General features: G+C 45.5%; 1 protein-coding gene and 1 long non-coding RNA gene across 2 annotated transcripts; both read left to right on the forward strand.

The window, feature by feature from the left end:
- The first annotated feature begins 40,437 nt into the window (after positions 1 to 40,437).
- LOC137522820 (uncharacterized) lies at positions 40,438 to 55,995 on the forward strand. Its single transcript, XR_011022449.1, has 3 exons — positions 40,438 to 40,730; positions 50,462 to 50,548; positions 55,841 to 55,995. It is a non-coding gene; the product is annotated as an uncharacterized lncRNA (long non-coding RNA).
- Positions 55,996 to 68,137: 12,142 nt separating this feature from the next.
- On the forward strand, positions 68,138 to 226,550 carry LOC137522821 (uncharacterized). The gene is made up of 11 exons (XM_068242926.1): positions 68,138 to 68,274; positions 83,554 to 83,586; positions 112,739 to 113,008; positions 183,903 to 184,220; positions 186,960 to 187,004; positions 192,836 to 192,868; positions 192,983 to 193,072; positions 214,344 to 214,368; positions 219,489 to 219,535; positions 220,688 to 220,728; positions 223,994 to 226,550. Exons 1-11 carry the CDS (start codon positions 68,241 to 68,243, stop codon positions 224,141 to 224,143), a joined length of 1,086 nt encoding a protein of 361 aa, XP_068099027.1. The 5' UTR covers positions 68,138 to 68,240; the 3' UTR covers positions 224,144 to 226,550.
- Positions 226,551 to 272,390: the final 45,840 nt, after the last annotated feature.

Consider the following 272,390-nt stretch of genomic DNA (forward strand, 5'->3'; position numbering starts at 1 on the left):
GCGTGACTGACTTGATGTACAATTGCGTGTGTCTGCAGCTGTAGAGTGGCGTGACTGAGATGATGTAGAGGGACGTGGATCAGCAGCTGTAGAGTGGCGTGACTAACTTGATGTAGAATGGCGTGGGTCAGCAGATGTAGAGTGTTGCGTATTCTTAGATGTAGAGTTGCGTTGTCCAGAAGAGGATGAGTGAGATTGTGCTGCAGTTTTTTCCTTAGACTGCACATGAGAAGAAGTCTGCTTTTGAGAAAATGATGCGTGGCCAAGATAGCTACGTTTTCGCTGTGGGGAATGTGATCTACTCCTCTCCCTCCTACTTTGCCTGTCTCCATGTTCATGATGTGTACTAGAGGAAGTCCGCCGTGACATAACTTCTTATGTAGTTGCCCCACAGAGCAACAGATTGATATAAGCCACACATGCTTTTTTATAACTTCACTAACACATTCAGCATGCCTTATGGACTTAATTACCAATTAAGGTAAACGCCACAGCTGAATCTTTGTTGCACATAATTAACACACTACTGGCAGTATGGTCTAATTTACACATTAGCACACTTTTTATGCACATACAATTACGTACACAGTACAACAGTATAAAACTTTTCGCTAGAATTACTTTCCAACAAATACATGCTTGCTGTTAGGGGGCAATATACAAATAAATTACTATCTGGGTTACAAATATATGTTATTCATGGATTCTAACATCGTCACATGCCACAATCAATAATTTTACATAGACTTTTGATTGAGACATGCGAGAGCAATTTCGCTATCGCAACTTTTGCGCGGCCGCAAAGTAGGATTGCGTAAGCGAAACTTGATATTGCGCCAGCGCATAATACTTTTGCGCCTCTTATTCTCTGACATGAAAAAAAAAATTGCATCTCACGAAAACTATGAAGCGATGCGTGGCGAAATTCCGAACGCATCGCATTTGCGGTTTTACTCTTGGAATTGCATATGGCCCCAGGAGTGTTACATAGGACGAAATCCTTATGACCAGCGAAGCATTGTGGGAAAGACATAGTACTTATAGTACACGCCTCCAATGAATGTGGCCAGGCAATTTGCATGACAACGTATGCAAATTCCTCTGCAAGCACAAGCTGCAAAACTGACAGAAGCTCTTCTTTCCAGAGTCCTGCAGCATGCAAACCTACACAATGGTCAAAAGGCTGCCTGCCTGCACAGGCAGCTGAGCAAATCATCACAATAAGGCATTTTACATTTCTCTTTTTGTTCTGTTATATATTGGTTCTGTTCTTTTTTCTGTTCTGATGTTTTATTGTCCATGCAGTAAAGGTTAACAAGTTATGATTCATATTACTTTCCTGATATGCATTGTATGAAACTTTGTTGTTATCTCAAAAGTTATTGAGCATAAAATCTGACCAGTGTTGCTTGCACATTTTCACCAAGTAATTTTCACATCGAAAATGCAATTTTTGATTTTGAGAAAATGTTCATGAGAATACATTGTATGTTCACAAAATGCTTAAAAAAAACAAATTTGAAAACTCACAAAAAAACGTTATTTTTACAGCAAAAAATTGTGAACAGCACAAAATCGATTCTTTTTAATGCAAAAATTTGCGGAAAAGGAAAAGAGAAAAACCACAGACATATTACAAAATTATTTCCGATGGCATTTTCACTTGAAAGTCGAATGTAACATTATTTTTGGGAAAAATAATGCAAAAAGAATATCGTCATTTTCGCTTATCACTGAGTCTGGCATCTGCTCATGACACTGAAGTGCTCTCCCTGCTTCTGGCTTTCCTGCCAGATGTATGTAGAAACTAGAGGGCACAGCAAGGTCAAGTTCCCACGTAGTGTTGTACTGACATTATGGAAACTCAGAGATAAGTCATCAACCCAAGAGGTGAATATCTAGTGATAAGATCTGTAGCTCTGCAATAGTTACATATGAGGAGCTCTATTTAGGTAGCACATGTTCCTTTATTTACAACACAAAACTCTAATGCATCTGCATCAGCTGTCAGATATTGCTGTGAAATTTCCTGAATTTTGAAACAGTCAGATAGTACAGTGGGTTGCAAAAGTATTCGGCCCCCTTGAAGTTTTCCAAATTTTGTCACATTACTGCCACAAACATGCATCAATTTTATTGGAATTCCACATGAAAGACCAATACAAAGTGGTGTACATGTGAGAAGTGGAACGAAAATCATACATGATTCCAAACATTTTTTACAAATAAATAACTGCAAAGTGGGGTGTTCGTAATTATTCGGCCCCCTGAGTCAATACTTTGTAGAACCACTTTTTGCTGCAATTACAGCTGCCAGTCTTTTAGGGTATGTCTCTACCAGCTTTGCACATCTAGAGACTGAAATCCTTGCCCATTCTTCTTTGCAAAACAGCTCCAGCTCAGTCAGATTAGATGGGCAGCGTTTGTGAACAGCAGTTTTCAGATCTTGCCACAGATTCTCGATTGGATTAAGATCTGGACTTTGACTGGGCCATTCTAACACATATGGCCTCAATTCACTAAACTTATCTCCTGTCTTTAATAACTCTTCTAGAGTTGTTACCATGGTGATAAGGCATGTAGTATTCAGGAAACATTTTACCTCAGGCAAGCCTAAAGTTAACTCTTGTCTTTAAATTAACTCTCCAATCCTTAAAATAACTCCAGAGTTAAAGACAGGCTGTTAATTAGCTGCATGTGAAAATAACTACAGAGGAGGTAAATTAACTACAGAGGAGGTAAATTAACTACAGGAGAGGTAACTTAAGGAATGAAGAGGTAAGATAACTCTCTCACGTGTGGAGGTAAGTTTTCTCTTGCCTTATTATCTCTAGCATGATCTTAGTGAATTGAGGCCATAGATATGTTTTGTTTTAAACCATTCCATTGTTGCCCTGGCTTTATGTTTAGGGTCATTGTCCTGCTGGAAGGTGAACCTCCGCCCCAGTCTCAAGTCTTTTGCAGTCTCCAAGAGGTTTTCTTTCAAGTTTGCCCTGTATTTGGCTCCATCCATCTTCCCATCAACTCTGACCAGCTTCCCTGTCCCTGCTGAAGAGATGCACCCCCGAGCATGATGCTGCCACCACCATATTTGACAGTGGGGATGATGTGTTCAGAGTGACGTGCAGTGTTAGTTTCCTGCCACACATAGCGTTTTGCATTTTGGCCAAAAAGTTCCATTTTGGTCTCATCTGACCAGAGCACCTTCTTCCACATGGTTGCTGTGTCCCCCACATGGCTTGTGGCAAACTGCAAACGGGACTTCTTATGCTTTCTGTTAACAATGCCTTTCTTCTTGCCACTCTTCCATAAAGGCCAACTTTGTACAGTGCATGACTAATAGTTGTGGTATGCACAGAGTCTCCCACCTGAGCTGTAGATCTCTGCAGCTCGTCCAGAGTCACTATGGGCCTCTTGACTGCATTTCTGATCAGCGCTCTCCCTGTTCGGCCTGTGAGTTTAGGTGGATGGCCTTGTCTTGGTAGGTTTACAGTTGTGCCATATTCCTTCCATTTCTGAATGATCACTTGAACAGTGCTCCGTGAGATGTTCAAGGCTTTGGAAATCTTTTTGTAGCCTAAGCCTGCTTTAAATTTTTTAATAACTTGATCCGTGACCTGTCTTGGACTTGTCTTGTGTGTTCTTTGGACTTCACGGTGTTGTTGCTCCCAACATTCTCTTAGACAACCTCTGAGGCACTCACAGAGCAGCTGTATTTGTGCTGACATTAGATTACACACAGGTGCACTCTATTTAGTCATTAGCACTCATCAGGCAATGTCTATAGGCAACTGACTGCACTCAGATCAAAGGGGGCCGAATAATTATGCACACACCACTTTGCAGTTATTTATTGTAAAAAAATGTTTGGAATCATGTATGATTTTCGTTCCACTTCTCATGTGTACACCACTTTGTGTTGGTCTTATATGTGGAATTTCAATAAAATTGATTCATGTTTGTGGCAGTAATATGACCAAATGTGGAAAACTTCAAGGGGGCCGAATACTTTTGCAACCCACTGTATCTGCAATGAAACAGAAACAGTACATCTTGCAGTTGGAGCCAGCAAGGTGAGATGACATTGCGCACTGATAAAACTGTTGGCTGTACAGGTGTATAATGTATAAATATTTGGGAAAAATGAACAAGTAATTGTTCAATTATCCTTATCGGAGTAGTCCATCACATTTCACCATAACATGTAGTAAATCTTAGATGGATAGACATGTTCAAGAAACCACATCAAAAGTTAGTCCAAAAAATTGCTTCAAGCTCCATTAAATGTAGAAAAAAATCAATAAAAATAGTCATGAATTGGTCTCAATGTGATAAATATACATCATCACAATGGCCTCTATTCATAAAGCATTCCCGCATGCGGTAATGCTCAAAACATCTGACTTTAGCGACCATTTAGCAAAGTGTCCATTCATAAAAGCTGTTTCCGCATGAAAACCTACAATTCCTGAGCAGTGCGGGAAATTACCGCCTTGTGCAGGGATTATTACCCTACATGTCACTGAAGGTTAATTCATAAAGATTAGAGCAGGCGGAATGTGAGTGGAGAAATCCGACTGTTTAGATAATGCGATAAGCCAGCGGATAACAGCAAAGCTAATGGAGAGACAGACCTCCCAGGCAGCTGCAGTTATAGCAGAACAAAAAAATGCATCCTGTAATACCAAGGCTGTGTTTTTTAACCCCTTGGGTACCTGTTTTCAGATAAATTTCACATCAGAAAGCCTGCATGTGTAACATTTCTTGAAGTTCTTCTAAGCTGCGGCAATTAAATAGATTGTTTAGAAAGACTAATAGACAGATTCAGTGCAGATTCAGGGCAAGGAGAGGCAGTTTAAAAAAATGCACATCTAAAGGGATGCTGGGGCTGCTTCCTTTATAGTTTCTCAGTCTTTGCACAGAGAAAATGTATCAACTCAGCCAGCACTGCCAGTTTAGTGCGAGAATTCCCCGACCTTTTATCGCAAGTGTAAACTTTTTTATGAATTAGCACACAAAAGTCTAAAATACCGATATGGTATTTTCCCTCCAAGATTTTTTTTACCGCAAATGTTTTATGAATAGAGCCCAATGTTCTTGAGTACAAAAATCACGTGGAATTGACTTGGGAGAGATATTCAGTAATATTCAGGCAACACTCAGCGCTGCATAATATGTTGGCACTTTATAAATACAATAAACACAAGTCTGTTTCAAGTTTCGGCATGAATCGTCCTTCATCATCATCAGGCCTTTGAACATCAAATTTCCTGAGCCCCAAGAAAGAGGCTAGATTCCATGATCTGAAAGGATGGTCATCTGCGCCAACCAGATGTAGCTCTGCCTCATCATACCGGCTGGGTAAGGAACCACTGTGCTGCTATGAGGGACTGCACTCCCTCATAGCAGCACGGTACACCTCTCTATGTACATACCATGAACTCTGTATTAAAGGTTAAAATACAGTGACTGAAAGTACAATAGCCTTGGTAGAGCCCTGAAACACAGTCTTTTTTAATATATTTTATTGAAAGTTTTTAACATTGTTTAACAACCCTCAGCAAGGGAGACAAAACAAAATAGCAATCTGCATGCAACCACAAGAGAGAAAAACATGAAACTGGTCACAATATACAAGTAAATCGCATGACACCTAGTGAGCCATGGTCAAGATAGGTGATTTTCGTCTTCCCTTGCCTTCCTCTCCCCCACCCTTCCATCCACATCCCAACCCTTCATCAGCTCTCCAGATCAAAAAATAATAAGTCGGCAACAGTTGCCCTGCTCCCTTTAACGTATTTTAAGTTTGCCCAAATTTCCTTCTCAGGCTACAATCTCACTGGATGTTGCTGAGATGTGTTATAAACTCTTATAACACAGCTTAACACATTGCAATGCTAATCCTATGCGTTGTTCACAGTGCAACGTTAGCGTCATATTGTAACGTGTAGCGTTATGGTAACGCACTGCTTAAACGCACACGTTACCAGGTACAGGAAAGCATACTTTTCATTGCCTGTATGCTTCACTGTACCTTTTATAATTTAAGTATTATATGTTAGGGAAAAGGCTTGGTTCGCAGAGTCTACCTTTAAGCAGAGTTTCTTGCAGAAAAGATGATGCAGTCAGTTACCAGGAATACATTCCTTGTGGAAGGCCATAGGTCTAAACTGCCCCGACCGTTAGACGATAGAAAGGTAAACAAAGCAGATATTTGCAAAACATTGCATTATTTGTAACTAGGGTATAAAGCAATGGAATATTAATTAATAAGGTGGGTCATATGCCCATGCCCGCCAATTGTAGGCTTGGGGGTAGGGCTCAGATGATGTCACATTTAACTCTTTCCTGGCCGGTATTAAAACAGCCGTCAGCCTACGGAGAGGCACTCTCTCTCTAAGCTTCCTGTGACGGCTGGCTTCAACCTTTTACTTTTATTTATTTATGTCTTATCATCTTATCTAACTGTATGCTGTATATACGTAGTATAGATGTAACTTAGTATAGATAGACAGAAGACCAAGACTGGTTATCCTTCACCAGGAAGGTAGCCAAGGGCTGTAATGCAAAAGACGTACTACAGAACAATCTGCTTCGCTAAGATGTAACAAAATGTACTGTCTTATCTGTTGACTGAATAAACTCCTAAACTTTGAGGACGCCTAAGAAGTTCTATCTCCAATGCTGTTGCTGTGATGAGAGTCGTGTTTGCAGCTCTTATTAATGAGTTGCTGATGCCGGAAAAAAAGGTGTAGTGTTGTTGCCAATAGCAATACTGTATACGACGGTAACACAGCGCTAATGTGTGTTACCACCTTTTTTTTTGCATTGCGTTGTAGTGCTGTGTTGTGATAATCCCACTGTGAATAAGCCCTAAATCTCTAATAGCATACCAGGAGGTATATGTGAAATGATCCATCATTTCTTGTATTCCTGGAAAGTCAAGGAACCCAGTCTTTAAGCACAGTAGAGCCCATAAACAGCCTTGGCGTTTGCCTTCACCACAGTGCATACTGTTTGTGATTTGTGCCGGTTGGTTTGAGACTTCCGGTTAGTTGAGTTCCAGATAACCAGGGCTGTATTAAAAATATTTATTGTAGTTTGGGTTACACTCTCTGCCCTTTTTTCCATCAATTTCTTTTTTCTTCCTTTTCTGGTGTTTTCTTGTCCCTACATCACCTACATCTTTATTTTATGGTTCCATACGTTCATGTTTCTATGATTTGGTATTAGGATTAGGGGCAGTCCTATACTGAAACATGTCAACTGCATTTACACTGGGTAAATAAATATCCTTGGAATGGCTAAGCATGTTGGGGATTTTGTTGGGTAACTGCTTATGGAAGGAAGACTTAATACTTTTCTGTATCTGTCATTGATCAGGTAATTTTTTTTTTAACTTTACTCATTCCTGTCCTGATTGCCTACACCATCTGTAATTCCGCTTATGCTGCAATTCTGCTTAAAGTGCAGCTGAATTGTGAACGTGTTTCTTAATTGAGAGTATTTTTGTGTTTTCTTCTTAAGCATGATTACCCCATACTGCACCACGTAGATTAAATGGCCAGGAAATATGGAGCTAAACCTCCATCAATTCATATGGCTTTGAACACTGAAGGAAGGTTGGGGGGGGGGGGGATGAATTATTTTAAAAGGAAAAGCAGAAAGTCCTCTTCACCTCTTGCAAAGCATCTTTGTCCCGCTCTTCTCCACCTCCATGTGCCCCAAAAAGGAAATAGCCACCCTCACCAAGGTATAAAGAATAATTAAGGACTCTTAAATAATTTACCAAAAGTGGGCATAAAAAAACTACATGGAGACGCAAAATATTTAAATAAGCACACAGGTTTTCAAACTACTTTATTAACCACTTTTCCCTTTAAGCCATTTTCACATCACACTTCCCCATTCATTCTCCAATAACTTTATTGTTACTTATCACATCGAAAAAAATCTATATATTGGTTTATTTGCCACAAATTAGGCTTTATTTGGGTGGTACTTTTGGCTAAGAATTATTTTATACATATTTTAAAGGGAATAATAAGAAAAAGAATGAAAAATATAATTATTTCTCAGGTTTCAGCCATTATACTTTTAAAATAAAATTTGCTAAAATAAATAAAACCCACACAGTTTATTTGCCCATTTGTCTCGGTTATTATAACGTTTAAATTGTGTCACTAGTACAATTTATGGTGACAATATTTTATTGGAAATAAAGGTGTATTTTTCTGTTTAATTGATTTTATGCTATATCAAAAATTACAAGCCTTTATTTACAAAAAAAAGTAATATACCCTCATGACATATTCATATGACATATTAAAAATTCCCTAAGGTAACTTAGTATTATTTTTTTAATTATGTATTTTTACATTTTTTTTTACAAGTGTTTTATTTTAGTAACTATAGAGTAGGGGTGAAAGGGGTTAAAAATTTATTTAAAAAAAATAGTCGGGAACAGGTTAAAGTGCAGTGCAACATTAAATATTTCCTCCTTCTCCTCTTTACCTTTTCTTCTATGTTTCTTTGATCTTGATTGCAGAAAACTGCTGCATTATATTAACCCATCCCTGGCCTGCTGCATGCTGACTGGGAGTCTTGCCATCAGCAAAACTACATTTCCCATACTCTGATGGACCAATGGGAATACTTAGCAGCAATTTAAATTTAACTCTTGCAGGAAATTTTAATTGGATTTTTCCAACAAGGCTTGATTTTTTTTAATTTTTTTATTTTATCAGAGGATGTTAAGGTGGCCATACACAAAACAAAACATTGAACTGATTTACAGCAATTCAATAAAAATCGGTTGTACCAAGTAATCAAAAGTTTTTTTCTTATTCAAGCAAGAAATTGGATTTCCTGTATTTATTCAATATAAGTCGATTGGGAGTGGTGGATTTTTCTGATCAATTTTTATGAAAATTGAATGGTGTAGGGTAGATTAACAAATTCCTTAACTATACTCCCGAGCAATTTTCTCAGAGTTTTTAATAATTTTTTTTTCATAATTGGGAAAAAAATTAACCCATGTGTGTGGTACATCGGTCAGATTTAATTTTACAATCAATCCAAAAAATTAATTGCAAACCTTATTTATTATTAATTAAAAATATATTTAAAAAATTGTATGATGTGATGTCACCTTAATGGAAAACTTAAGTCAGAAAAAAAAAATGACATTTACTCACCCGGGGCATCCCTCAGCCCCCCGAAGCTGGATGGTGCCCTCGCAGCCCCGCTCCGATCGTCCTGTCCCCGCCGTATATATACGCTATAGCAGCATAGAGGGGTGATATAGCGGCTGGGAACGCGGAAAATCAGCCGCGTTCCCAGCCTGTCGGCGGCTGTCGCCGAACCGGAAGTAGCCGCCGGCGGGGACAGGACGATCGGAGCGGGGCTGCGAGGGCACCATCCAGCTTCGGGGGGCTGAGGGATGCCCCGGGTGAGTAAATGTCATTTTTTTTTCTGACTTAAGTTTTCCTTTAAGAAATATGAAGCATGTGTGGAATGCTGAGAGCTGGAAATATGAAAGAAAAAGTCAAATTTATCCCAGACTTCTGTTGATCGGCAACTTAACATATACTGTATAGGTATGATAACACATTCACAGGATGTGTTTACTTCATATGTGATGTCTATTTCAACCGTCACATAATGTAAAGAGAAATCATTATAATGATGGAATCTAATACATATTTATATATTAATAATGTATTTTTACATTTTTAGATTTGATGTTACTGGGAGTTCATTTTTCATTAGGTGAGTATACCTTCATTGCTGTGTAAGCTTTAAGAGCAGACTTGCATCAGAGCTTTTACAGCATACAGTAATTTTACTGTTTGTTTTTTTTTCACATTTAGTATAGCATACGTAGTACACATAGCACAGCTTATGCTATGTACATAACGTTCAAATTGCTCCAACAACACGCTTAATGCTGTTTCCATAATGTGCAGCATGGGCAACATGGTGGGGTAGTGGTTAGTGCTCTCGCCTCGCAGCGATGAGTCCCCCCCGGTTCAAATCCCAGCCAGGTCAACATCTGCAAGTAGTTTGTATGCTCTCCCCGTGTATGTTTGGGTTTCCTCTGAGCACTCTGGTTTCCTCCCACATCCCCAAAACATACAGATAAGTTAATTGGCTTCCCCCTAAAATTGGCCCTAGACTATGATACAGGCACTACACGATACATACATATGACTATGGTAGGGACTAGATTGTGAGCCCCTTTGAGGGACAGTTAGTGACAAGTTAGTGCTGCGTAATATGTTGTCGCTATATAAATACTTATATAAATGAAAATGTGCCTTATATGGGCAACGTGTGTGTTGTTACTTGCATAAACACTGGTAGCATAGTGTACACAGCAGTTTTACCTCTGTTCAGTGAATATACCCCTGGTCGTCTTTAACCTGTATATGCACACACTTTTGTATCTACCTCAAGCCCGGATTTACATCACAGGAGCCTATGGGGACAGATGCTCTGGCACCCTATACTTTGCCCTCCACTAATCTACAAACCCCACACCACAAGTGTGCTAGCTGGCCCCACTGTCACTTCTCCCTAACTTCCCCTGCCCACTGTAGGTAGCCCCTGGTGTCCCTTAAAGGATACCACAACCGAATGGTTGTGGTAAAATTGATTGCCGCACTGTGTAGGGGGTGATGAGCGCATACCTGCATTTCCTCCCGCCCCCCTCCGTCTGCCGCCGTTCATACGTTATACACTCCGGTGTGCGGCGACTTGCTTGACCTCTGCCCCGGACATACTGCGCCCTGTGTGCGCAGTATGTCCTTCCCCCTTCGCTTCTGGCCGGCGCATAGTGCCAGGCTCAGAAGCACGCTGTCCCCTTTTTGCTGCGATGCGCTCCATTACACTGAGCGTCACATGCTAATCATGTGACGCTCGGTGTAATGGAGCGCACACGCAGCAAAAAGGGGACAGCGTGCTTCTGAGCCTGGCACTATGCACCGGCCAGAAGCGAAGGGGGAAGGACATACTGCGCACACAGGGCGCAGTATGTCCGGGGCAGAGGTCAAGCAAGTCGCCGCACACCGGAGTGTATAACGTATGAACGGCGGCAGACGGAGGGGGGCGGGAGGAAATGCAGGTATGCGCTCATCACCCCCTACACAGTGCGGCAATCAATTTTATCACAACCATTCGGTTGTGGTATCCTTTAATACTGAGTGTTAGGGATGCTCATTCGGATTCCGCGGAAATGCAATTTCCGAAATTCCGATCGGAAATTGCATTTCCGAATCGGAATGCGGAAATCGGTAATGCAAGTGCGGTAGGCGGATTTCCGGCGGAAATCGCGGAAATTTCACCCAACTTTAACATTGATTTTCTCAAAAACTATAAGGTCTTTTTGAAAACTTTCAATTTAATAAACCCTGAAAATCTGGTGTTTCTAGGACTTACGGGGGCTTTGCTATTAACCGCTAAAGTCGGCGGATTTTTACTGTAATGTAGAATGCAGAAAAACTGCACCTGCCTATTTTCTGCATTTTACATTACAGTAAAAATCCGCCGAATTTAGCAGTTAATAGCAAAGCCTCCGTATGTCCTAGAAACACCACATTTTTAGGGTTTATTAAACCGAATCTTCTGAACAAGATGCAAAAAAAGTTTTCGAAAAAGACCTTATAGTTTTTGAGAAAATCGATGTTAAAGTCGGGCGGAATTTCCACGATTTCCAGCGGAAATTCCGCATTGGAATGCGGAAATTGGTAGCGGAAAGCGGAATTGGTAATTGGCTTTGGCGGAATGCGGATTTACCGCGGAATCGGAAATTGGCATTTCCAAACATCCCTACTGAGTGTACCTTTGGCTACCTAATACTAAGTAGCTAGTGGTGCACCCCGGTATTAGGTAGCTAGAGGTGCCCCTGATTGGAGGAAGATCTCATGTGTGGAATGCTGAGAGCTGGATGAGTAACCTCTTATTTATACTCCACTTGGGACTTTGCATAGGGAAGGAGGGAGGCACTAAATGAGGGGAGTGACCCTTCTATCCATCATCAGGCGCCTGTAGGCACGAGCCTACAGTGCCTTATGGTAAATCCGGTCCATATCTACCTTTTGAACACAGACAGACATAAAGCACATTGATCACATACACACCCCACCTATTATCTACACATCTCTAGAGTTTAGCAGTCCTCTGCTCATTGGCCTCCACTTCCAAAATCCTGCATCACTTTACATTTGTCTGCAATCTTCTCCCCATTTCTGCTGATCCTTTTGTATCTTCTAAAATGAAGCTAAAAACATTTTTCTTCTTCATCCACACAGACGAAGGCTGCCTTTGTTGTAGGCACTCGTCCCAGCCTATATACACTGTAAAACGACCTAGGGATGATGTAGATAAATAACTGTGAGACAAACTTGAGGCACTGTTTTTGTGTAGAATAGTCTAAACATTAAGTAGCATAACTGAAGCAAGAGACAAATTTGAAGCTAAGTTTTCATAGTTATCAAAGCACTGCTGGAACAAAAGTGAGAAACTGTCCTTTTTTATTGGGAAAAATACCTGAGTATTGCTTTCATGATGCAAATTATGTCACTAGAGCTATTTACTATACCTGTCTATTTGATGGGACCTCATATGTTACCACTGCTTTATGCTTTGACATAATGGGGCAAATTCAGCAAATGATGGTAAAACTACTGTACACATCATTTTTTCAGTTACTTACGCCAGTTTTATATACGTACATTGTGCAATTATGTAGCATAATGATGTGTGCTACACAACTGACCTACCGCATTTTTCGGACCATAAAATGTTCCTGACCATAAGACACAACTAAGTTTAGAGGAAAAAAATATAACAAACCTTGTCCATGGTGCAGGGGCATCTTGTGTATCTTCTGCCCCCAATTATTATGTCCACTGTGTACCTCTTTTGTCCTCCCTGTGCCTTCCCTGTATATCTTGTGTAACCCGTGTACCTTTTGTGTCCCCTTTTCCCCTTTTGTGACTGTTGCTGCCCCCCTGTGTCCTCCTTTGCCTCCCCTTGTGTCCTCCTGTCCCTCTTGAGTCCCTTTTTCCCCCCTTGTGACCTCTTCTATTGCCCTATGTCCTCATTTTCCCCTTGTATCCTTTTCTGTCCCCCTGTGTCCTCCTTTGCTCCTCATGTGACCTCCTCTGTCCTCCTTTACCCACCCCTTGTGACCTTGTGTCTCCATTGTGTCCTCCTTTGCCCCCCTTGTGACCTCCTGTCCCCCTTGTTTTCTCCCTTGTCCCCCCTTGTGACCTCCTGTCCTCCTTTGTCCCTTTTCTGACATCCTCTGTCCTCTTTTGCCCCCCGTGTGACCTCCTGCCCCCTTGTGTCCTCATTTGTCCCCCCCTTGTGACCTCCTCTGTCCTCCGATTATGGTCATGCTGTCCCCACAGCTGTTCCACTTCCTCCAGCCTGCCAGCAACCAACCAACCTTCGCCTTGCCTGATGACCCGGCTGTCCCACTATGCTCTGCAGCTGCAGCCAATCAGAGCTGAGGTGGCATTGTTGAGTGCCCGGTCCATGAAAATGTAATGGTTTAGGATAGATTGACAGTTTCTTGATTAATAGACCTCATCAATTTCTCTGAGTTTTTAATCATTTTTTTCATATTTGGGAAAAAAATGAACAGGTGTGTGATACATTGGTCAGATTTTTCTAGTGTTACTTTTAGTCAGAAAAATTGATTGTAATTCTCAAATTTAAAAGAAATATAACAGATTGTATGGTGTGTGGCTACCTTAACCGTCACCTAACAGTTCTGGGTTCAAAACAGTCTTCATATGACAATTACTGACCAGATTTTTTTCACCTGTCAATAAACTGTGGCTAATCCGTACAGATTTATCTTGTGCCTAATAACAATGTACCTTGCTGTAACCTGAGCACTACAAACTTCCCAACTTAACCACTTTAAGGCCAAGCTGCAGGGCCACTTCACACAGCACACAAGTGATTCCCCCCTCTTTTCTCCCCACCAACAGAGCTCTGTGTTGGTGGGGTCTGATCGCCCCCAATGTTTGTTTGTTTGTTTATTTGTATGTTTGTATGTTTTTTTTTTAATAAAAATAAGTGTTTTTTTAAACTACTGTAACCCCCCCCCCTCCTTACCTCCCCCCACCAGCCAATCCCTGTAATCAGCTGTCATAGGCTTCAGCCTATGACAGCCGATCACCTCTGTGCCTCAGGAGGGGACAGCCGTGTCACACGGCTGTCCCCAGTACAGTGCTGCTGCAGATCGCAGCTCTGTACGTGTAATTAGACAGCGGTTTCGCGGTCTAACAGTCTCCCGAGCAGCAATGCTCGGAGACTGAAGGCGGAGCTCTGCTCCGCCCACCAAGCAGGAGATGCGCGCGCACTCTGCGCACGATCTCCTGCAAAACAGAGCCCCAGGACTTTACGCCGATTGGCGTTGGACGGACCTGGGGCTGCCGACGCGGCTAAGCCCATTGGCGTGACGCGGTCGGCAAGTAGTTTACAGATGCAAACGTGACAAATACACATAAAATGAATAGCATTCGTACTACATTCTTGTAATATATATTACAATTATCTTTGAATATTGATTATTCAGTGAAAAAGCCCCTGAATAGGGATGGCTCTGCCTAAAATAGCTCACGGAGAAGCATGTGATCAGTTTCATCAGCTGATTTTTAAGGTTTTGATTTGCTGGTCATGATCATGTGGTAAACCAGGAAGTCATCACAGCAAATCAGAACCTTACAAATCTATCAGCTGATCAAACTGATCTCATGCTTCTCTGTGAGTTCTCCTAGGCAGGGCCATCCCTACCCATGAATACTTAAATCAATATTTATTTACAGCATTTAGAATGTACAGCATATAACTTGTGATGTCAGTTGTTACACTGGATTTTGTTTCTCTTGCTCAGCATATAAACCTACAATACGTGCCATTCCCAGCACAGTGGTGAAGAGAGGAGATGGAGTGACAATCCAGTGTGAAAGACGTTACCCTGGCATACTCCAATTACAGAACATAAATGATTATAAATGGTATAAAGACAGCAATGCTTACATTATAGAGGCATATTTTAGTCTCAAGGCTGAAGAAATTTACAATGATATGTTTTTACGCTGTGTGCCTATTTACAGTGAGTGGTTAGGAATCAGTGACATCATTGTATTAAAAATAATTGGTAAGTACCTGTTGAAAACTGGCCAGTGAGCCAGACTGAATAATTTACTGTCTGTCTGTGGAAATGATCTTTCCATCTCCAGCTTGAGGCAAACCATAAATGTCACCCTTTTGTGTTTTGGATTTTGTTACACAGTTATTCATATTTATTCTGTCACTGTTATTACTGATTCTGTATTTTGTACCAACTCTGTATTTTGTATATTGGTGTCTATCATTGTCTGTATTATATTGTACCAAATGTTTGTTTCTTACTTTGTACAGCTCCACGGTATATGTTGGCGTTTTATAAATCAATAATAATCATCATCATGCTAATGCAGAGGCGTATCTCGAGGGATGTAGACATGGTTCGTAACATGGATGCCACAGCACCACGGACACCATGCCTGCCCCTGTGCCTGCCCGTGACTCAGATCAGATTCATACTGTTATTTCTGGAGCATGGCAACTTAATTTATGTATATAGGGCTCACCTGGCTACTTGACTATTTCATCTGGAGGTGTATGACTACTTAATTGTTGTATCTGGATGCTTCTGAATACTTTTTTTCACGTTCAATCTTTTATTTGCAAAAAGAAAGCAGATTTACAAACAGATTGGTAATATTATTATTATTACTAGTAGACCTAAGCCGGGCTCTAGGTCTGTTTCTCAACGCCGCCACTGCCTCATGTCAGTGCGAACGTGCGCGCACCCACCGCTCGTGCACGCGTGCTCCCGTCTGCCCGCTCACTTGCCCGCACGGCTAACTGGCCCCATCCTCCTGTCCCAACAGCTGTCCGGACTGTCCATGCTGCGCACATGCGCAGTAGCAAAAAGCATGGCCCCAAGAACACAGGAACAGGAGTACACAGGGACAGTTAGGTTTTATTAGGTAATATTATTATTATTTTATATAGCAACAGCATCTTCCGTGGTGCTGTACAACAGCATACAGGGTATAACAATACAAAATAAACAATACAACAGTTAATACAATACAAGAGTGGATAACAGCTGATGCAGTGAACCAATTAACTGCATATTTTACACACAGGGGTGGGAGATATGTATGCACATTACACAGCATTGTGAGACAAAAGGTGAACACAAAAGGGCTTCAAGTATTAACAGATACATACTGCAAAGTGTATGTAAGGCAAATCACTAATTAACCTGAAAACTGGTAACTGAGAAAATGAGAAGAAAATGATGCCTGTGATTACTTAATATTTTTATAGGGGGGAGGGGGGTGCTTTTATCTGGAGGCATGTAACTAGTTGATTCTTTTAAAGGAACCTAAACTAAGAAGGATATGGATTTTTCCTTTTAAAATAATACCAGTTGCCTGACTCTTCTGCTGATCCTGTGTCTCTAATACTTTTAGCCACAGCCCCTGAACAAGCATGCAGATCAGGTGCTCTGACTGAAGTCACACTTGATTAGCTGCATGCTTGTTTCAGGTCTGTGATTCAGCCACAACTACAACCAAAGCGATCAGCAGGAAGCCAGGTAGCAGCTTGTATTGTTTAAAAGGAAACATCCATATCCCTCTCAGTTAAAGGGAAGGTCCAAGCAAAAAAAAAAAATGAGATTCACTTACCTGGGGCTTCTACCAGCCCCATGCAGCCATCCTGTGCCCTCGTAGTCACTCACTGCTGCTCCAGTCCCCCGCTGGCAGCTTTCTGACCTCGGAGGTCAGGGCCAAATTGCGTACATTTTTACACATTCCCGCTAGTGCAGGAACATTAACACATACATTTTTACGTGTTAGTGGTGAAACGCGTAAATTTTTGTTCCTGCACTAGCTGGAATGCGTAAAAATGTATGCAATGTGGCCCTGACCTCCGAGGTCAGAAAGCTGCCAGCGGGGGACTGGAGCAGCAGTGAGTGACTACAAGGGCACAGGATGGCTACATGGGGCTGGTAGAAGCCCCAGGTAAGTGAATCTCATTTTTTTTTTTGCTTGAACCTTCCCTTTAAGGTTCCCTTTTATCTGGAGGCATGGACATAGTTGATTATTTTATCTGGAATTGTGTAACTAATGATTTATTTAATTGTGAGGCAAATGGCTACTTAATTCTAATATCTAGGGGACCATAGCTTATCAGTTTATGTATCAGGGTATTTGGGTAGCCCAGCTGCCTAATTCTGGTATCTAGGGACAACAAAATTGTCTTACATCAGTAGTGTGGCCTACAGATAAAAGCTAAACTGCCTCTCCCGCACTATTGAATTGTGGTCTCCAGTTGCTTGTTGGACTGAGATATTCCAACTTGCCTTAACCCATTCAACCAATAAACAGGGAGGGTGGGGGAAAAGGAGAGGGCACATATTAATTGGTCTTCCTGGGGCCCTTTAGGTTCTTAATCCATATCCAATGCTCAAACGAATTAGCTGTGATGGTGAGTGGAAAGGTTAGTGTTAGGAGTGGAGAGGGGGGATGTTAGCGTTAGGAGCCAAATGGGAAGGTTAGGAATGGAGTGGGAGGTTAATGTTAAGTGTTACAGAGGTGAAGGTTAGTGTTAAAATAGAGTACAGAGAGGAAATAAGATGCAATATTTCAAAAAAAAAAGTATCTTTGGCAATATCCAGAGCCAAAAAACACAGGAATCCATAACAAATGTATGCGAGAAAGGATGCTGTTTTTAGAGGGGAAGGGGGCTCTCAATGAATAAAGGGAGGGCACAATTTCAGTGTTTGTCATAGGCACTATATTACCCAGATATGCCCCCGGCTAAATGTTAAGCTATCCTGATTTGCAATTCCAGCTCTACCTGCTGAGCTGTACACTGATCATAGAACAGCACAAACAGGTAGAGAGGAAGAGCAAATCATTTTGCGCATTGGAAATATCTGCAGATCTTAAATAATTTATACAATTGACCCTGACTTGGAGCTGAAGGGCTGGTGCACATGAAGAGAGCAGTGTAGAATTTGCACTTTATCTAATTTGCCACCTATAAGTGAAAATATATTTTGGTAAGCAAACAACTGACAGCGCTCCTGGGCTGCAAATTAAATGAAACCAACAGAGGTGTGCAGATCCCCCCCCCCCCCCCCCCCGGACTAAAATACACACCATGAATACAAATCATATGCAAATTATGCACTAATCGCTAATCTAAGAATTTTAATGCAAACTGAAGCACATGGATGCAGCTAGCCAAAAAGTATACTTATGTTAGTTTTGTACAGCAGGAGACATTGGCAGTGCTTCCAGAGGCTGCACCCTAGTGTTGGGCGAACATCTAGATGTTCGGGTTCGGGCCGAACAGGCCGAACATGGCCGCGATGTTCGGGTGTTCGACCCGAACTCCGAACATAATGGAAGTCAATGGGGACCCGAACTTTTGTGCTTTGTAAAGCCTCCTTACATGCTACATACCCCAAATTTACAGGGTATGTGCACCTTGGGAGTGGGTACAAGAGGGAAAAAAATTTAGCAAAAAGAGCTTATAGTTTTTGAGAAAATTGATTGTAAAGTTTCAAAGGAAAAATTGTCTTTTAAATGCTGAAAATGTCATGTTTCTTTGCACAGGTAACATGGTTTTTACCGCCAGGCAGTCATAAATGTAATAAAGAGAAGAGGTTCCATAAACAGGGACCGGTAACGCTAACCCAGCAGCAGCAGCAGCACACGTGATGGAACAGGAGGAGGCGCAGGAGGAGAAGGCCACGCTTTTTGAGACACAACAACCCAGGCCTTGCATGAGGACAAGAAGCGTGCGGATAGCATGCTTTTTACCGCCATGCAGTCATAAATGTAATAAAGATAAGAGGTTCAATAAACAGGGACCGGTAACGCTAACCCAGCAGCAGCAGCAGCACACGTGATGGAACAGGAGGAGGCGCAGGAGGAGAAGGCCACGCTTTTTGAGACACAACAACCCAGGCCTTGCATGAGGACAAGAAGCGTGCGGATATAGCAGCAATGCTTTTTGCCGCCATGCAGTCATAAATGTAATAAAGAGAAGAGGCTCAATAAACAGGGACCGGTAACGCTAACCCAGCAGCAGCAGCAGCAGCACAGAGCACACGTGACGGAACAGGAGGAGGCGCAGGAGGAGAAGGCCACGCTTTGAGACACAACAACCCAGGCCTTGCATGAGGACAAGAAGCGTGCAGATAGCATGCTTTTTACCGCCATGCAGTCATAAATGTAATAAAGATAAGAGGTTCAATAAACAGGGACCGGTAACGCTAACCCAGCAGCAGCAGCAGCAGCACAGAGCACACATGATGGAACAGGAGGAGGCGCAGGAGGAGAAGGCTACGCTTTGAGACACAACAACCCAGGCCTTGCATGAGGACAAGAAGCGTGCGGATATAGCAATGCTTTTTGCCGCCATGCAGTCATAAATGTAATACAGATGAGAGGTTCAATAAACAGGGACCGGTAACGCTAACCCAGCAGCAGCAGCAGCACAGAGCACACGTGATGGAACAGGAGGAGGCGCAGGAGGAGAAGGCCACGCTTTTTGAGACGCAACCCAGGCCTTGCATGAGGACAAAAAGCGTGCGGATATAGCAATGCTTTTTGCCGCCATGCAGTCATAAATGTAATACAGATGAGAGGTTCAATAAACAGGGACCGGTAACGCTAACCCAGCAGCAGCAGCAGCACAGAGCACACGTGATGGAACAGGAGGAGGCGCAGGAGGAGAAGGCCACGCTTTTTGAGACGCAACCCAGGCCTTGCATGAGGACAAAAAGCGTGCGGATATAGCAATGCTTTTTGCCGCCATGCAGTCATAAATGTAATACAGATGAGAGGTTCCATAAACAGGGACCGGAAACGCTAACCCAGCAGCAGCAGCACACGTGATGGAACAGGAGCAGGCGCAGGAGGAGAAGGCCATGCTTTTTGAGACACAACAACCCAGGCCTTGCATGAGGACAAAAAGCGTGCGGATATAGCAGCAATGCTTTTTGCCGCCATGCAGTCATAAATGTAATACAGATGAGAGGTTCAATAAACAGGGACCGGAAACGCTAAACCATCCCAGATGTTCATTGGTCATGTTACTTGGTTGGGGTCCTGGAGTGTTGCGTAGTCATTTCCAATCCAGGATTGATTCATTTTAATTTGAGTCAGACGGTCTGCATTTTCTGTGGAGAGGCGGATACGTGAACCTTGCAGGCAACGGCATTCTTCAAGCTTCGGGTTATTTTGCTGACCACGTGCTCATGCAACTCAGGCACTGCAGAGCGCGCAAAGTGGTAGCGGCTGGGAACCACGTAACGTGGGATGGCCACTGACATCATGCCCTTGAAGCTGTTTGTCTCCACCACTCGATATGGCAGCATTTCGCAGGCCAGAAGCTTGGCTATGCTGGCTCTTACTGCCACGGCCCGGGGGTCATTTGCTGGCAATTTCCTCTTGCGCTCAAACATCTCCGAGACAGACAACTGAACCGTAGGGCTGCACAACGAAGGGCTGTTGGTTGTTGTGTTTGATGAACACTGGGAGACCTCAAGAGCACTACTCCGGAAAGTGACAGTGTCAGCGTCATCTGATTTTTTGGAATGTTTTGAACCACGCAATGGCTGGGCTACTGCTGCTGCTGAGGCGGGTCTGGTGGTGAGTCTGGTGAACCCAAGGGAGGCAGTGTTGCTGGTGGTACCCTGTCCTGCCGCGTTTGCCCACAGAGTGGGATGTTTGGATAGCATGTGGCGGCTCATGCTGGTGGTGGAGAGGTTGTTAATACTTTTCCCCCTGCTCAGGCGGGTCTTGCACACCTTGCAAATCGCCATGGTAACATCCTCAGTGCAGTCTTCAAAGAAAGCCCAGAATTTGGAGCACCTGCCTTGCTGGCGATTTCTGTTTGCGCCTCTTTTGCCTCTCACTTGAACTTCCACGCTTGTGGTGCCTGAAATTGCGCGCCGCCTACCTTGTGGCACAAGGCGAACTCGTGCAGCAGTGGGTTCTTCAACAGACTCATCTGTGCTGCTGCTACGACGGCGATGTTCTCGTTCACAAACAAAATCTGGGTCTATGTCCACATTGTCCATACCCTCCTCTTCCATCTCCTCAAACTCGTCATATGTCATTGTGGGGGGCCGCCGCCGTGGAGTACAGCTCCCCAGCACAACCGTCAGGGGAAACACCTCTTCCCTTGCCCCTCCCTCTTTCACCGGATTTCTTCCTCATTTCACTTATCCTTACAGTACACGCTGACTGGCAGCAGTACAGTGGCAGTACAGAAATGCTATACAGTGGTGGGTGAGCGGTGTACCACTATTGCCAGCAGCGACACAGAGCACAATGCTATACAGTGGCGGGTGAGCGGTGTACTACTGTTCCCAGCAGACAAAGAGTGGCAGTAAACACAATGCTATATAGTGTGGCTGAGCCGTGTACACAGAGTGGCAGTAAACACAATGCTATATAGTCTGCTATATAGTCACCCCGAACGGGGTGATGTTCTGCAGCACCCGAACAGTGGCGAACACTGTTCGCCCAACACTACTGGGAACGCAGATTTTAGTACCTAAACACACGATACAACATGTTTTCCGGGGTCGGACTCTGAGGCACATACAGATGGTCCCGATCATCATCCTCATCATACAACTCTTCTCCTGAGTCTGACCCACCCACCACCTCTGCCACCCCAACATCCCCAGACACAGTCACAGACCCCTCATCGTCCTCAACATTAACTTGGGATGCTGGCCTGAGCCCGACCTCCTCCTCCACATCAGGCCCCATCATCCCCTCAATGGCAGCCCTCATTAATCGCTCTGGCGCCGGACCGATGGACACAACGTTCTCCTCCGGGGAGGGCTGCTGCTGACCACTGGCTGCTGGGGTGGATGTTATAGCTTGCGTGGGGCGTTGGCTGTTGCTGTTGTTGGGAGTGCTGCTCACAGCGGAGGTCTCTGAGGAACTCATGGTGAGCTCATATAGTGGTTGACGGTGAGTGGAGTATTACTGATCCCAGCAATATACACACTGACTGGCAGAGTACGCAATGCTATATAGTCTGGCTGAGCCGTGTACACAGAGTGGCAGTGAACAATGCTATATAGTCTGGCTGAGCGGTGTACACAGAGTGGCAGTACACACAATGCTATATAGTCTGGCTGAGCCATGTACACAGAGTGGCAGTAAACAATGGTATATAGTCTGGCTGAGCGGTGTACACAGAGTGTCAGTAAACAATGGTATATAGTCTGGCTGAGCGGTGTACACAGAGTGTCAGTAAACAATGGTATATAGTCTGGCTGAGCGGTGTACACAGAGTGTCAGTAAACAATGGTATATAGTCTGGCTGAGCGGTGTACACCGAGTGTCAGTAAACAATGGTATATAGTCTGGCTGAGCGGTGTACACAGAGTGTCAGTAAACAATGGTATATAGTCTGGCTGAGCGGTGTACACAGAGTGTCAGTAAACAATGGTATATAGTCTGGCTGAGCGGTGTACACAGAGTGTCAGTAAACAATGGTATATAGTCTGGCTGAGCGGTGTACACAGAGTGGCAGTACACACAATGCTATATAGTCTGGCTGAGCGGTGTACACAGAGTGGCAGTACACACAATGCTATAGAGTCTGGCTGAGCGGTGTACACAGAGTGGCAGTACACACAATGCTATGTAGTCTGGCTGAGCGGTGTACACAGAGTGGCAGTAAACACAATGCTATATATAGCGTGGCTGAGCGAGGTGCACAGTGGCAGTACACACAATGCTATATAGTCAGGCTGAGCCGTGTACACAGAGTGGCAGTACACACAATGCTATATAGTGTGGCTGAGCGAGCGGTGTACTACTATTCCCAGCAGACACAGAACAGTAAACACAATGCTATATAGTGTGGGTGAGCGAGCGGTGTACCACTATTCCCAGCAGACACAGAACAGTAAACAGAATGCTATATAGTGTGGCTGAACGAGCGGTGTACCACTATTCCCAGCAGACACAGAACAGTAAACAGAATGCTATATAGTGTGGCTGAGCGAGCGGTGTACCACTATTCCCAGCAGACACAGAACAGTGAACAGAATGCTATATAGTGTGGCTGAGCGAGCGGTGTACTACTATTCCCAGCAGACACAGAACAGTAAACAGAATGCTATATAGTGTGGCTGAGCGAGGTACACAGAGTGGCAGTAAACAGAATGCTATATAGTGTGGCTGAGCGAGCGGTGTACTACTGTTCCCAGCAGCGACACACAATGACTGGGGGGGACCCTGGCTAGCGTGGCTGGAGAGCGAACTACCCTGCCTGCCTACCCAAAGCTAAACCCACAGAGAAATGGCGGAGATATGACGTGGTTCGGGTATTTATTTACCCGAACCACGTGACCGTTCGGCCAATCAGAGCGCGTTCGGGCCCGAACCACGTGACCCGTTCGGCCAATCACAGCGCTAGCCGAACGTTCGGGGAACGTTCGGCCATGCGCTCTTAGTTCGGCCATGTGGCCGAACGGTTTGGCCGAGCACCGTCAGGTGTTCGGCCGAACTCGAACATCACCCGAACAGGGTGATGTTCTGCAGAACCCGAACAGTGGCGAACACTGTTCGCCCATCACTACTGCACCCGAATTAAATACCTGCATAAATGTGCAAAGCTCGAAAAACAATCAAATTGCACAACTTGCATTCAAAACAGGTACCGATGAGGGTACGTCATCGCTGTGGAAGAGTCTAGTAGGGATCATTTGTGCACATATTATTTTTGCTGACGCTATCACCCTCCTTTGCTGTATCGGTTTTGAATGCAAGTTGTTTAATTTGCCCTTTTTTAGAGCTTTGCACATTTATACTGGTAGTTAATTCGGATGCAGCCTCTGGAAGTGCTGCTCATGTCTCCTGCTGTACAATTTATTTTGGTTACATTAACCACTTCACCCCCAAGGGATTTTTACCTTAACGGACCAGAGAAATTTCACTTGTCAGCACTCCTCCTATTCATTCACCAATAACTTTATTACTACTTATTTGTAATGGATTGCGGAGACACCGCCGCGCGGTCTGACAGCGGGGCGGTTGTTTCCGCGTTCAGACCGGCAGTTTCCGTACAGCAGCATGCGTCTGGTTTGTCTGAGCCTAGCAGTGCACCAAGATGGAGAGCTACGCGCGCGCGCGCTAGGAGACAGGACATTTATACCAGCAGAAGGGGAATCAGCTGATCAGGCCAATCAGCTGATCCCAGCTGGATTCTAGATTGGCTGAGTGGCTCGGGCGGGGCTGCACAGCACTGCAAGTATATATAGATCTTGCTTGTCAGTTGCTGGTTGTCTGCCGTTGCGAATGTTTATGTGTTAGCACTCAGACCATAGTCAGATCCTTCAGTGTGGTTGAACCAGGTGGACCTGGGAATCCACACTTAGCCAGATTACTGTGTTATTACTGTGCTATTATTGTGTTATACTTCAGACTAGTTCCAGGATGTTGAGACCACGGACCTCACACCCAAGGCAAGGGATACTGTGCTATTATTGTGTTATACTTCAGATTAGTTCCATGGTGTTGAGACCACAGACCTCACACTCAAGACTAGGGATACTGTGCTATTATTGTGTTATACTTCAGACTAGTTCCAGGGTGTTGAGACCACGGACCTCACACCCAAGACTAGGGTTACTGTGTCATTATTGTGTTATTCTTTAGACCAGTTCCTGGGTGTTGAGAACTCAGACCTCACACTCTAGACTAGGATTGTGATTTACATCTGTTATTACCATTTGCTCAGGTGTTGCCGACCTGGCCTGCCCGATCCCTCGGGCTGTCACTCATCCCTCGAGTGTTCAGCCTGTCTGTACTATGCGTGACACTATTTCACCTAGTGTCAGTTAGCGGCAGAGACCTCCTGCTCCTCAGAGAGGCCTCTCTGCAGTACAGCCAAGGGCTCTATCCCTTAGGAGTCCTTTGGCTGCAGTATTGTCTGATTCCTAGCATTTCAGGAAATCACTGACTAGCATGTTATCTCCAGCCCTTTCTAGGAGATACTCCTCACACAGTCAAGGGCCACCTGCTCCGCAGATGGTCCATGCTCTTTCCTATTGCGTCTCCCGCCCCTCGGGAGACAGCCTACGGTTGCACCAAAACACTTACACTTTATTAGGTGTCCAGAGGTTAGTCATACTTGTATTATTGGTGATTCTGCAGATCATCCATAATCAGGTATATATCTGTATTCTTGGTAAAACTGCAGATCACCAATAATCAGATTCACTCTGGGTGCTGGCACCGATTGGTACAGAACGGCAGACCAAAAACATTATGGACGCCCTGTATAGTCATGTTGAAGTCCTGACCACCGCGGTAAACAATCTTTCCGGGGTAATTATGCACCAACAGACCCAGATCAACCAGCTTTTTGGGGCTATTCAGGAACTTCAATTGGCTATAAATTCAGTGCTATCCCCTCCAGTCATGGATGTTCATATGTCCGTACCTGAAAAGTTTTCTGGCCATAAATCTGACTTTCGGAATTTCAGAAATCGGGTACTGACTTATTTTGAGTTGAGGCCTACCTTGTCAAGAACTGAGTCCCAAAGGGTAACATTTATAAAGACCCTGCTGTCGGGTGATTCCCAAACATGGGCATTTAGCCTACATGCAGAGCATGAGGCGTTATCGTCAGTTCAGGAATTCCTTAAGGCCATGGCCATTATATACGATGACCCGGATATTTCGTCCACTGCTAAAAAGAAGCTCAAGATGCTCAGACAGGGTCGTAAATCGGTAGAGGTTTACGCCGCTGAGTTTAGGAAGTGGGCTGTCTCGGCTAGATGGGGAATATATGCTTTGTTAGACTGTTTTTTGGCAGGATTGTCAGATGCAATCCATGACGTAATGATAGGACATCCTGAGCCCACATCAGTAGACGAGGCAGTTTCTTTGGCCGTGCAGATAGATCGCCGTTTGCGCTACCAGAAACAGATTTGTGGTAGGAAGGCTATAAGGTCTGTCTCATACGACTCTTCTCGACCTTCGTCACCCCCTGACGAGCCGATGCAAATCGGATATTCAGGGCTGAGTCAGGTGAAAAAGAGTCACAGAAGGCCAAGAAAATGCGGTCTATATGGTGCTAAGGGGCCAGGAGAATGCTGCCGCCTGGGGTTAGTCAATACCATAGGCGAGCAGTCTATATCTCTAAACAATGATCGTCTGCTCCTTCCCTGCTCTATTACATGGGAGGGTCAGACTAGTTCCGCAGAAGCCTTGGTGGACTCCGGTTCGGCAGCGAACTTCATAGATTACGATTTCGTAAAAAAATTGGGGATACCCTTGTTCCCACTGGATCGGCAGATTCTAGTCACTGCAGTGCATGGCTCTCCGTTGCAGAGTAGTCAATCTCTTTTCCAAACCCCCTTGTTGTCATGTTGTTGGCATGAAGAGAAATTACAGTTCCTGGTCCTGCCAATGGTAAACTCTAATGCTGTTCTTGGTATACCCTGGTTACAACTCCACTCTCCGCAGATTGACTGGGCTTCAGGACAGCTATTGAAATGGTCAGCCCATTGTCATCGGCATTGTTTGGGGAGAGTTGATGTTGGTACTACCAAAACACAGGTCGGAAGAGTGGCAGTGCAGTGTGCGTTTTTTTCTGACGGGTTCTGTCTAGTGTTGGGCGAACATCTAGATGTTCGGGTTCGGGCCGAACAGGCCGAACATGGCCGCGATGTTCGGGTGTTCGACCCGAACTCCGAACATAATGGAAGTCAATGGGGACCCGAACTTTTGTGGTTTGTAAAGCCTCCTTACATGCTACATACCCCAAATTTACAGGGTATGTGCACCTTGGGAGTGGGTACAAGAGGAAAAAAATTTTAGCAAAAAGAGCTTATAGTTTTTGAGAAAATCGATTTTAAAGTTTCAAAGGGAAAACTGTCTTTTAAATGCGGGAAATGTCTGTTTTCTTTGCACAGGTAACATGCTTTTTGTCGGCATGCAGTCATAAATGTAATACATATAAGAGGTTCCAGGAAAAGGGACCGGTAATGCTAACCCAGCAGCAGCACACGTGATGGAACAGGAGGAGGGTGGCGCAGGAGGAGAAGGCCACGCTTTGAGACACAACAACCCAGGCCTTGCATGAGGACAAGAAGCGTGCGGATAGCATGCTTTGTACCACCATGCAGTCATAAATGTAATAAAGATAAGTGGTTCAATAAACAGGGACCACGCGGCAACGCTAACCCAGCAGCAGCACACGTGATGGAACAGGAGGAGGCGCAGGAGGAGAAGGCCACGCTTTGTGAGACACAACAACCCAGGCCTTGCATGAGGACAAAAAGCGTGCGGATAGCATGCTTTGTACCGCCATGTAGTCATAAATGTAATAAAGATAAGAGGTTCCATAAACAGGGACCGGCAACGGTAACCCAGCAGCAGCAGCAGCAGCAGCAGCACACGTGATGGAACAGGAGGAGGCGCAGGAGGAGAAGGCCACGCTTTGTGAGACACAACAACCCAGGCCTTGCATGAGGACAAAAAGCGTGCGGATAGCATGCTTTGTACCGCCATGTAGTCATAAATGTAATAAAGATAAGAGGTTCAATAAACAGGGACCACGCGGCAACGCTAACCCAGCAGCAGCAGCAGCAGCAGCACACGTGATGGAACAGGAGGAGGCGCAGGAGGAGAAGGCCACGCTTTGTGAGACACAACAACCCAGGCCTTGCATGAGGACAAAAAGCGTGCGGATAGCATGCTTTGTACCGCCATGTAGTCATAAATGTAATAAAGATAAGAGGTTCAATAAACAGGGACCACGCGGCAACGCTAACCCAGCAGCAGCAGCAGCAGCAGCACACGTGATGGAACAGGAGGAGGCGCAGGAGGAGAAGGCCACGCTTTGTGAGACACAACAACCCAGGCCTTGCATGAGGACAAAAAGCGTGCGGATAGCATGCTTTGTACCGCCATGTAGTCATAAATGTAATAAAGATAAGAGGTTCAATAAACAGGGACCACGCGGCAACGCTAACCCAGCAGCAGCAGCAGCAGCAGCACACGTGATGGAACAGGAGGAGGCGCAGGAGGAGAAGGCCACGCTTTGTGAGACACAACAACCCAGGCCTTGCATGAGGACAAAAAGCGTGCGGATATAGCAGCAATGCTTTTTGCCGCCATGCAGTCATAAATGTAATACAGATGAGAGGTTCAATAAACAGGGACCGGAAACGCTAAACCATCCCAGATGTTCATCGGTCATGTTACTTGGTTGGGGTCCAGGAGTGTTGCGTAGTCGTTTCCAATCCAGGATTGATTCATTTTAATTTGAGTCAGACGGTCTGCATTTTCTGTGGAGAGGCGGATACGCCGATCTGTGATGATGCCTCCGGCAGCACTGAAACAGCGTTCCGACATAACGCTGGCTGCCGGGCAAGCCAGCACCTCTATTGCGTACATTGCCAGTTCGTGCCAGGTGTCTAGCTTCATGCCCGGTTTCAGGTCCAGCGGTGCCAGCCACAAATCCGTCTGTTCCTTTATTCCCCTCCAAATTTCCTCCCCTGTGTGCTGCTTATCCCCAAGGCAGATCAGCTTCAGCAACGCTTGCTGACGCATGCCAACAGCTGTGCTGCACTGCTTCCACGATCCTACTGCTGCTGGTGCTGGGTTAGCATTTCCGGATGAGGTACAGCTTTGAGATGCGTTGGAGGAGAAGGAGTCAGAGAGGTAGGTGCTGCTGTTGTTATCCAGCTGTTTGCGGCGTGGGCAACACCCGCGCCGTAGCAGGTGAGGAATCGCTGCCAGGCTCCACAAGGTTCACCCAGTGCGCGGTAAGGGAGATGTATCGACCCTGGCCGAACGCACTCGTCCAGGTGTCAGTGGTGAGGTGAACCTTGCAGGCAACGGCATTCTTCAAGCTTCGGGTTATTTAGCTGACCACGTGCTCATGCAACTCAGGCACTGCAGAGCGCGCAAAGTGGTAGCGGCTGGGAACCACGTAACGTGGGATGGCCACTGACATCATGCCCTTGAAGCTGTTTGTCTCCACCACTCGATATGGCAGCATTTCGCAGGCCAGAAGCTTGGCTATGCTGGCTGGCTGTTACTGCCACGGCCCGGGGGTCATTTGCTGGCAATTTCCTCTTGTGCTCAAACATCTCAGAGACAGACAACTCAACCGTAGCGCTGCACACCGAAGGGCTGTTGGTTGTTGTGTTTGATGAACACTGGGAGACCTCAAGAGCACTAGTCCGGAAAGTGACAGTGTCAGCATCGTCTGATGTTTGTGAATGTTGTGAACCACGCAATGGCTGGGCTACTGCTGCTGCTGAGGCGGGTCTGGTGGTGAGTCTGGTGAACCCAAGGGAGGCAGTGTTGCTGGTGGTACCCTGTCCTGCCGCGTTTGCCCACAGAGTGGGATGTTTGGATAGAATGTGGCGGCTCATGCTGGTGGTGGAGAGGTTGTTAATACTTTTCCCCCTGCTCAGGCGGGTCTTGCACACCTTGCAAATCGCCATGGTAACATCCTCAGTGCAGTCTTCAAAGAAAGCCCAGACTTTAACTGGCTGAGGACTCGGACCTCGTGCGTGATGTGCTGGTGCTGCTTAACCCACTGCTGGACGCTTGAGAGGTCATCCAAGTAATTATCTGGTCCTGTTCTTTTGGATCTGTGAGGGTTGTTGTCCTGGACAACATGGGCAGTATTGAGTGGGTTTTCTTGGGTGCTCCCCTGTGGCCTGTACGTGAACCGTCAGGGGAAACACCTCTTCCCTTGCCCCTCCCTCTTTCACCGGATTTCTTCCTCATTTCACTTATCCTTAAAGTACACGCTGACTGGCAGCAGTACAGTGGCAGTACAGAAATGCTATACAGTGGTGGGTGAGCGGTGTACCACTATTGTCAGCAGTGACACAGAGCACAATGCTATACAGTGGCGGGTGAGCGGTGTACTACTGTTCCCAGCAGACACAGAGTGGAAGTAAACACAATGCTATATAGTGTGGCTGAGCCGTGTACACAGAGTGGCATTAAACACAATGCTATATAGTCTGCTATATAGTCACCCCGAACAGGGTGATGTTCTGCAGAACCCGAACAGTGGCAAACACTGTTCGCCCAACACTACTGGGAGGGAACGCAGATTTTAGTACCTAAACACACGATACAACATGTTTTCCGGGGTCGGACTCTGAGGCACATACAGATGGTCCCGATCATCATCCTCATCATACAACTCTTCTCCTGAGTCTGACCCACCCACCACCTCTGCCACCCCAACATCCCCAGACACAGACCCCTCATCGTCCTCAACATTAACTTGGGATGCTGGCCTGAGCCAGACCTCCTCCTCCACATCAGGCCCCATCATCTCCTCAATGGCAGCCCTCATTAATCGCTCTGGCGACGGACTGATGGACACAACGTTCTCCTCCGGGGAGGGCTGCTGCTGACCACTGGCTGCTGGGGTGGATGTTATAGCTTGCGTGGGGCGTTGGCTGTTGCTGTTGTTGGGAGTGCTGCTCACAGCGGAGGTCTCTGGGGAACTCATGTTGAGCTCATATAGTGGTTGACGGTGAGTGGAGTATTACTGATCCCAGCAATATACACACTGACTGGCAGAGTACGCAATGCTATATAGTGTGGCTGAGCGGTGTACACAGAGTGGCAGTAAACACAATGCTATATAGTCTGGCTGAGCGAGCGGTGTACTACTGTTCCCAGCAGAATCAGAGTGGCAGTAAACAATGGTATATAGTCTGGCTGAGCGGTGTACACAGAGTGTCAGTAAACAATGGTATATAGTCTGGCTGAGCGAGCGGTGTACTACTGTTCCCAGCAGAATCAGAGTGGCAGTAAACAATGGTATATAGTCTGGCTGAGCGGTGTACACAGAGTGTCAGTAAACAATGGTATATAGTCTGGCTGAGCGGTGTACACACAATGCTATATAGTCTGCTATATAGTGTCAGTAAACAATGGTATATAGTCTGGCTGAGCGAGCGGTGTACTACTGTTCCCAGCAGAATCAGAGTGGCAGTAAACAATGGTATATAGTCTGGCTGAGCGGTGTACACAGAGTGTCAGTAAACAATGGTATATAGTCTGGCTGAGCGAGCGGTGTACTACTGTTCCCAGCAGAATCAGAGTGGCAGTAAACAATGGTATATAGTCTGGCTGAGCGGTGTACACAGAGTGTCAGTAAACAATGGTATATAGTCTGGCTGAGCGGTGTACACAGAGTGTCAGTAAACAATGGTATATAGTCTGGCTGAGCGGTGTACACAGAGTGGCAGTAAACACAATGCTATATACTCTGGCTGAGCGAGCGGTGTACTACTGTTCCCAGCAGACACAGAACAGTAAACAGAATGCTATATAGTGTGGCTGAGCGGTGTACACAGAGTGGCAGTAAACACAATGCTATATAGTCTGGCTGAGCGAGCGGTGTACTACTGTTCCCAGCAGAATCAGAGTGGCAGTAAACAATGGTATATAGTCTGGCTGAGCGGTGTACACAGAGTGTCAGTAAACAATGGTATATAGTCTGGCTGAGCGAGCGGTGTACTACTGTTCCCAGCAGAATCAGAGTGGCAGTAAACAATGGTATATAGTCTGGCTGAGCGGTGTACACAGAGTGTCAGTAAACAATGGTATATAGTCTGGCTGAGCGGTGTACACACAATGCTATATAGTCTGCTATATAGTGTCAGTAAACAATGGTATATAGTCTGGCTGAGCGAGCGGTGTACTACTGTTCCCAGCAGAATCAGAGTGGCAGTAAACAATGGTATATAGTCTGGCTGAGCGGTGTACACAGAGTGTCAGTAAACAATGGTATATAGTCTGGCTGAGCGAGCGGTGTACTACTGTTCCCAGCAGAATCAGAGTGGCAGTAAACAATGGTATATAGTCTGGCTGAGCGGTGTACACAGAGTGTCAGTAAACAATGGTATATAGTCTGGCTGAGCGGTGTACACAGAGTGTCAGTAAACAATGGTATATAGTCTGGCTGAGCGGTGTACACAGAGTGGCAGTAAACACAATGCTATATACTCTGGCTGAGCGAGCGGTGTACTACTGTTCCCAGCAGACACAGAACAGTAAACAGAATGCTATATAGTGTGGCTGAGCGAGCGGTGTACCACTATTCCCAGCAGACACAGAACAGTAAACAGAATGCTATATAGTGTGGCTGAGCGAGCGGTGTACCACTATTCCCAGCAGACACAGAACAGTAAACAGAATGCTATATAGTGTGGCTGAGCGAGCGGTGTACCACTATTCCCAGCAGACACAGAACAGTGAACAGAATGCTATATAGTGTGGCTGAGCGAGCGGTGTACCACTATTCCCAGCAGACACAGAACAGTGAACAGAATGCTATATAGTGTGGCTGAGCGAGCGGTGTACCACTATTCCCAGCAGACACAGAACAGTGAACAGAATGCTATATAGTGTGGATGAGCGAGCGGTGTACCACTATTCCCAGCAGACACAGAACAGTAAACAGAATGCTATATAGTGTGGCTGAGCGAGCGGTGTACCACTATTCCCAGCAGACACAGAACAGTGAACAGAATGCTATATAGTGTGGCTGAGCGAGCGGTGTACCACTATTCCCAGCAGACACAGAGTGGCAGTAAACAGAATGCTATATAGTGTGGCTGAGCGAGGTACACAGAGTGGCAGTAAACAGAATGCTATATAGTGTGGCTGAGCAAGCGGTGTACTACTATTCCCAGCAGACACAGAGTGGCAGTAAACAGAATGCTATATAGTGTGGCTGAGCGAGGTACACAGAGTGGCAGTAAACAGAATGCTATATAGTGTGGCTGAGCAAGCGGTGTACTACTGTTCCCAGCAGTGACACAATGACAGGGGGGACCCTGGCTAGCGTGGCTGGAGCGCGAACTACCCTGCCTGCCTACCCAAAGCTAAACCCACAGACAAATGGCGGAGATATGACGTGGTTCGGGTATTTATTTACCCGAACCACGTGACAGTTCGGCCAATCAGAGCGCGTTCGGGTCCGAACCACGTGACCCGTTCGGCCAATCACAGCGCTAGCCGAACGTTCGGGGAACGTTCGGCCATGCGCTCTTAGTTCGGCCATATGGCCGAACGGTTTGGCCGAGCACCGTCAGGTGTTCGGCCGAACTCGAACATCACCCGAACAGGGTGATGTTCTGCAGAACCCGAACAGTGGCGAACACTGTTCGCCCAACACTAGTTCTGTCCCTCACGGTCACCTCTTACGCACAAATCAGGTAGTAAAAATTCCAAAGCAGACGCTCTATACAGGGGTTTTGAGCCTAAGACCATTCTACCTCAGATAAAACGGGCAGAGGAGAGACGGTCTGTAAAGTGGAAGTTTTCTCCAGGGGACATGGTATGGGTGTCCACTCGGCATTGGGCCCTGAAGCAACTGTCACCCAAACTGGGTCCTAGATTTATAGGACCATTTCCAGTGTCCAAGAAAATTAATGATGCCACTTACGCGCTTAATCTCCCAGCCAGTATGAGAGGTGTGAGATTCTTCTGTGTCTTTTTTAAAGCCAGAGAGGATTCCTCTCCCCCCCCCTTCCCCCTGTGTGAGTTGATGACCAACCAGAGTGCGAGATTGAGAAGACCCTGGACTCTTGCTTAGTGCAGAAGTCAGGGAAGTGTCTGGTCCACTGGAAAGGATATGGTGTGGAGGAAAGATCTTGGGTGCCAGATTGTCGCATGCATGCAGAGGAATTAAAGAAGGAATTTCATGACTCACATCCTGGGAAGCCTGGTGGGAAGTGTCCAGAGTCCACTCCTCAGGGGGGGGGGGGGGGGTACTGTAATGGATTACGGAGACACCGCCGCGCGGTCTGACAGCGGGGCGGTTGTTTCCGCGTTCAGACCGGCGGTTTCCGCACAGCAGCATGTGTCTGGTTTGTCTGAGCCTAGTAGTGCACCAAGATGGAGAGCTACGCGCGCGCGTGCTAGGAGACAGGACATTTATACCAGCAGAAGGGGAATCAGCTGATCAGGCCGATCAGCTGATCCCAGCTGGATTCTAGATTGGCTGAGTGGCTCGGGCAAGGCTGCACAGCACTGCAAGTATATATAGATCTTGCTTGTCACTTGCTGGTTGTCTGCCGTTGCGAATGCTTATGTGTGAGCACTCAGACCATAGTCAGATCCTTCAGTGTGGTTGAACCAGGTGGACCTGGGAATCCACACTTAGCCAGATTACTGTGTTATTACTGTGCTATTATTGTGTTATACTTCAGACTAGTTCCAGGGTGTTGAGACCACGGACCTCACACCCAAGACAAGGGATACTGTGCTATTATTGTGTTATACTTCAGACTAGTTCCATGGTGTTGAGACCACGGACCTCACACCCAAGACTAGGGATACTGTGCTATTATTGTGTTATACTTCAGACTAGTTCCAGGGTGTTGAGACCACGGACCTCACACTCAAGACTAGGGATACTGTGCTATTATTGTGTTATACTTCAGACTAGTTCCAGGGTGTTGAGACCACGGACCTCACACCCAAGACTAGGGATACTGTGTCATTACTGTGTTATTCTTTAGACCAGTTCCTGGGTGTTGAGAACTCGGACCTAACACTCTAGACTAGGATTGTGATTTACATCTGTTATTACCATTTGCTCGGGTGTTGCCGACCTGGCCTGCCCGACCCCTCGGGCTGTCACTAATCCCTTGAGAGTTCAGCCTGTCTGTACTATCCGTGACACTATTCCACCTAGTGTCAGTTAGTGGCAGAGACCTCCTGCTCCTCAGAGAGGCCTCTCTGCAGTACAGCCAAGGGCTCTATCCCTTAGAAGTCCTTTGGCTGCAGTATTGTCTGATTTCTAGCATTTCAGGGAATCACTGACTAGCAGATTATCTCCAGCCTTTTCTAGAAGATACTCCTCACACAGTCAAGGGCCACCTGCTCCGCAGGTGGTCCATGCTCTTTCCTATTGCGTCTCCCGCCCCTCGGGAGACAGCCTACGGTTGCACCAAAACACTTACACTTTATTAGGTGTACAGAGGTTAGTCATACTTGTATTATTGGTGATTCTGCAGATCATCCATAATCAGGTATATATCTGTATTCTTGGTGATACTGCAGATCACCAATAATCAGATTTTCTCTGGGTGCTGGCACCGATTGTTACATTATCACAACAAAATGATCTATGCCTTGTTTTTTTGCCACAAATTAGGCTTTTTGTGGGCGATACTTGTTTTCAGTAACTACTTTATTTTTAAGCATTTTATAGGAAAAAACAAGAAAAAATACACTATACATACATCCCCTATAGTTTTAAAATAAGCAATACTGCCATACATAAAACCCACACATTTTATTTGCCCGTTAGATCTAGCTATCACAACATTTAAATTATGTACCTAGTACAATGTATGACAACAAAATATTATTTGGAAATATAGGTGTAATTTTTCTGTTTTTGTTTAATTTTTTTGTGTCCGGTCAATAATGAACCATTTAAGCCTTCTGGACATAGCGGCTAAGTCCAGAAGGCCATGTGCGCTCCCTCAGCCGATCGCACGTGTGCACGCGTGCTCCCACCCACGGATCGTTCGCCCAGGAATCAATGAATCGGGCCATGGTGCCCGATCATTGATTCCTCTCCCCAGCAGAAAAAATGACTGCTTCTCTCGGAATCCTTGCTTTTTCTGCCTCTTATGTCCCCCTACATCCCTCTAAGCGTACATGTTACGCTTAGAGTGACGTCATGTAAACAAACTCAAGGTTGCCATTTTGTGACCAAAAAGGAAAACTACATCTACATATAAAAAAAAAAATAAACACATATTTACATAAAAAAAATACTCGTTACATACCACCCTTCCAAAAATACCCAAATAAAATGGTTAATAAAAAAAACCAAAAAACATTACAATAATAAAAAAAAACACGTAAATATTTATCTAAGGTTCTAAAAGTTTTAAATATCCATGTAAAGATGAAATATTGCTATTTTTTTTTATTATAAGCTTGTAAATAGTGATAGATGCAAAATGGAAAAAATGCACTTTTATTTCTAAATAAAATATTGTCGCCATACATTGTGATAGGGACATAATTTAAACGGTGTAATACCCAGGACTATTAGGCAAATACAATACGTGGGTTTTAATTATGGAGGCATGTATTATTTTAAAACTATAATGGCTGAAAACTGAGAAATAATTTTTGATTTTTACTGTTCAGTACACAGGATAGTGTGGGGACATCTAGTGGCAAAAAAGTAAAAATACACCTACATACTTTAAAGCGGACTTGAACTCTTGCACAGGACAAAAGGGAAACAGAGAAATGCACCCTGAATGTATTTAGAGTTTAGCCTGTTTAATTCCCCCTCATTTGTGTCTAATCACAAGTTGTAATTTTATCCCCCCTGTGTCACATGACTGCCTATAGCAGATAAGCAGATAAGCCCATTTGAGAGCACAGGCTGTAAACAATATGTCTGCATGAATCAGGAAATAGAAACTGCGCGTGCAAATTTATTTTAGGATTTGTTTCAGCTGTAAGGCCCCGTTCACACTTACGTTTTGGTAAGTAAACGGACCGGATCCTGATCGGATTAGGACCTGATCCTGATCAGAACCGTATGGTTTTGATCCGGATCCAGTCCGTTTGTATCAGGCATGCATCAGGCTGCCATCCGGATCCGTGGGCAAAAAATAGTGAAATTTAAATAAAAAAATGTTGGGGTCAGCAGAAGGTGCACCTGGTGCACCTGTAGAATCAGGTTCCTCCGCTGTAGGCCTCACCTCCACCTCCGACATTCTGCCAAACAGCTCCAGCACGTCTGTCACTGCTGCTCCACTCCAGACATGCTTGGCCCATGTGTCCCCATCCGAAATGGCCGCTTGGACACACATAGGAAGTGGGGTAGAACGTCAGGTTTTTGTAGGCAGTGTGTTCTGTGCCTTCCGTTCCCCATTGGTTTCTGTGTTCCGGATGGTGCTGTCAGGCTCAGGTCCGGCTCCGGTCCAGGTGCGTGGGCCTGAGATCCGGACCCAAAAAATAGTGCATGTTGGAAAAGTGTCCGGAGTCCGGATCCGGTCCGGCTCCGTACTGTACGAAACGGACACGTGTGAACGTCCGCATAGACTTTGCATTGCTATGCGGAACGTACGTTCAATTTGTACAGTATACGGTCCGGATCAGATCAGGAAAATCCGGACAGGGAACGCTAATGTGAACCGGGCCTAACAAATATATATTGGGTTTTTTTTAGTTTAAAGGTTATTATGCTGTTGTGTATCTTTTAGAGCAGAGAGGAGTTCTGAGTTCAGGTCCACTTTAAAGTAAATTAAACAAAGAAATCCCCCATCAATTATGAGCCTCTAATTTCCCCGCCCCTATAGTTACCAAAATAAAACACTTGTAAAAAAAAAGTGACAGCATTTAAAAATAAAATTAAAAATAGTTACGTTAGTTGCTCAGCTTTTTTAATATGTATGTTATAAGGGTATATCACAATTACTTTTTAAAATTACAGCTAGTAATTATTGATATAGTATAAAGACACACAAAACAGAAAAAATACACCTTTATTTGCAAATAAAATATTGTTGCCATACACTGCACTAGGATCAAAATTGATATGGTGCAATAACTAATAGCCAAATAAAATGTGGGTGGGTTGGTTTTATCTGCAGTAGCACATTTTATTTTAAAACTATAATGGCTGAAAACTGGGACATAATGATTTTTTTTTATTATTTTTCTTCTTATTCCCTTTAAAGGGAAGGTTCAGGGAGTGTGAAAAAATAAAATAAAAATCCATATCCACTTACCTGGGGCTTCCTCCAGCCCGTGGCAGGCAGGAGGTGCCCTCGCCGCCGCTCCGCAGGCTCCCGGTGGCCAACCCGACCTGGCTGGCTGCCAGGTCGGGCTATTCTGTGCTCCAACGACGGGCTCTTCTGCGTTCCACGCAGGCGTGATGACATCATCGGACGTCCTCTAGGCTGTATTGCGCAGGCACAGAACTACTGAACCTGCGCAGTACAGCCCGGAGGACGTCCGATGATGTCAGCGCGCCCCCGTGAGGCGCAGATTGGAGCGCAGAAGAGCCCGACCTGGCAGCCGGGCCTGGCCAGGTCGGGTCGGCCACCGGAGACGACCGGGAGCCTCTGGAGCGGCGGCGATGGCACCTCCTGCCTGCCACGGGCTGGAGGAAGCCCCAGGTAAGTGGATATGAATTTTTTTTTTCACACTCCCTGAACCTTCCCTTTAAAATGCATATAAAATAAAATAATTCTTACGAAAAAGGACCATCCAAAGAAAGCCTTATTTGCGCCAAAAAAAGCAATATATGGATCATTTGGTTGGATAAGTAGCGATAAGGTTATTGAATGGAAAGAGCTTGATATGAGAAAATGTGTAACATGGGGTATACAACCAGCATGCACTGTATACATAGCGGGAGTTGCATTAGTTGTAGCACAGCATGTGCTGTTACATTGATGGTCTGAAGCCCCATACACATGCTCAAGAAGTCAATCCAACTGTTGGATTGACTTCTTATCAGTCTTGTTCTTAAAGGGAACCAGAGACGAAGCACCCTTATGTATTTTACCATATATATCAGTAAGAACATTAGAGAAAACACTTACCATGCTATCTGTTTCATCCTCGCTGCTAAAAGTGTCTGTTATTAGCTGTGATAAGAATCCCGGTCTGAACATTTAGTCTGGCTTTGTAGGGAATAATTATAGCTGAGTCATTATTGCAGAGCCAAAAGGGGGCAGGCTTGGGCTTGAAAAGACACCAGAGAAGACAGACTCAGCTATAATCTTTCCTTTGCAAAGCTTGACTGAGTGCTCAGTCTGGGATTCTTATCAGAGGTGTTAACAGTCAGATTAAACAGAGAACAATGAAACAAAGAGCAGATTAGGTGTTTACTGGCATGTTCCCACTGATTTATAAGGTAAAATTCAAGAGGGTGTTTCATCTCTGGTTCTTTTTAAAGTGGATCCGAGGTGAACTTTTACACATTTTAAACTTTAGATAAGATATGTAGACAAGTTACTTGTTATTTCATCTCGTTGTTGTTTCATCTCGGATCCGCTTTAAGCCCCATACACACGCTCAGCCAAGGACGCTCAGTACAAATGGGAAGACAAATTTAAGTGATAAAAAGATACACCTTGACGTGCACATGACAATAATACACACCGCACGAAAAAAATAAGCGACTTCCTTAAAAGACGTTTGTTTACCATATCGTTAAAGCTCCACAGCGACGAATCTTCACCATAGCCGATAATAGCACATAATAGCATAATCTTCTAGATTTATGTACATATTAACAGTTTGCAGACGTCGTCTCACCATCTTTTCCAAAATCAATCTGACAGCCAGAACGATTCAACCTCTTCTTATCTGTCATTTGCTGCTTCTTATCTGTCGTTCTGGCTCAGTTGTCCGCACGTCTACACGTGAAGACTGTCATTCAATTCTCCCAAAACGTTTGATTTTCGCTCACTGTAAAAGACGGTGGTTGAGCGTGTGTATGGGGCTTTATAGTGTTCTTATCAGTCTTATCAGCTGTTTGAACAATAGCAAAATACTTTTTTTAGTTTTTTCAACTTGTTTCACAACAAAAGTTTTTTGATAATTGTGCTGCATAAAAGACCGTTGTTGAGCGGGCGTATGGGACTTAAAGCGGAATATAACCCTGCATTTCAACTTTGCTCTAAAACATTATTTAAAGTATATTGCATGCAACCAGCATTTTTTTTTACTAGACCAGCATTGGAAGGGTTACACAGGGCTTTAAAGTTCCTGGAGATTTCTGCAGACGCATCCGAAGCTGAAATAGATACATTTTGTTTACATAAATGTATCTAAGTGTTGAATGTGACTCATCTCTCTCACTGAGAAGGAGTTGGAGGACAGCCAAAGAGTGTGTAACATTTATCAATAGATACATTCAACTAAATAGAATGTATCTATCTGAACTTCTGCATATCTCTCCACGGAACTTTAAACCTCTGTGTTTAACCCTTCCAATGCTGGTCTAGTAACAAAAAAATGCTTTTTGCATATTATATGCTGTAAATAATATTTTAGAGCAAAGTTGAAATGCAGGCTTATATTCCGCTTTAAGAGATGGTTAAATTGCAGTGCGCTGAGTTAATCAACCCTTATATCTCTTCAGCAAGCACAGATCAGCATTTACATTTACACACACAAGGCATTGCTTTGGATATTTGGCTATTCACATTGTTCTTGTTAATTTCTCTGGCTATTTTATAACTGATCATTTATTAGTATACAGCTATTTTCTCAGAATTTCACTACATTATTTTTCAGATCCTGAGAGACCGACTATATCAGCTCAGTGGAAAAATGATTCCATTGGAAGACGAATTCTCAGTATAAATTGTACAACTTCCAAGCCCCCTGAAGAATGCACTATTAGCATATTTGAACTCTTTTTAAATAAAATATCAAAAGGCAAAACAAATCCAGCTGTGACTGGGACCAAGCAGGGGGTATTTGACATTCCAGAAGAAGATGGAATACGGAACTATCAATGTATGTATATTCTACAAGTGAAAGAAGCCCCAGAGCATTTTATTGAATCACCACTTAGCAATAGTCTGTATCCTAGTGATTCTACAAGTAAGTATAGCCTACGTGTACTTTTATTTTATTTATTTTTTTATTTTTTATTTGTAATTTTTTATAACAACGGCAGTACAAGGAAGTAACAAAAAATATAGCTAAATGGAATCATAGGAAAATCACAACATAAAGTGCCAACAACAATCAGGCCATTCAGCTCGTAGCACACTAACTGTTTCAACTGGTTTCCCCGATTGGCCTCTATAATAGAATTCCCATAATGAAATTAAGAACCGCCTAGCATCACAGTGGGTGTCCAGGCGTATCCTGTGTTTTGTATTGAAGTAAGAATACTGTAGGGATAGTACAGAAAATTGCACTTATTATTACTTTTAATTTTAAATTGAATTCCTGAACTGCATGGTTTACATGGTTTTGCATAGTTCGACCTGTGTCTATGCCATTCATCAGTGGTTCTGGGTGCAAAGCCCTATTTTGGTGTCAATGGTATTGCACATGTGCATACTGAAGTGCTGTTGACAGTTACGCCAGTCAAACTGCATATCAGGGTTCTCTGTGCAGCAGGATCTTGCTGTAACTACTGTAGCTTCAGAGTTGATGGGGCTTCCTTAGTGCATTTTTGATATACCTCTTCTGGTCTCCGATGCTTCTCCTCGACTTATTCTTGACCTAAACTTTTTCTTTCCACCGTGACCAATTCTTTGCTCATGTGCATATGCTTGTCGCTAGGGATGAGAATTCCGCTCATTCGGATTCCACAGAATTGAAATTTCTGCATTTCCGATCAGAAATTGGTATTTCTGATTGGAATTCATAAAACGGAAATTGGAATTCTCTGGAAATCCGATTAACCACAACTCGGTAATTTTAACCCAATCACAGAACTCGGAAGCACTGGACCAATCAAAGAATGCAGAATTTTTCTTCAAAAATTGCATCACCAGTAATTTTAAAACAATCACAACACTGATTTTCTGTTTTTCCAATTTCCATTTTTCCGATTTCTGTTTTTTCTATTTTCTCCATTTTTTGTACTCTATGAGGCAAAAAAATGACTAAAAATTACATTCCTTGAAAATCGGAAGAATGGAAAATCGGAAAAATGGAAAATCGGAAATTGGTATTGGCAGATTACATATAGAACAATCATAGAACAATCCTTTATTTTTGAAAAATTGGTATCCTGAATATATCCCGAACCTTTGGCCGCCTTTGTGTTTAACAGTAGTTGCTGCTATCTATAGACTCTATAGGAAAGCTCTGATAGCTTCTTATAGTCCAAACGAAACTGGACTCATGAGTGATCCTTAACCCATCTCCCCCAAATATTTTGATCCCCTTACCCTACCTCTGCCTTCCATGCAGCTCATATAAAAGTGTGTATAATGTTTACTGAATCCAGTTGTTCTTCCCCACTAATGCAATAAGAAAGCTATCACCATCCATTGCATTATGTTTTCTTGTTTGACAGCCTTCATGGGCGATGCTAGAAACTATTAGCCAGGGGCGTTCCTGCCATGATTCCACCTGATGGGCGGGCATCAGGTGGCATCTTCAATGGATCAGCATCCCGCCCGCTCTCCTCCCTCTCCGGCCGCTGCTCCTGTACCTCCTAGAGTCACCGGACAACCTCCTCCGCCACATTCAGGCCCAGGCAACCCACACAACGAGCGGCAGCAGTACTATAGTCTTCAGTGCAGTGACTCGCACTAAAGACACAGTAGAGCAGCCGGTGTCTGGGCCTGCGAGCGCGCAGATACAAGAAGTGACATCTTACTGTCTGTATACACGCACACGCAAGCACAGACTCCGGCCTCTTTCCTGTGTCTTCAGTGCGGGTCACCACTTTGGATACTGTACTACTACCACTGCCCGTCACCCCGGGGATCCAGACCCGGGACCAGAGGTATCTGCCTACCTATACTGGGGCAACAGTAACTGGCTACCTATACTGGGCAACTGCACCTGGCTGCCTAAACTGGGACAACTGTACCTGGCTACCTATACTGGGGCAAATGCACCTGGCTACCTATACTGGCCAACTGCACCTGGCTACCCATACTGGAGCAATTGTGCCTGGCTATCTATACTGGGGCAACTGCACCTGGCTATCTCTACTGGGGCAACTGAACCTGGATACCTAAACTGGGGCAACTGCATCTGGCTAATTATACTGGGTCAGCTGCACCTGGTAATCTATACTGGGGCAACTGCACTTGGCTACCTATACTGGGGCAACTAAACCTGGCTACCTATATAGGTGCACCTGCACCTGGCTATCTATAATGGGGCAACTGTACCTGGCCACCTATACTGGGGGCACCTATAGTTGGCTAACCTATATTGGGGGCACCTATACCCGGCTATTCTCAGGCACCAATGCCTTGCTACTTGTATGGGGTGCACCTATACCTGGCTACCTACCTATACTGTGTTTTTTTCTGTTTGTACATGCAGCTAAAATGTGTGGTGCAAATTGTCAAGGGATGAACGATCATTACAAATAGAGGGAGCATCCTCAACATTTAGCTTTGGGGAGCAAAAAGTCTAGAACTGGCCCTAGGCATACCTACAGACCTCTGCCCCCCCCCCCCCTCCTTCTCTTCACCAATGTGCAGGGTAGTGGCCAACACTGGAAATTTTCAGGCAAAATGTAGATGTACATAAGTATTGCTTGCAAATTTTCACCAGTCATTTTCACATTGAAAATGCTATTTTTGATTTTGAGAAAATGTAAGTGAAAATACATGGTATTTCTGCAATATGGTAGAATTTTTTTTTATTTATATGTGTGTGTGTGTGTGTGTGTGTGTGCGTGCGTGCGTGCGTGCGTGCGTGTGTGCGTGCGTGCGTGCGTGTGTGTGTGTGTGTGTCTTTTTTTTTTACCATGCCCAAAAGCATGAAAATTGTTTATGTTAGTGTTAATATTTGCAAAAAATATGTGAAAACTTACAACCTTATGAAAAAATTATTTTCAATGGCATTTTTGCTTGAAAGTCAAATTTCACAATATTTGTACAAAAATGAATGCAAAAGGATACTGGCATTTTTGCTCAACCCATGTACTCCTTTGAATAATGTGTAAGTTTGCCAATATAAAAACCTGACATGTTGGCTATGGCACTGCTATTTTTCTATGTTTCAAAAAAACCCATACGAAATCCCAAGTTTAACTCGCACTTGATATTAACCACTTGCCAACCGCCCACTACCTATGGGCGTCGGCAAAGTGGCTCCCCCAGGATTGCCTAACGCCGATCGGCAATGGCACCTGAGGGACCGATTAGCTGGGGATCGCGCGCATCTGCTGGCATTAGGCTCCGCCCACCCACCACGACGTCAACCCACCGGCCAATTGGCAGCACCGGCGGAAAGTGTATAATACACTTAGTAATGTATACAAAGTGTATTATACAGGCTGCCTCCTACCCTGGTGGTCCCAGTGATCGAGCGACCACCAGGGTAGGAGGCAGCTGTGTGTGTGAAAGCACACACACACTGATCCTGCCCCTCCTGCCCCCTGATCGCCCACAGCACCCCTCAGACCCCCCCATCACCCCCTCAGACCACTGTTTGCACCCAATCACCCCCCTAATCACCCATCAATCACCTCCTGTCACTATCTGTCAACGCTTTATTTTAGATTAGGTCCTAAACTGCCCCCTGGGGGCTCCTGATCACCTCCCCCCACTCTCAGATCCTCCCCAGACCCCCCCCCCCCCCCCCCGTGAACTTTATACATCTATTCTCCCCTGTAATCACCCACTGATCACCTGTCAATCACTCATCAATCACCCCTGTCACCACCTGTCACTGCCCCCCATCAGATCGGACACTAACCTGCCCCTTGCGGGCACCTGATCACCCGCCCACACCCTCAGATCACCCGCAGACCCGCCCTTTAGATCACCTCTCAAGTGCATTGTTTACATCTGTTCTCCCCTCTAATCACCCACTGATCACCCATCAATCACCCCCTGTCACTGCTACCCATCAGATCAGACCCTAATCTGCCCCTTGCGGGCACCCAATCACCCGCCCACACCCTCAGATCACCCTCATACCCCCTCTGATCAACTCGCCAGTGCATTGCTTGCATCTATCCTCTCCTCTAATCACCCCCTGAGACACCCATCAATCACCTCCTGTCACCACCTGTCACCCCCTAGCACTCCTACCCATCAGATCAGGCCCTAATCTTCCCCCTGTGGGCTTCTGATCACCTGCCCACACCCTCAGATCCCCCTCAGAATCCCCCCGATCACCCCCCTGTCACTATTCTAGTGATCTAAAAACAGTGATCAGTGAAAACTGTCACTTTTTTAGTATCACTAGTGTTAACAGTTAGGCCAGTTATTTAGCTAGGGCCCTTTGTTGGGTAGTTAGCATCAGTTAGCACCCAGCCCACCACACCGCAGTCACTAATTAGTTGCTGATTAGCATCATCACTGTCGCTAATCAGCATTGCCACTATATAGTATCTGTAAGTGATCATTACTGATCGCAGACAGATCTATATTAGGGTCACTAGGATACACTTAAAACGCAGTGTTTGACCAACCAGGCCTGATCGTTCGCCTGCACTTGCGTTCATCCCGCCCCACCGCAGTGCCAACATTTTTTTTCTGATCACTGCAAAAAACACTGTACAATAGCTGTGGCGCTGTAAAGATAATTTTTGATTTTTTTTTTAATCAAAACTCAGTGACCACAGCTTTCTACTTCACAAGTACTCCCTTTTACTAGGTAGGTACTCCTTTTCCTGGGTAGTCTCAGAAGAATACCCCCTAAATTTAGCGGTCCACCATGGCAAAAAAGGGGTATTCCACTGAAGAGGCTGCAGAGATTCTGGCCCAGTGGGGTGAGTGCGATTGGGAAGCCTCATCTGACGAATCATCCGGGTCAGAATACGAACCGGTGAACAGCAGTGGCTCTCTGACCGATAGCAATGATAAGGTTGAGGTCCCGGCTAGAGCCAGGTGTACCACACAAGTCACTGGACCGCAGTTGGCGCAGGATCAGGCTCAAGGACAGCAGAGTGGTGCGCTAGCGCTGATCCGAGTTTTCTTGGTGAGGCATGAAGTGGCGAGCACCAGCATGGTAGTAGAAACTGGTTCGGTGGCATGGGCATTAAGACCCGTGTCGCAGCCACCAGCAAAACGTGCCTGTACTACCCATAGTCCCCCAGAGGTGCTGGCAAATCCCAATTGGCAACCCCTGGTTCCGCCGCACCCATACTGCCCCCTTTCACCACCCAGTCTGGAGTCCAGGTGGAGACAGATAATCTAGGATTGGCCCTAGACTTTTTTCATCTGTTCTGCACTGTGGATCTCTACGACTTAATTGTGGCTGAGACCAACCGTTATTATTATTATTATTATTATTTATTGTATTTATAAAACGCCAACATATTACGCAGTGCTGGACAATAAATATATACAATGAAACAAGGATGACAGACATAAGGTTATACAACATAGAACAAAGTTAAACATGCAAATTGTTCAAAATACATGATCGTGTGATATGGGCTGGTTAGGTAGGCCCAGTAATACAAGTACAGGCTGTCATAGGACAGGAGCACACAATCCTGTAGATTACACTAGGGAGTGGAGGACCCTGCCAGAGGCTTACAATCTAAACCATTATGCCACACAATATGCATCCGCCAATCCGAGAAGCTACCATGCCCAGCCTTTTCAGTGGAAAAGACTCCAAGTTTCCAAACTTATCATTTTTTTGGGCCTTCTCCTTACCATGGGTCTAGTCAAAAAGAATGTAGTGTATCTTATTGGTCTACGCACCTAATACATCACATGCCCATGTTCTCTGCTTCCATGTCCAGGTCACGATTTGAGAACATCCTGCGCTTCCTACACTTCAGTGCAAATACAACCTTTCATCTAAGAGGCCACCCTGCTTATGACTGGCTCCACAAATTTGGCCCCTCATAGACCACCTGTCATCAATATTTGCAGATGCTTATACCCCTGAACAGTCATTTTGAGGCATTTGGTTTCCAGACTACTCCTCACGGTTTTGGGCCCCTAAAATGCCAGGGCAGTATAGGAATCCCACAAGTGACCCCATTTTAGAAAGAAGACACCCCAAGGTATTCCGTTAGGTGTATGATTATTTCATAGAAGATTTTATTTTTTGTCAAAAGTTAGTGGAAAATGAAACTTTGTGGGAAAAAAAAACAATAAAAATCAATTTCCGCTAACTTGTGACAAAAAATAAAATCTTCTATGAACTCACCATACTCCTAACAGAATACCTTGGGCTGTCATCTTTCTAAAATGGGGTCACTTGTGGGGTTCCTAAACTGCCCTGGCATTTTAGGGGCCCTAAACCATGAGGAGTAGTCTGGAAATCAAATGCCTCAAAATTACCTGTGAAATCCTAAAGGTACTCATAGGACTTTGGGCCCCTTAGCGCACCTAGGCTGCAAAAAAGTGTCACACATGTGGTATCGCCGTACTCAGAAGAAGTAGTATAATGTGGTTTGGGGTGTATTTTTACACATACCTATGCTGGGTGGGAGAAATATGTCTGTAAATGGACAATTGTGTGTAAAAAAAATCACAAAATTCTCATTTACAGAGATATTTCTCCCACCCAGCATGGGTATGTGTAAAAATACACTCCATAACACATTAAAGTATTTCTCCTGAGTATGGCGATACCACATGTGTGACACTTTTTTGCAGCCTAGGTGCGCTAAGGGACCCAAAGTCCTATGAGCACCTTTAGGCATTACAGGGGTGCTTACAATTTAGCACCCCCCAAAGTGACAGGACAGTAAACACACCCCACAAATGACCCCATTTTGGAAAGTAGATACCCCAAAGTTTTCAGAGAGGGGCATGGTGAGTCCATGGCAGATTTCATTTTTTTTTGTCACAAGTTAGCAGAAATGGAAACTTTTTTTTATTTTTAATTTTTGTCACAAAGTGTCATTTTCCGCTAACTTGTGACAAAAAATAAAATCTTCTATGAACTCACCATGCCTCTTAGTGAATACTTTGGGATGTCTTCTTTCCAAAATGGGGAAATTTGGGGGGTATTTATACTATCCTGGAATTCTAGCACCTCATGAAACATGACAGGTGCTCAGAAAAGTCAGAGATGCTTCAAACTGGGGAAATTCACTTTTTGCACCATAGTTTGTAAACGCTATAACTTTTACCCAAACAAACAAAAATCCAATAAGTGTCTATTTATTGATGAAAGACATGTAGCACAATAAATTTGGACAAAAATGTATATAGACATTTTACTTTATTCGATAAATGTTAGCACAGAAAGTAAAAAAAAATCATTTTTCTAACAAAATTCATGTCTTTTTTGATGAATATAATAAAAACTAAAAATCACAGCAGCAATAAAATAGAGCCAAAAGAAAGCTGTATTAGGGCTGGTGCACACCAAAAACCGCAAGCAGATCCGCAAAATGCTAGCAGATTTTTAAACGCTTTTTTTTATTTTTATGAGGCGTTTTGCTAGCGTTTTGCGGATTGCTGCTGCGGTTTTCAGTATAGTAGATTTCATATATTGTTACAGTAAAGCTGTTACTGAACAGCTTCTGTAACAAAAACGCCTGCAAAACCGCTCTGAACAGGCGTTTTTCAGAGCGGTTTGCGTTTTTCCTATACTTAACATTGAGGCAGAAACGCATCCGCAATCCAAAAAATGCCTCACCCAGGCATTTTTCGTTTCTGCAAAACGCCTGCCGCTCTGGTGTGCACCACCCCATTGAGATACATTGACCAAGCAGATCCGCAGCCGCAAGCGGATCTGAAAACGCCCAAAAAGCCGCTCGGTGTGCACCAGCCCTTAGGGACAAGAAAAGGAGGTAAAATTCATTTAGGTGCTAGATTGTATGACCGAGCAATAAACCCTTAAAGCTGCAGTAGTCTGAATGGAAAAAAAGTGTCTGGTCCTTAAGGGGTTTTAAGATTGCAGTCCTTAAGTGGTTAACTAACCTCTAAGCAGCACTTACCCCATACAATTTTTTTTTTTTTTTTTTTACATTCCATGTAGAAGCTGCCCTATTTGCAGGCACATGAAATGATAATGAAAAGTGGCCACACAACATACAATTTTTTATTTATCTGTTCAAGAATTGCAATTAATTTTTTGACTGATTGTAACATTTCAAAAATGTGACCAATGTACCACACACCTATGTACAATTTTTCCCCAATTATGATAAAAATGATTAGAAACTTTGAGAAAATTGTGTGTATATTAATAAATTGATCTAAATCTAACACACACCAACATACAAACTTTAAAAAAATTGAAAACTTTTTTCCAGCAGTCCGGTTCTATAAAAATCAACAAAAACAGGAAATCCAATTGGATTTTTCAGTTGAACGAAAAAAAAAGCTTTTGATTTTTTCGGGAGATCTGATCATATTTATCGAATTGCTGTAAAATCGGATCATTTTATTGTATCATGTGTGGCCACTGTAAGACTTACACTGTAAGTGTATAAAAACGCTAGCACATTGAAAAGCGCTTGGCTAATGAGTTGGAATGGAATGAAGCACACCAGAGCGATGTGATTTTCTCCCAAAAGCAAACGCGGGTCCTGCAGCATTCTGCTAATTTCTGAGGCGATTCAGCCTCAATGGTCGCGAAAATAGCGAAAACTAAAAGGTGTAGGGTGGCGGTTTATATATCAATGAAAAGAGGAGAAAGAGAACTTCAAAATGGTATTCATCTTTCCATAGTTACTGCACTGCTCGGAGTCCCTTTAAGTATAGGAAAGTGGAAAATCGCTCTGAAAAGCGCTAGAACAGAGCGATTTTCCAAGCATTTTTGTTACAAAAGCTGTTCCGTTACAGCTCTACTGTAACAAAAATAAAACATTCTACCCCCTTAAGGACCAGAGACTGCTGTTATGGTAAAATGCCGCCACCTGATGAATCGCTGCACATACCCGCCTCTCTCCCACTACACTGTCTCATCACCGCAGGCTCCTCTTTCTGCCTTCTCTAGTATGAATTGCAGTGGGTCTAGGATGAATTGCGGTAACAGCAGGGATGATTGATTTGTCAGTACATTGAATCTACGTCCAGTTAGAGTGGCAGCACCACCTGCTGGACGTAGATTCATACTGCGTCGGTCCGGAACCAGTTAAAGTGAACCCCCGGACTCAGCAGCACTGAAAAGGCTTGGTGTTTCTTTAACAGTTTCACAGCATCAGAACTTTGTTTCTCTTATACAAGCCTCATTTTTAGCTGCACAGAAGAAAACTGCCCGGTCTTTTTTCCCCCTGATGCTGTGCAAAGCATGATGGGATTTCTGATGTTATTGTTCTCGTTCTGCTGTTTTGGTGCCATTTTTTTTTTTTTTACATTTTGAATTTGACATTTGAAGCCTAGCGTGTGCAGCTGGGAGGGGTGATCAGGACACAGGATAGTTGAAACTGTGTCTCCTGCTCCCTGTCACCTCCTTTCAACCAAAAAGATGGCTGCCCCCATGACAAAGATGGCAGCCCCCATGAATCACAAACATTTGCCTGTTCTTTTAAAACAAGGTGGGTAAGAGATTATATTACCTATCTATTCTAATTAACATACCTAATGTAACTTGATGACAGTATGTTTGTTTAGGCTGAAGGTCCCCTTTAAACAAGCATGTTGTTCCCCTCTTTATCCCGCCCGGTGGAATCTGCTCATTTGTGCTCCACTCAGACATCAATTTGTATAGATTTGCATAGATGACTCAGAAGACTTATTCTCTTGTTTGTTTTTCAGGTTTTTCCACGCCTTTCATTGCTGCACTATGTAGTGTTTTCATGGTAAAACTGCTACTGATCGTAATAATATTCATAATCGGGAAAAGTAAGTGCTTACAGCAGTCAATGAATGTTACCATCATATAACAATTTACCTAAATATCACATGCTGTAATTCTGTGCTTACTGCTAAAGTCCATGGAGAGATTTATACTTTTTCCTATAGGCCAACTTGTGCAGGTCACTGTGTAAATGAACCCCCTCTTGAGGCGTATCTAGGGAAAACAGCGCTTATGGCTAACATTGAAATCTGCCCCGGGGTACAGGACAAGGGGGGTCACCATCCAAAAAATGTAAGGTGTAGTCTCCGTTGACTTGGTTCTGTCCAAGTTGACAAGAAGCATGACCTGTAAGAATGAAGATTGGCAATAGGTAATACTGTACATATTTGCCAAATGACAGTTGGGTAGCTTATCCCCCCAAATAGTGTAATTAGGCAGAAGGATGTCACCACATAAAAACTAGAATCTATACCAAGAACACCAGGGATGCTATGGAACAGCACCCACAGTAAAACGTGCCCGTGGCACATGCCATACCTGCACCCCTGTAACAAACAAAATACAGACACAGAACATTTATATCGCACTTTTCTCCTGGCAGACTCAAAGCGCCAGAGCTGCAGCCACTAGGATGCGCTCTATAGGCAGTAGCAGTGTTAGGGAGACTTGCCCAAGGTCTCCTACTGAATAGGTGTTGGCTTACTGAACAGGCAGAGCCGAGATTTGAACCCAGGTCTCCTGTGTCATTAGCAGCCCTTTGTTTTTCTTTCCTGAATACAGCTTCATGTGTGCAGCTTTCTTATTCCTTTTCAAACCTTCATCAACATGCAGATGCTTTTCTATTCCATCTATTCCATCTGTAACAGCCCCTCTTTCTTGTGCATTGTTTCTCTTATAGGCTAAAGATTATGTGACCAATATAGTCATCCCGCCTTGCCAAGTTCCCATGACATTTATGCACTTATAGGCAGCATTAACCCTGTTGATGCCAAACACCATTTAAATATAAGTGACCAAGGAACGTTTATTCTGAAAACCAAATTTTTCCTTTCATTGCCAAAATTAGGTGAGTGTGGGAGTTACATGATCTGACACCACGATTGGTCTCTGATCACTCTCCGGAGCTGAAGGCAGGAGCTGCAGTGTGCTGTCACACAGAAAGGTTACCGCAACATATAATGTGCTACAAGAATAACAATTTAATGTCCGGGAAAGCGAAGAGGTCAGTGGACCAGATCCGTCCAGTATTGTGCCCTGTGATTACTGTGATTGGCTCACAGTAATCATGAGGTCAGGAGCCAAAGAAAATGGCTCTTGGCCGAGACTTGGAAGCTCAGCTGTCACTGAGTTAAAGAAATACAGCCTTTTTATGTGTTAGGTCGTGGACTCAAACTATGGCTACAACATCCTGCACAGGAATTTATATGAAGCGTGTACACGCTATACAGGCTACTGGGGTAATGTATGATATCCTAGCTACTGATGAGGGAATAAGGCCATTTTTATTTCCCCATAATTTTCAAGAAAATGTCCCATTATCTCCCAGATGATAATATTCCCAAAAAGCCATTGCATCATACTTTTGTTGCTGGATAATACACCATAGCCTCGATTCATCAAGACTTATCAAATCAATTACCGACAGCTCGGTAAAATACCGAACTCGATATGTTGATTTTAGGATTCATCAAAGTTATCTACAGCTGTTAGCGAGCATTCGCCAATTATTCGGTAATAATACGGTATGCGTTCGTTAATGATTCGATAAAACGGAAGAAAGTGCAATTTATGAAAGTGAAAGTGGGCGTGGTTTAGCGTTACATTTAGAATTAGTTATCTCCTTCACTGGTCTGTCGTTATTCCTGTCAGATCATTGCTGACAGAGAAGATGGAGCCATTTGAAGTGGTTATGTATCAGCTGAGAGTGATTCAAAGGCGCAGAAGGGCAAGAATGAGGTCTAGAACTATATCAATTTGCAAGAGAATGGATATATTTGCTATACCATGACATCTGCATTTCTCTTGAATCATCTTGTAAGAGAAGACAGGCAGTGCCAGGGTTAACTAAATTGCTAGCTGCACTACATTTTTTCAGAAAAGGCTCCTATCAAGCCGCAGCTGGCGAAATTGTGGGATAGTCCCAAGCCACTTCCAGAATCCTAGTCCAGGTGTTAAGCCCTATTCAGAATGTTGCTATGTGGTGTTCAAAGGACTGTCTTTTTACCCACAATTCCATGGGAATCTTATGGCCTCGTGTTAAATTACAGCTGTAAAATGGAAATATCGACACGTTAACGAATTCACACCGAATGCGGAAAAACCTTGATGAATACAACTAGAAATTTATAAAATTCGAATTCGGTAATTTAACGAACTGTAAAAAGTTATCGCAAAGACAATGATGAATCGAGGCCCATGTCTTTACTTACACTGCACATGGGTCACCTAGCCAGAGACATTTGCTGTCTAATCTGCCACAGGAACATAGAGTTAATCCCAACCAATCCCTGGGCTCCTTAGGATGACTCCATAACGAAGTCTAAGTGTTGGCTGAGTGTAACGTACATCAGTAATGTGGATTGTGGACACCCTCAACGAGCAAATGGAACACACTAGTGATGAGCGAAAATGCCAATATTCTTTTTTTAATTCTTTTTGCATTTATTTTCACAAAAATAATGTTAAATTCAATTTTTAAGCGATAATGCCATCGAAAATAAGTTTTATTTTTTGTTTTTTTTTGCACTTTTCATGAATTTTTGCTTTAAAAATATCAAGGTTTTTTTGTTTTTGCGGTAAAAAATATGGGTTTTTCATGGTTTTGCGCTTTTCTTGAATTATAGCGGTAAAATACAGAATTTTTACATTTTCTCAAAATTGAAAATAGCATTTTCTATGCAAAAATGACAAAAATTTGCAAACAACACTGTTGGTCACATGGAGGACCACGACACTGGGGAAAACTGGAGAAAGTGCTAAGGCCCATACTCTGTATCCTAGAGGAAGATAGGGAGGAAAATGGCTCTGACCAATGATGAGCAAAAATGCCTATATTCTTTTCACATTAATTTTAATAAATATAATGTTAAAATTCGAAATGCCATGGAAAATAATTCTGTAATATGCTTGTGATTTTTCAAAATGTTTGCACTTAAATGATTTTTTTGCATTTTTATGCTAAAGTAAACTATGTTTTGCTGTAAAAATAATGATTTTTGCATCTTCAAAATGACTTTGAAAACAGTTTGAGAGCAACACTGGCTCTGACTAGTGTTGGGCGAACACCTGGATGTTCGGGTTCGGGAAAGTTCGCCGAACATGGCCGCAATGTTCGGCATGTTCGGGCCGAACCCCGAACTCCCCGAACATCCCGCTTTTGGGGGCCCTATGGGGTCGCAGGCATAAGGGGGGAGCATGCCCCGATCGCGGGGGGGGGGGTCGGAAATTCCCCCCACCCCCTCCGCTAGCGCTCCCCCCTCTGCCCGCTTCCCCATACAAAAGTTTCAGGAAGTACCGGTCCGGTGGTAGTGGGTGGCTGGCAGTGGGCGGCACTGTGAAGTGAGTGACTGAGGAGGAGGAGTCCGGAGAGTGACGCGTTGAGGGAGGCCGGGCAGCGGGCGGTTCAGCAGTAGTACGGTACTACTGCTGAACCGCCCGCTGCCCGGCCTCCCTCAACGCGTCACTCTCCGGACTCCTCCTCCTCAGTCACTCACTTCACAGTGCCGCCCACTGCCAGCCACCCACTACCACCGGACCGGTACTTCCTGAAACTTTTGTATGGGGAAGCGGGCAGAGGGGGGAGCGCTAGCGGAGGGGGTGGGGGGAATTTCCGACCCCCCCACGATCGGGGCATGCTCCCCCCTTATGCCTGCGACCCCATAGGGGGGCAGTATTCGGCCGAACAGGGCCCTGTTCGGCCCTGTTCGGCGGCCATTTAGTAGTTCGGGGCGAACCCGAACTTAAAAGGCCGAACGCGAACATCACCCGAACAGGGTGATGTTCTGCAGAACCCGAACAGTGGCAAACACTGTTTGCCCAACACTAGCTCTGACTTGGGATCGTTGCACAGTATGAATAAAGACACAGCATATTATCCAGCAAAAAAAGGTATACTATGAGGCAAGCAAGTCTTCAATGACGTAGACTTTTATTATTCTCCATGGAATAAGGGTGGCTTTAGGGAGGAGTCATGTCTGGCCAAGAAAGACTGCTTCAGAGAGAAGCCACTCATTACTGTACATTTACTGCAATAGTCAGGGTTCCCAAGATATTTATTGTATTTATAAAGCGCCAAAATATTGCTCAGCGCTGGACATTAGTTAAGGTTACAGACAATATTTAGGGGTGACTTACAGCAATAAGACAATACATTAATACATGAAAACCAGATCACACAGCACAGTATGAGTACAAGGTAATGCTTAGTCAGTCACTGGATGAAAGCATGGAGATTAGGCTAGTCGAGTTTACTCAAGAGTCCACTCAGATCCATCGGATGGGTGTACAGTAATGGAGGTGCATGAACAGGTAGGAGAGGACCCTGCCCGCAGGCTAGCAATCTATAGGGAGAGGTAGGGACATGAAAGGTAGTGGACCAGAGTTCAGCTGCGGGTTTAGAGCACTTGTGGGGGGGGGGGGGGGCAGAGTGAAAAGGTGAGTTTTGAGGGCCTTATTGAAGAAGTTGAAGGAGGGGGAAACCCTAAAGGGGGGAGGTAGGGAGTTCTATAGTGTTGGAGCAGCTCTTGAGAAGTCCTGGAGGCGTGCATGGGATTGGGTGATGCGGGGGGCAGTCAGGCAAAGTTCATTGGAGGAGCGGAATGAGTGGCTAGGTGTGTACCTCTGGGTAAGATTGGAAATGTAGGTTGGACAGGTTTTGTGGACACATTTGTAGGTCAGACACAGTATCTTGAATCTGATTCTGGACTGGATAGGAAGCCAGTGGAGGGATTCACAAAAGGGAGCCGATGGGAGGAGTGGATAATTCTGGTTGCCGCATTCGTAACGGACTGCAGCTGGGCAAATTGGGTCATAGGGAGACCAGACAGAAGAGCATTGCAGTAGTCAAGGCGGGAAATTATGAGGGCATGGATGAGGAGTTTGGTGGTGACAGAGGTCAGGAAAGGGTGGAAAATTTGAGGAATTTGAGGAAAAATATCTACAATAATAGTGTCATTCAGGTAGGTGTTTTGCTGCTACTGGGATTTTGCTATTTATTCTGTGCAACATTCCTTACTTGACTATAATTATGATTTATCAAATCTCAGCAAATGTGTCTTCTAAACTCTACAGTAAATATTATACACAGTGAAGTTGCCTGTCTATGTTTCATCTTTTAGGTGGAAATAAATGTGCAGGGCACAGAAGCAGACAATGATGGAATTACCTGTGTTGTCTTAAACAGATATGCTGTAAGCAAAAGAAGAAGCAACATTTTCAAAAGAAAACATTTATACTGAAGTCAGGAAATCAGATAAAAATTTAAGAAAAACCATGTTCACTTTATAATTAAAGTTTCTATTGTAATATTGGTTAGCTGCTGGAGTGACTGTAATCACAGACTAGACTAGTGGTTCTCAAATGTATTTGGTTGAGGGTGCCCTTGATGGCTTTGAAATATTTTCACGACACCCCTGTTCAAAGAAAAAAAAAACTCAAATGCCATTTTGACCCTTATTAAGCGGCACCCCCATCAAAATAGTCAGTGACCCCTACATTTGGCAACATTACCCCCCGTCATTGACTCCCCATCCGACAGCACTCTCCTCCAAATAATCAGTGCCCCCCCATTAGTCAGCATCCCCCACTCCGGTTTGTCAGTGAGGCAGCATTCCTCTAATAATGCAGCATCACCCCTGAATGAACATGACAAGGATAAATAGTCTTGTAGAGCACATAGACATTCCCCCACATGGGGTACTGCAGTCAGTAACAACCACTTTAAATTATGCAGCATAAGTTCAGTGCCCGTACCAGCATGTGTGTGACCCCCAATAGCTGGCCAAACATTTCCCTTACCATCCAGCCCAAGGTGATCCATCACTCCACCCCAATTGCTCCGATGTCCAACTTCAACAATGGCTGCCGGGACTGAAGGTTAACTGGCGGTGGGTAACGCAGTCGCATTTTACATCAATATGCAGTTGCACTGCCTGATGGCAATGCAAAAAGGGTAGGGATGAATGCTGAGGCACCTGGTTTGAGAACCCCTGGACTAGACCTTTCTCAGCCCACTTTAGCTACAAACAGAATTTCTTCCCCAACCTCTAGGCTTGATGTCTGATTCAATCCCTGGTGGGAACAAAAAACTCTTTGTGCACTAAAACTGCCACCCTGCATCACATACAGTAGCAGTAAAAGTATGTGAACCCTTTGGAATTATATGAATTTCTGCACAAACGTCAAAAGTCAAAACAATAGACAAGCACAGTCTGCTTAAACTAATACCACACAAATAATTAAATGTTTCCATGTTTTTATTTGAACACACAATGTAAATATTCACAGTGCAGGTGGAAAAAGTATGTGAACCCTTGGATTTACTAACTGGTTGAACCTCCTTTAGCAGCAATAACTTCACCTAAACGTTTCCTGCAGTTGCAGATCAGAGGTACACAACGGTCAGGAGTAATTTTTGACCATTCCTCTTTACAGAACTATTTCAAATTCACTGTTATTCTTGGGATGTCTGATGTAAAACGCTTTCTTTTGGTCATTACACAGCATGTCAATAGGGGTGAGGTCAGGACTGACTGGGCCACTCTAGAAGGCATACAGTGCTGCCCGTAATTATTTTTACCCCTGGCAAATTTTGACTTAAAGTTACTTTTATTTAACCAGCAAGTAATTTTTTGACTGGAAATTACATAGGTGTCTCCCAAAAGATAATAAGACGATGTACAAGAGGCATTATTGTGGGGGAAAAAATATTTCTCAGCTTTTATTTAAATTTGAGCAAAAAGTGTCCAGTACAAAATTATTCATACCCTTCACAATAATCAATAGAAAAGCCTTTATTGCCTAATGGCTATTACAGCAATCAAATGCTTCCTATAATTGCAGATCACCTTTTTTTTCATGTCTCCACAGGTATTTTTTCCTATTCATCTTTATCAATGAGCTCCAAATCTTTCAGGTTGGAGGGTCTTTTTGCAATCACCCTGATCTTTAGCTCCCTCCACATATTCTTAATTGGATTCAAGTCAGGACTCTGGCTGGGCCACTCCAAAACATTAATGTTGTTGTCTGCTAACCATTTCTTAACCACTTTTGCTCTGTGTTTTGAGTCATTGTCATACTGAAATGTCCACTGGTGCCCAAGGCCAAGTTTCTCTGCACACTGCCTAATGTTGTCGTTGAGAATCCTCATGTATTGCTCTTTTTTCATGGTGCCGTTTAATGTCATTAGGTTCCCTGGTCCATTGGCTGAAAAACACCCCCAAAGCATTAGGTTCCCACCACCATGTTTGACAGTGGGGATGGTGTTCTTTGGGTTGAAGTCTCCTCCTTTTTTACGCCAAATGAAGGAAACATCATTGTGACCAAACAATTCAATTTTTGTTTCATCTGACCATAACACAGAAGACCAGAAGTCTTCTTCTTTGTCCAGATGAGCATTTGCAAAGTCCAAGCGAGCTTTTATGTGCCTTATCTGGAGAAGTAGCGTCCTCCTTGGTCTGCATCCGTGGAAGTCTCTGCAGGCTTTCCGTTGGGCTGGTTCCTGACAGAGACACTGCAGATTTATTGCGGGATTTGTATAATCTGTAACAAAGAAATCTTTTTCTGTAAAGATTATTAAGCTGTTGCCTATCTTTTAGAGCAGAGAGGAATTTATGAGTTCAGGTCTGCTTTAAGCATTCTCTATCTATATTATGTGCATCATATTGCCATGGTGTGAAAACATTCCCACTGTGAATGATACACTTTGCCACATATTTAATCATGTTATTTGAGGTGTATTGTATATGTATTTTTTTAACATTATTACAGTTTTATAAAAACTAGTGTGCCATTTTATTAACTAGCCCCTTATTACCCATGCAAGCTGATATTGGCTAGGAAGTATGGTCAGTGCCAACAGTGGGAGATACTTTACAGGAATTTTGGGTAAGGAGTGATAAATTCTCCCATCACCCCAGTGTAAAGAACTCTTATTCCAGTGTTAAGGACAAGAAGCTCTTTACCACCTCCATAGGCCACAAACCATTGTATATATTTCTTTCTGCACTGTTCCACTTATTGGAATAATAAATCTTTATTTAATAAGCTAGTCTTCTGAGTACTAAGCAGAGCTTTACACCTCTTGGAGAGAGAGTGCAGTGTAATTGTACTACAAGTTCAGTGCCTGATTGTGTGCTTGGATTGTGTATCGCTACCATGTGTGATTGCATTTTGTGTGGTCAATGCCAACAGTGGGATGTACTTTTATAGGAAGGTGGGGGGAGGAGTGATAAATTCTCCCTTCACCCCAGTGTAACGTTCTCTTATCCCAGTGTTAAGGACAAGGAGCTTTTTATCACTTCCATAGGCCACAAGGTGATTGCTGAGTAACAGAAATGGGGGATCATAATGAAATCTAGAAGCCCTCTTTAGTAACTAGGGCTCAACCACCTAGGGGAAGAAAGTCATTTATGGTCCCTTAACACACACATGGGGACGTTGTGTAAACATTTGAATAAAGTAAACACACTTGTATTTAAAATCAAGAAGTTTTAAATCGGGATGATACCTCTTGCTTTTACTGATGGCTAACACGGTACAATACCCTACTGTGTTTAAAATCATTTACCATTCAGCATCATACTCCACCTCAGTTTTTCAAAATGTTTTTCTCTTGTAGTCTTTTGTACTTTTGAAAATTGCTCTGCTGTTTTCTCCAATTACTGTGCAAGCACACCAGGAGCCCTGACATCAGCATATTGACTTTGCTGTGAGCACTTTCTATTAGTGTAAATAAATGGATCAGGAAGGCCTGATAGCAGATCCTGGGGTGCCTAGTAAGTCTTTGGTGATGAAAGGATGGGAGATGAATCTGGGCTGGCATTTATCATGCAACATAGAGGTGCAGCAGAACATATAAAAACTCATTTGCAAAATAGATGCAAAAAAAAGTGTTCTAAAAGGAGTGTTTATTTCATTAAAAACTCTCTTCATGGTATCTGTGTTGTTATTTTTTGTTTATGTTGGTTTTTTTTACGTTGGAAAAATTGATGGTAAATAAGCACAGGCAAACGCGGGGGGGGGGGGGTGGGTTACAGCTGCCCAGAAAGAATCCCCCCTCAGACCAGGGCCGGTGCAGTGTCTAGGGACAGGCACAAATTGAGACACCAGAATATCTGCAGAGATCTGGTACTGACAGCCCTCCTGTGGTATTAGCAGTCGATGTGCCAGGTCACTGGGTCTCGCAGCATTCGAGGCCCAAACTTGATCCAAAGGAATTGAGGACCGGCACCATCAGGTAAGTATTTCGGAAGACAATCCCTCCTTTATCAAGCTCTGTCCGTGTCTAAATGAATATATTCAACATTTCACATCACATTTATATATGGAATAGACCATTCATTGGCTGCCATAGAGTGTGCATATTAAGTAGCAGTCCCCTATCAAGTCCGCTTAGCGGGACGGACGGGGATTGGTCGCCAAAATTGGCTGCAACACCATGATTGGTCTATTCCATATATAAATGTGATGTGAAATGTTGAATATATTCATTTAGACACGGACAGAGCTTGATAAAGGAGGGATTGTCTTCCGAAACGTCGCTGATATGCTTTAATGCATCTGTTCATCTGTCTACAATAAAGAGCTTAATACTTACCTGTTGGTGCCGGTCCTCAATCCCTTTGGACCAGAATATCTGCAGACATCCTGCAGCTCACAGAACTGCCCCCTTTCTTTCCCTGCTATAGTTGACTTTGAATGTAGCAGCAGCGTGTGTACAGAGCATGGAGCAGCAGCGTGTGTACAGAGCATGGAGCAGCAGCGTGTGTACAGAGCATGGAGCAGCAGCGTGTGTACAGAGCATGGAGCAGCAGTGTGTGTACAGAGCATGGAGCAGCAGTGTGTGTACAGAGCATGGAGCAGCACTATGTGTACAGAGCATGGAGCAGCAGTATGTGTGCAGAACATGAAGCAGCAGTATGTGTACAGATCATGGAGCAGCAGTATGTGTGCAGAACATGGTGCAGCTCTGGGGAACTTAACAGAGTCAGGTATGAGCACAGCCCTGTGCCCTACTGTGTGAATGCTTTACTTTCCCCTTCATTAGCAATGTCGGCTGTCCTCATTATTATCTGTATCCAAACTGATCCTGATTGATCCCGTTGTCGATCGGGAGCAGATCAGACATTTCGGAAATAATTGTCAGATCCCGTCAGTAGAACAGGAAATTGCATTCTGTGTACCCAGCATGATGTTCTATCATATTATTATACTGTATTGTGCATAGCTGAGGGATGCCTTACAGGAATCCCTCTTTGAAAATCCTGGGTTTGATCCTGCTATGTATAAATTACCTATTTACTGGGATTGGGGTGGATGTATAGTGGGTATTTTTTCTTGTTTTTTCATGTTAAAAAATTAAACTTGGCAAACCTGAAGCAAAAAAAATGATATAATGAATTGTATGTGTAGTACAGAACATGAATAGAACATTAGTAGCACAGAAAAGAGTCTCATATTTTTATCAGAATCAGAATCGCATTTATTTCGCCAAGCACAACTGGGTCGTGCCCGGAATTGGGCTTGGCACAAGAGTGCCAGTTATATAGCCTTTTTTATAGCATTCCATCATATTGTCACAGATGCCATTTTAAAACCACACTCTATCTTTCAAGCTATAAAACAAAGTAGAAATAATGACCCTTTGAACTTCCCTGCAGTAATACCTTATCTCAAGCTTCCTCAAACTGTTTCTTGGCTGTTAAAGTGCTTCAGAAAACAGGACTGTATTCAACCAAGTTGGGTCAAAGAGCTCAGGGAAGCTCTTTTGCATACATAACTCCTGACATTTTTAAACTCTTCCTGTACTGAAAAAAATATCAGACTCCTTTCTTTGCAACTAATGTTCTATTTTTTTAAGCTGCACTACAGGTACAATTCATTATCTCATAAGTTTATTTTCACTTCAGGTTTGCTTTAATGTAAATAAAAAATATCAGATAAATAGCCACTTAGAATACATGTATTATTATTATTATTATCATTATTATTTAGTATTTATATAGCGCCGACATATTACGCAGCGCTGTACAGTGTATATATATATATCTTGTCACTAACTGTCCCTCAAAGGAGCTCACAATCTAATCTCTACCATTGCTATATGTCTATATTATGTAGTATAAGTACTGCAGTCTAGGGCCAATTTTTTTAGGGGGAGCCAATTAACTTATCCGTATGTTTTTGGAATGTGGGAGGAAACCAGAGTGCCCGGAGGAAACTCACGCAGACACAGAGAGAACATACAAACTGTTTGCAGATAGTGCCCTGGCTGGGATTCGAACCAGGGACCCAGCGCTGCAAGGCGAGAGAGCTAACCACTACGCCACCGTGCTGCCCTGTGTATATAGTACTGTGAAATGCCCTATCCTATAATAAATAGGACTGAGCAGGTGGGAAGATTTTCCATCATTTTCTCCTATTTTAATTATTAAATTATGCCTCCCCTATCTGAAATGAAACAGCAGAAAAGAACAACTGTCCATTAAAATGATCATTATATCTCTGTTCACAAAGTTACTTCTTTTTAAATTTGAAACTCTTTTGCTTTACCATTAAAAGTTAGCAAATGGAAAAATACCCCGTGGCTTCATGTCTTAACTAATAAAATTGCATTTTTCTTTACAGTATTAATTTACATATTATTTAGTCAATACTTGCCCATTCTACATTCTTACCCAACCCTAATTTATCCAAACTGATCCTTTATCAGTGATACCGACATCTTTACTGCTGGCTAGGTGAATCACTGTGGGGTGGCTTTCTCCCACTCTGTGAAATAAGCAGGAATATCACCTGATCTCCCAGAGTGCTCTAGGGCAGAACACTCCTCAACATCATAGCTTAGAGTAAACTACTGGGAGGGTGCAGTTACATACCAATATACTGCAATATTTAATTATAAAAGCACTTCTGATACTGAAACCAGGAGAACTGAGGTAAAAATTTGTACCCTGAAAAATGTGTTATGTTTCACTATATGTCATTACAGTTCCTCTTTAAAGTAAATCTGTAACTATTTTAAAACTGAAAAATCAGATACGAATGGAGAGGGAAGGCTCTGGATCCTAAAGAGCTTTTCCATTCCTCTCACAATCCCCGCCTTCCAGTGCTGGTCATGGTGGACAGTTCTCACCTCCCAGCACTTGCTGTTATTTCCCCTACAGTGTTTACACACAAGTGTTGTCTCACCTCCTGCTGCTGATTGTCCTGGAGAGGAGGGGCAAGCTGCTAGAAGTTCCTCTCTGCTGTGATTTCCATTCTCAGACAGCCAAAAGGGAGAGGAGGGTGGAGTTCACTAGGCACTAGCCTATTTACGATGCTTTTCTATCTCAATTAGAGATTGGTGTAACCCCCTATGCAGGTGATATATGGTACAGTCCACACTGTTTAAAATAATGCTGACCTGGTGCCCACACAGGTGCAGCATTTGCTTTGTAAATACTCAGAAACTTTTCACCCCCCCCCCCCACTTTTGGGGGAAAATAAGTGCATCTTATGGAGTGAAATATTTACAAATCTGTGGTAAAATTGCAGTGTGCAGGGAGCGCAAGAGGTTGAAGAAAAATTATATAAAATATTGACTGATTAGCTGAATATAAAAAGGAAATTTTACGATTTAGTTATTTTTTTACAATTGTATTCCTCAGCTTTATAAGAATCGGATTGAGAAATATATATACATTTGTTAAGTTCCTTTTTTGAGCAAAAGTGGCATAACATCAAGTATTCCATTAGTTATGCAAGATAGCTATCTATATTATGCTTCTTCTTTCATGTGAAGTGCTGTCCACTGTGGCAGGAAGTAAAGTTTGCCTCACTGAATGTGAACAATAGATTATCTAATGTAATCTGAGCTGTGAGAAGTGACGTCTTTACAGATATATCACCAGCATTCTACTTCCTAATATTTTTTAACTCGCTTTAATTCACTAACACTTACTTGTTCATTATCTATGTCAGAATTCTAGTGGTTTTATTTATGCAGGAAAAAGCTGTCATAAGTGTATGGTTTAAGCTTTAATGTTCTATGCAAAATTTCAATGTGAACTGTAAAGTTATAGTACTTCTTTAATATTGCTATGTGACTGAGCATATTCCAGGCTGTAAAGCTTAAAACATTTTAACTTGCAAGCTGGAAGATTGTTGATGTACTGGTTACAAGAAGCCAAAACATTCTTTGTTAATGTCAAGGTTAGACTGCACAGTATGTGTAAGACAGAATGCTGGTTTAAAATTAACATTACTGCAATAATTATTACACACGGATATTATTAATCTAAATATTAATGATCAATACAGTCCTTCTAAAGAAAGAAATAGTTATTGTTAAACCCTATATAATAGAATCTATTACTTTGAAAGATATTTAAAATCTGTAGTCTACCCGTGGAAGATGAGAAAGTAAAACTTTTATAAGATTGTTTCAACTTGTAAGCTAGACAATTGTTGACATGTTCAGTGGCTTGAAGGCCATCACAGCCAGCAAGAATATAATGCCATGTTTTGACTATGATTGTCCTTTAGAATGTCAATAAGTTCCAAGGTTTTTGTATTGTCCCGTATTTAGGACAATGATGCCATCTGGCGGGTTCATACTTTTATAGAATCAACATTATTAATAGATTGTTATTTGTTATGAAATGCTGACCTCTGCCGGTGGACATTATATTTATTTTATAAGAAAGACAAAAATATAGACATTGATTTTATATTATTAAGATTTAATATGTAATTATTCCTTATATGATTCATTGTTTTAAGAATAATTATATAATAAGCTTTATATTTAAATAAGTATATTAGAAGCCCTGTATGTTTTAATAAGCCTTAACTTGCTGAAGGCTCTTGCAGGTCTGTGTTAGTGTCAATCTGACCTGGGAAAGTACCAAGACATTCCAACATAATTAACAGGGAACACTTTATCAGAAATGCGTCATGAATGACATTGTTTAGTCTCCATGTCTGGGTCAGCCAACAGACAAGATGGCTGTTGACGTCCATTTTTAATTACGTGCGTCAGAAATGACCTAAACAAAATGTCAAGCACTCCAAATGACGTTAATTCCCACAAGATAAGGTAATTAAGAATTTATAAACAATAATATTGTGACTTAGGTAATCAAAACATGATAAAGCATTGACGCACGAAAGCTTTAGCCAATCAGAACCTGGGATCCAGGGAAAGTCCAGATTAGGCAGCCATATTGCCTCCAACCCCTATAAAAGTAGAAGCTAAAAGCTCATAGTTTGCAGAAGCCCAACAATCTCCTGAGAAGACACATGAGGCAGAAGCTACCTTCCCACAAGTGGTTCTAGATGCTGAAGAGATGTCAGAGAAGGGGTAATATGCTTAATATTCTGGTGATTTACTTTATTAATTTTTCAGCATTAAGTTTTATTAAGATGTTAGCAAGAAGTTTTTAGAAGCTATTTTTTATGCTATTTCTTTAAGAAGATTACTACAAGTTTTACACAGCTACTAGATACACAGCTATTGATACAGATGAGACTACTTTTGATCTCATTCTACATAACACAACCGTTATATTACTTTTTGAATGTACTTAGAAGATTGATAATTGCTTGGCTCTAAAGCCTTGATAAGATGGAATACTGTTAATAAGGAAACACTACTTGGAACTGTTCATATTTTGTATATATGCTGTATGATTAAGCAAATACAATTTGTTTTATATAAAATCACATACTGAGTGCTCTGATTCATTTCAAGGTATACCGTCAATCTATAATTACTGTTATAGAGGGTTCAGACCCCACTATGCCGAATTTATATGATAGCAACACTTTAAGGGCTGGACCTTTACTGAGTTGGCAATCATGAAAAAGGCAAGAACCGCTCGGGTTTTTGACATCTAGAAGTTTTGAGTCAGGATGATACCATTTATTGGCTAACTTAAAAGAATAAAGGCGGCCATACACTTATAGATTTGTAGCAGATTCAACCATCTGATAGATTTCTGGCAGATGCCTGTCAAGTCGAATCTGACAGGAATCTATCTGATGTGTGCCACACAATAGTAACAGATTTGGAAATCTATTGGAAATCGATCTAAATGCATTTTTGCATTATTGGACCATTAGATCCAATGCAACTCTATGGGCCATCAAACTGCTGCCAACAGCAGATCGACCTAGATTTTCCATCCAGTCAGGTAGATCAAATTGAAAAAAATCGGCTAATTTGATAGAATCGATCGATCTATTGGCTAATTTGATAGAATTGATTTCTGATCGGTCTATTCTATAGAATCGATCAATCGATCGATGGCTGAAATCGACCAGTGTATGGGCCCCTTGAGAGCAAGCTTTTGGTTGTGCTGCTTTCATCAGACTCAATCCTGTTTGCTTACAAGCTGTTGGCTGCACAGCCAAAAGCTTGCTCTTATTCTTTTAAATTAGCCAATAAATGGTATCATTATGATTCAAAACGTTGTGCTTTTACTGATGGCTAACACAGTACAATACTCTACTGCTACTATTATTATCTTTCAAAGTTTTCCCAATTTTTCCGACTGACTGACTTTCATTTCTTAAATTAATGATGGCCACTCGTTTTTCTTTACTAAGCTGATTTGTTCTTGCCATAATACATATTCTAACTGCCTACTCAGTAGGACTATCAGCTGTGTATCCACCTGACTTCTCCACAACGCAACTGATGGTCCCAACCCCATTTATAAGGCAAGAATTCACACTTATTAAACCTGACAGGGCACGCCTGTGCAGTGAAAAACATTTCAGGTGACTACCTCTTGAAGCTCATCAAGAGAATGCCAAGAGTGTGCAAAGCAGTAATCAAAGCAAAAGGTGGGTACTTTGGAGAACCGAGAATATGACATATTTTCAGTTGTTTCACACTTTTTGGTTATGTACTATACTTCCACATGTGTTAATTCATAGTTTGGATGTCTTCAGTGTGAATCTACAATGTTCATAGTCATGATGAAAATAAAGAAAACTCTTTAAATGAGAAGGTGTGTCCAAACTTTTGGTCTGTACTGTATGTATAAAGAAAGTTAAATTTATTTTAAAAAAAGAGTCCCTAAGGTAACTAACTATTCATGTATTTTTTATATATTTTTTTCTTTTGTTTAATATACAAATGTTTTATTTTGGTCACTATGGGAGCGTAAGGGAGGTAAGGGGTTAATTTTAATAGGGAATTTATTTTTAATTCAATGTATTAGGTAATTGTTCTATTTGGCCACTAGATGTAACCCCCTCCCCCCCCCCCTCCCCCCCCCACACACACACACACACACTTTATTTCTGCGTACTGTGAACAGTACACAGAAAGTATAGCATGTGTGCTTTCACTTTCATTTTATCAATAACCACCGACATCTTATCGATGCAGATGATCATTGATCACTGGCACTTTGACTTATTTCTACTCCCCTGGGACTTTAAATGAAGTCCTGCGGGGCGTAGATATACTGCCTTGGGATGAGATAACTAGTTAAACCCCTAAGAAACCTATACAATTTTAGGGTGTGTACCAAGTGAAAACACTAGTATCCAGGTTTTCTTTAAAGTAGATAAATAATAATAAACGTATTAAAGTGTCTATAAATCATAAAATAAAATGTAATTCATTGAACTCACTTGTATTTGTGGGCGTTTGGATAAAGTTTATTGGAAATTACAAGGCTGCCATATCCTATACAATAAAACCTAACTGTCCCTACATACACTCCTGTCCCTGTGTCTGTGGGTTTGCGCTACTGCGCATGTGCTGCACGAACAGCAGTTGGGACAGGATGATGGGGCCAGGGAGTTAGTTGGGCGGGGCCGTAGGATGACGGGTGCGCGAGCAGCGGGCGGGTGCGTGCGCATGGGTGCGTGCGCATGCACACTGACATGCGGCGGTAGCGGCGATGAGAGAGAAAGACCTAGAACCCGTTTTTAAATGGGCTTAGGTCTACTAGTACAGTATAATATATAATATGAAGTCCTGCTAATAAATACAAGTGGTTATCAAAAAAGTGTCCCATCAATAAGTCCAACTTGAAAATAATGACAACCTTGCATACATTCAGGAGATTTATAGTATCTGATAAACGGAGCTACTCAGATATCATCAAATCCGACACTAGGCTATTTCTCTAATCAGACGTAGAGAATTTCCATTGGATTTAACACTGATTACTTTATTTTAAAATGTTCAACTAAAAAACTGAAATAGAAAATAATGACAACATTATACATTTTCCAATAACTGTGTACTTGTAAATCAAGGTGGAATTGTGGGTGAGTCCAGGTGTCATAAAAAGGCATCAATGATTTGTGAAACGATGACTGATATATAATAACACGAAGCTGTAGTGGGCGCTAAAACATCGTCAGCATTTAGCTAAGATGTACATCATAACCACACAGACATAAAAGGGAAGTGTACATAACAAAAGTGTGTGTAAAGCTCAAGGACTGAAATTCAGTTGTTTTATCAAATCCATTTCTGAGAATTTATACTCTGCCATCTGAGGAGAAGCTGCCATGTCTTCAGATTCTTCTACAGCTTTCTTCATCTGTAAGTACTGAATTTGTATTATATTTACAGGAAAGCTAAATAATACAGAGTATGGAAAGAAGGGCTGTGGAGTCGGTACAAAAATAAACTCCTCAGTTTATGAAACCTCTGACTCCAGGTAACCAAAATTGCTCCGACTCCTCGACTCAGACTCCAACTCCTTAGTCTAATGCTGGGTACACACGATGAGATTTCCCGTTCGATTTGCGGATCGATTCGATTAAATCAAACATGTTCGATTGGATTTCGATCGTTTTTTTCATGATAGGTATGCAAAATCGACGGAAAAAACGATCGAAATCCAATCGAACATGTTTGATTTAATCGAATCGATCCGCAAATCGAACGGGAAATCTCATCGTGTGTACCCAGCATTATACTTACCAGGGCTGTGGATTTGGTACAAAAATCATCTGACTCAGACTTTTCAGTTTATGAAACCACTGACTCAGACTCCAGGTACCCAAAAATTGCTCCAACTCCATAGCCCTGGTGGAAAGTAAGAATTACTTATGAATGATCCCAGTATGAAAAGGAGAATAAATTATGAATTGGATCAGATATCAATTAAGAATGTTTTTGAAACAAACATTCCAGTTGTTCCAATTAATTTTACTGATCATTACAAATTTATGAGTATTTCTGAGTCTGATGCATTTTCCTCAACTACTTCGCAAAGAAGAGTGACTATGTCACATTTTATGTGTTTGCATTTCCGGTTTTCTGATTGGCAAGTGTTGATTTTTGAAAATAGATACTAGTGGTTAAATCAATACAAAACGCAAAACGCATTTGTATGCCTTTTTCATGCGTTCCTATACTTTACATTGAAAAGTGTAACACATCATAATCATAAACACAATCGCACAGACATGTGTTTGCATTTTAAAAAAAAATCGGAACGCAGCAGTGGAAAAGGCCACACAAGATTCTTATTTTAAACAGGCTGCACTTCAGAATCAGCAAACGCATGCGTTTTGCGTTTTTGGCAAAAAAGCAGCTAGTGGAAAAGGGCCATAACTCTCTCTTTAGTTGGGTTCACAATCTGGCATCCCTATAATATTCTAGGGCAATAGTTAACTCACCAGCATGTTATTGGATTCTGATAGTTTACCTTATCTGCAGAAACACAAGAAGAACGTGATCTAAATTCTGTGTAGAATAGAGATGGCCAGAGACATGCAAATAATTATAAAAATAGAATTATTTATATATAATAATGCAAAGTGTTAGCAGCTTGGTATTGGACCTATAAAACCTACTTTTTACTACTAATTGTAACTGGCCCAATTTGCATTACATTTGCATGGAAATCACAATAATTAGCATACAGTTTGAGGCCCCATTCACACTTAGAAACGCAAAGTTATGCAGGAGTGATTTTTCTGCGATTTTACGTGGAAAAATAACTGAACACTGCAGCGATTTTGTTGCGATCGCGTTTAGCGCTTCTATAGCACTGAAATGCAATCGCCGGCAAATCACCTGAAAATGGTGCAGCCGAAGTGTTTGCGTTTTGCGTTTTTGGACGTTTTTGGGCGATTTGCGGCAATTAGCGCAAATCGCCCAAGTAAGAACAGGCCCATAGGGTTTCATTACACTAGCACTGTTAAATAGCGCTAGCGTTTTAGTGTTTTGCCGAAATTGGGCAAAACGCTCTAGTGTGAATGGGCCCTGAGGGTAGGAACACACTAGGCAGAATCAAATGTATTTTCCATAGCACATAGTGAAAAACGCATATGCGACTGCCTAGTGTGTCCCTACCCTGAAACGGAGTACCTTCACTTGTCATATCCAATGAAGGCTGGGAACACACTTAGCAGAAATGCTAGCATTGCGGAAAACGCAGAGTTTTTGCCTACAATAGTAGTCAATGGGCCGCATTCAAAAAGGCATATAAAAAATACATATGCGTTTTGTATGCGTTGTATAATATGCATTTTTAAAAATGCTGGTTTTGTTGCATAGTTTTCAAAAACACATCAAAAACGCACATAAAGAAAGTCAATGATAATGCAATGTAATGCGTTCTGTATGCGTTTTTCATGCATTTTTATATTTTTTTTATGATTTCAGATGTATTTCCGCTTCCTGTTGTCTTCCTAGTTATTTACATAAAATGCAATTAAAAAACGCATGGAATACGCATACGAACACATATGCGTTTTATATATGTGAACTGCAAATGCGTAAAAATGCAGGCAAAACTCTACAAAAACGCATATGCGGAAAAAATGCAAACGCACAAAAAAATGCACTAAAAAGCACAAATAAAAAAACACGTACATGACAGATAATCTTTCACACACAGCCTTGTGTGCACCCAGACGAAAGGAAATAGGACAACTGAAAAAGTCTCCTAAGTCATTTTGGAATCTGGATATTGAAAATGAAAGACAGCTTCACTGAGTTGCACAAAGTGCTTGTAAAATAAGCAAAAACATGCAATTGCTTTTTAATGAATAATTACTAACACTATTTGCCACAACCACATCCACCCTAATAGAGGCGACATACCATAACAGTATCAAGGAGATGTATGCAGCCTGGTAATGTCAAAAAGGGAAATTTTTTGACTGAACAAAATTAATAAAATGGTGTATTTTTACAATATTCATTTACAAATTATCTAGTCAATGTTTGCGAAATCGTAACTCACTCTGATTTACTTTCTTAAATGTAACGGTGATGCCGACATCTTCACTGCTTTCAAAGTGAATTACTATTCATTTTTCCCCCCACCTGTCTAGTAGGCAGTAACTTCAGCTTATGTCCCAGAATGCTCTGGGGGAAGAATATGTGACAACATAGTCTAGGCTACACATCACTAGGGGGGTGGTGGTACATATCAATATACAGCAATATATAGTTATTGGCTAAATATCTGTGCTTTGATATGTCGTTTCAGAAAATGTAATATATTATTTGAGGAGTTTAAAGGGAAACTTAAGTCAGTCTACAAAATGCAGTTTTACTGACCTGGGGCTTCTACTGGCCCCCTGCAGTCAGCCAGTGCCGGCGTCGATACTCTAGGTTGCTCCGGTCCCCCATCATGGCTCAGTTTCGGTTTTGTTGACTTAGCCTGTCGCCGGCCACTGCGACTGCACGGCCCTGGCCGCACGTCCTCATTTGCGCTCCTGGCACCTGGAGTGTCTTGCGCAGGGGCAGTAAATAACCTGTACAGGAAGCTCCCGGCGATGGGAGCAGGAACGAGGGCGCGTGCGGCCAGGGCCGTGCAGTCAAGGTGGCTGGCAACAACCTCAGTCAACAAAATCGAAACTGAGCCATGGCGGTAGACCTAAGCTTCCTAGAGTACCGGCGCCAGCACTGGCTGACTGCAGGGGGCCAGTAGAAGCCCAAGGTCAGTAAAACTGAATTTTTTTGACTGACTTACGTACCCCTTTAAGTATTTTAAATCATAAAATCTGAAGTGTGGCAAATTACTTAGTTTTAATAGAATTGGCATTTTCTTTCTCTTTTTCCTATAAGTGTCATCTGTTAAACCTTTATTTTATCTCTCCTCACTACCCTTTTGTCTTACTCACACTGTGCCCCCTCCGTCCTACTCTTGTTACACTGTAACTACTCCTGTTTGAGCTCCTCCTCTTACTCCCCTACCTTTCCACTTTTTTGTCTGCCTAACACTGTAACTGCTTCTGCTAGAGCTCCTCCTCTTGTGCTCATTCCTTCCCACTCTTTTGTCTGCCTAACACTGTTACTGCTTCTGCTTGAACTTCTCTTGTGCACCCCTTTCCCACTCTTGCATCTGTCTAACACTGTTTTTGAGCGCCTCCTCTTGTGCCTCTTCCTTCCCACTCTTGTGTCTGTCTAAAATTGTAACTGCATCTGCTTGAGCTCCTCCTCTTGCACCCCTTCCTTTCCACTCTTGTGTCTGTCTAATGCTGTAACAGCTCCTGCTTGAGCTCCTCCTCTTGTGCCGCTTCCTTCCCACTCGTGTCTGTCTAATGCTGTAACAGCTCCTGCTTGAGCTCCCCCTCTTGTGCCCCTTCCTTCCCACTCGTGTCTGTCTAACACTGTAACTGCATCTGCTTGAGCTCCTCCTCTTGTGCCCCTTCCTTCCCACTCTTGTGTCTGTCTAACATTGTAACTGCATCTGCTTGAGCTCCTCCTCTTGTGCCCCTTCCTTCCCACTCTTGTGTCTGTCTAAGGCTCCCTGCACATTGCAAATATGATTTGCGATTCCGATTCCGCTTTTCAAAATCCGATTCCGATTTTCCCTGAATACTATCAACAGAAAAATGCTGAAAAAACACAGCAAGCAGTAACGATTAAAAATCAGAAATTGGATTTAAAAAATGATTAAAAATTGGAATCGGAATTGCATGCAGTGTGCAAGGGAGCCTTACACTGTTTTTGCGCTCCTCCTCTTGTGCCCCTTCCTTCCCACTCTTGTGTCTGTCTAACATTGTAACTGCATCTGCTTGAGCTCCCCCTCTTGTGCCCCTTCCTTCCCACTCATGTCTGTCTAACACTGTAACTGCATCTGCTTGAGCTCCTCCTCTTGTGCCTCTTTCTTCCCACTCTTGTGTCTGTCTTAAGGGCCCCATTAAAGGTATAATTTTTTCACTAAATGTGATCTTTTGATGCAATTTTAATGATCGAATTGTAAAGAAAATGTGCAGTTTATGAAGGCAATCGATAAGGAATGATTCTTTGGTCGATTGCTAAAGATAAAATCCATCCGAAATCTGGATTTTATGATCGAATTTGAAGAAAGAATCATTCAGTGAATGTGAACAAATCTGGATTTTATGATCGAATTTGAAGAAAGAATCATTCAGTGAATGTGAACAATCGATACATACCTTCCAATCATTTTCAAGAGTAAAAATGGCATCAAAAGATCGCATTTAGTGAAAAAATTGTACTGTTGATGGGCACCTTAATACTAACTGCATCTGCATGAGCTTTAAGCCTTTCAGGTCCTGGTTTTATATATCCTACTGCACTTAAAGTGGTCTGAAAGCCAGCTTTTCTACTTTGCTCTAAAAGATTCCTTACAGCTTTAAAGCTACTATCCCTGATTTTTTTTTTTTTTTGCAGAACATCACTGAAACAGTTAACGCACTGGGCGTTCTGATTATTTTCAGCGCATGGCCGTGGGAGGGTTTTTTTCATCTAATTTTTTATGAACATGTAGATAGCCTAGCGCTAGCTACATGATTCCCGGCTCCGTGCCGTGTTCACCCAGCCACTCCGATCGCCGCCGGCACATATTCCCAACAGGAAATCCCGTTCTGAACGGGATTTCCTGTATGGGCTTCCCCCATCGCCATGGCGACGATCGCGATGACTTCGTTGACGTCGTGACGTCAGGGGGAGTCCCGATCCACCCCATAGCGCAGCCTGGCAGTGATTGGCCAGGCTGCGCAAGGGGTCTGCGGGGGGGCCCTCTTTCGCGGCGGGTAGCGGCGGATCGGCGGCGAGCGGCGGCAAGCGGAACAAACACGCTAGCTGCGTGTTTGAAAAAAAAATTGTCCACATCGGCCCACCAGGGCCTGAGTGGTGCCCTGCGGCATTACTGGATGAGTTGAGCTCATCCGTAACGCCCAGGAGGTTATACAGCACCTTGTCCTGCCATGTAAAGCCTCATACATATGCTCAACAAAAGTCTTTTCAATGCACAGTTATCAAACAACTTTTATTGTTGAAACAAGTTGAAACAACCAAAAAAAGTTGTTTGCTATTGTTCACACAACTGATAAGATGCAACTCAAGTCAATTCAACAGTTGGGTTTATTTGAGCTGCATCTTATCAGTTGTTTGGACAATAGCAAATAACTTTTTTTTGGTTGTTTCAACAACAAAAGTTGTTTGATATTTGTGCATTTAAAAGACTTTTGTTGAGCGTGTATGAGCCTTAAGGCTATTCAGCCAGAAATCCGCATCCAGACTGGAGATAACAGTATCTTTGCTTACATTCCAATGTTGTTAAAGGGAATGTCCAAGCAAAATAAAAAAAAATGAGTTTCACTTACCTGGGGCTTCTGCCAGCCCCATGCAGCCATCCTGGGCCCTCGTAGTCACTCACTGCTGATCCAGTCCCCCGCTGACAGCTTGCCGACCTCGGAGGTCGGCTGGCCGCATTGCGTACATTTTTACGTATTCCCGCTAGTGCAGGAACATTAACACATACATTTTATGTTACACCAGTAACGCGTAAAAATGTATGCGTTAATGTTCCTGCACTAGCGGGAATGCGTAAAAATGTACGCAATGCGGCCCGCCGACCTCCGAGGTCGGCAAGCTGCCAGCGGGGGACTGGAGTAGCAGTGAGTGACTACGAGGGCACAGGATGGCTGCATGGGGCTGGTAGAAGCCCCAGGTAAGTGAAACTCATTTTATTATTTTGCTTGAACATTCCCTTTAAAGTGTGTAAGCAACTGAGAACTCTCTCTGAGAAGGTATCTCTGCTTCAGGCATACACACAGTTCAGAACAGTTCACTGGAAGCTTTTAATACATAATAAAAAGCAGGTGGAATAAAATCCACTGGCAGCTTTCAGGGCAAGATAAACTACACTTTGGAAACTTGTCATTTGTAGACAGATAATATTACTTGTGCACAAAAGCAAATATGATAGCTGTGTGAGTAATAAAAAGTAGGAAAACACATTTTTATTGAATGTTATGTCAGAGTTTCAGACTACTTTAAGGGAAAATTTAAACCAGTTCATAGCATATCTGAATACAACCAAAAATTGCTCAGCCACTACAGTCCGAGCAATAAACCTTTTCTAACTGACTATAGGATTAATAAAAATGCACCACCAACAAAGTTAAGAGCCTGGCTTCCACCTATGGGTATGTCCAGGGCCGGATTTGTACTTTCCAGTGCCCTAGGCCTGCTGTCACCAAGTGCCCCCCCCCCCCCACCCCAAAAACAAAAAAAAAATTGTCCAACACTCTGACTAGCGATCATTTGTTTCAATGGGCTCATCTCAGTTGTGCTGCTCTGCCCCCCATTCAACAAATAATTCCTGTAATTTGCGCTCCTGCCCGAATGTGCACAGCAGCCGATAGTGTTCTGGGCATGCATACTTGAGAAATGACGCTGATGTATGTCAAGAATACATAACACTATACCGGCCTCGGTTGCTGTGCACATCTGGGCAGGAGCGAGAAATTACAGGGAGTGCGAGTGGCCAGAGCATGCGCTGCTTTTTTGTCCTCTGTGCGACTGGCTGCAGTCAGAGCCACAAACAGGTGGCAGGGCAGTGTGAGTGGCCAGAGCATGCGCTGCTTCTTTGTCCTCTGTGCAACTGGCTGCAGTCAGAGCCACAGACAGGTGACAGGGAGTGCGAGTGGCCAGAGCATGCGCTGCTTCTTTGTCCTCTGTGCGACTGGCTGCAGTCAGAGCCACAAACAGGTGGCAGGGCAGTGCGAGTGGCCAGAGCATGCGCTGCTTCTTTGTCCTCTGTGCGACTGGCTGCAGTCAGAGCCACAAACAGGTGGCAGGGCAGTGCAATGGAGAGAAGCCCATCCAAAACAGAGAACAGGTAAGTAGCAAACATCCTGTCAGGACCCACTTTGGATGTTCTGTTGTAATTAGAGTGGACCTGAACTCAGAACTTCCTCTCTGCTCTAAAAGATATGTAACAGCATAACCTTTAAATAAAAACATTTCTTTGTTACAGCTGATACAAATCCTGCAATAAATCTGCAGTGCGTCTACTTCCTGCTTTTATGGAAGCAGACATATTTTTAACATCCTGTGCTTTCAAATGAGCTTAGCTGTTTTGGCAGTCAGGTGACACAGTGTAGAGATTAAATTACAACTTGTGACACAGAGGAGGGGGAATTAGACAGGCTCTCGAAATACATACAGGGTACATTTCTCTGTTTTCCTTCTGTCCTGTGCAAGAGTTCAGCTCCACTTTAAAGCATCTGAATGACATTTATTTATATTTGCTGAAAAATCTATGCATCTCTTTTGAATGCTGAATGTACATATGGTGGTGTGCTCTAACATATTGGCAGTATACGGGAACAAAGTCTGAAGAAGGCTTATTTAAATTGCCTTTAAAACGTTTTTTAGGGTAAATGAGGCATGTAACATCATGTTTTTTTAATGATGTGGGGACTTAAATTCCCTCTCTCTCTCTCAGATGGGAAATCCGAGTTTGCTCGGACAGTGCTATTCAGATTTTGAAAAATATCCGAATTGCTATTCAAAGTTCGGATAGTGGAAAAAGTTCAGATTATCTGGGTAGTTCTAATACCCAAATATTGGATGAGCACCACTGCTCAGGTGTCATTTAAAATGACAATTTAGCAATGAAAGGGAAGAAAACAGCATTTTTTATCCTGCAGTCTCATAGATTTTAGGAGCTGGATGACAGAAAATGAGTCAGGAAAGAGTTAACTAAGGAACAGAAGAGACCACTGGTAGCTAGGGAAAAAAAAGTCATAACAACAGTCATAAATTAGGATTAGATAAATTAACAACTGCTGAGGTCAGTGTCAAAGCTGTAAAAAGAGGAGAAGAAACTGCAGAGCTCACAGATGTTTGGGAATGCCTGCATTAAAACTCAGCGGAACTTAGTTCTATCTGCTTTGTAATGTAAATCTCTGGTATTTCTCATATCAATCTGTAAGTCCATCATAGAAAGGAATGGATTATCAGATGACCGTTATGATTGATCCTGATTGTTTTAACACATCAGGAAGTGAGAGAGAGATGCAGGGATTGGGGAACTCTGGAATTCAGCTATTAGTGCAGAGCAGGGCGCTGGATGGCTGCGCTGCGGGACCAGAAGAGATGATTTACTTTGACATAAGACCTCTTCTCTCTCCAAGTCATACCGCCCTTCTTATCTTATCCAATTTATCGCCCTAGGCCGTGGCCTTTCTGGCCTTTCCAGAAATCCGGCCCTGAGCATTTCTACATAGCTCTGCAGCGGAAAAATTGAAGCCGTCTAACACTACTGATGGGTGAACCATATTTTCCCTATAGAGGCCAGACAAACCCCCTTTCAGGTCAACATGTGTGCATGAAAATCCTCTGATTACCAGAATACATTTCAACTTTTGATGGTTTAACAAGATATACGCGTTTAGTCACAATGACTGTAGTAGCTCTGCGCTTAATCCACAAAAACATAAAAACTATACAGTTTATAATTACATATACAATACAATCCTACACTTTTGTTTTTATACAGCTAACACCAGGCTGTATAGTGTAGAAAAAAGGAATCAGTCCAGCTCAATGCCCTCAACACTGTCCCGATTCAATACTCAATACAAATTAAAAAGTCCAAATCAATGTGACTTTTATGCTTCGCTGTAATTAAAATAAAAGCGAGCTATTCCTTATTGTAAAATCCACATAAACTTGACCAGCGCTGCGTAGTAAACAGTGTGTCAGTGTGTCACTCCCACCCACCACCACCCTTGCAGCAGTCACCATATGCAGATTGAGACCCAATGCTTGCACTTTAGCGTTTCCTCAGAATGAAAAAAACAACGCTCATAGTGCGATACTGTATAAAAACTTTAAAATGTATTCCAGGTTTGCACTTACAGATTTTGCAGAGTTTGAAAGCTTAGAGTTTTGCCACGGGCTCTCCCCCGTCTGACCTCCCGGTCTGGCCAGCAAGTATCCTCAATCCCTCTGTGTGGAGAGACCCTCCAGCTTCCTCCTCTGGTCTGTAGTGTTTCAAGCATGCCGTTCGTAGCTCCACCCTATCGATTTCGTCACAAACACATGACTCATCAGGGGCTCGGAGCTACTTCAGCACTTCCTCACTGATATCTGCTGTGGGGCAATTTGATTCGCCAAAGTGTGCCTCCACCCCTTTCAATAAAACTTTATACAGCAGCGTGCGTTCCAGTGTGACCACAGAAGTGTGTGCTGGTGGTCATCAGCGTTGTGCACGCTCACAGGCATTTCATTAAAAATAAAATATGATGCAAGAAAGCATCTAAAGTGCTATTAAAGCTTAGTTAAAACTTTATTAAAAAGTATATAAGGAAAACCTTTTTCAAATATAACTCACCCGTGGGTAAAATGCTTATGGGGAAAAACGCCATCACGTGAGGTCTATCGTGTGTAAAGTCCGTGGCTTACATAGTATTTATTTAGTTCACATTTATTTAGTTCACAGATGAGCTGAGTTATATTTTAAAAAGGTTTTCCTTATATACTTTTTAATAAAGTTAAATGCTTATGGGGAAAAATGCCATCAAGTGAGGTCTATCGTGGGTAAAGTCCGTGGCTTACATAGTATTTATTTAGTTCACAGCCTCAGCTGTGAACTAAATAAATACTATGTAAGCCACGGACTCTACCCACAATAGACCTCACGTGATGGCGTTTTTCCCCATAAGCATTTTACCCACGAGTGAGTTATATTTGAAAAAGGTTTTCCTTATATACTTTTTAATAGGGATGGGACGACGAATCCGGCGAATCCACGAATCCCTCGAATATTAGGAAATATTCGAGATTCGTGGACTCGAATCCCGACGCCATTTTCCGCTCGCCGAATCCGCCGAATCCCGACGCTGCATCGCCGCGCACCCGCCGCTTTCCCCGCTCGCAAATGTCCTCCTCCCACTCCCCGCAGCCTCCTCCGCTCGCCCGCCGCATAAATAAGATCAGCAGCCTCTCTCACCTCCAGCGTGGAGCCCGGACTCCGGAGCGGCAGACCTCCTGCAGACTTCCTTATTCCCCCTAGTGACTGGCTCTTACTACGTCATCAGTAAGAGCCGGTCAGGCGGCCACTAGGGGGAACTAGGAAGTGAAGTCTGCTGCACTGCACTTCACGCTGGAGGTGAGAGGCTGCTTCTGCTTATTTATGCAGGGGGGCGAGCGGAGGAGGCTGCGGGGAGCGGGAGGAGGAGGATATGACCCAGCTACCTACTGCAGTGTAGGTAAGGTAGCCCACCCAGCCTGCTAACTACACTGATCCCCCCAGCCTGCTACCTACACTGATCCCCCCAGCCTGCTACCTACACTGATCCCCCCAGCCTGCTACCTACACTGATCCCCCCAGCCTGCTACCTACACTGAGCCCCCCAGCCTGCTACCTACACTGAGCCCCCCAGCCTGCTACCTACACTGAGCCCCCCAGCCTGCTAACTATACTTATCCCCCCAGCCTGCTACCTATACTGAGCCCCCCAGCCTGTTACCTACACTGAGCCCCCCAGCCTGCTACCTATACTGAGCCCCCCAGCCTGCTACCTATACTGAGCCCCCCAGCCTGCTACCTATACTGAGCCCCCCAGCCTGTTACCTACACTGAGCCCCCCAGCCTGCTACCTATACTGAGCCCCCCAGCCTGCTACCTATACTGAGCCCCCCAGCCTGCTACCTATACTGAGCCCCCCAGCCTGCTACCTATACTGATCCCCCCAGCCTGCTACCTATACTGATCCCCCCAGCCTGCTACCTATACTGAGCCCCCCAGCCTGCTACCTATACTGAGCCCCCCAGCCTGCTACCTATACTGATCCCCCCAGCCTGTTACCTACACTGAGCCCCCCAGCCTGCTACCTATACTGAGCCCCCCAGCCTGCTACCTATACTGATCCCCCCATAGCCTGCTACCTATACTGAGCCCCCCAGCCTGCTACCTATACTGATCCCCCCAGCCTGCTACCTATACTGATCCCCCCAGCCTGCTACCTATACTGATCCCCCCAGCCTGCTACCTATACTGATCCCCCCAGCCTGCTACCTATACTGATCCCCCCAGCCTGCTACCTACACTGAGCCCCCCAGCCTGCTACCTATACTGAGCCCCCCAGCCTGCTACCACTATACTGATCCCCCCATAGCCTGCTACCTATACTGATCCCCCCAGCCTGCTACCTATACTGATCCCCCCAGCCTGCTATCTATACTGATCCCCCCAGCCTGCTATCTATACTGATCCCCCCCAGCCTGCTACCTATACTGATCCCCCAGCCTGCTACCTATACTGATCCCCCCAGCCTGCTACCTATACTGAGCCCCCCAGCCTGCTACCTATACTGATCCCCCCAGCCTGCTACCTATACTGATCCCCCCATAGCCTGCTACCTATACTGGATCCCCCCATAGCCTGCTACCTATACTGAAGCCCCCCATAGCGTGCTACCTATACTGAAGCCCCCCATAGCCTGCTACCTATACTGAAGCCCCCCATAACCTGCTACCTATACTGAAGCCCCCCATACCCTGCTGCCTATACTGAAGGCCCCTATACCCTGCTGCCTATACTGAAGGCCCCATATACCCTGCTGCTTATACTGAAGCCCCCTATACCCTGCTGTCTATACTGAAGGCCCCTATACCCTGCTGCCTATACTGAAGGCCCCTATACCCTGCGGCCTATACTGAAGGCCCCTATACCCTGCTGCCTATACTGAAGGCCCTTATACCCTACTTCCTTTACTGAAGGCCACTATACCCTGCTGCCTATACTGAAGGCCACTATACCCTGCTGCCTATACTGAAGGCCACTATACCCTGCTGCCTATACTGAATGCCCCTATACCTTGCAACCTATAGTGAAGGCCCCTATACCTTGCTAGCTATACTGAAGACACCTTTACCTAGCTACCTATACTGCGGGCACCTATGCCTGGGTACCTATACTGCGGGCAACTATACCATGGATCGCACAATTCTTATGTGCAGGATTCGTTAGATTCGGGATTCGAAAGGTTCGAGATATTCGAGAACCTTTTTAGATTCGGATCCGGATTCGGATTCGAAGAAATTGTGGATTCGTCCCATCCCTACTTTTTAATAAAGTTTTAACTAAGCTTTATAAGCATAATAGCACTTTAGATGCTTTCTTGCATCATATTTAATTTTTTATGAAATGCCTGTGAGCGTGCGCAACGCTGATGACCACCAGCACACACTTCTGTGGTCACACTGGAACGCACGCTGCTGCATAAAGTTTTATTGAAAGGGATGGAGGCACACTTTGGCCAATCAAATTGCCCCACAGCAGATATCGGTGAGGAAGTGCCGAAGTAGCTCCGAGCCCCTGATGAGTCATGTGTTTGTGATGAAATCGATAGGGCGGAGCTACAAAAGGCATGCTTGAAACACTACAGACCAGAGGAGGAAGCTGGAGGGTCTCCACACAGAGGGATTGAGGATACTTGCTGGCCAGACCGGGAGGTCAGACGGGGGAGAGCCCGTGGCAAAACTCTAAGCTTTTAAACTCTGCAAAATCTGTAAGTGCAAACCTGGAATACATTTTAAAGTTTTTATACAGTATCACACTATGAGCGTTGTTTTTTTCATTCTGAGGAAATGCTAAAGTGCAAGCATTGGGTCTCAATCTGCATACGGTGACTGCTGCAAGGGTGGAACGGATCATTCAGGCGAGGGGAGCCTTGAATGCCCCGCATGCGCATCTGACCATTGTGATTTGTGGTCCAACAAATTTGGTGAGCCGCTCTCCATTAGGTGTTGGTGGTGGGAGTGACACACTGTTTACTACGCAGTGCTGGTCAAGTTTATGTGGATTTTGATGGTTTAACACTGTAGCAACTCATAGTGAGATGTAATTTGGGGTCTGGCGATTGCCGAATCCCCAAATTACTCTTGCCTCGCGCATCATAGCGTTGCTGCTATGAAAGCGCCTCGCCCGGCTTTGGCGCCGAAGTTACCTGCTTCAGGGAGGTCTGACCTGGCTGCCTCAGCTGGAACATCAATCCTAAGCAAATACCACCATGCTACAGCTTTAAAACACAAGTGTAACAATACACTAGTATATAGTCATTGGTGACCCATCAGCATAAATACAAAAAGGGTAAAGTCAAAGGCATGATTGACAGAACTCTCACCAAATTATTGTCAGGGCATAACTTGTGACCATGCATGTACTCTTTGGGCCACAGTGACATCACAATTTTAAAAAAATACTAAAATTAATTAGCCTCATAACTAGTCTGACTGACAGACCAAAGCAGCCTGCTCACACAACAAGCCAAGCAAATCAAAATAAACTGGCCGTCTGCCATCTGGTCTGTGAGTCATTTTTCTATGACCTTTCATCAGCTGTTTCACAGACAAGAAAAGTGTCACATGCAAGTAAACCATGCAACTTCAGAAAAAAATGGCATAGATGCCAAAACAAATAACAATATGTGTGTCAGTTTGATATAAAAAGAAACAAATTGCAAAATCATATTTTCTGAAACCTAACAAGCAGTATCACCAAAATGTTTATCAAATGCTGTAAATTTGGTCCCTCCATGTGATATGCAGCCCATGTTGCTGCAGAAACAGAGTTAGTAATACCCCCACTGACTAATTCTTATTTATACTTTATAGCAAGGAAACCTGATACTTCCTCTCCCTATTGCTGAGTAGGGCTGGTCAATGAGATGAAAATAATTCTAAATTGATCCATGATTGTGCAACTTTGGTGGTGAGAAAATATTTTACAATGGGCAAACACTGACTAAATAGTAAATACAGTAATTTACAAATTAATTTTATTAATTAAGTTATTTTCACTTCAGTTTCTCTTTAAAGAAAACCTGCTCTGAAAAAAGGGCCACTGGGGGGTACTTACCTTGGGATGGGGAAGCCTCTGGTTCCAGTTGAGCCTTCCCCCATCCTCCTCTGTCTCACAGTGGTCTCTCTAGGATGCTCTGAATGGTGGCCATGTAAATATTTACCTCTACGGCTCCAGTGAAGGTGCAGTAGTGGCTCTCGGCTCGGATCAGACGAAACTAGCCAATCCAAGTTAGGTCCGCTCTACTGCTCAGGTGCAAGTCGTCTGCACCTGCACAGTAGAGCAACCTGACTGGGATTGGCTATTTCCGCCTGATCTGAGCCGAGAGCTGCTACTGCGCTTGCACTGGAGAAGGCATATATTGCAGGTGCTACTGCGCTTGCGCCACAGCTTGACAATTTGTCAGATGTGGCTTTGGATTGGCCTAGAGAGACCATCAACGGACTGAGAAGGACAGGTGAGGCCTCAATCCAATCCAGAGGCCCCCCCCCTCCCGAGGTAAGTACCCCCTGGACCCTTTTTTTTCAGTACAGCCCTGGGTAAGTAGATCTCGTTTTTTTTATTTTCCTTGGATGTATCCTTTAAGGGAATTTTAAGGAAAAAGACAAATTTGGCCCAACCTGATGGAGAGCACTCTGAAAAAAATGTTTTTACGCATATGAACAGTAAACAAACAACACATTACCGGGATATGTTTACTTTATGTAGGATGACTAGGTGCTTGTCATCATCATGTAGTGTACAGCTATACAACACATCTATCAATAACATATGTTTTTATTTCAGATTTAATGTTACTGGGAGTTAATTTATCATGGGGTGAGTATGCCTTGATTATTACTGTGTAAGCTATAATAGCAGACTTGGTATCCTGAAATACATAAACACACTGCAAGTACATACCCTGTACACAACTACCAATTTTTAAACATCTTTAGGGCCCACTGACACAGTTGTGTCCGCTTTACAGTTACACATCAATGTTACAGATGCTGAAAAGCAAACAGAAGCAGACACAACTGCATTAGTGGGCTCAGGCCCTTAGAGTTTAGTAGTCCTCTGCTCAGTACTATCACTTGTGAGTACTTGCATCACTTGCCAAATGTGTACAAAGCTGTCATTAAAACAATTTAAACAATGATGATAGAGTGGACAAGTATGGTCTGAATTTTAAAATTTCCTCTTTTGCGTCTGAGTTCTTTCTGGTATCAGTGATGAGGGGTGTAACGGGGGCGTGGCTATGGGTTTGGCAGGGGTGTGTGCAATAGCAGCATAGGGGACGATATACAGGCTGGGAACGCGAACAATCACTCGCGTTCCCATGCCTGTCGGCCAGTGACGGCGAGTGACGGCGAAACCGGAAGTGCTCGCCGGCGGGTCCTGGGACATCGGAGCGGAGCTGCGAGGGCACCGATCGGCTGCAGGGGGCTGAGGGAGGCCCCAGGTGAGTTAATCTCATTTTTTTTTTATCGGCTTTAGGTTCACTTTAAACAGCTGGGAATTATGCAATTTCTTTGTTTCTTCATAATTCTGATGTCTTAAAACCTGAATTGAGAGGAATGTGGAGGCTGCCATATTTATTTCTGTTTAGGCAATGTCAGTTGCCTGGCAGTCCTGCTGATCTCCTTGCCTGTAGTAGTGTCTGAATCACTCATACGAAACAATTGAATCTACCGGTACTCAGACTTCAGTCAGAGCACCTGATCAGCATGCTTGTTCAGAGTAAAAGTATTAGGGGCAGAGAATCAGCAGCACAGCCCGGAACTTGCATTGTGTGAAAGAAAATACATATGTCAGCCTCTATTACCCTGTCACCTTAGAGGCCCTTTACCAATGTAGAAAAATAAAGCTGATCGACCATTAGATAGGTCCCTCTCTGATGGAATGTGATCTGAGAGGGATCTATTGCCTCCTCAAACACGGCCCAGTGATTTCATGTGTCGCAGCAGCCTCTGGTATCTGTCTTCATCTGTCTCCCTCGCTCGCTGCTTTTATCTGTCTCTGCTCCGTGTTGTTAGAGCTGCGCTACAAGAAAATGGCTGACGATGTCCTTAAATGTGGAAATCGGCAGTCATTTTGTTGTAGCTCTGCTCTAACTACCAGTAAACACGGAGCAGAGGAAAATCTAAGCAGCGAGCTTGGGAGACAGAGTAGGCACTGAAGAGAGATGTCAACACTGGAATCCACGGAGCTGGTGAGTGATCCGCGGCCGTCTGCACACCTACATCTGACTACTGGGCACACATGACTTTCAATTCTGGGCACAATTACACTTGACTTCCTATGCTGGGGGCTCCTACGCCAGCCTTTCTATACTGGGCACACCTACACCTGACTTCCAATGCTGGGGGCTCCTACGCCAGCCTTTCTATACTGGGCACACCTACACCTGACTTCCTATGCTGGGGGCTCCTACGCCAGCCTTTCTATACTGGGCACACCTACACCTGACTTCCAATGCTGGGGGCTCCTACGCCAGCCTTTCTATACTGGGCACACCTACACCTGACTTCCTATGCTGGGGGCTCCTACGCCAGCCTTTCTATACTGGGCACACCTACACCTGACTTCCAATGCTGGGGGCTCCTACGCCAGCCTTTCTATACTGGGCACACCTACACCTGACTTCCTATGCTGGGGGCTCCTACGCCAGCCTTTCTATACTGGGCACACCTACACCTGACTTCCAATGCTGGGGGCTCCTACGCCAGCCTTTCTATACTGGGCACACCTACACCTGACTTTCTATGCTGGGGGCTCCTACACCAGCCTTTCTATACTGGGCACACCTACACCTGACTTCCTATGCTGGGGGCTCCTACGCCAGCCTTTCTATACTGGGCACACCTACACCTGACTTCCTATGCTGGGGGCTCCTACGCCAGCCTTTCTATACTGGGCACACCTACACCTGACTTCCTATGCTGGCGGCTCCTACACCAGCCTTTCTATACTGGGCACACCTACACCTGACTTCCTATGCTGGAGGCTCCTACACCAGCCTTTCTATACTGGGCACACCTACACCTGACTTCCTATGCTGGGGGCTCCTACGCCAGCCTTTCTATACTGGGCACACCTACACCTGACTTCCTATGCTGGGGGCTCCTACGCCAGCCTTTCTATACTGGGCACACCTACACCTGACTTCCTATGCTGGGGGCTCCTACACCAGCCTTTGTATACTGGGCACACCTACACCTGACTTCCTATGCTGGGGGCTCCTACACCAGCCTTTCTATACTGGGCACACCTACACCTGACTTCCTATGCTGGTGGCTCCTACACTAGCCTTTCTATACTGGGCACACCTACACCTGACTTCCTATGCTGGGGGCTCCTACACCAGCCTTTCTATACTGGGCACAAGTACGCCTGACTTCCTATGCTGGGGGCTCCTACACCAGTAATCCAATACTGGGCACAAGTACACCTGACTTCCTATGCTGGGGGCTCCTACACCAGCCTTTCTATACTGGGCACACCTACACCTGACTTCCTATGCTGGTGGCTCCTACACTAGCCTTTCTATACTGGGCACACCTACACCTGACTTCCTATGCTGGGGGCTCCTACACCAGCCTTTCTATACTGGGCACAAGTACGCCTGACTTCCTATGCTGGGGGCTCCTACACCAGTAATCCTATACTGGGCACAAGTACACCTGACTTCCTATGCTGGGGGCTCCTACACCAGCCTTTCTATACTGGGCACACCTAAACCTGACTTCCTCCTATACTGGGGGCTCCTACACCAGCCTTTCTATACTGGGCACACCTACACCTGACTTCCTATGCTGGGGGCTCCTACACCAGCCTTTCTATACTGGGCACACCTACACCTGACTTCCTATGCTGGGGGCTCCTACACCAGCCTTTCTATACTGGGCACACCTACACCTGACTTCCTATGCTGGAGGCTCCTACACCAGCCTTTCTATACTGGGTACACCTACACCTGACTTCCTATGCTGGATGGGGCTCCTACACCAGTCTTTCTATACTGGGCACAACTACACCTGACTTCCTCCTATGCTGGGGGCTCCTACACCAGCCTTTCTATACTGGGCACACCTACACCTGACTTCCTATGCTGGGGGCTCCTATGCTGGGGGCTCCCACACCAGCCTTCTATACTGGGCACACCTACACCTGACTTCCTATGCTGGGGGCTCCCACACCAGCCTTTCTGTACTGGGCACAACTACACCTGGCTTCCTCCTATGCTGGGGGCTTCTACATCAGCCTTTCTATACCGGGCACACCTACACCTGACTTCCTATGCTGGGGGCTCCTACACCAGCCTTTCCATACTGGGCCTAGTGTTGGGCGAACAGTGTTCGCCACTGTTCGGGTTCTGCAGAACATCACCCTGTTCGGGTGATGTTCGAGTTCGGCCGAACACCTGATGGTGTTCGGCCAAACCGTTCGGGTTCGCCCGAACTACTCAATGCCCGGCCGAACAGGGCCGAACAGGGCCCCTGTTTGGCCGAATACGGCCCCCCTATGGGGTCGCAGGCATAAGGGGGGAGCATGTCCTGATCGCAGGGGGGGGGGCGGAAATTCCCCCCACCCCCTCCGCTAGCGCTCCCCCCTCTGCCCGCTTCCCCATAAAAAAAGTTTGATGAAAGTTAAATAGTACCTGTGGCTGGCAGTGGAGTGAGTGAGGAGGAGGAGTCCGACTAGGAGAGTGACGCGTTGAGGCCGGGCAGCGGGCGGTTCAGCGGTAGTACCCTTGTGGTACTTCCGCCCTTTCTCTGACCTCACGTCCTCTGCATACGAGGGTACGCGTCACGCGTACCCTCGTATGCGTCATCACGTAGAGGACGTGAGGTCAGAGAAAGGGCGGAAGTACCACAAGAGTACTACCGCTGAACCGCCCGCTGCCCGGCCTCAACGCATCACTCTCCTAGTCGGACTCCTCCTCCTCACTCACTCCACTGCCAGCCACCGGTACTATTTAACTTTCATCAAACTTTTTTTATGGGGAAGCGGGCAGAGGGGGGAGCACTAGCGGAGGGGGTGGGGGGAATTTCCGACCCCCCCCCCCCCCGCGATCGGGGCATGCTCCCCCCTTATGCCTGCGACCCCATAGGGCCCCCAAAAGCGGCATGTTCGGGGGAGTTCGGGGTTCGGCCCGAACATGCCAAACATCTGGCCCATGTTCGGCCGAACGTACCCGAACATCCAGGTGTTCGCCCAACACTAACTGGGCGCACCTCCACCTGACTTTCTATACTGGGGGCACCTATGCTTGGCTACCTTTACTGATGGCACCTACATACCTATACTGATGGCACCTACATATCTATACTGAGGGCACCTACATATCTATACTGAGGGCACCTACATATCTATACTGAAGGCACCTACACCTGACTTCCTATACTGAGGGCACCTATTCCTGGCTACCCATACTGAGGGTACCTACACCTGGCTACCTATACTGGGGGAACCTATACTTAACTAACTAATGACATATACTGAGACTGACAGCATTTAAGTGTATTTCCATCCATTTCGTCGTTATTATTAGTATTTTTCTATTATACATTTGCGATGTGTCACGGAGATCTGAACATTTGGCGCAATGTGTCACGACTTCAAAAAAGTTGGAAACCACTGTATTAGGTACAGGACCGGCACCCCTCCCCCACCAAGGCTTCTGGCTCACTGAAAACATATCTCTGTAGGGGTCCCAGCCAGGTATAGTTACACCCCTGAGAGGGAATGTGTTTGTTTTTGAATTTGTGTTTTGCAAAATGGGTAAGGGCTTGTTCACACTTAGGACGTTTTCGCCTTTTTTGAAGTGCTGGCGATTTGCAAAATCACCCTAAAAGCAGTTGTGCATTGATTCCCTATGAGAGAGTTCACATCTGAGCGGTTCAATTCCGTTCCGCTCACCAAGGCGCTGCCTGTACCCTTTTTGGGGCAATTTGCCTCAATGGAAGGTATAGGGAAATGGCAAAACGCTTGAAAAAACACTTTGTATAGCAATTTCACCAGCGCTTTCATTAATAAATACATTGTATTTATTCATTTCCGGGTGAATTAGTTCCCTGTCTGAAAAAAACAGAATCGCTCTGCAAAACGTTTAGAAAAGCGCTTTATAAGATCTCCTGGTTAGGAAGAATATACACGTTAAAAATGAATATACTTCCCAGACTGCTTTACCTTTTTGAAACCCTCCCGGTATTGGTCCCCTCCTCTCAGCTGTCGAAACTCCAATCCGCTTTTTCTAAATTTGTTTGGAATCACGGGCGACCGAGAATTCGAGCTTCAATTCTCCTATCTCCTAGAGAGCAAGGAGGCCTAGGATTACCCCATCTCCGTTATTACTACCAAGCAGCTCATCTACGTCAACTGAGAGAATGGTCCAAATTTACAGTACACACCAAATGGGGTCTCATTGAGGCAGTCAGCATGCTCCCTATTGCTTTGGCCTCCTTGATATGGTCAAACTCCCCCCCAAAACTACTCTCAGCTCAACTTCTGCCCACTATAAATTTCACCTTACAGGTTTGGCGCTCAACATCGGTCATAGCTGGTCTAAAATCTTCCCCTTCCCCATTAACACCAATCCTGGGCAATCCTACTTTCCGTCCTGGACTATCTAAGGACTTTATGGATAGATGGCATAGACTAAAATTTTTTAATTTACTGGACTGGAAGAATCCACTCACAGGATTAACCCTACCTAGCTATGCCCTAGAAGAAAGAATTCCCTCTACTCCTATTTACACCATGGAGCATATCCAGATACGACACTTCCTTCAATCTCTACTACGAGACTCACCCTCCATACCGCCCCTAACACCTTTTGAACATATTTGCAACTCACAGGGACATCAAAAAGGTCTGATTTCCCAGATCTACCACTTGCTACATACTAAATCTGGTCTCTATACACCAGCTCACTCATATATGTCCAAATGGGCCTCAATCCTTTCCCAACCAATTTCACTAGAGGACTGGGAGGAGATCTGGGAGAATGCTAAACATTCATCTATGTGTACACAAATAAGGGAAAATATCTACAAAATTATATTTAGATGGTATCTCACTCCTGACAGGCTATCAAAAATTTACCCAGACTCCTCCCACCTCTGCTGGAGAGGTTGCAATGAAAAGGGCACCCTTGAACACATCTTCTGGTCATGCCCCTTAATCACCCCACTATGGACCAATGTCCAACACCTTATCACGATAAAAACAGGTACACTAGTACCTCTTGACCCTGTCTACATGGTGTTAGGTAAACCCCCCCCCAGACATTCCTAGGCATATTACACGCTTGATTACCCACATTCTAACAGCTACACGTCTGACAATAGCTACCTTCTGGAAAAATATCGCCCCTCCAACACTATCAGATGTCAAACTCAAGATTGAATGGACTAAAGAAATGGAACAAATGACGGCATCTTTAAGAGGCACCGAAGCTCATTTTCATAAGGTCTGGAATCCTTGGTCCTCATTCTCACCAGACCTCATGCCTCCTTGATATTAACCAGGAGCCTAACTATGTTAGTCTAACCAACCTCCCCCAACCATGTGGATAAAACTAGCCCATACAAGGCTTCTCACCTTGTCACTTATCACTACACAAGCCCTTGCAATCCCCCACTTCAATCCCCCCCTCTGCGTATAGGCCTGTCAGGACCCTCTACCTACTTACTACTTATAGGCCTGTACTTAGATAGCCGTCAATCATTGGTGTGACCCGTTTCCAGTTACCTACACAGGTTCTTTGGTTAACAGAACCTGTATATCTATAGAAGCAGGTTATATCCACTTAGTATGTAACATTCTATGTTCAACACTCTACAATCTAGACAGAATCCTCTGGTTGTCCCGACATTGGGCTAGACACTAAAGCAATCTAAATCTAGTTAATTGGACCTCCAACCTATACGGAATCCGGTTTCTTCTAATAACTACTCATTATATGTCTATAATCAAACTGGAGACGATTCATGTTATCAACCCTGTCTATAAATGAAACGATTTCTTTGTATTACCCAATGCTTATCTTCTGTATGCTCAAAATTTTTCAATAAACAAAAGTATAACAAAAAAAAGAAAAGCGCTTTATAAAAAATTTGCAGTGCGCAGGTAAGCGCAGGGAGCTGGTAAATAAATCACGCAAAAAATGAAAACCCCTGGCATCAACAATTTCGAAATTTAGCAAGTGTGAACCTTGTCTAGCTCTTTGTTGTTTGCAGTTTTTTCCACATGTTGGTTGTAGTCTGGTTTTTGTTGTCCTGATGATAGCGACATTTTGTCACCTTGCTTGAAGAGTCATTAGGAGACTTTTTTCACTGCTGCAGCGCTGTATCGGGGACAGCTCTGTCACTGAGCTGTCTCCTCGAGTGGCTCACAGACTGATCCCTCTCATAGGATGATGCCTATGAGAGGCGATCTTAGTGATTGGGTCCAGGAGGGATGGATGGAGGGATCAATTAAAAAAAAACATGGTTTTATTAAAAGAAAAAGAGCAATAAAATTAATTTTAAAAAATGTCAATCACAGCAGCAATCAGATGCCACCAACAGAAAGCTTTATTGGTAGGCAGAAAAGGAGGCAACATTTATTTGTGTGCTAAGTTGTATGGCCGTGCAGCAATTGTTTAAAGCTGCAGAGAGCTGAATTGTAAAAAATGTCTTGCATGTTTGTCACACTTAAATGTTTCTGCTCATCAAAAACCGTTAACTATTAGTCAAAGATAACATAATTGAACACAAAATGCAGTTTTAAATGATGGTTTTTATTATTTAGAGAGGAAAAAAAACTCAAAACCTACATGGCCCTGCGTGAAAAAGTGATTGCCCCCTTGTTAAAAAATAACTTAACTGTGGTTTATCACACCTGAGTTCAATTTCTGTAGTCACCCCCAGGCCTGATTACTGCCACACCTCTTTCAATCAAGAAATCACTTAAATAGGAGCTATCTGACACAGAGAAGTAGACCAAAAGCACCTCAAAAGCTAGACATCATGCCAAGATCCAAAGAAATTCAGGAACAAATGAGAACAAAAGTAGTGTAATTGAGATCTATCAGTCTGGTAAAGGTTATAAAGCCATTTCTAAAGCTTTGGGACTCTAGCGAACCACAGTGAGAGCCATTATCCACAAATGGCAAAAACATGGAACAGTGATGAACCTTCCCAGGAGTGGCTGGCCGACCAAAATTACCCCAAGAGCGCAGAGAAAACTCATCCGAGAGGCCACAAAAGACCCCAGGACAACATCTAAAGAACTGCAGGCCTCACTTGCCTCAATTAAGGTCAGTGTTCACAACTCCACCATAAGAAAGAGACTGGGCAAAAACGGCCTGCATGGCAGATATCCAAGGCGCAAACCACTTTTAAGCAAAAAGAGCATTAAGGCTCGTCTCAATTTTGCTAAAAAAACATCTCAATGATTGCCAAGACTTGTGGGAAAATACCTTGTGGACCGCCGAGACAAAAGTTGAACTTTTTGGAGGGTGCGTGTCCTGTTAAATCTGTCGTAGAAGTAACACAGCATTTCAGCAAAAGAACATCATACCAACAGTAAAATATGGTGGTGGTAGTGTGATGGTCTGGGGTTGTTTTGCTGCTTCAGGACCTGGAAGGCTTGCTGTGATAGATGGAACCATGAATTCTACTGTCTACCAAAAAATCCTGAAGGAGAATGTCCGGCCATCTGTTCGTCAACTCAAGCTGAAGCGATCTTGGGTGCTGCAGCAGGACAATGACCCAAAAGACACTAGCAAATCCACCTCTGAATGGCTGAAGAAAAACAAAATGAAGACTTTGGAGTGGCCTAGTCAAAGCCCTGACCTGAATCCTATTGAGATGTTGTGGCATGACCTTAAAAAGGCAGTTCATGCTAGAAAACCCTCAAATAAAGCTGAATTACAACAATTCTGCAAAGATAAGTGGGCCAAAATTCCTCCAGAGCGCTGTAAAAGACTTGTTGCAAGTTATCGCAAACGCTTGATTGCAGTTATTGCTGCTAAGAGTGGCCCAACCAGTTATTAGGTTCAGGGGGCAATTTCTTTTTCACACAGGGCCATGTAGGTTTTGAGTTTTTTTTCTCACTAAATATTAAAAACCATCATTTAAAACTGCATTTTGTGTTCAATTAGGTTATCTTTAACTAATGGTTAACGGTTTTTGATGAGCAGAAACATTTAAGTGTGACAAACATGCAAAAGAATAAGAAATCAGGAAGGGGGCAAATAGTTTTTCACACCACTGTATACTTATTTATACTTATTTAGCTAGTTGGTTAGGGCACTGATGATGATGATCTTATGACTTCTTTAACATTTTTTGAAATGCTTTTTTTGCTTATTTCTTTTCTTATGTTCTCTGCCCATTTTTATATAATATATTATGGTTTTATACTCAGGCATGCTTGTACACAGTACTGTGTTGAAATTTACAGTTTAACTTTTAGTGCCTCTATATACCTAAGATCTCCAGAGCTATCAGGGGTTTGTTCTAGCCTACTGAATCCAACAGCCTACTCTTACTGCTTCCATTACTCTGCCAGCCTTAAAAAGGTCATGTACTGTATTTACTGCTATATAAGATGCACTTTTTCTCTCCAAAAATGGGGAGAAAAAGTCCCTGCGTCTTAAACGGCAAAGGAAGGGAATCCCCGACTTACGAATGACCGCTGATACGACCCGACAACCCACTGACTATGATGGATGAGGTAAGCCACTGCCGCTGCTCGCACAGGGGGCCCGGAGACACAAGGGGGAGGGAGGAGAGGCACAAAGGGAGAGCCAGCACAGCAGGGACACAGGAGGAGACCGAAGAAGACATGAGTGAGACTTGAGGGCACTTGGGGGGTGACAGGAGGACACTTCGGGGTGACAGGGGGACACATGGGGAGATGGGATGACACTTGGGGGAGACAGGAACACACTTGGGGGTAACAGGACACTTGGTGGGGGCAGGAGGACACTTGGGGGTGACAGGAGGACACTTGGATAGGAAGACACTTGGGGGAGGCAGGAGGACACTTGGGGGAGACAGCAGGAAATTTGGGGAGACAGGAGGACACGTGGGGAGACATGGAGGATACAGGAGGAGGCATGGGGACATAGGAGGACACATGAGGGACACAGGAGGACAGAATTTGGGGGAGGTCATGTACAAGATGCTCCTGAAATATGAATGCACCAGGTTTAGTTTATAATTTTTTTCGCTGGTTTTTGCCCTCTAAACCTAGGTGCGTCTTATATTCCGGAGCGTCTTATACAGCGGAAAATATGGTCAATTGCAGCCAAATGAGATCAATTTTGTTACTTCTATACTAGTATGGGCTGTTGGTTAGTGATGTTAAGAGTGCAATATTTTGCAAGCTATTCCATTTGTTTGCATTTTTTGCTGACTCATGACATCTGATGAGTTGTTTAACCCTTTGATACTAAATAATAAAAATGGTTTATAATGAAAAAAAAATGTTTTGAAAAGTCATTTGGAGTTCAGAGTGCTTGCTGTGACCTTCCTCAGTGGCAAATGTCCTTATAATCTTGATCCACTTGGGAGGGATTGATAGACCCCCTGAGTTGGGTGGAAACCTGCAAGATTTAAGCACTGAGATAGTCATATAAAATATGGGCGTCATTTCTACTGACTTGGATTTACCAGCTTTATTTTTGTGAAATCATAACCTGCTCATATTTCTGCACCTGCTTACATCAAGCACTAATAATTTAACTTATTCCATTTCAGAAAAATGAAATAATTAACCTCCCACATTTGCCAGAATTAATTACACAAATACACTTGTACTATGATTCATCTGTTACACTTTCCTGGGTATTTCAGTTCACTTTGCCCTTGAAATTAGCAATATATGATTGTCTCACTTTATGACACACCCACAGATTAGAGATGTCACGAACGGTTCGCCTGCGAATGGTTCCAGGCGAACTTTGGGTGGTTCGCGAACTTTTGCGGAAGTTTGATTCGCCCCATAATGCTCCATTAGGGTCAACTTTGACCCTCTACATCACAGTCAGCAGGCACATTGTAGCCAATCCGGCCCTGCCCCCCCCCCCTTATAAAAGGCAGGCTCCCCGGCCATGACACTCACTCGTGTGCCTGCAAATAGACAGACTAGGGAGAGCTGCTGCAGATTTTTTCTCATAGGGAAAGATTAGTTAGGCTCTTGGCTTGCTAGCTTGCTCCTGGCTGATTGTTATTGCTAAAATAGCACCGCTCACCCTCAACAGCTCTTTTGAGAGCTAATGTTTTCCTGATGTGTTTTTTTTTTGTGTTGCTCACTGACACTGTGCCAGCCAGGCCCTGCCTAACTATCTATACTGGGACACCTACCTATGCCTACCTAACTACTGGGGCACCTACTTACCTATACGGGGACACCTACCTACCTACCTATACTAGGGGACCTACCTATGCCTACCTACCTATACTGGGACTCCTACCTATACCTATTTACCTATACTGGGACTCCTACCTATGCCTAGCTAATTGCTGAGGCACCTACTTATGCCTACCTACCTATACTGGGACTCCTACCTATGCCTACCTACCTATACTGGGTCTCCTACCTATGCCTAGCTAACTACTGAGGCACCTACCTATGCCTACCTACCTATACTGGGACACCTACCTATGCCTAGCTAACTGCTGGGACACCTACTTATGCCTACCTACCTATACTGGGACTCCTACCTATGCCTACCTACCTATACTGGGACTCCTACCTATGCCTAGCTAACTACTGAGGCACCTACCTATGCCTACCTACCTATACTGGGACTCCTACCTATGCCTACCTACATACAAGAAGATAATAAGGTTGTTGCTTCATTGTGGACAGACCAAATTTGATCAGCTGGACAGTCACTGTTGTTCTATCATTGAGCTACCACTGCCCGGCAACCATATGGGCTGGAAAACCGCCATGGCCTGCATTCTGGCCATGTTGCGCACCAGTCCAGCACGGCCGTCACTACGCAAACAGCTGTTTGCGGTGCGTTACACAGTGAGTTTGGTGTGTCAGTGTGAAGCAGTACTCTAATTACACTCCCTGATTGATGTATACAAATGCAAGATGTTTGAAAGCACCTGCAATTTAGCATTCAATGTGATTTCTGCCCTTAAAACGCTGCTTTGCGTCAAATCCAGATTTTTCCCCGGTACTTTTGGTGTCTATCCCACTCCGCCACCTAGTGTGAGGATCCGCGCGGCTGCCTGCGCAGGCAGGCAGCCTTTTGACCACTGTTCAGGTCTGCATTCTGCAGGTCTCTGGAAGAGAGACCTTTTGTCAGTTGTGCAGCTTGCTGCTGAGGAATTTGCATACGTTTGTCATGCAGATTGCCTAGCCACATCCTTTGTAGGCTTGCTCTATAAAGAGCTATGTTTCCCAGAGTCCTTGGCTGGTCATAAGGGTTAGTTCCTGTGAAACACTCCGGAGAGTGTCAGCCTTGCTCATTGTTTGAAGATTAGCTTAGAATAATTCCTGGGACTGCACTAGGCAGGTTTCCCTAGTGCAGTTAGGATTGCTTATCTGTTTTGCTTGTCTGTTGCGATTGTCCTGTCCCAGCGGTGGTCGACAGGAAATCGTTCTGTGTGTCTGGGTGCTAACCTGAACAGCGGTTGTTACTGGTAGCCCCTTCTGTTCTGTCTTCCTGGATCGCACTAGCCTCTTGCGCTAGTGCTGTGGATCCTTCTGTTCTGTCTGCCTGGATCGCACTCGCATTTCGCTAGTGCTGTGGATCCTTCTGTTCTGTCTCCCTGGATCGCACTAGCCTCTTTCGCTAGTGCTGTGGATCCTATCTCTCGCTTGTTCCTGTTTTCGTGTGTCTGTCTTGTCTGCTACGAACGCTTGCTGGAGGCTCGGTGAGGTAACCGTTAAGCAAGCGCTCGCGTCCTCTGTTTCATGTTTGTCTGTCGGTGGTTAGTTAAGCGTGCTTGTCTCTGTTGTGCTTATCACGCGGAGACCGCGCATAAACGCGTGCACTGTTGCGAATGAGTGCGGTGTTCACGTTTAGCTAGCGTTTGTTATTTTCCTTATCTTCTCATTGTATGATTTGCTGTGCCTTTGCTACTCTCGTGCTCTGCCTTGCTGTAGCCTTGTGTCACCTCTGGCAACCGCCTCTCTCGTGATTGCGTTCCTGCTTCATATCTGCTGTTATGTGTGCACCGTTGCGGGTTGGCGACTAGTTTGGTGCACACACATACAATCTGTCCCTTTGCTCAATCTCATTCAGGGCTATCTTGCCCTGAGTTTCTTCCCTTCGTGCAATTCCTGTCTGGCGTGTGTGGTAGGGCAGAGGAGCTGTTCCTCTGCACTCCACAGCTCCACCTGCTGACAGGAATTTCCCTCTACAGGTGCATTGCAACTTTTGCTGGGTTCCCTCAAATTACACGCTTGTGGAGGATTTCCACGGTGTCAGCGCACGTCTTGTGCGCTGATAACGGAGGGAATTCCACAATCGTTACACCTAGGGGTCCAGGTGTTAGACCCCTTGAAACATGTTTTCCATCACTTTTCTGGCCAGCATAAGTGTTTCTAGTTTTCAAAGTTCGCCTCCCCATTGAAGTCTATTGCGGTTCGCGAACTTTTACGCGAACCGAACCTTCCGCGGGAGGCTCGCGACATCACTACCACCGATTTCAACTAGCCAAGGTGGGTATCAAAAGGGACTCATTGACAGCCTGTCTGCTGGCCAGGGGGTGAAATCCTTTGAGTTATCTCCAAACTTTCCTGAATTAGTCACTCTCCATCGCTCCCCATCACTCTGTGCCAACAACACCAGAACTGCTGTGACTGCTGCCGCTGCTCTCCTCCTCTGAATCTTGTACTGGAGCCCTGGCAAAACTCATACATAGTTTCCACCGGGGCGCCTCATACATCCTCTAGGACAGTGATGGCTAATCTTGGCACTCCAGCTGTGGTGGAACTATGAGTCCCATGAGGCAGTGTTGATCAGATACCTCATTATCCTATTCGAGTTTGGTCGAATTTGGATAGTAAACTATTCGAATTCACTCGAAGTTTGATATTCGAGTTAATCGAATATCCGATTCGACCTCGGATATCCGACGTCACTATCCGATTCTGTATTCGAGAAAAATATTTGAGATGGCCTTAAATAGCTTTTAAAACTTGTATTGGAGCTCAATGATGCATGAAACCCCCTTTTTTATGAAGAAAAACATCAAGTGATTATGTGGTGATGCAGTAGTAATAAAAAAGGTATCAAAAATAGTAAATTAACTTCATGAAAAGTGTTTGCATGAGAAGGTGTGTCCAAAATGGTTGTAAGTTGGAAGTCTTCATTTACGTCGTCTTCATCTTCTTCTTCTATATCTTCTTCTTCTTCTTCTTCTTCTTCTTCTTCTTCTTCTTCTTCTTCTTCTTCTTCTTCTTCTATATCTTCTTCTTCTTCTTCTTCTTCTTCTATATCTTCTTCTTCTATATCTTCTTCTTCTTCTTCTATATCTTCTTCTTTTTCTTCTTCTTCTATATCTTCTTCTTTTTCTTCTTCTTCTTCTATATCTTCTTCTTTTTCTTCTTCTTCCATATCTTCTTCTTCTTCTTCTTCATATTATGTGTCTTGGTTTTCCTTTCTTTTGTAATTTTTTTATTTTAATAACACCATAGTTATATTTGTGTTGATGGCATAATAGGTACTACTAGTGGCACATTGCAAGTCACAGCGCCTTTTTCTGTGTACCCTAGCGGTGGTAAAACACAGACATCAGCAGGAGGAGGAAGTAGTTGCAGCTATTGTAGTGTGGCAATAGCTGGTAGGAGAGTGGGTGGCAGCAGAAAGTAGTTCTTCTTCTGTTCTCCCTGGCAGTGGTACTAGCAGCACACAGACAGCAGAAGCTCAATGCAGCTACAGGAGGAGGAGTAGTGTGTGTCAGGCACTGTGATGTGACTGACATAATAGGCCCTGGTTCCTAGCGGTGGTTCCAGGGCCGTAAATGAACATTGAGGTTCCAGACAGCGGTCGTGAAGCCCACATTGTGTCCAATACACAATTGGGACAGCACAGTTTTCAACCCGGACACCTCTAAAATAATTACAATTTTTTTTTTCAAATGAATGCAGCTATTGTTGAGTGTAATAGCTGGTGGCGCATGGGCAGCAGCACCTTGTAATGTGTTCCCTGGCAGTGGAGAGGAGACACAGACAGCAGGAGGAAATATAACAGCAGGCAGCGTGAGGAGGTTAAGTGTGTGGCAGACTGTCATTTGGCAGCAGGCAGGAGGGCAGGCAGCGAGACATAGTAGGCCCTGGGTCCTAGCGGTGGTTCCAGGGCCGTAAATGAACAGCATGAGGTTCCAGACAGCGGTCGTGAAGCCCACATTGTGTCCAATACACAATTGGGACAGCACAGTTTTCAACCCGGACTCCTCTAAAATAATTACAATTTTTTTTTCAAATTAATGCAGCTATTGTTGAGCGTAATAGCTGGTGGTGCATGGGCAGCAGCACCTTGTAATGTGTTCCCTGGCAGTGGAAACATACAGACAGCAGGAGTAAATACAACAGCAGGCAGCGTGAGGAGGATGAGTGTGTGGCAGACTGGCAGCAGGCAGCAGGCAGGAGGGCAGGCAGCAAGACATAATAGGCCCTGGGTCCTAGCGGTGGTTCCAGGGCCGTAAATGAACAGCATGAGGTTCCAGACAGCGGTCGTGAAGCCCACATTGTGTCCAATACACAATTGGGACAGCACAGTTTTCAACCCAGACACCTCTAAATTAATTACACATTTTTTTTTCTTCAAATTAATGCAGCTATTGTTGAGCGTAATAGCTGGTGGTGCATGGGCAGCAGCACCTTGTAATGTGTTCCCTGGCAGTGGAAACATACAGACAGCAGGAGTAAATACAGCAGCAGATAGCGTGAGGAGGATGAGTGTGTGGCAGACTGGCAGCAGGCAGCAGGCAGGAGGGCAGGCAGCGAGACATAATAGGCCCTGGGTCCTAGCGGTGGTTCCAGGGCCGTAAATGAACGGCATGAGGTTCCAGACAGCGGTTGTGAAGCCCACATTACACAATTGGGACAGCACAGTTTTCAACCCGGACACCTCTAAATTAATTACAATTATTTTTTTATTTTTTTCAAATTGAATGCAGCTATTTTTGAGTGTTATAGCTGGTGGTGCATGGGCAGCAGCACCTTGTAATGTGTTCCCTGGCAGTGGAGACACAGACAGCAGGATGAAATACAACAGCAGCAGCAGCAGGTGTATGTGTGTGTGCCAGTCGTCACTTCATGTCCCCCTCTCGCCGACAACAGGGGCCATGAATTCGCCTTCCACCCAAGCCTGGTTCATTTTGAGAAATGTCAGTCTGTCCACAGACTTGTGAGACAGACGAAATCGCTTCTCAGTGACGACTCCACCGGCTGCACTGAAGCAACGCTCTGACAGTACGCTGGAAGGGGGGCAGGAGAGCACTTCCAGGGCGTACTGCGCAAGCTCGCTCCAGATCGGCAGGTGCTTGACCCAATACTCCATGGGATCAACAGGGGCCACACTGTCAAGCCCGCTGAAGGACCCCATGTAGTCAGCCACCATGCGGGTCAAGCGCTGCCTGTGACTGGAGAAGGATGCTGCTGCAGGCACCTCCTCTCTAGTCCTTGGCACTCTACACTCATGTAGAGCTCTTGGGTCAGAGACAGCAGGTCTGTGGTGCGCGTGCGCTTGCTGCTGGTGGATGCAGGCACCTGCTGCTGCCTCTGTGCTGGCTGGACAGTGGGGGTGGATGTCTGAGGGAAGGCTTCCTCCAAGCGCTCAACAAGGGACAGCTGCAAATCCCTCATTTGTTGCGCACGGTCTCCTCCTGCAGGCAGGAACTGGCTGAGCTTCCCCTTCAGACGTGGGTCCAGCATCATGCAGATCCAGATGTCCTCCCTCTTCTTCATCTGGATCACCCTTGGGTCCTTGCGCAGGCACCTCAGCATGTGCGCTGCCATTGGGAAGAGTCTGGCCACGTCTGCTGGCACATCATCGGCAGCCCCAGAGCCGACAGTGCTGTCCTCTTCCTCTGCCTCCTCCACCTCATCCTCTCTCCACCCCCGCACCAGTCCAGCTGCGCTCTGCTGCTCCCCCTCATCAGCAGCAAGGTCAGGGACCTCCACCAACTCCGAGCCCTCCTCCTCAGAGGTGGCCTGTGAAGCTGCCTGCAGCTCCTGCTGGTCCAAGGCTGCCGCTCCCTCTTCCAGCAGTGCATACAGGGCCCTGTCCAGCACATACATCATGGGCACCCACTCGCACACGATTGCATGGTCCCTGCTTACCATGTTGGTGGCCTGCAGGAAGGGTCCCAGCACTGAGCACAGCTGCTGCATGTGCCCCCAGTCCTCCGTGGAGATGATGGACGGGAGGTTGGTGGCGGCATGTCCAGTTGCAGTGATGGAGGCAACTGTTGCTCGTGCAACGTACTGGCTGACAGCCTGCCTCTGTTCAACCAGACGCTCCAACATCGCCAGGGTGGAGTTCCAGTGAGTTGGAACATCGAGCATGAGCCGGTGCTGTGGCAGGTGCAGCTCCTTCTGCACCTCTTCCAGGCTCGCTACGGCTGCAGGCGAGTGCCAGAAGTGACGCACAACCTTCCTTGCTCCCTCAAGGAGTCGGTCCATCTCCTGGTAGGTCCGCAGGAACTTTTGGACTACCAGGTTCAGGATGTGCGCCAGGCAGGGGATGTGGGTCAGGTCTCCCTTGTTGATGGCAGCAACAAGGTTTGCCCCATTGTCGGACACCACCTCTCCGACTCTGAGGCCTCTGGGGGTCAGCCAACTCCTCTCCTGCTCTCGGAGTTTGGCCAGGACATGGTTCGCCGTCAGTTTGGTCTTCCCCAGGCTGACCAATTGTAGCAGCGCTTGGCAGTGGCAGGGCTTCACGCTGCTGCTGAGGCGGGGGGTTTGGGCTGGTGTGCCGGAGGATGGAAGCGGATCAGAGGAACCTGCTGCAATTCCACTGACCCTGCATGGTGGCACCACCCACTGCGTTGTTGCTGCTGCTGCTCTGACAGTGCCCGATGCTGCTACCCCCTCCTCACCCCCTTCCACCAAGCTGACCCAATGCGCGGTGAAGGACAGATAGCGGCCTGTCCCAAACCGGCTGCTCCACGAGTCCATGGTGACGTGGACCCGTTGACCCACCGCGTGATCCATCCCTCTCCCGACATTGGCCATCACAGAACGGTGAAGTGCAGGGATGGCCGCGCGCGAAAAATAATGTCGGCTGGGGATTGGCCAATCGGGGGCTGCGCACATCAGGAGCGCACGCATGTCACTCCCCTCCTGCACAAGGGAATAAGGCAGGAGTTTGGGAGCACATGGCCCATGCCAGCAAGCCGTTCAGCTGACGCACGCGACGGCTGCTGGGAGGCAGAACCCTGACCACCCCCTGGAAGGTGTCGCTGAGCAGGGTCTGGCGGCGCCTTTTGCTGGCACGGGAATCACTGGAGGGAGCAGAGGAGGCCACTGAGGACTGGCTGCCAGAACAGGCCTCAGTGTCGGCGGCAGGAGTTGCAGAGGGAGGAGGAGCAGTGCGTCTCTGAAAAACTCCTGCTGGTGCTGCTGGAGGAGGTGGAGGAGGGCGGGTGGCTGCTGCCGACGGCTTTGCAGTGGTGGCGGGTCTGCCACTGCCACTGCCACTGCCAGCTTCCTTCAACTTCACAAACTCCTCATGCTCGTGAAAGTGTTTCCTTGCAAGATGGTTGACCAGAGAGGTGGTGCCAAACGCAGAGGGCTCCTTCCCTCTGCTGAGCTGCTTGCGGCACTGGTTGCAGGTGGCATACTTGCACTCCAAATATGGCAGGGTGAAAAAATTCCATATTGGGGAGGTGAAGTTGCCCCATTCGGCTGGAAGGTGCCGCTGCCGCTGGTCTCCCTGTGGTGGTTGGGGGGGGGGGGGGGGTTCTTGGTGCGGCTGGTGGTGGCACTGGCAGAACTCGTCTCCTGATCAGCACGCTGTCTGGCCTGCCCACTTGTGATCCTGCCCATGCCTGCGATGCTTATCCTTCTAGCAAGGCCCACAGACGCATCCTCCTCCTCCTCCTCAGAGCTGATGACATCCCCACTCCCAGGACCTGGCACACAGTCTCTGTCCTTCACCCTGTCATCCTCATCCTCCCCCTCCGCAAACATGTCCTGCTGGGATCCCTCAAACTCCCCTTCTGCATGCATGGGCGGATGGACAGTCACCACTGTCTGACTGTCCAAAGCATCATCCCCCAAAGTGCCCATCAGCATTCCTTCCTCCTCCAATTCTGCCGCAACAGCACTCCATAACCCCGCTGTGCTTGGGGATAAGAAGGTGCTGAGTGACAGGGTGCTGGTGTCGCCTGCTGGGGCTGGAGAACTGCACTCCTCCTCCTCCCCAGGCAGTGCTGGTCGGCTGCTGCTGCTCTTGCGAACAGGAGTGGTGGCGGGGGTGGAGGACTCGGTTCCAGAGCTAATGGTGGCCTGCTCATCCACCATCAGTTCCACCACAGCGTCTGCGTCCTCCTCAATAGGACGGCTACGACCTGGCGGTGGGAGGAACATCTGTGCCACACGCTGCTGCTGCTGCTGCTGTGTCTCTGCAGCATGACTCCCAGCTGTTGGGCGACCAAGGCGTCCACGGCCAGTGGCTAATGGCGGAATAGCCACTGGTGCAGACGCAGAACTGCGCATGGTGGTGGTGGCGCGGCTGCCACGCCCACGACCTCCTCTCTTGGCGATGCCCTTGCTGCCCCTGCCTAAACCGCGGCTGCCAGTGCCAGACATCGTATATTTTTAATATTATACAAATGAAAAACAAAAAACTTATGTATGTAAAGGCGGGTGGGACAAGTGGGGTACTTTAATGGGGTGGGACTGGTGGTGGTGGGTGTGTGAGGTGACGGACAGGTGTTGTACTCTACAGCAGAGATCGGTGTAGCGCCAACGAGAGAGTGCACAGTGCGCACACAAAGACCCTAGCTGACGCTGACTGACGGTGTCCCTATACACAGACTACAGTACAGTATAGTCAGCTAATACACAATAGAAGTAATATAAACAATAGGACGGTTGTAGCACTAATGAGAGGGTGCGGACAGCGCAGACGTGCACTGCGCACACAAAGACCCTAGGTAACGCGGTGACGGACGGTCCCTATACACAGACTAGAGTACACTACAGTACTACTAACTAAACAATAGAAGAATCTAGCTAAATAATACAACAGGTGTGACTAGATTACAGAGAGCAGATACAGCAGGACAGGTATAGCAGTAAAGCTGGGCCTTGCTAACTACAAAATACTATAGTACAATAATCTATCTAACACAGAAGTAGTAGGACAGGAGTAGAGTAGGACAGGTGAGAGCACAGGTAAGGTAGAGACTAGAGCACAGAGCAGGGCAGGCTGCCTTGCCTAGGCACAGGGCCTAGCTGCTGGCTGCCTAAAATACAATCTATCTACAATACAAAGCAATACAGTTGAATATCAAGTGTTGGAGTGTAAAAACGCTAGGTTTAGAACAATAGCAATGCACTTGCACACAGACAAAAAGCACTGGAGAAGTTCTCTCAGTACAATCAGTCAGTAAGTCGCAAGCAGGACGAGTGAGGCAAGATGGCGTCCGCTATTTACGTCTGCCGTGACGCTATCCGAGCTTGTGACGCTATCCGAGCTCGGATAGCTATAGGATATCTCCGGATAGCTGCTTGCTATCCGAGTGCGCTCGGATAGCACAGCCCGGGTAGCTAATACTATTCGAGCTCGGTATTCGAGCTCGAATAGTGAAAAAAGAGCTAGGATATCCGAGTACCTCGGATATCCTAGCTCAGATGAGCATCACTACCATGAGGCATTGCAATACTCTGACAGCTCTAAGTATAACTCGGGGAGGCAGAGGCATGATGGGATTTGTAGTTTTGTCACAGCTGGAGTGCCAAGGTTAGCCATCACTGCTCTAGGAGGACCAATGAAAATCATACTGAATCTCAATGATCAAATGAGTTTACACTATGACAAAATATTTTTTTGTGGCCAAGGCTGATACAGCTATTGTCAGCGCCGTCCTGCCCATGGCACCAAGTGACGCAGTTGCATCAGACTAGAGATGGCCCGAATGGTTCACCGGCGAACTTGTTCGCACAAACAACGGGGGTTTGCATTCGTGTCGAAACGCGAGCATATAGCGAGTTCAAACCACCCCCTATACTACATCATTGGGTTAAACTTTGACCCTCTACATCACAGTCAGCAGACACCTTACAGCCAATCAGGCTGCACTCCCTCCTGGACCCCCCCCCCCCTTATATAAGGCAGCCGCGTCGGACATTTTCTCACTCTGTCTGCTGCCTGCTTTAGTGAGAGAAGTGTGAGAGTGGGAGAGGTTGCTGCAGAGATAGGGAAAGCTTAGTTAGGAGGTCTTGTTAGCTTGCTCCTTGCTGATATTTGTTGCTGAAAAGCACCACAAAAAAAGCTCTTTTGAGAGCTAATCTTGTGATTTGTTTTTGTTTTTTGTGTGTGTGTGTGTGTGCCACTGACACTGCATATACAGCCCTGTCTGTCGCAGCTGGCCCTTGCTAATTTCTGTACTGTGCTAGGCCCAGCACAGTCAATGCATACCTTTCACTGCATCTGTGTGAATGCACATTGTATTATACCAGCAGTCAGTACCTTTCACTGCATCTGTGTGACTGCACACTGTTTTATATACCAGTCAGTGAATTTTCACTGCATCTGTGACTGCACATTGTATTATACCATTCACTGCATACCTTTCACTGCATCTATGTGACTGCACATTGTATTATACCAGACACTGCATACCTTTCACTGCATCTATGTGACTGCACACTATTTTATGTACCAGTCACTGCATACCAGTCACTGCATCTGTGTGACTGCACGCTGTTTTATATACCAGTCAGTGCATACCTTTTCACTGCATCTGTGTAATGGCACACTGTTCTATATACCAGTCAGTGCACACCTTTCACTGCACATTGTATTATACCAGCAGTCAGTGTATACCTTTCACTGCATCTGTGTGACTGCACATTGTATTATACCAGTCACTGCATACCTTTCACTGCATCTGTGTGACTGCACACTGTTTTTCTATACCAGTCAGTGCATACCTTTCACTGCATCTGTGACTGCACATTGTATTATACCAGTCACTGCATACCTTTCACTGCATCTGTGTGACTGCACACTGTATTATACCAGTCAGTGCATACCTTTCACTGCATCTGTGTGACTGCATATTGTGTTATACCAGTCACTGCATACCTTTCACTGCATCTGTGTGACTGCACACTGTTTTTTTATACCAGTCACTGCATACTTTTCACTGCATCTGTGCGACTGCACCCTGTTTTATATACCAGTCACTGCATACCTTTTCACTGCATCTGTGTGACTGCACATTGTATTATACGAGCAGTCAGTGTATACCTTTCACTGCATCTGTGTGACTGCACATTGTATTATACCAGTCACTGCATACCTTTCACTTGAATGAATGGCAGACATGCCCACCATAATAGATTCTCATTATAGGATTTCCAGTGTATTCGTCTCATCATTATACAGAAGTCAGCAGGGCCTCATTGTATTATACCAGCAGTCAGTGCATACCTTTCACTGCATCTGTGTGACTGCACATTGTATTATACCAGCAGTCAGTGCATACCTTTCACTGCATCTGTGTGACTGCACATTGTATTATACCAGCAGTCAGTGCATACCTTTCACTGCATCTGTGTGAATGTACATTGTATTTTACCAGCAGTCAGTGCATACCTTTCACTGCATCTGTGTGACTGCACATTGTATTATACCAGCAGGCAGTGCATACCTTTCACTGCATCTGTGTGGCTGCACACTGTATTATACCAGCAGTAAGTACCTTTCACTGCATCGGTGTGACTGCACATTGTATTATACCAGCAGTCAGTGTACACCTCACTTCAACCCCCCCCCCATATGGACAAAACAACAGGCACAGGCAGAGGAAGAGCCAGAGGCAGGCCACCCAGCAGGTCTGTTCGAGGTCATGCTGACGTGATTTCATGCGGCCCACCACCAAAGTACAGTGTTCAGAAGGAACGTGCCATCAACTCCCAAGATTGTTAGGACGTAGTTGACTATTTAACACAGAACATCTCATCTTCCTCAGATTCCGCATGGAACTGTGACATATCTTCCTCCTCCTGCTCTGATTCTGGCACCCCACTTAACACTCAGCCGGCAGCCACCAGCACTACTACTAGCACCACATCCGCTCCATTTGACAGTTCGCAGGAGTTATTTGGTGGGGAATTAACTGATTCACAGCCATTATTGTTAAAACAATATGAAGGCGCTAAGCATGTTACACCACCTCGTATGTCTGAGTTAGGCGTCAGTATGGACATAAGGTGTGAGGATGAAGAAGTACCTGTTGTTAGTGCAGTTTTGGAGGTGTCTGATACAAGCGAAGCTGTGGAGGATGAGTATGATGATGATGATGATGACGATGATACTGCCCTAGATGTCACATGGGTTCCCAATAGACGAGATAAACAGGGGGACAGTTCAGAGGGGGCGTCAGAGAGGAGTAGGAGGAGACGAGTTGCTGAAAGAAGCAGGGGGAGCTCGTCGTCAGAAACAGCTTGTGGAAGTGTTTGACAGCATGTATCGCCACCTATGGACAGCCAGCCAACATGCCAAGACCAAGACCTGCGTAGGGACAACTGCCTTACCAGGCACATGATGAAAAGCACAAACTGCAATGGGATAACCACCTGAGGAAAAGCAGCACACAAACACAAAGCTACCCTCCGCCTCCTCCTTCTCCTTCAGGTGCAGCATCTTCAGTCGCTTTATCCCTTTCACTTTCACAGCTACCCTCCTCCACTCCGCCTCTCACCTTGAGTGGTTCCTGCTCCTCTGCCCACAGGATCCAGGTGTCCATTAAGGAAGAAGCCAATGTCTGCCAGTCACCCCCTTGCCCGGCGTCTGACAGCTGGCTTGGCGGAACTATCAGCTCGCCAGCTGTTACCATACCATAACATACCATAAATTTGTGGTGATTAGGACACCGCAGTGGAAGATACCAGCCCGCAATTATTTTTCTAAAAAGGCGATACCCAAACTGTACAGTGAAGTTGAAAGGCAAGTGGTGTCATCTCTGGCACACAGCGTTGGGTCAAGTGTCCATCTGACCACGGATGCCTGGTCTGCAAAGCACGCTCAGGGCAGGTACATTACTTATACAGCCCATTGAGTCAGCCTGGTGACCGCTGGCGGCAAGCAGGGAGTACCTGGCTGTGCAGCGGACCTAGTTGTGACACCATGATGGCTTGCAGGCAGGCCTGCTGCCGCCTCCTCGCCTTCTCCTCCTACTCCTCCTGCTACATCCTCTTTGCTGTCGTCCTCCTCCTCCTCTACTGGTGCTGCGATCTCCTCTCCAACTACACACCCCCAGCTCCCCAGGGCCTCTGCTGCATGCCAGGTACAACGATGTCACACAATCTTGGACATGTCTTGCCTCAAAGCCGAGAGTCACACTGGAGCAGCTCTCCTGGCTGCTCTGAACAAACAGGTGGATCAATGGCTGACCCCGCACCAACTGGAGATTGACAACGTGGTGTATGACAACGGCAGCAATCTCATTTTGGCTTTCAGTTTGGGAAATTTGACACATGTACCCTGCATGGCACATTTGCTAAATCTAATAATCCAAAGATTTGTGTGTAAGTACCCAGGCTTAAAGGAGGTCCTGAAGCAGTCCAGGAAGGTGTGTGGGCATTTCAGGCGGTCCTACATGGTCATGGCACGCTTGGCCGATATTCAGCAGAGAAACAACTTGCCAGTGAGGCGCTTGATTTGCGATAGCCCGACTCGCTGGAATTCAACGCTCCTCATGTTTGACCACCTGCTACAACAGGAGAAAGCCGTCAATGGCTATCTGTACAGCTACGCTCAAAGGTCATGCTCTGGGGAGCTGGGCATTTTCTGGCGAAATTACACTCATGCTTAATGCCTGCAGGCTCATGCGTCCGTTTGAGGAGGTGAAAAACCTGGTGAGTCGCAGTGAAGGCGCCATCAGTGACTTGATCCCATATGCTTTCTTCCTGGAGCGTGCTGTGCATAGAGTGGTGGATCAAGCTGTAGAGGAGCGTGAACATGAAGAGGAGGAAGAGTTGTTGGAAACATCACGACCAGAACCAGATTTGTCATCAACACTTGCGGCAGCACAGAGGAGGGGGGAGGAGGAGTCGTCTGGGGAAGAGGAGTAAGATGAGGAAGGTGTTTTTTTTTAGGAGAAGACGGAAGAACAACTGCAGCAGGCATCGCAGGGGGCTTGTGCTGCTCACCTTTCCTGTGGTATTGTTCGTGGCTGGAGGGAGGAGGAGAACTTACCTGATATCACTGAGGAAGAGCAGGAGGAGATGGATAGTATGTCGGCATCCGACTTTGTGCAGATGAGGTCTTTCACGCTGTCTAGCCTGTCGAGTAACCCCCGTATAAAAAAACTCAAGGGGAATGACCAGTACTAGGTGGCAACACTACTGGACCCTCAGTATAAGCACAAAGTGGTGGAGATGTTACCAAATCACCAGAAGGCAGAAAGGATGCAGCACTTGCACAACAAGCTTGCAAGTATGCTTTACAGTGTGTTTAAGGTTGATATCACAGCACAACGGACTAAAGGTGCCACTGCCAGTAAACTTCCTCCTCCTCCCATGTCCACGCAGGCAAGGACAGGATGCTCTAGCGATCTCATGGTGATGTCGGATATGCGGACATTCTTTAGTCCAACGACTCGCCTTAGCCCTTCTGGATCCACCCTCCACCAATGCCTCGACCAGCAGGTAGCCGACTACCTGGCTTTAAGTGCGGATATAGACACTCTGAGCAGCGATGAACCCTTGGACTACTGGGTGCGCAGGCTTGACCTTTGGCCAGAGCTGTCACAATTTGCTATTCAACTTCTGGCTTGCCCTGCCTCATGCGTCCTGTCAGAAAAGACCTTCAGCGCAGCTGGAGGCATTGTCACTGAGAAGAGAAGTCGCCTAGGTCAAAAAAGTGTTCAGTACCTCACCTTTATCAAAATGAATGAGGCATGGATCCCGGAGAGCTACTGCCTGCGCGAAGACTAAGTCAGCCCCCACACAGTATCTCTGCCTGCACGCCGTGTGACTGCCTGCCCCAAGACTAAGTCAGTCCCCATACAGCACCTCTGCCAGCAAGCCGCTTGACTGCCTTCTCCGCCACCGCCAACAGGGTCCAGGACGCCAGGTGGGTTGCAGAATTTTTAAGGCTAGCAGCGGCTGCTAACAAAAACAATAATAATTTTTCTGGTGCGTGTACATGCCTGCCTAATTTTTCTGGCTGCACTGCGGCAACGGCTGCAACGACAAAGCAAAAGGCATGTACATGTGTCAATTCCCCTTCGTGATCGTTACCTTGCTGCGGTGAAGGGGCTTACGTATCACAATGAAGCAATGACCGGCTATATAAGTGTGTTGGGGGGCACACCTGACCCAAGATAATAAGGTCGTTGCTTCATTGTGGACAGACCAAATTCGATCAGCTGTACAGTCACTGTTGTTCTGTCATTGAGCTACCACAGCCCGTCCATATGGGCTTGAAAACCATCATCGCCTGCACTCTCGCCATCGTGCACACCAGTCCAGAATGGCCATCACTACACAAACAGCTGTTTGCGGTGCATTACACAGTGAGTTTGGTCTGTCAGTGTGAAGCAGTACACTACTACCTGCTGATCCATGTCTACACACGCAAGATGTTTTCAAGCACTTTATGGCTCCAATTTAGGAATGCAATGTGATTTCTGCCCTTAAAACCCTGCTCTGCGTCAAATCCGTACTTTTCCCCAGAACTTTTGGCATGTATCCCACTCCGCCATGCCCCACTCCAGGTGTTAGTTACTTTTGTGGCCAGAAACAGTGTTTGTAGTTTTTAAAGTTCGTCTGCCCATTGAAGTCTATTGCAGTTCGCACGAACTCGAACTTTTGCGGAAGTTCGCGTTTGAGGTTCGCAAACCCAAAATTGGGGGTTCGAGCCATCTTTACATCAGACGGAACGGGCACTGGAATGGCATCTTGCCTGTCTCCCTCCCACCATGCAGCTGCCGATCATCTTACCTTCTCGGCAACTGCTTCCTCTGTAACAATCCCCATCTTCCTGGCATGCCACCACTACACAGACCTCAGATCAGAGCGACCTGCTGCACAGCTGTGACAGGACAGCGACTCACCTATCAGCGTGCTGATAGGCGAGCCACTCTCCTGTCACGGTGTGATATATGCTGCTTCACTGCTTTGCTGCTTCACTTATTGAATAATTTGCTTCATTTGCATGTTCTGTATGACCCAACATTCAAGTGATATACTGAGGGCCAATGCTGCACTGACCTGCTGTTAAACTGTGAATGGATGCGATACATGCTGCTTCACTTGCTGAATAACCTGCTTCATGATTTGCAGATTTTGGGCTTGATTCAATAAACCGTGCTAACTCACAGCGCGGCCGCGCTAGCGTATTTTCACGCAATTGCGAATTTCCACTTGCAATCACGAATTTGCACACAAAAAATATATGATTGTGCACAAAATTTGCGATTGCACATGAAAACGCTAGCGCGGCCATGCTATAAGTTAGTACGGTTTAGTGAATCAAGCCCTTTGTGTGATCGAACATTCAAGTGATGTATCGAGGACAAATGCTGCACTGATCTGCTATTAAATTGTGAGCGGATGTCTTCCCAATATAGGTTGCAACCTTTCAAGCAAATGGCCATTCATTGATCAATCACTGCTATACCTGTTCTACTCAAACAAGGCCTTGAGATTTTGCAATTGCACCTTTTCCTTGTGATATGGTGTGCCTGTTCTGGTGTGAATGAAGGGTTTTTTTTTCAGGAGGGAAGATGAAGACATGTGCTGTAGGGGTGGGGATCAGGATATATGGCTGAGCAATTTTTAAATGATTTTTTAATAAATACAATGGCCTCAATTCACTAAGCTTTATCAAACACTTTATCAAATGTTTGATAATTTACCTCATGGGTAAACACTAATTTTAAATTCAAGAAGGTGGTGTAGATTTATTGAACGTTTTATCGATAAAACATTTGATAAATATATAACACCTTAGTGAATTCAGAATTAGATTTTACCCATGAGATAAATTATCAAACGTTTGATAAAGTGTTTGCTAAAGCTTAGTGAAATGAGGCCAATGTATATAGTTTTTCATTAATATTGATCTTTTGTGGATTATTAGTGTGCGCCATCTACTGTTCATTTTTTCCTTCCTAAATGGTTTTCCTATACCTGGCTACCTACCTATACTGAGGGTGTTTTTATTTATTTTCTTGGTTGTTGGTTGAACATGATGGACGTGCATGTCTTTTTTTTCAACCAAAATAGTATTATATCAAAATCAAGAGTGAAATAGCATTACATAAAGCATTTGGTAAAGTGCAACAGAAAAATGGTCAGTCTTATTTAACTAGTCAGCAGTGAAAACATATACTTTTTTATATTTTTTTTCTTTTTTTTACTATTAAAGTTTATTAAACAAGAGTAGAAAACTGTACAGATACTAATCATACATATCAGCACAATTCAAAAAGCATAATATCAGTACATCATAGCTTCTTCTTCTGAAAAATTCTACTGAGCTCTTGCCACTCCCAATTGTGTTTTACTGAAAAAAAATTGAAATTCAATCAGATTTCTTGCTGAGATAAAAAAAAAAAAAAAAACTTTTGTTTTATTTGTGCAACCAATCATTTTTTTTAATCAAATTGATGAAATATTGGAGCTTTTCATTGTATTATGTTTGGTCACTTTAAGGCCTTATTCACACTCACAATCTAGAACATACAAACGGAACAGTTAAAAAAACATACATTTTGTATAACATTTGTGCAACCTGCGATGTAATTTGTTAAACTGGATTTTTTTTTCTCTTGATCAGGATACAAACCTCGAATTTTTGCCATTCCCAGCAGAGTGGTGAAAAGAGGAGATGGAGTGACAATCCAGTGTGAAAGTGATTACCGTGGCGTATTCCGCATACGGAAAAAAAATGACGGTAGCTGGTATAAAGACAGCAATCATGACATTGAAACAGCAAATTTTAATCTCACGGCTGGAGAAATTTCCAATGATATGACTTTATACTGTATGCAGCATTACAATAATCGTTGGCTTGAAGACAGTGACAGTATCACATTAAAGATAATTGGTAAGTACCTGTTGAAAACTGGCCAGTGAGCCAGAGCCAGATATTTACTGACTGCAGATGTGATGTTTCCATCTCCAGCTTGAGGCGAACCACAAATGTCACCATCATCATAGTGCTAACTGCCAAGCTATCCTGTTTTAAAATTTCAACTCTTTCTGCTAAACTGTAATGATTGTTCATTGAAATTGTATTGTTAATGAGCATCTTTAGCAAGGTCAAACAAGATCAACCTCGTCAGGATTCAATGAAAAAATATTCATTTCCTGCACATCTCCCCTGTGAACCGTTATTCCAGGCAATAAGCTCAAACCTGTGGACTAAGCAGCCAGACCTTCAAAAACCTACACTGCTGACAGAGGCTGACTTTGATGGACACATCATATTTTATACTAGCTGATGACCCGGCATTGCCCGGGTATGTGTTTGGCTGCTGTTGGCTCTGCCCACTTTTTCTAACCCTAAAGGGTCCTTTTACACTTATTGCATTTATATGCGTTAGTGTGTGTTAGTATGCGTTGGTATGCGTTTTGTTCCCCTTGTCGTCTTATTGTGCTTTGTAAAGCGCTGCGGAATATGTTGGCGCTATATAAATAAAAAATAATAATAATAATAATAATAAATATATTTCCATTAAACAGTGTATAGTGGGAACTGAGCCATAGGAAAACATGGACATTACTTTGAAAATCCGTTTTGTTTTGTTTTTCAGTTATAACTGAGAGCAACTGATTAAGGGCCTGTTTCCACTACACACGGATTCTGGATGCAGAAAAACTGACTCCAATGAATGCCTATGGACCTGTTTCCACTAAAGGCAAGTTTTCCGATGCAGATTTCCCATAGACATTCATTGGAGTCAGTTTTCTGCAACCATAATCTATGTGTAGTGGAAATAGACCCTAAGGGCTCGATTCACAAAGCGGTGCTAACCCAGTTAGAGACTTTAGGCGTGATAACCATTGCACCACGCTGGTGAAAAGCCAGTTTAGGTGTGATAAGTTTAGGCGTGATAAGTTTAGGCGTGATAAGTTTAGATACGTTTAGATCGCGCACAAAGTCCCGCACGCAAAACAGCGCCATTAAACTCTATGCAAAGTGCACAAAACTTTTGATCAGCTGTGCACTGCGGTGCTAACCCAGTTGGTGCTTAAACTTATCACGCCTAAACTTATCACGCCTAAACTTATCATGCCTAAACTTATCACACCTAAACTTATCACACCTAAACTTATCATGCCTAAACTGAGTTTAGGCGTGATAAAGGGCTTTTCACCACCAGCATGCTAGTAACTGTTAGCACCGCTTTGTGAATCAGGCCCTAAGTGTAAGGGGCCTCACACACGAATGCTTATTGACCAAGTTTGTGAGCTTTGGAGTCCTTGCCATCAATCATTTGTATTATCACAGTGAAATGAAACAAATCTGATGGCTGTTTGTGGCTCTGCCCCCTTTTCTGAATTTGAACCCCAGTGACCAACTGTACCAGGTTTGAGGCTTGTGCCATTAACAGTGCAAGAATCGCAGCAATTTTAATATCCCCTTGAAAATCAACAGGCAAATTTTGATTGGCTTTTTAGGCTCCACCTACTTTTCTGAATATTAATCCCAGTCACCCAGTAACCAACTGTCCAAAGTTTGAGAACCCTGCCGTTAATAGTGAAGAAGGGCTGCAGTTTACATTTTCCCAGGGAAATCTGTTTTTGACTCCACCCGCTATTTGTAACCTTGACACACGGTCACTCAATGACCAAGTTTGTGAGCTTTTGGGTTCCTGGCATCAAAATTGTGTGAATGGAAGCAGTTTATCCAGCAAAGAAATCTGATTGGCTGTTTTTGGCCCCACCCCTTTAGTGAATTTAAACCCCAGTCACTTAATGACCGACTGTAGCAGGTTTGAGGCCTCTGCCATTAACAGTGTAAGAATGGCAGCAGTTTAAATATTCCCCTTGAAAATCAATAGGTGAATTTTGATTGGCTGATGTAGGCTCCACCAACTTTTCTGAATATTAATTCCTGTCACCCAGTGACCAACTTTGTCACGTTTGAGGCCTCTGCCATTAACAGTGTAAGAATGGCTGCAGTTTATATTTTCCCATGTAAAAAGTTGACTGTTTTTGGTTCCGCCCAGTGTTTCTAACCTTGACATACAGTCACTCAATGACCAAGTTTATGAGTTTTGGGGTCCTTAGCATCAATAAGTTTAATCAATAATAATCAATGGCATCAATAATAATTTTCCCTTTTAAATTAAACAAATTTGATTGGCTGTTTGTGGTCCGCCTCCTTTTCAGAATTTAAACCCCAGTCTCCCAGTGACTGACTGTACCTTATTTGAGGCCTTTGTCATTAGGAGTGTAATGCTGGGAATACACGGCTCGATTCTGAGCCATTTAGATGGCTCCATAGATAATTTCCGACATGTCCGATCTGCAAGCCCGATTGTTTCACCGCTCGATTCTGCATTGGGGACATTGGAAAAAGATAAGAAAAACGAGTGGAAGATAAGAGAATTGCCCGTGGAATTGAGCGGCAAAAACGGTTGGGCGCAGAATCTAGCACCAGAATCGACCCGTGTATTCCCAGCATAAGAATGGCAGCAATGTAACTATTACCCTTGAAAATCAAAAGGTGAATTTTGATTGGCTGTTATAGGCTCCACTTGGTTTCCTGAATATTAATCCCACCAGTCATCCAATGACCAACTGTGTCAAGTTTGAGAACTCTGCCAATAACAAAATGGTTGAAATCTTACAAATCTGAACAGTTTTTGGCTCCACCCCCTTTAATGATTTTGGATCCCAGTCACCCAATGACTGACTGTATCAGGTTTGAGTCCTCTGCCATTAACAGTGTTCGAATGGTAGCAATGTAAATATTCCCAGTCAAAATCAATAGGTGAATTTTGATTGGCTGTTTTAGGCTCCACCCACTTTTCTGAATATTAATCCCTGTCACCCAGTGGTCAACTGTGTCAAGTTTGAGAATGCTGCCGTTAACAGTTTAAGAATGGTTGCAGTTTATATTTTCCCATGTATAAAATGTAGTTGGCGCCGCCCACTTTTTCTAACCTTGACATACAGTCACTCAATTACTAAGTTTATAAGCTTTGGGGTCCTTGGTATCAATAATTTGTATATTCCCATTGAAATTAAACAAATCTGATTGGCTGTTTGGGTCACCTCCCCCTTTCTGAATTTGAACCCCAGTCACCCAGTGACCATCTCTACCAGGTTTGAGGCATCTGCTATTAACAGTGTAAGAATGGCAGCAATTTAAATATTCCAACTGAAAATCAACAGGTGAATTGTTATTGGCTGTTGTAGGCTCCATCCATTTTCCTGAATATTAACCACTTCCCTACCCTAGGGGTTTTCCCCTAAAAAAACCAAGCAATTTTCTACATTTCACATGCCTCCCATTCATTAGCCAATAACTTTATCAGTACTTATCACCCATAAATGATCTATACGTTGTTTTTTTTTGCCACCAATTATGCTTTCTTTGGTATTTTATTTTGCCTGCATTTTAAAGGAAATAATACGAAAAAAAATGAAAAAGTCATTATTTCTCAGGTTTCAACCCTTACAGTTTGAAAATAAAGTGTTTCTGTAGATCAAGCCCACACATTTTATTTGCCCATGTACCCTTTTTGTTTTAACATTTTATGTTCCTAGTACAATGTATAGCGATAATATATTATTTGTAAATAAAGGTGTATTTTTTTTTCGCATTGTTCTTTATCAGTAATTACAAGTAGTGTTGATCGAACAGTGTTCGCCACTGTTCGGGATTCGGCAAATTTTGTGGTGTTCGAGTTCACAGTGAACACCATCCGAACACCTCAGTGTCTGTGATGGATGCTCGGCCACGTGGCTCGAACTTGTCCTTGGACGAACGTTCGGCCGAACGTGGCCGTACATTCGGTCGAACGCGCGTCTCGCGCTGTGATTGGCCGAGCGGGTCACGTGTTCGGGTGCATAAATACCCGAACGCACGTGATCGACGCCATTTGCTTTGGGGTTTAGCTTTGGGTAGGTAGGGAGTTTAGCGTAGCATACTGTCTGCCAGTGCCAGCCACAGGGCCCCAGCCTCCAGCCTTACCGCTGCTCGCCAGGCCAGCCACAGTGCCCCAGCCTCACGCTGACAGCAGCACCCACAGACATACCTCCCAACATTTTAATGGGAGAAAACGGGACACTTAGGCCACACCCCTGGCCACACCCTCAACCCCCTAGTCATGCCCACCCCACAAAAAAAAGTTTTTTTGTACAATAATTGTTAATTACTCCCGAAAGGGAGTGAGGGTGCCAGTGGGTGGGGAGGAGGGTGAGGGTGGCCGTGGGTGGGCAGAGAGAGGGGGGGGGAAACGATCAAGGCACCAGCCCGGGATGCGGCATGGATGGCCGCCGCCCGCCGCCATTACACTTCTCCCTCCTAATATGCCCCCCAGAGGGAGAAGTGTAATGGCGGCGGGCGGCGGCCATCCATGCCACATCCTGGGCTGGTGCCTCGATCGTTTTTTTCCCCTCTCTCCCCAGCGGCCGGGACCTGGGGGGGGCAGCGTGGAAGAGCGGGACGGCCCCCGAAATCGGGACCGTCCCGATGAAAACGGGGCGGTTATGGGCCCTGCCCACAGAGCCTCACTGCTAGCCAGGCCAGCCACAGGGCCCCAGCCTCACCGCTGACAGCAGCACCCACAGGGCCTCACTGCCAGCCAGGCCAGCCACAGGGCCCCAGCCTCACCGCTGACAGCAGCACTCACAGGGCCTCACTGCCAGCCAGGCCAGCCACAGGGCCCCAGTCTCACCGCTGACAGCAGCTGCAGCACCCACAGGGCTGTTAAAAATCCACACGTATTTTCAGTGACTTTTGTAGCATATTGTTTATTAAAAAAACACTTTCAGTGCCGCCAAGTGGGATCACTTGCGTATCACCGATCCACAAATATATTCAGTGACTTTTGCTGAGTATTGTTTATTAAAAAACACTTTCAGTGCCGCCAAGTGGGATCACTTGCGTACCACCGATCCACAAATATATTCAGTGACTTTTGCTGAGTATTGTTTATTAAAAAAACACTTTCAGTGCCGCCAAGTGGGATCACTTGCGTACCACCGATCCACACGTATATATTCAGTGACTTTTGCTGAGTATTGTTTATTAAAAAAACACTTTCAGTGCCGCCAACGCCAAGTGGGATCACTTGCGTACCACCGATTCACACGTATATATTCAGTGACTTTTGCTGAGTATTATTTATTAAAAAAAAACTTTCAATGCTGCCAAATGGGATCACTTGCGTACCACTGATCCACACGTATATACAGTAACTTTTGCTGAGTATTGTTTATTAAAAAACAACTTTCAGTGCCGCCAAGTGGGATCACTTGCGTACCACCGATCCACAAATATATTCAGTGACTTTTGCTGAGTACTGTTTATTAAAAAAACACTTTCAGTGCCGCCAAGTGGGATCACTTGCGTACCACCGATCCACACGTATATTCAGTGACTTTTGCTGAATATTTTTTATTAAAAAATATTTCATCTTTGTGACAAGTACTACTAACGACTAAGTAACGACTACTATCGTCCAGCAGCGGGTTAAGCACCAGCCCATCCTTGTCAGGCATGAGGTCCTCTGCCAGTTATATGGAGCCAGTGGGCACAAAGGTGACACAACCAGCAGCTACAACAGGCACACAACAACCAAATACAGAGTCTGAACAATTCTTGTACGACACACTGGGCTATTCGGAGGAACTATTCGCACCCGCACAAACTGCCATCTGTGAAAGGTCAATGGAACAGCCACAAATCTTGTGCCCGGACTCACAGGCAGTGGATGATGAAAATGCACCAATCACTGAAAGGCAAAGTGAGGACAAAGACACCCAAATCCCAGAGCAATGTGCGCAGCAATTGGAATGGCAGAACGGCTGCGCAGAACATGAACAACAGATGGGATTGAGGTTCGCAGAGGTTGTTCTGATGAGCTCTACTCCACCGCACACACATGAGGACGACTCGGAGATGGAAGAGGAGGTTTTGGACGATGATCGCACAGACCCGGATTGGCCACCAGCAGCACGTGGCCGTCGGGATACAGATGGTCAGCTGAAGAACCTATTGCATCAAGAGTTCAGTTCATGCTAGGCTGCATGGCTCAGTTCATTCTAGGCTGCATTGAACGTGACCCGCACATTGTCAGAATTCTGGCCGACGTGGATTACTGGGTTCAGGGTCGGACTGGGCCACAGTAGTACAGTTTTTTCCCTCGGTGGGCCCCCCCTCCAAGTCTCTGGTGGGCCCCCTCCTTGCCTGACAGAGTTTCAATTGCTGCCTGCAGCACAAAAATTCTCTTCTCAGTGCTGTAATCACTCATGCTGAGAGCAGTGGCGTAACTAAGGAGCTGTAGGCCTCGATGCAAATTTTACAATAAGGCCCCCCAAGCACGCTATACATAACAATTGATACGATGCACCAAAACCTGCCAATGGCAACTGCAGTGTCAGAGGTGCAAGAAGAGGATGGGGAACAGTTTGTTTATGATAAAAACAAGGAACACCAAGAGCCCCAATAGTGTAATATGTACTGGTAAATGGTTACTAGATAGAGTAAATATTAATACTCACAAACCAGGGTTACCATTAGGCAACCACTGTAAAGGCAGGTGGGGAGATTTTCCTGACCCCACTCAGGAATAAGAAGTCGCTCTCTGTAGATGAGAAAAAGGAGGTTCAACCCTCCACCCAGGGTGGGCTCAATATTATGCTGGAGAACAGAGGCGCCAAAAGGATAAAAGGAAGCTAAATGAGCTTAAAAACCAAATTCTTGGTAAATAGAGGAGGTAGTGGTGGACTTACCTCCTCCAAGTAGACACACAACGACTGTAGTAAACACAGTCAATATATTTTATTTATGAACTCCAAATATGCAACGCGTTTCGCAGGTTTGGTCCCGCTTCATCAGGCAATAACAACGGAGCAATAGCATATGTGGTCAGTGGAAGAGCCAGGCACCTCTGTGAGAGAGAGTGGTTCTGGTGCCTGGCTCTTCTACTGACCACATATGCTATTGCTCCGTTGTTATTGCCTGATGAAGCGGGACCAAACCTGCGAAATGCGTTGCATATTTGGAGTTCATAAATAAAATATATTGACTGTGTTTACTACAGTCGTTGTGTGTCTACTTGGAGGATGTAAGTCCACCACTACCTCCTCTATTTACCAAGAATTTGGTTTTTAAGCTCATTTAGCTTCCTTTTATCCTTTTGGCGCCTCTGTTCTCCTGCATAGTTTGTTTATGATTACCACTATTCAAAGCATCTATAAAAGTGATTATTATGAGCACAGGACCAATAGAGAGCCAATACTGTAGTTGAGGGAGGGCCCTTCGGGGCCCCTTTGGCCCAAGGGCCCCGATGCGGTTGCAACCTCTGCGGTCGCAACCTCTGCAAAGTAGGACATTACTTTATATTGAAGGAGGTGCCTCTATGCAAAGTTTTTCTAGGCAGCAGTGTCTCTGAATTACAATGCTACTAAGATCATGTACATTTGGCCCTGTCCATAATACATCATGACCACGCCCACCGCCCGGTGCATGGTCACGCCCTTTTTTCACCGCAATCATGGGATGTGTGGGCCCCAGGTTGAAATTTCTTTGGTGGGCCCCCAGTGTCCCAGTCCGACCCTGACTGGGTTTATACCCTTCTGGATCCACACTACAAAGAAAATGTTCCCACACTGATTGAAGAAAGTGTCAGACAGGTCAAAATGGAGGAATACCAGCAGGCCCTTGTGGAGAAATTAGTGAGGAGATTTGCATCCTCCTCCAGCCACGTCAACAGACTGACTTCCGCTAACCCAGGACTAGGAGGGGAGCAAAGAACACAAGCTGCAGCTAGTGCCCACAAGGGAATGGTATCGGTAGTGTCCAAGGTGTGGCAAACTTTTCTGACACCCAGGTAGCAGCCCACAGAACAGCATTCGCCCAGTTCCATCTACAACACTGATCGCCTGCAGAAGTTGGTCAAGGACTACATGTCAGATGGCGTAGCCGTGTTCAACAATCCATCAGTCCCCTTTAACTATTGGGTCTCTAAGCTAGACACCTGGCACGAACTGGCAATGTACGCAATAGAGGTGCTGGCTTGCCCTGCAGCTAGCGTTTCCTCTGAACGCTGTTTCAGTGCTGCTGGAGGCATCGTTACAGATCAGCGTATCCGCCTCTCCACAGAAAATGCAGACCGTCTGACACAAATTAAAATGAATAAATCGTGGATTGGAAACGACTTCGCAACACCCCACGACCCAGCACCATGAACATCTGTGCTGGGTTAGCGTTTCCTCTCTCTTTTTAAGGAATATCTCATTCTATTATATTTATCACTGCATGGTGACAAAATGCTTTGCTGTACGCATGCATTTTGTCGCCATGCCAGGCCTGGGTTGTGTCACAAAGCGTGGCCTTGCTCTCCTGTAGTACCTCCTCTTCCATCCTGTGTGCTGGGTTAGCGTTGCCGCTCTCTTTTTAAGGAATATCTCATTCTATTATATTTATCACTGCATGGCGACAAAATTCTTTGCTTTACGCATATATTTTGCCGCCATGCCAGGCCTGGGTTGTGTCACTCCCAAAGCGTGGCCTTGCTCTCCTGTAGTACATCCTCTTCCATCCTGTGTGCTGAGTCAGTGTTGCCACTCTCTTTTTAAGGAATACAGTGGGTTGCAAAAGTATTCGGCCCCCTTGAACTTTTCCACATTTTTTCATATTACTGCCACAAACATGAATCAATTTGATTGGAATTCCACATGAAAGACCAACACAAAGTGGTGTACACATGAGAAGTGGAACGAAAATCATACATGATTCCAAACATTTTTTACAAATAAATAACTGCAAAGTGGTGTGTGCATAATTATTCAGCGCCCTTTGATCAGAGTGCAGTCAGTTGCCTATAGACATTTCCTGATGAGTGCTAATGACTAAATAGAGTGCACCTGTGTGTAATCTAATGTCAGTACAAATACAGCTGCTCTGTGAGGGCCTCAGAGGTTGTCTAAGAGAATATTGGGAGCAACAACACTGTGAAGTCCAAAAAACACACAAGACAGGTCCAAGACAGGTCAGGGATCAAGTTATTGAGAAATTTAAAGCAGGCTTAGGCTACAAAAAGATTTCCAAAGCCTTGAACATCCCAATGAGCACTGTTCAAGCGATCATTCAGAAATGGAGTATGGCACAACTGTAAGACAAGGCCATCCACCTAAACTCACAGGCCAAACAAGGAGAGCGCTGATCAGAAATGCAGTCAAGAGGCCCATGGTGACTCTGGATGAGCTGCAGAGATCTACAGCTCAGGTGGGAGACTCTGTCCATAGGACAACTATTAGTCATGCACTGTACAAAGTTGGCCTTTATGGAAGAGTGGCAAGAAGAAAGGCATTGTTAACAGAAAGCATAAGAACTCCCGTTTGCAGTTTGCCACAAGCCATGTGGGGGACACAGCAACCATGTGGAAGAAGGTGCTCTGGTCAGATGAGACCAAAATTGAACTTTTTGGCCAAAATGCAAAACGCTATGTGTGGCAGAAAACTAACACTGCACATCACTCTGAACACACCATCCCCACTGTCAAATATGGTGGTGGCAGCATCATGCTCGGGGGGTGCATCTCTTCAGCAGGGACAGGGAAGCTGGTCAGAGTTGATGGGAAGATGGATGGAGCAAAATACAGGGCAAACTTTGAGGAAAACCTCTTGGAGACTGCAAAAGACTTGAGACTGGGGTGGAGGTTCACCTTCCAGCAGGACAATGACCCTAAACATAAAGCCAGGGCAACAATGGAATGGTTTAAAACAAAACATATCTATGTGTTAGAATGGCCAAGTCAAAGTCCAGATCTAAATCCAATCGAGAATCTGTGGCAAGATCTGAAAACTGCTGTTCACAAACGCTGTCCATCTAATCTGACTGAGCTGGAGCTGTTTTGCAAAGAAGAATGGGCAAGGATTTTAGTCTCTAGATGTGCAAAGCTGGTAGAGACATACCCTAAAAGACTGGCAGCTGTAATTGCAGCAAAAGATGGTTCTACAAAGTATTGACTCAGGGGGCTGAATAATTACGCACACCCCACTTTGCAGTTATTTATTTGTAAAAAATGTTTGGAATGATGTATGATTTTCGATCCACTTCGTACATGTACACCACTTTGTATTGGTCTTTCATGTGGAATTCCAATAAAATTGATGCATGTTTGTGGCAGTAATGTGACAAAATGTGGAAAACTTCAAGGGGGCCAAATACTTTTGCAACCCACTGTATCTCATTCTATTATATTTATCACTGCATGGCGCAAAATGCTTTGCTTTATGCATGCATTTTGTCGCCATGCCAGGCCTGGGTTGTGTCACAAAGCGTGGCCTTGCTCTCCTGTAGTAACTCCTCTTGCATCCTGTTTGCTGGCTTAGCCAGCACACAGGATGGCAGAGCAGGCACAGGAGAGCAAGGCCACGCTTTGAGACACAAACCAGGCCTGGCGTGAGGACAAATTGCATGCTTAAAGCAATGCACTTTGTCGCCATGCTTTGAAAAGTATAATAAAATTGAAATATTCCTGAAAATGGCACCGGCAACGCTAAGCCAAACTGGCTTAGCGTTGCCGGCAGGGCCGCCATCAGAAAATTTGGGGCCCCTCACACATCATTAGACTTGGGGCCACCCTCCCTGGGCCCACCCACTGGTTGTTGTGCCCGCCCACTAGCCACCCCACCCCCGTGTCTGTCCCTGTGCCTGTTTTGTCTGCCTCTGTTTCCCTGTGACACCTCTTATCCCCCTCTGTCTCAGCTAATTCCCCTTCCCTAGCCAGGTGTAGGTGCCCCCAGTATAGTTATCCAGGCATAGGTGCCCCCAGTATAGGTAGCCAGGTATAGATTCCCCCAGTATAAGTAGCGAGCTATAGGTGGTGCCCCAGTGTAGGTAGCCTGGTATAGCTGGTACCCAAGTATAGACCAGCAAGATACAGGTGCCCCCAGTATAGGTATTCAACTATAGGTGGTGCTCTGGTATAGGTAGCCTGGTATAGTTGCCCCCAGTATAGGTAGCCTGGTATGGGTGGTGCACCAGTATAGGTTAGCCAGGTACAGGTGCCCCCAGTATAGGTAGCAAGCTATAGGCTCCCCAGTATAGGTAGCCTGGTACAGGTGGTGCCCTCAGTATAGGTAGCCAGGCATTGGTGGTTCCCCAGTATAGGTAGCTAGGTATAGGTGGTTCCAGCCCCAGTATAGGTAGCCAGATACAGGTGGTGCCCCAGTATAGAAAGTCCGTTGTAGCGGGCTCACTTATCTGCTCCCAACGTTGAACTGCTGATGTCACTCTTCTCTCAGTGCTGGAACACGGTGTGCTGGTGAGTGAGCCACAGGCCCGCAGCCAGCACATGCGGCCCTTCCAGTGCTTTGGTGGGGCCCAGGGCCCCCAGAAGCCCTGGGCCCCTCACTGCAGTGTCAGTTGTCCCCCCCTGATGGCTGTCCTGGTTGCCGGTGCCATTTTTCAGGAATATTTCAATTTTATTATATTTTTCAATGCATGGCGACAAAGTGCATTGCTTTCAGTATCCAATTTGGCCTCACGCAAGGCCTGGGTTGTGTCTCAAAGCGTGGCCTTCTCCTCCTGCACCTACTCTTCCATCCTGTGTGCTGCGGGATTCGCGTTGCCAGTCCCATTGGTAGTACTATGACAGCTTTCCAGGATCTCATTTGCCCCCCCCCCCCCCCACACACACACACACACACACTATTCCCAAGCCATTTTGCAGAAGTTTCCCTCATTTTGCTGGCCTGCAAAGCAGAAATATTTCGGTCCCCATTGACTTGCATTGGGTTTGGAATTCGGCCCGAACATGCCGAATATCGGGCGACGTTCGGCCGAACCGATCCGAACCCGAACATTTTGGTGTTCGATCAACACTAATTACAAGCCGTATTTGTCAGAATAACAGTAAAATTCCCCCATGGCATACATGTTTTAAAAGCTAAGCCCATTTATTAGCTCCCACCGCCATAGTTAGCCAGATGTGCCCCTTTATTCCCCCCATCCCCACATAGATAGCCAGGTGTACCCCATTATCTCCCCCCAGTATTGATAGCCATATGTGCCCCTTATTATCCCCTCCCCATATAAAAAGCCCAGATGTGCCCCTTTATTAGCCAGATTTGCCCCTTTTTTCCCCTACCCCCATTGATAGCCAGGTGTTCCCTTTTGTTCTCCTCCTCCAATAGACAGCCAGATGTACCCCTCTATTCCCAGCCCCCCCCCCCCCACACTGGATAGCCAGGTGTGCCCCTTTATCCCCTCTGTATAGCCAATCTTTTTCACAATTCACTGCTATGGAAAAAACGCGTACCAATGTGTACTAACGCGTACCAACTCATTAAGTGTAAATGGGCCTTAAGCCACCTGTTTAATGCTGGGAATACTGGGCTCATTTTTGAGCCATTAAGATGGCTCAATAGATAATTTCCGACACATCCGATCGCCCGCCCGATCGTTTCGCCACTCGATTTCGCATTGTATACAATGGAAAAAGATAAGAAAAACTAGTGGAAGATAAGAGAATCGCCTGGGGAATCGATCAAGTGGGAGAATCGAGCGGCAAAATCGAGCCGTGTATGCCCAGCTTAATGCTGGTAGCCATACACTGGTCGATTTGCCATCAGATCGACCAACAGATAGATCCCTGTCTGATCGAATCTGATCAGAGAGGGATCGTATGACTGCCTTTACTGCAAACAGATTGTGAATCGATTTCAGTATGAAACCGATCACAATCTGTGAAGCTGCCGCTGCCGCCGGCCCCGCATACATTACCTGTTCCGGCCGGCGCGACTCCCCCGGTCTCCGCTGTTTTCTTCTCCGCGCTGGTCTCTGGGTCCAGCTGGCTTCACTGAACTTCCTGCCGGGTGAAAGTTTAAACCGTAAAGGGCGCACTACTGTTTAAACTTCCTGCCGGGACAGGAAGTTCAGTGAAGTCAAGCCAGCTGGACCCGGAGCCCAGTGCGGAGAAGAAGACAGCGGAGACCGGGGGGGTGGCCAGAGCAGGTAATGTATTGCCGCTAGCGTCGGTTGTCGGGCATTCGAACGCCGCTATCGACGCACTCCCGACCCGCCGGCGATCGAGAAAAATCTTCCACACGGACGGATCAACGGGAATCGACGGGAACTATTGATTTCAGATGGTAATCGATCGCTCTGTCAGCGTTTGCACAACGATTTCACAGCAGATTTGATCACAGTGATCAAATCTGCTGTATATCGGCGGGAAAATCGTTACGTGTATGGGCCCCTTTAGATTTACCTGCCAGATAGATAATTTCCAACATGTTGGAAATTATCTATCTAGCCATCTATCTGCCTAGCAATTAGGCATTGTTGTACTCAGCAGGAGATAGCCAGAAGACAATGCACCAGAGAGATAATGACCAGTCTCTATCTACCAGTACGTTACAGAAAATAATCTAATGCTGTGGGCATACACTTATCCAATTATGTGCCGGATCGAGCCGCTGGCTCGATACCGGTGCATCCCTGTTCGTCTGCGTGTGCGCGCGGATCGATACCGCTCGTCCCCGCTGGCACTCCTTATCAGCTGCTCGATTCCCCGCTATTGTCCGCCGGCAGGGATCGAGCAGGGAATCTATCCGGCAGGTCAAAGGGACTAGAAACTCCGTGTATGCCCAGCGTAACAGAAAATCTAACAGAAAACTCTAACAGAAAATTGTGTGGTGTGTACTAGGCAAAAGGTATTTGTGTGAATAACATGTAAATAACTGTACAGTATATGTGTGCATAGTGTGTGGGTAAAGGTGGCCATACATCAAGCGAACTTGGCTGCCAATTGTCCATCCGATTCGATTATTATAATCAAATTGGATGAAAATCGGTGCCACCAAGAGCATGCCTAATTCGATGATGCCATAATTGGAGGAGGAGCAGTGTGTGTGATGTACATTGTATGAGACAATAGATATGATTCACAAACCTTTTTCGCCTGTTTTCCTCTGTTTTCACCTTTTCTATGTTACATTTTTAAGCTTCCAAAGAGAAAAAATATAACATAATTAACATAAGGAAAGCAATATTGAAATGAAATTAATCAGGAACAACTTACTTTGAGTGATTAATTTTGCTTGTAAATGTGCTGAAAAGTTATTTTTATCAATTATGATAAAATAAGTCATGTATGAGAAGTTTTGTGAATAGAGCCCAATATGATGGACTCCTGCAGACTTATGCTGGGAATACACGGTACGTTTTCGCGCTCGATTTCGTGCCAGAACGATTTTCACGCTTGATTCCGCGTCCCAGTGCCTATCTCCCTTATCTTTCCGCATTGTTCCCTTAAAGGGACTCCGAGCAGTGCAGAAACTATGGAAAGATGCATATCATTTTGCAGCTCTCTTTCTCCTCTTTCCAATGATATATAAACTGTCACCCTATACCTTTTAGTTTTCACTATTTTCGCGATCGAAATCGCAGCCGCAGCAATTTCGATCGCGAAAATAGCGAAAACTAAAAGGCGTAGGGCGGCGGTTTATATATCATTGGAAAGAGGAGAAAGAGCTTCAAAATGGTATGCATCTTTCCATAGTTACTTGTATTACACAGGACGACTTTTCCCCAAAGTCGGCAGCTCCATTCAGCACAATGCAATGAAATACAAGGGACCCAGGGGGATATAATTACAAACATCATGCTGGTAGGTGTGAGGATATAATTAATTAGTTGTGGGTATGCTTAAAGGCATACACACAGGCACCGCTCGGAGTCCCTTTAAATGTACGCATTGTTCCCTTAACTGTACGCATTGTTCCCGAGCGCGGAATCGATCCTGCGGGACATCGGACAGGTCAGAAATGATCAATCGAGGCATCTTAATGGCTTACAAACGAACTGTGTATTCCCAGCACAAGAAGCAAAAATAAAGATAGTGTCAGGGTGTCTAAATGATATATTTGATTGGCGGTTAGTCCTGACTAGAGTTGGGCCGAACGGTTCGCCTGCGAACGGTTCCATGCGAACTTCAGTGGTTCGCGTTCGCGTCCCGCAGGCGAAGTTTTGCGGAAGTTCGGTTCGCCCCATAATGCACCATGAGGGTCAACTTTGACCCTCTACATCACAGTCAGCAGGCCCAGTGTAGCCAATTAGGCTACACTAGCCCCTGGAGCCACTCCCCCCCTAATAAAAGAAAGGCAGCGGCGGCCATTAAGCTCACTCGTGTGCCTGCGTTAGTGAGAGTAGGGCGAGCTGCTGCAGACTGTCTCTCATAGGGAAAGATTAGTTAGGCTTAGCTTGTTCCTGGCTGCATACCTGTTCTGTTCAGTGAGCCCACCATACCTGTTCTGTTCAGTGAGCCCACTGGATACCTGCATACCTGTTCAGTGAACCTGCCACTGCATACCTGTTCTGTGAACCCACCACTGCATACCTGTACTGTGAACCCACCACTGCATACCTGTTCAGTGAACCCACCACTGCATACCTGTTCAGTGAACCCACCACTGCATACCTGTTCAGTGAACCCACCACTGCATACCTGTTCAGTGAACCCACCACTGCATACCTGTTCAGTGAACCTGCCACTGCATACCTGTACTGTTCAGTGAACCCGCCACTGCATACCTGTTCTGTTCAGTGAACCCGCCACTGTATACCTGTTCTGCTCATTGAACCTGCCACTGTATACCTGTTCTGTTCAGTGAACCCGCCACTGCATGCCTGTTCTGTTCAGTGAACCCGCCACTGCATACCTGTTCTGTTCAGTGAACCCGCCACTGTATACCTGTTCAGTTAACCCGCCACTGCATACCTGTTGTGTTCAGTGAACCCGCCACTGTATACCTGTTCTGTTCAGTGAACCTGCCACTGTATACCTGTTCTGTTCAGTGAACCTGCCACTGTATACCTGTTCTGTTCAGTGAACCCGCCACTGTATACCTGTTCTGTGAACCCGCCACTGCATACCTGTTCTGTTCAGTGAACCTGCCACTGTACACCTGTTCTGTTCAGTGAACCCGCCACTGTATACCTGTTCTGTGAACCTGCCACTGCATACCTGTTCTGTGAACCCACCACTGCATGCCTGTTCTGTTCAGTGAACCCGCCACTGCATACCTGTTCTGTTCAGTGAACCCGCCACTGCATACCTGTTGTGTTCAGTGAACCCGCCACTGTATACCTGTTCAGTTAACCCGCCACTGCATACCTGTTGTGTTCAGTGAACCCGCCACTGTATACCTGTTCTGTTCAGTGAACCTGCCACTGTATACCTGTTCTGTTCAGTGAACCCACCACTGCATACCTGTTCTGTTCAGTGAACCCGCCACTGCATACCTGTTGTATTCAGTGAACCTGCCACTGTATACCTGTTCTGTTCAGTGAACCCGCCACTGCATACCTGTTGTGATCAGTGAACCTGCCACTGTATACCTGTTCTGTTCAGTGAACCCACCACTGCATACCTGTTCTGTTCAGTGAACCCGCCACTGTATACCTGTTGTGTTCAGTGAACCTGCCACTGTATACCTGTTCTGTTCAGTGAACCCGCCACTGTATACCTGTTCTGTTCAGTGAACCCACCACTGCATACCTGTTCTGTTCAGTGAACCCGCCACTGCATACCTGTTGTATTCAGTGAACCTGCCACTGTATACCTGTTCTGTTCAGTGAACCCGCCACTGCATACCTGTTCTGTTCAGTGAACCTGCCACTGTATACCTGTTCTGTTCAGTGAACCCACCACTGCATACCTGTTCTGTTCAGTGAACCCGCCACTGCATACCTGTTGTATTCAGTGAACCTGCCACTGTATACCTGTTCTGTTCAGTGAACCCGCCACTGTATACCTGTTCTGTTCAGTGAACCTGCCACTGTATACCTGTTCTGTTCAGTGAACCCACCACTGCATACCTGTTCTGTTCAGTGAACCCGCCACTGTATACCTGTTGTGTTCAGTGAACCTGCCACTGTATACCTGTTCTGTTCAGTGAACCCGCCACTGCATACCTGTTGTGTTCAGTGAACCCGCCATTGCATACCTGTTCAGTGAACCCGCCACTGTATACCTGTTCTGTTCAGTGAACCTGCCACTGTATACCTGTTCTGTTCAGTGAACCCGCCACTGCATACCTGTTGTGTTCAGTGAACCTGCCACTGCATACCTGTTCAGTGAACCCGCCACTGTATACCTGTTCTGTTCAGTGAACCTGCCACTGTATACCTGTTCTGTTCAGTGAACCCGCCACTGCATACCTGTTGTGTTCAGTGAACCCGCCACTGTATACCTGTTCTGTTCAGTGAACCTGCCACTGTATACCTGTTCTGTTCAGTGAACCCGCCACTGCATACCTGTTGTGTTCAGTGAACCCGCCACTGCATACCTGTTCAGTGAACCTGCCACTGTATACCTGTTCTGTTCAGTGAACCTGCCACTGTATACCTGTTCTGTTCAGTGAACCCGCCACTGCATACCTGTTGTGTTCAGTGAACCCGCCACTGCATACCTGTTCAGTGAACCCGCCACTGTATACCTATTCTGTTCAGTGAACCTGCCACTGTATACCTATTCTGTTCAGTGAACCCGCCACTGCATACCTGTTGTGTTCAGTGAACCCGCCACAGTATGAAACCGATCACAATCTGTGAAGCTGCCGCTGCCGCCGGCCCCGCATACATTACCTGTTCCGGCCGGCGCGACTCCCCCGGTCTCCGCTGTCTTCTTCTCCGCGCTGGTCTCTGGGTCCGGCTGGCTTCACTGAACTTCCTGCCGGGTGAAAGTTTAAACAGTAGAGGGCGCTCTACTGTTTAAACTTCCTGCCGGGACAGGAAGTTCAGTGAAGCCAAGCCAGCTGGACCCGGAGCCCAGTGCGGAGAAGAAGACAACGGAGACCGGGGGAGTCGTGCTGGCCAGAGCAGGTAATGTATAGCCGCTAGCGTCGGTCGTCGGGGCATTCGAACGCCGCTATCGACGCACTCCCAACCCGCCGGCGATCGAGAAAAATCTTCCACACGGACGGATCAACGGGAATCGACGGGAACTATTGATTTCAGATGGTAATCGATCGCTCTGTCAGCGTTTGCACAACGATTTCACAGCAGATTTGATCACAGTGATCAAATCTGCTGTATATCGGCGGGAAAATCATTAGGTGTATGGGCCCCTTTAGATTTACCTGCCAGATAGATAATTTCCAACATGTTGGAAATTATCTATCTAGCCATCTATCTGCCTAGCAATTAGGCATTGTTGTACTCAGCAGGAGATAGCCAGAAGACAATGCACCAGAGAGATAATGACCAGTCTCTATCTACCAGTACGTTACAGAAAATAATCTAATGCTGTGGGCATACACTTATCCAATTATGTGCCGGATCGAGCCGCTGGCTCGATACCGGTGCATCCCTGTTCGTCTGCGTGTGCGCGCGGATCGATACCGCTCGTCCCCGCTGGCACTCCTTATCAGCTGCTCGATTCCCCGCTATTGTCCGCCGGCAGGGATCGAGCAGGGAATCTATCCGGCAGGTCAAAGGGACTAGAAACTCCGTGTATGCCCAGCGTAACAGAAAATCGAACAGAAAAATCTAACAGAAAATTGTATGGTGTGTACTAGGCAAAAGGTATTTGTTTGAATGACATGTAAATAACTGTACAGTATATGTGTGCATAGTGTGTGGGTAAAGGTGGCCATACATCAAGCGAACTTGGCTGCCAATTGTCCATCCGATTCGATTATTATAATCGAATTGGATGAAAATCGGTGCCACCAAGAGCATGCCTAATCGATGATGCCATAATTGGAGGAGGAGCAGTGTGTGTGATGTACATTGTATGAGACAATAGATATGATTCACAAACCTTTTTCACCTGTTTTCCTCTGTTTTTACCTTTTCTATGTTACATTTTTAAGCTTCCAAAGAGAAAAAATATAACATAATTAACATAAGGAAAGCAATATTGAAATGAAATTAATCAGGAACAACTTACTTTGAGTGATTAATTTTGCTTGTAAATGTGCTGAAAAGTTATTTTTATCAATTATGATAAAATAAGTCATGTATGAGAAGTTTTGTGAATAGAGCCCAATATGATGGACTCCTGCAGACTTATGCTGGGAATACACGGTACGTTTTCGCGCTCGATTTCGCGTCAGATCGATTTTCACGCTTGATTCCGCGTCCCAGTCGCCTATCTCCCTTATCTTTCCGCATTGTTCCCTTAAAGGGACTCCGAGCAGTGCAGAAACTATGGAAAGATGCATATCATTTTGCAGCTCTCTTTCTCCTCTTTCCAATGATATATAAACTGTCACCCTATACCTTTTAGTTTTCACTATTTTCGCGATCGAAATCCCAGCCGCAGCAATTTCGATCGCGAAAACAGCGAAAACTAAAAGGCGTAGGGCGGCGGTTTATATATCATTGGAAAGAGGAGAAAGAGCTTCAAAATGGTATGCATCTTTCCATAGTTACTTGTATTACACAGGACGACTTTTCCCCAAAGTCGGCAGCTCCATTCAGCACAATGCAATGAAATACAAGGGACCCAGGGGGATATAATTACAAACATCATGCTGGTAGGTGTGAGGATATAATTAATTAGTTGTGGGTATGCTTAAAGGCATACACACAGGCACCGCTCGGAGTCCCTTTAAATGTACGCATTGTTCCCTTAACTGTACGCATTGTTCCCGAGCGCGGAATCGATCCTGCGGGACATCGGACAGGTCAGAAATGATCAATCGAGGCATCTTAATGGCTTACAAACGAACTGTGTATTCCCAGCACAAGAAGCAAAAATAAAGATAGTGTCAGGGTGTCTAAATGATATATTTGATTGGCGGTTAGTCCTGACTAGAGTTGGGCCGAACGGTTCGCCTGCGAACGGTTCCATGCGAACTTCAGTGGTTCGCGTTCGCGTCCCGCAGGCGAAGTTTTGCGGAAGTTCGGTTCGCCCCATAATGCACCATGAGGGTCAACTTTGACCCTCTACATCACAGTCAGCAGGCCCAGTGTAGCCAATTAGGCTACACTAGCCCCTGGAGCCACTCCCCCCCCTAATAAAAGGAAGGCAGCGGCAGCCATTAAGCTCACTCGTGTGCCTGCGTTAGTGAGAGTAGGGCGAGCTGCTGCAGACTGTCTCTCATAGGGAAAGATTAGTTAGGCTTAGCTTGTTCCTGGCTGCATACCTGTTCTGTTCAGTGAGCCCACCATACCTGTTCTGTTCAGTGAGCCCACTGGATACCTGCATACCTGTTCAGTGAACCTGCCACTGCATACCTGTTCTGTGAACCCACCACTGCATACCTGTACTGTGAACCCACCACTGCATACCTGTTCAGTGAACCCACCACTGCATACCTGTTCAGTGAACCCACCACTGCATACCTGTTCAGTGAACCTGCCACTGCATACCTGTACTGTTCAGTGAACCCGCCACTGCATACCTGTTCTGTTCAGTGAACCCGCCACTGTATACCTGTTCTGCTCATTGAACCTGCCACTGTATACCTGTTCTGTTCAGTGAACCCGCCACTGCATGCCTGTTCTGTTCAGTGAACCCGCCACTGCATACCTGTTCTGTTCAGTGAACCCGCCACTGTATACCTGTTCAGTTAACCCGCCACTGCATACCTGTTGTGTTCAGTGAACCCGCCACTGTATACCTGTTCTGTTCAGTGAACCTGCCACTGTATACCTGTTCTGTTCAGTGAACCTGCCACTGTATACCTGTTCTGTTCAGTGAACCCGCCACTGTATACCTGTTCTGTGAACCCGCCACTGCATACCTGTTCTGTTCAGTAAACCTGCCACTGTACACCTGTTCTGTTCAGTGAACCCGCCACTGTATACCTGTTCTGTGAACCTGCCACTGCATACCTGTTCTGTGAACCCACCACTGCATGCCTGTTCTGTTCAGTGAACCCGCCACTGCATACCTGTTCTGTTCAGTGAACCCGCCACTGCATACCTGTTGTGTTCAGTGAACCCGCCACTGTATACCTGTTCAGTTAACCCGCCACTGCATACCTGTTGTGTTCAGTGAACCCGCCACTGTATACCTGTTCTGTTCAGTGAACCTGCCACTGTATACCTGTTCTGTTCAGTGAACCCACCACTGCATACTTGTTCTGTTCAGTGAACCCGCCACTGCATACCTGTTGTATTCAGTGAACCTGCCACTGTATACCTGTTCTGTTCAGTGAACCCGCCACTGCATACCTGTTGTGATCAGTGAACCTGCCACTGTATACCTGTTCTGTTCAGTGAACCCACCACTGCATACCTGTTCTGTTCAGTGAACCCGCCACTGTATACCTGTTGTGTTCAGTGAACCTGCCACTGTATACCTGTTCTGTTCAGTGAACCCGCCACTGTATACCTGTTCTGTTCAGTGAACCTGCCACTGTATACCTGTTCTGTTCAGTGAACCCACCACTGCATACCTGTTCTGTTCAGTGAACCCGCCACTGCATACCTGTTGTATTCAGTGAACCTGCCACTGTATACCTGTTCTGTTCAGTGAACCCGCCACTGCATACCTGTTCTGTTCAGTGAACCTGCCACTGTATACCTGTTCTGTTCAGTGAACCCACCACTGCATACCTGTTCTGTTCAGTGAACCCGCCACTGCATACCTGTTGTATTCAGTGAACCTGCCACTGTATACCTGTTCTGTTCAGTGAACCCGCCACTGTATACCTGTTCTGTTCAGTGAACCTGCCACTGTATACCTGTTCTGTTCAGTGAACCCACCACTGCATACCTGTTCTGTTCAGTGAACCCGCCACTGTATACCTGTTGTGTTCAGTGAACCTGCCACTGTATACCTGTTCTGTTCAGTGAACCCGCCACTGCATACCTGTTGTGTTCAGTGAACCCGCCATTGCATACCTGTTCAGTGAACCCGCCACTGTATACCTGTTCTGTTCAGTGAACCTGCCACTGTATACCTGTTCTGTTCAGTGAACCCGCCACTGCATACCTGTTGTGTTCAGTGAACCTGCCACTGCATACCTGTTCAGTGAACCCGCCACTGTATACCTGTTCTGTTCAGTGAACCTGCCACTGTATACCTGTTCTGTTCAGTGAACCCGCCACTGCATACCTGTTGTGTTCAGTGAACCCGCCACTGTATACCTGTTCTGTTCAGTGAACCTGCCACTGTATACCTGTTCTGTTCAGTGAACCCGCCACTGCATACCTGTTGTGTTCAGTGAACCCGCCACTGCATACCTGTTCAGTGAACCTGCCACTGTATACCTGTTCTGTTCAGTGAACCTGCCACTGTATACCTGTTCTGTTCAGTGAACCCGCCACTGCATACCTGTTGTGTTCAGTGAACCCGCCACTGCATACCTGTTCAGTGAACCCGCCACTGTATACCTGTTCTGTTCAGTGAACCTGCCACTGTATACCTATTCTGTTCAGTGAACCCGCCACTGCATACCTGTTGTGTTCAGTGAACCCGCCACAGTATGAAACCGATCACAATCTGTGAAGCTGCCGCTGCCGCCGGCCCCGCATACATTACCTGTTCCGGCCGGCGCGACTCCCCCGGTCTCCGCTGTCTTCTTCTCCGCGCTGGTCTCTGGGTCCGGCTGGCTTCACTGAACTTCCTGCCGGGTGAAAGTTTAAACAGTAGAGGGCGCTCTACTGTTTAAACTTCCTGCCGGGACAGGAAGCTCAGTGAAGCCAAGCCAGCTGGACCCGGAGCCCAGTGCGGAGAAGAAGACAGCGGAGACCGGGGGAGTCGTGCTGGCCAGAGCAGGTAATGTATAGCCGCTAGCGTCGGTCGTCGGGGCATTCGAACGCCGCTATCGACGCACTCCCAACCCGCCGGCGATCGAGAAAAATCTTCCACACGGACGGATCAACGGGAATCGACGGGAACTATTGATTTCAGATGGTAATCGATCGCTCTGTCAGCGTTTGCACAACGATTTCACAGCAGATTTGATCACAGTGATCAAATCTGCTGTATATCGGCGGGAAAATCGTTAGGTGTATGGGCCCCTTTAGATTTACCTGCCAGATAGATAATTTCCAACATGTTGGAAATTATCTATCTAGCCATCTATCTGCCTAGCAATTAGGCATTGTTGTACTCAGCAGGAGATAGCCAGAAGACAATGCACCAGAGAGATAATGACCAGTCTCTATCTACCAGTACGTTACAGAAAATAATCTAATGCTGTGGGCATACACTTATCCAATTATGTGCCGGATCGAGCCGCTGGCTCGATACCGGGGCATCCCTGTTCGTCTGCGTGTGCGCGCGGATCGATACCGCTCGTCCCCGCTGGCACTCCTTATCAGCTGCTCGATTCCCCGCTATTGTCCGCTGGCAGGGATCGAGCAGGGAATCTATCCGGCAGGTCAAAGGGACTAGAAACTCTGTGTATGCCCAGCGTAACATAAAATCGAACAGAAAAATCTAACAGAAAATTGTATGGTGTGTACTAGGCAAAAGGTATTTGTTTGAATGACATGTAAATAACTGTACAGTATATGTGTGCATAGTGTGTGGGTAAAGGTGGCCATACATCAAGCGAACTTGGCTGCCAATTGTCCATCCGATTCGATTATTATAATCAAATTGGATGAAAATCGGTGCCACCAAGAGCATGCCTAATCGATGATGCCATAATTGGAGGAGGAGCAGTGTGTGTGATGTACATTGTATGAGACAATAGATATGATTCACAAACCTTTTTCGCCTGTTTTCCTCTGTTTTCACCTTTTCTATGTTACATTTTTAAGCTTCCAAAGAGAAAAAATATAACATAATTAACATAAGGAAAGCAATATTGAAATGAAATTAATCAGGAACAACTTACTTTGAGTGATTAATTTTGCTTGTAAATGTGCTGAAAAGTTATTTTTATCAATTATGATAAAATAAGTCATGTATGAGAAGTTTTGTGAATAGAGCCCAATATGATGGACTCCTGCAGACTTATGCTGGGAATACACGGTACGTTTTCGCGCTCGATTTCGCGTCAGATCGATTTTCACGCTTGATTCCGCGTCCCAGTCGCCTATCTCCCTTATCTTTCCGCATTGTTCCCTTAAAGGGACTCCGAGCAGTGCAGAAACTATGGAAAGATGCATATCATTTTGAAGCTCTCTTTCTCCTCTTTCCAATGATATATAAACTGTCACCCTATACCTTTTAGTTTTCACTATTTTCGCGATCGAAATCCCAGCCGCAGCAATTTCGATCGCGAAAATAGCGAAAACTAAAAGGCGTAGGGCGGCGGTTTATATATCATTGGAAAGAGGAGAAAGAGCTTCAAAATGGTATGCATCTTTCCATAGTTACTTGTATTACACAGGACGACTTTTCCCCAAAGTCGGCAGCTCCATTCAGCACAATGCAATGAAATACAAGGGACCCAGGGGGATATAATTACAAACATCATGCTGGTAGGTGTGAGGATATAATTAATTAGTTGTGGGTATGCTTAAAGGCATACCCACAGGCACTGCTCGGAGTCCCTTTAAATGTAGGCATTGTTCCCTTAACTGTACGCATTGTTCCCGAGCGCGGAATCGATCCTGCGGGACATCGGACAGGTCAGAAATGATCAATCGAGGCATCTTAATGGCTTACAAACGAACTGTGTATTCCCAGCATAAGAAGCAAAAATAAAGATAGTGTCAGGGTATCTAAATGATAAATTTAATTGGCGGTTAGTCCTGACACATGCTCTTTTGCTTTTTTGGGGTATATTTTTTTTAAAAGTGGGCTGGTCTTAATTTTGGGAGTGTTGTGATGTGGTGTGCCTGTTGTGTTTAGTGGGTGTTACTAAGTTTGATGATCTGTTGTTGTATTAATAGTGATATTGTTTGTGTAGTTCTGAAGTTCAGCATTTGCCGTTGGTATGTATAATTGTTTTGTTGTTTGTTGTTTCTTTTGTGTGTTTTTTTTTTTTTTTATATCAGTTGTTCATTATTATTTATATATTTTTTAAAATGTGTTTTTTTTTTAATTCATTTAAAGGACAACTGAAGTGAGATTTATATGGAGGCTGCCATATTTATTTCATTTTAATCAGTTCAGCCTATCTGGATGGGTATTCTCACCCAGATAGGAGCTGCTCAAGTCTATCTGGACGTGTATCCGAAGCGAAGCACGGCTTACCTGTACCAATCGCAGTGCGTGTAATGAATAGACATGACCCTTTCAGGAGCCATGTCCATTCATAATAAAGATTGAGAATGAAAGTGTAAAAAAAAAAAAAATAATTAAACACTTCCTGGTAATCCAGGGAGTGTTTCTATCGCCATCTTGTTAAATTACACACACCAGATATCTTTAAAGCGGATCCGAGATGAAAAACTAACTATAACGGGGGGCGTGGCTGGCACGCAGCGTGGATGGCTGCTTAGAGAGGGAGCTCCTCATCTCAGCCTGACAAAGCACTCTTATACAGCATGGCCAGCGAGGAAATGTCCCCACTAACCGACATGGGAGAGGAGATGGAGGCCTCCAGCACCCTTCAGTCGCAGACCCAGGGTGTAAAACGGATCCCCGACATGTTTGGCCGGAGGAGGCCTAGATCACACGAGGAGCAAGATGGCGCCGGCTATCCGGGTACGCGTAAGTCCGCATTGCCTGTCCGCGTCACGAACGCATCCCATTCACTTAAACTGGCGGCAAGCGAACGGAAATCTGCATCAAACCACGCGTCCAGCCGAGGTAACGCCACAAAGACATCTGCATCCCAGGCTTCCAACAATACCCTGCCTACTAGTCCAGCAGCATCAGATGTCTCAGATCTGGAGGCCCCATCCCCCACCTTCCTCAGCCCTGCCAAATCCAAGCCCAGGCTTTCGGGCCCTGCTGACCCAAACGTAGTAACCTTTCCACAGCAAGCCCCTGTTCCAGACCCTCCTTCTATGCTTGCTAATATCCCTGTTTCAGACCAGCCGATTGATCGAGCTTTCCTCAAAGACTTGATTATTGCTTTAGAAACTTCTATTTCTAAGAAAGTGCTGTCTATAACTAACTCTCTGCAACATTCTTTCGGATTCCCTGGGTCAACGCACTTCGGATAACGAGGACTCCATTGCTTTACTGATAGACGAGCATAATAATACTGTCACAGAGATTGAGCGACTGGACACGCATAACGATGACACTCAGCTTAAGATAGCAGATCTGGAAGATCGCAATCAGCGATGCAACCTCAAATTCCAGGGGGATAGACGAATCGGTAAACAACTCCCAGTTGAAAGACTTTCTGGTTGACATGGTGAAATCTGTGGTTCCTCAGTTTTCCAGCGTGGAATATACAATCGCCCGTGCTCACAGACTGCCCAAACCTGCCCACCTGCCGGACAAAGTACCTAGAGATGCCATAGCATGTTTCCAATTTTACCATGTCAAAGATACTTTCTCATCCTACATAAGACAACACAAGAAACTCCCGGATCCGTACAGCGAAATCAAAGTTTTTACTGATCTGTCTCAGTTCACACTGCAGAAGCGCAGATCTCTTGCCCCTTTAACAACCTTCCTGAGAGAGCAACAGCTAGCTTACAAATGGGGTTTCCCCACTAAGCTACTTCTTCCTCATGGCAGTAAAGTTCATCCCATCTCTACACTGGAACAAGGTGTTTCCTTTCTGCGTTCCATAGGCCAGCAGGTCTCCCTGGCCCAATTACAAACATATCGAAAGCAACCTCTTCATAACCTTCCTCGCACCTGGCGCACCAAAACCTGAAAGGCTGTGATGCGATCCCCCCTCTCCATGCCAACCTTTTGACACTGTGCTAATTCCCATCGCAAGCTAGTTTGCTTGTCTGGTACCTCCCCCTCTCGGTGTGTTCCTGGTTATGCCACTGAGAGTACCTGGGCACTATAGTGTTGGGACAGTGTGGAGTGATCGCCCAGTGACTGTGAACTGTTTGATTGTTATACTCGCTATGTTTTATGGTTTATGCAAATTCTCTTTTTGCTGTTCTTATTGTACTATTACCTATAGTCGAATTTACCTCATCTTTACAAGAGTCCTGTATATAATGTTTTTTGCTTCAAGTTCCTTATCTGATATATTGATGCCTGCAGATATAACCTTACCATGCCTAGGTCATTTAACTTAGTTACTCACAATGTCCAGGGGTTAAACGAACCAGTTAAACACAGAAAAGCTTTTCAGCATTATCAGAGCCTTAAAGCCTCGATCCTCTTCCTCCAAGAAACTCATTTTGTCCAGTCCAAGTCACCCACTTTCCTACACAGATCATATCATAGAGCCTATTATGCCTCATTTACCAAAAAAGCCAGGGGAGTGGCAATAGTTTTCCATAACTCAGTCTAATTCACTCTTATCGACTCCTATGTGGACCCGAAGGGCAGGATTTTAATCCTTAAGGGTATCCTGGAAGGGAAATCAGTCACGCTGATCAATTGTGTTACGCTCCTAATGCCTCTAAAACTGCTTTTGTTCAACTTCTGTCCTCTCAGTCAGATAGACTGTCATCACCACACCTGATTATATCAGGAGACTTCAATGCAGTAGCTAACCCCTATTTAGATAGATCGGTTCACACACCATTTGCCCAAACATTTCCGAGAAGACTCACTAGATTTCTCTCGAGATCTAGTGTCATTGACATATGGAGAGCACATAACATTGGATGCAGGCAGTATACCTTTTTTTCACACCCCCGACAGTCCTATGCCCGGTTAGATTATATTTACTTATCTCCAATACTCGCCTCCAACTCCTCCTCCTCGGACATTATCACATGTAGCTGGTCTGATCATCATATGGTTCGATCCTCGTTGATAGGTTTTGGACTCCCCTTCAACCCTCGCAACTGGAGACTCAATGATTCTCTATTGGCAGAGGAATCGGATAGATTGGCCGTGTTGGGTGAGTTGGAGGAATATTTTTTCTTTAATAACGACGACAACACCTCACCTATCCTTAGGTGGGTAGCCCACAAACCGGTTTTAAGAGGCGTTCTAATTGCTAAGGCAGCTTGGGCAAAACGGCTTAGATCACAAAAGATTCTTACTCTGTCATCAGAACTAGACTTGCTCTATAAACGTAACTTTAGATCTATAACCAGTGAAGTTCTCCATGAGATAAATCTAAAACGGACTGAATTAAATTCTCTATTAGATAGCTCTCATGCTAAGGCATTGAAGTTCTCAAAGGCTAAATTCCTACTGAGAGGTAATAATCCTTCTACTCAATTTGCTCGTAAACTTAATCAATATTATAAACCCCCCCACGTTTACCGGTTGAAAAGTTCTAGAGGCATAGAGGACGTTCTACCCTCAAAAGTTCTAAAAAATTTCGTAGATTATTATCAAAACCTTCTGGGCACTGAAATCTTATCCAATGACGCTGAACTTAAATCATGGTTAAACACTCTCCATTTACCCACCTTGACAGCAGAGCAATTAAGTTCCCTTAATGCCCCGATTACAACAGCAGAAGTTTTGGACGCCATTAAATCTCTTAAATCCTCCACCGCTCCGGGTCCAGATGGGTTCTCTCCCTTGTATTATAAGAAGTTTGCCAATATTTTATCGCTTCCTCTAACTTCTACGTTCAATGCCATACTCAAAGGCGACTGCCCAGCACTATATTGATGTTTTCCACAGAAGTGGTAAGTGTGCCCAGACGGCTGGTGAGTGTGTCCATTTGCATTTTTTTGGTCTGTCATTCTGTAACGATCGGTGTAACACAGAGAGGGTCTGATTATTGGTGATCTGCAGTATCACCAAGAATACAGATATACCTGATTATTGATGATCTGCAGTATCACCGATAATCAGATATATTACTAACCTCTGGACACCTGAGTAATATGAGTGTTTGGTGCAACAGTAATACTTTGAGAACAATATCAGGAGGACAGGTACAAAGGCAGTAAGAAATACTGCAAGAGTATGAGTACCTTACAGCAGCCTGAGACTCTCCCGCAGGGAGGAGTCAGACTGGGAGAGGGAAGGACCAGAGCGTGAGTGACACCAAGGAGGATGTCACTGACTGATCTGTGAACTATCTCTTAACTGGGGAGATAGCTCTCAGGTCGGACAAGCCAGGTCGGCAACACACGGACATACAAAGTACAAAGACAGGAGACAGATTCAGAAATCCTAGGACATGCAGAGTTTGGCAACAGAATATCAGATATAGCGAAGTACCAAATCAGTAATCAGAAGAGTGATCAGGAAAGCAGAAAGTCATAACAGATAATAAACAATGCCTAGTCTTGGTGTGAGCTCCGTGATCATCAACACCCTGGAACTAGTCTGGAGTATAACAGAATGGTAATACAAGTCCCTAATCTGGGTGTGAGGTCCTTGATCATCAACACCCTGGAACTAGTCTGAAGTATAACAGAATGGTAATACAAGTCCCTAATCTTGGGTGTGAGGTCCTTGATCATCAACACCCTGGAACTAGTTTGAAGTATAACAGAATGATAACACAGATTCCTAATCTTGGGTGTGAGGTCCTTGATCATCAACACCCTGGAACTAGTCTGAAGTATAACAGAGTAATAACACAGATTCTGACAAAAAGGTCTGAGTGCTTCCACGTAGTGATCGCAACGGCAGACAACCAGCGAATGACCAGTACCCAGTATATATAGCCCAGCGCTCTCCAGCACCTCCCCTAAGTGCTGGACCAATAGGAACTGGTACAATCGTCAGCTGACCGGCTTGGTCAGCTGACTCCCTTCTGGCTGTCATAAAAGTTCTGCCTCTCAGCGCGCGCGCGCGTCCTTCTAAACCTGTGTGGACTATCAGTCCCAGCCACACCAGACATGTCTTGCGTACCACCCGCCGCGCTGGACGCGGAGCCAGCCGCACCGCTATCAAGGCATGCGGCGGTTTCTCCGCGTTCAGCCATACTGACAGATGTAGGCCCACGTGTGCAAACCGCCGTGTTGGATGCGGAATCAGCCGCCTTGTTCTGAGCGCACGTGGCGGCTTTTCCGCGTTTTCTCACAAAAGAGCAGTGGATCCTGCTAGCCTGTTTCTGTACTTGGATCGCACTCGCTCTGCCGGAAAGAGCAGTGGATCCTGCTAACTCTGTTTCCCTACTTAGTTCACACTCGCTCTGGTGGAAAGAGCAGTGGATCCTACTAAGCTCTGTTGCTGTACTTGGATCGCACTCGCTCTGGCGGAAAGAGCAGTGGATCCTGCTAACTCTGTTTCCCTGCTTGGTTCACACTTGCTCTGGTGGAAAGAGCAGTGGATCCTTCCTGTCCTGTCCCTGAACCCAGATCGCACTCGCTCTGGTGGAAGAGCGGTGGATCTTATCTGACCTATTCCCGTTTCTGTCCGTTTGTCTGTCCGGATCGCACTCGCTCTAGCGGTAGCAGCGGTGGTTCCTTTTGTACTCTGTCTGGGAGTGTAGGCCAGAGCGGCGGTTGCTTCTGGCTGCTCCTTCTCTCTGTCTTGTCTGATACGAACGCTTGCTGTAGGCTCGGTGGGGTAATCGTTAAGCAAGCGTTCGCGTTCTCTATTTCGTGTTTGTGTGTCGTTGGTTAGTTAGGGTGGCGTGCTTGTCTCTGTTGCACTTAACGTGCGGAGACCGCACCGTAAACGCGTTCGCTGTTGCGAATGAGTGCAGTGTTCGCGTTTCGTTAGCGTTTGTTATTTTCCTTATCATTCTCATTGTATGATTTGCTGTGCCTTTGCTCTGTTCCTGGGTTTACCTCTGCTCTGTCTTGTGTCACTTTTGGCAATCGCTACTCTTGCGATTGCGTTCCTACTTTGTTTCTGCTGTTGTGTGTTCACCGTTGCTGGTTGGCGACTAGATTGGTGCACACACATACATTCTGTCTCTGTGCTCATTCTCATTGGCAATCGCATCTCTTGTGATTGCGTTCTTACTTGGTTTCCAGTGTTGTGTGTTCGCCGTCGCTGGCTAGTGACTAGATTGGTGGACATACATACATTCCTTCTCTGTGCTTGTTCAGTCTTGTGTCGCTGTTAGCAATCGCCATCTCTTGCAATTGCTTTCCCACCTGGTCTTCACGGTTGTGTGTTCATCGTCGCTCTGGCGACTAGATTGGTGAACGCACATACACTCTGTCTCAGTGCTCTCTCTCTTTAAGGGCTATCTTGCCCTGCATTCTTGCAATTCAGACAATTCCTGTCTGACATCTGTGGCAGTGCACAGGCTTTATTCCTCTGCACTCCACAGCTCCAACTGTCGGTGGGAATTTCCCTCTACTGGTGCTTTGCACCAAAGCTGGGTTCTCTCCTTTTATACGCTTGTAGAGGACTTCCGCTGTGTCAGCGCACATCTTGTGCGCTGACCACGGAGATAATTCCACAATCGCTACATCAAGCAATCATTGTTTTTGAATGCACAATTACTGTTAGTTGTAATGTTGGTTTGTACTGAGTCATGTAAGATTATACTGTAGTTATGTACTTTTTATTTAAAATTGTAACAAATCAGACATGATGGAAAAAATTGTCCAATTCCCATTGATCTGATGGGAAATTGCATTGTGTGTACGCAGCATTAGATTGCATGCTTATCACTGCATGCCTATCACTGCAGCAGCTGCTCACATGCCATACAACACAATTACCTTGTTTCCGCCATATAAGACAAACTCCCCCCACCCCAATCCAGCAGCTCCTGCGGGGATCGCAGACCTCTTCATTTCCGCACTTCTTCTCTAGTAACGGCTTCTGATGATCTCCATCGCTAGGGGGAGCTGCGTGGATAAGAATGAGAAGAGGCCTGCAATCCCATTGGGAGTCGCTGGATTAGGTAAGACATGCCGCTAAACTACTAATTACACCACGGGGAAGCAGAGACACAAGAGTAATGGAGTGGACCACACAGGAGGAGCAGACGAACATGAGGGGCGCACTGGAAACAGAAAGGGGCACACTGGGGACAGAAAGGGGACACACTGGGGACATACTAGGGACATACTGGTGACAGAAGGGGACACACTGGTGACAGAAAGGGACATACGGGGGACACACTGGGGACAGAGAACACACTGGGAACAGAAGGGGACACATTGAGGACAGAAGGGGACACACTTGGGACAGCAGGGGACATACTGAGGACACACTGGGGACAGAAGGGGACACAGGAGGACTCTATTTGTGGAAAACATCTACAAGATGCTCCTGGAATGTGAACGCACCAGGTTTAGTATACAGTATATATTTTTTCCCTGGTTTTGCCCTCTAAACCTAGGTGCATCTTATATTCCTGAGCATCTTACATGGTGGAAAATAAAGGTAAGTGAATTCCAAAGGTGTTTGGTAACATTGGATCTTCCAAAGTCTTCCAAGGCATATCTGTTCTGTTTGCTACTTTTATGACACCCCCATCAACACTGGTGAGAGTCTGAATTAACATTACCAGTTGTAACACTAATGCCAAAATCTGCAGAGGGAAACATATCCAGCTCAGATATGAGATACTGCTGAGGACTTTAAAAACATTATCATTGGCCTGTCCATATGGCACAAACCCATTCCGGTAAATGAGCATTTATGTTTGCAAGCAACTTAGTTGCCAATATTGTAGTTAGATTTTTTAATCCTTTTTTTAAGTCAAAGGATATTTACTTGTGTTTAACTGACAAGGAGTGGCTTAACCACCCTGGCGTTCTGGTGGATGCGCAGCAGTATTTTTTAATTTTTTTTTCCCTATCATGTAGCTAGCCTAGCGCTAGCTACATGATGCCCCCCTCCCTGCGCTATCCCTTCCACCCCTCTGATCGCCGCCGACGCACTCGCCCATAAGGAAATCCCGTTCTGAACGGGATTCCCTTTAGGGCTTCCCCTGTCGCCATGGCGACGATCGTGATGACGTCATCGACGTCATGACGTCAATCCGGCGTTCCGATCTACCCCGCAGCGCTGCCTGGCACTGATTGGCCAGGCTGCGCAGGGGTCTCGGCGGAGGGGGGGGCGGCAGTTACACGGTGGATAGCGGCGCATCGGCGGCGAGCGGAAGCGATCGGGATCAACACGCAGCAAGCAAAGTGCTTGCTGCGTGTTTGAAAAAAAAATTGTGAAAATCGGCCCAGCGGGGCCTGAGCGGCGCCCTCCGGCGGTAATGGACGAGCTGAGCTAAGGAGGTTAAAGGAGTCGTTAGGCAATATTATGTCCCCCCGATCTACTTACCTGGGGATTCCTCCAGCCCCTTGCAGCTGACATGTCCTATGCCGCAGCTCTGCTCTCAGCTACAGGCCCAGGGTCCTCACACAGTGTCTTTACTGCGCCTGCGTGAAACGCCGCTGTCAATCAAGCCCATGTTGTCTGCGGCATACTGCGCAGGCGCAGAACCAGGGGCATTCCTGCCATTGGGAGCAGGAGGGCGGAGTGCACTGGGTGACGGATAATCTAGGGGGTGTCACCAAGGCCTCCCACAAAGACCATGTTGCAGGTGGAGGAAGCAGAAAAAGAAGAAGGGGCAGTAGGGACAGCAACGGGGAAGGGGGCCAGACCCACCACCTCCCTCACCTGGGTCCTCTCCTTCTTGGGCTGCCCCCTCCAGATTAGCATGGCAAACAAGAGCGTGCAGGAGAAGAATTACTCACCTGGTTCCTGCATTCCAGGCGATGGCGTGCAGCTGTGAACGTGAACTGGTCCCCGCCTTCTCCATCACTCACTGTGCTTCGGCTAATCAGCTATACTACCTACACTGGGAGCAACTATACTAGCTATACTGGGGGCAACTACACTACCTATACTGGGGACAACTATAGTACCTACACTGGGGGCAATGCAACTATACTAGTTGGAAGCCTCCACGTGGCGCTCCTGGATAGTGCTAATGTAGCATGAACTAATTCCTGCAGGGCAACCGCTTCGCGGTATTAGTTTTTGACCCTGCATAGTTTGGCATGCGAAAGCAAATGCATTTTTGCATGAGCAATGCCTCATGATAAGCCAATTTAGCCAGATTTGCAAAGCCAGACTTGTAAGGGTTAAGCTTGGTGTTGAGCACGCATACATTTTCTTGTGGTTAGCAACTATACTAGTTATACTGGGGCAACTATACTACCTACACTGGGGGCAATGCAACTATACTAGTTATACTGGGGCAACTATACTATCGACACTGGGGGCAACTATACTAGCTATACTGGGGCAACTATACCAGTGGTGCTCAGCAGAGCTCGAATATTCGAGTAGCTCGAATATTCGAGCTCTTTTCCAGCTATTCGAGCTCGGTATTCGAGCTCCGAATAGCTGTAGCTATTCGAATGGGCTATTCGAGTACACTCGAATAGCCCATTCACTATTCGAGCTATTCGAGCAAACGGCGCTATTCGAGCTCGGTACCGAGCTCGAATAGCGTCATAGCCCAGATTGATGTCCTTAGAGCCAATCAGAGGGCTCCCAGGCCCTCTGACGGCAGCCAATCACAGAGGGGGACCCTGGCCAGCCCCTACCCTATAAATAGCGGCCGCCATGTTAGGTTTCTCCGTGCTTGCCTGAGACTTGTACAGAGAGAGAGTTGCTCCTTTGTGCTTTGGCTTAGCAAGAGCTCTATTGTGGTCATTTACCTAGCGTTTTTGCTCACATACACCTCCTATACACACCTATATTGTTGTTAGTTAGTTAGACATTGTATTTTAGTTAGTAGCTTTTGTGTTACATAGAGACAGGCCAGCTGCTGCAGGCTTACAGCTTTAGGCCTCAGGGCCTTGCCTGTGTGGGCAGCTGTCCTCCTGCCCTCTGTTTATTTCTCTCTATTCTTTACCAGTATTTCTGCTGTCCTTTACTACTGATTGTATTAGTATTGTAGTTATATACTGTAACTGTACTAGGACACTCACTGTCACTGTTCATAGGCTACTAGCTGCTCCTGCGTGTGTGCACTCACTTTCTGTGTACACACTACACACTCTATTTCCTTCTGATAACTGATTGATTATTGTAATTGATTATTGTAATTAGTTAGTTGTACTTACTGTTACTACTTACTGTACTAGGAGTCTAGGACACTCAGTCACTGTTCATAGGCTACTAGCTCCTGCGTGTGTGCACTCACTGTCTGTGTACACACACTACACACACTCTATTTCCTTCTGATAACTGATTGCTTATTGTAATTAGTTAGTTGTACTTACTGTTACTACTTACTCTTACTGTACTAGGAGTCTAGGACACTCAGTCACTGTTCATAGTCTACTAGCTCCTGCGTGTGTGCACTCACTGTCTGTGTACACACACTACACACACTCTATTTCCTTCTGATAACTGATTCATTATTGTAATTAGTTGTTTGTACTTACTGTTACTACTTACTCTTACTGTACTAGGAGTCTAGGACACTCAGTCACTGTTCATAGGCTACTAGCTCCTGCGTGTGTGCACTCACTGTCTGTGTACACACTACACACACTCTATTTCCTTCTGATAACTAATTGATTATTGTAATTAGTTAGTTGTACTTACTGTTACTACTTACTGTACTAGGAGTCTAGGACACTCAGTCACTGTTCATAGGCTACTAGCTCCTGCGTGTGTGCACTCACTGTCTGTGTACACACACTACACACACTCTATTTCCTTCTGATAACTGATTGATTATTGTAATTAGTTAGTTGTACTTACTGACTGTTACTACTTACTTACTTACTGTACTAGGGACACTCACTCAGTCACTGTTCATAGGCTAGCTCCTGCGCGTGTTTGCGCGTGCGTGCACTCACTGTCTGTAGTGTACACACACTAAATTTACTTGTGATTACTACTGATTATTGTAACTGCTAGTTGTACTTCCTGACTGTTACTACTTACTTACTGTACTAGGGACACTCACTCAGTCACCTCACCCACCAACCCACTCCATTAAAGTACCCCACTTTTCACCCGCCCTTTTAAAAAACTTTTGTCTATACGCCCAAAACATCGAAGATGTCTGGAAGTGGCAGCCAGCGTGGTTTGGGCAAGGGGAAGGGCAGCAAGGGAATCAGGAGGAGAGGGAGCAGCATTGTGGCAGGCCGCGGCCGCGCCACCATGCACAGTTCCGCAGCAGCAGCAGCGTCAGTGGCTAACATTCCTCCCATAGCCACTGGCCGTGGACGCCTTGGGCGCCGCCCAGCAGGAGCATCTGCAACTCACGCTGCAGAGACACAGCAGCAGCGTGTAGCACCTGCTCCGATTTTCCTCCAGCCGGGTCGGAAACGTCCCATTGAGGAAAAGCATGCAGACACTGTGGTGCAACTCATGACGGAGGATGAGCAGCCCGCCATCAGCTCTGCATCCGAGGCCTCCACCCTCACCACCACCACCACCACCCCTGTTCGCAGCAGCCGCCCAGCAGGGTCTGGGGAGGAGGCCAGTTCACCGTCACTCGCCGACCTGTCATTCAGCAGTCTTTTGACCCCAGGCATCATGAGTAAATTGTCTGCTGTTGTTGGCGATCTTGAGGAGGAGATGCTGATGGGCACTTTGGGGGATGAGGGATTGGACAGCAAGACTGTGGCGACAGTCAAGCAGCCCATCCATGCATCAGGAGAGGAGTTTGGGGGGTCATCATCCCAGCAGGACATGTTTCAGGAGGGGGAGGATGATGATGACCCGGTGACAGACAGAGACTGGGTGCCACCACCTCCAGGGGATGTCGTCCTCAGCAGCTCTGAGGAGGAGGAGGAGGATGCTCTTGTGGGCCTTGCAAGGAGGCGCATCATTGCAAGCATTGGCAGCAGTAGGCAGGTCCCACAGCCTGCTGGTGTCTCAGGCTCAGCAGCAGCAGCAGCAGCAGCATCTGCCAGTACCACCACCAGCCGCACCCAAGCCCCCCAAGCCCCCCCCCCCCAACCACCACAGGGAGACAGGCAGCAGCGCTTCCATGCCGTAGGGGGATGTTTCTGTCACCAATCTGGCGATATTTCACCATGCCCACTGTGTACAGCAAGTACGCCACTTGCAACCACTGTCAGCGGAAGTTGAGCAGAGGTGCAGACCCCTTAAAGTTCAGCACCAGCTCGCTCATCAACCACCTTGCTGCGAAACATTTCCACCAGCATGAGGAGTTCCAGAGGCTGAAGGCATCTGGTGCTGGCAGTGGCACCACACCCATCACTGCACAGCCTTCAGCAGCAGCAGCAACAGCAGCCACCCGCCCTCCTGCTCCTCCAGCAGCACCAGCAGGAGTGCGGAAACGCACTGCTCCTCCCCCCTCTGCAACTCCTGCCGCCGACACTGAGGCCTGTTCTGGCAGCCAGTCCTCAGTGGCCTCCTCCGCTGTGTCTGCTGATTCCCGTGCCAGCAAAAGGCCACGCCAGAGCCTTTTGAGCGAGTCCTTCCAGGGGGTGGTTAGGGCTCTGCCTCCCAGCAGCCGTCGCGTGCGGCAGCTGAACGGCTTGCTGGTACGGGCCATGTGCTCCCAACTCCTGCCGTACACGCTCGTGCAGGAGGGGAGCGACATTCGTGCGCTGCTTGCTTGCGCAGCCCCAGACTGGCAGCTCCCCAGCAGACACTTTTTCTCCCGCAAGGCCATTCCTGCACTGCACCGCTTTGTGATGGCCAATGTGGAGCGAGGGCTGGAGCACGCGGTTGGTGAAAGGGTCCACGTCACCATGGACTCCTGGAGCAGCCGCTTCGGGACAGGCCGCTACCTGTCCTTCACTGTCCACTGGGTCAGCTTGGTGGAAGGGGGTGAGGATGGGAAAGCAGCAGCGGGCACAGCAGCAGCAGCAACACAGTGGGTGGTGCCACCCCGCAGGGTCAGGGGAACTGCAGCAGGTTCCTCCGATCCTCTGCCATCCTCCGGCACACCTGGCCAAACCCCCCGCCTCAGCAGCAGCGTGAAGGCCCGCCACTGCCAAGCGCTGCTGCACTTGGTCAGCCTTGGGAAGACCAAGCTGACAGCAACCCATGTGTTGGCCAAACTCCAGGAGCAGGAGAGGATTTGGCTGACCCCCAGAGGCCTCAGAGTCGGAGAGGTGGTGGCCGACAATGGGGCCAATCTGGTTGCCGCAATAGACAGGGGAAACCTGACCCACATCCCCTGTCTTGCCCACGTGCTGAACCTGGTGGTGCAGAAGTTCTTGCGCACCTACCAGGGGATGGGCGAACTGCTGGAAACGGCAAGGAACGTTGTGCGTCACTTCCGGCGCTCGGCTGCAGCCTGTGCGAGCCTGGAAGACGTGCAAAAGGAGCTGGATCTGCCACGCCATCGGCTGATCCTTGACGTTCCGACTCGCTGGAACTCCACCCTGGCGATGTTGGAGCGTCTGGTTGAACAGAAGCGCGCTGTCAAACAGTACCTTGCCCTGGCCACTGTTTCCGCCGCTCAGAGAAGGGACAAGACCAGCAACATCCCGTCCATCGTCCCCGATGATGACTGGAGGCACATGCAGCAGGTGTGCTTAGTGCTGGCTCCCTTTCTGCAGGCCACTAACATGGTGAGCAGGGACCATGCTATGGTCTGCGAGTGGGTGCCCCTGGTTTGTCTGCTGAACAGGGCCCTCGATGCTTTGCTGGAACAGGGAGCGGCAGCCTTGGACCAGCAGGAGCGGCAAGCAGCTGCACAGTCCACCTCTGAGGGGGAGGAGGAGGAGGACTTGGTGGAGGTCCCTGACCTTGCTGGTGATGAGGGGGAGCAGCACAGTGCAGCTGAGTTGGTGCGGGGGTGGAGAGAGGATGAGGCTGACGAGGCAGAGGAGGAGGATGAGGACAGCAGCACTGCCGTCGATGTGCCAGCAGACGTGGCCCGCCTCTTCCCAATGGCAGCGCACATGCTGACGTGCCTGCGCAGAGACCCCAGGGTGATCCAGATGAAGCAGAGGGAGGACATCTGGATCAGCATGATGTTGGACCCACGCCTCAAGGGGAAGTTGAGCCAGTTCCTGCCGCCTGCAGGAGGAGACCCAACGCAACAAATAAGGAGCTTGCAGCAGGCCCTTGTTGAGCGCTTGGAGGAAGCCTTCCCCCAGCCTTCCACCCCCACTGTCCAGCAGCCAGCACAGAGGCAGCAGCAGGTGCCTGCATCCAGCAGCAAGCGCCCCACAGACCTGCTGTCTCTCAGCCACGAGCTCTACAGGACTGTAGAGGCTCCGGCAGCAGTGACTAGAGAGGAGGTGCATGCAGCAGCATCCTCCACCGGTCACAGCCAGCGCCTGACCCGCATGGTGGCTGACTACATGGGGTCCTACAGCGGGCTTGACAGCGATGCCCCTGTTGATCCCATGGAGTATTGGGTCAAGCGCCTGGAGATCTGGAGCGAGCTGGCGCAGTACGCCCTGGAAGTGCTGTCCTGCCCCCCTTTCAGCGTGCTGTCCGAGCGCTGCTTCAGTGCAGCTGGTGGTGTGGTCACCGAGAAACGCTCACGTCTGTCTCACAAGTCTGTGGACAGACTGACGTTTCTCAAGATGAACCAGGCGTGGGTGGAAGGCGAGTTCCTGGCCCCTGTTGTCGGCGAGAGGGGGACATGAACTGGCTAAGAACCATCGTTAATGTGCCTTACCACCCTTTACCACCTCCTGGCTCCTGCTCACTAAGCCAGCCTGGTTCACTTTGACTATTACGTCGCCTGCAGCCACACATTTTACACCTACAGTGGGCTGCTGTGTACTGCCCTTCTGCTGTCTGTCTGTGTTTCCCACTGCCAGGGTACACAGATTTACCTTCTGCTGCCACTCTGCCACCAGCTATTACGTCAAACAATAGCTATATATCTGTGTAATTTGTTTTACAAACAAAACCAAAAAACCATTAAAAAAAAAAAAGGTTTAATTTTTCTGAGGTGCCCGGGTTGAAAACTGTGTTGTCCCAGTTGTGTATTGGACACGATGTGGGCTGCACGACCGCTGTCTGGGACCTCCTGTTGTGTTCATTTACGGCCTGGTATCACCGCTAGGTACCAGGGCTATTATGTCACGCTGCCTGCCTGCTGCCACACTCACACTACTCCTCCATTCCTCCTGCTGCTGCTGTCTGTCTGTGTTTCCCACTGCCAGGGTACACAGATTTACCTTCTGCTGCCACTCTGCCACCAGCTATTACGTCAAAAAATAGCTATATCTGTGTAATTTGTTGTAAAAACAAAACAAAAAAAACCAAAAAAAAAAAAAGGTTTAATTTTTCTGAGGTGCCCGGGTTGAAAACTGTGTTGTCCCAGTTGTGTATTGGACACGATGTGGGCTGCACGACCGCTGTCTGGGACCTCCTGTTGTGTTCATTTACGGCCTGGTATCACCGCTAGGTACCAGGGCTATTATGTCACGCTGCCTACCTGCTGCCACACTCACACTACTCCTCCATTCCTCCTGCTGATGCTGCTGTCTGTCTGTGTTTCCCACTGCCAGGGTACACAGAATTAGCTTCTGCTGCCACTCTGCCACCAGCTATTACGTCAAACAATAGCTGCTCACATTACTCCTCCATTCCTCCTGCTGCTGCTGCTGTCTGTCTGTGTTTCCCACTGCCAGGGTACACAGATTTACCTTCTGCTGCCACTCTGCCACCAGCTATTACGTCAAACAATAGCTGCACACATAATTACTCCTCCATTCCTCCTGCTGCTGCTGCTGTCTGTCTGTGTTTCCCACTGCCAGGGTACACAGATTTACCTTCTGCTGCCACTCTGCCACCAGCTATTACGTCAATAAATAGCTATATCTGTGTAATTTGTTGTAAAAACAAAACAAAAAAAAACAAAAAAAAAAAAAGGTTTAATTTTTCTGAGGTGCCCGGGTTGAAAACTGTGTTGTCCCAGTTGTGTATTGGACACAATGTGGGCTGCACGACCGCTGTCTGGGACCTCCTGCCTGCTGTGTTTATTTACAGCCCTGGTATCACCGCTAGGTACCAGGGCTATTATGTCACGCTGCCTGCCTCATTGACTGCCTGCTGCCACACACTCATCCTCCTCCTCCTGCTGCTGAATTTACCTCCTGCTGTCTGTGTGTTTCCACTGCCAGGGAGCACATACAATGGCGCTTCCAACATGCGTGCGCCACCAGCTATTTGTTACGCTCAAAAATAGCTGCATTTCTTTAAAAAAAAAAATTTGAAAAGAGAAATAAGTGAAGAAGAAGACGATATAGAAGAAGATGAAGAAGATGAAGAAGAAGAAGATGAAGAAGAAGAAGAAGAAGAAGAAGAAGAAGAAGAAGAAGAAGAAGAAGGAGAAGAAGATGAAGAAGAAGAAGATGAAGAAGAAGAAGAAGAAGAAGAAGATGAAGAAGAAGAAGATGAAGATGATGAAGAAGAAGAAGAAGATGAAGAAGATGAAGAAGATGAAGATGAAGAAGATGAAGAAGAAGAAGATGATGAAGAAGAAGAAGAAGATGAAGAAGAAGAAGATGAAGATGAAGAAGAAGATGAAGAAGATGAAGAAGATGAAGAAGATGAAGAAGAAGATGAAGAAGATGAAGAAGATGAAGAAGAAGATGAAGAAGATGAAGAAGATGAAGAAGAAGAAGATGAAGAAGAAGAAGAAGATGAAGAAGATGAAGAAGATGAAGATGAAGAAGATGAAGAAGATGAAGAAGAAGAAGATGAAGAAGATGAAGAAGATGAAGAAGAAGATGAAGAAGATGAAGAAGATGAAGAAAAAGAAGATGATAAAGAAGAAGAAGATGATGATGAAGAAGATGAAGAAGATGAAGAAGAAGAAGAAGACAATATAAAAGAAGAAGAAGATATAGAAGAAGATATAGAAGAAGAAGATATAGAAGATAAAGAAGAAGAAGAAGAAGAAGTATATACAGTACTGAACAAATTTCTGGACACAACTTCTCTTTTCAACTTTTTTTTTTTAAAGGAACATCCCCACATAATCACTTGCTGTTGTTACTTGGAAAAAAAGAGGTTTCTTGCATCATTCACCCTCAAAACAAGTGTTGGAAGCTATTTAAGGCCATTTCGAATAGTCAGCTCGAATAATGAGCTCGAATACCGACTCGAATAGTGAGCTCGAATTCCGAGGTCGAATCGAATAGTAAAAATTATTCGACTCGAATATTCGACTGACCTCGAATAATTTACTATTCGAATTCGACCTAACTCGAATTTTGAAAAGGGGTATTTGAGCACCACTAAACTATACTACCTATACTGGGGGAAACTATAGTAGCTACCTAAACTGAGGGCAACTTTACTACCTATACTAGGCCAACTTTACGGGGGCAACTATGCTACCTATACTGGGGCAGCTATATCACCTATACTGGGGGCATTTTACCTGGCATTACCCACTGTGGCACGCTTAGCATTCCACACTCGCTCATTTCCTTTTTTTTCAGAGGAGTTGTCTTTTAATACCTAGCACTGAGTGTCAAAAGACTTAGGTACACCAATTCGCAGAACTACTGTGCCTGCACGGTATGCCACAGATAACGTGGAATTGATTGACAGCGGCGCTTCACACAGGCGCAGTAAGGAGGTCAGCCTCTGCACCGTGCACGGACCCAGGCCAGGCTGAGAGCGGAGCTGCGGTGTGGGACATGTCAGCTGCAAGGGGCTGGAGGAAGCCCCAGGTAAATAGATCAGGGGGGACATAATATTGCCTGATGACTCCTTTAAGGGCAGCACGGTGGCTAAGTGAATTGCAGCGCTGAGTCCCCAGCTCAAATCCCAGCCAGGCCAACATCTGCAAGCAGTCTGTACGTTTGTAGCCCTTACTTCAGTAACTGTTCTCGGTACACACCACTCTTGAATGGCCGACTGACTTTTTCCAGGTTTGGCTTTATCCCATCTTTGGATATCAGGTGCCCCAGGAAGGTCAATTTGGGCTTTAAAATATGATATTTACTTGGTTTTAGCTTGAGTCCATGCTGTGTCAACTTTTGGAACACTAAGTGTAAATGATGAGTGTGTTCTTCAAACGTCTTTGAGAAAATTATGATATCAGCCAAGTATATTAACAGGTGTTCAAAGTTGTACTCTCCTAGACAATATTCCATAAGTCTCTGGAAAGTAGCAGGGACATTAGATAATCCAAAAGGCATTCTTAAACTCATATAGGTCTGTGATGAAAGTCTTCTTTTGATCTTCAGCGGACATTTCCACCTGCCAATAGCCGCTAGCTAAATCTAGGGTTGAATAGAATGTAGCTCCCCCAATAGCAGTCAATGGGTTTGATTCACAAAGCGGTGCTAACTGTTAGCACGCCTGTGAAAAACCCCTTAGCACGTCTAAACAAGCTTTTCGCGCATAAAACTTTACGCGCGCAAAACTTTATGCGCGTAAAACTGCACAGAGCGAAGGGCGCTCTGCGCGAAGTGCCCATTAAAGCCTATGATTGAGAAATCCGGTGCTAACCTACTTAGCACCCTGGTTAGCGCGTCTAAAGACTTTAGACGTGCTAAGCAGTGGTGCTCAGCAGAGCTCGAATAATCGAGTAGCTCGAATATTCGAGCTCTTTTTCAGCTATTCGAGCTCGGTATTCGAGCTCCGAATAGCTGGAGCTATTCGAATGGGCTATTCGAGTGAACTCGAATAGCCCATTCACTATTCGCGCTATTCGAGCTAACAGCGCTATTCGAGCTCGAATACCGAGCTCGAATAGCGTCATAGCCCAGATTGATGTCCTTAGAGCCAATCAGAGGGCTCCCAGGCCCTCTGACGGCAGCCAATCACTGAGGGGGACCCTGGCCAGCCCCTACCCTATAAATAGCGGCCGCCATGTTCCGTTTCTCCGTCCTTGCCCGACTTTGCACAGAGAGAGATCTGCTCCTTTGTGCGTTGGCTTAGCAAGAGCTTTATTGTGGTCATTTACCTAGCGTTTTTGCTCACATACACCTCCTATATACACCTATATTGTTGTTAGTTAGATAGACATTGTATTTTAGTTAGTAGCTTTTGTGTTAAATAGAGAGAGACTCAGACAGCTGCTGCAGGCTTTCAGCTTTAGGCCTCAGGGCCTTGCCTGTGTGGGCAGCTGTTCTCTCCTGTCCTCTGTTTATTTCTCATCTATACCAGTATTTCTGCTGTCCTTTAGTACTGATTGATTGTATTTTGTATTGTAGTTATATACTGTAACTGAACTAGGACACTCACTCAGTCACTGTTCATAGGCTACTAGCTCCTGCGTGTGCGTGCACTCACTGTCTGTGTACTGTACACACACTCTATTTCCTTCTGAATAGTTATATACTGTAACTGTACTAGGACACTCACTGACTGTCACTGTTCATAGGCTAGCTCCTGCGTGTGCGTGCACTCACTGTCTGTGTACTGTAGTGTACACACACTCTATTTCCTTCTGAATAGTTATATACTGTAACTGTACTAGGACACTCACTCACTGACACTGTTCATAGGCTACTAGCTCCTGCGTGTGCGTGCACTCACTGTCTGTGTACTGTACACACACTCTATTTCCTTCTGAATAGTTATATACTGTAACTGTACTAGGACACTCACTGTCACTGTTCATAGGCTACTAGCTCCTGCGTGTACGTGCACTCACTGTCTGTGTACTGTAGTGTACACACACTCTATTTCCTTCTGAATAGTTATATACTGTAACTGTACTAGGACACTCACTGTCACTGTTCATAGGCTACTAGCTCCTGCGTGTGCGTGCACTCACTGTCTGTGTACTGTACACACACTCTATTTCCTTCTGAATAGTTATATACTGTAACTGTACTAGGACACTCACTGTCACTGTTCATAGGCTACTAGCTCCTGCGTGTGCGTGCACTCACTGTCTGTGTAGTGTACACACACTCTATTTCCTTCTGAATAGTTATATACTGTAACTGTACTAGGACACTCACTGTCACTGTTCATAGGCTACTAGCTCCTGCGTGTGCGTGCACTCACTGTCTGTGTACTGTACACACACTCTATTTCCTTCTCAATAGTTATATACTGTAACTGTACTAGGACACTCACTGTCACTGTTCATAGGCTACTAGCTCCTGCGTGTGCGTGCACTCACTGTCTGTGTAGTGTACACACACTCTATTTCCTTCTGAATAGTTATATACTGTAACTGTACTAGGACACTCACTCACTGACACTGTTCATAGGCTACTAGCTCCTGCGTGTGCGTGCACTCACTGTCTGTGAACTGTAGTGTACACACACTCTATTTCCTTCTGAATAGTTATATACTGTAACTGTACTAGGACACTCACTGTCACTGTTCATAGGCTACTAGCTCCTGCGTGTGCGTGCACTCACTGTCTGTGTACTGTACACACACTCTATTTCCTTCTGAATAGTTATATACTGTAACTGTACTAGGATACTCACTGTCACTGTTCATAGGCTACTAGCTCCTGCGTGTGCGTGCACTCACTGTCTGTGTACTGTACACACACTCTATTTCCTTCTGAATAGTTATATACTGTAACTGTACTAGGACAATCACTCACTGACACTGTTCATAGGCTACTAGCTCCTGCGTGTGCGTGCACTCACTGTCTGTGTACTGTAGTGTACACACACTCTATTTCCTTCTGAATAGTTATATACTGTAACTGTACTAGGACACTCACTGTCACTGTTCATAGGCTACTAGCTCCTGCGTGTGCGTGCACTCACTGTCTGTGTAGTGTACACACACTCTATTTCCTTCTGAATAGTTATATACTGTAACTGTACTAGGACACTCACTCACTGACACTGTTCATAGGCTACTAGCTCCTGCGTGTGCGTGCACTCACTGTCTGTGTACTGTAGTGTACACACACTCTATTTCCTTCTGAATAGTTATATACTGTAACTGTACTAGGACACTCACTGTCACTGTTCATAGGCTACTAGCTCCTGCGTGTGCGTGCACTCACTGTCTGTGTACTGTACACACACTCTATTTCCTTCTGATTACTGATTGATTATTGTAATTTCTGGTTGTACTTACTGTTACTACTTACTGTACTAGTAGGGACACTCAGTCACTGTTCATAGGCTAGCTCCTGCGTGTGCGTGCACTCACTCACTGTCTGTGTACACACACTCTATTTCCTTGTGATTATTACTACTGATTATTGTAACTTCTAGTTGTACTTACTGACTCTGTTACTACTTACTTACTGTACTAGACACTCACTCAGTCACCTCACCCACCAACCCACTCCATTAAAGTACCCCACTTTTCACCCGCCCTTTTAAAAAACTTTTGTGTTTACGCCCAAAACATCGAAGATGTCTGGAAGTGGCAGCCAGCGCGGTCTGGGCAAGGGGAAGGGCAGCAAGGGAATCAGGAGGAGAGGGAGCAGCATTGTGGCAAGCCGCGGGCGCGGCCGCGCCACCATGCACAGTTCCGCAGCAGCAGCGTCAGTGGCTAACATTCCTCCTATAGCCACTGGCCGTGGACGCCTTGGGCGCCGCCTAGCAGGAGCATCTGCAACTCACGCTGCAGAGACACAGCAGCAGCAGCTTGTAGCACCTGCTCCGATTTTCCTCCAGCCGGGTCGGAAACGTCCCATTGAGGAAAAGGATGCAGACACTGTGGTGCAACTGATGACGGAGGATGAGCAGCCCGCCATCAGCTCTGCATCCGAGGCCTCCACCCTCACCACCACCACCACCACCCCTGTTCGCAGCAGCCGCCCAGCAGGGCCTGGGGAGGAGGCCAGTTCACCGTCAGTCGCCGACCTGTCACTCAGCACTCTTTTGACCCCAGGCATGATGAGGCAATTGTCTGCTGTTGTTGGCGATTTGGAGGAGGAGATGCTGATGGGCACTTTGGGGGATGAGGGATTGGACAGCAAGACTGTGGCTGTTATAATTTAAGTAGGCCTCAGTTACTTGGCCTGAGTTTTATGTAAAAGGCTTGTCCGCAGTGTATGCCTTTAAAATAAATAGAGGTTTTGTGATGCAGGCAGAGGCATCTCAGGGTCTGCGTGTAGCAGAGGATACACGCAGATACTGAGAACATGTTCCTAAAAGAAGGCCATCGGACTACTCTGACCTCAACCACAGGAACAGAAAACATTGGCCATGTTTACTAAACATCCACGGTCCTGCATATAGGCCAAATGCCTCATTGATTATTAATCAAGTAGGTGTGTATGATGACACCACGAGTGGGTCCACCAATAATCTGGTCTAGGGGGTGGCGAAGATGATGTCATATTTAACTCTTTCCTAGTCAGTATTAAAGGCTGAGGGAGCTACGAGAGGGCTGCTGCTTCTGCTTCTTCCTTCTGCACTAGCTAGCAAGGCTGACTGGGACGACTTCTAAGCATGTTCTTCCTTTCTGTAATCTGATATAATGTATGCTGTACATAGGTAGTTTAGTGTAACGTAGTTAGGAAGAAGGTACCTGATAGACTCCAGCAGGGAGTCTAATCACCAGCTTGTAATGCAACATGAAGATTGGCATGGCTAGGATATGATGTATGTATCTATCTGTATTCCTGTTTCCTGAATAAATAACGTAAACATTGAAGAAGCCTGAGAAAGTCTATATCCTGTTTGCGGTGTGGAGAGTCAAGTGATCTCACAGTCTGTGAGACGATGGTGTCGAAGCAAGGTGATTAGAACAGTTTATAACAGTGGTGCTGAAATCCTTCCCTGCCTAGCAATACAGGCAGACGGGGCCGGGGCCGAAGAAAGTGGTTTCAAGATATTCCACAGCAAAACAAGCGGAATAGACGGACACGGACTGTAAAGCTTATCAAGCTGATACTGATAAGCTGGGGTGAGTGTGTGGGAGCCGAGCACACACGGGCTGCAATTCGAGGGAACCAGCGGCGACACTCGTGGATGTTAAACTTTGACTGTAAGTGCACATCAGTCATAGCCTAAACTGGATCGCAGGTGACTGGAACGCTCCGAGGCCGGCTGGCAGCTGCCGCTGGATATCGATCCGCTGAGCCAGTGTGGGTACACAGAGATGACGCTCAGGAGTTCCAGAGATCCACTCAGTGTCGTGAAAAAGTTGCCATAAGCTGGTCGAATTCGCAGGCTTTCGAAGTCCTCTGCTCAGGCAAGTATGTTTTACGTTGTTATGTTGCATTATCTTTATTGTATGAGAGGAGGATAATGTGTTCTGTGTTTTGTGGTAATTGCAGCGTGGAGGCTGCGGGTTTCGCATCTTGTAAATACAGAATGTGTTTTCAGAGTTTATGCGCTTTGATTGTTTCTTAGGATTCGATGTTCCTGTGTGGCAGATGTTTTGTTTTCTCTCTCTCTGGGTTTTGTTTTGTTTTTCTCTCCCTGTCCAGAGACTGGGCAGGATGATAGATAAAGGGGGGGGGGGGGTTCCCCCGCGGCAGAGGGAAACCAACAGTGTTTGTGGTGGACAGGGGAGAGAGGTAGCCGAGTAGACAGGAGAGGGAAGGAGAGAACAGTTGTAAAACTTAGAAGTACGTTTTTTCTCGGTGAGCTGTTTTTTTTCTTTTTTCTTTTTTTTCGGGGAGCTGGGTGGACAGCCCTTGTCTCTGGGTAGCTGTGTAAGTTCGCATAGTGACAGCTGAGATAGTGGGTGAGGTTTTTGTTTGTCTTTCCTCCGTGCGTTTCCAGTCAGAGTTGCTAACATGCTTGTACATATCCGCATCTGTTATGTTGTTCAGCCAGCTCGTCTGTTGTTCGTCTCAGCAGTACTAGCCGTTAATGTGGTTTAGAGTTATGCGGCGTGCTGTAGTAGTTCTGAGTTATGGCTGAGATAAGCTGCAGGTGATTTGTGGAGAGAGGGAGTTTTCCACGTCCCAAGGATTTCTCCTTAGGTTTTTACGGACATCCAGGAATGTATGATTTTTTTTTTACTCTGCATTGTGGATAGATGCTTTGTAATTATGCATAAAATGTTTGTTCTGTTTGTATTTTGTTTTCTCTCCTAAGATATAGGAACGAGAGGCTGCTATGGGAGCAGCCATCTTAGCTGGCAGTCCAGGACTCAAAATGGCGGCAGTGGAGAGAACCCGCCCCCGAGAGTCATGGCCCCCACACGTCATGGCAGGGGGGGAGGAGGGGCTGGGGGATCCACGTCACGTCAGGCTGTGCTCGCGGCTCCGGGCAGAGCAGCTGAAAGGGAGGGGGGTAGAAATACAGAGACATGCTACTGTGTGTCTCGGGTCTCAAAGTATTTCCCCAGAGGTTTTCCCTGAGTCCGTGGAAAGGAATGCCAGGATACGTGCAACAAGCTATTACTCTATGATTAGCAGGAGCACGGATAGGAAAAGTGTCCCAGCTAGGTGCAGGGACACACGTAGCAGTGCAGGTCAGGGAAGTGTCTGTACTGAGTTGCTTACGGGATTATTCCTGTAAGTGGGGCACCTTAATGGGTGGTGCAGCATGAGTTCCCAATAGAGTATAGGGGGGGACAGTGCATCAGGGGGGTGCCGGAGTTGGAAAAAAGGGAGTTGACCAATTCGGGTTTCCGTCGCCGCTTCTGCAGAGCGGTAACGTTTTTTTTCCGGTTTTTGTCGTGGACAGGGCCAGAGCTTGACTAAGTGGTCTATGCTGGGCTGGGGCTGTTTTTTTTGTGCGTTTTTTTTCGTCCACTGATTGGTCAAATATGTTTTTTCCAGCTCCTATCAATTGTAACACAAAGAACAAAAACTGACCGCAGTTCTTGGGGCATTTATACAGATGATAGAATTGCCATGTACAGAGTGACAGTGTATCAGTACGCTGTTTGCCATGTGACTACCTACGATGTGGGTATTCAGGGATCTGCATACAGGCATGCGACGCTGGTATGCTTAGCCCTGCACCCTGTGTAGTTTAAGTGCAAAGTGCTCCTTCCTACAGGGAGGCAGCCGTTTTTTTTGGTAGTCTAGGTAGTGGCACGGCAAACATTGATCAGAGGGTACAACACACAGAACTTCTAGCAGAGCTGGTATCGCGAGGAAGTTCTAGATAAGTAAATGCGATAATGAGTAAGAGCATTGCAGGCTCACCTGCAAAGCAGCATCAGGTGTGGCATCCGTAATCTGTGCATGCGACGGCCGCGCATGGACAGATGAGGGGGGATGTGGAGTGAGCTGCAATGGGGTGAGAGCTTCCAAAGGTGAAGCGAGCTTCCAAAGGTGAAGTCCGCGGGAGCATATTTTAAACAGGTAAGTACTGAGGATAGTACTGAGGTAGGGGGGTGAAGTTTAACTCCAATCTACCAATAAGAGTAAACAGAGTTCATGAGAACCATAAAACAACGAGATCAATTACGGTATATATTGATCATTTTAAAGGGTAAAGAGTACAAGCCGCAGGGCGAATCCCAAATCATTAATAAGAATTGATTTGTTTGTATTTCGATTTCAGGTGTTTGGCAATATGGAATGGAGACAGCTGCAGTGCTGGCAGCAAGGATGGAGATATCAGTCGGATAAGCGAAAGGTTCCAGATGCCAATCTAAGCTTGGAGGAACACGAGATTCCTGAAATCGGAAAAAGACTAAAACACGAGATTCCTGAAATCGGAAAGAGACTAAAACACGAGATTCCTGAAATTGGAAAGAGACTAAAACACGAGATTTCGGAGATCGGAAAGAGACTAACAAAACTGTCTGAGCAAAGCATAATGCAAAGTGCTAATGTTTTTCTTTCCCAAGGTGGTGCTTTTATAATGAAGAGTACCATGCTGATGGTGATCCTAGGTTGCCATTCCGTCCTAGGAGAACGAAGAGAGGACATTCTCATGTATAATAAGGGGTTAATGAGAATGCAAGGCCCAAGCATGTTAATGTTGGGTGACAAAGGTACTAATCCTTTCACACCTCCCTCTGATTGGCACAGATGGACCAAGCAGGGATGGAGGGAAAGAGCACTTGTGCCAGGAGAAAACAAATTTCATGGCACAATGTGGGTGAAAGGTCTGAAGGGTCAGGTGTGCGGGCAGTGGGGATTGAATGGCAGTGTAAATCTGCTATTTAATACCACACTCCCAGAATCGACGCACCGATCCAAAGGTTTGTTAAAAGGTACATTGCAGTACAATGGGTACGTGCAAAAGGTGGAGTGTGTGATTCAGGGGTACCTTGTCTTGGTTATGCAGAGTGAGATGGTTCCAGATTGGAGAGGAACGAGTAGGAGGCGTCAATTCTCCTGCCGGAGAGACGCGGGGGACAACATCACACTCTGAAGCTACCAACAGAGAGTGCCTCTGAAACAACTTTACACACGTAAAGGCTGGAAAGCCGAGGGTGGGTGGTTCTCGAAACAAGAAGTAAAAATCGAGATCAAGCCACATTTCCAGGTGACAAAGAGGGTGGGGAGAGCGGTCCCGGGGGAGGGAAAGCCCACACAGGGAACCCCATTCACACCACACGGGTCACAACAGGGGACGATATTACACAGTCCATATGCAACAGCTTATCCTCATGATAGTTGGGTAAGTGAAGAGGTACTCTTAATCGAACGATTGCAGAGAGTACAATCTTCCCGACCTCAGGTACATAGTGTGCCTCAGGACATAAGGGGGGAAGAGGTCCAATCAGGACAGCTGGGGACATATTTTGTCAGCGAGAGATTGGACAAGGGGAGGTATATTAATTTTTCTGGAGAAGGATCTTTTGCATGGCAGCTTCGAGATGTTTGGGTAAACAAATGGAAACGGTGCAACATTCCTTTAGGCACCGCCACTTCCTTAGTTCCCACCTCAACCCGGGTCTTACACCAGGACCTGAGAGGTCAACCTTTTTTGGTGCTAGACGGGGAGGTGAAGCAAGTAGAGTTGTCCTCATGCGGGCAATTCTTGCAGAAGTACCTGCGTTGGCCGGGGCAAGTCAAATTTAGTGAAGAAGCCTGCAGGCTCAATAACGCAGAATGCGAGGCTACCATTCAAAAGATCCACCCTGAAGCCCAACCGATAGTTCCGGTGGCGGAAGGAAAGGTTTGGTTTTTTAACATAAGTTCTAATGATACATTCAAGGTATATTCTCATAATTGTTCCGATAAGGGGGAGTTTCCAAGGGGAACATATTGTGGGAGCGGAGATCCCATATGGATCCAGTCATCCAGGTTGGATGACGTTGTTTCTCAAATTGTTAAGAGAACTCTAAAGTGCAAAGTTTCACGGGTAGTTCCCGTCCTGAAAGAGAACATGACATGGGACAAAGGGGAACAGGTTTTGATCCAAGACGACCACATTTTGTTACAAAGGTTAAACAAACAGTACACTAAGTTAGAGGTAAGATTTCACCATGATTCAGGTGATCTTCACGAGGTAGAATACAAAAATGAGCAGGTGAGTTCCAGTCTGACCTGGTGGACAAAGGTTCCGGTGATGTTCCAGGGACACTCGGACTGGGCCTCTGCGGTTCCAAAGTTCTTTCTACACCCACTGGTCGTCTGGATGGGGATGACAACTTTAGGCATCATTATCCAGGTGAGGTTGCGTGTTAAAATTACGTAAAACAAATTAACCTGGTCCAGGGATTGGTGCCTCATAAACAATCTCCTGAACCAATAGTTTAAATTAAGGGATATACAGGGTTACGGGTATAGGTTTAGTAGTACCTGTGATGGAGCTGATTGTATAAAGGCGTTCTTTTAGAAGGCACCTGGCACTGCTCCGTTTTGTAACAACCAAACGAGTTTCACTTTTCTGTGGTCATGCAAGTTTGTGAGTGATACGTAAGTGACGCAAATGCTGAGCATGTGGTATAGAGGGACTTAGAAGTAGGGCCTCCCCAGAGAGCCTGGTTACAGGAAGACCAAGAGGTCTTGCTCTCTCTCTTCCAGGGGTAATCGCCTAGAGCAGAGAAGTTGTGTGAGCACGAACATCGAAAAGTGAAACATAAAAGAAAAGAAACCAGGTACTGGGAGGTTCAGACGCTGGGATCTGCGGGTCAAGCCGTTTTAGGGGGGATTGTTATAATTTAAGTAGGCCTCAGTTACTTGGCCTGAGTTTTATGTAAAAGGCTTGTCCGCAGTGTATGCCTTTAAAATAAATAGAGGTTTTGTGATGCAGGCAGAGGCATCTCAGGGTCTGCGTGTAGCAGAGGATACACGCAGATACTGAGAACATGTTCCTAAAAGAAGGCCATCGGACTACTCTGACCTCAACCACAGGAACAGAAAACATTGGCCATGTTTACTAAACATCCACGGTCCTGCATATAGGCCAAATGCCTCATTGATTATTAATCAAGTAGGTGTGTATGATGACACCACGAGTGGGTCCACCAATAATCTGGTCTAGGGGGTGGCGAAGATGATGTCATATTTAACTCTTTCCTAGTCAGTATTAAAGGCTGAGGGAGCTACGAGAGGGCTGCTGCTTCTGCTTCTTCCTTCTGCACTAGCTAGCAAGGCTGACTGGGACGACTTCTAAGCATGTTCTTCCTTTCTGTAATCTGATATAATGTATGCTGTACATAGGTAGTTTAGTGTAACGTAGTTAGGAAGAAGGTACCTGATAGACTCCAGCAGGGAGTCTAATCACCAGCTTGTAATGCAACATGAAGATTGGCATGGCTAGGATATGATGTATGTATCTATCTGTATTCCTGTTTCCTGAATAAATAACGTAAACATTGAAGAAGCCTGAGAAAGTCTATATCCTGTTTGCGGTGTGGAGAGTCAAGTGATCTCACAGTCTGTGAGACGATGGTGTCGAAGCAAGGTGATTAGAACAGTTTATAACAGTGGCGACAGTCAAGCAGCCCATCCATGCATCAGGAGAGGAGTTTGGGGGGTCATCATCCCAGCAGGACATGTTTCAGGAGGGGGAGGATGATGATGACACGGTGACAGACAAGGACTGGGTGCCACCAGCTCCAGGGGATGTCGTCATCAGCAGCTCTGAGGAGGAGGAGGAGGATGCGCTTGTGGGCCTTGCAAGGAGGCGCATCATTGCAAGCATTGGCAGCAGTAGGCAGGTCCCCCAGCCTGCTGGTGTCTCAGGCTCAGCAGCAGCAGCAGCATCTGCCAGTACCACCACCAGCCGCACCCAAGCCCCCCCCCCAACCACCACAGGGAGACAGGCAGCAGCGGTTCCATGCCGTAGGGGGTTGTTTTTGTCACCAATCTGGCGCTTTTTCACCATGCCCACAGTGTACAGCAAGTACGCCACTTGCAACCAATGTCAGCGGAAGTTGAGCAGAGGTGCAGACCCCTTAAAGTTCAGCACCAGCTCGCTCATCAACCACCTTGCTGCGAAACATTTCCACCAGCATGAGGAGTTCCAGAGGCTGAAGGCATCTGGTGCTGGCAGTGGCACCACACCCATCACTGCACAGCCTTCAGCAGCAGCAGCAGCAACAGCAGCCACCCGCCCTCCTGCTCCTCCAGCAGCACCAGCAGGAGTGCGGAAACGCACTGCTCCTCCCCCCTCTGCAACTCCTGCCGCCGACACTGAGGCCTGTTCTGGCAGCCAGTCCTCAGTGGCCTCCTCTTCTGTGTCTGCTGATTCCCGTGCCAGCAAAAGGCCACGCCAAAGCCTTTTGAGCGAGTCCTTCCAGGGGGTGGTTAGGGCTCTGCCTCCCAGCAGCCGTCGCGTGCGGCAGCTGAACGGCTTGCTGGCACGGGCCATGTGCTCCCAACTACTGCCGTACACGCTCGTGCAGGAGGGGAGCGACATTCGTGCGCTGCTTGCTTGCGCAGCCCCAGACTGGCAGCTCCCCAGCAGACACTTCTTCGCCCGCAAGGCCATTCCTGCACTGCACCGCTTTGTGATGGCCAATGTGGAGCGAGGGCTGGAGCACGCAGTTGGTGAAAGGGTCCACGTCACCATGGACTCCTGGAGCAGCCGCTTCGGGACAGGCCGCTACCTGTCCTTCACTGTCCACTGGGTCAGCTTGGTGGAAGGGGGTGAGGATGGGAGAGCAGCAGCGGGCACAGCAGCAGCAGCAACACAGTGGGTGGTGCCACCCCGCAGGGTCGGGGGAACTGCAGCAGGTTCCTCCGATCCTCTGCCATCCTCCGGCACACCTGGCCAAACCCCCCGCCTCAGCAGCAGCGTGAAGGCCCGCCACTGCCAAGCGCTGCTGCACTTGGTCAGCCTTGGAAAGACCAAGCTGACGGCAACCCATGTGTTGGCCAAACTCCAGGAGCAGGAGAGGATTTGGCTGACCCCCAGAGGCCTCAGAGTCGGAGAGGTGGTGGCCGACAATGGGGCAAATCTGGTTGCCGCAATAGACAGGGGAAACCTGACCCACATCCCCTGTCTTGCCCACGTGCTGAACCTGGTGGTGCAGAAGTTCTTGCGCACCTACCAGGGGATGGGCGAACTGCTGGAAACGGCAAGGAACGTTGTGCGTCACTTCCGGCGCTCGGCTGCAGCCTGTGCGCGCCTGGAAGACGTGCAAAAGGAGCTGGAGCTGCCACGCCATCGGCTGATCCTTGACGTTCCGACTCGCTGGAACTCCACCCTGGCGATGTTGGAGCGTCTGGTTGAACAGAAGCACGCTGTCAACCAGTACCTTGCCCTGGCCACTGTTTCCGCCACTCAGAGAAGGGACAAGACCAGCAACATCCCGTTCATCGTCCCCGATGATGACTGGAGGCACATGCAGCAGGTGTGCTTAGTGCTGGCTCCCTTTCTGCAGGCCACTAACATGGTGAGCAGGGACGATGCTATGGTCTGCGAGTGGGTGCCCCTGGTTTGTCTGCTGAACAGGGCCCTCGATGCTTTGCTGGAACAGGGAGCAGCAGCCTTGGACCAGCAGGAGCGGCAAGCAGCTGCACAGTCCACCTCTGAGGGGGAGGAGGAGGAGGACTTGGTGGAGGTCCCTGACCTTGCTGCTGATGAGGGGGATCAGCACAGCGCAGCTGAGTTGGTGCGGGGGTGGAGAGAGGATGAGGCGGCAGAGGAGGAGGATGAGGAGGACAGCACTGCCGTCGATGTGCCAGCAGACGTGGCCCGCCTCTTCCCAATGGCAGCGCACATGCTGACGTGCCTGCGCAGGGACCCCAGGGTGATCCAGATGAAGCAGAGGGAGGACATCTGGATCAGCATGATGTTGGACCCGCGCCTCAAGGGGAAGTTGAGCCAGTTCCTGCCGCCTGCAGGAGTAGACCCAGCGCAACAAATAAGGAGCTTGCAGCAGGCCCTTGTTGAGCGCTTGGAGGAAGCCTTCCCCCAGCCTTCCACCCCCACTGTCCAGCCAGCACAGAGGCAGCAGCAGGTGCCTGCATCCAGCAGCAAGCACCCCACAGACCTGCTGTCTCTCAGCCACGAGCTCTACAGGACTGTAGAGGCTCCGGCAGCAGTGACTAGAGAGGAGGTGCATGCAGCAGCATCCTCCTCCGGTCACAGCCAGCGCCTGACCCGCATGGTGGCTGACTACATGGGGTCCTACAGCGGGCTTGACAGCGATGCCCCTGTTGATCCCATGGAGTATTGGGTCAAGCGCCTGGAGATCTGGAGCGAGCTGGCGCAGTACGCCCTGGAAGTGCTGTCCTGCCCCCCTTCCAGCGTGCTGTCCGAGCGCTGCTTCAGTGCAGCTGGTGGCGTGGTCACCGAGAAACGCTCACGTCTGCCTCACAAGTCTGTGGACAGACTGACGTTTCTCAAGATGAACCAGGCGTGGGTGGAAGGCGAGTTCCTGGCCCCTGTTGTCGGCGAGAGGGGGACATGAACTGGCTGCCGGAACTTAGAACCATCGTTAATGTGCCTTACCACCCTTTACCACCTCCTGGCTCCTGCTCACTAAGCCAGCCTGGTTCACTTTGACTATTACGTCGCCTGCAGCCACACATTTTACAACTACAGTGGGCTGCTGTGTACTGCCCTTCTGCTGTCTGTCTGTGTCTCCCACTGCCAGGGTACACAGATTTACATTCTGCTGCCACTCTGCCACCAGCTATTACGTCAAAAAATAGCTATATATCTGTGTAATTTGTTTTACAAACAAAACCAAAAAACCATAAAAAAAAAAAAGGTTTAATTTTTCTGAGGTGCCCGGGTTGAAAACTGTGTTGTCCCAGTTGTGTATTGGACACGATGTGGGCTGCACGACCGCTGTCTGGGACCTCCTGTTGTGTTTATTTACAGCCCTGGTATCACCCGCTAGGTACCAGGGCTATTATGTCATGCTGCCTGCCTGCTGCCACACTCACACTACTCCTCCATTCCTCCTGCTGCTGCTGTCTGTCTGTGTTTCCCACTGCCAGGGTACACAGAATTACATTCTGCTGCCACTCTGCCACCAGCTATTGCGTCAAAAAATAGCTATATCTGTGTAATTGGTTGTAAAACCAAAACTACAAAACCATAAAAAAAAAAAAAAAAGGTTTAATTTTTCAGAGGTGCCCGGGTTGAAAACTGTGTTGTCCCAGTTGTGTATTGGACACGATGTGGGCTGCACGACCGCTGTCTGGGACCTCCTGTTGTGTTTATTTACAGCCCTGGTATCACCCGCTAGGTACCAGGGCTATTATGTCACGCTGCCTGCCTGCTGCCACACTCACACTACTCCTCCATTCCTCCTGCTGCTGCTGCTGTCTATCTGTGTTTCCCACTGCCAGGGTACACAGAATTACATTCTGCTGCCACTCTGCCACCAGCTATTACGTCAAACAATAGCTGCTCACATTACTCCTCCATTCCTCCTGCTGCTGCTGCTGTCGGTCTGTTTTTCCCACTGCCAGGGTACACAGAATTACATTCTGCTGCCACTCTGCCACCAGCTATTACGTCAAAAAATAGCTATATATCTGTGTAATTTGTTTTACAAACAAAACCAAAAAACCATTAAAAAAAAAAAAAAAGGTTTAATTTTTCAGAGGTGCCCGGGTTGAAAACTGTGTTGTCCCAGTTGTGTATTGGACACGATGTGAGCTGCACGACCGCTGTCTGGGACCTCCTGTTGTGTTTATTTACAGCCCTGGTATCACCCGCTAGGTACCAGGGCTATTATGTCACGCCAGGGATGCTCGGATGTGCCTCATCCACGAATTCGGAAATCCGCGTGGTTGCAAAAAAAAATCCGCATTCGGCCCCGCCGCATGCGGATTTTCGTCCGCGTCCACGCAACCACGCGGATTTTTTCCCGTGAATGGCGTAATCACGCGCGGATTCACGCCCGGAGGCGGATTTTCTTTTAACGTTAATAACAAAGCCCCCATACATGCTACAGTCCCCCAAATAGCATGGATTATCGAGGTGATAAGGGGCAACATAACTTCAACATAAAAAATTCCCCCCCAAAAAATTTTTCTAGAGAAAATGGATTTTAAAGTGAAATCAACACTTTAAATGGGGCTATTAATTGGTAATAAGTGGTTTTAAAAAGGGATATACGCGTTAAGCAGTCAAAGAGGTGAAGTTCCAATGGCACTTGGCGGCGAAGGTACCGCTGGAGGAGGATGAGTGGCTGACGGCAAAAAGGCTCCAGAGAGGTTTTTGTAATTTTTTTTTTTTTTTTTTTTGCAGCAATTAGCAATGACATCGCAGCAGAGTTGTCAGTGGACACGGGCAGTGTGAACGCAGAGTGCAGTGGTGGTAGCGACTGAGTCAGGAGAAGGACTATGCGGGCGGTCAGTTCAGCAGCACAGAAGGACCACGGCAACATACTGGTGGTAGTAGTAGCAGCACAGCGTCATAGTGCTGGCCAAAAAATTAAATGCACCCGGTGACCCGGGCAGTGTGAACGCAGAGTGTAGTAGCGACTGAGTCAGGAGGACAAAGCGGGCGGTCAGTTCAGCAGCAGCAGCACAGTAGTAGTAGCACAGCGTAATAGTGCTGGCCAAAAAATTAAATGCACCCGGCGACCCGGGCAGTGTGAATGCAGAGTGTAGTAGCGACTGAGTCAGGAGGACAAAGCGGGCGGTCAGTTCAGCAGCAGCAGCACAGTAGTAGTAGCACAGCGTCATAGTGCTGGCCAAAAAATTAAATGCACCCGGCGACCCGGGCAGTGTGAATGCAGAGTGTAGTAGCGACTGAGTCAGGAGGACAAAGCGGGCGGTCAGTTCAGCAGCAGCAGCACAGTAGTAGTAGCACAGCGTCATAGTGCTGGCCAAAAAATTAAATGCACCCGGTGACCCGGGCAGTGTGAACGCTGAGTGTAGTAGCGAATGAGTCAGGAGGACAAAGCGGGCGGTCAGTTCAGCAGCAGCAGCACAGTAGTAGTAGCACAGCGTCATAGTGCTGGCCAAAAAATTAAATGCACCCGGCGACCCGGGCAGTGTGAATGCAGAGTGTAGTAGCGACTGAGTCAGGAGGACAAAGCGGGCGGTCAGTTCAGCAGCAGCAGCACAGTAGTAGTAGCACAGCGTCATAGTGCTGGCCAAAAAATTAAATGCACCCGGTGACCCGGGCAGTGTGAACGCAGAGTGTAGTAGCGACTGAGTCAGGAGGACAAAGCGGGCGGTCAGTTCAGCAGCAGCAGCACAGTAGTAGTAGCACAGCGTCATAGTGCTGGCCAAAAAATTAAATGCACCCGGCGACCCGGGCAGTGTGAATGCAGAGTGTAGTAGCGACTGAGTCAGGAGGACAAAGCGGGCGGTCAGTTCAGCAGCAGCAGCACAGTAGTAGTAGCACAGCGTCATAGTGCTGGCCAAAAAATTAAATGCACCCGGCGACCCGGGCAGTGTGAACGCAGAGTGTAGTAGCGACTGAGTCAGGAGGACAAAGCGGGCGGTCAGTTCAGCAGCTCAGAAGGAGGACCATGGCAACTTACTGGTAGTAGTACCATAACACCAAAAAATTAACCAAGGTAGGCACTAGGCAGGTAGTAAATGTCTTTATAAAGGCAGGCATAGTTAACAACAGCACATGCAGCAGCCACTTCATGTCCCCCTGTGTCCGACAATAGGGGCCAGGAACTCACCTTCCACCCAAGCCTGGTTGATTTTCAGGAAGGTGAGTTTGTCCACAGAGGCGTGGGAGAGCCGAGAGCGCTTCTCTGTGACCACGCCACCGGCCGCACTAAAGCATCTCTCTGAGAGGACACTGGAAGGAGGGCAGGATAGGAGTTCCAGGGCGTACTGGGAAAGCTCGCTCCAGATGTCCAGTCTCTTGACCCAGTACTCCAAGGGGTCCACGGGGCTGTCGGTGTCATTGAGCCCGCTGGATGACCCCATATAGTCAGACACCATGGTGGTCAGTCGTTGCTTGTGCTGGTTGGTGGTGGATGCTGTGGCGGGCACCTCTGTTCTGGGCTGCTGCACTGCATACAGGCTCTTGCTTAGGCTCTTCAGGTCTCCGGGGCGCCAGTTGCTGCTGCTGCTGCTGGTGGTTGTTGTTGTGCTGCTAGTGGCAATGGCAGGCACCTCTTGCTGGCTTGGCAGAGCAGTTACAGTGGGGGTGGAAGGCTGGGGGAATGCTTCCAGTAGTCTGCGCACAAGGGCCTCCTTCAACTCCCTTGTGCGTTGCTCGGTGGTGGATGGCGTCATTAAGTCTCCCAGCTTCCCCTTCAGACGGGGATCAAGCATCAAGGTAATCCAGATGTCCTCCCTTGAACGCATCTGGATCACCCGGGGGTCCCTGCGAAGGCAGCGCAACATGTGCACAGCCATGGGAAACAAGTGGGCCCTGCCAGCAAGATCTTCCTCGTCCTCGCCATTGTCCCATAACGCATGCCTGTCCTCTTCCTGTGCCATGTCGTTGTCCTCCTCAAACCGCCATCCACGTACAACGCCTGCTGCACTCTGCTCCTCCTCCTCCTCCTCATTCAGGTTAGGGACCTCCAACTCTTCCACTACCTGCTGTGAGCCCTCCTCTGAGCTGGACTGTGCTGCCATCTGCTCCTGTTCTTCCAACTGCCTCAGGGCTTCATCCCCACGCTCAATTAAATTGTCCATTGCCTGCTCCAGTAGACAAACCAAGGGCACCCACTGGCACACAGAGGCCCGCTCCTCACTGACCATCTTGGTTGCCTCCAGGAAGGGACTCAGCACCAGGCATACTTGCTGCATCAGTGTCCACTGAGTGGCAGTAATCATGGGGACTTGCTGGTTGCTGGGGACACTTGGGTCTAGCATGTAGGCCCTAAGAGCCAGCCTGTGCTGACACAGCCGCTCCAACATGGCCAGAGTGGAATTCCAGCGAACTGGCATGTCGATGATCATCCGGTGTTGTGGCCTTCCATACTGCTGCTGTAAGGTGGACAAGAGTGCAGAGGCAGTGGCTGACAGGCGGAAAAAGCGTACCACCGCCCGGGCATCCTGCAGCAGCTCGCTCATCCCCTGGTAGGTGTGCAAGAAGCGCTGCACCACAAGATTGAGCACGTGGGCCAAGCAGGGGATGTGCTGGAGGTTTCCCTGCTGCACTGCTGCCACCAGGTTGGCCCCGTTATCGGCTGCCACATACCCCACTTCCAGGCCTCTGGGGGTCAGCCACCTCCGCTCCTGCTTCCTGAGGGCGGCCAGGACGTTGGTGGCCGTAAGCCTCTCCTTCCCCAGGGTCACCAATTTTAAAAGGGCTTGGCAGTGCCGAGGCTTGGCGCTGCTGCTGCCGAGGCGGGCTTGCTTTCCGGGTGCTGAGGGAGTGTCGTGACAGGACCCTTCTGCATCCCCCCTGATCCCGCGTGGTGGCACCACTAGCTGGGCTGATGCGCTCTTGTCCTCCCTCCCTTCCATCAGTGTCACCCAGTGGGCCGTAAAGGACAGGTAGCGACCTGTCCCAAATCTGCTACTCCACGAGTCCATGGTCACGTGGACCCGCTTGCCCACAGAGTAGTCCAGGGAACGGGCCACGTTTTCCACCGCAAACTTGTGGAGTGCTGGGATCGCGCTCCTGCTGAAATAGTGGCGACTGGGGACTTGCCACTCGGGGATGCCAAATTGGAGCAGCGTCCGCATGGCGCTCCCCTCCTGCACCAGGGAGTAGGGAAGCAGCTGTGATGCCATGGCCCGGGCCAGCAAGCCATTTAGTTTGCGGATCCGCCTGTGGCTTGGAGGCAGAGGCTTGGTCAGACCCTGAAAGGTGTCGCTCAGCAGGGTCTGACGACGCTGGGATGCAGGGGAGACAGAGGAGAGAGACGAACACTGGCTGCCAGCCTCAATGTCTGTGTCCTGAGCAGCCGAGGTGGAAGAGCGCTTGCGTGCTACTACTGCTGCTGCTGCTGTGGGGGATTCACGACCCTGAGGGAGGGATGATGCTGCTGCGCTGGTGGGCCTTCTGCTCTCAGGAACCCCTGCCAGCAGTGCCTGCTTCCTCTTAAAGTCCGCATACTCGCGGCAGTGGCGGCTTCTCAGGTGGCCCTGGAGGGATGAGGTACCCATCTTGCTCAGACTTTTCCCACGGCTCAATCTTTTGCTGCATAACCTGCACACCGCATACCTTTTGTCATCAGTACATTCCTCAAAGCAATCCCACACTGGTGACTTTAATTTACTGCGGCCCCCACTAGCAGAGGGTGCAGCGGAGCAATGTGTGGTAGTAGTTGCCGGGGGTTGCATGGTGGTGGTGCCGGCTGAAGCAGTGTCCTGTCTACTTCCTCCACGCCCACTGCTGCCGATGCCCCTGCCCCTGCCTGACATATGGCGATATCCTTGCCTAGGCCGAGGTGACTCGTCATCCTGCTCTGACCATTCTTCCACGGACTCAGCAGGCTGCACATAGTTAGGGTCCACAACGTCATCATCAGCAGCATCATCATAATCCAGCTCTTCCTCTGACTCCCCCGCCTCCTCTTCTGTCCCTACATCCCCAGACAAAGACCCCTCTTCTTCATCACCAGAACTCAACAACGCTTGTGATTGTGGCCCGATCTCAATCTCTGCCACATCAGTCCCCAGTAAGTCCTGTGCTTCTTGCATCAGCAGGTTCCCAGATGCCGGACTGAGGGACAGAACGCTGTCATCCTGGGAGGGCTGCTGACCAGTGGGTGCTGGGGTGGATGTCACAACAAGCGTGGGATGTTGGCTGCTGCTGCTACTGCTTAGAGTGGTGCTCACAGTAGAGGTCTGGGAGGAAGTCATGATGTCCATGAGTACGTCAGGTTCCATTTGCTCAACCACCACACGGGGACCAGAAACTTTAAAATATTTGGACAATGGCGTCCGCTGACTCGGCCCAGGCTTTGCTGCCCCCTTTTCTGCTGCATCACGACCACGTACAGCTGGGCGTCCTCTCCCTGGACGTGGAGCAGTCCCAGAAGTGGCTGAGGCAATTGAACTCCCTTTCCTCTCGCCCCGCGAAACCCTGCCAGACATGTTGCTAGTAATGAATCACTGGATGCAGTGGGCACAGTACAAGGTCACTGAAGGATGCAGTGGGCACAGCACAAGGTCACTGAAGGATGCAGTGGCCACAGTACAAGGTCACTGAAGGATGCAGTGGGCACAGCACAAGGTCACTGAAGGATGCAGTGGCCACAGTACAAGGTCACTGAAGGATGCAGTGGGCACAGCAGTGGGCACTGAATATACAACTAGGTCACTGAAGGATGCAGTGGCCACAGTACAAGGTCACTGAAGGATGCAGTGGGCACAGCAGTGGGCACTGGATATACAACTAGGTCACTGAAGGATGCAGTGGGCACAGTACAAGGTCACTGAAGGATGCAGTGGGCACAGTACAAGGTCACTGAAGGATGCAGTGGCCACAGTACAAGGTCCCTGAAGGATGCAGTGGGCACAGCAGTGGGCACTGGATATACAACTAGGTCACTGAAGGATGCAGTGGGCACAGTACAAGGTCACTGAAGGATGCAGTGGGCACAGTACAAGGTCACTGAAGGATGCAGTGGCCACAGTACAAGGTCACTGAAGGATGCAGTGGGCACAGCAGTGGGCACTGGATATACAACTAGGTCACTGAAGGATGCAGTGGCCACAGTACAAGGTCACTGAAGGATGCAGTGGGCACAGCAGTGGGCACTGGATATACAACTAGGTCACTGAAGGATGCAGTGGGCACACAAGGATGTCACACTGTGTAACGAGATGCTCATATGCCAGCGAGCGAGCGAGCAGTGGGCACTGGGCACGGCACAAGGTCACTGACAGAATGAACAGCGCTGGCAGAGAGTGGCGGCGCCGGTGGTGTGACTGGCTGCCTGCAAATAGTACAAGTGTATAACTGTCACTGGAATATACAAGTGAACACTGCAGCTGCACTAACCTGCCTGCCTGCACTCTACACACAGATAATCCCCACTCCCACTACACTGCAGCACTGAACCTGCCTGCACAGCACTACACACAGTTAAATAATCACTAGACTCCCACACTCCCACTACACTACACTGACTACAACTAACTACAGCAATCACTCACTGACTAGCTAATTGTGTACAGTATAAGAACAGTGTTAGCAAAAAAAACGCTTTGTTTTTAACACAATAAATGCACTTGCTCAAACAACAATGGCCTGGAGATAATCCTCTCAGCACCACAGTCTAACAAGGACAGAGCTTTTCCATCATGGCCGCCGCTTTATTTCCAGGAGGGGAGGGCATAGCTCCCCTCCTGTGATTGGTTGCTAGGGCCTGGCTGGGGCACTCTGATTGGCCTGCAATGTGTCACTTCCGCATAGTTTGACGCATTTCCGCAAACCACGACTTCAGCCCCGGGTTTCACGAGCGTGAATGCGGATTTCTGTCCGCATTCACGCGAAGCCGAAGTAGATTTTCGTGGTTGAAAATCTATTCACGGATTTTCGTGTCCGAGGCGGAATGCGTCAAAATGGTCGTGAATCCACGCGTAAGCGTGATCACGACCTGGCGGTGAGCACCACTGTGTCACGCTGCCTGCCTGCTGCCACACTCACACTACTCCTCCATTCCTCCTGCTGCTGCTGCTGTCTGTCTGTGTTTCCCACTGCCAGGGTACACAGAATTACATTCTGCTGCCACTCTGCCACCAGCTATTACGTCAAACAATAGCTGCTCACATTACTCCTCCATTCCTCCTGCTGCTGCTGTCGGTCTGTGTTTCCCACTGCCAGGGTACACAGAATTACATTCTGCTGCCACTCTGCCACCAGCTATTACGTCAAAAAATAGCTATATATCTGTGTAATTTGTTTTACAAACAAAACCAAAAAAACATAAAAAAAAAAAGGTTTAATTTTTCAGAGGTGCCCGGGTTGAAAACTGTGGTGTCCCAGTTGTGTATTGGACACGATGTGGGCTGCACGACCGCTGTCTGGGACCTCCTGCCTGCTGTGTTTATTTACAGCCCTGGTATCACCGCTAGGTACCAGGGCTATTATGTCACGCTGCCTGCCTCATTGACTGCCTGCTGCCACACACTCATCCTCCTCCTCCTGCTGCTGAATTTACCTCCTGCTGTTTGTGTGTTTCCACTGCCAGGAAGCACATACAATGGCGCTTCCAACATGCGTGCGCCACCAGCTATTTGTTACGCTCAAAAATAGCTGCATTTCTTTAAAAAAAAAATTGAAAAGAGAAATAAGTGAAGAAGAAGAAGACGATATAGAAAAAGAAGGAGAAGAAGAAGAAGGAGAAGAAGAAGAAGAAGAAGACGATGAAGAAGAAGGAGAAGAAGAAGAAGATGAAGAAGATGAAGAAGAAGAAGAAGAAGAAGAAGAAGAAGATGAAGAAGATGAAGAAGATCAAGAAGAAGAAGATGAAGAAGATGAAGAAGAAGAAGATGGAGAAGATGAAGAAGATGAAGAAGATGAAGAAGATGAAGAAGATGATGATGAAGAAGAAGATGAAGAAGATGAAGAAGATGAAGAAGAAGAAGATGAAGAAGATGAAGAAGAAGAAGATGAAGAAGATGAAGAAGAAGAAGAAGAAGAAGAAGAAGAAGAAGAAGAAGAAGAAGAAGAAGATGAAGAAGAAGATGAAGAAGATGAAGAAGAAGAAGATGAAGAAGAAGATGAAGAAGATGAAGAAGAAGAAGATGAAGAAGAAGAAGATGATGAAGAAGAAGAAGAAGATGATGATGAAGAAGATGAAGAAGATGAAGAAGAAGAAGAAGATGAAGAAGAAGAAGAAGAAGAAGAAGAAGACAATATAGAAGAAGAAGAAGAAGAAGATATAGAAGAAGATATAGAAGAAGAAGATATAGAAGAAGATATAGAAGAAGAAGAAGAAGATATAGAAGATAAAGAAGAAGAAGAAGAAGAAGAAGTATATACAGTACTGAACAAAATTCTGGACACAACTTCTCTTTCCACCTTTTTTTTTTTAAAGGAACATCCCCACATAATCACTTGCTGTTGTTACTTGGAAAAACAGATGTTTCTTGCATCATTCACCCTCAAAACAAGTGTTGGAAGCTATTTAAGGCCAATTCAAATAGTCAGCTCGAATAATGAGCTCGAATACCGACTCGAATAGTGAGCTCGAAGTCCGAGGTCGAATCGAATAGTAAAAATTATTCGACTCGAATATTCGACTGACCTCGAATAATTTACTATTCGAATTCGACCAAACTCGAATTTTAAAAAGGGGTATTTGAGCACCACTGGTGCTAAGTAGGTTAGCACCGCTTTGTGAATCAAGCCCAATGTCTCTTCTACCCGCAGCAAAGGATAGGCATCTCTGAGAGTGATGGCGTTCAGCTTTCTGTAGTCAACACAGAATCTGACGAAACCATCTTTCTTTTGTTCTCTTACTTTCCACTATATCTTCTGCCTCCAACATCTGTTTAATCATCTGTTTTACTTCCTGGTATCTCCGAGGTGTAATGTATTTGTACCTTTCTCTTATTGGGGGATGTGATCCAGTGTCTATCTCATATGTAATGACATCTGTATGCCCAAAGTCTGCATCATGTAAAGAGAACACTGATAGATTATTTTCCAGCATTTCTATAAGCTCCTCCTTTTGTTCTTCGGTCAGACCTTCCTTATTGACTTGTAACCGATTGAAAATTTCCTTTCCAGTTACTTTAAGGGTCTTGGGGATAACACCTTTTACTTGATTCATTGAAGCATCAAGAACTTCCTTGATTGGATATATTCTGGCCACCAGTTTTCCTGCTTTCAAAAAAAAATTGCTTCCTGCTGGAGATTGATAAAACAAACTGGTACTCTACCGTGTCTTACTACTGCCACTGATCTAGCCACCATCACATCTTCAGCATTTCGGAGAGGTTCCACCAATACAGTAAGCCCATTCAAAGGTTGATAGATTCCCATGGGTAATGTCATGATGCTTTCTGTTTCTTGCTTGGATGTAGTCTTTGATCTAAACGAGGTTTTGATGACCCCCAAGCATCCTTGACATCCTTCAGCGGCCTTTAGCACGTTTTTATCAATCTTTGGAAAATCTGTTGTTCCACTGGATGTTTAGAGAGTTTCTTCCAATAAGTCTTCCCGTATAAACTAAACCACGTCCCATCAAATTCTCTCAAAACATTCATGACCAGTATGACTGGGGTCGGCTCACCTTGACTCTTCACAATTACCACTCCTTTTTCTCTTATGACCTCTTCTCCCATTTCAATATTTATCCAAACTACCCCTACTACCGATATAGGAAGCTGGTTTGCAGCAGTAAGGTTAATCAAAGGGGCCTCAGCAGATGTCTCTCTTCTGGGGAAATTCTTTACAAAGAAATCTTCAGTCATAGTTGGGACTTGAGATCCAGTATCCAGGAGGCACGTACTGTAGCTTCTCTACCATCAAATCCAATAACACTGGCCAATCTCCAACAATGTCACCTTGGGCAGTCTCTGGCATAATGACCACTCCTTCTACAATTCCAGCATACAAGATTTTCCATATAATGCCCATCCCATCTGGTGTTTCTTTTCTCACTCTCAATCCTTCCTAAAGTCTGTTTGATCTGGGACAGTTCTTGACTCAATTCTTTGAGAGATGTCTTCATTTCACTATATTCTGAATCTGCCTGAACATGTTTCACTCCAACTGAAGTTTCTTTAGTGGGGGTTAGTGAAGTGTTAAGTTGTGAAGCAAACACTTGCTTAGCCTCCTCTTCTTGATTAAGCTTAATGGCAAGACTCTGAAGCTTCTGGAAAGTAATATCCGGCTCATGTTCCAATTTCATCTTTAACGACCTTTTAATAAAATTGCTCTTGAGTCCAAGGATAAATTGATCCCTTAGCCATACTGGAGATTCGATGGTCATAGCCCCTGTCACTGTTTTCTAGTGTTGGGCGAACACCTGGATGTTCGGGTTCGGGTCCGTTCGGCCGAACATGGGCCAGATGTTCGGCATGTTCGGCCCGAACCCCGAACTCAATGGAAGTCAATGGGACCCCCGAACATGCCGCTTTTGGGGGCCCTATGGGGTCGCAGGCATAAGGGGGGAGCATGCCCCGATCGTGGGGGGGGGTCGGAAATTCCCCCCACCCCCTCTGCTAGTGCTCCCCCTCTGCCCGCTTCCCCTTAAAAAAAGTTTGCGGAAAGTTAATAGTACCTACTACCTACTAGTGGTGGCTGGCTGGCTGTGGTGAGATCATGAGCGAGGAGGAGTCCGACCAGGTTAGGAGACGCGTTGAGGCCGGGCAGCGGGCGGTTCAGCGGTAGTACCCTACGCGTCACGCGTACCCTCGTATGCGTCATCACGTAGAGGACGTGAGGTCAGAGAAAGGGCGGAAGTACTACCGCTGAACCGCCCGCTGCCCGGCCTCAACGCGTCTCCTAGACTAGTCGGACTCCTCCTCACTCATGATCTCACCACAGCCAGCCAGCCACCACTAGTAGGTACTATTAACTTTCCGCAAACTTTTTTTATGGGGAAGCGGGCAGAGGGGGGAGCGCTAGCGGAGGGGGTGGGGGGAATTTCCGAACCCCCCCCCCCCGCGATCGGGGCATGCTCCCCCCTTATGCCTGCGACCCCATAGGGGGGCCGTATTCGGGCGAACAGGGCCCTGTTCGGTTGAACATGGGCCCTGTTCTGCCGGGCATTGAGTAGTTTTGGGCGAACCCGAACTAAAAGGCCGAACACCATCAGGTGTTCGGTCGAACTCGAACATCACCCGAACAGGGTGATGTTCTGCAGAACCCGAACAGTGGCGAACACTGTTCGCCCAACACTACTGTTTTCCTGTTGTGTGCTGCAGCCCCTCTGTATTTATATATTTCTTATGGAGTCTGGGGACCTCCAGTGCTTGCTTTGCATAGAATTGCATAAAATTTGGTTTGTGCTGCTCATCCCTTGGTATTTATTTATAATTTTTCCCTGTGAGCCTGCATAACCACGCCCACCTCTAACACAGTTAAGTATATAAATGAGTGGATTGCACATGTTCAGAGAGTTCATTTGGTAGCTAGTGAAAGGTGAGGTGTTTTTAATTTCCTTTTCTCCCATTTAGTTGACTCTTGGGTTTTTGGATTAGTTCCCACTAGACTGCTTAAAAAAAACTGGCATTTTGCATGGTAGAGTAGGACTCACCAGATTGGGGACACTTTGGCGCAGTTGCTGAGCTTAAACGCGTTAAAGAGACACTGAAGCGAAAAAAAAATTATGATATTATGATTTGTATGTGTAGTACAACTAAGAAATAAAACATTAAGATCAGATACATCAGTCTAATTGCTTCCAGTACAGGAAGAGGTAAGAAACTCCAGTTGTTATCTCTATGTAAACAAGCCATTAACTCTCCGACTAAGTCTTAAGGCCCATACACACGTCGGATTTTAGCGAACGACCCGTCGTTTGAACGTTCCGTCGTTCAGACGTTTTCGCGTCAAATCCGACGTGTGTACAGACTATCGTTCGGGTGATAAGACTGGTTACCAACGATCCGCCGGGCGGATCGCTGGTAACCAGTCTTATCACCCGAACGATAGTCTGTACACACGTCGGATTTGACGCGAAAACGTCTGAACGACGGAACGTTCAAACGACGGGTCGTTCCCTAAAATCCGACGTGTGTGTATGGGCCTTTAGTCATGGAGAGGGCTGTTATCTGACTTTTATTATCTCAACTGTAATTGAACTGTTTACTTTTCCTCTGGCAGAGGAGAGTTCATTACTTTACAGACTGCTCTGAAAGACTCATTTTGAATGCTGAGTGTTGTGTAATCTGCACATAATACAGAATGATGCAATGTTAGAAAAAACACTATATACCTGAAAATAAAAAGATGAGAATATTTTCTTTGCTGCTAATCTTCTAGTAATTATTCATAGTACACAACCAATTCACTATATCATATTTTTTTTTCGCTTCAGTGTCTCTTTAAAGCGTAACCAAGAGCCCCTGTCACTGTTTTCCTGTTGTGTGCTGCAGCCCCTCTGTATTTATACATTAAATTTAGGAAGATATGCTGCCAGCTTCCCACTGGAGTTATTGTTAAGGCCGAAGTAGCCATTGATGGTCGTGTTTCTGCCTGTTGCACCATTGGAGATTGATTAGAAGAGCTGGAATCTGACTGCATATTTTCTTGGCACGTGAACGTTTAAAATGTAACCAGTTTAATTATTATTCTGTTGTCTTCAATAGAATAATATCAATTAAACTGGTTATATCAGAATCAGAATGAGTTTATATGTTCTCCTTGTGTCTGTGTGGGTTCCTTCTAGGCACCCCGGTTTCCTCCCACATCCCAAAAACATACAGATAAAAGTTATTTGGTTTGCCTCTAAATTGGCCCTAGGCTACAATGGACATATGCCTATGGTAGGGACTAGATTGTGAGCCCCTCTGAGGGACAGCTAAGTGACAAGACAATTTACTCTGTACAGCGCTGCGGAAGATGTCTGTGCTATATGAATGCTAAATAATAATATTTTTTCTGTTGTAGCCTGGCTCACTTGAGCCGGGCTCCTCTGTCTGCCGCTTCCCTCACTCTCTCTACTTCCTGATTAGCAGGAACTAGAGAAAGTAAAAAGAGCTGCAGATAGAGGAGCCCGGCTCAACCGAACCTCCCCGCGGCTGAGTCCTAGTGTGGCCGCGCCGCGGCATCTCCCTCCATCCCTGCACCCACCCCTGGGATGGTTAGGTAGGCCCAGTAATACAAGTACAGGCTGTTTAGCAAGCACCAATCAGAAATATTACATTTATATGACTTTTAGATGTCAGCCATGAAATCCATTATTACATTTCTTTCAAGTTGTGTAATGATATCTCTTCAGCAAGCACAGATTAGTATTTCACATTTACACAAAGGGCTACCTTATCAGATATTAGTACAGTATATATAGCTATTTTCTCAAAATTTCACCACAATATTTTTCAGATCTCCAGAAACCGGCTATATCAGCTCAGTGGAAAGGGGATTCCAAAAGAGGCAGAATTTTCAGTATAAATTGTACAGCTTCCAAACCCCCTGAAGAATGCAATTTTAGCACGTTTCACCTGTTTTCAAACAAAGAAGGAGAAGTAAAACCATACACAGCTGTGACTGCGACTGAAACCAAAACGTGGATATTTGTAATTCCAGAAAAAGATGCCATACATAATTTGCAATGTAGGTATATTCTACAAGTTAAAGAAGTCCAGGATCAGTTTATTGAATCACCACTTAGCAATATTCTGCAGCCCAGTGATCATAAAAGTAAGTATAGCCTACATATTCCCTTTATTTTAAAAGCATATTCCAGATCTATGTGGAGTACATGCTTATGTGCATTTAAAGCTTTGTATGCGCTATTTATAAACAGTTGTAAGTTGGCCGAAGGATTGTAAAGTTAGGATGCGTAATTAAATAGTAGTGGTTCCTGAATGTTTGACTTGCATGCAAGCGTTTACATGTGAGTGTGCAAAGGGTTAATTGATTTTGCTGATTTGCTGGCAGCACCCCCTTTGGCACATCCATTATATCTTATGCTGGGAATACACGGGTAGATAGGTTGTTACCAATCGAGCCGCTGATGGCTCGATTGATAATTTCCGTCAGGTCCGATTACCACGTGGATCGATTCCCCGCTCGATACCATTAGTGGAAATCGAGCGTAAGATAAGGAAGCACCCACGGGGACGAGCAGAAATCGATGCGGGCGGCCGCGTGGCCGAGCGGGAACACGGCGTGGGTTGATCCGGCGGCTAATCGAGGCGCCGGATTTAACCGTGTATGCCCAGCATTATACATGTGTCCTCACTTGTGGTGATAAGCCTGGATTCTGTGTTAATGTCTGCTCAGTGTTTGTGAACTGTTTCCTGTTAAATTAGGAAATTCTGGTTTGACTAGTGGTCTGTTTTTTTGAAGGGGGGGGGGGAGGTCTATTTGCGAGTAGCGTCCCTAACATGCAGGAGTAATTTAATTATATCTCCCAAGTCCAACTTTTTAAGAAAGAAAGATGGACAAACCTCTAATCATTATGTCCCAGTCACACTGAGTCATACATATCACAAACAAGCAGGTTACGCTACAATTCCGCTCATCCCTAGTACCAGAACCATTGGAATTTTGCGATACAGCAATATCAATCCATATTACAGCATGACATCCCTGAGATGCCAGCACACCAGGGGCATTCCTACCATTGGGTGCAGGGAGGCACCGGGTGATTGACAGCCAGGGGGTGTCGCCACGACCCCCATGGTAGGCAGAACAGGAGGTAAAGCATCGCTATAAGGAGGGGCAACGGGGACAGTGGCGGGGAGGGGGGAAAGATCCCCCCTCCCTCACCTGGGTCCTCTCCTTCAGTGCTCTCCCCCTCCAAATAACTCACCTCACTTCCGCGTTCCAGGCGCTGGAATGCTGCGTCGCAATCACGTGCCACTTCTGCGTCTTCAATACCGCCCACTGTGCTTCCTTATGAGCGGAAGCATTGAAGGCGGAGATGTGGCACATGACGTTGACGCAGCGTTTCAGCGGCTGGAACCCAGAAGGGAGGTGAGTTATTCTCCTCTCGCCCGCCCGCCCTGCCTGCCTGTTTGCCACATTTTGGAAGGGGAGATATCTGAAGGAGGGGACCCAGGTGAGGGAGGGGGGATCTTTCCCCCCTCCCCGCCACTGTCCCCGCTGCCCCTCCTTCTTGCGCTTCCCACCCGTCCTGGGGCCACTGTACTACCTACACTGGGGGCAGCTGTACTGGGGGCCACTATACTGAGTGCCACTATACTACCTACGCTGGGGGCAGCTAAATTGGGGTCTGGGGGCCATTATACTAGCTATACTGGGTGCCATTAAACTAGCTATACTGGGGGCCACTATACTACCTACACTGGGGTCAGCTATACTGGGACCACTATACTAGCTATACTGGGGGCCACTATATTACCTACACTGGGGGAAGGTATACTGGGGGCCACTATACTAGCTACACTGGGGGTAGCTATACTGGGGGCCACTATACTAGTTACGCTGGGGGCAGCTATACTACCTACACTGGGGGCTACTATACTACCTACACTGGGGGCAGCTATACTACTTAAACTGGGGGCCACTATACTAGCTTTACTGGGGGCCACTATACTAGCTATACTGGGGGCCACTATACTAGCTATACTGGGGGCCACTATACTACCTACACTGAGGGCAGCAGCTATACTGCCTACACTGGGGGCAGCAGCTATACTACCTACCTGGGGGCAACTATATTACCTATACAGGGGGCACTTATACCTGGCATTACCTGCCATGGCACGCTTAGTATGCCACGTTCGCTCCTTTCCTTTTTTTGGGGGGGGGGGGGGTCTTATAATACCCAGCACCGGGTGTCAGATGCCCTAGGTACGCCACTGCAGCACACATTTACCATTTACCATTGTAAATATAGTGACTCTATTATCAAACTGGAGAAAACTGCATCAGCACATGTGCACACTGTGTGGGTCAGATCCACAGAATGCGAGTAAAATTACCATGCATAGACAGTGCACTGCAATGTTAGTGGTATTTACACAATGTGTGTTGTGCAAGGCATGTTATCTAGGTAATGTTCTGCTATTATAAGACTTTTTATGCAAGCTATGCTAAAAAACAAGCACATTAGGTACATAACACCAGTTGCATTATGTCACTTGCATAAATATCTGTAAAATTGTACCAGCTTTTAGTGAATTTAGACACGTCCCTCTCTCTCTCCCTTTCTTTGCCACTTTCTTCTTTCTCTCACTCTATAGAACTCTGCACTTCTCCCATTCTGCAGAATCAGGGAGGCACACCTAATGAAGGGCTTGGCCCGTAACATGTAGTGTGCATGACATGCATTAAAATTGAACATAAGTTCAAGCCAGCGGAGTGCTTCCAATAGTTAATTCTGCAGAATGTCCCTGTCACTCTTTCACTGCAGCACTCTTTATTTTTTCTTCTTGTTTTCCAAACGTTATGTTTTTTTTTCACTTTCAGAAGAGGATGGACAATCAGAAGACTCATCAATTGCCACTGAAGAAGGTATTTTCTGATGCTATTAGATTATACACAATGGAACAGTCAAGGCAACTTCAGAATGTAAAACGTGATCTATTGGGAAGAAACAAATTGATCACCTTAAGCTAAATATCTGCAGAGCAGTCCATACAATTGTAAGCTCAGCTTGGATGGACACATAAACTTACAGTAGATGTATGAAGAGGTGAGAGGGTAAGCAGGGAAAGGGCTGTGACTTAGCCTCTTTATATTCCATACGTTGTTAAACAATATCCATCCCTATGGTCAGATTTACACTTTCTTCTCCCATATACCAACTTTCTTTTGGTTCACCTACCCTGCATCTGTCTTGTCAGCGTCTTATAAATTATATCACCAAATATAAAGAGCAGGTGGAATAATTTAGTTTTTATTGGCTTCTAGCGAGTCAAGGTTCAATGATAAAAAAAAAAGTGTTTTATTCTCTCACACAGGTATATTCAGCAAACAGGTAGCGCACAGCAGGGATGAGCAGAAACTACGCCAGTGCGAATTTACGCATCGTAGTTTGCATCTACGCATCCTAGTTCGTAGGTGAAGTTGCAGAACTACGCTTACGAATTTACGCGTAGCGAAGTACCGCTACGCGTAGCTTACGCTTACTATGCGTAGTTGACGTGTATGCGTAGTAAACTACGTATGCATTACTCGCGTCTATTTTTCCGCTTACGATTGTATGCTTACAAATTTACGCAATGGAAAGGGGAATGTACGCATAGAAGAGTTCCCAGGATAAGCATCTAAAGAGGAATTAATGTGTAAAATTTTCTGCATACAGGCATAAGCATCCGCATACACTACGCTTCGCACTACTCATAATTGTGTATTTTAACGCGTATTCTACGAAATGCATACGAAGCGAATATTTGATTTCGTAGCTGTAGTTTGGCGAAGCGTAATTGCGTAAAACTACACGTAGTTCCAGCATAGTGAAGTTGGCTGACTACGACCATCGCTGGCGCAGAGAAGTTTTACTGATGCTGATGCAAGTGACATTGCACACATTGCGCAAATAGCACAACTTGCATTGTGTACACCACAACACTTATCACTAGTGGAAAATGTGTAATGCATGTATACAAAACATGGGATGAACTATTTGTACAACAAACAATACGCAACTTGCACAAGTACCTGTACAATTGCTGTACGCTACTAGAGCATGGAAATTGTACCGCTATTTGCTGAATATACCCCTCTGTAAAAAGTCAAAAATGTAAGGTAATTGAGAATGGCAGACACACAATAAAAATAACAAACTGTAGCATACAAATGCCATGTTAATCAAATCATTCGCTTTCCAAATTGGGCAACGGTTTTTAGTTCTCATACAACATCCATATTCAAGGTTTTTTTGTAACTGACCGTTAGAGATGTCGCGAACGGTTCGCCTGCGAACGGTTCCAGGCGAACTTTGGGGGTTCGCGTTCGCCTGCATCAGGCGAACTTTTGCGGAAGTTCGATTCGCCCCATAATGCTCTATTGAGCAAAACTTTGACCCTCCATATCACTGTCAGCAGACACATTATTGCCAAACACACTGGTCTCACTGCTGTAAGCCCGCCCACCCTCCCTCCTTCAAGCAAGGTTCTTATACCATTTGACTCAGTTGTCTGCCTACACTAATTAGTTATGGGACAGCTGCTACAGAGATTTTAATTAGCCTCTTGTGGGCCTCCTCCCACCTCCCACCTCCCAGGTCTCATCTGCCAGGGAATTATCCTATTTCAAAAACCAGTATACATCATACCATGGCTGGAAATCGAACCCAGATCTCACTGTGTGGTGGGCAAGCACACTAACCACTGTACCACTACAATAGTAACTGAAGCTGGCCTAAAATTTACCATTTATGTTCAATGCAATAGAAACATTAGGTTGCTTAAAGGGAACCTTAAATGAGAGTGATATGGATGTTTCCTGTAAACAATACCAGCTGCCTGGCAGTCCAGCTGATCTTTGTGACTGCAATAGTGGCTGAATCACACCCTGAAACAAGCATGCAGCTAATCCAGTCTGACTTCAGTCAGAGCACCTGATCTGCATGCTTGTTCAGGGGCTGTGGCTAAAAGTATTAGAGACACAGGATCAGCAGGCGATTCAGGCAACCGGTATTATTTTAAAAGAAAAAATCCATATCCTTCTCCGTTTAGGTTACCTTTAAGGATTTGTAGCATAAAAGCCAACTCACTACTCCAGTAGGAGGGAGGAGGGAATAGGTAGAAGGGTAGAAGAGTAGGTGGGGAGGTGGGAGGTGGGAGGAGGGAGGTGGGAGGTGGGAGGAGGGAGGTGGGAGGAGGGAGGTGGGAGGAGGGAGGAGGGAGGTGGGAACCCACAAGAGGCTAATTAAAATCTCCCTAGCAGAGTGTGTAGCAGCTGTCCCATAACTAATTAGTGTAGGCAGACAACTGAGTCAAATGGTATAAGGACCTTGCTTGGAGGAGGGAGGGAGGGCGGGTCCTCCAGCAGTGATGTGTATTTCACTCAATCAGGTGAGCCTCCAGGTATTAGAGCTCTTGAAACATGTTTTCTATCATTTTTCCAGCCAGTAGAATTTTTTGAAAGTTTCAAAGTTCGCCTCCCCATTGAAGTCTATTGCGGTTCGCGAACTTTTTCGCGAACCGAACCTTTCGCGGAGGTTCGCGAACAGGGTTCGCAAACCTAAAATCGGAGGTTCGCTACATCTCTACTGACCATTGAGGTTTACTGCATAAATCCAAATATTACAGAAATTTTAGGGGAATCACAAGACTCTGTACAACTCGGTAGTATCTGAGTCTTGTAATTAGTCTAAAATTTCTATGGGAATCCGATTTCTGTGGACAAATTCTGCATCCTGTGATTGGGCTAAAATTTCCAAGTTGCAGTAATGTGGCATTTCCGCGGAATACGGATTTCCAAAGCTGATTTCCGATTACCACTGTGGAAAGAAGATTTCCAGTTGGATACTTGGAAATTGGTATTCCACAGAAATGTTTCTGCCATACCTACTGGGTACATGAATAGACTGGTTATACTATAGTGCTAAATAGTGATGTCATGTCTAGGAGAATTTATGGAGAAGCATTTGATTTGTTTGATCAGCTGATCTGTTTACAAAGATCTGATTTGCTGTGATTACATCCTGCTTTAGCACATAATCATGATTAGCAAATCAAGAGACTTACATATCTATCTCCTGACCAAATTGATCACATGCTTCTCCATGAAGTTCTCCTAGACATAACCATTACTAGTGCTAAACCCCAAGACAGTCATGTACTTTTCCAAAAATACAGTTGACCTTAAAGAGGCACTGAAGTGAAAAAAAATATACCGGTATATGATATAATGATTTGTATGTGTAGTACAGCTAAGAAATAAAACATTAGGAGCAGAGACATAAGTCTAATATTTAGAACAGGTAGGAGGCGCCCGGTCTAGGTTAGTAGTGACAGCTATATTGCTAGAACAGGTTCTATTTTAATTTCTATGCAATAAGATTCAATAGAGTCAAGTCGTCGTACCTTGTAGATGTATGACATGGTATGGACACAGGTAGAAGTTCAAGATTAAGAAATCAATTTTATTGGTGCACTAGACAACGCGTTTCGCGGCCGATAACCGCTTCCTCAGGTCAATAAAAGTGCCTGCTGGGCGCCAAATTGGCATGCGGGGGCCGCGGAGGTACTTTGAATTGTGATTCAGTCTCCTATTAAATAGGAGATTGAATCACAACTCAAAGTACCTCGGGTGGCCCCCGCATGACATCTTGGCGCCCGGATACTCGAACCCTCTCCACAGCAGGCACTTTTATTGACCTGAGGAAGCGGCTTTCGGCCGTGAAACGCATTGTCTAGTACACCAATAAAATTGATTTCTTAACCTTGAACTTCTACCTGTGTCCATACCATGTCATACATCTACAAGGTAGGATGACTTGACTCTATTGAATCTTATTGCATAGAAATTAAAATAGAACCTTTTCTAGCAATATAGCTGTCACTACTAACCTAGACCGGGCGCCTCCTACCTGTTCTTAACATAGCCGACACCACTTATGTACTAAGGTTGATTGAGTTGAGGGTCCTCGACTGACGAATCATTTTTTTTGGAGCAGCGACCATCTAGGAACCCAAAGGCCGAGTGGGGTCGGTTTTTCCCCACCTGATATTACGAGTGGTTGCCTCTCATGCAACCCACCTTTGTGAGTATAATCTCTATTTGCTTTAGAATTTACCTTGATCCACTAACAATATTGCACCAGATTGGGCTCCCGGATTTGTCTGTGTTTTCTCCTCCCTCACCACTCTATAAGTCTAATATTGTTTCCAGTACAGGAAGAGTTAAGAAACTCCAGTTGTCAGAATGCCAAGTAGTGTGTAAACTGCAAATATTAGAGAAGGATGCAATGTTATAAAAACACTAAATAACTGAAAATAAAAATATGAGAATATTTTCTTTGCTACTAATGTTCTAGTGATTATCCATACTACACAACCAATTCATTATATCATCATTTTTTTCCGCTTCAGTGTCTCTTTAAGAGCCTTTCACACTGGTGCAGTGTGGTGGTTCATTTTACTGCACCTCACCGCTATGCCAATGGAAGCCTATGGGTGCTTTCATACAACAAGCATGCAGTGCAGTGTGCCGGAAGCTGCCAATCTACTGCAAGAACATACCTACGTTGCAGTGACACACGGCGGGCCGGAACTTATGTAAGTCTATGGCAACACAGCAGGGGCGTAGCTAGAAATGAATCAACCCCATTGCAAGTTTTTTTAATGGGCCCACTACCCCCACAACCTTCCAACCCCATGCACCTCTTGGACCTCCCACCCAAACAATCCTCCAGGACCCTCCAGGGTGCCATTGCCCCGCCCCCCAGTATATAGGTTAGCCAGGTATGGGTGCCACTGCCCACCAGACAGGTATGGGTGTTAGCCAGGCATGCCCCCCCCCCCCCGCGCCTCCACTCATATTTACAATCAGGCAGCTGCTGCAGCTCCCGCTGTCACACTGTGGCCACGGCGTGGGGATGGGATGGAAAGGATGATGCTGCTGCTGCTGCTCCTCCTCTTTGATGAGGGTCCAGGCAGAGGAGGAGTGGGGTCCTGATGTGCGGCTGATGGGGAGAGGAAGAGGACCGCGGCGCAGTTGTGACCGGGCGAACACGGACAGAGGTTGCCTGAGGAGCCTGGGCTCCTCAGGCAACCTCTGTCTGTGTTCGCCCGGTCACAACTGCACCGCGGTCCTCTTCCTCTCCCCATCAGCCGCACATCAGGACCCCACTCCTCCTCCCTCCCTGGCCGGACCTACAGAGTCATTGTCTAGTCCAGCGGCCAGGGAGGTATCAATCCGCCAAAAATAGTCGCCCCCTTTTGCTTGCTTTACGCGGGGACTCGGAGAGGGAGGAGGGGCCCTGGGCTCGGCTTTGTTAATTGTAATTATTATATTTCCTTTCAGCTGCGGGCCCCCTGTGGCGTAGGGCAAGGCCCCATAGCAATTGCTATGGTTGCTATGGCGATTGCTATGCCACTGCGACACAGGGATTTAAAAAATTATGGTGGTGGCGATGCGGCGTGCATGTGCAATAGCGTAATTTTTTTAATACGCTTCCGTGCACTTCCATATTTCCAAAACTGGAAGTGAGCTCAAGCGAGCATTGCTTCCTTTTCGGCTGTGAGCCAGAAAGAGATTAATTCCTGAAGGCTTGTTTTTGGCGATGTGGTGCAGAGCGCCCCCCCACCGCTGCCGCCAATCCACAGTCTGAAACCGGCCTTAAACAGATAATATGGAAACTGAATTTTTCTGTACATTTCTGTTGTTTGCAGGCACAGAGGATCAGGATGATAAGAAGCCTGAAGGTAAACAGACTTACACTTAAGACTGTCTTTATTATTGCAGATGTCTACTGTGCATACGTTTTATGGATCTGTGTAGAAGGAAAGAGAATACGTATTGTCTCGTCTGTTTTGCAGGTTATCTCATTCCTGTCATTGCTGCAGTATGTGGTGTTCTTGTGGTGACACTGCTGGCCATCATCATAGTTTACACCATCAGGAAAAAGAGTAAGTGCTGACACAAGTCCATGAATGTTACCATAATATAACAGTTTAGCTAAGCATTACATCTATGCTACACACTGTACCTACTTTTCACCCTTGACCAAAGGTATTTTGTCTTCTTCTCCCTAAGATGTTTAGTAGAGCAACCTTCCTCTCCTGGGTTCATATCTTACTCCCCCACCATGTGTTAGGGCTGCTGCACACCAGAGCGGTTCTGAAGCGTTTTTTTAAAACGGTTGCAGGGGGGAAACCGCTTGGCTAATGAAAGTGAATGAGCTGGTGCACACCAGAGCGGCTCGTTTTTTCCACAAACGCAAACTCCCGGGCTGCAGCATTTTTTAGATTTCTGAGGCGTTTCTGCCTTCAATGTTAAGTATAGGAAAAACGCAAAACGCTCTGAAAAACGCTAAATCAGAGTGGTTTCCCAGGCGTTTTTGTTACAGTAGCTGTTCAGTAACAGCATTTACTGTAACAATATATGAAATCTGCTACACAAAAATGCTTCAAAAACACTAGGCATGTTTAGAAAACCTCTCTAAACATGCCTAGAATCGCTCTGGAATCTGCTTCAATAACCTCTAGCGTTTAGCAGATCTGCTAGAGGTTTTTGGTGTGCACTGGGCCTAACTCATGTAAAGTAGACTCCCTGGTTGAAATAAAAAGGGAAATTAATAACCCCTCCCCGCCCCCTCCCCCCCCCCCCATCCCCTTTTAAGCAAGCTTCCTCTGTGAATTGTGAATTACACAGAATGAGATGGAGGTATCCTTAATATTCTGCCTCAGTATTGGGCGCCTAACTTCAATCCGAGGGTCAGAATTGAGATGAACAAGTTGTTAACATAAATGGAGAGTACACTGTGTCCAAAGAGTGCTGAGATCTTCCGGGTCCATCTGAAAATGGCGCAGGGCGAAAAATGGCGCACCGTTCTGCCGATAAATGTATCATAAAACGCTATTTACCGTTTTAATGTAAATACAATAAAACTGTAAATTTCGTTTTATGCTACATTGATTGCAGAGCGGTGCACCATGAAAAACATGCAGTATAGGCAGCGGGGGCTGGGGGAGAGAGGCAGCAGGACACTAGAGGGCATAGGCAGCGGATGTATGCAGAAACATACGTTACCTTGTCCTGGGCCAGTGATCGCTCCTTCCCTCCGCTCCTTCCATTCGTTGCTGTAGTCCTGCAGCCGGCCAATCACCATGTGGAGACTGAAGCCACATGGTGATTGGCCGGCTGCAGGACTACAGTAAACGAATAGAAGAAGTGAAGGAGCGGAGGGAAGGAGCGATCGGCCGGGACAAGGTAACGTATGCTTCTGCACACATCCTCCCCCGATGCCTATGCCCTCCAGTGTCCCGCTGCCTCTCTCCTCCCCCGACCCCCGCTGCATTTTTGAACACTTATAACGCTATTTAGCGTTATAAGTGTAAGGCACACTGCCTGCGCCATTTTTTAACACTTATAATGCTAAATAGCGTTATATAATGTAAGTCTGTGGGGCGCCCTTTTTATTCCCCTGGCGTTGTGCACCATTTTTAACTGTCACGGATCTTCCACCCTCTGTAGTATATCTTGAAAATGGGAGCCACGGTAATTTGGGCACTGGGGATAGCCGCTAGTAGAATATCAGTAAAATTACCAACATTCTACTATTGGACTCTATCTACTGGTGGCCACTAATGATCCAATCTTTTTCATCAAATCTTACCATTACGACGTAATATAAGGGAATTGCCTAAATTAGCCATTCAATTTATTCACTCAATTTATCCTTATACTACATAGATTTGGTAAAATTGGATGAAAAAGATTGGATCATTAGTGGCCACCTTAATTCCTATGGTAAATTATCAGTGATTTTTACTGATATTTTACTATCGCCTAACCTGACCCTATTCTCATTTAAACTCTACCTCTAACGATGCCAAACCCTAACAATCTCTAGCGATATGAGTGCCACCTTCACTGCTAAAAAGTCCCTCTGCTGACATCCATCTGCACATTAGCCCCTGGGCACCGGCATAGCCGTATTTGACATTGCGGTCTATGGGCATGATTCGCAAAGCAGTGATAACTTGTGAAAAGTGCTTCGCACAAAATTTAGCATGAAAACGGATATCACTCACAGAAAATCGCATTTGCGCGGTAGCGCAAATTTTTTTCACGTGTTAATGTTCCGCGTTCGCACTATAAATTCGCATTATCGCTCGAACGCGAATGTTAACACGCAAAGCATTTTTTCACAGTCGTGATAACAGTTATCACGGCTTTGTGAATCAAACCCTATGTGGTGCCTTTTTTACTGCTTGACTGCCAGTGCCCGAAATTCCTGCTTATAATGGAACCCCAACACCCACCCGACCCGCAACTGACCTGGCACCCAAATTACAGTCCCCGCTATATAAACATATATACATATATGTACTTACCTTGAATCTGATTCCAGCAACACATTTCAGAAAAGATATGACAGAGCAACAAAAGGCTGGAAGAGATTTTGTTTTGCCAGGAGACACCGTGTGGGCGTATGATGCAAAGAATAACCTTCCTTATTTAACAAAATTGCAAAACACTCAGTAATTTCAGGGATGATCAGAATTGACGATTATCGATTCTGCAGAAATTAGGATTTCCGACAATGCCGATTACCAATTCCGTGGATTACCGATTGGTTTCCAATTTCCAAGTTCGGATTTCCGATTTCCAACTAGTAGGGGGCTTTTTTGGTCATTTTTTGCATTCTCTGATTGCCCAAATATTTCCAAGTTAACTCTGCATGCTCTGATTGGTCCAATGCTTCAGAGTTCTGTGATTGGGCTAAAATTACCGAGTTGTGGTAATGCAGTATTTCCAGAGAAATCCGATTTCTGAGTTCGGATTTCCAAGTAGTGTGTTTTTTGGGGTGTTATTCTCTGCATTCTCTGATTGGTCCATTGCTTCCAAGTTCTGTGATTGGACTAAAATTACCGAATTGCGGTAATGCAGTATTTCTGCAGAAATCCGTTTTCCGAGTTCCGTTTTCTGATCGGAAATACTGAAATGTAAATTCCTCAAAATCTGAATGAGCATTCCTTAATTTCAACATCTGGATTAGTGGGACAAATTCAGCAAAAGCCAGTGAAATCACTGTGCACAGGTAATGCAAAGCAAGTTTACAGTTATGGTTCAACAGTTATGTAGCGAAAATAACGATTCTAGCATTACCTAGGTAAGGGACGTGCATTATTTAAAGGACCACTATCCCGAAAAAGTAAGAACTTAAAATCTGACAAAACCGACAGGTTTTGGGCCAGTACATCTCCCATGGGGAATTCTCAGGCTTTTCTTTGTTTTCAACAGCATTTCATGAACAGCAGTTTATCTGCCAAAATAGTAAGATATCAGCCTCTCTACTCACTTGCACACTATTTTGTCAGTTAGCCTTTGCAACTGCTGTTCAGGAACTGCTGTTGAAAACAAAGTAAACCCTGAGAATCCCCCATGAGGAGATGGAAGGGCCATATTGGTTGTGTCAGAATTTAACTGCCTACTTTTTCCACGATAGTGGTCTATAAGTAATGGGCAGTATGCTGGTATCATGACTTGCGCAATGCACATTGCATAACTGGTGTAAGGCCCCTTTTACACTTGATCAGTTGCTCTCAATTATAACTGAAAGAAAACTTATATTCAAAGTAATGCCCACGTTTTCCTTTGGCACCTTTCACACTAAACGCGTTTTTACTGCAAGTTTTTTCACAACGCACTGCTATGGAAAAAAAATGTGTATCAACGCGTACTGAAGCACAAAAGGCTCCTTTTACACCTGATCCGCTGCGTATGGCATGTATATGCGTTAGTACGCCTTGGTACGCGTTAGTATGCGTTTTTTCCCCAAATGTAATAGAAAACCTATTTGTTACAATCCCCACACACTGGCATTTGCAAAAAACAGTACAGTACTCTTTTTTGCGGATGCCAACGCGTGGTGGTGGTGGAGAAGGCATGTGGCCTGCAGGCAGAGATGCTGTGTGGGGACTGACTTAGTCTTCGGGCGGGCAATAGCCCTCCGGGATTCATGCCTCATTCATTTTAATAAAGGTCAGGTACTGAACACTTTTGTGACTTAGGCAACTTCTCTTCTCAGTGACAATGCCTCCAGCTGCGCTGAAGGTCCTTTCTGACAGGACGCTTGCGGCAGGGCAAGACAGAAGTTGGATGGCAAATTGGAACAGCTCTGGCCACAGGTCAAGCCTGCGCACCCAGTAGTCCAAGGGTTCTTGCTGCTCACAGTGTCTAAATCCACACTTAAGGCCAGGTAGTCGGCTACCTGCCGGTCCAGGCGTTGGTGGAGGGTGGATCCAGAAGCGCTAAGTCGACGCATTGGACTGAAGAATGTCCGCATGTCCGACATCACCATGAGATTGCTGGAGCATCCTGTCCTTGCCTGCATGGACATGGGAGGAGGATTACTGGCAGTGGTACCTTTATTGCGTTGTGCTGTGACAGCACCCTTAAACGCATTGTAAAGCATACTTGCCAGCTTGTTCTGCATGTGCTGCATCCTTTCTGCCTTCTGGTGAGTTGGTAACATGTCCGCCACTTTGTGCCTATACTGAGGGTCTAGTAGTGTGGCCACCCAGTACAGCTCATTCCCCTTGAGGTTTTTTATACGGGGGTCCCTCAACAGGCTGGAAAGCATGAAAGACGCCATCTGCACAAAGTTGGATCCAGACATACTCTCCATCTCCTCTTGCTCTTCCTCAGTGACGTCAGGTAAGTCCTCCTCCTCCCCCCAGCCACGAACAATTCCACAGGAACGTTGAGCAGCACAAGCCCCCTGCGACGCCTGCTGCGGTTGTTCTTCTGCCGCCGCCTCCTCCTCCTCCAAAGAAACACCTTCCTCATCATCCAAGTCTGACTCCTCTTCCCCACACGACTTTTCCTCCTCCTCCCCCCCCTCTGTGCTGCCGCAGGTGTTGAGGAGACAACTGATTCTGATGAAAATTGCTCCCACAACTGTTCCTGCCATAATTGTTCCTCTTCACGCTCCTCCACAGCTTAATAAGGGTATAAGAGGCGCCCTGGTGTAATAAAAGCATCTAAAAACAGTTTAAAAACGGGAAATAAATTTGAGGTGGCTTACCTCAGTGACGAAAAAATCTTTGTATTTTACAAAGGTTTTTTATTAGTAGCACAGGCAACGCGTTTCGCGGGTCAGAGCCCGCTTCCTCAGGCCAATAACAGTGCCAAACTAAATGACAGATTCAGCAAAGGGAGCCTCCCTTTGCTGAATCTGTCATTTAGTTTGGCACTGTTATTGGCCTGAGGAAGCGGGCTCTGACCCGCGAAACGCGTTGCCTGTGCTACTAATAAAAACCTTTGTAAAATACAAAGATTTTTTCGTCACTGAGGTAAGCCACCTCAAATTTATTTCCCGTTTTTAAACTGTTTTTAGATGCTTTTATTACACCAGGGCGCCTCTTATACCCTTATTGTGCAATCATACCCCCTTACCTCACCCGTCTGAGGGGTGGGTACAGACCACACGTGGCTTCGACCACGGCGGATATCTGTCCCCTTTCTTTTACCAAGGAGAGCGACCGCATCCAGGTCCCTAGGGACCACCCCGAGTGGAGTCGGGTTTGTTGTCTCCACCTGCTTCCTGTGGTCGGTTGCCCCTCTGCAACCCACCTTTGTGAGTAGTGTCTTACTTTTATTACGTTCAATTGTTTTTGACATACTACACTATTGGGCTCCCACTTTTGTCTCCTGTATCTTTTCACTAGAGGGTGTTATTGACACCCACATCCCACTACGTCCTCCACAGCTTGATCCACCACTCTTCGCACGACACGCTCCAGGAAGTAAGCGTACGGGATCAAGTTGCTGATGGTGCCTTCACTGCGACTCACCAGGTTGGTCACCTCCTCAAACGGCCGCATGAGCCTGCATGCATTTCACATCAGTGTCCAGTTGTTGGGCCACAACATCCCCATCTCCCCAGATTGTGTCCTTCTACTGTAATTGTACAGGTACTGGGTGACGGCTTTCTCCTGTTCTAGCAGGCGAGAGAACATGACCAGGGTCGAATTCCAGCGAGTCGGGCTATCACATATCAAGCGTCTCACCGGCAAGTTGTTTCTCCGCTGAATGTCCGCAAAGCGTGCCATGGCCGTGTAAGACCGCCTGAAATGCCCACACAACTTCCTGGCCTGCTTCAGGACGTCCTCTAAGCCTGGGTACTTTGACACAATTCTTTGAATGACTAGATTCAGCACATGTGCCATGCAGGGTACATGTGTCAGCTTTCCCAAATTCAAAGCGGAAAGGAGATTGCTGCCGTTGTCACACACCACGTTGCCGATCTCCAGCTGGTGCGGCGTCAGCCACTGATCCACCTGTTTGTTAAGAGCAGCCAGGAGAGCTGCTCCAGTGTGACTCTCCGCTTTGAGGCAAGACATGTCTAAGATGGCGTGACACCGTCATACCTGGCATGCAGCATAGGCCCTGGGGAGATGGGGCTGTGTAGCTGGAGAGGAGATCGCAGCACCAGTAGAGCTAAACTGCCACTCAGCCAAGGAGGAGGAGGAGGACGACGACAGCGAAGAGGATGTAGCAGGAGGAGAGGAGGTGGCAGGAGGCCTGCCTGCAAGCCATGGAGGTGTCACAACAAGTTGGTTCGCTGCACAGCCACGTACTCCCTGCTTGCCATCGGTCACCAGGTTGACCCAATGGGCTGTGTAAGTAATGTAGCGGCCCTGACCGTGCTTGGCAGACTAGGCATCCGTGGTTAGGTGGACCCTTGACCCAATGCTGTGTGCCAGAGATGACACCACTTGCCTCTCCACTTCACGGTACAGTTTGGGTATCGCCTTTTTAGAGAAATAATTGCGGCCTGGCATCTTCCACTGCATAGTCCCAATGGCCACAAATTTACGGAAGGCCTCAGAGTCCACCAGCTTGTATGGTAACAGCTGGCGAGCTAACAGTTCCGCCACGCCAGCTGTCAGATGCCGGGCAAGGGGGTGACTGGTAGAAATTGGCTTCTTACGCTCAAAGATTTCTTTCACGGACACCTGGCTGCTGTGGGCAGAGGAGCAGGAACCGCTCAAGGGCAGAGGTGGAGTGAAGGAGGGTGGCTGTGAAGGTGCAAGGGAGAAAGCTGCTGAAAATGCTGCACATGAAGGAGGAAGAGGAGAAGGAGGGTGGTTTTTCTTTTGTGTGCTGCTTTTGCTCAGGTGCTCTTCCCATTGCAGTTTGTGCCTTTTCTCCATGTGCCTTCGTAAGGCACGTGTCCCTACGTGAGTGTTGGCCTTTCCACGGCTCAATTTTTGGAGGCAGAGAGAACAGATGGCATTGCTCCGATCTGAGGCAGACACATGAAAAAATTTCCAAACCGCTGAGCCCCTCTGGGGTGATGGCACTATGGTGGCATCAGCAGCTGACGTTGAAGGGCATGTTGGCTGGCTGTACATAGGTGGCGATACATGGTGCCGGACACTGCCACCAGCTGTTTCTGATGACGAGCTCCCCCTGCTTCTTTCAGCAACTCGTCTCCGCCTACTCCTCTCTGACTCTCCTCCTGAACTGTCCCCGTGTTCATCTCCTCTATTGGGAACATTCGTGGGATCCGTATCATCGTCATCATCATAGCCATCCTGCCCAGCTTCGCTTGCCTCAGACACCTCCAAAACTGCACCAACAGCAGGTTCTTCATCATCTTCACACGTTACACGTTAGTGTCGCCGCCTAACTGAAACATATGTGGTGGTGTAACTTGCTTAGCGCCTTCATCTAGTTGTAACAATAATCACTGTGAATCAGTTAATTCCCCACCAATTAACTCCTGCGAAGTGTCAAATGCAATGGATGTGGTGCTAGTAGTAGCGCTGGTGCCTGCGGTCTGCGGAAGATGAGGTGTTCTGTGTTAAATAGTCAACCACGTCCTGACAATCTTGGGAGTTGATGGGACGTGGCTTCTTCTGAGCACTGTACTTTGGTCGAGGGCCGCACAAAATCACGACCTTGCACAGACCTGCCGGGTGGCCTACCTCTGGGTCTGCCTCTACCTCTGCCTGTTTTGTCCTTTGCGTCCATATCGGGGGGGGGGGGGGGGGATGAAGTGAAAGGTATGCACTGACTTGACTAATACAATGTGCAGTCACACAGGTGCAGTTAACAGGTATGCACAGAGTGGTATATCACACTGCGTGCACTCACGTAGGTAGGTGGGTGCACTGAACACAGCAGGTAGGTATATGCAGTAATGAGGTGGGTGCACTGAACACGACAGGTAGGTATATGCAGTGTTGGGTATTACAATGTGCACCAGTCACACATAGACGGGTAGTGGACAGGCACAGTGACACTGCGTGCACTCAACTCATGTAGGTTGGTGGGTGCACTGTGAACAACAGGTAGGTAGGTAGGTATATGCAGTGTTGGGTATTACAATGTGCACCAGTCACACATAGACGGGTAGTGGACAGGCACAGTGACACTGCATGCACTCAACTCACGTAGGTAGGTGGGTGCACTGTGAACAACAGGTAGGTAGGTATATGCAGTAATGGGTATTAAAATGTGCACCTGTCACACACACACAGACAGGTAGCGGACAGGCACAGTGACACTGCATGCGCGCCGCTCACGTAGGTAGGTGGGTGCACTGTGAACAACAGGTAGGTAGATAGGTATATTCAGTGATGGGTATTACAATGTGCACCAGTCACACATAGACGGGTAGCGGACAGGCACAGTGACACTGCGTGCACTCAACTCACGTAGGTAGGTGGGTGCACTGTGAACAACAGGTAGGTAGATATATGCAGTAATGGGTATTAAAATGTGCACCTGTCACACACACACAGACAGGTAGCGGACAGGCACAGTGACACTGCGTGCGCTCACGTAGGTAGGTGGGTGCACTGTGAACAACAGGCAGGTGGGTATATGCAGTAATGGGTATTATAATGTGCACCTGTCACACACAGACAGGTAGCGGACAGGCACAGTGACACTGCATGTTCTCAACTCACGTAGGTAGGTGGGTGCACTGTGAACAACAGGTAGGTAGGTAGGTATATGCAGTAATGGGTATTACAATGTGCACCTGTCACACACAGACAGGTAGCGGACAGGCACAGTGACACTGAGTGCACTCAACTCACGTAGGTACGTGGGTGGGTGCACTGTGAACAACAGGTAGGTAGGTAGGTATATGCAGTAATGGGTATTACAATGTGCACCTGTCACACACAGACAGGTAGCGGACAGGCACAGTGACACTGTGGGCCTGATTCACAAAGCGGTGCTAACAGTTAGCACGCTGGTGAAAAGCCCTTTATCACCCCTAAACTCAGTTTAGGCATGATAAGTTTAGGTGTGATAAGTTTAGGTGTGATAAGTTAAGGCATGATAAGTTTAGGTGTGATAAGTTTAGGCATGATAAGTTTAAGCACCAACTGCGTTAGCACCGTAGTGCACAGCTGATCAAAAGTTTTGCGCTAGCAAAGTCTGGTGCAATTCGCATAGAGTTTAATGGCGCTGCTTTGCGTGCAGGACTTTGCACGCTATCTACACTTATCTAAACTTAGCATGCCTAAACTTATCACACCTAAACTTATCACACCTAAACTTATCATGCCTAAACTGGCTTTTCACCAGCGTGGTGCAATGGTTATCACACCTAAAGGGCCTGATTCACAAAGCGGTGCTAACAGTCTCTAACTGTGTTAGCACCGCTTTGTGAATCAAGCCCTGTGTGCGCTCAACTCACGTAGGTAGATGGGTGCACTGTGAACAACAGGTAGGTAGGTAGGTATATGCAGTAATGGGTATTACAATGTGCACCTGTCACACACACAGGTAGTCACTAAATGTGCTGGGCCTGGCAGTGGCACACACACAGTATGGATTATAAAGGCTGTCTATGCAACAGAAGTGTCAGTGGGACACACAGAAAAAAAAATAGATCACAAGAACAAGATTAACTCTCAAAGTGCTGTTGTGGGGTGTTATTTTAGCAATAAGAATCAGCAAGGAGCAAGCTAACAAGCCTACAAGTGCCTAACTAATCTTTCCCTATGAGAGAGTCTGCACTGCAGCAGCTGTCCCTTCTCTATTTAATGCAGGCACACGAGTGAGTATAATGGCCGGCAGGGCCTGCCTTTTAAAGGGGGGAGTGGCTCCAGGAGGGAGTGTAGCCTGATTGGCTACAATGTGTCTGCTGTCTGACTGTGATGTTGACCCTAATGGTGCAATATGGGGGTTAACCAAACTTCTGGAAAAGTTTGCGGTTTTCCGCGATCGCGAACCTCGGAAGTTCGCCAGGAACCGTTCGCTGCCGAACCGTTCGGGCCATCTCTAGCCCGGATGGCATGCATCCTCGGGTCCTAAGGGAATTAAGTTCAGTTATAGATAAACCCCTTTATCTTATCTTTTGTGACTCTCTTTCAACTGGCAGAGTCCCAGTGGATTGGCGTACAGCCCACGTTTTCCCATTTTTTAAGAAGTGCAAAAAATCAGATCCAGGAAATTATAGACCTGTAAGCTTAACATCAGTTGTATGCAAACTATTTGAGGGGTTACTAAGAGATACGTTACATGACTTCATAGTAGAAAATAATCTTATTTCTCAGCATCAACATGGGTTTACTAAAGGCAGGTCCTGTTTGACTAACATGCTCAGCTTTTATGAGGTAGTGAATGCTAATATGGATATTGGGAATGCTGTAGATGTGACATACTTGGACTTTGCAAAGGCCTTCGACACTGTTCCACACAAAAGTCTGGTGCAAAAGTTGAGGATGCAAGGACTGGGGAAGGGTCTGTGTGCATGGATAGGGAACTGGCTAATGGACATAAAACAAAGAGTTGTGGTAAATGGATCATACTCAAAATGGGAGACTGTTAGCAGTGGGGTCCCACAGGGGTCTGTTCTGGGTCCAGTGCTCTTCAATTTATTTATTTATTAATGACCTAGTAGATGCAGTAGTAAGCAATGTTGCTATTTTTGCAGATGATACTAAATTGTGCATCATCAACTCTCAGGAAGATAGGGACATATTGCAACAAGATCTGGATAGGATGGCTATATGGGCACATAAATAGCAGATGAAATTCAATGTTGAAAAATGTAAAGTCATGCATTTTGGTCATACCAATGGTCTAGCACCATACAAAATAAATGGGATACAGTTGGGGACATCAAACTTGGAGACGGACTTAGGAGTACTCGTCGACAACAAGTTAAATAATCGTACTCAATGCCAAGCTGCTGCAGCTAAAGCGAACAAAATTTTGGGATGCATTAAAAGGGAAATAAAAACCCAAGATGCTAGCATCATTTTGCCCCTGTTTAACTCTCTAGTAAGGCCACGTCTGGAATATAGAATTCAGTTCTGGGTAGTAGGTACCACATTACAGGAAAGATATTGCAGTTTTAGAGCAGGTGCAGAGACAAGCTACAAAATTAATACGTGGGAATGGATGGAAGGTCTCAATTACCAAGAAAGGTTAGATAAACTGGGTTTATTTAGTCTAAAATGTCTTTTGTTTATTTAGTCTTATGTCTTTTTTCAACCCAAATAACTATATATGTAACGCACACTAACAAGTACCAACGCGTACTAAAGCAAACGCATGCTAAACTCAGCCGATCAGGTGTAAAATTAGCTTTAGGGCCTATTTCCACTACACGCGGATTCTGGATGCAGAAAACTGACTCCAATGAATGCCTATGGGAAATCTGCATCAGAAAATCGCGTTTAGTGGAAACAGGGGAACTGAATACTTATGCAGGATACTTTATAAGGGGGACTGAATACTTACGTACCTTATATCTACCAATGTACTTGAGATACTGCTAAATCAGTAATAATAATAAAAAAAAAACACTGCAAATTCCACTCAAAATATTGCTATGGGTGTCACAAGTGTGGATTCATAAAACCCCAGTAAAATTGCCATTCACAGACAGCATACAGCTATTTTACTGATATTTACACCATCAATGTAATGCATTTTATACACATTGCAAAACTCCCTTTATGATAAAATATGCACACTGGTTGTATATGGCATATTACTAGTGATGAGCGTAATGACCTTAATATGATTATGTGAAACTTCACATAATTTGCGAAATTACAATTACAAACGTAATTGAAAATTCGTAATTTCAAGAAATGACCTGAAATTTCGCTTTTATGTGGAATTTCCTAATTACGATCATTGTTCATAATTACGATCATTTTCGTAATGGAAATGAATTGGAATTTCGAGTTTAACGCAGAAATTCGGCTGTTCTCGAAATTGTGTTCCAGTCCAGAGCCTCTTGATACCTTTGCATTATCAGATATTGCACGGCCCAAAACCAAGTGTCTCTCGTATGCATGACCGCTAAGTGCACCTTGGCAAAGAGCACTTGTCTTAGAAGTGGCGGCAGATAGAGCCTCCTGATATACTTAAAGTGACAGCATGTGCAGGGACCTTTGCATTATCAGATATTTTAAGGCCCAAAACCAAGTGTCTCAACATGCATGACTGCTAAGTGTACCTTGGCAAAGAGCACTTGTCTTAGAAGTGGCTGCAGGTACAGCTTCCTGGTGCATTTAAAACGACAGCACATGCAGGGGCCTTTGCATTATCAGTAATTGCAATCAGTAATTGCAATCAATGAGTGACTTTCCTCAGTTTAGTAATTACTTATATTTGCATAATTACTATTAAAAACAAAATTACGTCCATTTTCGTAATTAAATTAACAATGTTTCTATAGAAAACACAAAATGATGAAATTTTGCATTAAATGCAAATTTGTGCCGAAATGCGAAATTACGCAACGGAAATTATGCTTAAGGAATTCCAAATTATGGTTTGTATGGCAAATACGAAATTATGAATTCCCGACGTAGCGGCAAAATTCACGTCTGTAATTTCCGAAATGTGAACTTATGCAAATTTCAGCTCAACACTACATAGTACACTATTTTCTCTGACTTTGGCTATTTTTTATTTACTGTTTTATATGACCAGAGCACGCGTTGTGTACACAACTCATGTTGCACTATGTGTGCAATGTATCTTACGTTGATGATGTTACTGCCAGTGAAATGGTCTGCTCACAGCAGTTTTATTTGGATCTTGTAAATCAACTCCATTGTGTCTAGGTAAAAGCAAATAAAGCTAATGAAAAAAGAAATTGTCAGAGGCCTAAAGCTCTGAATCAGAAGGTGAAAAAAAGAATTTAACCCACACTCTACCTCAAATTTGTTAACAAATAAGCAAGAAAATAAAGGATACATTTTACAGCGTGAGCATTGACAAAGACCAGTCAAAGAAACAAACTGTGCTTTAAGGCAAAAGTGCTCTCCACTATCAAGCTACCTTATATATTTCTTTTGCACACTATCCTTCAAAAAAGAAGTTAGATTATGAAAAACAACTTCCCTTTTCTAGAGAGACAGTTATGATAAGAATTCCTACAACTTCTGCTTTAATAAGGAGCTTGCAAAATATTTCTATATTCTTATTTAACCTCTTGAGCCGAAGAAGTTAACACTCCCCTAGTGACCAGGCATTTTTTTGTACAAATCGGCACTACAACTTTAATGGTTTATTGTTCGGTCATACAACTTAGCACCCAAATAAATTTTACCTCCCTTTCTTCTGACAAATAGAGCTTTCTTTCAGTGGTGCTCAAATACCCCTTTTTAAAATTCGAGTTTGGTCGAATTCGAATAGTAAATTATTCGAGGTCAGTCGAATATTCGAGTCGAATAATTTTTACTATTCGATTCGACCTCGGACTTCGAGCTCACTATTCGAGTCGGTATTCGAGCTCATTATTCGAGCTGACTATTCGAATTGGCCTTAAATAGCTTCCAACACTTGTTTTGAGGGTGAATGATGCAAGAAACATCTTTTTTTCCAAGTAACAACAGCAAGTGATTATGTGGGGATGTTCCTTTAAAAAAAAAAAGGTGGAAAGAGAAGTTGTGTCCAGAATTTTGTTCAGTACTGTATATACGTCTTCTTCTTCTTCTTTATCTTCTATATCTTCTTCTTCTTCTTCTTCTATATCTTCTTCTATATCTTCTTCTTCTATATCTTCTTCTATATCTTCTTCTTCTTCTTCTAAATTGTCTTCTTCTTCTTCTTCTTCTTCTTCATCTTCTTCTTCTTCATCTTCTTCATCATCATCTTCTTCTTTTTCTTCTTCATCTTCTTCTTCTTCATCTTCTTCATCTTCTTCATCTTCATCTTCTTCATCTTCTTCTTCTTCATCTTCTTCTTCTTCATCTTCTTCTTCTTCTTCATCTTCTTCTTCATCTTCTTCATCTTCTTCTTCTTCATCTTCTTCATCTTCTTCTTCTTCATCTTCTTCATCTTCTTCTTCTTCATCTTCTTCATCTTCTTCATCTTCTTCTTCTTCATCTTCTTCATCTTCTTCATCTTCTTCTTCTTCTTCTTCTTCTTCATCTTCTTCATCTTCTTCTTCTTCATCTTCTTCATCTTCTTCTTCTTCTTCTTCTTCATCTTCTTCTTCAGGAGGTAAATTCAGCAGCAGGAGGAGGAGGATGAGTATGTGGCAGCAGGCAGTCAATGAGGCAGGCAGCGTGACATAATAGCCCTGGTACCTAGCGGTGATACCAGGGCTGTAAATAAACACAGCAGGCAGGAGGTCCCAGACAGCGGTCGTGCAGCCCACATCGTGTCCAATACACAACTGGGACAACACAGTTTTCAACCCGGGCACCTCAGAAAAATTATACCTTTTTTTTTTTTAATGGTTTTGTAGTTTTGGTTTTACAACCAATTACACAGATATAGCTATTTTTTGACGTAATAGCTGGTGGCAGAGTGACAGCAGAAGGTAAATCTGTGTACCCTGACAGTGGGAAACACAGCCCGACAGCAGCAGCAGCAGGAGGAATGGAGGAGTAATGTGAGCAGCTATTGTTTGACGTAATAGCTGGTGGCAGAGTGGCAGCAAAAGGTAATTCTGTGTACCCTGGCAGTGGGAAACACAGACAGACAGCAGCAGCAGCAGGAGGAATGGAGGAGTAGTGTGAGTGTGGCAGCAGGCAGGCAGCGTGACATAATAGCCCTGGTACCTAGCGGGTGATACCAGGGCTGTAAATAAACACAACAGGAGGTCCCAGACAGCGGTCGTGCAGCCCACATCGTGTCCAATACACAACTGGGACAACACAGTTTTCAACCCGGGCACCTCAGAAAAATTAAACCTTTTTTTTTTTTAATGGTTTTGTTGTTTTGGTTTTACAACCAATTACACAGATATAGCTATTTTTTGACGTAATAGCTGGTGGCAGAGTGGCAGCAGAAGGTAAATCTGTGTACCCTGACAGTGGGAATCACAGACAGACAGCAGAAGGGCAGTACACAGCAGCCCACTGTAGTTGTAAAATGTGTGGCTGCAGGCGACGTAATAGTCGTAACGACGTAATAGACTTGTGAGACAGACGTGAGCGTTTCTCGGTGACCACGCCACCAGCTGCACTGAAGCAGCGCTCGGACAGCACGCTGGAAGGGCGGCAGGACAGCACTTCCAGGGCGTACTGCGCCAGCTCGCTCCAGATCTCCAGGCGCTTGACCCAATACTCCATGGGATCAACAGGGGCATCGCTGTCAAGCCCGCTGTAGGACCCCATGTAGTCAGCCACCATGCGGGTCAGGCGCTGGCTGTGACCGGAGGAAGATGCTGCTGCATGCACCTCCTCTCTAGTCACTGCTGCCGGAGCCTCTACAGTCCTGTAGAGCTCGTGGCTGAGAGACAGCAGATCTGTGGGGCGCTTGCTGCTGGATGCAGGCACCTGCTGCTGCCTCTGTGCTGGCTGGACAGTGGGGGTGGAAGGCTGAGGGAAGGCTTCCTCCAAGCGCTCAACAACGGCCTGCTGCAAGCTCCTTATTTGTTGCGCTGGGTCTCCTCCTGCAGGCGGCAGGAACTGGCTCAACTTCCCCTTGAGGCGCGGGTCCAACATCATGCTGATCCAGATGTCCTCCCTCTGCTCCATCTGGATCACCCTGGGGTCCCTGCGCAGGCACGTCAGCATGTGCGCTGCCATTGGGAAGAGGCGGGCCACGTCTGCTGGCACATCGGCGGCAGTGCTGTCCTCATCCTCCTCCTCTGCCGCCTCATCCTCTCTCCACTCCCGCACAAACTCAGCTGCGCTGTGCTGATCCCCCTCATCAGCAGCAAGGTCAGGGACCTCCACCAAGTCCTCCTCCTCCTCCCCCTCAGAGGTGGACTGTGCAGCTGCTTGCCGCTCCTGCTGGTCCAAGGCTGCCGCTCCCTGTTCCAGCAAAGCATCGAGGGCCCTGTTCAGCAGACAAACCAGGGGCACCCACTCGCAGACCATAGCATGGTCCCTGCTCACCATGTTAGTGGCCTGCAGAAAGGGAGCCAGCACTAAGCACACCTGCTGCATGTGCCTCCAGTCATCATCGGGGACGATGGACGGGATGTTGCTGGTCTTGTCCCTTCTCTGAGCGGCGGAAACAGTGGCCAGGGCAAGGTACTGGTTGACAGCGTGCTTCTGTTCAACCAGACGCTCCAACATCGCCAGGGTGGAGTTCCAGCGAGTCGGAACGTCAAGGATCAGCCGATGGCGTGGCAGCTCCAGCTCCTTTTGCACGTCTTCCAGGCTCGCACAGGCTGCAGCCGAGCGCTGGAAGTGACGCACAACGTTCCTTGCCGTTTCCAGCAGTTCGCCCATCCCCTGGTAGGTGCGCAAGAACTTCTGCACCACCAGGTTCAGCACGTGGGCAAGACAGGGGATGTGGGTCAGGTTTACCCTGTCTATTGCGGCAACCAGATTGGCCCCATTGTCGGCCACCACCTCTCTCTCTGGGGGTCAGCCAAATCCTCTCCTGCTCCTGGAGTTTGGCCAACACATGGGTTGCCGTCAGCTTGGTCTTCCCAAGGCTGACCAACTGCAGCAGCGCTTGGCAGTGGCGGGCCTTCACGCTGCTGCTGAGGCGGGGGGGTTGGCCAGGTGTGCCGGAGGATGGCAGCAGAGGATCGGAGGAACCTGCTGCAGTTCCCCCGACCCTGCGTGGTGGCACCACCCACTGTGTTGCTGCTGCTGCTGTGCCCGCTGCTGCTCTCCCATCCTCACCCCCTTCCACCAAGCTGACCCAGTGGACAGTGAAGGACAGGTAGCGGCCTGTCCCGAAGCGGCTGCTCCAGGAGTCCATGGTGACGTGGACCCTTTCACCAACCGCGTGCTCCAGCCCTCGCTCCACATTGGCCATCACAAAGCGGTGCAGTGCAGGAATGGCCTTGCGGGTGAAGAAGTGTCTGCTGGGGAGCTGCCAGTCTGGGGCTGCACAAGCAAGCAGCGCACGCATGTCGCTCCCCTCCTGCACGAGCGTGTACGGCAGGAGTTGGGAGCACATGGCCCGTGCCAGCAAGCCGTTCAGCTGCCGCACGCGACGGCTGCTGGGAGGCAGAGCCCTAACCACCCCCTGGAAGGACTCGCTTTAAAAGGCTCTGGCGTGGCCTTTTGCTGGCACGGGAATCAGCAGACACAGCAGAGGAGGCCACTGAGGACTGGCTGCCAGAACAGGCCTCAGTGTCGGCGGCAGGAGTTGCAGAGGGGGGAGGAGCAGTGCGTTTCCGCACTCCTGCTGGTGCTGCTGGAGGAGCAGGAGGGCGGGTGGCTGCTGTTGCTGCTGCTGCTGCTGAAGGCTGTGCAGTGATGGGTGTGGTGCCACTGCCAGCACCAGATGCCTTCAGCCTCTGGAACTCCTCATGCTGGTGGAAATGTTTCACAGCAAGGTGGTTGATGAGCGAGCTGGTGCTGAACTTTAAGGGGTCTGCACCTCTGCTCAACTTCCGCTGACAGTGGTTGCAAGTGGCGTACTTGCTGTCCACAGTGGGCATGGTGAAAAAGCGCCAGATTGGTGACAAAAACAACCCCCTACGGCATGGAACCGCTGCTGCCTGTCTCCCTGTGGTGGTTGGGGGGGGGGGGGGGGCTTGGGTGCGGCTGGTGGTGGTACTGGCAGATGCTGCTGCTGCTGCTGAGCCTGAGACACCAGCAGGCTGGGGGACCTGCCTACTGCTGCCAATGCTTGCAATGATGCGCCTCCTTGCAAGGCCCACAAGCGCATCCTCCTCCTCCTCCTCAGAGCTGCTGATGACGACATCCCCTGGAGCTGGTGGCACCCAGTCTCTGTCTGTCACCGTGTCATCATCATCCTCCCCCTCCTGAAACATGTCCTGCTGGGATGATGACCCCCCAAACTCCTCTCCTGATGCATGGATGGGCTGCTTGACTGTCGCCACAGTCTTGCTGTCCAATCCCTCATCTCCCAAAGTGCCCATCAGCATCTCCTCCTCCAAATCGCCAACAACAGCAGACAATACCCTGATGGTGCCTGGGGTAAAAATACTGCTGAGTGACAGGTCGCCAACTTGTGACGGTGAACTGGCCTCCTCCCCAGGCCCTGCTGGGCGGCTGCTGCGAACAGGGGTGGTGGTGGTGGTGGTGGTGGTGAGGGTGGAGGCCTCGGATGCAGAGCTGATGGCGGGCTGCTCATCCTCCGTCATCAGTTGCACCACAGTGTCTGCATCCGTTTCCTCAATGGGACGTTTCCGACCCGGCTGGAGGAAAATTGGAGCAGGTGCTACACGCTGCTGCTGCTGCTGCTGTGTCTCTGCAGCGTGAGTTGCAGATGCTCCTGCTGGGCGGCGCCCAAGGCGTCCACGGCCAGTGGCTATAGGAGGAATGTTAGCCACTGACGCTGCTGCTGCTGCTGCGGAACTGTGCATGGTGGCGCGGCCGCGCCCGCGGCTTGCCACAATGCTGCTCCCTCTCCTCCTGATTCCCTTGCTGCCCTTCCCCTTGCCCAAACCGCGCTGGCTGCCACTTCCAGACATCTTCGATGTTTTGGGCGTAAACACAAAAGTTTTTTAAAAGGGCGGGTGAAAAGTGGGGTACTTTAATGGAGGGGGTTGGTGGGCGAGGTGACTGAGTGAGTGTCTAGTACAGTAAGTAAGTAGTAACAGTCAGGAAGTACAACTAGAAGTTACAATAATCAGTAGTAATAATCACAAGGAAATAGAGTGTGTGTACACTACAGACAGTGAGTGCACGCACGCGCAAACACGCGCAGGAGCTAGCCTATGAACAGTGACTGAGTGAGTGTCCCTACTACAGTAAGTAAGTAGTAACAATCAGGAAGTACAACTAGCAGTTACAATAATCAGTAGTAATCACAAGGAAATAGAGTGTGTGTACACTACAGACAGTGAGTGCACGCACGCGCAAACACGTGCAGGGGCTAGCCTATGAACAGTGACTGAGTGAGTGTCTAGTACAGTAAGTAAGTAGTAACAGTCAGGAAGTACAACTAGAAGTTACAATAATCAGTAGTAATAATCACAAGGAAATAGAGTGTGTGTACACAGACAGTGAGTGAGTGCACGCACACGCAGGAGCTAGCCTATGAATAGTGACTGAGTGTCCCTACTAGTACAGTAAGTAGTAACAGTAAGTACAACTAGAAATTACAATAATCAATCAGTAATCAGAAGGAAATAGAGTGTGTGTACAGTACACAGACAGTGAGTGCACGCACACGCAGGAGCTAGCCTATGAACAGTGACAGTGAGTGTCCTAGTACAGTTACAGTATATAACTATTCAGAAGGAAATAGAGTGTGTGTACAGTACACAGACAGTGAGTGCATGCACACGCAGGAGCTAGTAGCCTATGAACAGTGACAGTGAGTGTCCTAGTACAGTTACAGTATATAACTATTCAGAAGGAAATAGAGTGTGTGTACACTACAGTACACAGACAGTGAGTGCACGCACACGCAGGAGCTAGTAGCCTATGAACAGTGACAGTGAGTGTCCTAGTACAGTTACAGTATATAACTATTCAGAAGGAAATAGAGTGTGTGTACAGTACACAGACAGTGAGTGCACGCACACGCAGGAGCTAGCCTATGAACAGTGACAGTGAGTGTCCTAGTACAGTTACAGTATATAACTACAATACAAAATACAATCAATCAGTAGTAAAGGACAGCAGAAATACTGGTATAGATGAGAAATAAACAGAGGACAGGAGAGAACAGCTGCCCACACAGGCAGGCCCTGAGGCCTAAAGTTGTAAGCCTGCAGCAGCTGTCTCTCTCTATGTAACACAAAAGCTACTAACTAAAATACAATGTCTATCTAACTAACAACAATATAGGTGTATATAGGAGGTGTATGTGAGCAAAAACGCTAGGTAAATGACCACAATAAAGCTCTTGCTAAGCCAACGCACAAAGGAGCAGATCTCTCTCGGTGCAAAGTCAGGCAAGGACGGAGAAACGGAACATGGCGGCCGCTATTTATAGGGTAGGGGCTGGCCAGGGTCCCCCTCTGTGATTGGCTGCCGTCAGAGGGCCTGGGAGCCCTCTGATTGGCTCTAAGGACATCAATCTGGGCTATGACGCTATTCGAGCTCGGTATTCGAGCTCGAATAGCGCTGTTAGCTCGAATAGCGCGAATAGTGAATGGGCTATTCGAGTTCACTCGAATAGCCCATTCGAATAGCTCCAGCTATTCGGAGCTCGAATACCGAGCTCGAATAGCTGAAAAAGAGCTCGAATATTCGAGCTACTCGAATATTCGAGCTCTGCTGAGCACCACTGCTTTCTTTTGGTGGTATTTGATTGCTGCTGCTATTTGTAGTTTTTTTTATTAAAAATTATTGAAATTTTGTTAAAAAATGCACATACTGCACAAATAAGTTAATTTGCTTCCTCCTTAATTGGCCCTAGACTAAAATACATACACTACACTATACATACATAGACATATGTCTATGGCAGGGATTAGATTGTGAGCCACTCAGAGGGACAGTTAAGTGACAAGACTGTATTATACTCTATGCAACGCTGCATGAGATGTCAGCACCCAGTGCTATACAAATAAATAGTCATTGAATACTAAAAAAAAACAGCCTGCCAATCGCTGGCTGGCAGGCTGATAGCTGGGGTCCCCTGCATGCAGTGATGGTAAAGTGCGCTCGTTCGAACTTCTGTCAAATCTCGCTTCTCGCGAGTTGATGCCATATGGCGTCGCTGAGACCAGAGAGAGCCACTGTCCTGCCACCATCCTGTGTTAGGCGGATGGGAAGTGGTTAACCATTAATATAAAGCTTTTGTTTTGACATAGCCTACAAAACGTTAAAAAAATGTAGTAAGACTTATTTCTTTCCCTAACTCCCGTAATCAGTATTTCTATTTTTTCTTCAACAGATTCTTCGAAAGATAAAATAGACAGGTAGGTATTCTGTGACTTTCAATTAAGTTAACTGATGTCAGAGCTTCCATAATCAGTTAGAGTCCGTTTTCACTAGCGCGGAAACCTAGCCGAATTCAGAGAGTTTCCCCGCAGGCAAATCGTGCGGGGAAACTCTCCCATAGGCAACTATGGCGCCGCTGGCCAAATCGCTTACCCTAGCGATCCGGCCGACACTGGCCACAGTTTTCATGGGGAGGCTGTGAATCCCATAGCCGTCTGTGAATCCCATTCATCTGCTTTCCCGCAGAGCAGGAAGTGCCACCGCTCGTCTCGCAGCTGCGTGTGGTGGCTAGTGGAAACCGGCCCTTACTATCTGGCAATCAGGGCTGGAATGTCATAGAATTCGTTTTAAGGGTACCTGACCTGAGGCAAAGCTGCAAAAGGTAAGCATAGAGGCAAGCTGGAGCCACATACCTCTGTGCCTTGTCCGTTCCTATGCATATTTCCCCTGGCCCCCGTAATTACTTCTCAAAACATTTGACATTTGGATAAATTTAAATTTTCAGACAGAAAAAAGCAGGCTTACTGTGATGTTCCCTCCTATTTCCCTCCCATTTCCTTTTCTTAAGGGGACTTGAAACTGGAAAGAGAAAAAGATGATAATTGAATAGGGATCATGGTGCTGTATTTGTATTTTTAAGAGACTAACCAAATAGCAACACTAATCTTGGCTAATGGATAGAAGGGGTAAGTTTAGACCCCATACTTAGGGGATAACAGTAAAAATAAATTACACATGAAGAAAAAAAACTTTAATGTTTTAATGAAATAATAAAGTATTTAGGTATCCTCTTAAAGGTCTTAAAGAGTCACTGAAGTGAAAAAAATATATGATATAATGAATTGGTTGTGTACTATGAATAATTACTAGATGATTAGCAGCAAAGAAAATATTCCCATATTTTTTTTTCAGGTATATAGTGTTATTTCTAACATTGCATCATTCTATAATATGTTCAGATTACACAACACTCAGCATTCAAAATTATTCTTTCAGAGCAGTCTGTGAACTAATGACCTCTCCTCTGGCAGAGAAAAAGTAAATAGTTCAATAACAGTTGAGATAATAAAAGTCAGAAAACAGCCCTCTCCACGACTTTGAAAGTCGTAGAGCTTAATGGCCTTTTTGCATAGAGATAACAACTGGAGTTTCTTAACTCTTCCTGTACTGGAAACAATTAGACTGATGTATCTGATCTTAATGTTTTATTTCTTAGCTGTAGTACACATACAAATCATAATAGCATAATTTTTTTTTCGCTTCAGTGTCTCTTTAAGAGAATGCTTGGCAGCAAATGTAAACTGTGTGATTCCCCCCAAGTGATGCCCTTGGCTTAGTTTGTTTCATTCAATGTGAACACAATGGCCTATATGCAATTCACTTTTTCTCCTAAGTTTTCTCCTAGGTGATATTTTCACACATTATTAACCACCCTGGCGTTCTATTAAGATCGCCAGGGCGGCTGCGGGAGGGTTTTTTTTAAATAAAAAAAAAACTATTTCATGCAGCCAACTGAAAGTTGGCTGCATGAAAGCCCACTAGAGGGCGCTCCGGAGGCGTTCTTCCGATCGCCTCCGGCGCCCAGAATAAACAAGGAAGGCCGCAATGAGCGGCCTTCCTTGTTTTGCTTACATCGTCGCCATAGCGACGAGCGGAGTGACGTCATGTACGTCAGCCGACGTCCTGACGTCAGCCGCCTCCGATCCAGCCCTTAGCGCTGGCCGGAACTTTTTGTTCCGGCTACGCTGGGCTCAGGCGGCTGGGGGGACCCTCTTTCGCCGCTGCTCGCGGCGGATCGCCGCAGAGCGGCGGCGATCAGGCAGCACACGCAGCTGGCAAAGTGCCGGCTGCATGTGCTGCTCTTTATTTGATGAAAATCGGCCCAGCAGGGCCTGAGCGGCAGCCTCCGGCGGTGATGGACGAGCTGAGCTCGTCCATACCGCCCGACTGGTTAATAAAATTCCCTTTAAGTCAGCAGCAAGCATGAAAATATTCAATAATTGTTACAGTACGTTATCATCTACTTTTCTGAACCTTTTAAATTGATGAGTGCTGAAAAGTTATTTTATATGAAAGGTGAAAAATTATCTCTTAAAGGACTACTGGCAGGGGGTTGGGGGAAAATGAGTTGAACGTACCTGGGGCTTCTAATTGTCCCCGCAGACATCCTGTTACGGCGCAGCCACTCACCGATGCTCCGGGCCCCACCTCCGGTTCACTTTCTGGAATTTCTGACTTAAACGTCTGAAAATGACTGTGCCTGCGCAGCCACACCCTCCCTCCTGTTGACGTCACCAGGAGTGTATTGCGCAGGCCCAGTATGGTCTGTGCCTGACGTCAGCGTGAGCAAGGACACAGCCGTGCAGGCACAGTGGTTTTTTTACTTTAACGTCGGAAATTCCAGAAGTGAACTGGAGGCAGAGACTATATCATCGTTGACTGGCTGCATGGGCACAGGATGTCTGCGGGGGACCATTCGAAGCCCCGGGTAACTTCAACTCATTTTCCCCCGACCCTCTACAGTAGTCCTTTAACCACTTAAGCCCGAAGGGTTGAAATTTTTTTACATCCGAGCAACTTTCACCCCCCATTCATTTGCCAATAACTTTATCACTACTCATCACAATGAATTGATCTATATCTTGTTTCTTTCGCCACCAATTAGGCTTTCTGTGGGTGGTATATTTTGCTAAGAGCCACTTTACTGTAAATGCATTTTAACAGGAAGAATAAGAAAAAAATGGAAAAAATTCATTATTTCTCAGTTTTCAGCAATTATAGTTTTAAAATAATACATGCCTCCATAATTAAAACTCACGTATTGTATTTGCCCATATGCCCCGGGTATTTCACCGTTAAAATTATGTCCCTATCACAATGTATGGCGACAATATTTTATTTGGAAATAAAGGTGCATTTTTTCCGTTTTGCGTCCATCACTGTTTAGAAGCCCATAATTTATTAAATCATATTGATATACTCCTTTGACATGAATATTTAAAAAGTTCAGACCCTTAGGTAACTATTTATGTTTTTTTTTTTTTTTATTATTATTGTAATTTTTTTTTTTTTTAAATGTAAACTTGTATGTGGGTATATTTTGGTGTGGGAGGTAAACAGGGGTTTTTTTTAATATATTTATATGTTTATTTGTAATTTTTTTTCTTTTTAGGTGCAATTTGCTATTTGGCCACAAGATGGCCAGAATCAAAAAGTCCTGGGAGCGATCGATCTCGCTCCCAGGCAGAAGAAAGGAGCCCAGAGCTCAGAAAAGCCGCAGCGTCTGAAGAGACGCTGTCGGCTTTTCTCCGGGGGGGTCCGATCAGCGAAAGGGATTTATAATCCCTTTCACTGATCGGTGGGCTAGCGGGCAGCAGCGGGGGCGCGCACGGGGGGGCTTAAGTGGTTAAAGAGACTCTGTAACAATTTTTTCAGCCTTAGTTCTTCTATCCTATAAGTTCCTATGCCTGTTCTAATGTGCTGGGGCTTACTGCAGCCTTTCCTAATTACACTGTCTCTGTAATAAATCAATGTATCTTTCCCCTGTCGTGTCTGTCGGGCTAAGGCTTTGAATGTGTGGAATGTGCAGGGCTGCTTGTCATTGGATAGAAGCGATACACACCCTCTGCAGGCCCCCTGCACACTCTGAATGACTCACACACTCTGTATATGTGAGCCTATTAGGAGCTGGTTAGTTTGTTTGTAAACACTGCCTAAAACTGTTAATTACAAGCCAGGATTGCAGCAGAGAGTGGCAGAAACAGCACAGAGGGGCACAGGAGAAAATAAGGAATAGAATGGTATGCTTTTTAGTGTAAGAATATTAGAGTACAGATTCTCTTTAAGATATATTGGGCCATATGCAATTCGAGGAGATAAGAAGCTGAAAACATGCGAGCTTCTTATCTCCTCACATCGCTCAGGATTTACCGGCAAATTCAATTGCCAGTTTCACCTGAGCGATGTCCTTGCGTAAAGGAGCATAACTCAGGCGAATACTAGGTATTCGCCGAGCGATGCTCCTGTGTGGCCAGCGATGTGGAGCGAGGCATTTGTGCCGTGGAGCTGTCCTTCAGCACCACAACACTGCTGCCTCGCTCCCGGGAAGATGCGCGCATCGTCGCAAGAGCCAGCACATCGTTGCAAGGCTCATACCCGCCGCCCGTCGCCTTCTGCCGCTCGTCGCTACCGCGGGACCTTCAGAAGATACATACCTCCATCGTTCCCGTCTCGCCGCATGTCCCACGCGGCTCCTCCGCTCATCTCTGTGACTGTGAGTATTCTTGGAGCCGGCAAAGCATCTTTGAGTCTCCCGCCGGGGCTCCCCATTCGTCCACTAGGTGGCCCAATGAGAATCATCCTGATTCTCATTGGTCCAATTAGAATCAGGATGATTCTCATTGGGCCACCTAGTGGAGGAATGGGGAGCCCCGGCGGGAGACTCAAAGATGCTTTGCCGGCTCCAAGAATACTCACAGTCACAGAGGTGAGAGGAGGAGCGGCGTGGGACATGCGGCGAGACGGGAACGATGGAGGTATGTTTTTTTGTTACATTTTAAATAGGTAAGGAGTCAAAGCTGACTCCTTTACCTATTTAAATCACTGGCATCTGGGGTTTCCTTAGTAAAGGAGGCTCCCAGATGCCAAAATCAGCCCGCAGACACCGGCGATAGGTCTTTTCGCCTGCTCAGAGCAGGTGAAAAGTTAGCACCTATGTTTGCCGGGAAGCATCGCTTCCCGGGGGGTGCAAAATGCAATTGCATAGGGGGAAAGGAACTTGCTGGGCGATTATATCGCCCAAGCGAGTTCTTTTCCGCCCTGGGGGGTGTTAAATGCAATTGCATTAGGCGACCTTGCTGACGCCTAATTTAAGAACTCGCCAGCATTTAGCGCTGGCGAGTTTGGTAATTGCATAGGGCCCATTGTAGGAGAAACTTAGGAGATAACATGAATGGAATAAGAACAATTGACCATCTCCATACTGGTGCCTTATGGCAAATTTCAGCATACAAAATTATAACAAATATTGTTTCAATGGCAATTACATGATCTTTTATGGCATGAGTTGATGGACTAACACTTTGCATTATTACTACAGTGACCTTCTGCAGACAGACCACACAGAAGCTGGAAATGACCCAACATGTAAGTAACAATAACAGAAGCACATAAAAAACAATATATTGCCAATTCAGAAGAACTTCTCACCGTAATTGCATCAAGATTTATCAAAATAATATTTCCATTACAAACATGCTAAAAATCAATATTGCCACATACAGAAACAGTTTCTCAGATTAACACAAAAAAGGTGGATACATAAACTGGCAAATAGGTGATGTATTAAAACCTTATGAAAGCCTCCTTATTAACATTATTCTAAATGTCCTATTACCACAATTAAAAACATTTGACTTGTGTGAGGATCAGGGATGGTCGAAAATGCACGTTTCCGATTCCTCGGAAATTCCTAATTTTCGCCAACGCTAATTTCCCATTTTTTTTCTGATTTTCCGAGGAGTATTTTATCAGTCATTTTTTTGCATCAGAGAATGCAAAAGGACAAAAAAAATAAATCAGAAATTGGAAAAACGGAATCTTGTGATTAGTCTAAAATTACCACGGTAATCCGATTTTTGCAGAAAAATTCTGCATTCTCCGATTGGTCCAATGCTTCCGAGTTCTGTGATTGAGCTAAAATTACCGAGCTGAAGTAAATCGGATTTCCGCGGAAATGTGGATTATGGCTATAGCAGCGTTCAGACTGTAAGTTTGATGGCACCCAAATTAGTATAAAAACAGATTAATTTGCTCACCAGCAATAGCTGTCAGCTGAATTACGTCTTTCCCCCTGAGTCCATGGCGGCCTGGTGGGGGAATAGTAATTAACACCGCTGGGACTTTTGCAGGAGCAGGGTGAGCCGTTTTTTGGCCTTTCCCTGCGCCCAAATTTCCCAGCGCCGATTTTGCATGTATGCGCTCCTGCTGTCACTCTAGAAGGTGCCTGAGACCCTCAGAACCAAACCCCTATATACTATTTTATTGCATTTATAATTCAGGAATGTTTGAAATAGTTCATGCATGCCCTTCTATTGTCATACTGCTTATGGATTTATAATAATATGTTCTACAATTTTGCTGTCTTGTTTGTGCTATTTTTTTCCTTCTGAAAATAAAATATGTTTTTAAATGTAAAAGTTTTCCCCTTTTTACATTTCATTTTTATAAGAGTCTCTCATATATGACAAACATATATTTCCTATTTCAATTCCTCTTAATACATTTTTTTTTGCCTAGACTGTACCGTTGAAGAGAATAGATACACTGCAAATACTAATGTAAGTAGCAATGAAACCACATGGCTCAAATAATAACTCAATGCAATGATCATTAAATAGCTATAACGTACAGTAATCTATGCAATCATAGATTCATACAGCCAGGAGGAGTTTTAAGTCGTTGCTATGCCACTGAGGTTTATTCACTAAACTATGTTAAAATTTACGTGAGCAGATACATTTTAACAGACGTTATGCAAATTACAAATAGCAGGCTATACAATTTATGTATCTTGTGTTATACACACAATTTGTGCGTTACATGGGCGTAATACTAGTAACGCACATATTGAGTACATGATGCAATTTGCACTACAGTATGTGTACAACGCATGTTATGTTATTTGGGTACACACCAGTGAAAGTTTACCATGTTTTCATGACTAAAACCCTATAATCCATAAAACAAGTCCCTATGAGGTTGATTCTCAAAACCACAGTAAAATTGCCTTACGCAGATGGCACATTGCAATTTTTATAGGATTTATGTTAACAACATAGTGCAGCTCAGGTTATGTAAAGTGCTGCTTGGATACCATTTTTCACTATCTGGAACTAATTTAGATCCGGATACCAAGATATCTGATCCGGGTCGGATATCTAGATCAAAAATTTTCCAAACCGAATACGGGTCGAATATCCGACCCCAGTATCCGGGGTATAGGATTGGATAGAAAAACCGGAAGTGCCCTTTAAATTGCTTTAAAAAGGATTTTTTAAGGTCAATGAGGCATGTATCATCATTATTTTGCAAAGGGGAACACTAATTGATGATCTGGGGACTTAAAATCACTCCCCTCCCAAAAAAAAATGGCTGTCAATTAACATCAAGCCTAGGTTCCAGATAGCAGTCGTGCAGCCCACATTGTGTCCAAAATGCAAAGCGCAAAGAGCCACGTGCAAAGTGCAACGTGCAAAGTGCAACGTGCAAAGTGCCACGTGCAAAGTGCCAAGTGCCACGTGCAAACACGTGCAAAGTGCGCAGTGCAAAATGCCAGTGCAAAATGCCAAGTGCAAAGTGCCACATGCAAACACATGCAAAGTGCCACGTGCAAAGTGCCAAGTGCAAAGTGCCATGTGCAAAGTACAAAGTGCGAAGTGCAAAGTGCCAAGTGCCAAATGCAAAGTGCCACGTGCCAAGTGCCACGTGCAAAGTGCGAAGTGTAAAGTGCACAGTGCCACGTGTAAAGTGCCACATGCCAAGTGCCACGGTCCAAGTGCCATGTGCCAAGTGCCATGTGCCAAGTGCCATGTGCAAAGTGCCACATGCCAAGTGCAAAGTGCCAAGTGCCACGTGCTAAGTGCCATGTGCCAAGTGCCATGTGCAAAGTGCCATGTGCAAAGTGCCAAGTGCCATGTGCAAAGTGCCACGTGCCAAGTGCAAAGTGCCAAGTGCCACGTGCTAAGTGCCATGTGCCAAGTGCCATGTGCAAAGTGCCACGTGCCAAGTGCCATGTGCCAAGTGCCACGTGCTAAGTGCCATGTGCCAAGTGCCATGTGCAAAGTGCCACGTGCAAAGTGCCATGTGCAAAGTGCAAAGTGCCACGTGCCAAGTGCAAAGTGTCAAGTGCAAAGTGCCACGTGCAAAGTGCCAAGTGCAAAGTGCCACGTGCAAAGTGCCACATGTAAAGTGCCACGTGAAAAATTCCACATGCCAAGTGCCAGTGTCAAGTGCCATAAGCCAAGTGCCATGTGCAAAGTGCCATGTGCAAAGTGCCATGTGCAAAGTGCCACGTGCATAGTGCCATGTGCAAAGTGCACTTTGCACTTGGCACTTTGCATGTAGCACTTTGCACGTGGCACTTTGCACATGTTTGCACGTGTTTGCACGTGGCACATGTTTGCACGTTGCACTTTGCACATGTCACTTTGGATATCTGTGGTATGCGCCCAACTATCCGCAGATAGCTATCCAGATTTTGGCCCAGCTATCCGACATCCGGATCCGGTCAGATAGGCCTAAAAAGTTCGGCTATCCGGGTCTACCCAGATATCCGGAATCCTGATGAGCAGCACTGGTTATGTACACATCTTGCACATTGCTTCTACAAAAAGGTTTGCGCCATTTCCGTAATGCATGTTATATCAGCATGTGCGTGTTATTTGCATATTTTCCCTCAAAATTGTCATGTGTTGTCTGAGCATGGCAATTTACCAGGGTTTAATTAACTACTACAGTCCATGAGACAAGTCACTATAATCTTTGGGAAAAGTCATATACGCCATACTGTAGAACAAAGTAAAAGATTTAGGTATTTATGAGAACCATGACCGTGGAAGGAAAAGTTTATATCCACCCCATGGCATATAATAGTTACTTCCCAGAGGTAAGCTGGAGGAAAGGAGCACTACAATTTTTCTCATTATAGAAGTCACATCTAGGACCCACATTATACTTCACTAAGGACTTGTATATAACAGCAAAAGTATACAAAATAGTAACCCATCCATGTTGTGATAATGGTGGTGATGAGCTTTACTGCCCTGCAGGAGAAAAGTTAAAAAAATACATAAATATCACTAAAGCGGTAAGAAACGAATAGAAAAGCTAGTGAAATACAGTTCACCATTACCAGCCTTCACCTCTTCCACTTTTTGTCTACAAAATGGTTAGAGTTGATGACAGAGAACCACATCAATGTTTTTTTAAGCAGGCACATGTTCCCTACAGCGATGTGGGCTTCCCATGCATTTTGCTGACAATACTTGCCCTAGGAGCCCTGTAATGTGCAGTAACATATTTATGGAAAGGGTAGTCCATAAACCTCAATGGATTTCACCTTCTAAAATTATTATCAAATCTGCCTGATTGTTAGGGAACTGTGATGGAAAGAAACCCTACACTTACCTCCACTCTTTGACAATAAATGAAATATAGACCCACACTCCCCTGAAATTCAGACAGAAATTCTCCCAAACCAAATGTGTTCAAAAAAGCAAGTAAAAACTTCTAAGTGTACACGTGTAAATGTCTTTACACAGAACTTGTAGATTAAAGTATATAAAAGCCTGTAAATAGAGGTTTTGGTAACCGGAGTACTTCCTTTTTTTAATGTTTACGTTTTATATGGAGGACGGCGGCGTGGGAGCGATCCGATCGGATTGGGCTGGAGGAAGCCCCAGGTATGTATAAATCATTTTGTTTCATTCAGCTCTCAGTCCCTTTAAATAAAGGTATAACAAACATCCTCCAATGTATCTTCTGTTCTATAACACTGCAAATATTATACACAGTGAAGTTGCCTGTCTATGCTTGGTCTTTTAGGTGGAAATAAACGTACAGAACACAGCAGTGGATGATGGAATTACCTATGCTGTATTAAACAAAGATAAGCTGAAGATGAAGGAAAATGTCCCAGGGGCTGCTGATGAGACTCACCTGTATGCTGAAGTCAGAAAAACACATAATAACTGAAGAACAAACTGTCTGTAGTAATTGGTTAAAATGTATTTGTATTATCAGCTACCTACTCCAGAATACCCACATAGCTCATGGTGACCTAGAACCACTAGGAAAGTATAGGGGGCTAAAAGAGACCAAAAACCCTTCCAACTAAAATGCAATGCTTAGTGTAATTTGCCTTCTTAAAACAGCTTATATGAGCAACTGTGGTTTCCCATGATGCATCGCTGAAGAGGACCAGATAGCCCAAAACAGGCTGTCTGCATGTTGGGTTGATGTAGCTCTGTAAAATTTATAAGCTATAGGTTCACTATACACCAGCCATTCAAGATGAGTACATGGCTTCAGGGGCATAAAGAGATGATTTGCATATTTGAGAGTGATGCATCATGGGAAAGCACAGTTGATCACGAATCATTGCAAATATCTTCTGTTTTCAGGAGGCAAATTATACTGGCTATGACAGTGACTGTAGACCTTTTACAGCCCACTTTAGTTGTGAACAGAGCTTTAAGCCTGATGCACAAAAGACCGGTAATTTTGCTGTGTGCAGGTAGCAGTAGTGCAATTTTCCTGCTGCTAACGCCAGGGTAGCACTGCCTGGTGCTCTATCAGAACACACGTTGCTATGTAACGCCATGCGGTACCATAGCAACGCATGTGCTGCTAACGGAGCGACAGCAAAATAACCAGGCTTTGTGTACATCTGGCCTTCCTTCTCTCCTTTTGACCACTTTCATCCTGATTCACATCTAAGAAATATAACATCTCTTTGCACACTGAATCGGTCACCCTGCATTCCATGTGACTTTCCACTTGTCTAAATGTTTATATTCTCAATGGTATCGCCATAGCAGGAAAACGTTTACATTGTGTGTTTACATTTTTGCTATGTGTGTTAAGGTGTATGTTTTCTAACTTTTTTTTTTCATTGTGCCCTTCCCAAATCCCAAAACCCATTATCAGCAATGTGAATCAGTATTGGCCAGGAAGACAGAGGCCGTGAAGTTGGGGAACTACCAACCCACATGGTTTTTAACATTGGGAAATACTTGTGACTGGATAGTGTAGTGGTTAAAGGCTCTGCCTTTGACATGGTAAGCCAGGGTTTGAATCCTGGCTAGGGTCAGTACCTATTCAGTAAGAAGTCCTTGGGCAAGACTACCTAACACTGCAGGGTGGCCCCTTAGTGGCTGCAACTCTCGAGCGCTTTGAGTCCAACAGGAGAAAAGTGCTATACAAATGTTAGGATTATTACTTTGCAAGGGAGGGTAGGGAACAACAAAAAAGGGAAATGATCTGCACCAATAACCTACAGTGTACAATACAGTGCACCAATAATACAGTGTACAATAGCCTCTGATAAATATGAAACAAGAGCAGCTTCAACAAATGAGGCTCAAACACCAGCACCGCTGTTATATCAAAAAGAGGTTGTTTTATTACACATCATTTCATCAATGACAAAAAAAAACATGTAAAAAATCATAATAAGATCCCCAGCTTGCATAGTATCATGAATTCATGAACAGTCATATACTGTATCTTATACGTGGGATTAATATTATAATTATATCCTTGTGGTTCCCAAAGAACTCCACTTGGATAGAAACCCGGGTTTCAAAAAAATAATATATACAACTGATGAACAACTTTGCAATTATTATTATTATTATTATTATTTAGTATTTATATAGCGCCGACATATTACGCAGCGCTGTACAGTGTATATATATATCTTGACACTAACTGTCCCTCAAAGGAGCTCACAATCTAATCCCTACCATTGCCATATGTCTATATTATGTAGTGTAAGTACTGTAGTCTAGGGCCAATTTTTTAGGGGGAGCCAATTAACTTATCCGTATGTTTTTGGAATGTGGGAGGAAACCGGAGTGCCCGGAGGAAACCCACGCAGACACGGAGAGAACATACAAACTCTTTGCAGATAGTGCCCTGGCTGGAATTCGAACCAGGGACCCAGCGCTGCAAGGCGAGAGAGCTAACCCCTACGCCACTTCATAGAGCTTGTAAAGTGCATAAAAAGGCAGGTAAATGAATGGTCCTAATATCATCTAAAAGTGCTATGCCCGATATACAGGGGATTAGGAGTGCACAAAACATTGCTGTTGTGCGAAAAAAGAAAAAAATTCTCCACCTTGCTGCTATCCCAATGTTATGGACAAGGAGCTCTTTACCAGTCCTGTGTGACACTAGGAAGAAGTTGGATGATAGTATTGGGAGGGAGGGGTGATGTGGTGGAATGTAGAAGCTTCAGTAATTTGAGCCCCCTATTTATCCAGGCCCTACCAAGTACAGTAAATAAGTAAAAGAGGTCTACTTACCATAAAGACTTTAAACTCAATTATCTTGTAAGTGCAATTTTTTAAAATGTAATCAATAAAAGTTCATTCATGTATACGAGGAACTGATTTTTTTTTTTAGGCGTTATGGTCCATTGCACTCGAGATTAAACAGTGCCATTTGATTTTGATGAAAAAAGTTGTTAATGCACCTGCAGTATCTGGAATTTAGTATAAGGCAATTTTACCAATATGTATGCAAGTAGCATAACGTGTATAGTGCACATTACACAACTCACACTGGGACATATTAACAAAAGCACATCACATGATGATTCCTCTGGTATGTACACCCGTTACATAATGCATATTGCAAATAGTGCAACTCATACTACCTAATAATGTTTACTAAGTAAGTAGTAATGTATGCATTACCTAAGTAATGTGGGTTTGCTCATTGCACAACCCTCACTATGTAAGTACCATTAGTACTGGTAATCTCTTTTTTTTTAAGTGGCCCAAAAGTGGGGGTCTCAGCTTATAATCGTGTCACTACTCGTTGAGTGACCCCCACAGTGCCCCCACTATATGCCCAGTGGTGCATCATCCGAGGGAGACCACAAACAGACCACAAACTTGACATCTCCATGGGAGGTGCCAGCTAATCTTATTTTGAGTTTTAGCCTTGGAAGGCATATGGGAGAGTGTCTACTGAGTGGAGAGAATCTTTGCATTCCTATATCAAGTTTTAGATACATGACTATGTGACTCTGCATTCCTTGCTTTATCTTTATGCCAGCTTAAACTTTGTAACAGGAGTTTTTTGCATGTCCATCTTCATTGTAGGCCTATGTTCTGGCTTATTACTGCAATCTGCTAAATTAGCGCTGCTTTTCTAATACATCGTTGTGGCCGGCCATGGCTGTGAGTGGTATTGTGGTTGTGGCTTTTGCCAACTCCAGTTTATACTCAGGTCAAACATTTTTTCCAGTTTTTTTTTTTAAGGTAAAAGTTGGTGGGTCGGCTTATACTCTGGTCAGCTTATACTCGGGTCGACTTATACTCGAGTATATACAGTACTTTTGTGAATATGGCCCATTGTCACCACAATCTAAGCCCATCAAAAGTAGTCTCGTTGCTCAAACTGCTGTCAAAGATTCCAAGACCAGGGAGTCGACTAGTTTGCAACTAGATCCTAGGCGGTGCAAAAGTTTGCAACAAGAAAGGAAGGAGAACTGGGTCTCAACCTGGATTTCTCAGTAATAGCTTGCTTTATTAGTATGCACTATGCTGTGACTATGGTACTAATAAAGTAGTCGTTTACTGTGAAATCCAGGTTGAGACCCATTTCTCCTTCCTTTCCCATTGTCACCACAAAGCATGCATTGCTTCTATATTGGGCATTATGATACTTGCATAACACGCATTATACTAGCAACAAGTGCACAACAGTTTTACTGCTATATAGTCAACCCCAGTGAGTGCGATGACAGAGGGTTGTGTTTTTGCATATTGGAGCAATATATATACGGCCATATTCACTAAAAGATGGTATACTAGTACTTATGCCACTGATGTAGCTCAGGTTGCATAAATAGTGCAATCTACATTACTTAGTGCAACCTGCATTTTGCCATCTTTGACTGAATATGCCCCATAGTGGGCTGCCAATGATTTGAATCACCGTCTTAGAACCATAGAACACTTCTTTCATGCAAAGATTAGTGACGGAGAGAAGAGGTGTTGGCCTCCATTGAAACCCCAATTAACGTTTAAGGGAGAAGTGACAGACCTGTATTGTATGAAATTTGTAGGCGATAATCACTAGTGGACCTGAACTCTTGCACAAGACAGAAGGAAAGAATACAGAAATGCACCCTATATGTATTTAGAGAGTTTAGCCTAATTACTAATCACAAGTTGTTATTTGATCTTAGCTGAGTCAGCTGACTGCCACGGCATAACAATATGTCTGCTTCTATGAAAGCAGGAAGTAGAAACAGTGCAGATTTATTGCAGGATTTGTATTAGCTGTAACATAGAAATATTTTTTTCTTTAAAGGTTATTGTGCTGTTGCTTATCTTTTAGAGTAGAGAGGAAGTTCTGGGTTCAGGTCCACTTTAAAACCTGTTCTTCACTTACATATAATCAATAAGTTTAAAAAAGGCAATTTAAACTAAAGGTTAATCTCACTTGCTTAACAACCATCCAGAATATGTGCCTATAAGTCTAGTGATGAGTGAGATGTTTGTTCACATATGTGCTGCTGTTATCTTATTTTTTATCATGACATTTCATGTTGTGTCCACTTCTCTTTTCTGGATATGGGTAATATGAGGCCACATTCCTAAACTTATCTGCCAAATATAACCATGAGTCATTTTCACATGCCACCAACTCCTGCAAAAAGAGCAGTTTTTCTGACATGAAGTTATACCTACTGTATGTAGCATTATAACCACACAATACGTAGCTTGACCACCAGTTTCCTGAACATTGTAGAATGCTCAATTCAAATACACAACTCCGGTCAGAAGGTTATTTTATTTTCTTTCTATGTGACATCAGCAGTATCTGCAGTGCTGCAGCACAGGAAGGTAACTATAATGGTGCGCATAAACGGTACAATATTTTCCTCAATCATTTGATCAGATTTTTACAATCAAATTTAGCATTTTGCGATTTTCCCTACATGGGCCTCAATCGAAATGCAGGAAAAATGCAGCAAAACTATGATTGTCTTTTTAGAAAATCGGAAACTCATTCAGTATGAAAGCATTCCCACGATTCCAATTGTAACTTTGCTGTACTTGCGTTTGGAAAATCGCAAGCCTTTTCAAAAACAAAACGTAATGCAGCTGGTGTGAAAAAGCCCTCAAGCTGCCATCTCCTGTGTACACTGGCCATGGCCCCTAAAATGATGTTTTGCTGTGGTATACTTAAAAAAAAATGTTGTATTAATGGAGAGGGGAGCTTCATCCAGGCAGGCCTACTTAGACCACAGTTAAGTTCATGTAAATTTTACTCCATCCATGGCCACACCCACATTCTGGTGCATGGCCACACCCATTTTTCGTCTAGAGTGCCCAAAATGCCCAGAATCTCTTAGGATCCAGCAACACCCCTGGTAGTCAAAATAACATAAGTAATTAAATTGCTTATATTTTTTACAATATTCATTAATACCTTATTTAGTCAGTGTTTGCCTATTGTAAAAGCTTTCCTTTCCCTGATTTACATTCTGAAATATATCCCAGGTGGTGACATCTTTAGTACTAACAAGTGAACTATGCAGAATGTTCATTTACTAAGAGTTCCACCAGTACAAATGATACTTGGTCTCCCAGAATGCTCTGAGGGTAAGAATTCAGCATAATAAATAGCCTAAGCTAAGCCTCAGTGGGAGGGCGGGGCTACATACTAGTTTCCTACTAATATAATAAATGGGAAAGTTCGGATGTTTGGATGTTTGGATGTTTGTTACTCGATCACGCAAAAATGGCTGAACGGATTTGAATGAAATTTGGCACACACATAGTACATTACCTGGAATAAAGTATAGGATACTTTTTATTCCCATAACCAAAAAGGGGGCGGAGACAAATACAAATTTCACTGGAAAATGTAAACTGCAGCCATTCTTACACTGTTAATGGTAGGGTTCTCAAACTTTGCACAGTTGGTCACTGGGTGACTAGGATTAATATTCAGAAAGGTGGGTGGAGTCTATAAAAGCCAATCAAAATTAACCTATTGATTTTCAAGGTTAATATTTACATTGCTGCCATTCTTGCACTGTTAATGGCACAAGCCTCAAACCTGGTACAGTTGATCATTGGGTGACTAGGGTTCAATTTCAGAAAGGGGGTGAAGCCACAAACAGCCAATTAGATTTGTTTCATTCCAATGCAAATTATTGATGCCAAACACCGCAAAGATCACAATTGGTAATTGAGTAATTGATTAATTGTGCGTTAGGGTTAGAAAAGTGGGCACAGCTAACACCAGCCAAATACATAAGCGGGTAACGCTGGGTCATAAGTGGGCAGAGAAAAATACAAATTTTACTGGGAAAATGTAAACAGCAGCCATTCTTACACTGTTAATGGTAGGGTTCTCAAACTTTGCACAGTTGGTTACTGGGTGACTGGGGTTAATATTCAGAAAAGTGGGTGGAGCCTACAAAAGGCAATCAAAAATTACCTATTGATTTTTCAGGGGAATATTTCATTGCTGCCATTCTTGCACTGTTAATGGCACAAGCCTCAAACCTGGTACAGTTGATCATTGGGTGACTGGGGTTTACATTTATAAAAGGGGGTGGAGCCACAAACAGCCAATATGATTTGTTTCATTTTAATAAAGGTTATTGATGCCAAAGACCGCAAAGCTCACAAACTTGGTCATTGAGTAATTGATTAATTGTGTGTTAGGGTTAGGAAAAGTGGGCGCAGCCAGCACCTGCAAAATACATAATCGGGCAATGCCGGGTCATCAGTGGGCGGAGACAAATGCAAATTTCACTGTAAACAGCAGCAATTCTTACACTTTTAATGGTAGGGTTCTCAAACTTTGCACAATTGGTCACTGGGTGACTGGGATTAATATTCAGAGAAGTGGGTGGAGGCTACAAAAGCCAATAAAAATTCACCTATTGATTTTCAAGGAGAATATGTAATTGCTACCATTCTTGCACTGTTGATGGCACAAGCCTTAAAACTGGTACAGTTGGTCATTGGGTGACTGGGGTTCAAATTCAGATAAAGGGGTGGAGCCACAAACAGCCAATCAGATTTGTTTAATCTCAATGCAAATTATTGATGCCAAAGACCGCAAAGCTCACAAACTTGGTTATTGAGTAATTGTGTGTTAGGGTTAGAAATAGTAGGCGGAGCCAACACCAGCCAAATACATACCTGAACAATGTTAGGAAATAAGTGGGTGGAGAAAAATACAAATTTCATTGTGCAAATGTAAACTGCAGCCATTCTTACACTGTTAATGGAAGGGTTCTCAAACTAGTTTGCACAGTTGGTCACTGGGTGACTGGGATTAATATTCAGAAAAGTGGGTGGAGCCTATAAAGCCAATCAAAATCCACCTATTGATTTTTAAGGGGAATGTTTAATTGCTGCCATTCTTGCACTGTTAATCACGTGTACCTGGTACAGTTGGCCATTGGGTGATTGGGGTTCAAATTCAGAAAAGGGGTGGAGCCACATCCAATCAGATTAATTTTATTTTATTGCAAATTATTGATGCCAAAGACCGCAAAGCTCACATACTTGGTCATTAAGTAATTGTGTGTTAGGGTTAGGAAAAGTGGGCAGAGCCAACACTAGCCAAATACATACTCGGGCAACGCCGGGCGTCCAGCTAGTAAAAAATAAATAGCTATAGGAAGTGTTTCTGATGTTGAAACCAGGATATTTAACGTAAAAGTGGGTATCCGGAATAACTGACTGCATTCTGGTATATGTCGTTACAGTTCCTTTTTGAAGAAGTGCATTTTTTTATTTTTTATTTTTAAGTTGTGCAATCACTTCTTTATTTGAGGAACAAAGTAAGATTATACCTAAAAGAAAGACTGTGAAAAAAAAAAGCCTTGACGAGCAGTTTATTTATTTATACATATTTCGTCACACATCCTGAATGTCCTGAAAGCTACGCAGTTATCACGTTCTTGTGATGTTGTAATCTTAGACGTTAAAAAAGAAGCTATGTGTAATCAAGTATGTGTAAACCATAAACCACAACTTCAGGACTGAGCAAGGCAAAAACTAACAGTAATCCGACTAATAAGTAAAGTGATGGATAGAATACTTGTTTAAAGTGTACCCAAGGTGGCATATGTCTCATGCTATGGGCAGAGAGGCCCCTGAAATTCCCAAGGAGCTTGATGGCAGCTTGCTAAGGAAGAAGAGTTTTTTCAGGAGAGGGACACCTGCAGCACCCCTTCTCAGGGTTTCAGAAAGCCCCTACCCTGCCTCTATTTGCCCTGGACTGCCTCTCCCCGCCCCTTCTCTGCTGCGCTCCGCCCTGTGCTGCTTCCCCTCCTCTCTGTTCTCTGCAAGGAGAGGACAGAGTGAAGCTGCAGTGTCGTGCCCATTTGGTGGCTGACATTTTTTTTTTTTTTAAAGTAGGAGGTTTGAGACTGCCTGGAACCACAGGCGTGACAATTGCCTCGGTTAGTGATAAGCATGAATTTTGCATAATGCAGGTTATATGCTTCTTGGCCAATCAAACAGTATATGCATTAGATCAGGCCAATTCCAAACTCCTTACAATGGGGGGAAATAATTACTAAATAGCTGTAAAATCCCAGTGCACAGATATAAAATGCATCCAGAAATAGTCTGTTCATAGTATTCAACATCTGTTGGACCTCGTAGAACGAACTTGTAAGTGGTAAAACTGGCCAATCATTGGCCAATCAAAAGTGGAGGTTTGTATGCACTCTATCGGCCAATTTTGCTACCACCATGTAGTATGACGGCCAGCATGATTTTGAATACTATGAAAAGATTGTGTAGGTAACCTCTCCTATACTAAATGGAGGTGGTAATATTAGACAATTAGACAATTTATTAATAGCAAAAGAGTGGTATGATAACACATTTTACGGGTTTTACCCACTTCCTTGATTCAATAATACCCAAAAACAAGTACCTGATGGCTGAGTTGGGAAAGATATGAGGGCCCCTGTTTTGGTATTGCAATTGGTTAATTTCTTCAGAGTTTAGCCTCACCACTGCCTCTCCTCCTTAACCTCCTTGCCGGTCTAATTCCCGCCAACAAGGAGGCAGCGCAGCACTTTTTTTTAAATTTTTATTTTTTTCAAGGGCCCAGGGCTCAGGCCCAGGGCTCAGGCCCAGGGCTTGCTACATGATAGCCGCTGAGCGGCGGCATCCCCCCACCCACTCCGATCGCCTCTGGCGATCAGAGTAAGCAGGAAATCCCATTCAGAACGGGATTTCCTGCAGGACTTTCCTGGTCGCCATGGCGACGGGCGGGATGACGTCACCCACGTGATGGATGTCGGGACGTCATAGGGACGATCCACCCCTCAGCGCTGCCTGTCACTGATTGGCCAGGCTGCACAGGGGTCTGGGGGGGGGGTGGCTCGGCGCGGCGGGTAGCGGCGAATCGGCAGGTAGCGGTGGTGATCGCGTACTACACGCAGCTAGCAAAGTGCTAGCTGCGTGTAGGAAAAAAAAATTATGCAAATCGGCCCTGAGAAATCCTCCTGCGCATGTTACGCGGGATAACCGGCAAGAAGGTTAAACAGATAGATAGTTACCTATGAAGAAAGAAGGCTCTGGGTCCAATAAGCCTTCCCATTCCTCTCATGGTCCACTAGTTCCAGCGATGTCAACCCCATTAGCAGTATCCGAACTGCTTTGTGCCGCTGCGAGAGGCTTTGGAAGTCTTCAAGAGCCAAAGTGCTCCCGAAGATGGGTGGCTCCGTACTGCGCATGCGTGACCGCACAAGAGAGCCCTTCATGCAGGCACAGTAAGGAGGCGCCAATTATCGGGACCACATGGGCACCTGAAGACTTCCAGAGCCTCTTGCAGCGGCACAGAGCAGTATTCGACCGTTCGGTTCAATACTGCTAACGGGGGTGACAGCGCTGGAATGAGGGGACCATGAACGGAACAGGAAGGCTATATTGTGCCCAGAGCCTTCCCTCTCCATAGAGAACTATTTGGGTTTTTTCCTTATCATTCCCTTTAAGTTGTTTTTAATCGTTTTATATTGTTGGACACCTACATTCTCTTTCCGCGTTAATATACAACTCCTTTGGGGTTTGTTGTCTTCCAGTAGCTCGGTCTCCTCTCTGGGATTTGGGTCAGAACCAGGCAGGTGCGTAGCAATAGGGGTTGCAGAGGTTGCGACCCTCAACTACAGTATTTGCTCTCTATTGGCCCTGTGCTCATAATAATCACTTCTATAGATACATTGAATAGTGGTAATTATTAACAAACTGTTCCCCATCCCCTTCTTGCACCTCTGACACTGTAATTGCCATTGGCAGGTTTTGGTTAGCCGTATCAATTGATATGTATAGAGTGCTTGGGGGGCCCTATTGTAAGATCTGCATCGGGGCCCCCAGCTCTTTAGCTACACCACTGGAACCAGGAATGCAACCTGTGAGGATCTTCTCATACCTGAGCAGTGGTGGGAATTCCCCTGTATGCCTGATTCGTAGTTGCAATCTGCTTGCAACCTGAAAAGCGTGTAAATCCACTCATGCAGATCTTTACCCGATACTGTAATATATTGCACTATTGGCTCCTGTTTTTTCTCTTTTGTGTTCCCTTCGGTTCCTTAATTGTCCGGGTTCATCCCTATTCAAACTCTTCTCTGTGTTATTTAAATAATACATTTTGGAAATATTTGAAGTGTTTATTGAGTGCCGGTGACCTGCTCTTGGTAGGAGTATTGTGACGCATGGATGTGGTATTTCACAGAAGCGTCACTGAGGCATTCTACAGTTCTTTCAAAAGTTTGGTTTATCAGAAGACACATTTTTTACATTAAACAGCCTTATCAGTCCGCCGACAGACTGTACACACGCTGTACTGTCTGTTGAAAACCCGTCCAGCGGGAGGTGCCGACGGACCCGTCGTTGGCTTCAGTATGACGTGTATACAATCCTTTAATCCGGGGACCAGTATGTATAATAAATACCAGTTCTGTAAATAGCAGTTGGAGAATCACATAGATTACATGGCCCTTATTCAGTTAATTTTTCTCTCCTAGAAGATAACTTTTCATCTTCTGTTTATAATATTTTTTCAGCCCTCTGCACTTGAAAATGTACCAAAAAGTTGATGAAAAAAGTACTGTCAAAATTAGTCTGAGTATTTTCTTGCTTTAAGGATGGCTTAACCACTTAAGCCTATCTGGACGAATATGTTCATCCAGATAGACTGTGCTGCTGCAGCTGAATGAGGCGCACGCTCCCGCCACCTGCCGTTAGCCCCCGATCAATGAATGAGAATATAATTCCAATTCACCAATCTAAGTCCCTCAGAGAAAAAACAACGGTCTCTTATCAGAGGCCGCGGTCTTTCTGCTTAAAAATAAGTTCCCTGTCCTTATTTTAGTTCCTGGAAGCGTGATCGTTCGCTTCCAGGAGTTTTTGACTGTGGCCATCTTGTGGCCAAATAGTAAAGCTACACCCACATATATTTTTTAATAAATAATTACATCATATTACATTTAAAATTAGCTGTTTACCACCCACACCAAAAATTTGTAATAAAAAGAAAAAAAAATTACAATAAAAAAAACAATATAAATAGTTACCTAAGGGTCTGAACTTTTTAAATATGCATGTCAAGAGAGTGTGTTAATAACATTTTTTAATTATAAGGTTGTAAATAGTGATGGACGCAAATTGAAAAAATGCACCTTCATTTCCAAATAAAAAATCAGCGCCATAAATTGTGATAGGGACATAATTTAAACTGTGTAATAACCAGGACAAATGGACAAATAAAATACATGCGTTTTAATTATGGTAGCATGTATTAATTTCAAACTATGATGGCCAAAAACTGAGAAATAATGATTTTTTTCCATTTATTTCTTAATCTTCCTGTTAAAATGGATTTAGAATAAAATAATTCTTAGCAAAATGTATCACCTAAAGAAAGCCTAAATGGTGGCGAAAAAAAAACAAGATATAGATCATTTCAGTGTGATAAGTAGTGGTAAAGTTATTGGCGAATGAATGGGAGGTTAAAGTTGCTCGGATGCATAAAGTGAACGACACTGTAGGCTGAAGTGGTTAAAGGGAAGGTTCAGGGAGGGTGGGTAAAAAATAAAAATCAATTTCCACTTACCTGGGGCTTCCTCCAGCCCGTGGCAGGCAGGAGGTGCCCTCGCCGCCGCTCCGCAGGCTCCCGGTGGTCATGCGCAGTAGAGCCCGGAGGACGTCCGATGACGTCAGCGCGCCGGCGTGGGACGCAGAAGTTCCGGGCCTTGGAGCGCAGAAGAGCCCGACCTGGCAGCCGGCCTGGCCAGGTCGGGTCGGCCACCGGAGACCACCGGGAGCCTGCGGAGCGGCGGCGAGGGCACCTCCTGCCTGCCACGGGCTGGAGGAAGCCCCAGGTAAGTGGAAATTGATTTTTATTTTTTACCCACCCTCCCTGAACCTTCCCTTTAAAGGACCACTATCGTGAAAATCGCAAAATTTTAAATAGGCTGAAGTGGTTAAAATGCATTTTATTGAGAAGGCGTGAAAATATCACCTAGGAGGAAACTTAGTAGAAAAATTTAATTGTATAAGGGCCCAATGAGTCAAAAACTCTGCACAAAAATCATTTCCATATTAGTGATTTACCTGCTAATTTGCAAAAGCGGAGCGTTTTACAGTGGTAGCATGATACACTCGCAGGAATGGAAACTACAAGTCTGTGATCACGCCACTTATATTTTCATGACAAACTCGTTTAAAAATTTGATTTTCTTCTAAATGGATATAATTCATTCACACCTTAAAGCGGAATATAACCCTGCATTTCAACTTTGCTCTAAAACATTATTTACAGCACAGTATATGCAACCAGCATTTGTTTTTTATTAGACCAGCATTGGAAGGGTTACACACAGAGGTTTAAAGTTCCGTGGAGAGATATGCAGACGCATCTGAAATTCAGATAGATACATTTAACTAAATAGAATGTAACAAGTGAGAAATGTTACACATTCTTTGGCTGTCCTCCAGCTCCTGCACAGTCAGAGAGAGTGAGTCACATTCCACACTTAGATTACATTTAAGTAAACAAAATGTATCTATGTAAGCTTCGGATGCGTCTGCATTTCTCTCCAGGAACTTTAAAGCTCTGTGTGTAACCCTTCCAATGCTGGTCTAGTAAAAAAAAATGCTGGTTGCATATAATATACTGTAAATAATGTTTTAGAGCAAAGTTGAAATGCAGGGTTATATTTCGCTTTAAAGAAGAAGATAATAAGAGGCTACTCCAGCTTAAGATAAGATGGTCAATCATCCTTATAAACTCCAGGATTGAATGACACTGTGTCTTTTCTGCCCTTCCTTGAGGCCACTTTTACACTTGCACACTGCATCACCCCGTGTTACACTTGCCCGCCGGATTCTTGTGTCACAAGGGCCATGCAAGTTTATGGAGACTTGCACACGATGCAGCCTAGTGCGTCGGACGTATAAAAGTCGCCCCATTCCCAATGCAAAGTCTGCAGCGCTTGTCACATGATCTGTGCCTACTGCACAGAAGTAACAGCAATGCAAGTCAGTGGGCGATGCAGCAAGTGTGAACTACAAGAGTGCAGTGCGACACAGCATGCATGCACAGACTGAAGGGAATCCCAGTGACGTACTTCCTGCCCTGTCACTAGCTGGCGGGTGGGCCTATGCATATGACCCTGTCGCTGCACCTCAGCCCATGGTCATATGAAGGCTGATTTCTGTGGTGCGATGTGGTGCTTGGACCGCCTAGAACCGCTACTAACAGGTGTGAAGCCGGCCTCATTTTATATCACTGTACTTTTATTACAGTCATCAAGTTATCACATTTAAATTTCTTGTAGAAAATATAGATATGTGCCAAAGTGATTTCAGTTTGCGGTTTACGTTAGTGAGTATACTGTTAAAACATCCACACATCATTGGATGGCTGTAATTGGAGTAGACTAGTGATCTGCAAACTTGGCTCTCCGGCTGTTAAGGAACTACAAGTCCCACAATGCATTTGCCTTTATGAATCATGACTGTGGCTGTCAGACTTCTGCAATGCATTGTGGGACTTGTAAACCCTTAACAGCTGGAGAGCCACGTTTGCAGATCACTGGAGTAGACTGATCTGTCGCTGGTTAATATACTCATAGTCTTAGGTGTGAAATTCATACTGGTGCAAATATTACTGCAAGTATCCTTAACTCTGTATATATACGCATATATATCTGATGTATGGTTTTTTAGACATCACCATTGGTAAATGTTCATATGATAAAGAATGATAATATAGAGTATATATTTCATGTCCTCAGTTCAAACTTAAAACTTCCACCTCTCTTCTCGCCACTTGTAGTCTTTGTCGTTTAGTTTAAAATTTTTGCTGATAATCAATCATCCTGCAATTTTCAGAATCAGAAGTATTTTCATCGCCTGGAATTGCTTTTGGCACATACAATAGCTCAGAGTAGAGATAGAAAATAGATAATAAATCAAGCATAAACAGGAGTACAATTAATAATTAAACAAGGGTACAAAAGCAGATGACTTGGGTACAATTTCAAGCTTTGGGGGGGGGGGGGTGTTGGTAGAAAGTGTTGGGCTGGCACTGAGGGTGGAATGGCCTGAAGGGAGTTCAAAAGGTTGACAGCAGAGGGAAAAAGGGGTTTCTATGCCTTGAAGTTCTGGTGGAGAGGGCTGGAAACCTATGGCCTGAGGGGAGCCAACTGAAAAAGCGGTGGCCGGGATGTAAGGTTGCTGGCAATCCTCAGTACTCTAAAGTTGTGGAGGAGGTCGAGTGAGGGAAGGAGTTTTCCAATGAATCTCTCCATCGATCTGATGACCTTATAAATTTTGTATCTATCTCAGGCGGAGGAGCCAGCGTACCAGACTAGGATGGATGAACAGAGAACAGACTCAGTGGTGGTGTAAAGAAGCTCATCATCAGCTCCTGGGCCATGTCAAACTTCTTCAGTTGGCGGAGAAAGAATAGCCTCTGCTGAGTCGAGGCAGTGTTTGTCTTCCAGCTCAGGTTGGTGGTAATTTCACGTAAAAGTTCACATAATTGTCGTGTAATTTCCTGCCGACTTCAGCAGGGAATAGCAAAGCCTTCCTACATGCTATTGACACTAAAACTGTTACATGTGCTAAGGAGAATAGTGAGTGCAAGTAAAAAAAAAAAACAACTTTAAAAAGCCGTAGTTTTTGAAAAAAATTATTTTAAAAATGCATAGAAAAATATTTTAAACTAAAAAGAAAATGACAGTTTAAAAAAACATTTTTCCTTTGCATTTTTAAAATCGATTTTCTCAAAAACTACAAGGTCTTTTTGAAAAAATGTTTGACGTGTTCCTAGTATTCCCCCTAACATGCATAGCAATTTTGGTGATGATAACATGTATGGGGACTTTCCTATTAACCGCCAAAGTCTGCGCGAAATTACGTGAAATTTTGTATAATAACACAAAATTACAGATAAATTACGGTTACATGCGATATTAATTAAGAATTTTCCCCAAATTTTGCATTACAATTTTGCATTGTAGTTGCGAATTACAATGGGTAATTACGATTATGCGAGATTTGTGTTCATCACTAGTTGTTGGAGATTGTTGTGCTGGCTTTTAAATAGGTTTCTTTGAATATCTGGCCTTTGACAGCAGCATACAAATAGGGATGTAGGTGAACCGTTCGCCGACGAACCCCTATGGGCCTGCACTATCAAAGACGCGCACTGCCGGCCCAGCGCAGCCGTACTACTCCGGGTCATGGTAGTACAGGGTGAGGTGTTCGCCGTCATCTCTACATACAAATACTGCATAAACTACATAATCCTAGTTCCTGTATTATTTTACAGTGGCCTGTTTTTTTGTACTATTTTAAATATTTTTGAGATATATAATATAGTGTATGTACACATATGCAACTTAGTGTGCTGTGCATAATTATTACTATGTAATTACCAAACGCAAAAACACAGGGAGGGGGGGATTACAGCTGCCCAGAATCCCCCCTCAGACCAGGGTCGGTGCAGTGTCTGGGGACAGGCACAAGTTGAGACACCAGGATATCTGCAGGCATCCTGCAGCTCACAGAACTGCCCCCTTTCTTTCCTTGCTACAGTTGGCTTTGGATGTAGCAGCAGCGTGTGTACAGATCATGGAGCAGCAGTGTGTGTACAGAGCATGGAGCAGCAGCGTGTGTACAGAGTATGGAGCAGCAGCGTGTGTACAGAGCATGGAGCAGCAGTGTGTGTACAGAGCATGGAGCAGCAGTGTGTGTACAGAGCATGGAGCAGCAGTGTGTGTACAGAGCATGAAGCAGCAGCGTGTGTACAGAGCATGGAGCAGCAGTGTGTGTACAGATCATGGAGCAGCAGTGTGTGTACAGAGCATGAAGCAGCAGCGTGTGTACAGAGCATGGAGCAGCAGCGTGTGTACAGAGTATGGAGCAGCAGCGTGTGTACAGAGCATGGAGCAGCAGTGTGTGTACAGAGCATGGAGCAGCAGCGTGTGTACAGATCATGGAGCAGCAGTGTGTGTACAGAGCATGAAGCAGCAGCGTGTGTACAGAGCATGGAGCAGCAGTGTGTGTACAGAGCATGGAGCAGCAGTGTGTGTACAGAGCATGGAGCAGCAGTGTGTGTACAGAGCATGGAGCAGCAGTGTGTGTACAGAGCATGGAGCAGCAGTGTGTGTACAGAGCATGAAGCAGCAGCGTGTGTACAGAGCATGGAGCAGCAGTGTGTGTACAGAGCATGGAGCAGCAGTGTGTGTACAGAGCATGAAGCAGCAGCGTGTGTACAGAGCATAGAGCTAACCCGGGAAACTTAACAGAGTCAGGTATGAGCACAGCCCTGTGCCGTGCTGTGTGAATGCTTCACTTACCCTTTCATTACCAATGTTAGCTGTCCTCATTATTATCTGTATCCAAACTGCTCCTGATCGATCCCATTGTCGGTCGGACGGGAAATTGCATTATGTGTACCCAGCATGATGTCCTACCATATCATTATACTGTATTGTGTGTGGCTGAGGGAGAACTTCCAGGAATCCCAAACACCCCCCCCCCCCTGAAAATCCCGGGCCTGTTCCTGATTACATAGCATTTGCATTTTTCTTCAGCACATTACAGAGTACATAGTATTATGCCTGACTATCCCTCAGAGTAGCTCATAATTCAAGCCCTACTAAAGACTTAGTATAAAGCATGCATGCACACTTTGACTAAACTGCATTGTGAATACAAAGTACAACAGAACTACCTAACTAAACCTCATCCACTTTTGAAAATTTCTGATAAGTGGGTTCCTGTATCAAGTTCAGCCTGCCACTGCCTAAAACACACAATCGCAACCAAATGTGAATACAACCTAAAAACCGCACAACACAACCACAAAATGTATATCACACTTTTTTTGTGTGTGTTTGTGATTCATGGAGAGGTGTTCTCGTGCTCTCAGCAGCACTTGTACTACATGAACCAGGAGAGCCATGCAGTAGATAGATGAGGGAGAGGGGCCAATTACTTTAGAGGTTGATAGGAGAGGTACAAAAAAAAAAATACAGGGAAAACTTAACTATACAATGTATGTGAGGAGACCATTAGTGATGATCCCACATTTGATCTCGGATCCAATTTAAGGTCACTGCAATAGTGTAAGGCTGAGACAATGTATCAGTATATTGTTGGGATCTGAGCATTTTCATATTTGAATGTACCACGAATACCTGGGTACTTCTGCACAGTGTAAGGTGACTACGCAAGGGAATGCATTCTTTCGTAACGAAGACCACAGTTTTTAACTTAGCTGTAGGGATAGCAGTGGTGCCTGGATGAGTGAATCTGTGATTGCATTTGTTTGAACATTTGCATGTGAGTGTGCAAAGGGTTAACTGTTTTTTTTTTTTTTTTTTAATTTGAATGCACCAGTCTAGCCTTCGTGCGTGATCTTAACTATCTTCCAAAGCCATCTCTGTGAGACAGTTTGTGGTATACAGTGACACAATGGCTCGTTCTATTTACTTTTAGAATTCATTAGAATTCTGTATATGTAGATAGTTCTGCTCTTATGATATATTTGCATATGATACTTCATCATCTGTCTGTATCAGCACAGTTTCTGTTTTGTGAAACACTAGCAGCCCACAGTGCATTTTTGTAAACTACATGGTCAATCAGCAGCATAAAGCGGAATGAAACCCAGCATTTCTTCTTTGCTCTAATAGATTATTTACAGCATATTATATACAACCAGCATTTATTTTTTTTAACTAGAACAGCATTCAAAGGGTTACACACAGAACTTAAAAGTTCCCTGCCAGCAAAGCTGGACGCATCCGAACTTAGATAATGTTATCTTGTATTTAATTGTATGAAGTGAGGAATGTAAATAAATAATTCTCTGACAGGCTCAGACTCTGATGAACAAAGTCAGACAGTGAGAAAGCATTTCATCTTAAAGAGAATCTGTACTGTGAAAATCTTACATAAATAAAAGTACCAGCCTGTTTGTTGTCTTCTTTTAGTCCCCTCTGTGACATTTTCGACGCTCCCCGCTGCTTTTACAAGGCTTAAATAAATATATATTTTAGTGCTACCGTGATGTAAACTTACCTTTTATTATATTAGAGGTCCCATTCAGTTCCATACAACCTCATTAAATGAGTATCAGCAGTTAGAATAGTTCACACACTGCTGCTCTATACATTTATTTTCCTGGAGAGCAACTCAAACCCAACACCATCCAAGTGAAGATGGGTTTCTTCCCAAGCGCTTACCGTGGTTTCTGGAATAGCAACCCAGGTTTGTAACCACCCTTCTTACAATACTTTTTTAATTTACAGTATATCCACATACTACACTATACAGTGAACACTTCCAATCCAGTGCAGGAGACTTGGGCGCAGCCGCTGCCACCATAGACTGTAATAGGAATTATGGTTATAACGGCGTACAGTGAGTAACTTCAGCGTGGTCAGAAGATGGAGCTGAAGTTATTTATAAAAGACTATAATTCGGCCTCCAGCAATTGCTGGAAGCCAAATTATTTCATTCCCCACTATCCACGTCGACCTAGAGGAGGAATAGTATTTAATGTCGCCAGGAACTTGTGCAGGAGAAGGATAAGCCATACCGGCTGTATCCTGCACCCAAGTCTCCCGGCGGCAACTCCTCTCGTACGCCTATACAGGGCTTCTGTCTCCTCCCTGTGTGTATCTAATTTTTTTGTTGGTACAGACGTTCTTCAGTACTCTACCTCTCCAGATTAACAGTAGTTCTTGCAAATTGTGTATGTATTGATTACTGCATAAGCCACTTTGCAGTGAAGTAAGAACTAAGTAACTGAAGGAAGTGGATCGCTGCAGGAAGACAGAAGTTAGCTAAACTATTTAGTAAAATATACCTGCATCATGTAACAAAGGGAAGCACATTAACAAAAGTACCAAAAGAGTTTGCCGATTGTCGTGAGCAGCACGGCAGCCCCAGGACCACTCCACGCTAATTGGCCTGGAATGCGGATTGCAGAGGATCGCAGATGCGCGTGCATCCCCGCTTGAATGACGGAGCTCCGCCTTCAGCCTCCCAGAGGCGTTCACCACTCGGAGACTGTTAGAGGGCAACACCACTGTCTATTAACATTGTACAGCACTGCGATCTACAGCAGCAGTTTACTGGGGACAGCGGTGTGACACGGCTGTCCCGCTAACAGGCACAAAAGTGATTTGCTGTCATAGGCTGAAGCGTATGGCAGCCAATCACACAGATTGGCTGGCAGAGGGAGGGAGGGAGGGGGGGGGGGTTGTAAAAATAGTAAATAAAAAAATAGGCAGATTTATTTAAAAAATAATAAAACAAATATTTATTAAAAAACAAAAAACATCTGGGGAGCGATCAGACCCCACCAACAGAGAACTCTAGTGGTGGGGAGAAAAGGGGGGAGGAATCCCTTGTGTGCTGAGTTGGACGGCCCTGCAGCAAAGCCTTAAAGCTGCAGTGGCTTATTGTACTAAAATGGCCTGGTCACTAGGGGGGTTTAACACCACAGTCCTCAAGAGGTTAAAGGCATGTCTCCAAGGTTACTGTTTCCATAAAACAAAAATGAGTTCCCGGAACACACTGGCTATTGTAATTGGTGGTACCTCAAAATATGAGGGAGCATAGGCCTGGGGTGTTGATTTGCTGATCACCCCAAGATTACTGTTTTCTGGCAAATCTGAACCTGAAGTCAGTGTTCTATACTTTCCTGATAAATGAGGATGGACATCGGCACCTTAATATTAAATAGAGGCTGACCTGTTGCAGATTAGCCCTGATTTATTAAGGTTGGGGAACATCAGAGAGCAGTGGAGGTCCTGATATTGTGTGCCCCAGCAAACCTGGACTGGATTATTTTAGAAAGCACCTGTTATTGCATGGAAGAAAGTTGCAACCGGCACTTGAGTCATATCAGATCACAATGAAAATTGCTAAAAAGTTAGTGAGAGAACAGTCATGGAATTGAATTGCAGCACCTACAGTGCAGATTTTTTTTTCATACATCTGGGCAGTGACATAGCTAGAAATCACTGGACCCCATAGCAACATTTTGGCTTTACCCCGTAGTCTAGGGGTTTTCTGCTCCTGCCTCTATAGCTTTCCCTGGTAGTCTAGAGGTAGTCCACCAGCCCAAACCTATAGGTTTCCCTAGTCTAGTGGTACCCTTGTCTAGTGGTACCCTTGACCCCTATAGCTTTACCTGGTAGTCAAGTGGTCCCCCCACCCCTGACATTTTTTCCCTGGTAGTCTAGTGGTCCCCCATCCCTATGGTAGTCTCGTGTCCCAAGACAGGTTCAGAGCCAGAGCAGCAGCAGCTAGTAGGCAAAAATACATTCATAAATAAATTCAATTATAAAAATAGCAGACTTTTTTTTCAACCGAGCTTACAAACCATTTCCTGAAAAATGGACATTTATGAACTCCCTATCAGCGTATCTTTCGTGAAAATAGGATGTTTACATAAACTTCTATTCTGCCGAAGCACGCATGCATGGGCATACACATTTATACCTTTTAGCCCACCTCATGAAGCGGTTAAGATTCCTCGATCTCAAAGGTTCTCTATGGCTCTCCAGCTTAGGACCACTGACACCAGCTATTCCTGCACCTTATATTTTCCATGATTGTAGGACGAAGCTAGATAGCTTTGGGTCCATAGGCCACTGTGAACCATTATATAGTCTTGCCCATGCCCAAGGACTCCTTACCAAATAGTTACTGCATCCAGTCAGGATTAGAACCCTGCTCTCCTATGTCAAGGCTGGTTCCTGGAGCCAGTAGCGTTGTGACGGGGGTGACTCCAGCCGCTCTAGAGGGGGTGTGCTGGCCCATGCCCCATTTCTCTTTGTGGGGTGCCCGGGACTTGAACTTTGGGGTGCCCATGCTCAGTGCCCCGAATAAACATGGCAGCCGGGTGCTCTACACGCCGGCCACCAGCTTCTGCTAATGAAAGTGCAGGCTGAACTGGCAGGGGGCGTGTACTTGTATTGAAAAGGCAGGGGGCTGGAGCGAGCTTGAGTAGCTCCGCCCCCTGAAAACATTGCTGTGAAAGCCGACCCGCCCACCATCCGCAGCATGGCTCCCTGCATCAAGGAAAGGAGCAAGCCACACTGAAGTGAGTGATGTGTGTGAGTGATGTGTGTGATGTGTGTGTGTCAGTGGTCGGTCTGTGTGTGTTTGTATGTGCATGCGAGTGGAGTGATATTTCTGCAGCATGGCTCCCTGCATCCAGGAAAGGAGCAAGCCACACTGAAGTGAGTGATGTGTGTGAGTGATGTGTGTGATGTGTGTGTGTCAGTGGTCGGTCTGTGTGTGTTTGTATGTGCATGCGAGTGTGATATCGTGTGTGTGTGTGTGTGTGTGTGTGTGTGTGTGTGTGTGTGTGTGTGTGTGTGTGTGTGTGTGTGTGTGTGTGTGTGTGTGTGTGTGTGTGTGTGTGTGTGTGTGTGTGTGATGCCGGTGGTCTGTCTGTGTGTGTGATGTAACCTATACTAGGGGGCACCTACCTAATGTAACCTATACTGGGGGCACTTACCTAATGTAACCTATACTGGGGGCACCTACCTAATGTAACCTATACTGGGGGCACCTACCTAATGTAACCTAGGCGCTAGTCTAGTTTAGGGGACCCACCGCAAATCCCCATAGACACTTTCAGCTGGGATGCAAAACGGAACAAATGTCTTCCATTTGCTTGTTTAAACCCCCACAAGCCTTATATCCCCGGGTAGCTAAGCATGTCCTGTAACGAATTTTGCGGGTTTCGGTAAAAGAAAAGTTTGAACTGACTGTATAGGAGCCGCGGAACGGCCGCAATTTCGGGTCCGTCGGCCATCTTGGTTCTGCTCTGCAGGTCGTTTCTTCCTCCTCATTGGAGGGATTGTTAGGTGGGGCAGTGCCAGCTTCTGTCGGCAGCTAACAAACCCTCCAATGAGGAGGAAGAAAAGACCTGCACAGCACAATTAAGATGGGCGACGGAACCGAGATTTAGGCCGTTCGGAGGCTCCTACACGGCCAATTTCAACTTTTTGTTACCGAAAACCTCCAAATTTGTTAGAGGACATGCTTATCTATCCATGGGTATATGGCTTGTGGGGGTTTAAACAAGCAAACGGAAGACATTTGTTCCATTTTGCAGCCCAGCTGAAATTGTCTATGGGGATTTTCGGTGGGTCCCCTAAAGTAGACTAGCGCCGTAACCTATACTGGGGGCACCTACCTAATGTAACCTATACTGGGGGGAAGCTACCTAATCTAAACTATACTGGGGGGCTGCTACCTAATCTAACCTATACTGGGGGGCTGCTACCTAATCTAACCTAAACTGGGGGGCTGCTACCTAATCTAACCTATACTGGGGGGCTGCTACCTAATCTAACCTAAACTGGGGGGCTGCTACCTAATCTAACCTATACTGGGGGGCTGCTACCTAATCTAACCTATACTGGGGGGCTGCTACCTAATCTAACCTATACTGGGGGGCTGCTACCTAATCTAACCTATACTGGGGGGCAGCTACCTAATCTAACCTATACTGGGGGGCAGCTACCTAATCTAGCCTATACTGGGGGGCAGCTACCTAATCTAACCTATACTGGGGGGCTGCTACCTAATCTAACCTATACTGGGGGCAGCTAACTATCTAACCTATACTGGGGGGCAGCTACTTATCTAACCTTTGCTGGGGGGCACCTACCTAATCTAACCTATACTGGTGGCAGCTACCTATGTAATCTATACTGGGGCACCTACCTATCTAACCTGTATTTGGGGCACCTACCTAGCTAGCCTATACCCGAGTCAACTACCTAGCGAACCTAACCTATGCTGGGGGCAACTATTCTGGCTACCTATATTAGCCCACTGCCTTACTGTTACCCCCACCCATGTGATGTCACGTCCACACCCATTGTTTGCCGCTGCGCGCTTCGCTTTTTTTTTCGGTAGGGGGGGGGTAAATTATCCACACCGGGTGTCAAACACCATAGCTACGCCACTGCCTGGAGCAGTGTCATTATGAGAGTCTATAATAGCAACGTTTAGGAAAGTAGTTGCTCTGCCGTACAGACTTCTTCTTCTGTATCTGTCTCTGATGATATACTCTTCTGTGCAGACTCTATTTCTCAGGTGTCTCACATTTTGTACTGCAGTTTATAACTGATCACCCGTCAGCTCTGAGTCTTCTGGTACTTAATAAACAAACCTTAGTGGTGAGAACTTGTCAATATAAAAGTATAAGAATTGCGTCCATATACAGTAAGTTTTATATATCAGTTAATCTTTGCTGACACCTTGTGGAGGAAATGTTTTATCTGAGCTCTAAACATGCAAAGCGAGATACTGTATTTCAAGCCTTTATTTGTTACTATCTGGACGCCCGGCGTTGCCCGGGTATGTATTTGGCTGGTGTTGGCTCTGCCCACTTTTCCTAACCCTAACACACAATTACTTAATGACCAAGTATGTGAGCTTTGCGGTCTTTGGCATCAATAATTTGCAATGAAATAAAATTAATTCTGATTGGATGTGGCTCCACCCCTTTTCTGAATTTGAACCCCAATCACCCAGTGGCCAACTGTACCAGGTACAGGTGATTAACAGTTCAAGAATGGCAGCAATGAAATATTCCCCTTAAAAATCAATAGGTGGATTTTGATTGGCTTTTATAGGCTCCACCCACTTTTCTGAATATTAATCCCAGTCACCCAGTGACCAACTGTGCAAAGTTTGAGAACCCTTCCATTAACAGTGTAAGAATGGTTGCAGTATACATTTGCGCAATGAAATTTGTATTTTTCTCCACCCACTTATTTCCTAACATTGTTCAGGTATGTATTTGGCTGGTGTTGGCTCCGCCTACTATTTCTAACCCTAACACACAATTACTCAATAACCAAGTTTGTGAGCTTTGCGGTCTTTGGCATCAATAATTTGCATTGAGATTAAACAAATCTGATTGGCTGTTTGTGGCTCCACCCCTTTGTCTGAATTTGAACCCCAATCACCCAATGACCAACTGTACCAGTTTTAAGGCTTGTGCCATTCACAGTGTAAGAATGGTAGCAATTACATATTCCCCTTGAAAATCAATAGGTAAATTTTGATTGGCTTTTGTAGGTTCCACCCACTTCTATGAATAATAATCCCAGTCACCCAGTGACCAATTGTGTAAAGTTTGAGAACCCTACCATTAAAAGTGTAAGAATTGCTGCAGTTTACATTTTTCTCAGTGAAATTTGCATTTGACTCCGCCTACTGATGACCCGGCATTGCCCGATTATGTATTTTGCAGGTGCTGGCTGCGCCCACTTTTCCTAATCCTAACACACAATTAATCAATTACTCAATGACCAAGTTTGAGAGCTTTGCAGTCTTTGGCATCAATAACCTGCATTAAAATTGATACAAATCATATTGGCTGTGTGTGGCTCCACCTTGTTTTATGAATGTAAACCCCAGTCACGCAATGATCAACTGTACCAGGTTTGAGGCTTGTGACATCAACAGTGCAAGAATGGCAGCAATGAAATATTCCCCTGAAAAATCAATATGTCATTTTTGATTGCCTTTTGTAGGCTCCGCCCACTTTTCTGAATATTAACCCCAGTTACCCAGTAATCAACTGTGCAAAGTTTGAGAACCCTACCAATAACAGTGTAAGAATGGCTGCAGTTTACATTTTACCAGTATAATTTGTATTTGTCTCCGCCCACTTATAATCCGGCATTGCCCGCTAATCACAATTAATCAATTACTCAATTACCAAGTTTGTGATCTTTGAGGTGTTTGGCATCAATAATTTGCATTGGAATGAAACAAATCTAATTGGCTGTTTGTGGCTCCACCCCCTTTCTGAAATTGAACCCTAGTCACCCAATGATCAACTGTACCAGGTTTGAGGCTTGTGCCATTAACAGTGCAAGAATAGCAGCAATGTAAATATTCCCCTTGAAAATCAATAGGTAAATTTTGATTGGCTTTTATAGACTCCACCCACTTTTCTGAATATTAATCCCAGTCACCCAGTAACCAACTGTGCAAAGTTCGAGAACCCTACCATTAACAGTGTAAGAATGGCTGCTGTTTACATTTTCCAGTGAAATGTGTATTTGTCTCCGCCCCCTTTTTGGTTATGGGAATAAAAAGTATCCTATACTTTATTCCAGGTAATGTACTATGTGTGTGCCAAATTTCATGCAAATCCGTTCAGCCGTTTTTGCGTGATCGAGTAACAAACATCCAAACATCCAAACATCCAAATATCCAAACATCCAAACATCTGAACATCTGAACTTTCCCATTTATTATATTAGTACGATAATTCTGATGATTGTGGTTTACAGCTTTTGAAAACCCCTAACTCAAAATCTCAGACCATTAAATTATTGGGAAAATGTTCAATATTCTAGGCTCAAATTAATCCAAAACACCTGCAAAGGGTCCTATTGCATATATTAAGTTCACCTTTTAAAGTGGACCTGAACTCTTGCACAGGACAGAAGGAAAACATAGAGAAATGCACCCTGTATGTATTTAAAGAGTTTAGCCTGTCTAATTCCACCTCATCTGTGACTTTTGACCAGTGTAATTTGATCTCTCAGCTGTGTGAGCTGGCTGCCTCGGCAGATCAGCTAATTTGTAAACACAGGATGTTAACCCTTCATCTGCTTCTATGAAAGCAGGAAGTAGACATACTGCAGATTTATTACAGAATTTGTATCAGCTTCTTTACAGTGCATTATGCTGTTACTTATCTTTTAAAGCAGAGAGTTCAGGTCTGAACTAAAATAAACTATTGAAAAATGTGTCTGTGTAACTAAGAAATAAAACTTTAGTAGCAAAGAAAAGAGTCTCGTATTGTTTTCCAGTAAAGAAAAAGTAAAAAAAAACTTTAGTTGTTATCCATGCAGAAGAGCTTCTCGAATGCCATCCTGTTTTTTATAACACTTACACACCCAAGAAAAAGTGAAAGAAAGCTTGAGATAACGTTTTACTGCAGTTAAGTTCAAAGGTTCATTATTTCTGCTTTATTTTATAGCTTAAAAGACAGAGAGTGGTTTTAAAACTGCAAATGTGACAGAATAATGCAGTGTTTTTAAAAAAAAGAAAAAGAAAAAAAAAGCTATACAGCTGAAAAGAAAAATATGAGACTCTTTTATTTGCTAATTGCTACTAATGTTCTATTCATTATCCATACTACACATACAATTCATTATATCATAAGTTGTTTGTTTTTGTTTTTTTTTTCACTTGAAGCAACCTTCTTTTTTTAACTGAACTATAAACCAGTGCTATATACATTTTAGCCAGAAGATGTCACTGTAATAAAGCAATTGTTACCAGAAAATGCCAATTTTTCCAAACAATAGTAATATCATAAAAACTATAAGATTTAGGACTAACTTATACGACATTAAGGTGAGTTACAGTGGGAAGATGACAGAAGAAAGAACATTAGCAAGTAGCTCAGATCCTTTCTCACCAAAGCAGTGTCCTGCTTTCTAGCCTCACCTAAAATGTATTAATAAGGTATGTCCTCTTGTAACGCACCTATGCAGCAAAACATTACTCCTCACCTTTATATTTTGTATCAGTAATCAGCACATGCATGCTAGCCACACCCCTTTTGTGCGCATGTGACTCGTGCCAAGTATAAAACCTGCCCACCCTCTACCAGGTAATATGTAATGCTCCTGGTAACCTATCCAAACAAGTCATTATTGTTTAGCTCTGTCTGATTGCACCGCCATGAACTTACACATTGAACATACTTGCTAAGGTCAAGTAGAGTCTGAGATGTAGTGATGAGCACAAATTTCACATAATCCTAATTTTGCATCGTAATTCACAAAAACGATGCAAAATCATAATGCGAAATTTTGGGTAAAAGCGTAATTAATTTAATTTGTAAATGTACTCAGGAACTGTAATTTCGCAATTTTGCATAATTTTTTTGTAATTTTGTGCCAACTTTAGCCATTAATATAAAAGCCCCACGTACATGCTATCATCACCACAATTACTATGTATATTAACCTTCCTGGCGGTAAGCCCGAGCTGAGCTCGGGGTAAGCCGCCGGAAGGCACCGCTCAGGCCCCGCTGGGCCGATTTGCATAATTTTTTTTTGGCTGCACGCAGCTAGCACTTTGCTAGCTGCTGCACGCAGCTAGCAAAGTGCTAGCTGCGTGCAGCCAAAAAAAAATCGCCGCCGCTACCCCGCCCGATCGCCGCCGCTACCCGCCGATCCGCCGCTATCCGTCGCGCCGCAGCCGCCCCCCCCCCCCCCAGACCCCGTGCGCTGCCTGGCCAATCAGTGCCAGGCAGCTCTATGGGGTGGATCGGAATCCCCTTTGACGTCACGACGTCGATGACGTCGGTGACGTCATCCCGCCCCGTCGCCATGGCGATGCAATCGGAGGGGCTGGGGGGATGCCGCTGAGCAGCGGCTATCATGTAGCGAGACTTTGTCTCGCTACATGAAAAAAAAAAAAAATTAAAAAAAAAGATTTGCTGCCCCCTGGCGATTTTTTAGCAAACCGCCAGGAGGGTTAAGGAGATTGGTGGGAACAATGAAAAAAAAAAATAATAATTTTTCAAAAGGCCTTGTAGTTTTTGAGAAAATCGATTTAAAAAATGCAAAGAAAAAATGGTTTTTAAACTGTCATGTTTCATAATTTAAAATCCATTTTTCCTTTGCATGTTTAACATCAATTTTCTGAAAAACTACAAGGTCTTTTTGAAAAATAATTTTTTTGACTTGTCCCACCCTTCTCCTTAACCTCCTTGCCGGTCTAAAAAATCCGGCAAGGAGGCAGCGCCACACTTTTTTTTTATTTATTTTTTTTTTAAATCATGTAGCGAGCCCAGGGCTCACTACATGATAGCCGCTGAGCGGCGGCATCCCCCACCCACTCCGATCGCCTTCGGCGATCAGAGTATGCAGGAAATCCCGTTGAGAACGGGATTTCCTGCAGGGCTTCCCCGGTCGCCATGGCGACCGGGCGGGATGACGTCACCGACGTCATGGACGTTGTGACGTCAGAGGGAATCCCGATCCGCCCCTTAGCGCTGCCTGGCACTGATTGGCCAGGCTACGCAGGGGTCTGGGGCGGGGGGCGGCTCGGCGCGGCGGGTAGCGGCGAATCGGCGGTGAGCGGCGGCGATCGCTTTGCTAGCTGCGTGTAGGAAAAAAAAATTATGCAAATCGGCCCAGCGGGGCCTGAGAAATCCTCCTGCGCAGGTTACCCCGAATTGTGTTCAGGATAACCGGCAAGGAGGTTAATATATGTACCAATTTTGGTGACCATATCATGTATGGGGGCTTTGCTATTAACCTCTAAATTAGGCACAAAATGACATGAAAATTACCCGAAATTACGAATGGGACCCACAAAATGTGTTGCCAGTGCTATTGAAGTTCATTTTTATGTGAGTTTGCCTTCATTGAGGTAAGCCACCTCAAACTTTATTTATGTTATTGTTTTTAATTAATTTTATCATTTTCTGTTGTGCTATTATTATTATACATTTCTAGACTTTTTTCATTATATTAGTTTATTATGTGGTATGTGCATAACCCTCTGAGGGATTGATTCACAAACATTACTTATTTTTCACCTTAACTGTAAGGAGTGCTAATGCAAGAGATAAACAAATAAGGAGAGATAATGCATGAGATAAATACAGTAGATAAGGAGAGCTAAACCATGAGCTATGTCAAATTAGGAGAGATAAACCATGAGTTATGTCAAATAAGAGAGCTAAACCATAACTTAAGTTAGATAAGGAGAGCTAAACCATAACTTAAGTTTGATAAGGAGAGCTAAACCATGATTTAAGTTAGATAAGGAGAGGTAAATCATGAGTTAAGTCATTTAAAGGGAATCTTGACTGAGAGTGATATGGATGTTTCCTGTTAAACAATACCAGTTGCCTGGCAGTCCAGCTGATCTCTGTGGCTGCAATAGTGGCTGTCTGAATCACACCCTGAAACAAGCATGCAGCTAATCCAGTCTGACTTCAGTCAGAGCACCTGATCTGCATGCTTGTTCAGGGGCTGTGGCTAAAAGTATTAATATTAGAGACACAGGATCAGCAGGCGATTCAGGCCACTGGTATTATTTTAAAAGGAAAAATCCATATCCTTTTCAGTTTAGGTTCCCTTTAAAGGGATACTGTAGAGGGTCGGGGGAAAATGAGTTGAAGTTACCCAGGGCTTCTAATGGTCCTCCGCAGACATCCTGTGCCCATGCAGCCGCTCACCGATGCTCCGGCCCCGCCTCCGGTTCACTTCTGGAATTTCAGACTTTAAAGTCTGAAAACCACTGCGCCTACGTCGCCGTGTCCTCGCTTCCCCTGATGTCACCAGGAGCGCACGACGCAGGCTCAGACCATACTGGGCCTGCGCAGTACACTCCTGGTGCCATCCGCAGGAGCGAGGACACGGAAACGCAGGCACAGTGGTTTTCAGACTTTAAAGTCTGAAATTTCAGAAGTGAACCAGAGGAGGGGCCGGAGCATTGGTGAGTGGCTGCGCGGGCACAGGATGTCTGGAGGGGACCATTAGAAGCCCCAGGTAACTTCAACTCATTTTCCCCTGACGCCCCTACAGTATCCCTTTAAGGAGAGATACATTGTGAGTTAATAAATAAGGTGAGATAATTTAACAGAAAAACGTGAATCAGGCACTATGTGCGCAATGCACATTATACTACATGCCTAAACACTGGTTATATTGCTGTGTGCTATCTGTGAGTGGTAAATTTACTACAGTTTACCTTAGGGAATATAGCCTGTGTCATTTTGGTGGACTATTGCCTGAAGTAAGTGAATTACCTGTACTAAGAAAATGCCCAGAAATCTCACTCAACATTTAGAATTGAAGAAGTTACTTAGTAAGACTGAAGAAACATCTTCTAGGAGGGAAAAAGACGTCTATTTGAAGCAACCTTATTTTTAACTGAACCAAAAACCAGTGCTATATACGTTTTAGCCAGAAGATGTCACTACAATGTAGCAAATGGAACCATAAAATGCCTTTTTCCCCCCAAATAATGCTATCATAAAAACTGCAAGATTTAGCAATAAATTCTAGGACATCCAGGAAAGGTAATGTGGAATTTTCAGATGTTACAAACCTGATGCTGTCATCAGACAATTCTATTCAGCTCTGGCATCTGTAATGCACTACATGGAGCAATATAAATATGAAACCCCTAAATGCCCACTTATGCACAGTACAGTAACACCATCTGTATAATGAAACTGGAACAAATTTGCAAAGAATTGTTATAAATAGCAAAAAACTCTATGCATTTCATAGGCCGCAATATCTGGAAGGTATATGTATGGATTACTGAAAAAAAAATTTGAATTGTACTATTGCTTAAAAAATAAGATGTCATGGAAAAATGAATGTAGCTCATATCAACATTTCAAATGCACGTATATACAGTCAGGTCCATAAATATTGGGACATTGACACAATTCTAATATTTTTTGGCTCTATACACAACCACAATGGATTTGAAATTAAACAAATATGATGTGCCTTAACTGCAGATTGTCAGCTTTATAGAGAACCGGAGGTGTGTTTAAAGAATGTTATCTGCATAGAGAGGCTGGATCTGCCTATACAGCCCAGCCTCTGTTGCTATCCCAAACCCCACTAAGGTCCCCCTGCACCCTGCAATCCCTCATAAATCAGAGCCGTGCTGTGAGGCTGTGTTTACATCTGTAATGTCAGTCTCAGCTGCTCCCCCGCCTCCTGCATAGCTCCAGTCCCTGCCCCCGCCCCTTCCCTCCAATCAGCAGGGAGGGAAGGGATGCAGGCGGGGACTGGAGTTATGCAGGAGGTGGGGAGAGCAGCAGACTGACACTATAGAGATAAACACAGCCAGCTCTGACAAGCTGTTTGTCAGCAGCGTGGCTGTGATTTACGAGGGATTGCAGAGTGCAGGGGGACCTTAGGGGGGTTTGGGATAGCAACAGAGGCTGGGCTGTATAGGCAGATCCAGCATCTGTATGCAGATAATATTCTTCAAACCCACCTCGGGTTCTCTTTAATTTGAGGGTATTTACATCCAAATCAGGCGAACGGTGTAGGTATTACAACAGTTTGCATGTGTCAGAAATCCTATATACTAACCAAAAGTTGTAGATATGCATAGACCCGGAAGCACCTGTGGAAGGTGGCTTAGTGTGGACGGCGCAGTTATGGGTGGTGGCTTAGTGCAGCAGTATCTTAAAGTGGATCCGAGATGAACTTTTACTCATTGCATAATTGTGTTCCTTTCCTATAGTTTATGGGGCATTCCTCAAGCCAAATACTTTTTTGTTTTTGTTTTAATACTCTAATTCCCTATAAACTAAAGAAGCCACGCCCACAGGTTTTCAGAGAGCCAAGGCACTTTCAGACAGTAGCAAGGGCTCATGGGAGCTCAGTCTGGGCAGGAGGAGGGGGAGGTATTACTAGACAGAGATTTCACAGGCAGTGGGGAGGTGGGAGGAGGAGGGGGATTAGGTTTTTTTGCTCAAGATGCAGATAAGCCTGCTTCTGTGTAATGTTAACAAACAACATGGCTGCTGTCATTGTATCACAGGAATAATCAATCATATTGTATTAAAGCTGTTTGAAGCTAGATATGCTGTGTAAACTATCTAAACTTTAGATAAGATATATAGACAAGTTATTTGTTATAGTTAGTTTTTCATCTCGGATCCGCTTTAAAGTGAGCAGGGCAATAGTGGGTGGTGGCTTAGTGTGGGTGGCATCTTAGTGCTTGCGGTTGTGGTGTGAGCGCGCAGCTGCAGGTACGTCCGTCCATACCTAAAGCTTAGGGAAACAGTAGAACAGCACTCTCTTCTGCCAACAAAACATTGCTGGGTGGACTACCAAATGGAGCACCAAAACCAGAAATGTTTCAAATTTGAAAAATGAATATTTTAGGCTTCTTATGTGTAGTGTTACAGAGTACCCATGGTGAACCAGAACTCTTAGGTGTAAGGGGCTATAAAGGACCCAAAAGCCCTCTTATTAAAATGTTATGTAAAACAAACGTTTTAAAACAGAAGGTATTTGCGATTCTTTAGATTGGAGTGAGCATATGATGTCTCCCATGATGCATCACTGCTGAATATGCAAATCATCCTTTGTTGTCCCTGTAAGTTAACCACACCTCCAGGACCTCTAGAATGCCGTGATGTGTCAGCTTCTTAATTGTACAGAGCCACAATAATCCAACATGCATACAGACTGTTTTGATTGGTTGACCCTCATCAGTGCATGGCATGGATTAATGTGGCTCTATGGGGTAGGACTTGAAACACCCAGAGTTACAGAGTACCCAGTCAAAGGATGATTTGCATATTCAGTAGTGATGCATCGTGGAAGACATCACATGCTCACTCCAATCTGAATAATTCATATACCTTCTGTTTAAAGAAGGCAAACTTTTATTTGTAGTGTAAAATACAATAAATAAAAAATACAAATATGATAAAAATTACGATATACAATGCATATCCTCTAACTTTTTTTTATAGATATTTTAATGTCAATAGTGGTTAATACATACATGTAAGCATGTATATATATATACACCATCTTTTACATAGTTACATGTTAGTTTGTTAAAACATCTGTCCCAGTGCTGCTCATCCAGATTCCGGATATCCGTGTAACCCGGATATCCGAACTTTTTTCAGCTATGCGACCGGATTCGGATTCCGGATACCTGGGCCCAAATCCGGATAGCAAACCGCGGATAGTTGGCAGGCAATGCGGATATCCGCGGACAGTGCTGCTCATCCAGATTCCCGGATATCTGGGTAACCCGGATATCCGACCTTTTTTCAGCTATCCGATTCGGATTCGGATTCCGGATTTCTGTGGAAATCAGGCTATCTGCGGATATTTGGTCGCATACCTGGATATCTGCGCATATCCGAATACTGTAACTAAGGAGATGACATCATTGAGCCAATAAGAGGGATCCCAGCAGAAGCCCTAGCAACCAATCACAGAGGGGAACCCTGGCCAGCCCGACCTGACCTCATTGAGCCAACCAGAGGGCTCCCAGCCTAAACCCTGGCACCCAATCACAGAAAGGAACTCTGGCCAGGCCCCCCTGTGTAATAAGGAGGGCTGCCGTGATGAGAACTATCATCCTTGCTTGTGAATGCTCACTGTGCTCCTGGCCTAGCAAGTGCTGTATACAGTGATAAACCTAAAGCTGTTCAGTGATTAACCACTTCACTATCACTACACTATTGTTGTATTGGTAATCAGCTTGATTTCATTGTGTGACAGTCAGTGTGTGCTGCAGGGTTGCTGCAGCTGCTATGTGGCTGTGTGTGTGTGCTGTGCACAGACCAGGCAAGCTGCTGCCTGCTGGCCAGCTATAAGCCTTAGCTAGCTACAGTATAGGTTAGGTTAGGGATTAGGGAATAGGATTACTGTGTTATTGTGTAGTTAGTACTATAGTACTGCAGTCAGTGCTAGTAGTTGTTAGAGTAGTAGTACTACTGTGTTAGCTTACTACAGAACTGCTGTGCTGCTGAGCAGTGCCAGTGTGACAGTTAGTGTCTTCTCCTTTGCTGTCTGACTGTCACTCGGCAAGTGGCACTTGGCACGTGGCACTTGCCACTTGCCACGTGCCACATGCAAAGTGCCACGTGCCAAGGGCCACATGCCAAGTGTCCTGTGCCACAGCCAAGTGCCACGTCCAGCATGCTCCTGGCAGACGTTACACATGAGGAACTGGTAATTGACAGCGTTTTTTTCGGGGGGGGGGGGGGGGGGATTTGAAGTCCCCACATAATCAATTAGTGTTTCCCTTTAAAAAAACATGATGCTACATGCCTCATTTACCCTAAAAAAAAGTTTTAGAAGCAATTTAAAGGCCACTTCCAGTTTTGCTATCCGGATATCCCGGATACTGCGGTCGGATATCCGATTCGGATTCGGATCGCAAAATTTTGAACTTGGATGTCCGACCTGGATCGGATATCTGGTTATCCGGATCCAAAACGGATCCGGATTTTGAAAAGGGGTATCCGAGCAGCACTGATCTGTCCATCAAGTACAGCCAAAAAAACCTAAATTCAAGTCTGAGTTAGTCCATGGGAAGGGTGTCATAGCTGGGGTTGCAGGATCAAGAAATATGCATTAAGGGATGGGGGGGGGGGGGGCAACCCTGCCAAAGGCTTAGAATCTAGAGGGTGGGGGAGGGACACATAAGGTAGGGATCAAGAAAAGGTGCTCAGCTTTATCCCACATATGCCAGTTGATCCAGAGGAAGGTGAATAGACCTTACAAGGATTTGTTCAATTAGCCTTAAAGGGAGACTGAAGCCTAACAAAACCCCAAAAATAAATACTCACCTAAGGATAGGGAAGGCTCTGAAAGCCTTCCCGTTTCTTCTATGGTCCCCACCTTCCTTGCTGTCTCCCCAAATAGCAGTCTCCGACCGATGGGTCGGAGACTGCTCCCTTCCGCTCCTGCGGGAGGCATCGGAAGTCTTTGGGAGCCCCAGTGCTCCTGAAGATGCAGCACTCCGTACTGCACATGCACGAGCACGCATTCTCGTGTACTCATGCATGCGCAGTATGGATTGGCCCTTCTTTGGTATAAAGGACCAAATCATCCTCCCTCCATGTCAATGGTTGACAATTTGTAGTTGGTGTTTGTGCTGACATTGTGTGTTCATTTTTCACCGTGGGCTGGTGAAATGTATTATTCACTTTAATAAACTCTGTTCAAAGGACATTGTTTGAGAAGACTTGTGGTTTGTTGTGATGTAGCTTTGCAAACCTAAAGAGCTGACATGTTCTTTTTAGTGAGAAGGCTTTCACCTCTTACAGAGGTGGACTTTATTCACCCTGGCACCAGCAGTAGGCGTGGGTTCACCAAGGGCACAGAATATATGTGTTTATGGGGCTTCAGTAGAGTGTGGTATGGACTATTTATTGTCCATGTACTATTTGTTGTCTAATAGCCACCACATCATGACCCCAGGTGTTGTTGCATCAGTAACAGAGCAGAGTTAACCTTGGTGAAGAGACGGGTAGAGGTACATTCCAATGGCTGGAGTATCATGGTCAGGATGAGCCAAGGACAGGGCAGGTAGTAAATGGGTAATGCCAAATAAAAACACACCGTATTCGCGGCAGAGGCTAGTGTCTATATGGGTCCAGGGCCGGCCTTAGGTTTCACAGCGCCCTGAGCGAACCAGATTTTGGTGCCCCCCCCCCCCCCCCATTCATCCTCTTCGCGTGTGAGCGCACCACACACATACACTAATGGGGGGGGGGGCTTAGTAGTGTGTAGGTAGATAGGTAGGTGCCCCCAGTACAGGTTAGATAGGTAGGTACCTGCAACATAGGTTAGATAGGTAGCTGCCCCAGTATAGATTAGATAGGTAGATGCCCCCAGTATAGATTAGATAGGTAGCTGCCCCCAGTATAGGTTAGATAGGTAGGTGCCCCCAGTATAGGTTAGATAAGTAGCTGCCCCCCAGTATAGATTAGATAGGTAGGTGCCCCCCGTATAGATTAGATAGGTAACTGCCCCCCAGTGTAGATTAGATAGGTAGCTGCCCCCCAGTATAGGTTAGATAGGTAGCTGCCCCCCAGTATAGGTAGGTGCCCCCAGTATTGGCTATATAGGTAGCCGCCCCCAGTATAGGTTAGATAGGTAGCTGCCCCCCAGTATAGGTTAGATAGGTAGCTGCCCCCCAGTATAGGTAAGTGCCCGTAGTATTGGCTATATAGGTAGCCACCCCCAGTATAGGTTAGATAGGTAGCTGCCCCCCAGTATAGGTTAGATAGGTAGGTGCCCTCCAGTATAGGTTAGATAGGTAGCTGCCCCCAGTATATATTAGATAGCTGCCCCCAGTATAGGTTAGATAGGTAGCTGCCCCCAGTATAGGTTAGATAGGTAGGTGCCCCCCAGTATAGGTTAGATAGGTAGCTGCCCCCAGTATAGGTTAGATAGGTAGCTGCCCCCCAGGTTAGGTTAGGTAGGTAGGTGCCCCCCAGTATAGGTAGGTGCCCCCAGTATTGGCTATATAGGTAGCCGCCCCCAGTATAGGTTAGATAGGTAGCTGCCCCCCAGCGTAGGTTAGATTAGGTAGGTGCCCCCCAGTATAGGTTAGATAGGTAGCTGCCCTCAGTATAGGTTAGATAGGTAGCTGCCCCCAGTATAAGGTAGGTAGGTGCCCCCCCCGCATAGTGGAGGGGGGAGCCGCGGGGAGGGCAGCCCGACCTCTCCCTCCCTTCCTCTCCGGGCCACCCTCTGTGCTCAGTGCTCCCCCCTCCGATGCAGACTGCAGCAGAAAGAACTCACCTCCCTGGTTCCGATCGCCGGCGCCTCTCACTTGCCGCTGGTCTACTCTCTTCTACATAGTTTACCGATACACACTAAACTTCCTGTTAAGCAGGAAGTTTAGTGTGCATCAGTAACTAATGTAGAAGATACCAGCGGCAAGTGAGAGGCGCCGGCGATCGGAACCAGGGAGGTGAGTTCTTTCTGCTGCAGTCTGCATCGGAGGGGGGAGCACTGAGCACAGAGGGTGGCCCGGAGAGGAAGGGAGGGAGAGGTCGGGCTGCCCTCCCCGCGGCTCCCCCCTCCATCACGGCGCACGCACATCACCCCCAGCAGCGGCACCAGGGGGCGGAGAGGGAGTACCCAGCCGGGGCCGCAAAAACACGCAGCCAGGGGAGAGGAGCGCCCCCTGGAAGCCGGCGCCCTGAGCGATCGCACCGGTCGCTCAGGTCAAAGGCCGGCCCTGTATGGGTCCTTAGTCTGTGTTATAAAAAGCAAGGACACAGTATTAAAGTGACCCTAAAGTGTATTTAAATTAAATAAAAGACCTAAGGAGGGGGAAGGCTCTGAATTCTATAGAGCCTTCCCATTCCTCTCTCAGTCTCTTTGTTCCACTGCTGACTGCAGCATCTGCCGGTGGGTCGGAGACTACTTTCTTCTGCCGTAGGAGGCTTCAGAAGTCTTCGGCAGCCTGAGTGCTCCTGAAGAAGGGTGGCTCCTGAGCATGGACGGGCACACTCTCTTGCGTACTCGCTCATGCGTAGTATGGAGCCACCCATCTTTGGACCGTCAGAGGAACAGGAAGGCTCTAAAGGACTCAGAGCCAGGGCCGGGCCGAGGCATAGGCTGGAGAGGCTCCAGCCTCAGGGCGCAGTGTAGGAGGGGGCGCACAATTCATTCAGCTGTCATTCCTAATTGTGTTTGAAGCAGATAGAAATAAGAAAAGGGGATACATGGCAGTGACTGCAAGCCAGATAACTAGATATTAAGGTGTTGGGGAGGTTGTGGGCCCTGTGGCGCTTCTTAGTCTAATAGCAATCAGTGTGTGATGGCTGGGGCGGCAGGGATGGAGGGGCGCACTTTGGTGTCTCAGCCTTGGGTGCTGGAGGACCTTGTCCCAGCTCTGCTCAGAGCCTTCCCCCTCCTTAGGTTTTTTTTTAAATTAAATACGTTCCAGGTTTGCTTTAAATGTCGTTCAACTGAGGCTATATTTACTTAATTTTTAAAATTTTTAGGGCCTGTTCACAGTGAAGAATTTTCAGGACAATTTCTGCAGCACTGCAAATTGCTGGCAATTGGAAAAGAGCAATAGCAATGCAAAATCTATGGAATCATTAAACTGCAGTGCTAGGCGATTGCGATTACATTTTGCAATCGCATGTGTGAATGGGTCCTTAAGGACCAGATGGTTATTTAGTGTGTTGGTGCTTTATAAATCAATAATAATAATAAGCGAGGAAAAAAGTATTTCAAAATGCACTGTAGAAACCAACACCATTTTGGCTTACTTACAGTTAATGCTCCATGTAGTTCTCTTTTAACTTATAAGAAAGCAATTGCAACATGTTGCACGCAACTTCTCAAGCAAAACTGTGGTGTCTGCTTTTTTGCTAATGTTAATATTTGCTTATGAAGTAAAAAAAAAATGTAACCTGCATTTTGTACTGCAAGAGGGTATAAAGCGGAACAAAGTACCAAAATAATGGAGAACATGTTGGTTTAAAACTATTAGGCAACTAATTTGGGGGGGTTCATTTTTAACAAAGACATTAGCAGACTACTTAAAATATGACTTACGAGCAATTTAAAAAAGTGATCTCTGCAATAACCCATCCCCCATACATCCAGTAAACGGCAAAGTAATATCAAACAAAAACTGTTTAACATGAGTGTTAAAAAGGAACTTCAGGCTCCAAGTATAAACCAAACTCCATTCACATTTCTGTGCTAAGGATGGTCGGAAATGGCAATTTCTGATTCCGTGGAAATCTCGATTTCTGCAAATGCTTATTGCCTTTACCGTAGTATACCGATTGTAATGTGATTTCCAATTTTCTGGGAAAAAAATGGAAAATCGGAAATAATAAAGTGACCAATTGGAGAACGCAATAGATTTTCCGTTTTACCACGAAAATTCTGAAAAATCGGAAATATTCGGTAGTGTTGGACCAATCAGAGAATGTGGTAATTTTCCATGAAAATCAAGTATTTTCGATTTTCGGTTTTACCTCGAAAATTCGGAAAAACAGAAATACTCAATAGTATTGGACCAATCAGAGAAGAAGGTGATTTACCCTGAAAATCCTAAAAACTCTGAAATTTTAGACCAATCAGAAGACTCGGTAGTATCCAAGTCTTTAAAATTGGCCTATAAATACCAATCTGATTTCCAGTTTTAAAAATTCTGCATTCTCGGATTGGTTGAATGCTTCTGAGGGCTGTGATTGTCCTAAAATTATCAAGTTGCAGTAAAATTGGATTTCAATGGAAATCCAATTATTTCTGATTCCATTTTCCGATTTTTGAAAATTCCTGTCCTGGCAGAAATGTCTAACCAACCCTATTCTGTCCCTTGTCTAATAAAGTTAATTTTAAAATATAAGGAAGGTGCAAATAGATATCAGTGAGAAGCTGTTACTATTCTAAGCCAATATATACAAGTCCCCACTGCACTCACCACTCCATTACTTTCTGCAAAAACGCGAGATTTTCATAGTGTGATAGTGTTTTGATTTCAAGCAAAACACTCCTCCTTGTGCACATGCCTATGCCCAAGGCAACCACATCGTGTTGTAGCTAAGAAATACATACTTACTCTGCCAGGGAGCTCACCAGATTGTTGCCACCTCAAATACCAGGTGGATCTAACGCAAACTGCCTCCTCAGGGCAACAATCGAGCCACATCCACTTCTACAATCTTCAATTTAACACAAGCTCCAAAATAAATTCAGAAAACAACATAGTGTAAACCACAACAGCAATTACCCCTTCAGGGCAATGATACTGCACTTACGCATCCAGGGTAATTCAAATGTGCAGTATTAGAGTATCCAGTAATGAAGAAAGGAGGTACTCACAAAGGGAGGTTGCACAAGGGGCAACCAACCACTGGAGGCAGGTGGAGATGCATACATTCAACTCCACTCAGCTGTCCAGGAGAAGCTGCATGTGATTGTGCTTAATAAAAAAACAAGCACTGGTTCTAAGTGTGGCATGGTCACAGGGGACCAGGGTACACCTCTCCAGAGGAGGGTGAAAAACACAAAAGGTGGCAAGAGTCGCCCAGGGATATGTAAAACTAAGTTAAAAACAATTAAAAAGAAAAATGGAGAGGTGGCTTACCTCAATAATGACAAATTCATATATCAATGAATTTTATTATGCACTGGCAAAGCATTTTGTGAGTCTGTGCCCACTTCCTCAGGCCAATAAAAGTGCCAAAGGAGTGCTTGGAGCCAAACAAAGAGCACCATTATTTGGCTCCAAGCACTATTTTGGCACTTTCATTGGCCTGAGGAAGTATATATGAATTTTCATTATTAAGGTAAGCCACGTCTTTATTTTTCATTTTAATTGTTTTTAACTTTGTTTTATATATCCCTGGGTGCCCCCCTTCCCCTTTTGTCCACTGAATACTTAACATTATATGAAAGTGTCATGTCTTCAGTGTTGTCCCATGAAAAGACATAATAAAATATTTACAAAATGTGAGAGGTGTGCAACCTGGTTTCAGCTGTCAAACGGACAAGGATTCTGATCGACTGTACCATTTTCACCTTTGCTCCAGTTGTCTAGGTATTAACCTGTCTTTTTTTTTACATAAACCTCACAATTAGTCACAATAATACAAGGCACAGAGAGACAGAGCTGCACTGCATGATGCTTTTCTACCTTGTTCTTGAATAATGTGAAACTGCCTGGAGAACGTCAAGGAGGCACACAAGGGAGCATGTTGCACAGCTCTGTCTATTAAGTGCTTTGTCTCTCGGGGAGAAGCTACCGGGCAGGACGGTCTCTAATGACTTGTACTCTGAGAAGTAAGCGTGGTGCATGTGCTCATTCCATAACAGATAGATTTGCTTTCCGATATTTCTCAGTGGAGTGTGTTGGATTACAGAGCAGCTCGGGACAATTTGTCTTCCCAGTACTGCAGCCTCTGCAGAGTTTCTGTAAACTGTCTGTAAATTGGAGATAAGGTTAAAGAAATTCATCTGAGCTCGGGAGAGCACATCTGCACATGTGGGAGGGAATGCTTGTAAAGACTAAACTTAATAAACTCACATACTCCAATAACACTAGAAAATGGCTGACTTCTTTTCTCTAGATGTGCTACTAAGCAGTGACCATATTAAAGCAAGTCTGAGCCAGACTTCAGTAGATCTTATCTCTGCCATGTTCTTCCTACCTTAATAACATTTTTTCATCTAAAGCCCATACACACACTCAATCAATGTTGATTCAATCCCTCAGATGATATTGCAGGGCAGAGGCTGTGCAGATGTAAGCGAGCAACATGTTCTGACTATGCAGGGGGTGAGGAGTGTGGGGTGACATCACGCGGGAGCCGGGTAAGTGGGGAGAACAATGCTCTCGTCCATCACCAGACCAAAGTGATCCACCAGGATGAATTAGTGGCTGAGTGGTCAAGTTGGTGGCTGCCCTACACATGCTGTATTATCAGCAGAGGCAGTCTTTATCGGCTGCCTTGGCCACGTTCTGTCTGGCAGATGTACGGACCTTTATCTGGTTGGCCAGAGCAGCAGAATTCATTGATTCTGTTTCTCAGGCACTGCCATCTCGCTGTCTGAAAATGGCATTACCAAAATTGGGAACACAATCTAGGAAGGGGGGGTGTCTAAGGAAATAGAGGAGTGGAGATCAGTCTCGGACACCATTAACCACATATCTATTAATGTGAATCTCGTTGAATCCTCCATAAAGATCCTGATGAGATGATACTGGGTGCCAGCTAGACTACTCTAGACTGCTGCTAGACAGCTAGATTGTGGTTCTGGCTCTCCTTTTCGGGGTTGTGCTGCGAAGGGTGACCTACTACACACTTTTTTAAGTGTCCTATGTTAACTCGCTTCTGAAGTCTACAAACGGATGCAAGCTGTCTTTCATACCTCTCTACAGTAAGACCCATGGTCGGCCCTATTGCATTTTAAAGTAGACTCTCTTTCAAAACACCAGAGGGCATTGGGCCATTTCATCTTCGTCGCCGCTAAACAAACAATAGCCAGAGCCTGGAAGCAGCAATTGGTTCCCTTCGAGGAAGTCAAAAGCAGAAATACTAATTTTATGATACAGGAAAGGCTTGCAGGGATACTCCTGAATAGGCTACCTAAGGTTAATAAGATCTGGCAGCCCTGGAGAGACTATTTGACTATAACAGGAAGGGGTTAACACCGTTTGTGCTAGGGTGTCCACCTGACTTTAGGGGTAAGTGGTCGTAGTCCTTGTGTCTGGGTCCTCCTTTTCTTTTCTTTTCCTCTTCTTCTTCTTTTTCTTCCATTTACTTCTTTCTCTTCTCCTTTCTCTTTTCTTGGGGGAGGGTTACAGGAGGGAAGGGCTTTAAGGGAAGAGAATGGGGTAAGTAAGGGACTGGTTCACGTACTCTAGGGGAGCTCGGCCATTCTGGGTCGAGATACCCTGCTGGTTGAATATGGAAGTAGCTACTTGCTCTCCTACCTTGTAACTGAAACTGCTTGGCATGCCATCACTAGCCTTTGTGTAAAATGTTAAGCAAATATTGTTATTGTCATGCTGTTCAGTTCTGGGTGAATGTTGATCCCTTCCTGGCATTGTAATTTTTCCCTGAAAATTTCCCATAAAACATTTGAAATAGAAGATGGCATTACCAGCATCTAACACTCTAACTCTTAGGTGCAGTGCAGTGCTAACTCTTAGGTGCACTTGGTGCAGAGCAATTTGCAAACAGCAGAAGAGCCTACGGCAGCACATCACATAGTGTGTGTCAGCAATAAGTCTAATATAAAGACAAGACAAATGACTGACTATTGTGAGCTTCTATGAGGGACAGTTAGTGACTTGACTATATAAACCAGCCTTACTCAACCTTTTTAACCTGGAGGGACCCTGCAAATAATGTTTGGATGTCAAGGAACCCAAACATTTATTTTGCAAGAGGCATGGACTTTAAAAGTAGACTTGGCTATTTATTTCACTACCTCCAGGGGCAAACCCAGGATTTTCAAGGGGTGGGGGGGGGGGGATTCCTGAAAGGTCTCCCTCAACCATGCACAATACAGTATAATAATATGGTAGGCTATCATGCTGGGTACACACAATGCAATTTCCCATCCGACTGACAGGATCTGAAAATTATTTCCTAAATGTCCGATCTTCTCCCGACGACGGTATCGATCAGGAGCAGTTTATATACAGATAATAATGAGGACAGCCAACATTGGTAATGAAGGGGAAAGTGAAGCATAAACATAAAACACTGTTTAATGTCTAATTGCAGAACATTGTTAACCATATGACATAGTTAAATGTCTTGTGCTACGAAGTGGCGAAGACAGACATAATGGCAAAGCACCTTATATCACCTTAGGTGATATCTGGAAATATTTTGCTTCCCAATTGTTTTTTATGTACCATAGCTATCACTGTGGGCGGTCGTATATGTTTACTGATATACAACTTCTAATTAGCCAACTTTTCAGTAGTGATGAGAACAATTTTGCATAATCGTAATTTTGCACTGTAACTCGAAATATGATGCAAAATCATAATGCAAAATTTTGGGGAAAAAAAATCACAATTAATTTTGTTTGTAAATGAAATCAGGAACTGTAATTTCACACTTCTATGCAATTTTGCATAATTTTTGTGTAATATTGTACCAATTTTAGCAGTTAATAGCAAAGCCCCCATACACGCTATTCTCACCAAAATTGCTATGTTTCTTAAGGGGAATAGTGGAGAGAGTAAAAACATTTTTTGCAAAAAGACCTTGTAGTTTTTGAGAAAATTGATTTTAAAGACTCAAAGGAAAATAAGTCTTAAAAGAGGAACTTTAGTGAAAAGGGCAAAAAATAAATAAATCAATACACTGCAAAGTGAGAAGAGAGATCGAGAAATTATTGATATTCGCCATGTAATTTGTTCAGGCTGTTTAATCCACAATGAGCCTGCACATAATCATCTTTACTACTGGCAGACATGAAAAAAAAACAGACAGCACCAACTGCTATTTTCTTATAACCACACCCCTTAACAATGCGATAAAAGGTTGTCTTTTATAGACATACATATGTACAAAGGGAGGTATTGGGTGCTTGGCAGTTGGAAACAGACGTTATTTCCCACAATGCAACGAGGTTCACAGACAGGAAACTGTCAGGACCTAGGTCATGACATCACACTGTGGGAGGGGTTTTCACCACAAGATCAGCCACACAGAACCCCTTGATGATCTATTCGAGAAAAGGTAAAGATTTCTCATGGGAAACGGAGTATCAGCTACTGATTAGGATGAAGTAAAATCCTTGGTTATAGTTCTTCTTTAAATTAAATCCAGTCTAGATTTTCTACAGCACTTATGGCACCCACACGGGGAATTACTGGAGATATGTCGGTAAAGTCAACCCATAGTGACTCCATCTCAGAAACATACAGGCCATCGGGTGACAGCTGTTTGGTTGTGGTTAATGACATAAAGTAAGACCTGGCACATCTGCTTTACATCTGCCTCAAAGTTAGGACAGCATAAGTGATTTCAATATAAGATTAGGCATAAGGTAGTTAAACAGTATACAGTATGCAAACAGTAAAGCTATTGTCGCTAAAGCATATATCCGAAGGTTAAACATTTTTTGGTATAATCTCAATGCAGCAAAAAGAGGAAGAAGTAAGTTTACAAAAGCTAGATAGTAAATAGTGGTTTCATCATGGTCTGGCTTACAGGAATCACATGAGAAAAAATAACTAGGATTCCAGTAAAAGATCTGTGATTATGAAAGAGTGATAAGCGCCTTATGAAAAACAACAGCCGATATGCCATCTGACAGGCTGAGTAGACCACATGCATTGCTGTCTCATTTAAAGTAAAATTATATTTTCTTGATATAATTGTTGTAACATTTATCAGTGCTATAAAATGCTATTAAAAATTAGCTTTTTTTGCCAGTTATGAGTTTCTACAATAGCCAAAGTTTACATTACTTATAGCCATGGCATACCTCCCAACTTTTTGAGAAGAAAAAGAGGGACATTTAGGCCACACCCTGGCCACACCCCTAGTCACGGGCCGCCACACCTATAAAGGTGCGTACACACACACTACTAAATGCAAAGACGGGTCCGCTGGTCCCTCCCTCTGGGCGGTCTTTAGCCGACAGTATGCGCGTGTGTACGCGCTGTCGGCAGACTGATTAGGCTGTTTCTGAACGATCCGCTGAGCCGATCATTCAGAAACAGCCTTATCAGTCTGCCGACAGTGCGTACACACGTGCATACTGTCTGCTAAAGACCGCCCAGCGGGAGGGTCCGGCGGACCCGTCGTTGCGTTTAGTAGTGCGTGTGTACGAGCCTTAATAGTGTAGGAATTGTTTTCTTAAGACAGGTGCAAAAGAAACTCAGTTCCAAATGCAGTGCAGTTGCCTAGAGCTTGCAATCATAATCCTCCTTACATCTACCATCTGAAACTTGATAGGTAGTTATTAGCAACTGTTTAACTTTTTATCCTTTTTCTCTCCTGTTTTTGAGAAAAATTATTTTAAAAGTTTAGACGGGAAATGCATTTTTGAACAAGGGCAGCATCCCAATTAAAGTGTTTTTTGGCTCTTTTCAAAGCTCCCAAACGTACTATTATAACCAACATGTTATAATATCCTACCCACTCCTCGCCACTTCTCACTCCCTAGCTCCCTCAGCTGAGCACCAATTCCTTAGCCCCACCTAGTGTGTCCCTCCCACCTCTCTTTTAGATTGTAAGCCTTTGGCAGGGTTTTTCACCTCATGCGTCTTTCTTTAACTAGCGATCCCACCAATTACACTCTCCCCATGAACTACCTCAGACTAGAATTGCTGCGTCTCTGTAAAATTGCATGATCATGTATCTTGTACCCTTGTTGCATGGATAACCTTGTGCACTGCTATGTTGTAAAACCATGTGCTACTTCTCTGTCTGACACCCCTGGTTAACATTGTATGTATCCCTATTTACTGTCCAGCACTGCATAATATGTTGGTGTTTTATAAATACAATAAATGACAATAGTAATAACTTGTTACAATTTTCTACCATGGCAACATTTTAAAAAAAGATTTAAAAAGATCTTGTAGTTTTTGAGAAAATCCATTTTAAAATCTTGGTGGGTGCCCTACAGAGAGGAGGCAGAGACGTCTCCCCTTCCACCCTGCAGAATACCCATGTCTCTTTCATTTGAATAATATCAACTTAACTACTGGCTTGTGAATCTTTTTGACTTTTTAAGACTTCATTAGTGAGATCTTTGCAGATAAAGCACCAGCCACTCCCTGTTGGACCTCCGAGTTGAATAAGACAAGTATTGTCTTTTTGAAAAAGAAGTGAGACTTCAAGAGACTTCATGCTGAGAAGGGGCAATCTGTTAAGAACATTTTCCCCACTGGAGTGCTCTATGAATTAGTGGGTGCTTCGCGTGACTTGAGTCCACTGCCAGTGATGTAAGCACCACATGACTATGTTTTTGAGATGTTCTAGTATGGGACTCTATGTGGGGGAAATTGTAGAAACCTTGTGCTAGAGAATTACCTCACAAACAAGTACGGCAGTCATGGAAACACATACAGGGGCTGGACAAAATAATAGAAACAACACCTTGAAAATCAACAAAATCTATTTTAATATGGTGTAGGTCCACCTTTTACAGCTATTACAGCCTCAATTCTCCGAGCGATTGATTCATACAAATTGTGAATTGTTTCCAAAGGAATTTTAGCCCATTCTTCAGTTAAAACACCCTGCAGTTCTTTTAGAGACGATGGCGGTGGAAATCGACTTCTTACTTGAATCTCTAATGTTGAGGTCTGGCGATTGTGGTGGCCAGATGAGATGGTCAACTTCATTAGAATGTTCCTCGTGCCATTATTTAACTATTCTAGCTGTATGGATTGGGGCATTATCATCTTGAAAATTGCATTCCCCTCCAGAAACAGTTCTTGAACCATGGGATGAACTTGGTCGCCCAAAATTCCTAAATAGTCTCGGCTGTTAATTCTTCCATGAAGGGAAAGCATTGGCCCGGCGGATTTCCAAGAAATAGCACCCCAGATCATCACAGAACCCTCCACCATGTTTTACAGTTGGAGAAGGCAGTCTGGATGAAATGCTTCTTTCAGCTGTCTCCAAAAGTACACTCGGCCGTAGGTTGGAAATAAGGTAAAAGATGATTCGTAAGAGAAAATCCCATTTTTCCACTGCTCGAGGGGACCAATTCTGGTGGTTTCTACACCACTCTAAATGCTTTGAAACATTTGTCTTTGAGAGCAGAAGTTTTCTAATTACAGTTCTTACATGGAATCCAGATTTGTACAGCTCCCGATTAACAGTTTTCGTGGAAACTGAGTTCTGTAGGTGTTCATTCAGCTCTGCAGTGATTTTAGGAGCTGTGGTCTTGCGAGCTTTTCTAACAATTTGATTTATAGTCCGATGGTCTCTCTCAGACAACTTCGACTTTTGGCCACAACTGTGCTTTGCTGAGGATGTTTTTCCTTCTCTTTCAAAGGCAGTCATTACTTTTGAGACAGCACCTCTTGAAATACCAAGCATTCGGGCAGTTTCTGTTACAGTAGCACCTGCCATACGAGCACCAACAATTTGGCCTCTTTGAAAGTCTGAGAGATCTGCCATTTTTATAAATTATAACTAACTTTTGTTTAAATATCTGTAAAAAAAACAATTATTTTAATTAAACATATCAAATAACAAAAATAATAAACAAAAAAATTAACATATGTCAAGTTTTGATTGCTTAAAACATGTTCAAAGATTATGATCCAAAAATGTTAGGTGTTTCCATTATTTTGTCCAACCCCTGTATATCCATAAAACAGTACATTACTGTAACAATGACCATAGCATCAAAGATTTCAGGGTCAAAGACACATAACACTACTAATTGTCAAACACTACTAGAGCACAAGGAGAGGACGTTTAAGTTGACAATTTAATTTCTGAAATACAGCTTAAACACGGCTAAGGGTTTTATATCCAGATGCAAACATTTCAACAGTAAATCATTCAAATACAGAGTGAAGAAAAAGGTACAACTTAAAGAGACTCTGTAACAAAAATGTCATCCTTTTTTCTACCATCCTACAAGTTCATAAACCTATTCTAATGTGCTCTGGTTTAC

This window comes from Hyperolius riggenbachi, chromosome 6, assembly GCF_040937935.1.
Source record: "Hyperolius riggenbachi isolate aHypRig1 chromosome 6, aHypRig1.pri, whole genome shotgun sequence".
In the NCBI taxonomy this organism is placed as follows: Eukaryota; Metazoa; Chordata; class Amphibia; order Anura; family Hyperoliidae; genus Hyperolius; species Hyperolius riggenbachi.

What these genes read in the sequence shown, in the direction of transcription:
- LOC137522821 (XM_068242926.1), top strand. Translation starts at nt 68,241, where the DNA reads ATGTCTTCAGATTCTTCTACAGCTTTCTTCATCT. An exon ending in TATCACATTAAAGATAATTG is followed by an intron (nt 113,009 to 183,902) that starts GTAAGTACCTGT and finishes AATATTTTTCAG; the next exon opens with ATCTCCAGAAACCGGCTATA. An exon ending in GGATGATAAGAAGCCTGAAG is followed by an intron (nt 192,869 to 192,982) that starts GTAAACAGACTT and finishes TCTGTTTTGCAG; the next exon opens with GTTATCTCATTCCTGTCATT.